The following is a 288358-nucleotide window of genomic DNA, read 5'->3' as shown; positions in this document are numbered from 1 at the left end:
TTCTTGTTATTTGACTTAGAGAAGAAGATACAAATCTCTTTTCTATTGTTAGAAAAGGGTCACATTTAGGCAAGTGCTCAGCTGGTGACAAATTCTCAGCCCCTGAGTTAATCCACAGCCTCATCAGGTGTGGCCATCAAGGCTGATGATCAGATAGTGTGACTAAAAATAGTCACCAAAAATGTCAGCTTTACTGACATGGCACAATGTCACCCCCTGCACAAAATTGCGGGCCTCAGGTAGTTCCTTCAGCAACAGGTTGCTATACCAACCATGCAAGAAAGAATCCAACCATAGGACTTTTTAACATGTTCTTCACAAAACACTGCCACTCAAGTGCAACAACATGATGTAACACTGTTTTTTCCCTCTATAGCTTTTCTAATGCTGTAACATAATGTAGCATTGTTGCTCTATAACTTTTAAGTACAATTAATCACACCATGTCATCGTAGATATGTGATTATACCTTTATTTTTTAATCTTTATTTTACTTTTGCATCATATCTTGTTTCTTACTATGCTTAATTTGTGTCTCTCTCCTGAAAACTTCTCCAGTGAGAGACCATAAAATTTATCATACTTTTTGTTATCTAATGACCACAGAAAAATGATAATAGGGCTGTTGGCATACTGGATGGACGCGTCTGACTTGATTCTGTCTTAAAAAATGTCTGCCAGCGTCACCAAGCTCTTCAGGAAGTACATTCCACAAACCAGCATCAACAACCTGATCAGTGTAATACATCTCACATGTGACTCATTTCTGCTTCTTGATTGCTGGTCTTTATCTAGTCGTTATCATTTCAACATACTTGGTTGTCCCGTGACGTCCATTCAGTCCAGAGATGCTGTGTCATGGAACAACAACCCGTATGTTAAAAAGAATCGACAGACCTTAATAAAATATTGTGTGCCGCATTTATATTTGAGTTTTACAAGCTGAGTTAAAAGTAAATTAAAAAAATAATAAATAAATAAAAACAAAACAACCAAAACAATTCCAACATGAGCCTCTACACATGATCCAATAACAAACAGTAGAGACACTGTTCTCAGCTCTACTCATTTTTCTCTCCATTCATCATGAAACTCTTCCTCATTCTTATGCAATAACCGTCATCACCTGTGGTTTTTAGACATGTCAGGCATGTACCTTGAAAAAGTACAAGACGTGAAGAAAAATATTTTACAACAATTCATTTCCTGAAGTTGACTGCATGTCATGAGACACTACGTAGTTTTATTTCAGCTGCTGTTTCCAGTAACCAGTTTCACATTGCTGTAGAAATGAAGACAACCTCCCAGCCTGCTGGCTCTTCATTGAATGATATAGTTTCTACTGAGAATCTGTTTATACACACTATTATATAATCAAGAACGAAAGTTGACATACACTTGTAAAGACCGTATATATCAGTGCAGTCTTGAGGTTACAATTACTCCTATTACTCTTCAGTATTCGTTGTGGAATTATTGAAACACATGCACCTTCGTCACAAAAACAATCAGGAATTTTGGTTCTTTCATAAATTTATTATAGGTCTTCTGGAAATATGGCCAAATATACCGGGTCAAAAATATACATACAGCATTTCTAATATTTGGTTAAATGTTGTTTGGCCATTTTCACTTTAGTTAAACACTTTTGGTTTCCATCCACAAGTTTCTGGTTGTATCTTTGACCTCCTCTTGACAGAATTAACTCAACTCAAACTTTATTTATATAGCACTTTTCATACAAGAAATTGCAACACAAAGTGCTTTACGGATTAAAAATGATGCCTCACCCATTCCCATTCCACCCTCCCTCCTCCCAATTAGTGCAGTTCAACTAAAATTTGTTGACTTTCTGACTCAGACTTGTATCTTTATCACAGTCTGTGAAGGTTCTCAGTCGTCCAGGTCATCTTAAGGTGACAGAGGGAAAGGAGAAAGAGCACCAACACCAACACATAAGGACCTCCCTAAAAACCTATGGCTATCCTAACTGGGACTTCTTAAAATCCACCATGAGAAGAAAAGACAGGGAGCCATCTACCACCAGGGAAGACCCAGACAACAAAAGAAAGAACATTGTTGTCCCTTATGTTGGAGGCCTTCCCGAAAAACTGAGGAGGATTTTCTCCAAACACGACATCACGGTTCATTTCAGACCTGAAAATACACTCAGACAAAGACTGGTTCACCCAAAGGACAAAACACCAAGACATAAGCTCAACAATGTAGTTTACACAGTCCAGTGCAGTGAGGACTGCCCAGATCTTTACATTGGTGAGACCAAGCAGCCTCTACACAGATGCATGGCCCAACACAGAAGAGCCAGCACCTCAGAACAAGATTCAGCTGTCCATTTACATCTACAGAAGAAAGGTCACTCCTTCCAGGACTCAGATGTACATGTTCTAGACAGAGAGGACAGATGGTTTGAGAGAGGAGTGAAAGAGGCCATTTACGTTCATCTAGAGCAACCCACTCTAAACAGAGGGGGAGGCCTCAGACACCATCTCTCAGCAACATACAAAGCTGCCTTAAGAATTCTCCCCAGAAGATTTAACCACTCTTCACACCTTTCCTCAGGTGAGCCCGACTCACATGATGATGAGTCATAGGTAGGAGGCGACTCAGCGTGCTGTTAATTCAACAACTCTCACCAAGCACCCCTCTATTAGCATATTAATACCTCATTGGGTTTCAACACCTGTTGCTGAAAGATTTATTTAGTCTTTCAGTAGATACCATCAGCCTGAGCCCCACCTTCACCTCTAGTGGTTAAATACCTGGGACTCTCCAAACTAGTTTTTTAAAACCGAAGAAGCCACTCAGATGAGAGGCGAAACATCTTCAAGATCACAAGAATAAATCCAGTTGCCCGAACTAAACCCTTCACCCTTTATCACAGTCCCAGAATCTTGATGGGGATTTTAAATCACAATTTTGGGAAGTCCAGTCTAAAACCTTAATTTTTTGCCAGGTTTAGCTATTTCTTTACCACTTTTTATGTGTGTTTGGGGTCATTGTCTTGTTAGAACACCCAACAGTATCTGAGACTCAACCCTCTGTCTGATGATTTAAGGCTTTCCTGAAGAACATGGAGTTCATCCTCCTTCTTCATTATTCGATTTACTTTGTGTAAAGCACCAGTTCCACTGGCACCAAAACAGCCCCAGAGCATGATACTGCCACCACCATACTTGACAGTAGGTTTGGTGTTCTTGGGGTTAAATGCCTCCCCGTCTCTCAAACATATTTCTGATCACTGTGGACAAATAGCTCAATATTTGTTTATTCTGTCCAAAGAACTTTTCTCCAGAAGGCCTTTTCTTTGTCCATGTGATGAGCAGCAAACTTCAGTTGAGCCTTAAGTTGCTGCTTTTAGAAGGAAGAGCTTCCTTCTTGCACAGCAGCCTTTCAACACATTGACTCCCTCGCCCCAGCAGCTTCTTCTTCATTGCAGAACTGCTTTTTGGGGAATCTTGGATGACTCTTTACCATCCTGACCAATTATCTCCCAGTAGCAGGTCATAGTTTGTGTTTTCATCGTGGTTGTGGCAGAACTGTACCATGAACTTATAACTGTTTGCACAGACAGTTTTGAGATATGTAATCTCAGAATTACTTTCCTGATTTGTTTAAATCAGTGATTTGCTTTTTCAGATCTTTGTTGAGCTACTAGTGTTTGTGGCTGAGCCTGATGACTGTGAATCAAATGGGTATATTTAAATTGCCTCAAAGAAGCCAGCAACTGTAGTCAGTCTTCTCATGAGAAGTTGGTAATGCCAAGAAGAAAATTCGATTAACACAATTTTCTGCATTACCAAAACTGACAATTCCAGTTGCTGTTTGCATATTTTTGACCCAACAGATAGTACAACCTATAGTAAATTTGTGAAAGAACCAAAATGCAGGATTGCTTTTCTGTGACAAAAGACTCTAGAGAATTCTAGGAGTTATTGGAAACTCAAGAGTACCATGTAATCCACAATATTTACAAATGTATGTATACTTTTGTTTAGCAGAATATAAATATCTGTTGTTTCACTGTAAACCAGCTAATTGAATGTTTTATTAAAGTGTTGAAAAAGTAATGACACTGAAAAGCAAGACCCAAAACCTTTTCAACATTAGAAAACAAAAGACTAAGTCAACATTACACTGGCACCACCTTTGGTAAATAGAGCCGCTGGGATTTTCACAAGGTTCTTATTGACAACTGTTCAACTTCAGCAGTTTTAAAGGTGTTTAAAGGTTGTTTTTCTGTTGTTTTTTTACCCAGACAGAAACTCAAATGTGACTCAAATGATGTCACAACATATTTCTGTCACTGCAAAGCTGACACACCCTTTAATAGTGTCACCAGATGAAGTTGTGAAAGAATTACGCCAACAGAGAAGAACTAAAAACGCCTCAGTGGGTATACTTTTACACTTTTTTAAAAGACTTGTGATTTGCAAATTGGACTACAACCTGTAAATTTATTCTTTATACTGTCTGTGAAAGTTAATGCCATTACTTCTAGTCTATTTAGTAAATACATTTAGCATAGGTAAATACAGAATATTAAATTAAAAATATTCTGAATTAAAAGACAGACCATTCATCGGGATTTAAATAACTGATTTGCAGGTTTTATCAGCATATTATTTAAATATATAAAACAAAAGCAATATTTTGTAGACAAAGGCCTCCTGCATTATATTATTTATTATCTTGGATTATTATTATTGATTTATCAATGTGCATTTTGCTGATGTAGTTGGTCGCAATGGAGGCACTTTTGCCTGCTTTGTATGCAGCGTGGTGTAATATTTTAAAGTTGACCTTTGTCAGCAAAATGTAGTGGAAAAAAAAAAGTACAATGTTTTTCTTGTATAAGTAGAAATATAAAGGGGCAAATAATGGGTTACTTCAGCATCTAAGTGAGGGAGTAAATGATCTTATTACACCAAACTTGTGGCATTTATAGAAGATAAATAACAAAAATAAAAGATATACAGCAGTGTGTCAAAGCACAGGGCCTAAAAGATGCCTTATATTATAAATACAAAAAATTCAAGTATAGAAACCAGTGCAAATGCACTTTATAAGATGTGTGATCTGTTTTACACTTCAGCTCTCTGTCTCTCCCCTGTGGTGATCAAATGTTAAAGCTCAGAAAATATTCACTGAAATCACTCAGCTGTGTTTTAAAAGCTAAAAAAGTTTTTTAGTCAGTCGAATGTTTCATTTTGTGTAAAAAAAAAAAAAAAAAAAGCTATTGTGGAGGTGAGACTAGCAAGAGCAGCAAAGACACTAACAGACATTTAAAAAAATCTTAATTTATTTGTTCGATAAGAAACCAACACCGTAGACAAGAGCACTTTCCCATATAAAAACATATAAAATCACATTAGTGGTGAAGACAGATTAAAGTGTACCATTATTAAGCCGTTAAAACAAACAGGGATCAGGTGATTTAATTAGTGAAATCATTATTATTATATATCTTTCTGTATTTCCCGAAATATAACAACTCACACTCATATTCTCTATTTTTCAATGATAGACAAACAATATGCAGCATATCTGTAAGAAAGGCTTCAAAACAAGCCCGATAGTTTTACCCTGAAACACCAATAATATAAAGGAACAGAGACCATGTACAGTAACACATGTTAAAGTTTTAAATATCTTTTCTTTTTTAAACAAAGTTAGGAGACAATAGCAGTAACGTAAGCTGTGTTTTACTGGAAATCTGCGGTTTGTGGCGTAAACAAACTAAAGTCACCAAATCTTCAGCATCCGGCGATTTAAAAAAAGAAGGAAGAAAGATCTGAGAACATCTGTCTGACTTTGGAAACTCCAGATTATTATCACAAACATCTATACTCTTAGTCTCACAAAGAAATTTCCACACAGAATTACTTTAAAGATGATCTAATAACATAAAAATATCTACACATCAAGATTTTAAAGACTCGTTCCCCCCACATTACAGAAGGATCCTGTAGTTTTTTTTTGTCCGTGTAGCAGATTTCTGTTTCCATCATAAAACAGTGGAGGTGAAAGGTATAGCATTTGTGCTGCTCACAACATTGAAAACAGAAACTCTCTTGGATAATTAACCCTTGGGCACCCAAAAACTTGCTGGAGGGTTGGTTCCATAGAGGTGCAAGACTTCATTTTGCAGTGAAAAATGAGCCCAAAGGGAGTAAAAATGTGATAGAAGCATAAGAAAAAAATGGCCAAAAACAGTTTGGGGTTCAGAGGGTTAACAATGAGAATAAACTGCTAACTGCTTTTTGAAACTCCAGGTTACCAAAGCTGTAAACAACAAAAATAAGATCCATTCATCAGCTTTGTGTAAAATCTCATGTTAAACATTTAAAACCTGCAAGTAAAACAATCTAAATGTTTTATTTCCTGTCATTTAGGTGAAAACACCCCTCACTCCTTAAAGGGTTAGGGTTATTTAATTTACTCTCTTGCATTTCAGAGTCAGTATATTTATCAACTGTGCAAAAAACACAGTACAAAATATACAAAAAAACTCACTAGTGTTTATAGCTTCAACACTACTTTCAGTGATTTGGTAGCAACCTGTCCATCACAAGGTTGCCATGGCCTAAAATTTACCTGGTTTCAGCGTCTATTTCATGCTAAATAGGACCGCAATTTAAAAATATAACACCATGATGTACTGAAGGAGATGTTAAAGTAACATTTGAGACCAAAAACTTATGAGGAAAATGTTTACTGAGGAAATAAATCAAGTGAGAAAAGGGTAATTTTCTCTAACAACCTGACTTCTTTTTGCAACCAGAGGAGTCACCCCATACTGGTTATTTGTCAGAATGCAAGTTTAAGGCACTCCTGCATTGACTTTGCTTATTATACCCTGAGGCAGGCCATGAATGTACATTGTAGAATAATTTCAGAGGCAAACTCAAGAGTTTTAAGTAGAACTTTAAGGTTAATGCTAATATTAGCCTGTTAACATGGTCAGGCTAACAGGCTAATATTTAGCAGGTATGTTTATTACATTCACCGTCTTTGTAAGTGCCTTATGTAATGTGTTAGAATGCTAATATTTACCCATTAGCACCAAACACAAAGAGCAGCTAAAAGTTAGGTTGATTGTTGTTGCTGATGACAATGATTCAAAGTATCTGAATATCTGAGTACTTTAATATAGCATCTGATTCAGTTTATTTAGTGTTTTTAGTATTTATCCTCAGTCATTTATTGTGCAGCTACTTCTTAAATCCAGGTGTCTACGAGATGTGTTTAGATTTTTTACTGTACGGCAGCAGCAGAAACATTGTGCATCCAAAGCAAATTTCCCTCTGAGACAGAGTTATCTCAGACCTGATGGCAGCACTAAATGTAAAGTCAGAGGCTCTTTAAAGTCATTCGTAATATCTTCTATGGATCATGAATGTCTGCACAGAAGTCCATCCAGCGGTTGTGGAAATATTTTAGCCTGGAGAAAAAGTTGTGGATCCATGGGATTGTCAGCAGATGACAAAAAAACTAAAAGTTGTCACTCTTGAGTAACACAAATGCCACAAAAACACCAAAATCAACAGTAAACAGATCCTAATAATAGGTATTAGAGATATTGTCCAGTGGATTTTGTTTTCAGGAAGAGTTTGGGTGATTTAATTAAAGCTAGAGTGCATGAGTTTTACATGTAAAATCAGAATATTCGGATCTCACAATAAATATTCGGATACCACTGTCACGACTGAATATTCAGATATTCGGGTCCAGCCATAGCAATTTTAATGATTTTCCATGACTCGTGCCATACAACGTTTAAAGCTGCTATTGGTGCCAGTTATTTAAAATCAGCGCCTTAGGATGAAAATTAAAGGTGGACATGTTTTTGACCAAATTTTCGCCATCATATGAGAAAATTCAAGGTTTTCCAACATATCATACCTCAATCATTTGATAAAGATTGGTCCCATAAGCAATGACATCACATAGTTAATTTTTAATATTTAATACTGGCACCATATTCAACATTTTAAAGTTCCTATTGGTGCTAATCACAGCAAAACAAATCAGCCTTTTAGGGTGAAAAAATAAAGGTTTGGACATGTTTTCAACCAATTTTGCATCATAACTACAAAAATCATGGTTTCCAACTTATTATGCTTCAATCATTTTAGAAAAAAAAAGTGGTCCCAAAGGCAATGATGTCGTATAATTAATTTTAATATTTGATACTGGCACCATATTCTACATTTTAAAGCAAAAAAAGCAGCCTCTTAGGGTGAAAAATAAAGGACTGGACTTGATTTTGACCAAACTAGCTCCATCATATACCTGTCTTGGGTTGAACTATTGAAGACCACATGGACATATCGTTTAACCTGCAAAATTTCCTAACTCTAACTACATTATTTCTCAAGTTATGGCTCTTCAAATATTGATCCACAGAAGCAAACAGCGCAAAAATCGACATGACCATGAGTTCTTCAAGGATTTTAACAAATATTACCTATGAGCCCAGATTTTACACGTTTTACTTAACAACATACACTGTCATTCAAAAGTCCATCGTAGCCCATCCATTAACCATCAATTAGCCTTTCAACATAATTAGCTAACACAATGTACCACTAGAACACAGGAGTGATGGTTGCTGGAAATGGGCCTCGTTGTACATATGTCCAATGACAATAAAGGCATTTGATTTGATGTAGATATTTCATTAAAAATCAGATGTTTACAACTAGAATAGTCATCTACCACATTAGTAATGTCTAGACTGTATTTTTGACCCCAAACTTTTGAACAGTGGCGTAAATATGCATAAGAAAAAAAAAAAAAATCAGACAAAACTGAGATGGTCAAGGGCAAACTGTTCCTAAATTTGGAAGAATGACCCAAAATTTAAAGACGTGATTCACTGACTTTCGTTCTCTGTGGACTGGAATTAACGCATCTGTTGATTGTGGTGTTATCATGGATGGTGCTAAATCTAAATATAGAGTCCGTCCTCCAGCAGAGCGTTGGATCGAGGTCGAGATCCTCTCCGGCTGTGTTCGTGTCCTCGTTCTCTGTCGCTTCCTCTACTCTCCCTCCTCCGACTCCCTCCATCTTCTCTCTTCATCCTCTCCTCCTCCACCTCACCACCTCCCGCCCTCTCAAACTGCCTCCTGGCGTTCTCCACTCGGCTGCCTCCCCTCTCCTCCCCCTTGTGGTGGCTCCTCTTTGGTGCTTCTCTTTCTGGATGCTCCCTGCTTGTCTCAAGACTTTGATGCAACGCCGTTTTTTTGCGGTCTTCTCTCCTTGTCGCTCTATCGGCCACCCTGCTCTCCGGTTTCTCCTCTCTGTTTTTAGTCATCTCTGCTCTCCAGTCAGTCGCTCCTCTCTCCTCCTCTCCTTGCCTCCTCCAGCTCTCCGTCCGGTCGCCCTCTCTGGTTTCGTATCTATCGCTCCTGCTGCTGTGCCTCCTCTCCTCTTTATTCCCCTCGGGCTTCTCCTCCCTGCTGCTTCTTCTCCTTCCACTTTCTCTGTTCTCATGGTGCATTTTTAACCTCCTGTCATCTACTGAGCTGCTCTTAACTTCTTCCTGCTCTTTTTCCATCTTATTTTTCTCTTTTTCCTTCCTGTCTGCTGTTTTATTCACACCTGTTTCTTCTTTCGTCTTGTCTCGCTTGCTCTCGTGTTTCTCTTTTTCGACTGTTAATCTGTTCTCAGCTTCTTTGTCTTTCTTGCTTCCTTTCTGAGGTTGTTCTTTTAAAACTTCTTCTTTGGAGGTTTTGACACTCTTCTCATGTTTCGGCTCCTTTTCCTCTAATTTGCTTTCTTCTTCTTCCTTTTTCTCTTTCTTTGAGTCATCTTCTTCCTCCTTCATCTCCTCTTCCTCCTTCTTCTCCTCCGATTCTACTTTCTCCTCTTTTTTCTCCTTCTTACTTTTCAGATTTTCCTTCTCCACCTCTCTGCTCTTCTTCAGCTCCTCCTCTGCCTTCTTGTCCAGCTTCTCCTCCAGGAGGTCCAGCTCTTGCTCCAGCTCTGCCAGCTTCTTGGGGTCGGACTCCAAGTCATCGTCGATCTCCACCTCCACCTCCTCTATCTCCTCGTACTCCTCCACCTCGATGCCATCCATCGTCTTCTGCAGCTGTGTCTTCACCTTGTTCAGTTCTAGGAGGCCGTCTTGGAGGTCTTTGCAAACCTCCCGGATCTTAGCGGCGAACTTGGTTTTGGCGCCTTTGCGGAGCTTGTGGGAGTCTTTGGCGAGGAAGAAAACGTCGAGAGCCAGGAACAGTGCCGACATGACGCCCGTGGTGACGCTGATGGCCTGGGCAGCTTTGGCGACGCCGCCTGCCGCGCCCAAAACCTGCACGGTGCTGATGAGCTTGTCGGTGTTGATCATTAGGGCTTTTCCAGCTCGGCCGCCCTCCTTCATCACGTGTTTGATGTTGTGGTTCAAAGCCTTTTTGGCCGCACTTTCAGAGTATTTGCTGAAATCCCACTCCTCCAGGGTGTTCATACCTTCCTACAGCAGAGAGACACCAAAGGAGGTTAAATACTCTTTTAGAAAGAAACAGTATTTGTGCAGGAATTCTCACAAAAAAATAAGTTTAATGTCAAAAACAAAGCCGTTGGTGAAATAATAATGAATATTCTGACATTATTTTTTCATTTTTGTTGGAATATGGTGGTATTATTGCAGCAAAACTGTTTATAAATGTGTATGGACAGTTGTGTGTCTGTAGTGAGATTAGGGTTAAGGTAAATGTCTAAAAGAATTTGTAAATGTGTACTGAGATTTGTCAATGCAAACAGAACATGCAAATGTCTTCAAAAGTTGTGTGTCTGTAATTAGGTTTTCAAATGGGTAAAAAAATCTGTTAATCTGTATTAAAAATTGTACGTGTAATAAGATTTGTCCGAGCGTACAATGACATTAATAGATGAAAAGTCTAAATATTTGGCTTTATTACATTAATGAATTTTAATACAGCAGATTTTTACTCTGCCAAGGAACATGGTGGAGTTATGGGATGATTTGCGTACATTTGTCCATCTGTCTGTCTTCTGTCCGTGCACAACATTACTCAAAAACAGACCAATGGATTTGGATGAAATTTTCAAGGAAGATCAGAAATGACACAAGGACCAAGTGATTACATTTTAATGCATTTTAATGCATACAATGCAATATAACACCTATTTCACATCATTCTGACTGATTTAGGAAGAGTATCTGAAAACCAGTCGGAATGTATCAGAGTTTTTTATAAAATGCATGAATTTACAGATGTTTTTATTGACGTTTTGTCATAGTTTACCTGTAGTATTTATGAGAATATTTCTTAATAACATCATCAATATGATTAGCTAAGGAAGTGACCCTCCAGTTTAGTCAGCTGATAAAAAACACAACAAAACACCAGTTAAAATAAATGAGCACTTCTCACGCCACAATTCACAATTCTCAAAGTAAAGATCAACAGTTTAAATTTAAACCAATTTTTCTTTGTGATATTTCTCAGCTGGCACACCGGATCTGGAACTAATAATTAATTAGAGCACTGGCAGAACTTTAACCAAGTAATGAATCTAGCTGTCCAGGTTCTAAAATGTGAACTGAATATCTTTTAGTGTCGGTCTGTTAGCAGAATAAAACAAGAAATTTAAAGTTGTCACATTAATCTGTCTTATTGTGATCATCGTTCGTCTTCAATTGGATGTTTTATGGATTAACTGTGTAACTGTGAAAGCAGCCGACAGATCACCTGACAATCAAAATATCTTATATACAGCACTAACTTTTTACTCTTTTACCATTTTTTGTTATTTTGTGGACCTGCATGATGCTACCAGCTGATAGATTTGTGACAACTGCCAACCTGTGTGATTAAACTTCATTTCTAAATTTAAAAACCAACATTTCCTCACCTGCACAAACTCCATGCACTCTCTGATGTCCTTGATCTCCTCCTCGTAGCCCTGGATCATCTTCTCTACCTTCTTCCGGTCCATGTTGGAGTGAACTGTGTCGGTGATGTTGGCCGTTGCCGACGTGATGCTGCCCGCCGTTGCCACGCTGATGCCCACGGCCGTGACAATGATGGAGGCCCCGAAGGTGAAGGGTGCCAGAATGAGGCCGGTGATCGTGGCCACACTGCCAGCCACGCTGGCAACGCCGCCGCCCACGGCTGCCGAGACTGTCTTCTTGTGGAACTGATCGGCGGCATCAGCCAGAGCCACGAGTTCCAGGATGCGCTGCTGTAAGGATGCCCCCCGCTGGTTGAAGAGACGCACAAAGAGACGGGCGGCCATGTAGACTCGATCGGCCGCCTGCTCCATTGCCCTGACGACACAAACAACCGTTAGCTCTTGTTGCACCATTTACACACGAAGTTCCCAAAATATGTAACTTCACTATAAAACTGAAACTCTAAAGCTGACAGTCAACAAAATCAAGAAATAAGAAAATTTTAAAAAATAAAAATAAAAGAAACAAAAAACTAAATATAAACATAAAATATTTAAATTTAATAAAATATAAGCATAATAAAATGTAAATGTAAAATACAAATTTATAAATTAAAATAAATAATAAATAAATGACAAATAGTCGACAATAAAACAAGATCAAGAAATAACAAAGTACAAAAAGAATAAACATATAAATCTAAACATATTTTTAAAAAATCTAAATAAAATATGAATGCAAAATAAAACTTTTATGAAAATAAAATAAGAAATAAGAAATATGAAAATATATAAAAAGTGTAAATCTAAACATAAAATATTTAAATCTAAATAAAATATATAACATTTGTGAAAGTTTAATAAATAATAAATGAATGACAAATAGTTAACAATAAAACAGAAATAAAATAAAAAAATAAAAAACAACAGAAAAAACTAAATCTAAACATATAAAAAATATAAATTAAAATGAAATTAAAATACAAACAAATAATAAATAAATAAAATATAAAGAATAAAAATATAAATATAAACATGTAAAAAACCTAAATCTAAACAAAAATATAAATGTAAAATGCAAAATTTATGAAAATAAAATAAATAAATAATCTATATAAATATCTAAAATATAAATATAAAAAATATAAAATAATTTTGAATAAAATAACCCCTGAATTTCTTAGGAATCTCTAATAAAATTTATAGTGGAAATTTGAATAAAAAGTCATCAAAATAAGAACTCATAATTACATTTCTTCATCCTCTGCCTGGAAATTTGAACTCTCATTCCACTCGGTCCAACCTGGCAACCAGCAGCACAGAAAAACAATCAGTGTGTGGATGAAACACATCAGTCTGTCTATTTTTTAAAACTCTTTTACATTATGATATAATTATTACTACAAACAAGGTGCAAAATATCTTATTTTCTATATTTGAATGACTTAATACTGACCTTTGACTGTGTTCCACCACTCCATCAGTTCATCGGGTTCCTGAAAAGAAGGATCTTTGTTAACATGAAGATGACTTATACACTTCATCTAAACATATATGCAGTAAAACACACCTGCTCAGTTTCTGCTGGGTTTTCTTCAGTCGGATAAGCTGCCATCTCCACCTGCTGAACCTCCACTGTGCTCTCCTGGAAAACAAACAATAACACAACTTTCAACACACAAAAAGCTCCATCTGTACAGTTCTGTATAGTTGACACGTTTATTTTCCCCGTAGTGTTCACTAAAGCACACAAAACTGTGCCTTTTTATTAATAACATTCAGTGTATGGCACCTTTCATGCACAGCTGCAGCCCAAAGCAGCACTAAACCAATATTAGAATAAGTAAGAAAATAACAACAATAATTCAAATATTTTCAGGAATTTCCTTAAGGATTAATAGATAAGTTGTATCTTCTCCTGGGTTTCATTAAAAGTTGATAAAACAAACAAAAAAAAACCAAAACACAAAAAACATCAAAAACTAAAAATGAAGAGCTTAGAAAGTTGATTGAATTCAAAGGAAGATTACAAAGATGAGTCTTAAATTAAAAATGTAGTTATTCTATTAAAGCATTTCTCCAGATTAAAAAATTACTCAAATCAATTAATCAACTATCAAAACAAACGTATGCATCTTGTGTACATTAAAATGCATTTAAAGTAAAGTAGAAGTAACAAAGAACATCCTGAATATGAGCTAAAAATGCTCAATTAACTAAAAAAACAGGTGTATTCAATTAAAGATTTTAACTTTTGCTTTGATACTTTGATATTTAATGAGAAGTTATGAAGCATCAAATTAGAGATTTTTGAAACTGATGCTCCAGCAAAAGGACTCAGATTGAGAGAAAATCTTCAACTGACTGATGAACTGATGACTGAATACCATCATGCTGACCTGTGCTAAGTTCAGATCCTGCAGCTCAACAGTCTCTTCAACCAAAGGCAGCTTTTCTGAACTCTGCGGAGGGAAAAGGAGATTATTATCGCCATGAACCAAAAACATCCTAGCTTTTATTAATTAGTCCACGTGGATTATAGGTAAATAATGTAAATTATTAAGCCTTTGTTTGGTTTGTTGACAAGAGCAAATACCTGTGAAGGCAAGTTAAGTTTGGGAATCCGGGGAAGAGTTGTCTTGACTCGGAACGACACAACCTGTGGGAAAATAAAAAATAAAGAAGAGTGAAAGGTTTACTCAGCGGGAGAAAGATTTAAGCACCAAACCTGAGAGTTCAAACTGCAAAAACATTTTTTGTTATTTTTGTTATGTTATTTTAAATTATGTTATTAAAAAATCTGTTAAAACTCTACTGGTTCACTCCATCTCAATAATTAAATATTTAGAACAATTTCTGCTCAACCATCTCTGACCTGTCTGTATCTTCTCTGGCATAGAATATGAATATTTACACAACAACAAAAAGCTTCCCTATCCACTTTCAGCACGTTTTTTTCACACATCACCATTTGAACAACAATATCTCAGGAACTGTTAAAGATAAAAGCCTGATACTATTAATGTTATGACTCATCATGTCATTGATTCAGAATCAGCAAAATCGGACAAGTAGATCAAATAGTCTACGATAATGAATGATTTTGAGCAAGTTGTCTTTTGTTGTTTTTGTTTTTTGTTGTTGAAATGTTCAAAATAAACTTAAAAAAATAAAACAAATGGTTGATATATGTACAAAATTTGAAGCCATCATGAGAAGTCCCATTTTGAGCATAAATTTACCAAATAATAAAAAATGCTGAAGTTAACTACTGACATTTTCTGAACCACATGTAGCAACATGTCACAATAAAGCAAAACAAAACTTTTTTATATAAAAAAGTGGTTGAACAGGTGTGACAAGCTGTACAATAAAAACAAACACATTGTTAGCAACTCTAATCCAAGAACAGATTTATGGAGCTTCAAAATTTTATTTTTTTTCAAATATAACTGATAGAAATAATAATAATAACAATAATAATAATCATTTACAGTTCCTGAAATATTGTCATCCAAACATATTCTCAACTTTAAAAGTTTTGAACTTGCTGAAAGTGGGTCAACAGGCGATTAAAAATAAAGAAATCTCAATCTTAAATTTTACAGATGCCAATTTAAATATTATACATTCCCTGACCAAAAAAAAAAAAAGTCACACACTCTAGTATTTTGTTAGACCGCCTTTAGCTTTGAGAAAGGCACTCATTGACTCTGGCATCGTTTTGATAAGCTTCTGCGATGTCACAGCATTTATGTCTGTCCGGAGTTGGATTCATTTTCTACCAAGATCTAATATTGATAAGAGAGTTGAACAAAATCTTCTCCAGAACATCCCAAAGATTCTCAATGGAGCCGAGTTCTGGACTCTGTGGAGGCCAACCCATGTGTGAAAATGACGTCTCATGCTCCCTGAACCACTCATTCACAATGTGAGCCCCATGAATCCTGGAACATGAATCTTGGAACATGCCCATGGCATCATACTCCAAGAGCTGGTCATTCAGTATATTCAGGTAATCAGCTGACCTCATTCTTTGAGAACATAATGTTGCTGAACCTGACCAACCCCAGATCATAACCCTAACCCCCACAGGCTTGTAGGCACTAGACATGATGAGTGCATCACTTCATCTGCCTCTTTTCTTACCCTGATGTGCCCATCACTGGAACAGGGTAAATCTGGACTCATCAGACCACATGACCTTCTTTCATTGCTCCAGAGTCCACATTGCTCCCCAGCAAATTAAAGCTTTTTTTCTGATTAGCCTCACTGATCAGTGGTTTTCTTAGAGGTAAACAACTCTTTAGTCCCAATCCCTAAAGTTTCTTTTGCATTGTACATGTGGAAATGCTCTTACTTTCACTATTAAACATAGCCGTGAGTTCTTCTGTTGGTTTCCTACGATCATCTAAGAGTTTGTTCCGACCACATTCATTCCTCAAAGATGATGGTTCACCACTATCCTTCAGGTTTAATACAAGGGTTGGACGGTTCTTAACCTGATTTCAGTATTTTCAGAAATCTCCTTGTTTTCTTTGCTTGATGCAGGCCAATAATTTGACACTTCTGAAACAGATTAACATGTCTTCCAACATGGTTGTTTAAGAAATGAGAAGCTCCTCACTGCATCAGCTAGGGGTAAATATACTGACAGTCAATAGAAACTTTGAGGTAGAAATGTACGCAGAATTCTACTTGTAGGGGGGTTGTAATTATTCATTGTGGATTTACTGATGATCTAGTGCCCTGGTAGTTGAGATCATGATGAGTTGTCATTTTGTCATGATTCATTGCACATGGGTTGGTCACTTTGCAAAAGTGAACCAAATACACACCAAGCAATACTCAGTGAGTATCTGCACAATTTGAGAATGGGTTTTGAAGGCCTATATAAAGGCCCAAAAAAGGCCACCATTGTTAGTCCAGTGAACAGCATCATGCCGCGTCTATCACATGAACGTCGTCTCCGGGCACTGGGTATGGTGGAGGCCGGTTTGAGCTACAGTGATGTAGCCAGGCGCATGGGCTATTCCCAACCCACAATCAGAAGCCTGGTCCAAAGCATGCGCCGACGGATTGCTGCCTGCATCGAAGCAAATGGAGGCCAGACTCGGTATTGACTGTTGTGACTTTGTGTTTGGCAGGTGCCGTTTTCTTTTGTGAAATTCTTTATTTTGAAATCATTCTTGAAACTTTAGATTTTTGTTTCTGTATGCCAATATGCTAAACAAATGATTCATATGAAGAAAATCCAGTTTGGGGCTTTAAAATAAAAATTATGTTGAAAAATATGGTCTCAAAGTTTTTAATGACTGTCAGTGTAAGTTGTTGTAGCTGAATATATTCATCACTGCAGTAATTATCAAATGGAAGGCTCTTACCTATTTGCTTAGTTAAATCCAGGTGGCGACTTTTTTTTTGGCCAGGCAGTGCAGTTTACAATAAAAGATGATGATTAGACATAGAACAACTCTACTTCTTTCCCTCTCATCTCTGGATGTTTGGATAGTTAACAGCATCTTACTCGTCTTTTCTTCTTGATGGTCCTCCTGCGTCTCAGTCCGCCTCCCTCTGGCGCCTCCAAACCTTCCCCTTCCTGCAGAAAAATCAGAGTTTAACAGATTTTACAGAAAAAAAAAGACGACTCAGAATTTAGCAAACTTGTGCTATACCAATTATTACAATTATAAAGTGATTTATTGAAAAATGTTCCTTCTACACCGACTAAAAATAATTTATGATGAAGAACTAGTATCTTCACTAGTGTTCTCAGACTGTATTAGAGTCGACTTCTGTTACTACTTTAAATTGTTCCAGCTACTACTGACTGTATGAAAGTAGAGATAAATATGTTTTATATTATTCCTACCTGCTGCTCCACAGTTTTGGGAGTCCTCTTGAACATTCCAGCAAATGCACCTTTCCTCTCCTGTTACACAAAACAAAGCATATAACATTTACACACGTGGACAAAATTGTTGGTACCCCTCAGTTAAAGAAGGAAAAACCCACAATTCTCACTGAAATCACTTGAAACTCACAAAAGTAACAATAAATAAAAATTTATTGAAAATTAAATAATCAAAAACAGCCATTACTTTTGAATTGTTGATTAACATAATTATTTAAAAAAACAAACTAATGAAACAGGCCTGGACAAAAATGATGGTACCTCTATAAAAGATTGAAAACTATTTGACCAGAGTGACATGATTAACTCAGGTGTGTCATTTAATTGACACCACAGGTGTTTCCAAACTCATAATCAGTCAGTCTGCCTATTTAAAGGGAGACAAGTAGTCACCCTGCTGTTTGGTGAAAAGGTGTGTACCACACTGAACATGGACAACAGAAAGCGAAGGAGAGAATTGTCCCAGGACATCCGAAAAAAAATGATAGACAAACATCTTAAAGGTAAAGGCTATAAGACCATCTCTAAACAGCTTGAAGTTCCTGTGACAACAGTGGCTCATATTATTCAGAAGTTCAAGACCCACGGGACAGTAGCCAACCTCCCTGGACGTGGCCGCAAGAGGAAAATTGATGACAAATTGAAGAGACGGATCGTTGGAATTGTATCCAAAGAGCCCAGAGCAACCTCCAAAGAAATTAAAGGTGAACTCCAAGGCCAAGGTACATCAGTGTCAGATCGCACCATTCGTCGTTGTTTGAGCCAAAGTGGACTTCATGGGAGACGACCAAGGAGGACACCACTGCTGAAAAAAACTCATAAAAAAGCCAGACTGGAATTTGCAAAAATGCATGTTGACAAGCCACAAAGCTTCTGGGAGAATGTCCTTTGGACAGATGAGACCAAACTGGAGCTTTTTGGTAAGGCACATCAACTCTATGTTCATAGACTCAAAAACCAAGCATACGAAGAAAAGAACACTGTCCCTACGGTGAAACATGGAGGAGGCTCAGTAATGTTTTGGGGCTGCTTTGCTGCATCTGGCACAGGGTGTCTTGAAAGTGTGCAAGGTACGATGAAATCTGAAGACTATCAAGGCATTCTGGAGAGAAATGTGCTGCCTAGTGTCAGAAAGCTTGGTCTCAGTCGCAGGTCATGGGTCTTCCAACAGGACAACCATCCAAAACACACAGCCAAAAACACCCAAGAATGGCTGAGAGAAAAGCGTTGGACTATTCTAAAGTGGCCTTCTATGAGCCCAGATCTGAATCCCATTGAACATATGTGGAAGGAGCTGAAACATGCCATTTGGAGAAGACACCCATCAAACCTGAGACAACTGGAGCTGTTTGCTCATGAGGAGTGGGCCAAAATACCTGTTGAGAGCTGCAGAACGCTCATTGACAAATACAGAAATCGTTTAATTGCAGTGATTGCCTCAAAAGGTTGTGCAACAAAATATTAAGTTATGGGTACCATCATTTTTGTCCAGCCCTATTTCATTAGTTTGTTTTTTTCAATAATTATGTTAATCAACAATTCAAAAGTGATGGCTGATTTTGATTATTTAATTTTCAATAAATTTTTATTTATTGTTACTTTTGTGAGTTTCAAGTGATTTCAGCGAGAATTGTGGGTTTTTCCTTCTTTAACTGAGGGGTACCAACAATTTTGTCCATGTGTGTATCTACTTACTAAGGCACACAAAGGTGACAATCTAATAGAATATCTCACCTTTGTGGCACCTGTAGCTTCAATAAGATTGTCAGTGCTGCCCAACAATTCACCGTGTGCTGAAAGATCCTCCTTTAAAAGTAAATAAATAAATGCAAACACTTAACAATGTTTTGTTCACAGATCGAGAAACCCCTCACAGAGCTGTTCACATCTCTTCAAATTCAAGTACTTTTTAAACAACAACATTTAATTCCAAATTTCTGCTCAGTATAGCTCAAAAGGACAACACTCCATATCATTGGTTTCTGTTTAACATGATCACATATCACTCTCCTGCAGTTCTGTCGATATTAGCACAATGATCTTTGTGTTTATGCTTGAATGACTGAAGTTTTTGCCTAAAAATTTATGCTCATTAAGGTTTAGAACAGTGAAACTTAACCACTTGATAAGTTTAAGTGTGCAGAACATTTTATTTCTCCATTCCAGCTCATCTTATTGACCTTTTTATGCCTCAGTGTTATAATCTAGAAAATCTCAATGAGTCTCCTCCTGCCTCTTCAGACTCTAAATAATCTCTCACCTGTCCAGCTTCTGGGAGGCTGTCGCAGCTGGCAGACAGGAGCTTTGAGTCGCTGAGGGGATCCTGAAAAGGAAAACGAGCTTCACCACCTTAACTCAATCCGACAACAGGCTGTAGATACTGTATTTGTGCTTGTCAATCTGTTTAAATCACAACTGAAACCCCCAAAAGCTTAAAATGTACAACAATTGAAATAAATGTGCTTTGTAAAGCAAGAAAATTATGTTAAGAGATCAGTTTCAGGTTTACTGGGATCAGAAAACAGATCAAAGGTTTCCAAACGCTCATTTGTAATATCAATTAATAAGAACTTAATTGAATTTGATTTACAATTGAGTTTGTGAGTCAGTGTCTGTTGCAGGACAAGAGTTTAAATCTGTGATGTTGATGTGATGTAGGGTCATGTTGGGGGCTTATTTTGTACAATTATAATATTATATGCACATATTCTTTCCACCTACGGTAATTGCAGACAACATCATGTCTCTCTGTGGAAGTGGAATGAACTTATTATTATTATTATTATTGTTATATCTTCTTCTATCATGACCATCTGCTGGCAGATGCAGATAATAAATAAAATGCTTTTGAAATGTGCATGTAAAACACATTATACACGATATATTTATCATTCTGTAACATTTTTATTTTTATTATCTTTAAACTGATCCCAGATAAACAGAAGAAAATTTATGATTTTCCTATTATCTAGCTCTAAATTGTTATTGTGTGCTGATATAAATAATATGTGGGTATCATTGTGTATCTCTAAACACCACTATACACTATGCGATTTTTGGCTGTCCCAGACGTAAGATTACAAGCGTAAAAGAATCATGGCGATATCTTTGGTCTTGGCTCTAAATCGGTTGTTCGACATCGCGCTGTGAAACAGGTTCAAGAATGGCCGTTGTCATGGACTTGTGACAGTCTTCTGACAGTCAGAAATTTGCGTGAATCATCTCACAGTGTGACTGCTGCTGCGAACTACGTCAACTGAATAACCAATATAAATGCAGTATGAAATGGCATACTGATCACTGGTGCTAAACCCAAATAGATGATTTGCAGTGACAATGGCAAAATGCATCAAAACAAGTATATGGGATTTAAGCAAAGAGGAGCCTTGTAGAGTTGACGTGTCCTCCAGCTTGTACCATAACCGGACAAAAAAGGAAAAACCACGGAAGAATATAGCCGTGGAATTGCAGCTCCCAGGTTAGCAATCTAACATTAGCAGCTAGCAAACACACACATACACCGCTGTAGATAGTGGCCATAGCTCTTTAGTTTTTGTTATTAAATAAACTCTGTTTATGCTTCGCTTATTTATTTTTCATAGATGGATGGTGCACGCTTATAACATTTTATTCTTGCGCATTCACAGCGACTCAGGTACATCATAGGTTGCGATTCATTAATGTACACTCAGCACCCCATCTTGACAGAAAAAAACAGAAATGTAGAAATTTTTGCCAATTTATTAAAAAAGTAGGGCTGGCCCGAATAGTGGTTTCTGGCCTCCGAATATTCGGGTCCTATTAAAGACGAATATCCGGATATTCGTTCCGCCCCGTAACGTCCGACCGGGGGGGGCGGCGGCGACGGCCCGAATATTCGGATCCATTCGTGTGGTTTGTGCGGTGGCGCGGCAGCGGCGACGGCCCGAATTCCCAAACACCGGTCTTCAGCATCTTGTCTTGTGTTTATGCAACAAAGTGAAGCGTGACTTCAGAGTCGGCAGCCACCCGGCCATTAGGGTGGTGTTTACAAACACGAATGGAGGAGCCGAAATGAGCCGAAGAACACAGCGGAATGAGCCGAAATGGGCCGAAGGCGCAGGGAAGAGACGAGCTCCGAATATTTTCGTCTGGGGGGAGGAGGGGGTGATCACATCGACATATGTGTATATGTTTATGTGATCACAGGAGGAGATGAGCCGATGTGGGCCGAAGGCGGAGGGAAGACAATAACGCTGCATATTCTTTCCGTCCGGTGACGTCCGACGGGGGTGGGGGGGTGGGGGTGGGGCGAATATTCGGATACCAAATTAATATCTGGATAGTGCCGTAGCGAACAAATATTCAGATATTCGGGATATTCGGGTCCAGCCCTATAAAAAAGAAAAACTGAAATATCACATGGTCATAATTATTCAGACCCTTTGCAGCGACATTCATATTTAACTCACATGCTGTCCATTTCTTCTGATCCTCCTCCAGATGGTTCTGCTTCCTTATTGGAGTCCAGCTGTGTTTAATTAAACTGATTGGACTTGATTAGGAAAGGCACACACCTGTCTACATAAGACCTTACAGCTCACAGTGCATGTCAGAGCAAAAGAGAATCATGAGGTTGAAGGAACTGCCCAAGGAGCTCAGAGACAGAATTGTGGCAAGGCACAGATCTGGCCAAGGTTACAAAAGAATTTCTGCAGCACTCAAGGTTCCTCAGAGCACAGTGGCCTCCATAATCCTCAAATGGAAGAAGTTTGGGACGACCACAACTCTTCCTAGACCTGACCGTCCAGCCAAACTGAGCAATGGTGGCAGAAGAGCCTTTATGGCAGAGTGGCCCGACGGAAGACTCTCCTCAGTGCAAGACACATGAAAGCCCGCGTAGAGTTTGCCAAAAAACACATGAAGGACTCCCAGACAATTAGAAATAAGATTCTCTGGTCTGATGAGACCAAGATTGAACTTTTTGGTGTTAATTCTAAGCGGTATGTGTGGAGAAAACCAGGCACTGCTCATCACCTGCCCAATACAATCCCTACAGTGAAACATGGTGGTGGGAGCATCATGTTGTGGGGGTGCTTTTCAGCTGCAGGGACAGGACGACTGGTTGTAATTGAAGGAAGGATGAATGCGGCCAAGTACAGAGATATCCTGAAGGAAAACCTCTTCCAGAGTGCTCAGGACCTCAGACTGGGCCGAAGGTTCACCTTTCAACAGGACAATGACCCTAAGCACACAGCTAAAATAACAAAGGAGTGGCTTCAGAACAACTCTGTGACCGTTCTTGACTGGCCCAGCCAGAGCCCTGACCTAAACCCAATTGAGCATCTCAGGAGAGACCTCAAACTGGCTGTCCACCAACGTTCACCATCCAACCTGACAGAACTGGAGAGGATCTGCAAGGAAGAATGGCAGAGGATCCCCAAATCCAGGTGTGAAAAACTTGCTGCATCATTCCCAAGAAGACTCATGGCTGTACTAGCTGAAAAGGGTGCTTCTACTCAATACCGAGCACAGGGTCTGAATACTTATGACCATGTGATATTTCAGTTTTTCTTTTTAATAAATTTGCAAAAATTTCTACATTTCTGTTTTTTTCTGTCAAGATGGGGTGCTGAGTGTACATTAATGGGAAATGAAATGAACTTTTTTGATTTTGGTAAATGGCTGCAATGACACAGAGAGTGAAAAATTTCAAGGGGTCTGAATACTTTCCGTACCCACTGTAAGATTGTTAAAATCGCACAGTGTGTAGAGGCCTTAACATTCTTTAGCCAGATATGAAATAATTATTAACAGAGCTTTTGGTATCTGTGTACGGCTAAACAGATAGAATGAGAACATCATAAATTGTTGCCTCTTGGATGAAAACCTTTAAGCATTTTATGTTAGGCGAACAGGTGTGAAATCCCAAAGTAACACTGTAAATTTAGTTAATGTACAGAAACTAATATATATAATGTTAATTATTTTTTTTTGTCTTTATGTTCTCCAGTAAGAACTAAAAGTGACAGAAGATGTCAGAGAAACAGCACATTTAACAGTTTTAAATGAAATATTGACGTAGAATGTTATTTTCTGACAGTTTACTGTCGTTTTTAAGAGTCTGAGAAGCTGAAAGAATGCAGTTGAAAACCATGACCACATAAAAATACACAAAAATATGTTTGTTTACCTGAGTAGCAATGATGCGAGGAGCAGGTTTAGGCGACTTTTTGAAGATTCCTGCAAATCCTCCTGTTTTCTCCTGTAAAATGTTAAAACACATCAATAATCAAAAACAGAATTCTTTTAAAAAAACATGCAGTGATTGTGTCAACATCTGTACCTTAGATCCGGCTGCTTCTAAAAGGTTTTCACAACTAGAGGATAGTTTCTTGTCCTCGCTGGTATTTGATTCCTGAATAAACAAAACACAAGATAAATAAAAAATTAAAACACATACAAATTTGCAGCTAAAATAAAATAGTTTATTATATTGTAATGTCTAAGTAAAGGTCTTTACTGCACCTCATCGGCTGGTTTCTGAGTTTTCTTAAACATCCCACTGAAGATGTTTTTCTCCTGAAATCAGACGTTAAACACATAAATAAGTAAAGTAACAGAAAACAGGACAGCAAAAAGTAAAAAACACAGCCAGAAAAGTTGATAATCCATCTATTTTCTTCCATTTATCCTAATAAAAAATAAATTCATGGGCTTATGTTTGATCAGTTTGAAATTAGACATGTAGAATGAAGTGGTTTTGATAAAATATCACAATTTTAAGCTTAGATTTACTTAATTTTCACGACAAAACAGCAAATTACACAAAATTTGTTCAAGGATCACCTCAAAGTTAAAAATCAAGAGATCTTCCATGTATTTATTTTTATATTTACAGTGATGTCATTTTGGCTTTTTATGTATTTTTTTAAAGATAACATGCCTTTCAATCCCATCATGTGTTTGATAATAAAAAATAAAATTCACCTCATCCTATTGATTTAAATGAATGTCTCTGAGCACGAATAGTGTGAACATGTGTAATTTAAGTAATAAATTCCAAAAAAACTGCTAATGACTTCTAAATTGTGCTGAGAAGCGTATCATTTTATTTTTACAGTATCTGGTTAATGGAAAGTCTTTATCTTTAACACATTTTTTAATGTTGATATTATTGAGAATAATGTTGAAAGACCCGAAACGCCCGATGATCTCAGGAACATCACTGAAGATGTGTCGCGGTGCATCTTAGGATGCATTTATCATTCAGAATTCTTTTAATTATTCAAAAAAAAATCTGTTTATTGTATCTTGTGCCCACAGGTGTTACTATCACTGGTATAAAAAAAAAGGTGACTCCACATACTACAAATATTTTTAATTTGTTTCCATACTTGTCTAATCTTTGCTTTGTGTAAACAACCTGCAGTTCAGCTAAAAAGTTTTGGAATTTTTGTCACGTGACTGTTAGTCACAGCAAAGTGAGTGTTGACTTCGAAGTTGTGCTAAGAAGTGTAGAATATTTTTATTTTTTATTTTGTACAGAATCTGCTCATGGACATGGTTTATCTTTAACACATTTTTAAATAAGACATACAGAATAAAGCCTTTTTCCTAAAATATCATAATTTTGACGGCAGAACAGAACATTTAATTAGTTCAAGAACCTTCTGAACGTTGACAATGTGATGATTCTGTCCGTTTTCACAGTTTCTGGATCTGATAAGTTGTGTGTGTGTTATTTTAGCATTTTTTTTAAAGACAAAATGTCTTTCAAATGTGCTGTGTTCATTTTTATCTAAAATAATAAAATTTAAGGAACTTAAATATTTAAATATCCTCCAGCTCAATACCTTTGTGTTGTCATTTTCAGCCAAACTGTCGTTGCTTGCAGACATTTCCTTGTCCTACAATGGAATAAATAAATAAAACACATAGTTATTATTAAAATGTGTACAACAGATAGTAAAACAAACTCTAATGCACTCACTTCTGCTGCTTCGTCGTCTCCAGATGCTTTGGGAGTTTTCTTGAGAAGTCCACTAAACAGCCCACCCTTCTCCTGATAAACAGACAAGATGTAAAAGGATTATTTATTTAGGATTGTTGTTGCACTGACAGACTGTATCATAGGGCTGGCCTGAATAGCAATTTGTGGGCTCTGGATATTCGCCTCAATTAATGAAAAATATCCGAATATTCGGATCAACCGTTATTGTAGTGACCTGAATGTTATCTGTACTGTCTACTGTACTTTTTACTCTGGTTGTCTTTCAAGTTTCTGTTGGTAAATGAACAATGCAATGTTTTAATGAAGGTATAAACATATTTAATCTCAAGCAAATGTGTTTATTATATGTTTATTTTTTATTTTATCACGATATGTGATGTTTCCTACATGTTTATCTGTCTTGCCGTTATGATAAAACCAAATATGGATGCAAAAACTGAATTTTATTGTTCAAAAATAAAGTTAAAAAACACCACAAACATAAAATATACATTAATTTGCTTGATAACATTCTCTTGATTGATTCAGAAGAAAGCTAAGCTCCCAACACCAAACCAGTAAGTGTTTATGGTTTAGCCAGGCTCCTTAAATTTCACTTAGCATCTGTGTTTCAAAGCATACATTCGATTTATTTTTCCCCGTAGATGGCTCACAGCAGCACAAGATTAAAAAAAATCCAGTTGTAGTGTCTAGAAACATGCTCAGGATTCTTTATTTAGCAGAATTATTTTTATCTGAGTGACTTAAAGCTAACCTTGGGATGAAATTTGACTTTTCTCTTAAGTTGTGCCTTCAGAAACACTCTGTTAGAGGTCAAACAGGCAAATATGGCGATGTAAGAAGGATAATGTAGATTCAATACATTCACAAGAGAAAAGATCAAAACCATGACAAGAAAGAATAATCAAAGCTCTGAAAATGAGATTATGAAGAGGATAAGTGAAGGGAAGATGCTCAAACTGTTATTTTTCTCTATTTTTAAGACCAGGCTTAAAACGTTCCTTTTTGACAAATCTTATAGTTGGGGCTGACTGGGTGACCCACAGGGGTTCGGCTTGTGTCTTCATTTGCACAGCTGACTCCCTCTTGGACGTCCCTTCGTTCTGCCTCTAGTCATGCTGCTATAGGCCTAGGCTGCTGGGGGACTTTTCTTGACGCACTGAGCCCTTCTCTATCTACCTTTACATTTAATATGTATACCGTTATTGCAGTACATTCACTCTGTTTCCCCCTGTGCTATTTCTCCGAGTGTCCCTGGTCCCAGAGCTGGATGCTTCAGATCTGCGGTTGATGTTCCACCAGCTGGTCCAGTCTCCACCATGTCCACTGTGGGATGCTGTTGCTGACCTTCCTCCAGCCCTCTGCTTCCAGCTCCCTTTTTCCACCAGTCAACTCTGCATTGCCCTCATTATACTGTTATGCTAACTTACATACTGTTTGAATTTTACTGCTAGCTATATATGGAGTATGTTTAATGTCAGAGCCGTACATCATAAGAGTAAATTATGAGTCAGTTTTCAATGTTAGCTTATACTTTGTCTGTGCCACATATCCTGTCATGCATGTATCCAAATGTGTGTTGTGTTTTCCTTGCTTTCCCACCCCTCCCTCTTCTCCCATCCCTCCCCCTTGCCCTCTTCTGTCCTTCTCAACCCGCCCGGCCAGCAGGCAGATGGGTCCCCCCTATATAGAGCCGGGTTCTGCTCGAGGTTTCTTCCCTGTTAAAAGGGTGTTTTCCTTGCCACTGTCGCCTTTGGGCTTGCTCTGGGGGTCAGGCATATGGGTTCTGTAAAGCGTCTTGAGACGATTTGACTGTAATTGACGCTATATAAATAAAATTGAATTGAATTGAATTATTGAAGCAGGAGAACAGTTTGTTTAACAGGTTTCTGTGTGCTGCTGCATTCACTGACCTCGTCGAACAGGTTGTCGATGCTGGCCGATCTTTTGAATATTCCAGCCAGGCCTGCTTTTTTCTCCTAAAACACAAACGCACTTCAGTTATTTCTACACAAAGTTTACTGCATCCGACAACACAACAATTTTAAACATCAGATATTGATGCAGTGGCTCAAAATGACCATTTATTTAAGTACTATCTTAATGTCCGGTTACATTACGGTTATTTTACATAATAAAGAGCCCATATTATTCACATTAATTTTATTTTTGGGGTGTACTGGAATATCTTTAGATGCTTTAATGTTAAAATAAACACATCATTGTTCTCATACTGAACACTTTTTTCTCAAGTTCTGCTTGACACGCTTCGTTTTAGTTGATTTTTAGTCACTTCAAGAACTTCAAGGTCTGCTCTGATTGGATAAAAGTGAGGAAACCATAGTTGTGTTTGTCACCCCTGATCTCTGGGTGAAGAGATATAGCTCTCACAGAAGCAGATCTAGTGAGTAAATTATGCTAAACTATGAGGAAAATGTTCATATTTTGTTTGAGGTTTGAAACTGTTTGGCAAGAGATATGCAAATATGTTACACAATAATGTCGATAAGTAATGGATGGAAAGCCTGGACATCAAATGAGGTATTCCAGGCTGGTTTTCTGTTGCAGACCAAAATTAACGTTGACGTGGAATTTGGGCCTTGAAAGCCTGCAGATCTTTACATGCACAAAAAAGATATAAAAACACACCAAAGGGAAGAAAATACTCCTAATACTTGTGCTCTGCAAAACTCACTTTCAATTTGTAAAATCTTCTTCTTTTCCTTTCGACTTTTCCCTTCAGGGGTCGCCACAGCGAATCAATTGCCTCCATCTAACCCTGTCTTCTGCATCCTCTTCTCTCACACCAACTACCTTCATGTCCTCTTTAACCACATCCATAAACCTCCTCTTTGGTCTTCCTCTAGGCCTCCTGCCTGGCAGTGGGAACCTCAGCATCCTTCTACTAATATATTCACTCTCTCCTCTGGACATGTCCGAACCATCTCAGTCTGGCCTCTCTGACTTTATCTCCAAAGCCTCTAACATGTGCCGTCCCTCTGATAATGCAAATGTTTCCACAGTGTGCAGAATATGATTATATAAAATTTGTTTCTCTACAAAAATAATAATCTGTTGGTTCTGTAACATTTTTTAAGCATTTTCTAAAATCAAGTTGCATTTATATATTTGGATGCAGCAATTAGTTTTTTTCTTGTTTCAAGCTACAGACATTCATATTACTTTTTTATTTATTCAGATATTGCGTAAAGGAAAACATGACTCCAGAAGCCATTCTCTTCACTATTAGTATTTTATACTTTAAGTATTTTAAGTACATTTTATGCACTTATTCTCTACTTTTACATAATTAGGATTTTAAATGCAGGACTAAACTTGTAATAGAGTATTTTTATAGTGTATTATTACTACTTTTACATGAGTGTTTGCTTTTAAAAATGTAAATGTGATCATAATTTTCTTTTTAATCTTGCTTTGTTAACACTTAAAAAAAATGGATGTGAGAAAAACCGTTGGAACACGAGAAGTTTCTAAACTGAAACACCTTTGGTACGGTAGTGCCAGTCAGATTCTCACTGCTGCCAGAAAACTGATCCTTAGCATTTCCCTCCAACTCCTGAATTCAAAACAAAAGAATACAAAAAAAAAAACAGTTAAAAAACAACACCTTTCTCTTTACAGGATGTTATATTATCGTTGTATTATACCTTCTCTGCTGCAACGCTCTCTGCCAGTTTCTTCTTAAACATGTTGCTGAAAATGTTTTTCTCCTAACAATAATAAACTGATTTCAGTAAATGTTCCAGCTGCAAACATTTGACCGACAAGTTTTATTACATTACGCTCACCTTGGTGCTGCTATTCTCAGACAGGTCGTCTTTGCTGCCCGACAGCTCTTTCTGAGCTTCTCTGTCCTAAAATCAAAGAAATTTATACAGCATGAAGGGGAAATGTTTAGAAACCTTTTGTACAGAAACATTCACTTACAGAAGACTCTGCCTTTTCTTCTGATGATTTAGGAGTCTTTTTGAGGAGTCCGCCAAACAAACCTCCATTTTTCTCCTGGTGAAACAAAGAAAAAAGCTCATGATGGGAATTTTTTTCTGGACAATTTTTGCATGTTTTCTGATCCATATAATAACTGATCCAGTCCAGTTATACAACTCCCAGTTTAGGGAAACACACAGCAGAAAGAAGAGATGATGTGACACTTTATGTGATAGTTTTATCACTGATTTTTATCGAAAGGCTGATACATTTGAGCTTGAATCTACATTTCTGTGGACAAATCTCACGGTACTTCTAAGTGAATTTGCTGTGCTTGTAATACTCTGCCAAGGAATGTTGTGGAGTTATGTGATGATTGGTGTACGTTTACCCATCTGTTTGTTCTCCTGTCTGTCTGTCTGTTCGCAACATTACTCGACAACGGATGAATGGATTTGGATGAAATTTTCATATACACTGCTCAAAAAAATTAAAGGAACACTTTGAAAATACATCATATTTCAATACGGGGAAAAAACAAAGTGGACATTAGCATTGATATGGGCTGGATAATGTGTTAGGAATGAAAAGTGCCACATTGTTTGATGGAAATGAAAATTATCAACCCCCCAGGAGGGCTAAATTCAAGACACCCCAAAATTAAAGTGAAAAACTGATGTGGCAGACTGGTCCATCTTGCTGAAATTCCTTGGCAGCAATTCAAAATGGTATTCAGTAGTTTGTATGGCCTCCATATGCTTGTATGCATGACTGACGATGCCGGGACAAGCTCTGAATGAGATGATGGATGGTGTCCTGGGGTATCTCCTCCCAGATCTGAACCAGGGAATCACTGAGCTCCTGGACAGTCTGAGGAGCAACCTGATGGTGTCGGATGGAACAAAACATAATGTTCCAAAGGTGTTCTATTGGATTCAGGTCAGGTGAGAGTGGGGGCCAGCTGATAATATCAGTTCCTTCATCCTCCAGGAACTGCATGAGTTCTCTTACCACATAAGACTGGGCATTGTCCTGCACCAGAAGGAATCCAGGACCACTGCACCAATGTAGGGTCTGACAATGGGTCAAAGGATTTCATCCTGATACCTACAGGCAGTCAGAATGCCGTTGTCCAGCCTGTAGAGGTCTGTGCGTCCCTCCATGGATGTGCCTCCCCACACCATCACTGACCCACCACCAAACCGGTCATGCTGAACAATGTTACAGGCAGCAGAACGTTCTCCACAGCTTCTCCAGACCCTTTCATGTCTGTCACATGCGCTCAGGGTGAACCTGCTCTCATCTGTGAAAAGCACAGGGCACCAGTGGTGGACTTGCAAATTCCTGTGTTGCCAGTCGAGCTCCACGGTGCCAGTCAGCAAGCACAGGGGCCACAAGAGGACGCTGGGCCCTCAGACCACTCTCATTAAATCTCTTTCTGATTGTTTGATCAGAGACATTCACACCAGTGGTCTGCTGGAGGTCATTTTGTAGAGCTATTGCAGTGCTCATCCTGTTTGTCCTTGCACAAACGAGCAGATACCTGTCCTGCTGATCGGTTGAGGACATTCGACAGCCCTGTCAAGCTCTCCCAGACTAACTGCCTGTCTCCTGGGACCTCCTCCATGCGCTTGAGAATGTGCTGGGAGACACAGCAAACCTTCTGGCAATGGCACGCATTGATGTGCCATCCTGGAGGAGTTGGACTGTCTGTGGAACCTCTGTAGGGTCCAGGTATCGCCTCATGCTACCAGAAGTGACACTTACCCTAGCCAAATGCAAAACCAGTGAAAAACAGTCAGAAAAAATTAGGAAGGAAAAAATGTCAGTGGCCTTAACCTGTAAACTCATTCCTGTTTTGGGGGTTGTCTCATTGTTACCCCTCTAGTGCATCTGTTGTTAATTTTATGAACACCAAAGCAGCTGAAACTGACTAAAAAGCCCCTCAGTTACTTACTTGACCAGATCAGTATCCCACATGTTTCACTGATTTGATGCAATACTTGGATTAAAAAGTGTTCCTTTAATTTTTTTGAACAGTGTGTGTATTCATATATATATATATATATATATATATATATATATATATATATATACACACACACACACATTTCATTTTGCATACGTAAACAGACTCAAGAAAGATGAGAATATATACGCACATGAGGTGTTTATTAAACACCTTTAAAGGTTCATGCTAGACTCCCAGACTAACACATGAAAAGAAAACTTCTTCTTGCAGAATGTGTATATATATATATATATATATATATATATATATATATATATATATATATATATAAAAATTGGTCTTTGTGTAATTTCGGACCTTCTCTGAAAATTTCATCATATATATGTATACTGACAGTCAATAGAAACTTTGAGGTAGAAATGTACGCAGAATTCTACTTGTAGGGGGGTTGTAATTATTCATTGTGGATTTACTGATGATCTAGTGCCCTGGTAGTTGAGATAATGATGAGTTGTCATTTTGTCATGATTCATTGCACATGGGTTGGTCACTTTGCAAAAGTGAACCAAATACACACCAAGCAATACTCAGTGAGTATCTGCACAATTTGAGAATGGGTTTTGAAGGCCTATATAAAGGCCCAAAAAATGCCACCATTGTTAGTCCAGTGAACAGCATCATGCCGCGTCTATCACATGAACGTCGTCTCCGGGCACTGGGTATGGTGGAGGCCGGTTTGAGCTACAGTGATGTAGCCAGGCGTATGGGCTGTTCCCAACCCACAATCAGAAGCCTGGTCCAAAGCATGCGCCGACGGATTGCTGCCTGCATCGAAGCAAATGGAGGCCATACTCGGTATTGACTGTTGTGACTTTGTGTTTGGCAGGTGCCGTTTTCTTTTGTGAAATTCTTTATTTTGAAATCATTCTTGAAACTTTAGATTTTTGTTTCTGTATGCCAATATGCTAAACAAATGATTCATATGAAGAAAACCCAGTTTGGGGCTTTAAAATAAAAATTATGTTGAAAAATATGGTCTCAAAGTTTTTAATGACTGTCAGTGTATATATATGCATATATAAGCATTGAGGGACCAAAAAAAGAAGCTGATTTATTCATTATATATATTTTAAATGAATCGGTCTATTAATCAGTTATCAGAAATTTTTACTGCCAAATATTGGAATTGACACTGGCTTTTAAAAAATCCCTACCAAAGAACACATTGGTCCTCTTGGTAGGAAATCTGAATACAAAAAAACCCAAGATGGAACAGTCGACCAACATCCAGTAATATGCACATTCTGCAAGAAGAAGTTTTCTTTTGATGTGTTAGTCTGGGAGTCTAGCATGAACCTTTAAAGATGTTTAATAAACACGTTAAGTGCATATATATTCTCATCTTTCTTGAGTCTGTTTGTGTATGCAAAATGAAATGCGATTAATATAGATTAAAAATTATGATATTTAATTGTGATAATTGAAATTAATCCACAGCACCCCTGTGATTAATCTGATAAAAACTTGTAATCGTTTGACAGCACTAATTTTAAGCAATTTATTGTAGTAGTTAAGATATAAGTCAATACACATTATTAAAACTTAGGATATAAGGATTATATTGATGTAAAGCAAATAAAAATACTCCAAAAAATTGCATTACATTATGTAAAAAATGTAAGAACATGTCCTGGTGGACTTGCAAAATGGTAGGTCTTAAGCAGTTGACAAACTTTTAAATAAGATATCAGAATAAAGTGATTTTGATGAAATATAATTTTTACAACAGAACGAAACATTTAATTAGTTCAAGTACCTGACAATGTGATGATTCTGTTTGTTTTTTACAGTTTCTGGCTCTGATGGGTTGTGTTACTTTGGCATTTTTTTAAAGATAAAATGTCTTTCAAATGCATTGTGTGCATGTTATCTTATGGATTTAAATCAATGTTTCTGAGTGCAGAAAATAAAATTTGAGGAACATTTTTCAGCTTGGTACCTTGCCATTTTCAGCCAAACTGTCGTTGCTTATAGACAGCTCCGACTGAGAGTCTTTGTCCTACAAATTAATAAGCAAATAAATACGTAATTAGTATTAAAGTGTGTAAATCAGCAGCCTCCAGTAAAACAGACAGCGTATTTCGCTTACCTCTACAGCTTCATCGTCTCCGAATGCTTTGGGTGTTTTTTTGAGAAGGCCACCGAACAGCCCAACTTTTTCCTGATAAACACAAAAAATGACAAAGAGCAGGAAAAAAAAGGACTTTATTAATTTACCATTGTTGCTAACTAATGTGATAACTAAACTGTTTCAGATTAACCACTGATGAACTTTTTAAACTGACTGACCTGTTTGTTCTCACATAAATTCTCGTTGCTGGCTGAGAGCTCAGAGTCAGGATCCTGCACACAAAAAGGCCATCAAAGTATTGACACCAAAAACAGACACTGATGAGATGAATATGCATTAAAAATTTTCATCTTCTGAGTAGTTTAGACATTAAAGGCTACACATAATTTAAGCAATAGCCTCACAATGAGATAATATTTCACTATTTTTTGTTCACTTTGTCATTTCACAATTCACAGCTTATTAGAAAGTCAAAGGGTCAAAAAAGATTGGCAGATAATTTTAGGGCCTTTAGGGCATACCAGTGGAAGCTTGTCCTTATAATTTGTGCAATTATTCAGAGTTCCTACGAGATCTTGCTACTGAAATTCTGAGAAATGTTTTGAAGTAAAGATGTGAGCAAACACAGTTGAACAATCAATGTCCACATGTGATAGCGTTTCAGTGAAAAAACTGAGAAATGTTTTTTTTTTTTTTAAAAAAGCCTTTAAAACAGATTATATCTGCACCAACAACTAATCATGTGTTTGTTGAGGTTCAAAACTGCACAGAACTAAAACAAGGTTCAGTTCTGCTAAAAAGAAGAACAGAAAACACACTGATGGAAGTCATTCAGAATTATAACTTATAACATTGGGACCATTTTTTTAGCTAATTAATCAAGGTCCCCACAGTTTGTCTTTTTGGTTTTCAGCTCAAAATACTGCAAAGATGTTTCATTCCACCATGACTGTGTAACTCTAGTTTTCAACGGCTGTTTTGCTGAGAAAACCAAAGAGCTGGAGGAAGAAAACACTTCTGCTCAAGTTGAATTTCCTCAATTCCTACACTTGGATTCAATTTTGAGGTACATTCACTTCGGGATTTCGATTTTATACTACTTTATACTTCCGCTCCACTACATTTTTGTAAGAAATATTGAATTTTCTACTCTCCTACATTATCTGTGTGTTTAAAGATGCCAATTTACACAACAGATAATAATAAAAACATTTTGAAACACAACATTTTTAATTATTAAAACAGAAAATAGATTTTCACGATAAGGGACCTTTAACTGTTATTCATCAAAAGGATATATCACTGATTATTTAATATTTGTTCATCTACATTGTTTATTTTCTATTTTATTTGTAAATATGTAAATAACTATGGGAGTGGGGTACTGAGTGACTGATGGTTGAGACGGAGAAGGGGTAGGGGCCCTTTTCAGATATGTTGGGTTATTATTTTTTTCTTTGTTTTGTTTCATTTGTTTTGTTGGTGTTTATGAATATTTTGTGGATTTTTCTTCCCTCACATGTCCAAAATTAAATCATTCATTCATTCATTCATTCATTCCCAAAGACATCTACGTCATTAATTAGATTCATTAAGGAGATATTTTTTAAGAACAATCCATTCGGTTACCTCCTCTGATTGAGCAGTTTCTGCATGTTTTTGTGGCTTCTTGAATATTCCGCTAAATATTCCTCCTTTTTCCTGAAACAGATACATTCAGAGGGTAAAACATCTGTTAAAACGTGCTCCTGGACCACATTAGAAATCATGTGTTTCTACGAGTAGCCATACTGGAAATGGAGAAAAAAAAAAAAACAGCTGTCAGTGCTTTAAAACAATGGTATTAATCACACATTTTCATTCAGTCTTTACAGAGAGACATTAATAGCCGATCACATTAAAAAGTAAGATAAGATACTCCTTATTGTCCTAAACTGAAATTTGTCTTGGTGTCACAGTAAAGCTGCAACTCTACAATAAACAGCAGATCAAACAATGACAACAATAAAACCAATAAAAACAAAAACAAGTGCCAATAATAGTTGAATAACCAGAGAAACAAGTGAGTTAAAAAGAGAAGTTCATCCACACAACAGGGAAGTTAAGACAGTCTGAAAATGTGACGTTTGGTTTTGAAAATTCCAGATAAACGGGTGAAAAAATTCTGCAGAAATTCAGGAAAATGTGTGAATGAAACATAAATCGAGTCACTGACCTTTGTGTTCTCATTTAGAGCTTCAGTGCTGCCAGAGAGATCGTCGTCTTGTGACGTTTTCTCCTAAGAAATGAAAACGTCAGCTGAAACCTCTTCAACACAGCAGGCCTACATTTTACCACCACTGAGGAAGATCCTGGCTCATTTCTAGATTTGTTCGCCTGACAGCCGATTCTGACGACATGCAACTTTAAAAACACGGATTTACTGGTTCAAAATAGTGACAGGATAAAAAAATAAATAAATCACCTCATCTGTTGGAGGACTTTCTGAACGTTTGGACAACTTCTTAAACATTCCACCAAATGCTCCTCCTTTCTCCTGAAATACAAATGATATGCTTATAGATTTATATTTTATTTCATAGTTACATTCATCCACCAAAAGACAATCAGCACCGAACACAGGAAGTGATAGAAAAAGTATCCCAAGCTGCTAAAGGAGCACAAGAATTATTACAAATTTATATTTTAATAGATGATTTCACAGCTTGAGGAGTTTCCTGCAAAGTTTGTTCACTATCACACCTACAATTAAGTTTTTTTCTATTCCTTAAAAGTTAAAAACTCTACAGTAAAGAGGTATAACATGTTTTTCACTCCAATTGTTTGTAGTAAGCAGTTGAGCAAAACAAGAAAGGTTAAATTAGTTTTACATTCAACTGTGAATTACATATGTATATGGATATGGATTTTATGAATTTTAGTAAATTTAAATTAGTTGTTTAATACCTGGACAAAACAAAAATGGAAATCAGTGCATTAGAATGACATTTGAACATCAGAACAGAAAACAATCCGCTAAGTTTAAAAAAATAAATACAATCGAAAAACAAAAGTTCTTTGAAATGCAATTACAGTCAGAAAAAGATCAAGTGAACTTGTGATAAATGTTTCTGCATCCAAATTATTGTTCATTTATTTTATTTTGAGAATTTCAGGACTCAGATTCTGAAACAGATATTATCTTTATTTTTTTAGGGTGTCGAAGCTGTTTTTATTCGGTTAAATTGTTTATATTTACTGCTGCTGCTTTATGGTGGTTTTGTATAAAATGTCACAGATTTAACTTGAAAAATCTACAGCACTGTCTAGGGAAAAAAGGGTGTAGTCAAACTGACCTTTGTGTTGGGAGCCTCAGACAGACTGTCACTGCTGCCTGAAACATCTTTATGTGCCGACAGATTCTCCTAAAACAAAAAGACAGAATTTATTCACTTTATTCATTTTTTTGGACAATTTTCTCTCAACAATTGTGATGATAACATGACAGGTGAGGTTAAAGCATGTTGTTTTTCTTGCAATTTCTTGGTTTAATTAAGGTTCTATATAATATACTGTACTTTTTTGGTTACATATTAAATGCTCCAGACAGTGTATTGTATTAAGGGAACCAGAAAAGTCTAAAATATTCATAGTGTGATGTGTTTTATTTTGAGGCACCACATGGGTCAGATCTAATAAAGTAAAAATCACTAAATAAAGCCTGGAGAAAACATCAGAGAACAAACCGACAAAACAACAAGAGGAAGTAGATTTCCATTTTCTCAAAATAACTTTTTTTATCTACAATCACACAAACACACCACATTCTTCTCTGTTCTTTGTGCTTTGACCTCCTGGTCAGGTTTCAGATTTCAGGTCTGGTATGAAACAGTGACTGCTTTCAACGTGTTTCCTCGGAGTCGCGGAAAATAACTAAGTAAATGTACCCAATTACTACACTTGGGTTCAATTTTGAGGTACTTTTACGGGAGCATTTCGATTTTAGAGAACTATATACTTCCACTCCACTATATTTTTGTAAAAAATATTGACCTTTCTACTCTCTAATGGTTATTTATGCCTTTAAAGAAGAAGATTTACACAAAAGATAATAATAAAAAGATTTCAAAACAAAACATTTTTAAAGATTAAACCAGTGGTTTCCAACGTCTCACAAAATGCAGTTTGTAGTCAGTGTCAGTGATTTTTCTTCTTACATGGTTTAATATCAATAAATGATGAAATGGTCCAGCATCTCAACAAAAATTTACCAAAAAATTTACCAAAAAATTACAAACACATTTCTGTATCAAAACTTATTTTTTTCTTTGTTATTTTCCAATTAATCATCACATGATCCGTCAGATGTGTCTGGTGTCTATGTATAATAAATCAAATGTAAAGTAGGTCAAGCCTGCAGCAGCTGAGACACCAAGCTTCTCTATTAATAATTTAATATTGGCATAAATAAAAATGTATCAGTCACAGAGACTAAACCAACACCAGACCATAAGATAACACTCAGGTTTGCCGTTTTGGTACTTCTACTTATGTAAGGGATCTTAATACTTCCTCCAGCACTGCTTTGAACTCATTAAGAAAAGGAAACTTTTTTCCCTCTGTGTTACCTGAACAGAGATTCATTCGCCTGTGAAACTTTTGGGTGTTTTTAAGGCTTGACTTCAAACTATGGACTGCATTTCCTTGTTCCTGTCACAGGACTGAATTCACGGATTCACCAGCAGGTATTTTTTTGACTTGTTATTGCAGGTGAAAGAAATTACGTTGACCATGACTCAGATCTGTCAAGCAGCATCCTAGATCTACCTCATGCAAATGGAATGTTTTAATATCTATTCTACCAAAAACAAAATGTTGTAATGCTGTAACAAAGCATGCTGGATGTTGGAAGGAGTGATATTGTACCTCAAAGACCACTAATTTAAAGGATAATTGCACCTTTTTCCTGTCTTTACGACATAATTTGCTGGACAAACGGTGCTTATGGTCTGTCCAGAGTTTCTACACTGTATTTTTGATCAGCTGTACCTCCCCGGTTGTTTTCGGAGTCTTTCTGAGGAGTCCACTGAACAAACTGCCTTTCTCCTGCGGAAAGAAGAGAAAAGCAAAATTTATAAATTGTAATTTCAGAGTTACCAGGAAATTATCAGTGGAATATTTGTCTTCCAACAGCAGAGCGACAGGTACTTCAGCTTCGTCACACTGTCACGGTGACTCATGGAGTTTCAGTGGGAGTCGGTTCATTGTGAAAGACTCACCTTGTTCTCCGACAGGCTGTCACTGCTGGCAGAAAGCTCGCCATGCAACAGCTCTGCCCCCTAAACACAACAGAAATGTGACTCAACCTGTGTGAACAACAATACTGAGATGTAGACACGAAAACCGGAACACAGGAAGAGGAAACGGGCATATGTCGAAATAATCTGGTCAGGAAGCAGATTCCTTATCATTCGAGTAAATGTTACATAACAAACCAGCTAAGTGATTAATGATTTTTCCTTTTCAGTAGCAAGAAAAACTAATTTATAAAGAAAAAGATAACATTTTGACTCACAATGCATTAAAAGCTTCAGAAGAGATGATTAAATATGCACACAAATATATATATATATATATAAAAAAACATCATAGTTTCACTGGTGCAATTTGCAACAAAATAAACACGAGTCACTCATCAGAACAGATTTTTACTAAAATTATCAGGTATTTGTACTCTTATTTCTTTACTCAGCTGTTTCTTTCTGTGGTACTTGCAGAGATATGGACACAATTGGGATTCATTAGGATTTTTGTTCGCAAACTCTTAACAGCCAAAGAGCTTAAGTGAATAATGCAAAATGTAATTTTTTTTACATTTTTGCATTGAAGTTCTCAACCCTAAAACTTAGCTGTTTTTCTCTTTTGTTAACCTTTATTCACCAACTGTGTGGTAGCATCAATGTATACCTAAAGATAAACTGAGGAAAATGGAACAAATCAATGAAATCAAAGTCTGATCATGCAGTAAATACATCTCAGAATTCATAGAATTCATACTGTTTTTCATTATTTTTATCTTTTTAAGAAAAACTTTGTGAACAGAAACTTGAAACGGATTCCAAACTTTTGGTTTGTAGCGTAAATATGTAGATACATTACCTCTTCCAGTCGGGAGCCTTGAGATGATTTTGGAGATTTCTTAAACATCGCACTGAAAACATTCCCCTTCTCCTGAAAAGACAAGAAAAAAAACTATTTGTCATGTCTGTATAATCCATTAGATACACACGTGGACAAAATTGTTGGTACCCCTCAGTTAAAGAAGGAAAAACCCACAATTCTCACTGAAATCACTTGAAACTCACAAAAGTAACAATAAATAAAATTTATTGAAAATTAAATAATCAAAAACAGCCATTACTTTTGAATTGTTGATTAACATAATTATTTAAAAAACAAACTAATGAAACGGGCCTGGACAAAAATGATGGTACCTCTATAAAAGATTGAAAACTATTTGACCAGAGTGACATGATTAACTCAGGTGTGTCATTTAATTGACATCACAGGTGTTTCCAAACTCATAATCAGTCAGTCTGCCTATTTAAAGGGAGACAAGTAGTCACCCTGCTGTTTGGTGAAAAGGTGTGTACCACACTGAACATGGACAACAGAAAGCGAAGGAGAGAATTGTCCCAGGACATCCAAAAAAAATTATAGACAAACATCTTAAAGGTAAAGGCTATAAGACCATCTCTAAACAGCTTGAAGTTCCTGTGACAACAGTGGCTCATATTATTCAGAAGTTCAAGACCCACGGGACAGTAGCCAACCTCCCTGGACGTGGCCGCAAGAGGAAAATTGATGACAAATTGAAGAGACGGATCCTTCGAATTGTATCCAAAGAGCCCAGAGCAACCTCCAAAGAAATTAAAGGTGAACTCCAAGGCCAAGGTACATCAGTGTCAGATCGCACCATTCGTCGTCGTTTGAGCCAAAGTGGACTTCATGGGAGACGACCAAGGAGGACACCACTGCTGAAATAAACTCATAAAAAAGCGAGACTGGAATTTGCAAAAATGCATGTTGACAAGCCACAAAGCTTCTGGGAGAATGTCCTTTGGACAGATGAGACCAAACTGGAGCTTTTTGGTAAGGCACATCAACTCTATGTTCATAGACTCAAAAAGCAAGCATACGAAGAAAAGAACACTGTCCCTACGGTGAAACATGGAGGAGGCTCAGTAATGTTTGGGGCTGCTTTGCTGCATCTGGCACAGGGTGTCTTGAAAGTGTGCAAGGTACGATGAAATCTGAAGACTATCAAGGCATTCTGGAGAGAAATGTGCTGCCTAGTGTCAGAAAGCTTGGTCTCAGTCGCAGGTCATGGGTCTTCCAACAGGACAACGATCCAAAACACACAGCCAAAAACACCCAAGAATGGCTGAGAGAAAAGCGTTGGACTATTCTAAAGTGGCCTTCTATGAGCCCAGATCTGAATCCCATTGAACATATGTGGAAGGAGCTGAAACATGCCATTTGGAGAAGACACCCATCAAACCTGAGACAACTGGAGCTGTTTGCTCATGAGGAGTGGGCCAAAATACCTGTTGACAGCTGCAGAACGCTCATTGACAAATACAGAAATGGTTTAATTGCAGTGATTGCCTCGAAAGGTTGTGCAACAAAATATTAAGTTATGGGTACCATCATTTTTGTCCAGCCCTATTTTATTAGTTTGTTTTTTTAAATAATTATGTTAATCAACAATTCAAAAGTGATGGCTGATTTTGATTATTTAATTTTCAATAAATTTTTATTTATTGTTACTTTTGTGAGTTTCAAGTGATTTCAGTGAGAATTGTGGGTTTTTCCTTCTTTAACTGAGGGGTACCAACAATTTTGTCCACGTGTGTATGATTGGGGTAATTTGGCATCAGACACTATAGTTAAATGTTTTGTAGAATTTGTAAACTGTCCTTACTTTGGTGTTCTCTGACAGACTCTCATTGCTGGCTGACAGGTTGGTCTGGTGTGACTCTTTATCCTGAAATGACACAAAAGGTGAAAAAAAAAAACAACTAAGATCTGAAAGTCAACATCTTGTCCCCTGAATAGATTTTTGGACAAATTGCAGCAACTAACTTCTAGAGTCCACTGAAGAAACAATAATCTAAAATGACAGATGTACCAACAGGGAATGCAATGTTAATGTTATTATGCAACACACTCAGTAAAGGGAGACATTTTTTAATTACATAATTATTGCAAATTAGCCAAATGACAACACAGGGCTTATTTACAATTTTTTCTTATGCTATAATAACTCAAAATTGACCTCTAAAATGAGCTTCTGCTGTTTCACATTTCATAAATAACGGACCAAGTAGTGTTAATGTTTATTATGAAAAATGTGTAACAGTACTGAAAATTATTCTTACTACATTATTAGAGTTGTATTAGCATATCTGTTCTAATTAACCATCTCATTAAGTGCCACCCTGCTCCATGTTTCTGTGAACAAAAACGGTTTCAAAAACACACCTGGATGGACAAACTGGACTAAAGTCTGTTGGCATTTAGTTTGAGAATTGTTCATCATTTATCCTCTGTGATTTTGACTTTGTTGCTTTCTTTTATGTATTTATTTATTTAACCTTTATTTAAAAAGGGAAAATGTTTGAAAACCAGTTCTCATTTGCAAACATGACCTGACCAAGAGGCTCCAGTAGGAATAAATACAGGGTGACACAAAAAACGGGAATTTTTTAACAATCCAATAAAACCAAGAGTGATGGAAGAAAAATATTTTATTCATAGTAATTGAAACCTTAAAACATGCCATTTAAGAAACAATGATGGAAACACACTTTGTCTGTCTGTTAGCAACATTACTCAAAAACAGACCAATGGATTTGGATGAAATTTTCAAGGAAGGTCAGAAATGACAAGAACCAAGTGATTAGATTATGGCAGTCATGTGGCTTATAGTCTCTTTGTTAAACATTATTGTACGATTGCCAGATAGCGACACTACATCAGGGGGCTGCTGATGATTATGATCCTACTACAAATCCACCGCTATGGACTAATCCGTCAGAAATGATACAAGGAACAATTGATTAAATTGTGGGGGTGTTTCCAAGTCTCATCTATTCCCGCCGCCCGCTATACATTTAGGTGACGCGATTTGGTATCCATACATAACGTACACATGCATAACAAACACCTGTGCTCAGCGCAAGGTCATTTTGTTTGCGGGTACATCTACAGTGGGTACGGAAAGTATTCAGACCCCTTGAAATTTTTCACTCTCTGTGTCATTGCAGCCATTTGCCAAAATCAAAAAAGTTCATTTTTTTTCTCATTAATGTACACTCAGCACCCCATCTTGACAGAAAAAAAAGAAATGTAGAAATTTTTGCAAATTTATTAAAAAAGAAAAACTGAAATATCACATGGTCATAAGTGTTCAGACCCTTTGCAGCGACATTCATATTTAACTCACATGCTGTCCATTTCTTCTGATCCTCCTCCAGATGGTTCTGCTTCTTTATTGGAGTCCAGCTGTGTTTAATTAAACTGATTGGACTTGATTAGGAAAGGCACACACCTGTCTATATAAGACCTTACAGCTCACAGTGCATGTCAGAGCAAATGAGAATCATGAGGTTGAAGGAACTGCCCAAGGAGCTCAGAGACAGAATTGTGGCAAGGCACAGATCTGGCCAAGGTTACAAAAGAATTTCTGCAGCACTCAAGGTTCCTCAGAGCACAGTGGCCTCCATAATCCTCAAATGGAAGAAGTTTGGGACGAGCACAACTCTTCCTAGACCTGGCCGTCCAGTCAAACTGAGCAATGGTGGGAGAAGAGCCTTGGTGAGAGAGGTAAAGAAGAACCCAAAGATCACTGTGGCTGAGCTCCAGAGATGCAGTCGGGAGATAGGAGAAAGTTCCACAAAGTCAACTATCACTGCAGCCCTCCACCAGTCGGGGCTTTATGTCAGAGTGGCCCGACGGAAGACTCTCCTCAGTGCAAGACACATGAAAGCCTGCATAGAGTTTGCCAGAAAGCACATGAAGGACTCCCAGACTATGAGAAATAAGATTCTCTGGTCTGATGAGACCAAGATTGAACTTTTTGGTGTTAATTCTAAGCGGTATGTGTGGAGAAAACCAGGCACTGCTCATCACCTGCCCAATACAATCCCTACAGTGAAACATGGTGGTGGGAGCATCATGTTGTGGGGGTGTTTTTCAGCTGCAGGGACAGGATGACTGGTTGCAATTGAAGGAAGGACGAATGCGGCCAAGTACAGAGATATCCTGGAGGAAAACCTCTTCCAGAGTGCTCAGGACCTCAGACTGGGCCGAAGGTTCACCTTTCAACAGGACAATGACCCTAAGCACACAGCTAAAATAACAAAGGAGTGGCTTCAGAACAACTCTGTGACCGTTCTTGACTGGCCCAGCCAGAGCCCTGACCTAAACCCAATTGAGCATCTCTGGAGAGACCTCAAACTGGCTGTCCACCAACGTTCACCATCCAACCTGACAGAACTGGAGAGGATCTGCAAGGAAGAATGGCAGAGGATCCCCAAATCCAGGTGTGAAAAAGTTGCTGCATCATTCCCAAGAAGACTCATGGCTGTACTAGCTGAAAAGGGTGCTTCTACTCAATACTGAGCACAGGGTCTGAATACTTATGACCATGTGATATTTCAGTTTTTCTTTTTTTAATAAATTTGCAAAAATTTCTACATTTCTGTTTTTTTGTGTCAAGATGGGGTGTTGAGTGTACATTAATGGGAAATAAAATGATATGATTCAGCTTAGCAGAAACATCATTTACTTACATATTTATCACATTTCAAGTCATTCTGAAGAAAAAATGTGTGTCAATATGAATTTCCCATTACTGTAGCCTACTTGATTTTTATGCGCTTAAAATGCTGTTTCTGAGCTGAAATGTACACTTTGGTCAAATATGTTGTCCCCGTTATTCCTTTAATCTAAAAAGACTTAAACATCATTTGCCTTCATATTTATCACATTTCAAGTCATTCTGAAGACCAAATCTGTGTGTCAGCATGAAGCTCACGTCACTGCAGCCTTCATGACTTTTTGGCACTGAAAATGCTATTTCCGAACTGAAATGCACACTTTGGTCAAATATGTTGTGCCCGCAATTCCTTCAAAACAAATCAACTTAAACATCATTTGCTTTCATATTTCATATTTATCACATTTCAAGTCTAAGAAAAAATTTGTGTCAATATGTATTTCCCATTGCTGTAGCCATCATGATTTTTTTATGCGCTGAAAATGCTGTTTCTGAGCTGAAATGCACACTCTGGTCAAATAGGTTGTCCCTGCAATTTCTTTAATCCAAATAACTTCAACATCATTTTCCTTCATATTTATCACATTTCAAGTCATTCTGAAGACCAAATCTGTTTGAAAACATTAAGTTCACGTGACTGCAGCCTTCATTTCTCGATACTTTTAAAATGCTATTTCCGAACTGAAGAGTACTGCACTCTCTGAATGCTTTTCTTGTTTTAGTTGAATGAAGAGAACTCGCAAAATAGGAATTTCATGGCAACCACTGTGTTTCTGCTGTGTATATGACAAAGTTCTTGAATCTACAAACCATACATAGAACAGAAATACACAAATGACACTGAGTAGAAGAGAAGGGAGGAGCTGTTTCTAATCATTTAATTTACAACTTCAGATGTTGAATAGTGCCTTCCTGTGTTCAAACTCTTCAGGATTCTAATTTAAAGCTGCTGTCCGGAGTTTGAATCGCAGCGTCTCCCAAAACACTGGTGGTCCCACCCTCCGTCCCTCTGATTTCGCCCTTTATTTGTGCACGCGCGGAGTACATGAGAGGAGTGCCCGGAGTGCTGCAGCATCTTGCCTGTTTTGCTGTTTTCCACTCTTCTACATTTAGTACATTTAGTAAATAATAAAGGAATTACGTTAGAATTCTGTATTGAGTCTAACTTGTCCTAATACCAAAATAACATGAATCTGCTAGGACGAACGAGTAAAGTTTCAATATGTGATTACACTCGTGTATCCCTCTCGATGACGTTGTTTATCAAACTGTGCATTTACGCGTGTATATGTGTTACATTGTTTATTTATTTCTATCCAGAGTTCAGAATTGCATGACTCCTCTGACGAAGAGTATGTCCCAGACGCCCCAACATCTTCCTCCAGAGGTCGGGCATCTAAACGAAGCCGTCAGGCGGGCTATGGAGGCCGTGGTCGGGGAGCGAGGCGAGCACCCCGAGCCAAAAAACGTCCTGCAGTCTCTTGGCCTGACAAGCCGTGGGATTGGTAACTTTTCTGGAAGTTGCTGAGGCCTGATGCTCTCTCCTCCACAAGCAAAACAAATGTGCGCGCGGTTGCGTAGTGCGTAGCTCGCCCACCTCTGCATGGGCTTGCTTGCTGTGCGCGTAACCGTTGATTGACAGCATGACAAAGCTGAAGCTCGAACTTGATTGGTCGGCAGCGACCGGCGCTTTTTGGAATAACATGGTGGTCTATGAGAGGAAGGCGGAGCTCAGGAATAAATTTTCATATCGCGTTATACTAACTTTATATTATAGTATCGAACTAGACTAACACATTTAAGCTTTGTTAAAAAATAATACATAAATTGAAAACAAACGGAAACTCCGGACAGCAGCTTTAAATCAAAAAGTGCATAAAAGAGCAGACGACCACAAATTTAGAATTTCATCATTTCCCACATTACCTGTGCAGGTGTCTCCTCTCCAGGAATCTTGGGAGATTTGCGCAGGATGCCGCTGAAAAAACCTTTCTCCTAATGAAAGATAATGCAAATTAATTTGTCAGCGACTCTTACATAATGATAATTATAAAGCTGCGTCACAATCCTCTTCTTGCAGAGATTAACACGTCTCAGCTCACCTTTGATGGAGCTTCATTCAGATTAACAGTGCTGCTGGACAGATCTCCATGCAGTTGGTCCTAAAACACAAAATGAACAGTTTCTATATCTTCTTTAATACAAACATAAAGACGGATGCATTATTAGATTTTTTTTCAATGATTCTACCTCATCGGTTTGAGTGGCTTCTGCTGGTTTCGGTGACTTCTTGAAAATCCCGCTGAAAATGTTTCCTTTTTCCTGAAAGAGCGCACACACCCTCAGTTATGGAAGATTTATTGGGGTCAAGTTCAGGTCAATGAGAGGTCACCTAGCAGGTAAATCTACTGGAGATGTGTGTGTACACTGCAGTTAAAGATAACGTTATCTGTCACAGCAGCTACTGGAACACAAAGCTGCTCACCCTGTTTTCAGACAGACTGTCACTGCTGGCAGATAGATCACTATGGGCACTCAGAGTCTCCTGAAACACCAAAACAATGGATTATAAAGTTCAAAAAATCATATGAAGTGACAATAAAGCAGAATTTTTGATTCTGTCCCATTTCCAGCCTTTATGCTAAGCTAACTGTTGGCTGTAGCTTCAAATTTAGAATACATATATGAGAACAGCACCAGTCATGACAGTGCATTTCCCACAATATCACACAATTATTTTAACATTTCAGATCAGCATTTTAATAAGTGGAAAGTCATTTCTTGGCAGCTCACCTGTGCAGACGTCTCATCTGCTGGTCTGTTGGATTTTTTAAGGATGCCAGAGAAGAACCTTCGATTTTCCTGTAGAGAAATGCAGCAGAAAACATGCCGACTATCACTTTGATAATGTGTTAAAAATTTATTTTTACTTCTGACATAACCACAAAAAATTAAATATGTGAATGTTGCTGTTAGAATGCTGATGGTCACAACTTAGAATGCTGATGGTCACAACTTGGATCGCTGATGGTCACAACTTGGAATGCTGATGGTCACAACTGAGAATGCTGATGGTAGTCCTTATTTCTTCATAGTCACTCAATGATAACCTCATAAGTGTAATTCTTCTAACAGTTACCAAATATTTGCTGCATGTATTTTGAACTAGAGCTAATTCCCCATAAAAATAAGACCATCTCAACACAAAAGGTTCACAGTTTTGGTTGCTTTTACTACACTGAACGCAGCTCGTCGTCTCCAAGCACTGTAAAGTTTCTGTCATTAAAGCCGCTAACGTACGACTTACGATGGACTGTTCTGATGTTTTCTCTTCTTCTGCATGTTCGGTATCACTGTCTGCTTTACTGACCTGGCAATGCACGCAAAAATGAGTAAAAAGGCAGGAAATGATTAAAACTGGAAATTTAATGAAGAAAAACAGCAGAAAAGTTGATGTTACCGTCACTGCCGGAGAAGATGATTTCTCTTTGGGTGTTTTTGGGAACATTCCAACGAGCAGACCTCCTTTGTCCTGACAAAAAGGGTGAAAGATAAAAAGTTTGCCTATCAGACCTGAGAATCTAGAAAGCACTCATGATTTAGCGAGACACTTCATCTTCTCTGAAATTAGGTAGAAAAGGTCTGTGCACAGGTCTGCATCAGCCAAAACAAACAGAAAAATTTCCACATTTCTGATACTAACAAAATTCCAGCATCATTCATCCCTGATAGTAAATTATACCTGTAGTGAAATTAACATTTTATTACACCTAATCTTATCATATAGGCCCAATGTAGATGCAGATGCTTGACAAATGTAAAAAACATGAAAATTATCTAGACTTACCAGCAAAACATCATTTTTTTCTTTTTTGGCAACATTTTCCAACTAAACTGTAAACTTTTAGCCTGACGGGCGTTTTATTCTGGGTCGATGCTAATGTAGATTTTATTGCGCACCACTTGTTACTCTGTGGCTCCCACTGAAAAAAGCGATCATCTTGTGTTGTTTTCAAAGTAAACTCCTTCTTAAAAGAATGATGATGATGCATGATTTAGTTTGTTTGGAAAAGCAGAAGCAGAACTTTATTGTTACCAGGAGCGTATTGTTTTTATTTTGTACCTGTTTGGGTTCCGCATTCTTCTCTGGCTTGTTTTTTTCTGCAGATTGTTCCTTTTCTGAGCCTCCTTCCTCTGCCCTCGGATCTGGACTCGGGTCTCTGCTGGCCTGAAAGAAGAGACAACAATACGATCATTCTGTGGTTTGAACAACGAAACCAGAATAGAAGAGAAATTAACTTTTAAATTCAACTCCTCTCTACAGCGGTCCACTACTGTGTGGACACCGGTGTCTACTGTTTCTTTATATTAAAGACAAGTTTTTACGTCAAAATTACGTTTGCATCAAACAAATTTGCATCTCAGATTCACTGAGCAACTTCTAACAGATATCTAATTTTTTTTCCCAAAGGTTTACAGGTGTTTACAAAATATTTTGTAATTGATAAAAGTATCTTTCAAACTCGTACTTTCATACAGCCTGAAATTTGGTTTCTGACACAAAATTGATGAGCAAAATTTACGGAGTTCTAAAGTTTTGGAGACTTTCTTGATTTTTGAAAGTTTATTTTGAACATTTCAACAACAAAAAAAAAAACAAAAGGCAATGACTAACTTGCTCAATAGGAGTGAGAAGAAGTCAAGAAGAGAAGGTACTTTTTTGCACTAAAACAAAGGGAAAAAATTGGAGTTGTTGCTATGTATAGGTTATTATGCTGTGATTTTACTGGTCACTTGAGATCCAATTGGGCTGTATGTGGCCCCTGAACAATAATGAGTTTGACACCCCTGACACATTCAATCATGAAGCTTTTAGTACACTGGCTCTGAGGTATTTCACCACCGGCTATAAAGGCGTTCATGAGAAAACAACGTACCAAGAACTGTTACTTTTGAGATGCCATAGTGAAAAAGGAAAGAAAAAGCTCCAACAATCTCAGATAAATCCTTCTGGAAATTAAACAATCTTTGTGTAATTACTATGGAGCATCTATGCATGTATCTGGTGTGATAAACAGCGGAGGTAACAAAATTATAAAACAGATAGCCTGGTCAGGGAAACAATAAATCAAATCTCACTCTTTGGTTGAAATCATGTCTTAGTTGAGATCTTGTAGGGATGATGCCTCAGCATTTCCAGGTTTTAGTCTGATCCTCAGAAGTTAAGTATGACTTCTTAACTGCACATATCTGAAATTCTACGTTTTAGGTCTTACAGATTTTTTTGTAAGTGATAAAAAGGTCTTTTAACCTTGTTTTACATGAAGTAAAACAGCAGTGTACTTCAGTTAGTATGATAATCTGTCCTGGTTATAAGTTAGTCAGCTTTATAATGCTGGAAAACCAGATTGAGGCCAAAATAAAGCTGGATAACCCACTAATTATGCTCTAATAAGAATAATGATAAAAAATAATAATAACACATTTTATTTATGGGTGCCTTCCAAAACACCCAAGGACACCGTACAAAGTAAACAAAGTTAAAACACAATAACAATATAAAATTTAAAGATGTAAAAAAATTTTTTTTTTTAAAAAAAGGAAATTTACTTCTTTTTTTTTTAATGGTAAAGATCCAGGATTCCCCAGAAATCATTTCAGAAGTGAGGCATACATGTACATGAGTCACAATTACTGAACTGTAATTTATGCACAAACACAGGCTTTCCTCTGACCACATTTTTTACCAGTACTGACAAACAAAAATGAGCAGCTAAATGTATCGATCATCAGGATGCACCCAAGAAGTCTAAAGCAAGTAAAATGGTCATTTTAACCACAGACAGTGACACATTCAAATAAATTCAACATGAAAGTTCTATCCAAAATCAACCATTTAACCTTTTAGAAAATAAATGTCATCGTTTCGTGTTATCCTTTAAGATATTGTGTAATATTTCATCACAACTGTCATACAAATTGTTTAACAAGAAAAGCACTCAGTACACAGTGCTCCATCAAGGCTGTTCAGTTGTATCACTTCCAGTGGATGAAATCTTTAATAAAAAAATTGCCTTGCGCTGAGCGCAGGTGTGTGTTACGCATGGGTACATTATGTACGGATACCGCATTGCGTGAACTACATATGTAGCGAGCGGAAGGAATTGATGGGAATCAGAAACACCCCCACAACTTAATTAGTTGTTCCTTGTATCATTTCTGATGGAAAAGTCCTGATAAGTCCATAGTGGTCGATTTGTAGTAGGATCGGAACCATGTGATCGTCAGCAAGCAGCTGATGTAGCATTCACTTGTTGTCATAGTTACAGTGATCCCGTGCCGCTATCTTTCAATGATACAGAAATCTTGAACAAATTTGTGGAACCACACTATAAGCTGCATCACTGCCAAAATCTAATCATTTGGTGTTTGTGTCATTTCTGACCTTCCCTGAAAATTTCGTCCAAATCTGTTAGTCTGTTCTTGAGTAATGTTGCGAACAGACAAACAGACGAACAAACATACGCTGATCGTCACATAACTCTCTGGGTTCCTTACATGGATCTTTAACCTTTGGCCACCAAATTCTGACGAGTAAATTGATGAGTCCAAGAGGACGCTTGCACCAAATTTTTAAAAAATCTCAAGACGTTCAAGAAATATCGCAACAATGGGAGGGACGAACGAATGTATGGACAATCTGAAAACATGGTGTAGCATCCACCACCAAGAAAACTGCAGTATTTTTAGTAAATAAAAAAAAAAGTACAAGCAGCCACCACCAGCAGAAAACACCAACCCACGGAGGCGGGGCTTCGTACCTTTGGTGACGACTTGATCTGCAACCCTTTCATTACTCCCTTCAGAACACCCTGCCAACCACAGTCACATGTCACAAACCAGCCACACACACAGGGAAAAACAACACAACACACACACACTAACACACACACAAACACTAATACTAATACTAACACTAACACTAACACTAACACACACACACACACACCGGTTTGCTGCCAGGAGCCTGTTTGACTGGGGCCTCTTCAGTTTTCTCCTCTTCGCCAAAGGTGTTGATCATATAACTCTGACGAAAACAAAGTAAACTAAAGTTAAAAACTAGTCGAAGTGCTAAGCAGACAGGCTCTAAAACATCGTTCATGTTTATTGCATAATCAAGAAATTGTACAAAGGTATTTATTTAATAACTTACACGAACACAAAATCAGTCACAAACAGCAGCTTTTATTATTTTTTATATGCTGGATACTTGTTCACATCTGCACACACCCAGGAACCAGTTCAGCAGGAACACCAACACTGTTATACTGTTTTTTAACTTTTTTTTGCATAAACACGCACTTCTTTTTGTTTTGAATGTTTCTTAGGTTTTGTATTTATTTATATTTTACATTTAAGAGACAGAAACTACACAAACACTGTCAACTTCTTTTTTCTTTTAGCTTCTAGTTGCTCTGACAAACCAATCATTGCTCTTTCACATTAAACACATCAGTATTATAATAACAGTTTGGCCTGACTGTAACGTATGTTTATTTAAATGTGAAGTCAAGGTTTCACTAAGTGCATGTAATTGGGTTAGAGGGTGAGTGTTTCTGTACAGAGATCTCTAATGCAGCTAACAAAATGCCTGTTCCAGGTGGCTAATTGATGTGTTTATTTTCAGTCAGATTTCTTTTAAATATTCATGATTTTTGTAAAATTCCAAAGTGGTTGTGCTTTTTGCTTCAGTGTCATGGTAAAGTTGGTGTAAATTGAAGCATTTGAATTATTCCGAAGCATACATACTAACTACTTATTTTGTTTTTATTGCTAATTTGTGCAGGGATTGTGCACACACCAAAGTGATTTTGCAGCTAATTTGCATCTCTTGTTCCTGGACAGTAATACATAAAAAACAACCAAAGAAAAATCGGTAAAGTAATATAAAATGTAAAAGTCCATCACAGTGAGATAATAAATAGAATCAGTAAATACAATAAATAAAAGGGAATTACTGGTGGTGACAGTTTTGTGCTGACTTCAGCCAAACCTTGGGGCTGATTTTAAACACAAAGAGTCTCTAATGTTTGCAGGGATGGACTTCCATTTTCACACGGCCGAGGAAGCAGACTGACTAAAAGCTGCTGTTCTGAATTGTGCAACCCAAACACCTCTAGTAAATGCTCTGGTCCTACCTGCACTTGTCTCTGATTGGAACAACGTATTGTGCATTTCTACTAATAAAACACCACTTATCAAACAAGAAGGGCACTCAGAGAGCACAGTACTCTGCCAAGACTGTTCATTCCCTGACCTTGCGCATGTGTTACGCATGTGATACGCACAGATACCGAATCGTGTGACCTACATATGTAGCAGCAGCCGTTAACTGGGACTCAGAAACACCCCCACAATCCGCATTCCTTGGCGGAGTAAAAGTAATCACCAGAAACTATATCTATGATGTAGGTGCATCGACTGCTTACAGTGAACGTCGGTGTTTTCTCTTTATGGCTCCGTCGAAATAACCCAGTCAGGACCGACTCATTGCTCTAGGACAATCAAAGCAGGTGTGAATAAAGAGAAGGATGCTGTTTATAAATCAGACGAGTTAACAGCTGCAGCTCTATTACCTGTTTGAAGTCGGCTTCATCTCTGGGAACTTCTGCAGTTTCTGGTTGGGCAGTTTCTCTGGAGCTCTGAGGAGGAAGAGGAAGGTGTTGACTGGACAGTTCACAAAAACAAGCGAGGAGGAGGAAAAGGAGGACGAAGAGGAAGGTGGCATTTTATTGTGTTTACCTCTGTGTCCTCAGCCTGGATCCTCCTGCGCTGACTGTATCTGGTTGCATTATTCAGTTCCTGCACAAAAGCAGACGAAACGCCCAAAAGGGAAACAAAGAACAGCTTTGAACCCCTGAGGAGTTCTGCTCTCAATCTACAAACTCACATAAAACAAACGCTTTAAACCTGAGAACATTTAAAAGGAACATCTGTGTGTAATGTACCTTTTCTGTAGGTCTGGGCGGAACGGCGGGAGTTTCAGGCAGTTTCTCTTTTGTCTCTCGTTGCTTCACGTTTCCATCACAATGAAAAAATAAAATAAAAAATGATAAGAAATTGTTGGACTAAAAAGCGGGCTGCAGCAGGACGGCGGCTCAAATTAATTGTAAAATAACAATAAGATACTTTTTAGTAAAGCAATTCTTTAGTAAAACCATCAGCTGCAAGTAAAAAAAAAAAACAACAACAAACACAGTAATTACCTGTTTGTTTTCCACTGCTGAGCTCTTTAGTCTGTATTGTGTTTGAGTCAGTTCCTGAACAGAAAACACAAAACTGCTGTACAAACCCAAAATCAATCAAACTGAATTTTTCTCCTGATTTTTTAAAGTATTTAAACAACATAAACTAAAAGAAAAAAGGTTGAGAAAAGATGCAAGTAAGACACATTTTCATTCTTAGGAGGTTTTGATGAAAAGAAATCAGAGTACAGGTGTTCTAATCTGAACTGGATCTTCAACAGGTCAACAAATTGAGCACCTTTTTACCAATAACCTTACATGTACATATAAATATGCTCATTCTAACTTGGCTTACATCGAGTGTTGCCAAGTCCGTTTATTATAAGCGACTTTGGGCTTGTTTTTCTGTAAAGTCACTTACAAATCTCATCAGTTGTGGGTTTTTGGGCTTGCCTTCTAAAGGGCAGTCACTTATTTGGGCTTGCTTTGCTGCATGTATGAACCCCTCCTGATTCTCTCCCAGTTCTCCACAATAAAGTGAAACTAGTTTGTCCATTTCCAAGACTCGTCCACTCCCCCCATTTCTTGGTTACTGCCCCCTACCCATATTCAAAGACATGCACAACCATGCCTGAGAGTCTGTCAGAGAGAGACAATGACAATGAACGGGACAAAGTGGGGGCCATACGGCAAAAAATATCATAAAGGGTAGGAGGAAGAGAGTACATTGAAGGACTGGATCTGACCTCAGGTAGGAGATAATTCGAAGGCGTTCTGCTGATTTTGCAAAAGTGAGATACGTGCTAACCATGCAGATTTAACACAGCATGCTCGCACCGAAAATCACAGGAAAGCTCTGCACCCAGAGTAGCTCAACAGGTTGCACGGGCGATAATTCTAGTGAATAGGAACACAAACCACCGCATATTCATCTAAAATATCTTTAAAAAGTGATCATTTTGTGTCCCATCACACCTGCTTAGTTCAAGGTTACCTCAATGAGACATGAAGAACAAAAATCAATAATCATATAAAAAATGACAACGAAAAGCGTCTATAAATCATCAGTTGTGCCTTGGACCCATCATCATGCAGACTGAAGTTCAGTGCACAAAATACAACAAAATATAAAAAGATTATTACATCATTACGTGGTCGAGGAGGAACCACAGGACCTGGTCTCTCTGCTTCATTTCTTTTGACCTGTCAACATAAATTATCCATCATATATTTAACATATTATTAACTTTACCAGAAGCGAATGAAAGGTTTGAGTTTATTACAGTACCTCTGCAGGCTTCGGAGGAGGCTTGGGCTGCAAATAGAAAAGAAAACAAAAGAAACTGTGAATGTGTTTTATACACTACCGTTCAAAAGTTTGGGGTCATCCAGACAGTATCATGTTTCCATGAAAGCCTTTATTCAAGTGCTAACATAATTGCACAGGGGTTTTCTAATCATCAATTAGCCGTTCAACACCATTAGATAACACAGTGTACCATTAGAATGCAGAATGTGATATTTGCTGGAAATGGGCCTCTTTACCCTTATGCAGATATTCCATGATAAATTTCCCGCTAGAATAGTCATTTACCACAATAACAATGTCTAGACCGTATTTCTGATCAATTTAATGTTATCTTCATTGAAAAAAACTGCTTTTCTTTCAAAAATAAGGACATTTCTAAGCGACCCCAAACTTTTGGACAGTAGTGTACACCAGTGGTAGCCAAACCGAGCAACCAAATCTTCCACGTAAGCTAAATAATACTGGTGCATTCACAGTTATGCGGAATGAAAAGCAGATTTTCAGATAAATATTTATTCTAAAATAAATAATGAAGATAATTAAATACACCTAAATGATTTTCTGTCATTTTCTGCAAAAGAAATTCGTTTTCTATATGGAAAAAAATAACCAAAACAAGACGGCTGCTAGTCTTATTTTCATGTTAAATAGAGATTAAAGAGCTTAATACACATACAAAACGTTGGTAATGTACAACAGAGCAGACAAAAACTAGCTTATTTAGCCATTTTAGTTCAGTTTAGTTTCTTCAGATTGTGTTGTTTCACTGTGCTGAATGCTGAACTGCAGCAGAATTTTTAATTTCAATTTCCATCACTGCTCTGAGATGGGAAGTCATGGTTCTTCTTGAATAGAGGAACTTTGGGAGCCCCTTTAAACAAATTGTAACCAGCAACAATGAAATTATCAAGAGCTGAATGTAAATTAAACTATTTTGTTAACTACTGTTATATGTATTCAAGCACGTTAGGCAACAAAGATTAATTATCAATCGTTTTTTTGGTTGTATTTAGCCAGAAAAAAAAACCCTAAAAGTGTGTTCTGTTACCATTATTTGTCATTATTGCACTGTGCAAATGTTTTATGTGTTTTTATACGTTTATGTTCTTTACCATTGGAGAGATTTCTGTCAAAAATTCAACCAAATATAAATATAAAGTCACAAAGAATCGTCTTGCAGTCCTGCGTTCTGGCCCTAGTGCAAGAAGAAAACTATATATAATCATATCATGTAGCCTTGTTTGGATGATGTGTTAGATTTTCTTCATACTTTAAATATTTCAGTGCGTTTTTTTTTTTTTGTGTGTGTTCACTGTAAGGATTCTCACCGGTTTTGGTTTCTTCTTGACTTCTGGCTTCACCATACACGCCTCCATCCTGCCTGCTGGAGGGACACAGGATAAATAAAGATTAAAAAAGAGTTTAAAAAGACCAGAAAGACGCTTATAATGGGAGCATCTCCATTTTAAAAGCATCTCTGAATACAAACTGGAGCATTTAGCAGCAGTATTAAGCAAATTTAAAATGTTTAACACAGCAAATATAGCAGAAAAAACACAAATTGAATTAATAACATAAAAACAAAAAATGGACAATTTTAAGTTATTATTATTATTATAGTGCATGTTTAGGAATGTACTCAGTCGTTTTTGTTGTTTGTTGAATTTGATATTTGTTTTATTGAAAAGCAACTTGCAACTTTGTCAAGGTGTATATACACTACTCACAATAAGTTAGGGATATTGTGAGGTCTTCAGTGGATTTCATACATAAGGTGTTTGTTTCACTTCAGTGACTTTGTGGATAGGGAGGTAATTGTATTAGGGTGCTAGACACACCTCATTTTGTGCTTTCCATGTAATACTCTCACTGTGTATAGTGCGCCTTACATATTGGAGACTATACCAAAAAATACAAAAAGACAATCCTTTTCAATGTGGCATCAATTTCAACATTCTAGTGGTATAAAAAGCTGGTATCGTCAGTAAGTCATTCCCAGTTCATCATTCAAGCAGCCATGAACACACAACGTCACTTAACGGACGAGCAGCACCACCTGGCCATAACGCACCTTCAGGTCGGTAGCAGGCAGTCAGATGTTGCTCGTGAACTTGGTGTGTCTCAAAGTGTCATCAGCAGACTTGCAGCAAGACACAGAACTCCTGGCAGTGTCGGTGACACACCCAGGAGTGGAGCCCCACGAGTGACGGACCGCAATGATGACCAGTACCTAAGGACCTATGCACTCAGACACCGTTATGCAACTGCTACACAGCTGCAGGCCTGTTTACGAGAAGTGAGGGGTACTAGGGTTTTCAGACAAATCATTTGCAACTGACTCCACCGCTTTGGCTTGAATGCCAAAGGACCGTTGCAGGTGACTCCACTGACACAAAGACACCGCCATGACTGTTTGCAGTGGTCACAAGACCATGTGACCTAGTCAATGAAGCAGTGGTCCACTGTCCTGTTCACTGATGAGTGTCGGGTCACCTTGCACAGAAATGATGGCCGTCAGCGTTGCTGGAGAAGGCAAGGTGAGCAATACGCTGAGGTTAACATGGTCCCCAGGATTGGCTTTGGTGGAGAAAGAGCAACAGTCTGGGTAGGCATCACCAGCCAGCGCAAAACAGATTTGGTGATTGTAGATGGCTCAGTCACTGCATGTTCTTACCTCAGAGACATCATAGAACCCACCATCATCCCCCAATTCTGCCAGCATACCCCCAACTTTCTGTTCATGGATGATAATGCTCCACCACATGGTTCCAGAATTGTCAGAGCTCGACTTCAGGAAGTTGGAGTGCCTCATATGATATGGCCAGCAATGTCCCCTGACCCCATAGAGCATGTCTGGGACTAGCTGAAGCAGCGACTGGATGCTCGTACCGCACCCCCACGTGACCTGGCAGAACTGCATGTAGCACTTGTGGAGGAGTGGAACGCATTGCCTCAGAACAACATCATGAGGCTAGTTAGGAGCATTAGACGTCGCTGTCAAGCTGTCACTGCAGCAAATGGTGGAAACACCCCCTACTGACTTTGTCAATTTTGGTTGTTTGGGGCTATCTTTGTTATTGTCTAAATTGTTGGGGAAATAAATATTGCACTAATGAAAATGGTGCTTCTTCTCATTCATTATTAGTACTATCAAAGGAAACTATTACTTATTTCATTCAAATTCAGACCAAATAGGAAAAGCACTCATGTAAATAACAGTATCTCTAACTTATTGTGAGCAGTGTATATAAAATTTGTCGTCGTCGTCTTGATCTTCTTGTTCTTCTTCTTATCATCATCATCATCTAGTAGTAGTAGTAGAAGTAGTTGTACTAGTAGTATAGTTATTATTATTGCTGGCTGCTTTTCAGTTTGATACAAATAGAATAAGTCCTCTTTAGCAGTTTTGGTATATAATAGTAAAAGTAATAATAATGACAACAATTAAAAAAATAACAATACTATTACTGCTACTACTAATAACAATAATATCGTATAGCACCTAAAAACGTTAATGTAGTTCACAAATTCCCGCATGCAGAAAATGATGCACTAGTGCATGACAGTTTTTTCCAAATACAGTTTTAAAAAATGTGTTTCCTGTACAATCTTACCAGTTATGGTTAAACATTAACTTATATTTTTTTCCATATTTAGCCATAAATATTTATTGCTACAGAAAAACATTTTAAACCACATTTTCACACTTAAGTTGCAGCATTTTCCAGGACCATTTCCATCGGCAGTTAGCAGTAATGTTTTGCAGCTGTCAGCGGCTGCAGCATTTCCTTTATAAAATGAAATCTGGAATAGTGAAGTCAGTCAGCGGCTCTTAATCAAGTATTTCGGTAGAAAAAGCTGCCTTTTAACAGCATTTTGTTGGTTTTTGACTGGACTCGGGACACAGTTCTAGTATGATGAACACTGGTTCACTTGCAAATCTTAAAAGAACAGAACCTCTGTTAGTTTATTCGTCACGTGTGTAATTTTCTTACTAAGACACATCAAAAATCTGGCATGTAAAAAGCTCCTCCTGTCACCACAGTTCTCTACCAGTTTAATAAGGAGGAAGCAACAGACACAGCAGGTTTTCAGTGGAGCTGACAGACATTTTGTATGATGGAAATACTGATCTGTAACAGCAGAAAACATACAAGTGATACCATTATTAACATCTGTGTCCCATTATGTGTGCTATAGCGTTCCTAAACTAAACAGAATAGAGCCAGTCATGTCAAATCATCATGCATTTGTGTAAAAATGTTAGGTAAGTTACTGAAAAACTTTTCAAGTCAGACAGTGACTTAGCACTATTCTGATTACTGATTTCATAGCCTATATTTACCCTAGACGGCATTAGATTGGCTTCCAGTACTACTGTGAGGAACCTTGAAGTTATAACCAGTACATGTCTTTTAACTTACACATAAAACAAGTCTGTAGGACTTCCTTTTTTCACCTGAAATATTGTAAAAAATCAGGAACATTCTGTCTCAGAGTGATACAGAAAAACTAGTCCATGCATTTGTTACTTCCAGGCTTGACTATTGTAATTCCTTACTATCAGGATGTCCCAATGGTTCTCTGAAACACCTACAGTTGATCCAAAACGCTGCAGCGAGATTATTCACGGGAGTTAGCAAGAGAGATCGTATTTTTCCTATATTGACTTCTCTTCATTGACTTCCTAAAAATCCAGAATGGAAATTAAAATCCTTCTCGAGACGTATAAAGCCCTTAACAACCGATATCCATTGTATCTTAAAGACCTTATAGTACCATATTATCCTAGCAGAACTCTTCGCTCTCAGACTGCAGGTTTACTTGTTGTTCCATGGGAGGCACAGCCTTCAGTTATCAGGCACCTCTCCTGTGGAACCTGCTCCCACTTAGGATTTGGGATGCGGACCCTCTCTATTTTTAAGACCAGGCTTAAAACCTTCCTATTTGACAAAGCTTATAGTGTGAGCTGACTTGGGTGACCCTGAGATTGTCAGTTGGAGTCTGCATGTACGGTGCACAGCTGACTTCTTCATCGACGTCCCTTAGTTCTGCCCCTACTTATGCTGCTATAGGCCTAGGCTGCTGGGGAACCTCTCTTGATGCACTGAACCCTTCTAATTACCAATGTGCACTCAACAAAAATATAAATGCAACACTTTGTTTTTGCTCCCATTTTTTATGAGATGAACTCAAAGATCTAAAACTTTTTCCACATACACAATATCACCATTTCTCTCAAATATTGTTCACAAATCTGTCTAAATCTGTGATAGTGAGCACTTCTCCTTTGCTGAGATAATCCATCCCACCTCACAGGTGTGCCATATCAAGATGCTGATTAGACACCATGATTAGTGCACAGGTGTGCCTTAGACTGCCCACAATAAAAGGCCACTCTGAAAGGTGCAGTTTTATCACACAGCACAATGCCACAGATGTGGCAAGATTTGGGGGAGCGTGCAATTTGCATGCTGACAGCAGGAATGTCAAAAAAAACTCAAAATGTGACTAAAAAAATATATATTTAATTTAAAGTCACGTACTGACATTCAGATACATAAAATTAAGTAACTTCTGCTCATACATTTAATGGTACAACTGCTGTTGATTATTTAAGTCATTAAATATGCTTTTTAAGTTTAATGAGATGCTTGGTCAACTTTAGTTTCAAATTGATGACAAACCAGCAGTGGGAAAAGCATCGTGCTGCTGCATTCAGAAAGCCTAGCCGCGCTAGACTCAGCTCTTAAGACACAAGGGTCTAGGAACGCTCGACAGGGAGGGAGGCGGGCTAAAAGGTTGTCTTTCAAATCACTCTGCAGCAATTGGGTAGGTATACAACCAATCAGCGCAACGAATAAGCTGACGTAGTTCCGAGAGCACCGATTGTGGCTAAGTCCCATTAGCTTCCCAACCAGCGGAGCCAACTGGTATATTAAGGATTTGCCATATCCCGTCGGCATAAGTCCAAATACGTCTTTCTTCTCAATGAAACACTTCAGTGCCTTCCTTTGTTTAACTTTCAAGTTGAATTTTAGCTTCAAATCTTTAAGGGCTGTGGCCAAAGCTGAGTTGAAAGATAACTGTTTATTGTAAACCGGTTGTTTCTGTCGGAATCGTCGCGCCTCTGTCGTCACTTAGTTACGCCCGCCTTCTGACTCTACACTTCATGGTGATTGGTCCGGCCAGTTTTAGGAGAATCCAGCCTCGAGCCTTATGGAGGGTAACTAGACCCACCCTGGCAGAGAATTAAATTCGTTGTCGTGGGTTGTCTAGTGCGGCTAGGCTAGCATTCAGATGCAACTTGCCATAATCATTACGTGGGAAGAAGGTGGCAGACAACAGATTTATGTCTAGAATAACACCAGAACTTTAATCTCAGCTCCTTCACAAGGTTGTCTAGCTGTTGTTTAAAGACAGGGGTGTCAAACATGTGGCCCACAGACCAAAAGCAGCCCTCCAGAGGGTCCAATCCAGCCCGTCGGACAGCTTTGTAAAGTGTAAAAATTACAGAGAAGACATTAACTGCAAATTGTAAATTTGTAAAACTGTAAATTTAAAAGAATTTCTAGACCTTGACAAATTGTTTTGATCATAAAATAAAACTATATTGCTAATTTTCCTCTTTTTGTCATTTTGTGCCTTGCTTTTGTAATATTTTGTCTTTTTTGTCATGACTTTTGTCTGATCTTTTATTTGTCTCATGTTGTTGTCGTTCTGTGTTTCCTTTTTGTCTCGCTTGTATTCTTTGTTTTATTTCTGTCATTTCGTGTTTTGCTTTATTCGTAGTTTTTTGTTGTTTTGTGTCTTTTTTTATCTTGCATCTGTCCTTTCTCCATTTTTTGTCACTTTGTGTCTCGTTTTTGTAATATTTTGTCTTGTTTTTGTCTGACTTTTGTCACTTTGATCAAAAAGTAAAATAATACATCATTCAGTTCCAGATACACTATATTGCCAAAAGTATTCGCTCACCCATCCAAATAATCAGAATCAGGTTTTTCCAATCACTTCCATGGCCACAGGTGCAGAAAATCAAGCACTTAGGCATACAGACTGCTTTTAGCAACATTTCTGAAAGAATGGGTCGCTCTCAGGAGCTCAGTGAATTCCAGCGTGGAACTGTGATAGGATGCCACCTGTGCAACAAATCCAGTCGTGACATTTCCTCGCTCCTAAATATTCCACAATCAACTGTCAGCTGTTTTATAAGAAAGTGGAAGTGTGTGGGAATGACAGCAAATCAGCCACAAAGTGGCAGGCCACGTAAACTGACAGAGCGGGGTCAGTGGATGCTGAGGCGCATAGTGCCAAGAGGTCGCCAACTTTCTGCAGAGTCACTCGCTACAGACCTTCAAACTTCATGTGGCCTTCAGATTAGCTCAAGAACAGTGTGCAGAGAGCTTCATGGAATGGGTTTCCATGGCCGAGCAGTGGCAGTGTAAAGCACGCCGCCACTGGACTCTAGAGCAGGGGAGACACACATTCTCTGGAGTGATGAATCGCGCTTCTCCATCTGGCAATCTGATGGACGAGTCTGGGTTTGGTGCTTGCCAGGAGAATGATACTTGTCGGACTGCATTGTGCCAAGTGTAAAGTTTGGTGGAGGGGGGATTATGGTGTGGGCTTATTTTTCTGGAGCTGGGCTTGGCCCCTTAGTTCCAGTGAAAGGAACTGTGAATGCTTCAGCATACCAAGATATTTTGGACAATTACATGCTCCCAACTTTGTAGTTTGGAGCTGGCCCCTTCCTCTTCCAACATGACTGCACCAGTGCACAAAGCAAGGTCCATAAAGACATGGATGACAGGGTCTGGTGTGGATGAACTTGACTGGCCTGCACAGAGTCCTGACCTCAACCTGATAGAACACCTTTGGGATGAATTAGAGCGCAGACTTAGAGCCAGGCCTTCTGGTCCAACATCAGTGTGTGACCTCACAAATGCGTTTCTGGAAGAATGGTCAAAGATTCCCATAAACACACTCCTAAACCTTGTGGACAGCTTTCCCAGAAGAGTTGAAGCTGTTAAAGCTGCAAAGGGTGGACGGATGTCATATTGAACCCCATTTATTAGGAATGGGGTGTCACTTACATTCATATGCGAGTCAAGGCAGGTGAGTGAATACTTTTGGCAGTATAGTGTACCTGTGACTAAATGTTTTGTGCCTTTGGAGATACACTCTGATCTGTAAGTTGTAATGTAAGAATGATGAAAAGAGGCATAATGTTTTTGAAATTGATCTTATTTTTGTTAAGAAATTTCAGGTTGTTCATGATGTTTTGTAAAAAGAAAATTCATTAAATGTGAACATTTTCAGAACGTAACTTTTATGCACTAAAACAAAGGAAAAAAATTGAGTTGTCGTTATTTATAGATTATTATGTTATGATTTTACTGGTCACTGGAGATCAAATTGGGATGAACGTGGTCCAAGAACTAAAATAAGTTTGACACTCCTGTTTAAAGAAACCGAGGCATTTATCACAGGTACTATATCCTGAATTCACAATATCAGCTGGAGAGCTGCAACAGTTAATTGAGTGATTAGACTCAAACTATTAAATTCGCTATCAACTAACCCTGCTTTCAGTTTTAAAACTGCATATTTTTTCTAGTTTATTTGCTTTTCTTAGAGGAAGTATTATAAAAAGAACAGAATAGAAATAGAAGTCTTTATTGTCATTGTACATGTACAATGACATTGAAGGTATAATTCTAACATAGGTGTCTTAAAAAAAAGTTAGAAGACTGGGACAAAGAATTTAAAAACTAGAATAAAATATAAAATAAACAGAACTAAAAGAACAAAGTGCCTTAAGTGTCCTGGAGTGCAATGGAGAAATAAAAAATAATTAAAAAAAACATTTCATCCGCACATAAACAATCATAAGTCGTTTCACATAATCGGATTAGATAGAAATATGATGATGTGATATCTACAAGGGAAAAAAAATGCCAATCAGACTTTTTACTTGATTACAAAACAATATAAATATGACAATTAACTAGTAAATTTGATTTGGGAAATACTGATCAACACTTTTAACACCTTTAGTCAAAACAAGTAATGGATTAATGGGAAAAATAATAAGATTAATCAACAATTGAGTTAATTAACAACTGTGTTAATTATGTGTCATTATGTGTTAATATTTATGTGTAGAGAGGGTACAATCAATAATATTAAAATATATGGAAATAAAAGGATATAATGTGGCATAAAACTGGTCATTTTTAAGGTCAGGTACTGTAAACTTGCAGATTAATATTCTAGTGACTAGTGTGTATTATAATTTAAGCTAACACTGGGTTGTGAACATATGGGTTCTGTAAAGCGTCTTGAGACGATTTGACTGTAATTGACGCTATATAAATAAAATTGAATTGAAAATTGAATTGAATTGAATAACATTATCTGTGTTTTCGTGTTTTCGTTTTACCCACTGAAACCACCTGTACGTGTAACTGGTTTTATTTCCAGTATTCACAGTGTTCTGTGTGTACTGGAAATAAAACCAGTTACACTTTCAGACAGATGTTTCCTAAATCCTGAAATCGCTTCTGCTATGATTCACTGCATATTAGCTTTGCTCCTGAAAACTTCTAGCTAGCTCGCTAACAGTCCAAAAAAACACAAAATCCACTCGACATTTAACGCAAACAGACAGTAAAATATAAAATATAAACGTGTGAAAACAACCAAACTAAACTCCACTGATGTCAGACTGAGTTTTTTTTTTCACCTACCGGAGTTTTGGAGACACTTGAGAGACGCTTCGTATCTAATTTACGGAGAATATTGTCCTTCAGTGTCAAACATTCCCAGGCGTTTAAACTCACCACACCCTCTGAACATCTGCACTGTGGCGCATTCAGAGGCCACGCCGAGGCTCGGACATCAGAGATTCAACCTCAACTCGGCGCTTTTTGACTTGTTTTTGAGGCGTAAAGTAAAAATAAACTAAAATAATAACGTTTAATAGCATATAATTCAGATATTTTACTTAATACTTTCATATAAATGTGAGCACTTTTACATTTCTGTCTTTTTTTTTAAACTTTTGGTGATAAATGCTTGTTTTTTCTTTCTTTTTAAATAAATTTTAATTAAATTATTTCCTGACTGGAATATTTGTATTTTTCAGGTTTTCCGTGTACTCTTTCGCTTATAATTTCGTGAATTTGTGTATTAATTTTTAGTCAGTCAGGTAGTTTGGTATTTATATTGTAAATATTAGTCGTAATGGGTCTTAACCTGTTTTTAAAACATTTTTCCTCTTCTATTATTCCATGTATGTCTATTTAGTTTTATTATTTTACTTCTATTCTTATTTGATCAGATATCGATCAATAACAATAATATTATTCAGATAAATAAGTATAATATTGTTGAGTTTTAACTTTCTGTTGGGTAAATATGGAACATCAGTCTTATTTCTGTACTGGAGAGGACTTGACTACCTAAATTTTACATTTTAGACATCTTTCCTCTTTTATTATTTATTTAAAACATTGATCAATACTAATGAACAATGCTTCCATATTTAAACTTAAATATGGAAGCGTTTTGACTCAATGTCTATTGTTTCAAATGGACAACATAAGCGACACTGTCTTTCTTCAGTACCTTAATTCTACATTTTAAATATTTTTCCACTTTTATTCTACCATGTATGTATGTGCATACAGTTTTTATTTTGGATGAATACTATCACAAAGTTTATATTCAATCTTGCATGTATTTCTTGACCAGATATTGACTTTGGATAATGTTTTCATTCTAGTGTATTGTTTAACTTTAAAAAAACATGTTAAACTGTGATATATTTGAGTATTATGGCTTGTTTTATTAAATGAAAGCAGGGGGTATAAAAGATATTCTCAAAAAACATATTCTGTTAAATAATGCAGAAAGACAAAAATGTAATGCTAATTTCTGTACAGTCAGGTATGATAATAATAGTGATAACAATATTTGGCCTAAAGTTAAGATTCTATTTATGAATTTGTCAAATTATTGAAATATTTCCTCATGAAGGAAAAAGTTTTCACTGAGTGTGACAGCAAAGGTAATTTTAATAAAAAGGCAAAAGGTAAATTTAAACACTTGAATATCAACAAACGTAAAATATAAATAATTATACATAAATACCCCGAAATAATATAAATATTAATGCAGCTCCTCCTGCATACGTCAACTGACCATGTGCTCTCAGGTGTGTTTGACTCCACGCTGACTAATCCTTGTTTCCGACACCACCCAAAGGCGACACTGTTTACCTGAACAAAGCGTCGTAAATAAACCCAAACACGCCCTGAGAGCTTCTGCACCACAAAAACCTCGCAGTCAGACTACCTGCAGGCGTCCTGACACACTAAAACATCTCAGTAACCAAGACTTCATCAGATGTTATTTACAAATTCACCTGGGAGAGGGGTGGGGCCAGTGTGTGGGTTACCTGTGTGACTCATCAGTTTCACAACATTATTTTAATTCCTGACAAAGTGATGTTTGCTCCAAAAATAGAAAAAGCAAAATGTGGGAATCACTATGGAGGGAGTCCAGACAATGACACATATCATCAGAAACTAAAATAGATAGATAGACAGATAGATAGACAGACAGACAGACAGACTTAATGTAATGATGAAATTCAAGGTATCCAGTGGCTCATACACGTTACAGTTAAGAAAAAATGTGGAAAACAACATTAGAACATTGTGCTGGTATTATACAATAAAAAAGAGCATTAAAAAGTATAATAATTATTATTAATATTATTATTGTTAGATGCTGCTGCTGATAAGAAGGATGATGTTTATAATAATAGTAACAATATCACAGATAATACATTTGATAACAATAACCGTAATATTATTTATTAGTTTTGTTACGATTCTGACTACTACTAATAATAATTTGTTATTATTATTATTAATATAAGCATTACCATTATTATAATCAGCAGTATCTAAAAGGGATATTTTATTTAAAAAAAAAAAAATATATATATATATATATATATATACATCAAAGAGGTAAAATATGAATTTTACTTTACAAAAGCCACTAAAAAGTTTTCCAAAATGTGATTAATTTTGTCATTTTATGTTTTCTTTATCTTTTTGCTCATTTAACTGTTAAAGTACAAATATATTGAAATCTGTATCTACTGGTGTTCATGCAAATAAAATTGTGTTTCAAAGATTCCTTCATACTGCCAAGAAAATAATTCAAATGGACAGAACGACAGAAAGGTTTTGCTTTACATGCCCCTCCCAGTAATTTATCCGTAAAAGAAAAATCAACCAAAAACACTGTTATTATACAATTAAGGTTATTTTTGTTCTAAAATATTGTCTTGTGTGTACCCACTTTTCAGTATTTAGTTGTGAAAAGATAAATTTTACAGCTAAAAGTCTTGTTTTTTAACACTTCCTCTACTTTTTCTTCTCACGGTGCAGCAGTGATGTCAAAGTTTACTCAAGGTGTGGTGGGTACATGGTGACATCACTGCTGGGCGTCGTCAGGGGCGACCAGGTGTGTGCAAAAACCTGAACCAACATCTTGAGTTTTGTTCATGCCTGTGTGGCTGTTTGTCATGCTGATTTGAACTGACACTAACTTGTACCAAATGATACGGAACAATAAACACGGGTTTCTCTGCATTGTCATGATTAAAGTATAATTTAAAAAAATTAACTCTGTAGTCTTTAGCACAGTAATAGTCGTGGAAATTTTTAAAGCATGTGAGTTTAGTGAAATAAAATGTAATGTTTTGCTTTTAAAAAGATTGGAATTTGCCTTAAAACACCCAGTAATTGTAATTTGGGCTTAACTGTAAAATGTAAACTCCTGCTTAGACCTTTAGAAATATTACTGTACAACTTTATCAATTAAAAACAGCATTCATCGTAAAATATAATACACTACCCTGGTTTAAATGTAAACAATAAACAAAGTGAAACAAAATTGCAATAAAGTCATATTCTGGCTAAAAAAGTTCATTATTACGCTGCTGATGCTGATCTTGGATTATGTCTACCAACAGTGGGTACGGAAAGTATTCAGACCCCTTGAAATTTTTCACTCTGTGTCATTGCAGCTATTTCCCAAAATCAAAAAAAGTTCATTTTATTTCTCATTAATGTACACTCAGCACCCCATCTTCACAGAAAAAAAAAGAAATGTAGAAATTTTTGCAAATTTATTAAACAAGAAAAACTGAAATATCACATGGTCAGAAGTATTCAGACCCTTTGCAGCGACATTCATATTTAACTCACATGCTGTCCATTTCTTCTGATCCTCCTCCAGATGGTTCTGCTTCTTTATTGGAGTCCAGCTGTGTTTAATTAAACTGATTGGACTTGATTAGGAAAGGCACACACCTGTCTATATAAGACCTTACAGCTCACAGTGCATGTCAGAGCAAATGAGAATCATGAGGTTGCAGGAACTGCCCAAGGAGCTCAGAGACAGAATTGTGGCAAGGCACAGATCTGGCCAAGGTTACAAAAGAATTTCTGCAGCACTCAAGGTTCCTCAGAGCACAGTGGCCTCCATAATCCTCAAATGGAAGAAGTTTGGGACGAGCACAACTCTTCCTAGACCTGGCCGTCCAGCCAAACTGAGCAATGGTGGGAGAAGAGCCTTGGTGAGAGAGGTAAAGAAGAACAAAAAGATCACTGTGGCTGAGCTCCAGAGATGCAGTCAGGAGATAGGAGAAAGTTCCACAAAGTCAACTATCACTGCAGCCCTCCACCAGTCGGGGCTTTATGGCAGAGTGACCCGACGGAAGCCTCTCCTCAGTGCAAGACACATGAAAGCCTGCATAGAGTTTGCCAAAAAGCACATGACGGACTCCCAGACTATGAGAAATAAGATTCTCTGGTCTGATGAGACCAAGATTGAACTTTTTGGTGTTAATTCTAAGCGGTATGTGTGGAGAAAACCAGGCACTGCTCATCACCTGCCCAATACAATCCCTACAGTGAAACATGGTGGTGGGAGCATCATGTTGTGGGGGTGTTTTTCAGCTGCAGGGACAGGATGACTGGTTGCAATTGAAGGAAGGATGAATGCGGCCAAGTACAGAGATATCCTGGAGGAAAACCTCTTCCAGAGTGCTCAGGACCTCAGACTGGGCCGAAGGTTCACCTTTCAACAGGACAATGACCCTAAGCACACAGCTAAAATAACAAAGGAGTGGCTTCAGAACAACTCTGTGACCGTTCTTGACTGGCCCAGCCAGAGCCCTGACCTAAACCCAATTGAGCATCTCTGGAGAGACCTCAAACTGGCTGTCCACCAACGTTCACCATCCAACCTGACAGAACTGGAGAGGATCTGCAAGAAAGAATGGCAGAGGATCACAAAATCCAGTGTGAAAAACTTGTTGCATCATTCCCAAGAAGACTCATGGCTGTACTAGCTGAAAAGGGTGCTTCTACTCAATACTGAGCACAGGGTCTGAATACTTATGATCATGTGATATTTCAGTTTTTCTCTTAATAAATTTGCAAAAATTTCTACATTTGTTTTTTTCTGTCAAGATGGGGTGCTGAGTGTACATTAATGGGAAATAAAATGAATTTTTTTGATTTTGGCAAATGGCTGCAATGACACAGAGAGTGAAAAATTTCAAGGGGTCTGAATACTTTCCGTACCCACTGTATATCTACGATGTTTTGCACTTATTTTCAGGACAAGACATGTAAACTAACTGAAAAATGCAAGTTATTGTCCTTTAACAGAAATAAAAAGACAGTTGTAACAAGCATCCATCGTCTACATTCGTCATGGAAAGCTTCTGAAGAAAAGCAAACAGTGCAGAACAACATTTCAAACAATGTTATCTTGAGTATTAACTGAGTAAATACAAACTCAGTAGCTGTAGAGCTGCATGTAGAACAAAATAAAATTTAGTTTGTTCGCATAAAGACTTCACAAAATACCCAGATGAAAACAAAATGATTCTCTCGTCTTTAATTTTACATTTATTACATGTAGATATTGCACATAGAAGATATCACTGATTGATCAACTCCACCCAGAACTAAAATCTAAAATAAATATGAGTTTAAACAGACTGCAGAGGTGACACCATCAGAGCTTACAGAACTTATCAAACCTCGGCACTGAGATAACAGTTTTGACAAAATAAGGGGAAGTGACAAGTTCTTCTCTAGATTGATTTGGCTTTTACCATCCTGGGATTAAAGTCACTGAATGAGGAACCATTTTGCACATGAAAACAATTAAAGCATCTTTCAAGTGGAAACCAGAATAGAAACTAAAGGCTAACTTTGTGGGAGTCTTTAAAGATAAACATGATTGTCAGTTTTCCCCTCATGTCGGTGACCTTTTTATGTTTCCTACAGGACTGCATTGCTGTTCACAAATTCCCATAACGAATTTAAAACCAGTTGCCCTACTAAAGTATTGAGCCCCCAGAAACACTCAAGTTCAACTACAGCCGAGCTAGTGGAACCAAGTGACAAAGCGAATGTTGGTTTAGATTGAACAGTTTTAGAGTTCATTTAAAAATGTGGTTCACAAAATACTGTTTAATAATTTGGTAATCTGGGAAGAAACAAGATACACCAGGAATTCAAAAAACAAAAGCCAAAACATTGGACTAAATAACCAAATAATGCCAGTTAGCTTAATCAGATATTTCCCGCTTGTCCCAAACTGCATGAAAACAACTCTGAAACAAATATTCCTACACGTATACTTTCATAAATGTCTACATTTGCTTAAGACTGGCAGTTAAGTTGATCATATCATTTGTAAAGAACATTTGCACAGATCATCGCTTTTGGCACTGCAGATGTTTCACACATTGTCAACGTCTTCCTGTGTTTTAATTGGCAGCCCGCTTGACTTGAAAGAATCATGATTTTAAAACATGTTACGATTAAAGGAAAGTTTTTAAATCCTAACTTCGATTTACAAACAACTAGTACAGCCCAATTCCTGTTCATTCTCACCATAGTTTGGTCATTCTAAATGCCTGTCTTGTTAAACTAATCAACCCAATACAAAGCGTATTAGTGTCACTCTTCAAACAGAGATCAAAATCTTTAAGCTGTTGCTACTTGAAAACATCTCACGAGCTCCCAAACTTCACAGATGTGTGAAAATGGTTCAGTGCAGCCCAAATAGCCAGAAAAACAACACAAGCATACAGTTATTAGCATCACGCTGGATTTCTCAGGCGTTATAAATAATAAAGGCACTCAACCCTTTCACTATACAACACAACCTCTACACCTGGTCAGAAAAAGTCTCAGTGTTTCAACATGAACTGACACAAAGCAACACGTGAGCCTAGAAAATATTGCACCTATTTCTTTAATCTAATCCAAATACATTATTTAGTTAAATCTCTAAAACTCATCATCTCAGAAGACATGTGCAGTTTCACACAGTGGTACAACTGCCAGAAAAACAGATATGACACATCTACCACAAACGTTAGCTTCCCCCACAGTAGTGTAAATGCTGAGATTTCAAGAAGTCAGTTCCCTGATCGGAATTTTTTGATATTTTACTTTCTGTTTCATCAAGAATGTAGTTTCTTCTTTGGAAATTAAAAATATGAATGACTGTAATTTTACTTTTTAAGAAACTGGCAGCAAACACCTCACAAATAACAACAACACTGCAGTGTTTTGGTGTTTTGGGTCAATGCTTTGAAGAACATTTAGAAACTATTGAACTGGGAATATGACAATGATTTAATCTTCCTTTTAGAACGATAATAGTTACAAAAGCATATTTTTAGAGTGCAGTTTGGTGCCAAGACCAATGTTATATCCCACAGTTATTAAGAAAGTTGATCTCAATCCACACTACAAATTAATGAATATTTCCTTTGGCCTTTTCGACTTCTCCAAAAGGTTTTGTGAACGTTGGTCAGGTAATTTTTGTATCATCTTCTTGACAGACAGACAAATATAAGAACAGACATTAAAACAAACAGCACTAGAAACTTACCTCCGCCTTGGCAGAGGAATTAAACAAGTTTAAGGCATTTCCCAGTAAAGTGTCAAACATATTCTCGGTTCTCGTAGTCCTTTTTGATGGCTTTTTTAATGCGGGCGATTTCATCTTCCTCTTCGTCTGAACCCTCATGTTTTTCTTCTTTCTCCTTCTTTTCACTGTCCAAAGCTTCACCATCACTGCCAGCATTGTTTTCCGGCGTGGTCGCCTGAAGCTCCTCTCGTATCGAGTTGAGCTCCACCAGACCGTCATGCAGCTGCGTGGCAACATCCCTGATTTTGCCAGCAAACTCTGACTTTGCTCCTTTCTTAAGTTCTTTGGAGTCTTTGGCCACAAAGTAGATGTCCATACCTACGAAGAGACCGGTGAGCACGCCAGTGGCCATACTGGCAATCTGAACGGCTCTGGCTGCAGTGCTGCCGGCCACGTTGGCGATCTGCACCACACGCATGATCTCGTTGGCGTTGATGAGGATGGCTTTTCCCGCCATGGCGCCGTCTTCATAGAAGTTGCTATTGAGCACAGGAAAGTCACGATTGTATGCGTGTTTCTTCATCTTGATTAGGTCGAACTTGCGCAGGTTCTCGATCCCCTGCTTGATGAACTTGAGGCACTTGTTGAGGTCGAGCATCTTCTCCTGGTAGTCCTCCACAATCTTCTCCACCTTCTTGCGGTCCATGGAGTTGTTGACTTGGTTGGAGATGCCGGCACCAGCTGACGTCAGACCTCCCGCTGTGGCGACGCCCAGTCCGACCGCAGTCACGATCAAGGAGGTCCCCATGGTGACGGGAGCCAAAGCAAGGCCGGCGATGGTAGCAACGCCTCCGATGGCACTGGTGGAGCCGCCGGTGATTTGAGCGATCTTTGTCTTCTTGTTGAACTTGTCCAGGCCATCGGCGATGCTGTTGAGGTCGATGACGTGCTGCCAGAGGCTCTCGGCTCGCTCAGAGAACAGTTTGTTGAAGACACGGATGCCCTTCTGCACTTTCTCTGCCGTCACAGCAAACGCCCTGAAAAGCAAAAGTTGAGGGGAAACAGGCAGCAGTGAGTCTGAGCAGAGAAGACATTCTTCTCAAGGTAGTTGTGGTTTCTTTTTCCCAGTTTTTGAGATAACCAGCTCAAAATTTCATCAACCCTCTTGGCAGAAACAGATTGGAAGCCAAATTGATAATCTAGATTATTCTGGATAATCCACAGCTTGCTCTCCCAACAAGGTAACAGGATATTATTATTGGCACTGATTTCTGGGAAACTGCTTCTCTAAATGTCATTTTTCTGTGAAATTTTGTTGACTTCCCATGTAGCCCATGAGCGCATTTTGGGTGCAGATATATCAGTCAGTACATAAAACTGACATCTGCATGACAGAATATCAACTAGGAAATATGAAGGAAACCATCTGAAAAGAGACCAAAAACAGGAATTAGTGAAATACTTGTGTGGTTGTTTACTTACTTGGCCTCTTCTTTCTCCGTCATGTCATCATCTTGAGGCATGTCCTCCCATGCTGATAAAATAGAAGAAATAAAGAGTGACTTCTCATCATGTTGTGTGTGTCCAAAAGTATGTGGATATGCATATGTGACTAAATTCAAAACACATTAGCATTAATCTACTGCCAACAGCTTCCAGTCTTTGGGGAAGGTGTTTCAATAGATTTAGGAACTTTGTTGAAGGAATTTGCTCCCATCTAGTCACAAGAAGGTGAGCGATGTTGACCACAGATGCTGGGCTAAAGACCGTCCATACCACACTCATAAAATCATTTATTTATTTAGGTGGATTTATGCACAAAGAAAACTGCACACATACTATCTAAAATTTCAGCATTAGGGTTTCACTTCACTGGAACTAAGGGACCCAATTATAAAAATAGAACAGTGAAGTACTAAAGTACTAAACTTAATTCATCTCTTGACTCTCACAACAAAAAAACTAATAAAGGTAAACAGACTGAGCGGCATGTAACTAGTAACTTACGGTCCACTGTGTTCCACCAGTCCATAAGATCCTCCACATCCTGAAAGGCACCATTAGGTTTGTAAGCCACTTGAATTTTTACAGTTTCCATTCAGATAATGAAGCAGTTGACTGCCTACATGTAAATGTATCAACATATTTTCCTTTAAATACCAACCTGACTGTCTTCGGGGTGTGCTGGGTCAATACGGAAGTCTTCCAGCTGGTCAAACAGGGACCTGTTTGCACCTTCATTCTGAGAAAACAGAAATAATACAGCTTAAAACGCATGTGTCGCTCACAATTTTTCCCTGTGTGAAAGAAAGTGTATATTATTGTGCCACTGAGACAGAGAAACAAAGTGTCTGAATTTAAATGAACTTATGAAGCATTGCTTTTGCAGAGTTTCACTTTTTTAGACAGCTTTTGCTCATTTGTGAAGGAGGAAGTGACTTTAAAAGGTATTCTGATACATTTCTGCTGTATTTGCAGAAGTAGAAGGACCAGAATCTTCCACAGACACACTGAAGAAGGAAACGGAGAAACAGGTCTGGGCACATTGCAGCCTAATCTCTCCTCATCGTCTGTGCTGAGGGCAAGTAGGAACATGGTGCGGTGAGGTGGGGGTAGGTTTCATGTCAGCAGTGGAAAGGGAAAAATACAAAACACATGTTGAGTGCATTACTCTCTGCTGGGAGCTGAGGGGACACCCAGGAGGCAAACACTGCAAATGACTGGAAGATGAAGGTTGTTTAAGGGTGGAGGAGGGGAGAGGCGACTGAAACAGACCTGTTGTAATCCTGAACCACAATGAAACAACAAACACACTGACACAGACTGGCAGAGAAAAGACTGGAAGTTGCTTTTAGCTTTAAAATGTGCGTGAGGCGAAGAAAAGAAGTTTTCCGTCTTTTCAGAGAAGCACAGAAGCATGTGTGTTTTATTTCCTCTACCGTGCTGTCTGCAGTTTCGTCTTGTCCATGCTTCTGTATAACTTTGGTCTGAAACCAAGAACACAGGCAGACACAAACAGAGTTACACCATTCAAAACATTGATATACATTTCTGATATTAGTTCTCATACAGCAGTCTTATTCACTGAAGAAAAACAAAAGGAAAAAAAGTCAAAAAATAAGTTCCACGATTTCTTTTACAGTTTCTCTTAATTTCAGGAGCTACGTAACTAGTGCAGTGACTTGCTCATAAAGGTTGGCTGTGCTTGGAATTTCAGCTGTGTAAACTCATGAATTTGCCAAAACAACAATTGAAGACTGAATAAAGATACCAACAAGCAACTAAAAGCACAACAAATGCTGCAGCTTCAATACAGGTCATACAGATCCTCTGATACATCTGATGATATCATGTAAATCACATTTTAATTTTTACGCTTATTCTCAACTAAACTGAAATATGTCAAACAGTGCTGTCCACCATCATTGATAAAATACTGATGGTGTTTTATCGAAAGTCTCCCCCGACAGCCTCTTCAACAAGGCCAGAGACTCCCAGCGACACCGCCACCTCTCCCCCCACCATAGACGTTACATTAACACCAGCTTAAATAGGATTATTATCCTCTTGTACATTTCAAGTTCCCGTTTACACTCCACACAATGTAACCTTCTTTATTCTCAGGTGACTCATTTGCACATTTCCGTACACTGGAAGTACCTCTTGTACTTTATGTGATTTATAAAACCTTTACACACTTACTGCAACTTAATGACTTAAAACACTGCTTCTTATTGATCATATTACTCTTAATACATACAACTATCAATACATATAAATATTTTACCTTTTAATCTTTATAATAGTGTTTATGGTATCTGCACTAAAACATCAAATCAGATTCCTTGTATGTGAAAAGTTACTTGGCAATAAATCCTTTCTAATTCTGACCACAGTTTGGAGAGTTATGATCAGAAGCACTAAACCTGTTCAGGAATTGTGTTGCTTTTCTTTTTTTTTTATTATAGAGATTTTTTTGTATAAATCCAAAGCTAATCTGTGCAGAATCCAGCTCTAATCTGTGATACAGAGTCTGAGGGTGACTAGAGGTTAGTCTATATTCCACCAGTCGATGCTGCTACATCTGCACTGCATCAGTGGCAGCACAGAGTGTAATTACACACGTGGACAAAATTGTTGGTACCCCTCAGTTAAAGAAGGAAAAACCCACAATTCTCACTGAAATCACTTGAAACTCACAAAAGTAACAATAAATACAAATTTATTGAAAATTAAATAATCAAAAACAGCCATTACTTTTGAATTGTTGATTAACATAATTATTTAAAAAAACAAACTAATGAAACAGGCCTGGACAAAAATGATGGTACCTCTATAAAAGATTGAAAACTATTTGACCAGAGTGACATGATTAACTCAGGTGTGTCATTTAATTGACATCACAGGTGTTTCCAAACTCATAATCAGTCAGTCTGCCTATTTAAAGGGAGACAAGTAGTCACCCTGCTGTTTGGTGAAAAGGTGTGTACCACACTGAACATGGACAACAGAAAGCGAAGGAGAGAATTGTCCCAGGACATCCGAAAAAAAATTATAGACAAACATCTTAAAGGTAAAGGCTATAAGACCATCTCTAAACAGCTTGAAGTTCCTGTGACAACAGTGGCTCATATTATTCAGAAGTTCAAGACCCACGGGACAGTAGCCAACCTCCCTGGACGTGGCCGCAAGAGGAAAATTGATGACAAATTGAAGAGACGGATCGTTGGAATTGTATCCAAAGAGCCCAGAGCAACCTCCAAAGAAATTAAAGGTGAACTCCAAGGCCAAGGTACATCAGTGTCAGATCGCACCATTCGTCGTTGTTTGAGCCAAAGTGGACTTCATGGGAGACGACCAAGGAGGACACCACTGCTGAAAAAAACTCATAAAAAAGCCAGACTGGAATTTGCAAAAATGCATGTTGACAAGCCACAAAGCTTCTGGGAGAATGTCCTTTGGACAGATGAGACCAAACTGGAGCTTTTTGGTAAGGCACATCAACTCTATGTTCATAGACTCAAAAACCAAGCATACGAAGAAAAGAACACTGTCCCTACGGTGAAACATGGAGGAGGCTCAGTAATGTTTTGGGGCTGCTTTGCTGCATCTGGCACAGGGTGTCTTGAAAGTGTGCAAGGTACGATGAAATCTGAAGACTATCAAGGCATTCTGGAGAGAAATGTGCTGCCTAGTGTCAGAAAGCTTGGTCTCAGTCACAGGTCATGTGTCTTCCAACAGGACAACGATCCAAAACACACAGCCAAAAACACCCAAGAATGGCTGAGAGAAAAGCGTTGGACTATTCTAAAGTGGCCTTCTATGAGCCCAGATCTGAATCCCATTGAACATATGTGGAAGGAGCTGAAACATGCCATTTGGAGAAGACACCCATCAAACCTGAGACAACTGGAGCTGTTTGCTCATGAGGAGTGGGCCAAAATGCCTGTTGACAGCTGCAGAACGCTCATTGACAAATACAGAAATCGTTTAATTGCAGTGATTGCCTCAAAAGGTTGTGCAACAAAATATTAAGTTATGGGTACCATCATTTTTGTCCAGCCCTATTTCATTAGTTTGTTTTTTTAAATAATTATGTTAATCAACAATTCAAAAGTGATGGCTGATTTTGATTATTTAATTTTCAATAAATTTTTATTTATTGTTACTTTTGTGAGTTTCAAGTGATTTCAGTGAGAATTGTGGGTTTTTCCTTCTTTAACTGAGGGGTACCAACAATTTTGTCCACGTGTGTAAACTAATCAAACAAATCAAGCTTTATTGTCATGCTAGCAAAAGAGAGTGTTTCTCCAGGATCTAAAAACCACATCAGCAGTTTAGTATACTGAGAGTTTGTGGAACCAAGGTGTTGATCAGTCTGGTGGTTCTGCCTTTGATGCTCCAAAAACATTTGCCTGTTATCAGCAGTTCAAAGAGCTCATGGAGACGGTGTGCGGAATCCCTGATAATGCTCACTGCCCTGCTCCTGCAGCGGCTCTTGAAAAGTTCTTGAACAGAGAAGAGGGAAACTCTGATGACCCTCTCAGCTCCCCTGACTATCCTCTGCAGGGCTTTTCTGCCTGACATACTACAGCTAGAGTACCACATTAAGATGCTACGATACTAAGGGGTATTACTGAGAATATAGCCGTTTTCTAAACTGCAAACTTTGTGCCTTTACTTTCAATATGTCCTGCAGCTGCAGTCACAAAGCAGATATTGCTTCATGCATTATGCAAACAATAGGGATGTACTACTTGCTAAAATATTCATTCAGTCCAGTGTGAAATGAGCGATCATCTGCCTGTGATCTCTCAGTGGCTGAAGCTTGTTTATACTTGCACGAGACTGGACTGTGGGCCGACTTACATGTAGCACGTAGGCACATAGAGCAGTCATATACATATACAACATAATAAGAAATAGGGGATAAATATATGTACAAAAGTAGAGCAAGTAATAATAAACATCGTATGTGTTGTGGCACACTTTACACTATGGTAGTATTGGTTTTAGAACACACTTTATGTGGAAACTTGTACCGTCTTTGAAATTACTTCCTTTTTCACTTATTTGCTAAATAATAAAACATTAAACTTATTTCAAATTGAGTGGTAAAATTTTTGACAGCCATAAATTTTGCAAAACTAAAAGTCGCTTAATTGCTGCACACATTTCAAAGGTAGCGTAGATGTTATAGTCGTACCAACACTGCCAGCCTAAAGCAAGATTGGTGCATTTTTCTCGGTTTGTCGCAGCATTGTGTGAGATACAGTAAAATTTCTGGGTGGTGCTCAGCTTAGACAAAGCTTTTTATTAGTAAATCCACTACAGCACTGAGCCTCGTGATGAAACATTGTCCTGCATTGAGACTGTACTGTCCTGTCTGCACCATCAAGTAGTCTATGCTCTTTATAATATATATATATATATATATATATATATATATATATATATATATAATGTATAATATGCTTTTTCATCACCAGACTATGGAAAACATACTGTACTGACTACTGTATGAAGGCAAAGCAGGGACAGACTTGGAGGCAGTTTACTAGGAAATAAATACCACAAGCCATTAAAATGCTCTGTCTGCAACAAATTTCTGTAAACAGCAAATTTCCAACAACAAATACGGTTTGAATAAAATATCACTATGAGCAGATTTCCTTTTCTTTAAACAGAATGAGGAAATGTTGCCGATTATCTAGCCTACATCTGGCCTGGTACAAATATGCTCATACTAGATCTAGCCGTAATATGTTTATTGACAGTGTGTTTTTGTTTATGTGTTTGTTGAGCTCACTTCTCATAGTGTTTATTAGAAAATGCAAGGACATTTGGCCAGAGTACTTTAAGCAAGGAGAAGAATGTCCAAATGGGAAAAGAGATGAGTTTGTACAAGTCGCATGTCTGAATGTTACCTTGACTCGAGGCATGAAGGGGTTGTGCTTTTTTGGTTTCTTGACTTTGGTCTAAAAAGAAAACAAAACACAGGATGTTGTTATTTTGACGAGCTCAGATGCTGAACAATCCTTTAAATGAACTTTTGTTCTGACACTTATCATTGTCAAAAATCTAAATAAAATCTGTAAATCAACGAGCAACAAAAGAGTAGAAGGAATGTATCTGAAAGACCTCCACTGTTTTTTCTTTGCCCTCCTCTTCTTCTTTCTTCTCCTCTCTGGATGAAGAGTCTTCATCTTCTTTGAGCCCTTCGTCATCAGATGCAGCCTGATTACTGGCCTGAAACAACAAAAGAAACGCCACGCTTAAGTGTCAACATCACAATAAAATATAATATCTTATGCTGTTAACGAATTATGTGGGCTGTTGTGTACCTTTGCTGCAGTGCGCAGCATAAATGGATTATGGCGTTTGTGCTTTACCACCTTGGTCTGTAAAAAAAAATGAACAGTGAAAATGTGTTAGTTGATATGAGAAGCAATAACTGGAAGAACAACAGTTCATTCCAGCAGTTGGTGATTTGTATTGAAATGAAAGCACAGCATCTGGGCTAAATGTGTCATTACAGTAGTCACAGAGCTTCAGCAAAAACCACTGCTCTGAAAATAAGTGCATGTGCACATCTGTATTAGTTGGTTAGTCTGACTTCAAAATCATCAATTCCCATCACTGAAAGTTTTATAAATTCTACTTTAAATCCCTCAAGAAGCAACCTGCCAGTCATGACAAACTCATTCCATGCAGCTAAACATTGTTGATGCTGACAGAAACTCAATTTAAATTCTAGTTTCAAAGTCTTCTAACGTACCCAATCTACAGCAAAGTCCTTAAATGAAGCCATAAAAAAACAGTTTTGAAATAAACATTAAACAGGTTTGATAAAGAGCAAGAACATTATTAAATATAGAAAAGACTGATAAACAGTATGAAATTTTAAAAACCTAAGGATCTACTTCAGGGAAAATCAAAGTGTAATATTACATGTTGACAGGTTAAATTGAGAGGTTACATATGACTAATAATAAACATGATGTCTCTTAAACCTCAGGCCCGATCCACAGGTGCACAGGTGTTATTTAAAACATAGCTTTTTCTTTGCATTTTGGCTTTCTGTCCAGATGTGAATGCTGTTGTAGGTCACTGAAAAGAAAGATATCCACAACCTCAGTTTGCAATGTTGATGTGTAGACAGGAAAAAATGATTTTTTGTCTTATGAGATCAGCGTTTGTCACTGTTATCTGGTTTTATTGTGTTCAATTATGTGACCAAAACAATGCTTGCTAACAGAATTTTTTTTGCTTGTCTAAACATAAATGTACACTCACTCTACACTGAGAAACAGAGGCCTCAATGCACCATTGTTGGTTGGTTATTGCTAACAGTAATGGCTATTTCTCAGGCTTCCAACTGGCTGACGTGGCTTTCAGGTTATATTCCCGTCACTTGTTTTGGCGTTCTGTGCTGAGATTCTTTTTTGAGAACAAAGAGGGGAAAACCCAGTTTTAAAAAACACCTGTCTATGAGTAGACTAGGCTTCCCTGTGAGAATAGCCTGAAGGTGTCACATGTCTTAAAACAAGAAGGAAGCAGGCACTAGAAGAGAAGTTGGAACTTGGCAGAACAGCTGGTACAAATAATCTGATTTCACCTGCATGAAGCAGCAGGTAAGGGTTCATATGACACGATGTTTTAAACACGGACAAAAAATTCTCACTCACACCAACATAAATATATACACATGTAAATCAATCCCTCAAGCTCTGCATAACAATAGTGCTATTCAGTATCACAAATCAATGCAGACAGACAAGAGATACATTTGTTTACATGCAAGAAAACTTTCTAAAGTTAAAACTAAACCTGAGGATTAGTATTGAATCTTGTGTGACCCATAATGACGACACAACAAACTTACTGTTTTACTCTCTGGAGGATTCATCTCATCTCCATCTTTGGTCAGAGCAGATTCATCTTCTTCCTTTGCTTCATCCCCCGTCTGATTTTGCAAGAAATTAAATATATTAGTTAATGAACCACTGAACTACACTGGGTTAGCTCAGATATTATAACAATATCCAGTCTCAAAACTAGATTTTTTTTCTTTGCCCTCCTCTTCTTGTTAAACTGGGATTTAAAGTGATAACAGAAAAACATCAGTGTCTTGGCTGGTGAAAGCAGCCGTTCAGTGTTAAATGCTGCTGCAGGCATCACTCTGCACAATGGAGGTAAAACATCAAGAAAAATAACAATAACTTGACTGGAGGGAAGCTTTTAATTTAAAGTTTTATCTTGTTCCAAAGGTCGAAACCTCCACCACAGCTGATATGCATTCAAAATAGTCTAACCCTGTGACTGTGTGCACACACCTGGTGGTTTTTCTTCTGCTTTTGTCTCGGTGCTCTGTTCATCTCCTGAAATAAAATCACAGTAGTTTCCTAAACCACAAGAGCTATACACATTGAATTAAAATGGCCACAAGTGCCTTAAACACTGACAGCTCACCTCCTCTGATGGTCTGGCAGGTATTACAGGAGCTTCTAAAGGTTTTTCTTTTTTCTCTTTGGTGGTCATGTCTTTGTTATCCTGCAAAGGACAAAATTAGGTCGTGTCTCTCAACTGAAACAGAGCATCTGAAAGCAGATTTTACGGTTCCAATACTTACTAAGACATCATTTGACATACTAATTCTAATGAAAAGTGTAAACATCTATAGACAGCATACACATCATTTTGTAAATTTGACAACCATACCTTATTATCCTCAGCTCTTCTTGATTTGTTGTACGTGACCGTCCCCTTCATCTCCTGCAACACAACACACCAGAGACAGACAGAACAGAAGTCAGAATAGCCTCACTGGAGCCACATTTCCACTGAGTTGTGTCTGACTGCATGCAAACCTCTGCTGTTGGTCTGGGTGGGACCACTGGCGTTTCACTTCCTTCCTTTCTTTCTTGCTGGATCATGTTACTTTTGACCTGAGAAGGACGCACAGAGTCAGTGAGTGCACCAGAGCAGGAGGACGAGGAGGTTTGAGGGCGAGCAGGCAGGAGATGAGGAAGATGTGGTGGAGTTACGGAGGAGGAGGAGCATGAGGAGGCAGGGTATTTTTGACAGAAGTTGATCAGCTGTGTGTGTGGTCAATGATGACTCATGATGTGATGCAATAAATAGACTGACCAGTTTTGGCTTCACTTTCACTTGTTTCTCAGTCTCCTCGAGAGTCTCTGTGTCTTCTGCGTCTTTCTGAATAAAGCACAGAAACAAAAACTTTAAAACTGTATCAGTGTTGAATCATATTGCCACTTTTCAAAAACCTTTTAGGATTTCTAGATGGAGTTCATTTACCCTTCCATGTGGGCAACTTGCATTGCATCTATATGGCTCAAAATCAAGTGACATTCTTTTGAAACTTGCTTTACTCGTGTCATTCAACAAAAACATGTGCATTAAACTTTTGTCAGGGCTTCAGGAGCTCTGATGGTAAATTTTCCATCTAGAATGTTGAGAATCACAGAAAAAAAATACACCATAAACCTTCAAAACACACCAGCACTGTTTGGAAAATGGTTAGTTGAGATATAGAAACTATATGATTTGTAGTTAATAGGTAAAACATGCAAAGCCACTGATATACTCTCCTTTATTAGTATAGCGCCTGTTGCTAAACTGCTAGAAGGTCCTAAATAAACCAAAATCCCCACCATCACCACCATTACAGTCTGACTGCGTCACGACTACTATCACCGTCACCAAACACCTTCAACAGCATAGTTACTTTATGTGCAGATCTGAATGGGTTCAGTTTGGACATGGCTTCAACCATGGCATTCTGAGAGGGAGGACACATCATCGGAAGGTTTGACGAGACAAACATTTAGATTTGTAACCGGTCTGAACAGCACAAACCACATTTGGATAGGAGCAAAACTGCCATTTAACTGCCAACAGCTAAATGAGTGACTTGATTCCAGTCAGTAATGTCTCCTAATGAGAAACTTTAAGGGTTAAAGATTATTCATTTTCTGAGCAGACTAACTGTATAGCAACAATTACTTCTTCTCAGTTTTCTTTATGTTATCTGTTGTCTGAAACCATTTCCATATTAGTTTCCCTACTCATTTAATCCTAGTTTTTCCCAGTCTGCAGCACCCTGTTGGACTCAGGTTTCACCATAAGCTGTAGCATATCCTTGTTTTTAATCCGGTTTTGCCATTTCTCTCTCTCCAGTTACTTTTTTTTTAACTCTTCCTGTATTGACATTGGTAATAAAGGCATAAAACTGCCCCCTCAAGTAAATATAAAAGGGAACTTTGTAGTTTCCTGTGATATTTACTTAGAGACTTAAGATACGACAACGTCAGCAAGACCAGACAAGATAGATTATCAGGTAGAGTCTGTGAAGAATACAGCTTGTCAGAAACTTAAACCAGTGTTTAATTACTTTCCTATTTTGCCATCATTAATGCCTCAATGTCATTTACAGCAACTGTGATGGAGAAAGATTTCTAAATCAAAATATCAAGGCTTCCCCTGAATGTGGGAAATGTTTCTTGAGTAAAAAAATAACCAGTTAAATGTCAAATTATTTATGTCCAAGTGTGAAACCGGAACAAGTAAAAATATCAAAACACCTGTTTGGTGCCCGTTGATTTCTTGCTGCTCACAGTTGGATCCTCGTCGTCTGAGCCGGTCTGCTTCTCATGCTGCACAGAGGAGACATTAACCATTTTTATATCAAGAAAAAACCCAGTAGTCTTAATCACAATCAAAATTAATCTGAACTCCTCTTACTTTGTTTGCAGCTCGAAATGGATTCAGCTTTGTCATAGCTCCAGCCAGTTTACTCTGAAGATGATACACAGAAAACAAAAACAACATAAATAATAAGAACAAATGGATGTTAAAGCACGGAACAAAGCCAAGAAACATACAATTTAAAACTTACAAACCTGTTTGTGACTCGGCTGGTTATCTCCGTTGTCCAGTGTCTCCTCATCATCAGTGCTGAAGCTCTTCTCCTGCAGATGATGTTAATTTTATTTGTAAAATAACAAACACCAGCAGAATAACCCACTGTGCATCACTCCCAAAATTATTCTAACTACATCTGACGTTTTATGGTTCCTTATATTATTACATTTAAGGTGGCATGATAGTGAAGATGACATGACATTAGCCACTTCTCACCTCTTTGTCAGTGTAGAATGTAGTCTTCATCACTGCACTGAAACCGTTCTGAAATCAGGAAAAAACACTGTTACTGTACATAGTAAATAATAAAGCTTCAAATAATCAAAAACTTGTGTCCTCTTTTGGTCAGACTTAAAATATTTCAATACAGACCAAAAGCATTTCTAAAATACAGAGTGGAGATTCAGTTTCTTTGGTGCAACAACCAACCTGTTTGGCTTTAGGCTTGTCTGCAGTAGAGCTATTCTCATTTGAGTGTTCAGTCTTTTCCTTCTCCTGATACAATACAAAGCATGTTAGTAATCAGAAAGCAGAACTGTGTAACATACAGGCTGGTAGAGTATTCAGTATAAGGCATTATTTACTAAGAGAGAAACTGACCTGAGATGAGGAGCTGAAAGGATTCTTTAAGATCTTCGCTGCCACTCCACCCTGACAGAGAATTCAAACTGATATTATCTGCTGTACCGTTAATGCTGTGCAGGTCCAAGTGAAGCCAGAAGACAAGATTAGGGACATGAAACAAAAACTTCATCACTTACCCTTGAAGGCTTCTCTGCGAGGCTGTCATTGCTGGCAGAGAGTTCACCATCCATAGACAAATCATCCTTTACAAAGAGAAACAGCACATATTCAGAATGTATGAAGGATGGAAAAAGACTATCAAGTGTTTTATTTTGTAATGAAACAATCAGGGCCATCACTCAACCAAATTCTCATTGGTTGACAACTGCTTGTGTCACTTTTATAAAAAGAAAAGTGCTACAAATATAGCCTTACTGCAGAAAAACTATATTATATGTGGACACTGCTGCTTTTGGTGACTATGGAGTCTACTGGGTCTAATTAATTTAATGCTGACTAAACAGTTACTTGGCTTCAAACTACCTGACACAAAGTTTAAGAGGTTGTAGGTGTGGCTGCATTATAAAAAAAAAAAACAGCAGTCAAAAAGTTGATTGCAAACACAACAAGCAGTAGTTTGCTGATCACAGCTCAACAAGCATCAACGAGTCAAATATAAAATAATCTATGTTGGTCAACTTCCTCTATATGTGGCAACTGTTCTTGCGCTAATGAGATGATATAGCTCTAATTTTGGAAACCAATAAGGGTAGGTGCCAGCTGATCTGCTCCAAGTTTGTTCATATAGTTTCATTAAAAAAAACTGTTACTTAAATTTAAATTAAAATGAGTTAGCTTTTAATGTTTACATATAATTCACATTAAATTTAGGCTAAGAAGGCTAGCAAGTAGAATGAATTCACTGCTAATCACTGCAGGGTTTGGGGCAACACAGACTGCAGGAAATTATGAGAGAGCGAGCTCAGAAATGAAAGACCTCTGGGTAAAATATGTACCTAAAAGTTACATGAATTTGAAACATGAGCTGGGTGTTGACTGGTTTCCTTTCAGTTTATCCTGAATACAAAAACCGAGCAGTTGCTAACCGTAAAAAAAAACACAGCATTGAGCTTGGACGAGCATGTTGTAACCAAATAGAAAGAAAAAAAACAAGCTGAACTGCAGCATCAACAAGTCAGAACAACGATTTATAAAGGGACCATGAAAGCACATTTTTACAACTGCATTTCTAATTATTCTTCCTTGTGTTGTTTTCAGCTGTGTATTCACACCAAGCTGAAGCTATGTAAAAGATCAAAACTGCCCTGAAAAGGTCCCTTGAAAGTAAAAGAAATAGATGGACGGGGAACTTAACCGTCGTACCTGAGAGTGAAATTTGGCACCTTTTTTTTTGAACACACCGCTGAAAATTCCTCCTTTCTCCTGAGAAAATAATGCGAAGTCAGCATCAAATATGGTACATTTTTTTCAGTGTGTGAAGTTGTTGGTACCTTCAGTTGAGGATGGAGGTACTTAAAAAAAAATATCACCTTTGTGTGGTTCTCGGAAAGATCTTCAGTGCTGCCAGAGAGCTTGTCGGGTGCAGACAAATCCTCCTGAAGACGATAATGAAATGCCAACCAATTAACATTATTCACATGCAAACGCTTCACAGTAACAAGTTGCAACATTTCTTAAAGATCTCCTACCTGAGATTTTGTCCTGGTTCCAAAGGGCTTTGGAGCTTTTTTAAACATCCCACTGAACATCCCACCTGTCTCCTAAAGAAAAAAAAGTCGCATTAAAATGACAACATTTTCACATACTGATTTCACACAGCAGCCTGAACTACCAAACAAATCACTGTTTGATGCAAGTTTACTAGTTGCAGATGCATCATGTAACTTTGCATTTTGTATCTGAGACAGGTATAGTTTGAAAGTTGACTATCAAACCATTTAGTTCTTGCAGATGGAGTTTGAGTGTTGCCAACCTGGTGACTTTCTCATTAAATCTGGTGACTTTCCAAATCCTCCTGGCAACTTCTTTTTGTCAAAAGCAACTAGTTGCAAATCTAGCTACTTTTTCTGGCGTTATGGAGACTGTGACATGAAAGCTCGTATCTTTCTGCAGTTACTGTCCTCAGTGAGCAGCAGGTATTGCTGTGAGCTCCTCCCCGTTGCAGAGCACTCACTAGCTGTCAGTCCCCACAGCAGTCCCAGCTGCAGTCTGATTAGAGGAGACCCACACCACTCCGGGTCCATACGTCAAATGAATCACACATGCGCAAAGCTGCATGCGGATCCCGTCCTGGCTTACAGAGCGGGATGTAAATAACAATGTTTTCTTCACTGTCATACTAAAATAAACCACTGCATTTGACTCGCACAGCCTCCAGTTCAAAAACATATTTTGGGTGTTTTTCCACTCTCTTTTTGTCTCTCCCACAATGCTATTCCTCTCTCCTATTATGTCCACTACAATTACATGCAAATGGTCAGCTATGAAAATTAGGTGAAGACATCATTTCGCAACTTCTAGTGGCTTTTAGGACAGCCAATAGCTACTTTCCTTACTGAGGAGTTGGCAGCTTTTACAAATCTTACCTGAGTGTTACTGTTCACAGAAAGGCTGTCACTGCTGCCTGAAAGCTCATCAGGTGCACACAAATCCTCCTGAGAATGTAAAATGTCTTAGAATTAATACTATTTATATGCTTTAGAGCAACAAGCTGAATCAATGGTTTAAATCTCTCACCTGAGATTTGGTCCTTGCTCCAAAGGACTTTGGAGGTTTTTTAAACATTCCACTGAACACCCCACCTGTCTCCTGAAGAAGAAACAGTCACATTAAAACCGAAAATTGAGAACATTTACCAATTAGTTTAAGAAGCAAAGTATTTCTTCAGGGTGATGATTATAGTCAGACAGTAAAGGATTTCACACACTTCACACACACACAGTATCATCATATAAACAACTGATGTATCAAGGTTTACTCAATGAGGGTTTGGTTACAGAAACATCTCATGACTTTGTGTCTTTGTTTGACGCTTATGCTTTCAAACTTGTCTGTTAAATTATTTGGTTGTTGAAGTAGGCGTTCACAACGTTTCCAAACCTGACCTTAGTGTTATTGTTTGCAGAGAGGTTGTCATTGCTGCCTGAGAGCTCATCAGAAGCAGTTAAATCCTCCTAAAGGAAAGAAACAAGTATTTGATCACACAATATTTACATCAGCACAGGAACAAATGAGACAAAGGAGATCCACAAGAATTACCTGAGATTTTGTCCTCGCTCCAAAAGGCTTCAAGGGTTTCTTAAACATCCCACTGAACATTCCTCCTGACTCCTGAAAGTCACAAAATTACACTAAAATCCACATTGAATGATGATCTTACTGAAGCCATTTGTTTCGGAGCAGTTTTTAAAGGCAAATTAAACTAAACTAACAGTTCCTTTGGATTTTGAACTGATGCAGCTGTCACAACGACAGGCAGGAATTCAGAGCTCCACACAATAGCTTGCACTTCTTCCAAACAGCTGATGCATGTTTTTGTTCTTCCAAACACAAAACAAAAACTGTCCATTCAGTGAGTCAAGCTCCACAGAGTTACTGGGGGTCAAAATCACCAGCATATTCTGGGTAACACTGCAGAGGTATTTACTGTTCTTTTAGTGTTCAATACTGCAACATTTTGATTAATTCATTTTTCAACTGTGTATTGAAAACACATAGTTATAAATAAATATTCAACAGTTTAAACATGTTCCGTTGGACAGGTAGTGATGTGTTTTTCACTTCTAGCATTAGTCAGTTCTGAAAAGATTTAGAAAAATATGCAAGTAATTACAATTATACTGATGTTGAAAGACTGTGTATGCCACCTTAAAAGTGCAACTCCCACCCGACAAACATAAATATATATTAGATATGAAACTATATTTGAATCAGACAGGATTTAACAATAAGTTAAACTATATATGAACACACTGCACGAGTTGCAGTCATCCTGCTTGTGTCAGGATGTCGCCTAGCAAACTTTTCATCTAATTTTACGATTTAAAATGATAAACAGAAGCAACTTGAGGGCTTCTGATAACATCTCAATCATATATGCTGTGTTGACTTCACAAAAACTATTGTCTGAAGGTTTCAAACGCTCATTTTGGAATATTTTGAAAGTGTCTGTGAAATATATAAATATATGTTAGCTTTGTCTTCATTATTAATAAATATCTTTGGTTTATATTGTGGTTTGTGATTCTGCACATTATCGTAACATACCACAATTAAAAAGGCTTAGAAACATGACATAAGTGGTGCACGTTCTTTAAATATCATGAAGGAATGACACCATTATCATTTTGATAATTAATTGTGTTATGGTGAATTCAATATTTTAAGGTTGGACAGAAGAAGCAAGTGGTTTGAATGTTCTAACATTTGACACACCAAATCACTGATCGATCAGTTAGAGAAAAATAACTGTTAGTTGTAACTCTAATATAGTTGATTGACAAAGATGTTTGTCGAAAGATTTACTGGATTGAAATTCAAATAAATATGATAAATGTTGATTTTTTTTGTTAGTGTATGAAAAATAGAACTGATTTTGTCAAATGTCACTCAAAATCTCACTTGTGTTATTTAATGTTATTAGTTTCAGTCATGTGTTCCAGCTTACAGTATGCTTTCACGACTATATGCTTTTTTTAATGATCATTTAAAGAGACTCACCTTAGTGTTGCTGTTCTCTGATGGAATTTCATTACTGTCTGAAACGTCTAGAAGATCCTAAAGCAGAAAAAAACAATATGTGTCGGTCTCTTAGTGATGAAGCACAAAAATGTATTTTACATTTCAGGAAGTTTTCCAGGTCCTGTTTCATTAGGTGGAGGGAACAGAGGATCATGTTTCACCTGTGAAGGCCTGCGGACATGTCCAGGTCTGGGAGAACGTTTCAGGATCCCACCCAGCACACCCGATTTATCCTGAAGAGAAGAGTACAGAAAACGGTTTAGTTCAAAGCCCAACGCTATTGATTCATGCAGGAAAAAAAACCTAAATATCACACGGAGAAGAAGGTGAACTCACCTTTGATGGCTTGTCTGTTAAACTGTCACTGCTGACTGACAGTTCAGGGTTTTGTAATGAGATGGAGTCCTGTCGAAAAAAAAAGAATTGGAAATTTTCTGCAACACTTAGTTTCTTAAAAAGGCAAACGGGTGCAAACATTTATTTTTGTCTGATTTTAAGTAAATCCCAGCTCAGTTAAATATTCATTCAACCAGGAGTCATAGATACTGAATTAACAGTCATGTAAAACTAAAAAAATTAAGAATCCTTTATAAAGAAGAAGCTGATAACTCCAAGCGTACCAGTAATTTGTCGATCAATTAACTTATGAACAAACTGTTTTAGTTCTAGCTAAATATGTGATTTAAAAAAACGAGACGGTAAATTCAATGAGTCACTACAAACCTGCTGCTGACCCTCTTTGGCAGATTTGGTCTTCTTAAATATTCCTTTAAACACTCCTCCTTTGTCCTGAAATAATTGTAAATACATCATTCTAGATGCTAAAAACACGGGTGTACACCCTGAAGATATTTCCCCAACTTCACATTTATCAGAAATGATTAAACATAAACCAGGGAAGTGACACTCCATGCTCACCTTGTTGTTGTCCGTCAGACTGTCATTGCTCTTTGAGAGTTCACTGCTGGCTGTTAAACTGTCCTGTAATGTCAACATAAAGCTTGGGTGAACATACACAAAATTAAATTAATTAATCTTCTGTTGTAATGTTGAGATTTATAAGAAGAAGAAATGAAGAATGAAGTTACTATAATTTTATCACTCGCCATATCATCAACATGATTACATGAAAGTCCTAAAAAGGACAAACAAGAGGACATTAAAGTGTTTTATGACAGATATGATTTCATCAGTGCAGTAAAAGACAATAACATGGATATAAATTCCAAATATGTAACGCTAAGACAGTTAAACAAGGTAATTTGGTATAAAAGTTAAGAAATTTTTTTTTCGCCAATTGAGGAACATTTTCAAATGAGAAAAAATCTGTTATCATAATTATTTAAAAAAAAACATAAATTATTGCAAATCATTTTCTAAATCCAAAATTGCCATTAGGTCCTGCCTATTGATGTACGACATTGACTGTAACGCCCGCACACAAACATAATTTATTAATTTATTTATTATTTAATTTATAAAGGCGTGTCTATGTTGTATGAAATCGCTGATATTTGACAAGTTTCTATTACCTGATTGATTTCTAGCTTTAAAGAATATAAAGTTATCATGTTAAAATAGCATCACCTCTGCTTTGACAGATGATTCTGAGGACTTTGTGGATTTCTTGAACATCCCACCAAATAACGCTGCTTTTTGCTGAATGAGGAGAGACGAAGAGACAAACTTTTAATTACAACCAATATGGATCTCAAACAGACAAACAATACCATGAAAGGAGGTGAATCTGCAGCATAAAACTGTCTCTGTTGTGTGAACTACAGTAGAAAAGATGCTGATGCTTTTTGTTGGCCTGACCTGAGAGCTCTATTCAGGATGTACGGATGAAGGAGATCAGAGATATACAGTGGTGATTGGCCATGCAAGCCTTAAAAGTTAGAACCGGTATTTTAAAATGTATGCGAAAATTGATCGGGAGCCAGTGAAGAGAGGACAGGCCTGGGGTAAAGGGGGATCTCCGGTTAGTGCCTGTTAAAAGATGAGCAGCTGCATTTTGGACTGTTTGAAGATGGTAAAGACAGGATTGATATAAACAGGTAAAAAGTGCATTACAATAATCTAAACAGGATGAAATAAAACCATGTAAAATAATTACCTTTCCACTTTGGATACCATGGATATTAATTTGGGTATGTTGCATAGATGGAAAAAAAACGGAATGTGTTAGCTGGCTGACATGGTTGTCAAGTGACAGAGACTGATCAAAAATCACACCTAAATTTCTAATGCATGGTTTAACACAGTCTCTTAATGGCACAATATGCTGTTTAATGGATGGTATCCATTTGTCTCAGGCAAGTATAAGGACTTTAGTGCTATTTGTATTTAATTGAAGGCAGTTGTCAGACATCCAGATTTGAATAGCCTGCAAACAGTCATTTATGATTAATAATTTGTTGCTCTCTTCGGGCTTGAAATAGTAATATAGTTGAATGTCATCAGCATACAAATGATAAGAGATCCCACTAAATCGACTAATTATCTGACCAAGTGGCTGCAGGTAAAGGGACCCAGAACAAAACCCTGTGGGGCACCACAAGACAGAGGGGCTGTATCAGACATGAATTGGCCCACCGAAACAGACAACCTTCTGTGAAAAAGGTAGGATGAGAACCAGTCCAAGGCAGATCTGGAATTACCTACCAACTGCTTTAGCCTATCTAACAGGATACCATGATCGACAGTGTCAAAAGCTGAGTTGAGGTGAAGAACTACTAATAATAAGCATTTGCCATCATCTGCTGCCATCAGTATATTATTAGTGATTTTAGTAAGGGTTGAGTCTGTTGAATGCAATTTACAAAAGCCAGATTGGAATGGGTTGTACCTGCCCTTTATGTCTTGAGCAGCTGTAAGATGCATGGCAACAACCTTCTCCAGCATTTTAGAGACAAATGACAAATTAGAGATAGGCCTTAACCATAATACGCCTAATATGTTTACGAAAACAGTTTCATAGGAAATTCTGGCAGTGATGCGGTTTATAGTCTGGATCCACAGATTTGTCAAAGATTTCTATATCACTGCGAGATAGCAGCACGGCGTCACTGTAACTATGACCTACGTGAACGCTATGTGAGTTGCCTGCTGACGATCACATGATTGCGATCCTGTAAGAAATCCACCGCTGTGGACTTATCGGGATTTATCCGTCGGAAATCATATGACCGTGCAGCTTTGGTGGAGTACTGCACTCTCTGGAGTGCTTTTCTTGTTTAGTACAGCCAATATTTTCCATTTTTTGACCCAGTTATTTAAAAAAAAATAAAATTTATCTGAGAAAATATTTGATGTACAAAGCTAAAACATTTATTTAAATAGCCATGTTTTGCGCTGTAAAAATGTTATGAAAATCAGGATGGCCAAGCAGAAATTGTTCTACAAATTAGTTCTCTCTTCACAACTCCTGCAGAAAAATCAACAAGATATAGCATTGATTTCTTACAGATCTTCATGTGTCACAACATCATGTAAACCACTGGTCTTTTCCATCAATAATGTTTTTTTTACTGCATTAACAGAATTATGGGATACCCATATATGTGTAAAAAGAAGAACAACAATAATCAGTAAATGAGTTGACAGTACTAAATTAAATTACATGTTTCTCTGGGTTTATGGGAAACAGAGAAACTTAAAGTACACAAGTCAACAAAATAAAACATTAGTTGAGTTTTTTTTAAAATAATCAGTCTAATGCAGAAATGGGAAATATTCCAGCGTACCTTCCTATAATCAGACAGCAAACAACTCAAATGAATTAACAGTTTTGACTCCACCCATATATAAGTAAACTCATCATGTTGTATGTGTACATATCCACATGTAAACTCGCTATATCATAACTGGACTAACTTATATTTAAATTTCACTATGTCATAAAGTACATATCCATATGAAGACTCCTCATGCCTGGTACGCTATCTCTGTGAGACCTTATTTTAATGGTTGTTGCTAGAGGTACGGATACGGCACTTGCCATTTGCCAATCAGATACGCGAGATCTGGTCACGTGACTCCCGGTAGACGCTAGCTGTACGGACCCGTAGCATCGGTACTACAGGTACGGACCCTAAATCTGACCCTAACACTAACCCTAACCTTAACCTCTGCTTACCTTTCAACAGTTTGCAGCGGTTAGCAGCTTCTTGACTCGCGAGACTCGCGTACGGGTCTGTATCTGTAGACACTACCTATTTTAATATTAGATTTTTCTTTTTTAGTCCTTTTGTACTTTTTTTTTTAATGCAATTATTTCTTCTTTCTGTCTTTTCTGTATCCAGCTGCTGTAACATGTGAATTTCTTCAGTGAGGGATTAATAAAGTTTGGCTTTTTTTTGTGCCTTAATAAATTGAATCATCATTTAGGAACTGCATTTTGTATTTCCTTGGGTTGTCTCTGTGCAATATTAAAATTGGTTTGATGATCTGAAACTTTTGCGAGTGATAAATATGCAATAAACACAGAAATGAGGAAAGGGGCAAATACTTTTTCACGGCACTGTTAGTTTAAATTGTGAGTGGAATTTTATGTGGCACATTAAAATAAGAAGTCAAAGCTGCTGCAGCTGTATTCTGGTTTTGTAAGGGGTTAGGGGGGCCCTGGGGCAGATTTCTTTGCCCCCGGATCCACCCAGCAGTTGACACCGGCCATGTTCACCGAAAACAAAGCTTTAAAAATCAAAGACTGTGTATGCACATGCTTCTGAACTGCTCTCTGTGTTTGTATTTTCAGATTTTCGGCCTCACATGTTCAAATTAAGTTGGTTGAAGAGAACAAAAATGGCGACTTAATGGGGAAAAGAACAAACTTTAAATCAGATAGTTACTTACAGCGACGCCTCCTCCTCCTCCTCCTCCTCCATCACACTCCAGGTCCAAATCCAGGTCATCGTATCGATCCTGTCACATAGAAAGACACATTTTTAACGTTATTGACGAATTATTGTTTTAAACGTGAAATCACCGTAAAAATGTTTAATGACTATCGTGGGTCAGCGCGTTGAACGTTAGCCGCTGATTTAAAGTTTACCATTTTAAGCTAGCTGCTGTTTCCTCTTTTAGTGTCGTTATTCCGCCGGTTAAACGATGTTAGCAGGTAAAAATGAACTTAAATAAAAGTATAAATGTCCTCTGTGTAGGTCGTCGTCCTCTCTGTGTTGTTGCCGTCGGTTTGTTTTCACTCGCTCTGGTGTGTAGTTCACGGTCCTCCCTGCTCGGTTAAAAAAATAGATGAGACACTTCCCACAGATCTGTGTTTTCATTAAACTGCTATTATAACACTGAAACTGGAGGAACTAGTTCTCTTTCTTTTACCTGTGTGATGTGGTCCTGCAGAGGGCGTGTCCATGTCACCTGGGAGCTAGTACACCTGGTGATGCATTCAGGAGCGGCTCGGAAACTCCCGTTTCAATAGAAGGTACGACCAAGAACACCAACGTTTGCAAGTGCTGCGTTCAATATTTTTTCCCTATTGGTATAAAAGTACAGAGAATCAAAGTATAGGCCTATTGAAAAACCAAAAGTGGAAGTATTGAGTATTCATAACAATAATATAATAATATCCTCTTATATTAGTTGGAAAGTGTTTGTGTATTTAAATTTAAATGTCAGTTTATACTAAACGTCCACTACATTTCAGAGATGCATATTTTGCTTTTTGTTCAACTAGATTTGTTTGACATTGTAGCTATTAAAGAGTTTAAAACATTTTCAAAGAGAGAGGGAGATAATTATCATTAATTTTAAGTCAGTGTCTGTTGTGGCTTAGGTAACATTATTCAAAATTTTATGACAAAATTAAACAATGGACAAGAATAACAAAAGTAATGTGCATTTGTGTTGTTTATGAAAGTTTGATTATATAATTAGTTTCCATTGATTTTAAGCTCTAGTCCCCTCAGATAGCCGAATTTAAATGATCCGAAGTTTCACGTGAAAATGAAATATTACAAAAAACAAGCAAAAAAACAAACAAACAAAACAATATTAATTTGCGTTACAAAGCTATATTCACCTCAGATTTTTCTTGTGCCACTTTTGAGAGCTTGAAACAAAATTAAACTGGCTTAACATTGTATTTACCGGTAAAACTAGTTCCACCTTAAACACCCACAACAATGAAATGCTGTTTATACTTTATTTAAATATGTCATTTTTTATTTTGACATTTCCAGTGCATTTTGTTGATAGTACTGTGGACTTTACTTTTACACAAGTAGGATTTTCAATCCACAACTCAGACTGTGATAATAGTAGCTATACGAAAAGAAACATTATCAGCAACTATTCTAGTAATTTATTAATTGTATTAACCTATAAACCATTTTCCAAACAAAAAAACAAAAAAACAAAAGTAAAAAGACTAATTGTTCAAATTTTCAGACTTCAGCTTTCCCTGGTTTATTTCACTGTAATTATTAACAAATGATAATACAAGTAAATCAAGCAAATGCTGGATACTTATTCTAAATTAAAAATAAATTATTGTCAATTTGTAACATTTCATGAACATTAACTAACAGAATTTAAGTAGACAAATAGCCTTAAAATCATATCAGTGAAGACTTCTTATTTAACATTAACCTTCTTTAATCACTTCATTTCATAGAAAAAATTGTTCTGTAAGGTGAAAACTAAACACAATTTTACATGTATGGATTTATTTATCAGTCCAGCAGCTACAGAATCAGTGAATGCATTCATAGGTTGACTTGTTTACATCTTATCCATGCAGACATGGGGACAAATATTGTTGGAACGTATAGATTGACATGATGACTGCGTATTGATGGTAAACAGCTGCAAACAACTTTATCCTTTGTAGAAAAATACACTGCCGTTCAGAAGTTTGTGTTCACAATGTCATGTTTTCCATGAAAACTCACATTTTTAGTCATGCACTAACATAACTGCACAAGGGTTTTCTAATCATCAATTAGCTTTTCAACACCATTAGCTAACACAATGTAGCATTAGAACACTAGTGATGGTTGTTGGAAATGTTCCTCTGTACCTCTATGTGGATATTCCATTAAAAATCAGCCATTTCCAGATAGAACAGTCTTTTACCACATTAACAATGTTTAGATTGTATTTCTTATTAATTTAATGTTGTCTTCCTTGAAAAAAAAAAGAGCTTTTCTTTCCAAAATAAGGACATTTCTAAGTGACCCCAAACTTTTGAACAGTGGGGGGTCCTCCACACTGGGGGCTGTGTCTACTCTGCTGCTGGGGCTGTTACCCACGGGTCCCCTCGGCTCGGCTGGTTGGGGGGCTCCCCACCTCGGTGTGCTGTCCCCGTGTCAGTCGGGGTCGGGGGGTCGGGGGGTCTGGGTGTTGGCGCCTCCAGCGGGCATGGCCTGGAGCTCCTCCCAGTGTGGACGGCCCAATGGAGGCGTTTTCCACAATCGTCAGTGCCATGCCATGTCTCCCTACAGCCAGTGGTGAGAGTGAGTGTGAGTGCGTGTGTGTGTGTGTGCTTGTACAGTTGTGTGCCTATATGGAGGGAGGGTGGGATGGGTCTTTTTGTTTTTAATGTTTTTAAATGTTGTACAGCACTTTGCGTTACTTTCTCTGTATGAAAAGTGCTCTATAAATAAAGTTTGATTAATTGATTGGTGTGTATGTAACATGGCAATGAAAGCTTTAATTGATTGCATAATTACACCAGAAATGATACTCTTGCCTTACCTCACAAACTACTTAGTGCTGGAAATCTACCAAAATATTACAAAATACAAATATCTACAGAAAACAACTTCCCAGACTGACTGAAGGAAAAGAGATGCTTTGAAATACACTGCTTGCCCCCCCCCCCCCCCCCCCCGCACAAAAAAAAAAAAAAAAATCACACACTTGGACTGCCTTTAGCTTTGAGTATTGCACACATTCACTGTGGCCTCGTTTCAATAAGCTTTTGCAATGTCACTGCATTTATTTCTGTCCAGAGATGCATTCATTTTCTACCAAGATCTTTTATTGATGATGGGAGAATCAAACCGCTGCACAAAGTCTTCTCCAGAACATCCCAAAGATTCTCAATGGGGCTGAGGTCTGTTCTCTGAATGCCAATCCATGTGTGAAAATGATGTCTCATGCTCCCTGATCCACTCATTCTCAACGTGAACCCTATGAATCCTGGCATTGTCATCTCAGAATATGCCCGTGCTATCAGGGAAGAAAAACTCCATTGATGGAAAGACCTGGTCATTCAGTATATTCAGGTAGTTAGCTGACCTCATTCTTTGAGAACATAATGTTGCTGAACCTGACCAACCCCAGATCATAACCCTAACCCCCACAGACTTGTAGGTACTAGACATGAGTGCATCACTTCATCTGCCTCTCTCCCTACCCCGATGCGCCCATAACTCTGGAACAGGGTAAATCTGGACTCCATAGACCACATGACCAACTGTATTTGTTTCTCGAATATGATGGTTCACCACTATCCTTCCAGGTTTTAATAAAGCATTGGACGGTTCTTAACCTGATTTTATTGGTTTCATAAATCTTCTTAGTTGTTTTCTTTGCTTGATGCAGGCCAATAATTTGACCCTTCTGAGACAGATTACCATCCTTACCATGACTACAAGATATGTCTTCCAACACAGTTGTTTAAGAAATGAGAAGCTCCTCACTGCATCAGCTAGGGTTAAATAAGTTGTTGCCTGTTGAAACGTATTCATCACTGCAGTAATTATTCAATGGAAGGCTCTTACCAATTTGCTTAGTTAAATCAAAGTGGCAGCATTTGTTTGGGACAGGCAGTGTATATTATTACTGTGAATTTTTATGATCAATTAATGGATAAATCATTAAAGACTTGTGTGAAGCTTTGGCTGCTGGTCTATTTACTTTAACATACTTTATTGCACTTCAGTATCAACAGTGAAGTCAATCTGGTGCAGATAAGGGAGATGTAAAAGTATTAGCTGCGTTTACAATCGCAGCTGAACTGCTGCACACATTAACTTCATTAAAACAGATTCTGCTTTAAAATCAACTTAAAAATTTGTTTTAATTTAATAAAACTTTGTATCATGTCTTAATTTTCTAAAATCCTGCAAATATGTGTTAAAAATGCAGGGGAAAAAGATACTACATATAAGAGATGGTTTGGTTAAAATAAACAAGCAACAACAGAGGGCTGACTTGAAGCGTATTTAATGCAAGAAAAAAAAGCAAATATATGGTTTTCCCTCTCCTAGTGTTACATATTCTTATCTTCACTCATTGCAGTTATTAAAGAGCTCACATCAAACTTTAACAGAAAATATATTCAAGTGTTCTTATTTTTCTAGACTTGCTCGTTACAAGTTTCCCCATCATCTAAATCAAAGGCACATGTAAACATACAACAGACTATTTTTCCATTATTGCATTAGTGCTTCTTTTTTCCATACAATTTATTGCACATTGTTAAAGCAAAGAAAAAAAAAAAAACATCCCAACAATCTTTGGTTACTGCAGCGATTAGGTGCGATTCCTAAATCTTGATATTTGGAGTGTGTAATGTCGCGAGGGTTATTCTTTCCAGCAGAGAAAGTACATTTTTCCTTCTCCGTCAGCGCAGATCACCTCGGTGGGGTTTCTTGGATTCACCTCCAAACTCAGAACTGGACCACCACAAACAAACATTCCCACCTGATGGAAGAAAAACAACAAAAGAGTGAAGAAGGGGAAGGAAAAGACTTGCAGTGAAAAAGACTCCCCATACTCAATTATTCCTATCGAAGACAGGAATATTTAACCGGCAAATACATAGCTTCACTTTTAAGAAAGTCTTAGATAAGAGACATCACTTGAAACAAGTGCTAGGGACTATTTCTAGCTGCGGATTAACACGCATTTATTGCTCTGTTGAGTATTTCCGGCAGCAGCAGTCTTTGCACGACACACTCAAAATAATCTGCAGTGTGCATCAGAGGAATAAGATTTATCGGACTTTAAATACAAGTATAATAAAAGTTAGAAAGACCAGATTTATCCTTGAAGACCAGAACGTACCTGTTCCCTAGTGGTTCTGTCCCACAGCTTCACAGTTCGGTCGTAGGAGGCTGAGACGATGGTGGTTTTGGTGAGTCTCAGCTCACTGATCCTGTCGCTGTGAGCCTGAAGATAAAACATCATGATTAAAACCACCGACAGATATTTATGAGCCACATGAGAAATATAGCCACACAGCTGCTTTCTTAAGGGTTACATTTAATAAACAATGATGACAATTAATGTGTTGTTCAAGTCATTTTCAAAGCAAAAATCACAAACATAAGCTGATTTCAGCCTCATAAATAAAATTATTTTAATTTTTTTTGTAAACTGAGTTGAGTATCTTCAGGCAATGGATTGTTTTATTTGAACAAAATACAAAATTCAAAGATGCCTCCATGAACATTTATTGCTATTGTAAAACATCAAGTGAGCTAAATCGCTGCAAAAATAAAAAAAATAAAAAAAATAAAACTGATCTCATCAATTGCATCACTTTGGTCTAGCCTTAACATATGCAAATTGATTTCTATCAAAATAGTTATTTAAATAACACTTTTCATGCATTTTGTATCTTTGAATATTTTTCTGTTATATTTTATTTTATTTTTTTTTATATTTCAACAAAAACTGATTTAAAATGTACTGAAACAATTAAATCATTAAAATGATTTGCCAACAGCCATGAAAAATTGCAGTGACAGAATAAAGCACCTGTGAGATGTGACAAAAGGTCTGTACAATGAGGGCTAAAGTGCACAAACCTGAGAATGTAAACTATAACAACATACAGAAAATATCATGAAGTTTACTTGTTGCAGAAACCTTTTGTGTTTTTTGGCCCTGATCAGTTAAACTACAGAATGCCGTCTTTGGTTTCAGAGTTTAGTCTCTCACCGGTTTTCTGTTGCTCCAGGACGAAAGCTGTGGAGGCCGATTGAACCACATGTTCCCCTTCACGTCTCCACACACCACAAACTCTGAGACACACAACGCATCACACACACTCGGTAAAATAAACAAACACATACAAGCAGATTTGCCTCTCAGTAGCTGTAGTTCTAGTAATTATTGTTGTAGCTGAAATGAGTAACCGTCCATTTGTAGAAAACACATCAGTCAGTAGTTGATTTACAAACTCTGTATAACTGCAAATTACTCTATATTTACATGAATCTGTACAATATTACCATTTTGTGCCTAAAGAAGAACAAGTGCAGTATCTGTATTTTTCAAATCTGTATTTGTACTCAAAAGAATCTGCAATATCATTGTTTTGAATAAACAGATATGTGCAATATTGTTATTTTCTACATCCAGAGGAATCTGCGCAATGTCTGATTTTCTACACGCAGAAGAATTTGTGCAATATCAGAAGCTACTCATGCTCTCTACATGTTCACACTATTTCATTTGCTGGTGTAACACTGGAAATTCCATAAATTTCCTCAGTGAGGGATTGATAAAGTTTATTTTTTCTTATCTCAGCTCAATTAGGGCTTAAAATATCTTAACTTGTCTGTCAGTTTTAAAGCAAACATGCAAAACATTTCTCAGTTTCAAAAATTTCTCAGTTCAATTCTTAAAATGAAATATTTTAAGAATTTGTTCTTATTCCTATGTGACAGTCTCTAGAATATCTTTAGATTTTGGACTGCTGGTAGAACAAAAGAGGCAATTTCATGATACCGACGTTAGCAGACAGTGGTGTACATTTTTTGTTTCTGAGACCAAATTGTTCTTTCACCGTGTAAATAATAATCCACATATCAACTGATACAGAAAATACTCCAGCTATGCTTGTACCATTGTCCACAGCAGCAGCAGTCATCATGCTTTCCGTCTTCTTCTTCTCCTCCTCTTCCTTACGCTCCATGACCAATGAGGAGAAGCATGAATGGTTAAGAGTAGAGGGACCCATGACAAACTAAAAATAAAAAGGACAACATTGTCAGCAGGAACTCATTTTTACTAAAAATAAAGTCTGTGCTAAAGGATAAGAGACTGAATCGGCTGCTCATGAAGATGAAGTACAGGTTTTGATGCAGGAAGCTTATGATGAAAGTGAATGTTTTGACGTCTCTAAAGTTGTCTTCCATTCTTCATCTACAGTGCATCCACAAAGTATTCATACTGCTTCACTTTTTCACATTTTTTTCTCAAAATCCTACACACAATATTTCCTAATGACGAAGTCAAAATGTTTTTTTAGACAATTTTGCAAATTTATTAAAAATAAAACACTCAACTATCGCATGTACATAAATATTGACACCCTTTACTCAGTACTTTGTTGAAACACTGTTGACAGTGAATACAGCCTCCAGTCTTCTTGGATTTGTTGCTTCATTGCATTAAGATACTTGTCCTGAAGCCACTCCTTTGTCATCTTGGCTTTGTGCTTCGGGGTTTTGTTTGAAGGTGAACCTTCACCCCAGGCTGAAGTCCATAACACTCTGGAGTAGGTTTTGTCAAGGATCTCTCTGCACTTTGCCACATTTATTTTTCCCTTGATCCTAACTAGTCTCCCAGTTCCTGTCACTGAAAAACATCCCTACAGCATGATGATGCCACCACCATGCTTCACTGTTGGGATGGTATGGGGCCAGGTGATGAGTGGGGCCTGGTGTCCTCTAGATATGACGCTTGGCATTCAGGCCAAAGAGTTCAATCTTGGTATCATCAGACCAAAGAATTTTGTTCCTTCTGCTCTGAGAGTCCTTTAGGTGCAAACTCCAACTGGGCAGTCATGTGGCTTCCATCTGGCCCCTCTACCATAAAGGCCTGATTGGTGGAGTGCTGCACAGATGGTTTTTCTTCTGGAAAGTTCTCCCCCATCTCCACAGAGGAAAGCTGGAGCTCTATCAGAGTGACCATCAGATTCTCGGTCACCTCCCTTCTACCCCGACTGCTCATTTTGTTTGGGCGGCCAGCTCTAAGAAGAGTCCTGGTGGTTCCAAACTTCTTCCATTTATAAATGAGGGAGACCACTGTGCTCCTTGGGACCCTTCGATGCTACAGAAATGTTTCTGTACCTCAACACAATCCTGTCTTGGAGGTCTACAGACAATTCCTTTTACGCCATGGCTTGGTTTGTGGTCTGACAAACAACTGTGGGACCTAATATAGACAGATGTGTGCCTTTCAAAATCATCAACTGAATCTACCACAGGTGGGCTTCAAACAAGTTGTAGAAATATTTTAAGAATGATCAGTGGAAACAAGATGTACCTGAGCTCAATTTTGAGTTTCATAGCCAAGAGTCTGAATATTTATGTACATGTGATATTGGAGTGTTTTATACTTTCAATCGATTTGCGAAATACTTTTCACTTTGTCAATATGGGGCATTATGTTTAGAATTATGAGGAAAAAAAATGTAACCTATTTTGGAATAAGGCTGTAAAAACAAAATGTGGAAAAAGTGAAGCAGTATGACTATTTCCCAGATGCACTGTAAATTGATGCAGCTCAGAAATGCAAATCCTTTTCAAAATAGCTATAATGATGAATAAAGTTTGCTTAACTTGGAAAAAACTCACCATGAAGCCGATGTTAATTGCACCATTTCCTTCGCCCACCATCCAAATACTTTTATCATCGTTGTGAGAAATTCCCCGGATAATGACTTCATCAGTCCAACTGGAAAAGAGACATAAGATGCTTTGACTGCAGGGTTACCGCAAAAATAAAACCTCAAAGCAGATATGAAACAAAATTCAACATGTGTACAACTAAGCTAAACTATGATATCAATACAACATTTTACATTAAATGCATATATTCACCTGCACACTAGAACCAAAAGTTATCTCAAGTCTGAATACAAAAGACTTCAGAGGCTGCAGGAGAAGAGTTTTGTTCACTTTCACTTTGACCTGCAAAGCCTCAATTAACCCGCTTGTATCTCTAATAATGACAGAAAGTAGGCTTACAGACAAAACTCAACATCTGCAGTGATTAACTTGGACAATAACTGATTAAAACAAGATGAAGAAGAAACGTCCTGTTACTTAGTGCTTTCACATCCCCACTCGTCCTCTTTCTTCAGCCTCAACGGTTCTATTATAGTTCCATTGTGGGTGATACCGAGCAGCGTGGAACAGTAGATGAGCCGAACTACCGGCTGTGATACTTTGTGGGTCGACACCTTCACCAGACTGAGAAAAGCACAAACACACAGTAAATATAAAGATTTTTTTATTGTGCAGAAACAAATTCATAGCACCTTATTTAAAATATGAATAAACTAATTATCATCCTGGTCGATTATTATAGTGGATATTTGTTATTTTTCCGATTATAGATATTGCTTTTATTGACCGATTATCAATAAAGTAAATGTACTACTTCAAATCTAGTGCAGTCTACTCCGTCTGTCCTCACTATATGATCTCAGAAATGTCTCTCAAGCAGTAAAAACTGAACAAGAAACACAAGCCTTCATCATAAACCAGGAAATTAGCTTCTCTCACAGCTGCTAAGGCTATGCTAACAGCTAGCGGCTAAGTTAGAAGGCAGCTACAGATCTGGACCTTAGTGAGCAATAAAAGTGATGGAACAGTGAAAGATTAAGAAAATAGAGAAGAACAGCAGACACAGGTCAGGACAGTAGCTTTTATCACATAGGCTAAGGCTAAGCTAACGGCTAAGTAATAAATCAGATTACCCCGAAACAGAAACAAAAACTAATAATGCTTTAAGAAATGGACCTTAGTGGGCATTAAAAGTGACAAAACAGTGAAATATTAAGAAAATAGTGAAGAACAGAAAAAATTGCAGGAGACAAAGTGATCAAGCTCAATCAATCAACACATGATGCTCTGATTTAAGAACTCTTCTTTCCATTGTACATATTCAGGCATAGTAATCCTTATTAATGAAGAAGCAAAGTTATAAATGATTTTTTCCCTGCTATCACAAGCTGTTAATATATAACATTCAATGTATATCGACTCCAAATGTTGGTTATCGGTTGTTCTTGATTCTGGATAATCAGCATCAGTTTCGGCCCTGAAAATCTGTCTTTAACGCCACTGTTGATACTCTGAAATTCGACTCACAATTAGGTTTAATTTGTATGTTTTAATCTGTGTTTAATTTTAACTTCAGCATTTGAGGCAATGCAGTGAAATTTTGCCACATCAGTTTACCTGTAGTCAGATTCCAGCTGCTGTCACATTTCTAATGTTTTAGGTGTATTAAAAGTACATCCGTATAGAAAATGATGACAAATCTCAAGAGAATAGAAGGCAATAATAAAACTCTTCATGGCCTCGGTCCTTCGTATTTATCAGATTTTATCTTATGAACTGTCTAGAACCCTCAGGTCTTCTGCTAGTGGCTTTTTAATTAAACATAAAGCCAGAATGAAGGCATACATTGAGGCAGTATCTTCTTATATTATACAGATTTTCAGAAGACCTGAGAGCAGCAGAGAGTGTGGATATTTTTAAAAACAAACTCAAGACCTACCTTTTCAATCAGGCTTTTGATTAATTTGATAGCTTTTATTTATTTATCTCTCTTTGTAGAATTTGTTTTATTTACGGATTCCTCTATTCTTCCTTCACAAATATTCAATGTTACAATTCTTTCAATGGTAGAAAATGTTTTGGAATTTAGGCTGCTGCAAATTATTAGTCCAAGTGTCTTCTTCAGTTTAACTCACTAACTTTGGTGCTGTGATGCTTACAACAATTATTAATTATCTAAATTATTAAACATTGAACACAGGTTTGTAGAATGAGTTAGAACTACTGCATAAAAAGGGTGAAGTGAGAATTGTGAGAACAAAGATGGAAGACAGTGTTTACATCCTGTATGTAGCTTAGCAGTGTGCTGTACTTGTTGTGTACCTGGCTGTGCCGCATTGTTTACTCCACACCAGCTTCCACACATCAACAAACAAAGTCTTCAGGTAGCTGACGGCGAACTGGCCGTTGGGCATCCAGCAGACGGCTGTGATGGGGCTGTTTGACGGCTGAAACGCAAACAGAGACACGACAAAGTGAACGTAAACCCAACGACACACAAGTTTAAATCACTGCCGATGTGCGTTTCCTCACCTGCTTGTGACAAATCACTTTGTGGTTCTGCCACATCTCCATCAAACCGGATTCATAACCAGCCAGAACCATGTCGTCGTGCTGATGGAAGCACAAAGCTGTGACAGCGCCTCTCAGACTCGGAGGATTCTCTAATGGGAAAAGATAGTCAGGATTCTAAATGGAATGCCTCCTCCAGAACTCCTTACGTTTTTATCCCCTAGGTAGAGGTCTGAGGTCGACCAGCCCGATGCTGCGAGATGTTTTAAGATCAGAGAGCCGTTGTTGTTCCTCATGTAAGAACTGCTGACATTTTAGAAACTCTAAAGTCACCGTTTTAAGTACAGTTTCACATCTAGATTTTATCTCTTATTGTGCCGTTTCTTTTTTCTTTATTTTACTGCGTTTTTATTCAGATTTGTCTTTTTAGTTTTTGTGTTATTCGTATTTGTCTTTTTAGTCTTTGTGTTTATATCTCAAGAGTTGCTATTTATAATTTTACAGCTGTTTGGCTCAACTCCTGTTTAAAATGTGCTGTTTAAATGAATTTGACTTGACTCGCACAACAGAGCTGAACATTTTTATCACGTTGTAACTGACACTTAGAATCTTAAAAACAACTTCTAAATTACGGTATGACAGTTGCACATGTAGTTGCAAGCACATTTAAAGACATCTAAAACTGTTCATTAATGCTCTGGGAGTGAAAACTAAACACAGATTCTACATTAATTGTGTTTTACTATATCATTGCCCATTATATGTCTGTAAAAAAGCAAATTAGTGCAGACAGTTGAGGTTCTAATCACTTAAATCTACTTATACTCATAGTATAATGTGTTATTAACTATTTGTTAGGTTAATATTAAGTGTATTAAGTTTATTAAGTGTGTTTATTTACTGCAAAATAAACACTGCTGACGCCAAATAAGGAGGTCTAAAGTTTAACTGATGTTTTTAATGAGAAAGGGATTTTGATTAAATAGCACAATTTTAAACTGAGAATTAGTCACATATGCATATTACAGAGTACTAGTTCAGGGAACATCAGAAAACCCAACAACTCGTTCTGTTTTTAAAGTTTCTTGCTCTCTAAATTGTGTAATTTTAGCAGTTTTTAAAAAGAAAACATGTCTTTCAAAACTAGCTAGCAGGTTTTGTGGTTCAGAAGATTAAAGTACACAAAAAGTACAATGTGAATGTCAGCAGTGAGTGTCTGCACTTAAATAAAACAGTAAAAAGAAACTCAGTATGACAAGGAAACGTGCTACCAAAGTCAAAGACAGCAACTTGGTGTTTAAAATTCTCCTTAAGAGTAAACATCACTCCACACTGATCCGACTGAGCTGAGCCATTTCACCTGTAGTCCACGTCCAGCATCGCAGCGAGCGGTCTTCAGAAACTGACAGGAATTCTCCTTCCTCCTTGAGAACGACTCCGTGAACGGCGCCGCTGTGACCCTGGAAGGTGCTGAAGTGTTCGACCTAGACATGAAAATATACCGTGAGTTAAAACAGAGCTGAATAAAGTGTCAGACAATGTCAGATTTTATTCTGCATTAGACAAAAATCTGCTAATAAATGTACCACAAACTCTATTATACATTAATGGGAGCTGTGAGGCTTGAGAAGATAATGTAATAAATTGTGAGGCTTTTATTTTGACAAACCTGAAAGGGTTTCCAGAGCTGCACTGTTCCATCATCAGACGCTGTGAACACAGTCATATCTTCTGCTTTGGCATCTTTCTCCTCATCTTAAAAACAAAGCAAGAACTTTAAAAGAGAAATTACTCATATCATGATTCATTATTTTGCACAAAGTGAAGTGAAATTTATTGATTTAGTTCAATTTAGACTTGCACAAATAATGCGAAAGGCAAACTATAAGATGTTACCTGATTATATATAACAACTGCTCAGAAATAAAATCACAAATTATGAATTAAGAAGTAATTTTCATTTTAAAAAGCCATTTGCTCATAGTACCATGAAGAGTAGGAGTTTATCGGTTTGTGGGATAACTTTACGGGACAGTCTGGATGATGATGTCAAAATGAGTAAAACAATTTTAAAAAGAATACTAGAAAAAGATTACTTGAAAATTGTAATATATGGAGCAGTAAATGTGTTCTGAAGTTTCTTAAGAGGTTTGAAGGCCTTTTAAAAGGTTTGACGCAAACAGGAAACTGTAAGATGTGAGATGAACGGATATGTAGGAGCTAACAAGTTAAACTTTATCCCACTCATTTTCAGACGTTATTTCAGGTTTTGGATTTGGTTTGGTTTGGTTGTTACTGGGTTATTTTGTATTGTGTAAATATTTTCTCCTTTGCCTTTATGATAGTGAGGTAGGTCTAAGATAAATAAAAGAAAAAAGAAAAAGAAAACAATTCGATGGGAAAGTTTTTTTTGCACAAACTTTGTGCAAAAATTTCATCTTAAAAGAGCATTTCTTGTTTCAGCGATCGAAGTATGACAAATATTGACCAAACTGTCAAATATGAATACTGTTGAAGGAGGTTATCCCTCACGTTGTGATTTCATGGCAACCCAGATTCTTCTAACCTTGCCAGCAAATTGATTTCTCGCGATATTTGTGAGTTCACAAATCTCTCAAGAAACCATCTTGCTCCGCTCCCGCCTTCACTTTTCGTACAGCACCAAGTTGGTTCGGGCCAATCACGCAGCAGTATTCGTGTGTGGGGCGGGATATCTGGGTGTGACGACGACACCAAGCGCCAGTAGATCAAAACAAACATGGCAACGGAGGACAACGATCGTGTAGATGCTGCTATTAAGTCAGTTTTAGCTGAATCTCCTATCGCTTCTTTGAAGGAAGAACAACGAGAGACGCTTTGCGCATTTCTGGATGGTAAAGATGTTTGTGCTTTTTTACCAACGGGTTTTGGTAAGAGTTTAATCTACCAATTGGCTCCGCTTGTTGTGAAGATCCCGCGATTGGCTAAAAATAAATCTGTCAGAGGCGGGACATACTGTTGCATTGTCCAATCCGTGCCTCTTTCCTCCGAACGGATTTACATGGAGCGGTCCCAGATTGATATTGTGGAGTACTATCAAGTACTACACAATTATTAATCTGGCTATTGCCAGGTTAAGATTCTTCCTCATCTGTACCACAGAAAACCTACTCAGGAATTAGTCCGATTCTGAAATCTTGTGAGCGTTTACAACCCCACCTTTACACCAGGTCAGGACCATATACAGCTGCTAACCTTTGACCTAAAACTGCACTGATTAAAGCTTGTGGATTAATTTACTTTCCACAGTGCAAGAACACCAAAAAAATACAGAAATTCACATTCAACAACATTCAATTAAAAAAAAAAAAAAACTTGTTTTTTGTTTGAAGCCAAAGGACCTGGTGTGAGGTGCGGTTTCTGAGGCGGTACCTGTGTTTGGGAGGAGGGAGCAGTGGTTAATCTGTTTCCTGTGGGCAGCAATGTGGCAGATTTCCATTTCTGTTTCCCAGTTCCAAACGTGCAGAGCGCCGTCTGAACAGCCGGCCACCACGTACTGCTCCTGCACACAGAAACGCCAAACATCAGTTCAAAAAGACATAACTGACTTGAAAAAAAGGTAACAACATGTCGGTACGACTGTTAAATCTTTGTACTGTACTGACACATCAGCTACCGGCACAAATGTTTAACTCTGACAGATAGAAGTGTAGTTAGCTCACCAGACTGCAGACAGACAAAAGCGGCCTCTTCCAGGAGATTTCTTTGAGACGCTGACCCGCCTCGAGGTCCCATAAACAAAGCTTCCCGTCATTTGAAGAGCTTATCTGCAACACAAAGGGAAGCAGGAGTTATGAAGACAAGTCTGCCAAGACATGGTAGGGAATATAGTTGATATTGTGTCAGAGGTTTACATGATAACAAAAACTCACCACACAGTTTGGAGTCCACACACAGCCGGTGATCCAGTCTCCATGAGCGTGAGGAAGCAATTTGGACAGAGCCGGAGGAGTCGAAGCCACGTCCCAAACAATCAGAGCCTGAAACAAATATATAACAGATGGCGCTAACTTAGAGTAAGCTAGCTTAGAGGATCAGCCCAGCTGTACGACTCGTACAGAAATGGAATGCTACGTTGGACTGTGCAAAGTTTTAAGGGATTTCTTTTTTTACCAATACATTTTCAGGCTGGGTTACACAGTGGATTGGTGGTTAGCACTTTCGCCTTGTAGCTAGAAGATCCCCGGTTCACGTTCTGGTTCTGGGATCTTTCTGCATGGAGTTTGCATGTTCTCCCTGTGCATGTATAGCTTTTCTCTGACTTCCCCTCACAGTCCAAAACATGCTGAGGTTAATTTGCAACTCTAAATTGTATAAATTAGAGTATTGTCTCTACAGTGATAGACTAGCAACCTGTCCAGGTGTTCCTTGCTTTCACCCTAAGTCAGCTGGGATCCAGCCCCCCCGTGACCTTAATGAGGATTAAGTGACGACGTATAGATGATGGATGGATGGATGGATATTTTCAGGCTACGTCATACTTCTACATTTGCACTTTTTCCCCTCCTCTACATTTATCTGACTACTTCTGCAAGTTATTCTGCAAGCTTAAAATAAAATGCCTATTTCAACTTGGCCTATTTTTCCATTATCACGGCTCTGTGGGCCATGCTAACTTTGTACTCTTCACTTCTGTTGTAGAGATTCAGGGGTTTTAAGAGTCCCACAAAAACTTTGTGAAGTTGAAAATTTGTATGAGCTAACTGCAGCTCATACAAAGAGTCAGTTTTTACATCTCTAACCAAGGGTGTCAAACTCATCTTAATTCTGGGGCCGCTCTCAGCCCAGTTTGAGCTTAAATAGGCCGCACCAGAAAAAGTCAGAGCAAAATAACCTATGAATAACCACAACTCCAAAATTTTCCTTTGTTTTAGTGCAAAAAAGGTATATTCTGAAAATGTTCAAATTTTAAGGAATTATCTTTTTACAAAGCAACATGAACAACCTGAAATTTCTGCAGAAAAGTAAGATCAATTTCAACAATATGATACCTCAGTTTATCAATTACACATTACAGAGTTCTACAAAGGCACAAAACATTTAGTCACAGGTATCTGGAACTGAACGATATAGTATTTTACTTTATGATCAAAAGGACAAAAGTCAGACAAAAAAACCCCACAAGAAACAACAAGAACAAGACAAAAATAGTACTAAATGAGACATAAAGAAACACAAAATGACTCAGTTATATTGTCCTATATTTGGAAGGGGAAACGGCCCTGATGAAGTAAAGTCCATCTTCAAAAATCTAAAAATGACGGAGGCATGGCACTGCCTAATTTCCGTTTCTATTACTGGTCGGCAAACATACGCTGTCTCACATTCTGGTACTACTTTCGCAACCAACCTGATTGTCCGAGATGGGTGGCAAAGGAGTTGAACTCCTGTATGAATATTTCGGTCCCCGCTCTACTTGGAAGCTCCCTCCCCCTACCCCCAAACAAACCGGTGGATAACCCAGTGGTCTGGCATGAGTTAAGAGTGTGGGCTCAGTTCAGGAAATTTTTTGATCTCTGTGGTTTCTCTCTCCTGAGTCCTATCTTATCCAATCATCTTTTTCAACCCTCTTTATCCGATTCTAAATTTCAAGATTGGCACAAAAGGGGCATCAAATGTTTTAAAAACCTTTTTATAGACAATAGCCTTGGCTCATTTGAATAGCTCTCTAAAAAGTTAGGCCTGCCAAGCACCCACTTTTTTTTAGATATCTTCAAGTCAGGCACTTTATACAGGCTCAGCTACCAAACTTCCCTAGAGCTCCTGATCTAAATGCTGTGGATGCTCTTCTGAATTTGCACCCTTCGCGAAAAAGTTTAATATCCATCATATATGACAGACTGGTCAATATACGACAGGTCTCACTCATCAAAATTAAGTCCTCCTGGGAGCAGGACTTAAATATGTCAATTCCGAGTTACACATGGCATTCTATCTTCAAGCTGGTTAATTCAACTTCCTTTTGCGCTCGTCATTGCCTGCTACAGTTTAAGGTTGTGCACAGAGCCCATATTTCCAAAGCCAAACTATCCCGCTTCTGTACAGATGGCGATCCCCGATGCGACAGATGTAGGGTGTGTGAGGCTTCTCTTATCCACATGTTCTGGTCATACCCCAGCCTGGAAAAATACTGCAGAGAGGTCTTTCATATTCTTTCCATAATTCTCAACCTCAATTTACAACTGAACCCTCTGGTCGCTCTTTTTGGTACTACTGGAGAAGAGGATACCTGCCTAACTTCAAGTAAGCAGCGTACTCTGTCATTCACCTCTCTCCTTGCTAGGCGGGCTGTCTTACTAAGGTGGAGAGATGCTGCCCCCGCCCACCCATGCTCAGTGGCTCAGAGACATTATGTCTTATCTGAAACTGGAGAAAATTCACTACTCAATCTCTAACTCAAATTTTGAAATTTAAAAAAGTGTGGGGGCCCTTCCTGGAATACTTCAGGAATTATCCTCCCAACTAAGCCTCTCCTATCGTCCCAATCTACTGTAGTGGTGCTCTATGTTTTCCCTTCTTGTCCACTACAAAATACCCTGACTTCCAGCTCTTTTCATTGCTATACTCCAGATTAGGATCTTTTTTTAAATTAATTAATTTAGTTAGTTATTTTTAGCTTAATTTATTTATTAGTATTATTATTTAAATTTTCTTTCTTTATTCACTCCTCCCCCCCCCACTCATTTAAGCATCTGTTAGCACATTCTGGATCTGTGGGGGTTTGGGTTACCGCATGGGATTTATTCTGTTGCCATGTCTGCTGTTACATTAGTTGTTGTTCTATCTCTGTTTGAGCAAATGTGTATTACTGCAGCCTTTTGCATAATGGCCATCCCTGATGTATATATGTGCACAGACTGTACAGAGGGAAAAAAAACAATAAAAATATTTCAGAGAAAAAAAGAAACGCAAAATCGACGAACAATTGACAAAAAAACCCCACAAAGCAATAAAAATGAGACAAAAACACAGAATAAAACGAAACACAAAATGATAAAAAATAAGACAAAAAACACAAGCGAGACAAAAAGGAAACAAAACAACAAAAATGAGAAAAAATGAGAAAAACATGGGAGAAACGACAAAAGTCAGACAAAACACGAGAAAAAACAAAAACAAGACAAAATGACAAAAAGAGGCACAAAACGGCAAAAGAACAATGAGCAATATAATATTTTACTTTATGATTAAAACAACTTGTCAGGGTCTAGAAATTAATTAGTTATTAGTTCATTTATTCATAAGTTAATGTCTTCTCTGTAATTTTTTTTGCACTTTACAAAGTCTTTCCATCGACCGGACTGGACCCTCTGGCAGGTCTATTTTGGCCCGTGGGCCTTATGTTTGACACCTCTGTTTTAATCTATTGTTTTGAGTATGTACTGAAGTTAAATACAAAATCTGTTGCCTCAAACAGACATTTTTCTGGCTGTATCAGGCCTCTCCCTCCTTTTCAAGAAGCAGTTTTCATCTGCACACCCACAGTTTATTACCTAGTGTGAGTTTGTCCCTGTGGAGATGAAAACAGAGTAGGAAAGATGACAGAAAGTCCTAAGAATTGATGTAAATAAAGAAACTGCTGCTGCAAAATAATGGGCCATGCTGATGACAGACTTGGAAAAGAGATGTTGGAACTAAAACCTATGATTTTGCAGATTTGATAAAAATGGCAGACGGTGCTCCACCTCTAAAAAATTGCATCGCAGAAAAGACAGACTGAGCTCTCAGCCGTCCATGCAATAAATAAAAGCTAATACAGCTCGAAAAATGGCCATTCCATTCATCCAATTTCTGCATTCACCTTTGTTCAGACATGAAAACGCGCGTTTAAAATACTACTTGTGCCCAGGTAAATGACATTTCCTTTAATTTTTAAAAGGGAGGTAAAGAGTGTAAAGTAAACATGACATCTAGGAGCACAATAGTAACAACAGTAAACTGCAATTGTCTTTAAAGAAATGGTTAGTTGACGATTCTGATCATTTTGCCATCTAAAAAGCACCCCAGATTTAATGACTCCATCTCCAAATATCAGGATTTGCTGCATTTCCTTCTATTTTAACACCTTTCAATTATCAATAGTGAGATTTGGACATTCTGTTTAAGAAAATAAGCACTGGTATCATTTCTCTGGGCAACTCTAAAGGCACAACAATCAATTGATAATCAGTAAGTATGCGAGTACAGGCACCTGATCTTTTCCACCTGACAGCAGCTTTTCACCATCAGGGCTGAAGGCCAGACAGGTGACTCCTCCAGTGTGGCTCCTCAGTATTGCATGAGGCTCCGATGTGAGGTCTTCAGCCTTATCACTCAGCAGACACAGAGCAATGGTGAACTCATCTACAGGAAAAAGAAGCACCAAAGGGCCAAATCATTTAAAAAAAAAAAAAAAAAACATGAGAAGATACAGTGCAGATATAAAGTTTTCACCTCACTTGGAAGTTTTCTTCCGTTGCTTTTCAACTCTGAATCATTGTCAGTTCAACTTGTCTTTGTTGACAAGAAAATACAAAAATCTACTCTTACAAGTCTCATCTCTGTCTTATCACTCCTTCAGAGGAATCATAGGTGTCTTGGTGGCCTCCCTCACTCATGCCTGTCTTATAACTCCCTTAGAGGAGACACCGGTGATTTGGTGGCCTCCCTCACCTCTCTCTTGGTGACCTCTTTGTCTTATACCTCCTTTAGAGGAGTCATAGGTGTCTTTGTAACCTCCCTCATTCATGCCTGTCTTATAGCACCTTCAGATTAGTCATAGGTGTCTTGGTGGCTTCCCTAACTCATACCTGTCTTGTGGCACCTTCAGGAGAGGCATAACGGTCTAAGTGGCCTCATTTATCTCTGTCTTATACCTCCTTTAGAGGAGTCATAGGGGCCTTGGTCTTCCCCACTCATTTCTTTCTCAAGCACTCAGTTTTTGAGGACGGCCTGCTCTAGACAGATTTATGTCACATTCCTTCCATTTCTTTATGGTGGATTTAACAGAACTCCAAGAGATACCAAGTGATTTGAATGTTTTTTTTACCTTTCCTTGGACTCATGCTTTTCAAAAACATGTTCTCTTTCAGAGTTGCTTGGCGTGTTTTATGTCTTCATTTCATAGTTATATCTAGGAGTACTGATTCACCAGCGATGAACTTTATTTTCCTGTGTAATTGCAGCACTGACTGGCAGCTCCTGCGTTTAGCTGTGTATGCGATCTCTTATTTTACGTTTAATATTTTTAACTATGTGGAATTTTTCGGTAGAAATCTGTATTCACTTTGACATGAAGTCTTGTTGTAAATTGTTTTCCAAGAAAAGGAACATTATTCAATGTTGGGGGAAAAAAAAAAAAAACAAGAAAAGAAGAAACCACCGAAGGGGGCCGATTACTTTTAGTAAATGCTGTAAATGAAGCTGCCTTCAGTAAACATTATCATTTACCACCAGCAGCTCTTACCAGAGGCTGTAGCCAGGTAAGTGGTGTTTTGAGCCATGGCCAGGATGGTGCCTGTTTGTGCAGTGAACATTCCCACACTTTCCAGACCTCCCATCATTCCCTCCTCTCCTTCTTTTTTCTTCCAGGCCCTCAGATTCGAGTCTTCTCCTCCAGCCAGGAGCAGGTCAGGCTCGGTCTTCTCCGGATCCAAAGTAACCCATAGCAGGCACTGTACGGACGTTTCAGTAGTGTTCCAAATCTTCTCACCTACAATTGAAATCAGTGTTTTTATGGTTTGTTTCCCAGATCTGTTTCATAACTTTTCAAAAACATATGGTGCTTAATTCTGCACTTTGAGTAAAGGGATGAGAGAAGGAGAGAAAAGACACAGCAGAGGTGATATGAACCACTTTCTACAATGAGCTTATAAATGCTACTTTTTTTTTTACATAATGAACCAACCTTCCATCTTTTGTTTTTACAACCATTTAAATACTCAACATTTTTTCAAATCACAAATTTTGCTATTATAGAAACAAGAAAAAACTCTTTTCACTCTGCACATGTGCAATAACGTGTTTATTAGATGTTTTTCGCAAAAAAATTGTATTTAACTTTCTATAATTTCATGGTGATCAAAAATGTAAATAATACACCATTAATGATATAGTTATATTTGTCAATTTAAGCTATTACAGAAGATTATGGGATGTTTCGATAAGACGCTGTTAAATAATAAAGAGGGATGTGAAAACAAATGGAAAATAACCAAAGGTTCAGATACATGCTGCTGATTTACTTTTATGTAAACCCAGCTGGTGATGTATTTATTAGGGCCAGGACTATAATGTGTTAAATTCGATTAATTAATTACAGAAAAAATAATGCTTAAAATTTTTTTTAAAAAGCGCAATTAATCACACCTTTCTCATTTCTCTAATTTCTGGCACACTGATGCACACTCCAGCCCACTGCATTCAGTAATGAACCTAAAGTGTGTTTGCTAGCTGTGAAGAAGATGAACAGGATGCACCGAGTGATGTCAGCGAACACGAAAGTTTGGTGAACAGTGACGGAAAATGAGACCACATTGAGCTTGTTGGGCAGAAAGTTTTCTTTTAAAAATCTTCCCATGACAGCTTGGACAAAAGCGTGGTTGTGTGCAAACTGTACAACAAAGAGTTTTCTTGTTACCTCAATGCAAAACATGTTGCCGTTAGCCCCAGAGCTAACATTAGCTAGGACAGTCCTGGTAACGGCTAACAGTGTAACCATCCCATAATCAGAGGAGGGTAGAGTAGCCAAAAATTGTACACTACTTCAAAATAATATCACTCAAGTAGAAGTAAAAAGTAGCCATCCATAAATAACTCAAGTAAAAAAGTACTTGGTGAAAAGACTACTCAAATACTGAGTAACTGTTTATGTCCATTTTTTTTTTTTTTTAGAAATGATGTGATCAGACAGACAAAAATGTAAAATAATGTGCAAATTTTGGTATTTCCAAATAATAAAATTTAATAAAAATAGCAAAAATAAAATCTTTACAAAATGACAGGGTGAGGCACAAGAAACACAAATTTCCAAATCTCCATTTTTCACAACATAAAGCTTTTGAAACAAATGCTTGTAGAAAAGTAAGTTTTTTGTGTTTGAACAGTGCAAACTACTTCTAATGCAAGATATACTGCATGCTCATAGACCAGGGGTCGGCAACCTTTAACACTCAAAGAGCCATTTCGACCCGTTTCCCACAGAAAAGAAAACACCGGGAGCCGCAAAATCCTTTTGGCATTTAAAATGAAGACAACACTGCATATATGGCTTTTTTTTTTTACCTCTATACCTTTGTTAATCAGTCGTGATTAATTAATTACAAAGCCTCTAATTAGATAGATTCATTTTTTAATTGTGTCCTTCCACTAATATTTATCTTACTTGGTTAATGTCATTTTTGCTCCTGGACCTCATGTGTTACGTAATGTTAGCTAGAAATCAATATTTTGTGAATGTCTATTTAACTTGTAAAATCTATTTATCCTAAGCTAATAACTTTTCTCCGGTAAGTCGCTGCCCTATTTTCCAAGACGACACTCTGACTCTGACCTGCTGCCGTGTTCTTGCGAGTAACGTGTATTACCCTATCATGAGTACTTCTGACTCAAAGAAAAGACGTGTCTTTCTTGGAGTGGAGCTTTAATACACAGGCTTGCCATTCTTGAGTACAAAACGATGTGAAACTACAGGTGTTGCTTCTCCAGGAGTAAAATAAAAAAAGGCATGAAACGTCTGGGAATCTGAAGCTCCGTGTTGTTTCTCTGCATCAATTTGCGCTCTCATGTCACAGGGGAAAACCCCAGCAACACATCCGGTGGAGTGACACGGCAAAATAAGAGCGGTAATTTCACAATAAAACTCTACATTAAAATGCATTGAAACGCGCCTGAAAGGCAGAACAATTTATTTTCCAAAGTTACAGGGAGCCACAACAGAGGGCTGAAAGAGCCGCATGCGGCTCCGGAGCCGCGGGTTGCCGACCCCTGTCATAGACTGTATGTGCATGCTGTTTTTCTTCTTCACAAATCTACTTAAGTAAAAAGTATGGCAGAGTAAAAGGTCAGCCAAAATTTTTGATTGAAAAATTTTGCTTATTAGTGTGCGATCAATGAATTGCAAAGCCTCTAATTAATGGATCCTTTTTTTAAAAAAAATCGCATCCCAACACTAGTATTCCTGCGTTCTGGGTCTCTATGCTGTTATTTGATATCCTGGATCTGGTGTTTGTTGCGAAAATTTTATACACTGTATGACTTCTATACTGTTCTATCTTGGGTTAAGGATGTCCGGTTTGTTTGTAAGACAACCTTGTAGAGCCAAAAAAAAAAAAAAAAAAAAAAAATCAAAAAATGCTTCAGGATAAAAGACAAAAAGCAAATTTAAAAAAAAAAAAACAGTAATAAGAGGAAAGCTATTGAATCAAGCCTGAATTTTCAGTATGCATGTAGTTATGTTACTGTACCTGCAAAGATAAAAACTGTAAAATAAAAGTTGCGTGTAGGAATTTCAAGCCAGTCTTTTTTTCTTCCACTTATCTGTACTACTTCTGCTTTTTACCTTCCTAATACACAAACTCACCTGTGATGAGACTGAACAGTTTGACGCCTTCATGTTGATACGCCACAGCAGCGAAGTCTCCGTTCACAGCCACACAGACAGCAGCAGACTCAGACCTTGTAGATTTCAGCTTCTTCTGAGGAGGCTCCTGTTCACACTAAAAAACACAAAAAACAAATTACCGGAGCAGCTTGGAGGCGAAGAGTTTCAAACACTGAATGAATTTTCAGAGAAAGTTCATGTATCAATATGCAAAAAAAATCCTAAGTTGCTAGTCTCATCAGTTAATCACGTATTATCCTTTAAAATGTTTTTGTTTGAATTAGAGTTAATTAGATTGATTAGACATTAATTGTCCACCAAACGGCTTCCATCTTCCGTTCAGTCACACCTCATATCTCTTTTAGAGGAGTCATAGGTGGCCTCCCTCACTCATCTCTGTCTTATATCCTTTTTTGATGAGTAATAGGTATCTTGGTGGCCTCCTTTACTATGTATCTCTGTCTTAAAACTCCTTTTTGTCAAATGATTAGATAAAACTTTAATGATCACAAAGGAAATTCTTGTGCCAGATATTGCTCAGAGAAAAATTTAAATGACATTCGATAAGAATAACTGCAGTTAAAAAAAAAGCAGTAAGATATAAATGTGCTACATCACTGAAAAAAATAAGCAAGCTTAAACAAGGCTAGAATAGAAAAGTGAAAAGTAATGCTGGCAGTATTACACATAAAATTGAAATACTGCACCTTAATAAATGAAATATTGCACATTACATGAACAATGGTGTACACTAAATTGAAATATTGCAAATGTAATCAAAATACTGCACGTGAAAATGAAATGTTACACGATACTGAAACCGATATCATACATACTAATGAAAAGACTAATACTGCGAATGGTATTGATATTATTCTAGATGTTTTATCTGTCATTCCTGCAGAAGTGAGTCTGCGATTATGCACACAAAGACTTCAACTTTAAAGATAGTTCAACAGGAATGTGTACAAATACAAGACTTCTACATGGGGTGAATAGGAGCTTACTTACTTCATCATCTTTTAAAGCGGTGACTGAACATCCGAGTCCGCCTGACCAGAGCTGGAGCTGTTGTACAAGAAAACCAAAAAGCCCATTAACATCAAAACCAGTGAGAATTTGCCTATAAAATGAAATTCATGAAATGTGTGTATTTTCCCAACAGTAAGGTCAGAAAAAAAGGCAACAGCGCTCAGAAGACAGAGAAAAATTAACAGGTACGTAGGCAGAATGGTGTAATAGTCCTTGTGTTACAGCAGTAAGTTCATCGACATGACAAAAATGATTAAAGGCTATACGTATCCTGCACAATAAAATAAAGAGAATACTACACTGCCTACATGGATTTAACTAAGCAAATCGGTAAGAGTCTACCATTGGATAATCACTGCAATGATGAACATGTTTCAGCTGCAACAACTTATTTAACCCTAACTGACGCAGTGAGGAGCTTCACATTTCTTAAACAACCATGTCCAAAGACATATCCTGTGGTCATGGAAAGAATGCTAATCTGTCTCAGAAGGGTCAAATTATTGGCCTGCATCAAGCAAAGAAAACAATTAAGGAGATTTCTGAAACAAATAAAGTCAGGTCAAGAACTGTCTAATGCATTATTAAAACCTGGAAGGATAGTGGTGAACCATCATCTTTGAGGAAGATGTGATTGGTCATGTGGTCTGAGTCCAGATTTACCCTGTTCCAGTGATGGGGGCATCAGGGTAAGAAGAGAGGTGGATGAAGTGATGCACTCATCATGTCTAGGGCCTACAAGTCTGTGGGGGTTAGGGTTATGATGTGGGGTTGGTCAGATTCAGCAACGTTATGTTCTCAAAAAATGAGGTCAGCTAACTACCTGAATATACTGAATGACCAGGTCTTTACATCAATAGAGCTTTTCTTCCCTGATGGCATGAGCATGTTCTGAGATGACAATGCCAGGATTCATAGGGTTCACAATGAGAATCAGTGGTTCAGGGAGCATGAGATGTATTTTTCACACATGGATTGGTCTCCACAGTCTAGACCTCAGCCCCATTGAGAATCTTTGGGATGTGCTGGAGAAGACTTTGTCCAACTGTCCCATCATCAATATAAGATCTTGGTGAAAAATGAATGCATCTTTGGAAAGCAAGAAATGTTGTGACATTGCAGAAGCTTATCGAAATGATGCCACAGTGAATGTGTGAAGGCGTTCTAAGACATTAGAGTATTCAACGTTTTTTTGACCAGGCAGTGTTTAAGTTGCAGTGTTACAGCTGTAATTTCACTTAAATGACAAGAACGATTAAAGGCTAAATCCTACACAATGAAATGCAGTATAAAACGAAGACAATAATAGAAGGATTACAGGTAGAAACACTAAATCTGCCATTCTGAGTGACGCCTCACCGTGTGATCAGAGCCGGCGCTCAGCAGCATGGATCCCTCGTTCAGGAAGGTGAGGGCCTCGGTGGCTCCCAGGTGAGCCTGAAAACATCCCACACAGGTGGAGGTGGGCAGCGACCAGACCCTGACCTCTCCACACACGGAGCCCGAACACAGCATGGAGGAGGAGGACGGGGAGAAGGAGACGCTGCGAACTGATCGCTTGTGACCACACAGAGACTGAAACAGACAGGAGACGAATACAAATAATCTCTAGTGTTTCTCCTGGAAGAACCATATTTATTGATTCTTTTGTTAGGCAGAAAATCACAAGTGGCTGCTGGAGAGACTTTGTTCATCTGTTCAGTGATTTCAAAGATCAAACTCTGTTTTTTCTTTCAGATCTCAGTAATAGTGATATATTTTAATCTTTTTTTATTCATAAGAGAAGAAACTATGACAAAATGATTGGTTCCAGAGGAAAAAAATATAATCAATTCTATTTGAGGAAGAGATGCAAATACTATTTTAAAAAATTACATATGGTAGCTTAAATTATGCATGAACAGCTGTGCTGATCAGATTTTCTTAGATATTCTTAATGTCTCATGAATAATTATGATTGACTACAGCTGGTGACTCCTCAGAGGCAATTTAAATAGGGCCCATTTGATCCACCCATTCCAAGTTTGCCAGAAGCTTGTGGACGGCTACCAAAAGTTAAGGTGAAAATAGCCAAAGGACGTTAACCAAATTTTAGAAAAGCTGAATGTGTATTTTTGACCCAGTATTTTTTGTCACATTACAAGAGGATCTGCAATAAATCTATGACAGTGTCGGGGAGTGTCAGGAGTCAGTGGAAACTCAAGACTGTTGTAAAAGACATGATCTTTACACGTGTTTTTAAACATCTGTTTACTACTGTACATTTATGAGGCTGTTTATGAAACCTGTTTTATGTACAAGGAGTTTGAGGACTAGAGGAACACATTTTTATTTTTCTCACCTACATTACTTGTGAAGACAGATCATGTAAACATCCAACCACATTTTTTTTTAAGTTGATGCAGAACCAGAGATGTCATCTTCGTCATTGTCAAAACTGGCAGCCTCCATTACCCACAACGCAACTCCACTTACAGCACTAAGTATGGCATATTTTTGAGTACATTTTCTTTACTGGGGAAGTTTCCAAACTGAGTGAAATAATCTGAAAGCATGAAAGTGGCAGCCACTTAGATACTCCTTTAGCAGAGGACACACTGGAGCATCTTTACAAAAGGAAAGCAGACAAGGAGAAAGGACATTTGTAGTCTTCAAATCGAACAAGTCAAGCAGCATCAGTGGAACCAGTTAATCCGATTTTCTGCCCCACTCTGTGAAGCTGAAGAAATGCTTCCGACATCTTTTTTTCTAATTTTAAAGTGAGACCATGAAGCGCACAAGCTCTTTCTTCCACCCTTAGTAATGATAACTCACTGTTGCGGATTCATCCTTCAGCCATTTCCAGATGATCACGTCTCCGTTCCAGCAGCCAGCAGCCAGCAGATGACCGTCAGGGTCAAAGGTCACACAGTTCAGAGGGCTGGTGCTGGGCAGAGAGGCCACTTCATTAACTTTAGCAGACCAAACCTGAGGAGCAGAAACACATTTGATTACTTTAATTCAGGAATGGGAACATTAGAGTCCTGGTCACAGAATCAGGCTGTAAAATCCTCAAGCTGTATTGCAACTGCCTGAATAATGGACGAAGAAACATCCAGCAAACTACTAAATCATCACATTCAGCTTCAGTGCAGCAGGGAGTAAAATATCTACAAATTATCCTTCTTTCCTACATCATTAGTAGACATTATGACACTACTGAATCCCTTGTGTTTGGCATTTCACTTCCTAAAAGAGATTTGTCTTTTATTTTCCTTATTTTTACTCCGCCAAGCAAAGTGGCGGAGTAACGTGATGATCGGCATACGTTCGTCCGTCTGTTAGTCTGTCTGACTGTTTGCAACATTACTCAAAAACGGAGTAATTGATTTGGATGAAATTTTCAGCGAAGGTCAGAAATAAGAAAAAAAAGAAGAAATAACAAGCACCAACTGATTTTATATATATATATATATATATATATATATATATATATATATATAAATAAATCAGTCACACACACACACCTATCTATTTATTAAAGTTATTTTTCAGAATCATTGGCTTTATTTGATAGGCACAGTCGAGAGCCATCTGGGAGAAAAATGGGGGAGAAGACATGCAGTAAAGGGCCATGGGCTGGAATTGAACCTAAGCTGCTGAGTTCAGGGGGGAGCTAACTGGGCGTCCAGTTGATTTTTTTTTGGCAGTGATGCAGCTTATAGTTTGGATCCATGGATTTGTTAAAGATTTCTGTATCACTGCCAGATAGCAGCACGGTGTCACTGTAACTATTACAACAAGTGAACATTACATCAGCTATCTGCTGATGGTCACATGATTGCAATCCTACTAAAAATCCACTGCTGCAGACTTATCCATTGGAAATCACACAAGGAACAGTTGTTTAAATTGTAGGGATATTTCCCAATAATTCTCGCTGCCCGCTACACATTTAGGTCACACAATTCAGTGTCCAAACACAAAGTACACAAGCATAACACAAAAATGTGCTTAGCGCAAGGTCATTTTGTTTTTGGGTACATCTACATTAAATGGGCACATTCTATGCTGCCGTGATTTCTGATCATCAATAACAAACAAACGCTGCATTTCTAACAAAAAAATGCTGCATTTCTGACAATTCCATATGGGGGAATGAACAGTCTTGGCGGAGTACTTTGTGGTTATTTATTTATTCTTGACTTCCAGCCGGGACCTGAATACTAATTTCAGGCCACCCCATGTGAATACACGTGCTTGCATGACAATAAAGAAACTTGAATCTTCAAATTCTTATGCAATTGTATTTAATATAGTGTTTTTTCGTGTCATTTTTGTGATGTCTTATATGATAACTGATGTGGATTGTCTGGCAAGCTGAAGACAATTTGTACTTTTGCACTTTACAGGTGGGCATTAATATTTTGACAGCTTCAAAGAACAATTTAATAGTATTTGATATTGATCATCTACAGTTAAAATGACCAAGAAAAGGGCACAAAAATCTGAAATTTAGTAAGATTAGTTTCTGACTAACTTTCAGCGTGAAGTCGAGGGACACTGTTGCGAGGTACTTCTTGTTCGTGGTGATATCGATCGCCGTTATCGTGTTAGAGTGGCCTTCGATGAGTGCAGTCCTGCAGGGACAAGAAACACAAGTCAAACCTTATTCATCTGTGCTGCATGTGAAGACTCATGCAGGATTAGAGGAAAAAATAAGATCAAATGTACTGATCCCTCACCGACTAGATACAGGAGAGGCATGGAAGAAGCAAGACAAGAAATACCAAAGTACAATAAGGATTTAAATAGATATAATGAATGTATGTGTACCTGTCACATATATAGATATAACTTGAACTTACATATGGACATGTACAAGTATGACTGTTGCAGTGCGGCAAATCTAAGACATTTTGCAAGTTTTCTCACCTGCATCCATTTTTAATGTCCCAGACCTCGATACGTCCGTCAAAGGAGGTGGTGGCCAGACCTTTGTCCTTCAGAAAGACGCAGCTCGAGATGCCATCGCAGCTGCTCACCAGAGATTTCACCTCCTGCTCAAAGCCAGCAAAAAGTAAGTGCACATTAGATATCTATGAAGATCCTGGTTTCTGTAAAAGAAGGGTTAGGGATACGATAAGATGCGATATGATAGCATAAGATAAGCGACAACAAGATATAAGTTACGATAACTTACAATAGGTTACGATACGATAAGATACAACACAATAAGATATGATAAGATACAATAAGTTATAAGATACAATAAAACACAAGTTACCATAACTTACAGTAAGTTGCTATACAACATTTGACACAATACGATAATGTACAATAGATTGATACGATACAATAAGATATAATACGATACAATAAGTTATAACACACAATAAGATACAATAACTTACGATAACTTACAATAAGTTACGATTCAAGAAGATACAATAACATATGATCTGATACGATGTTATACGATATGATCCAGCTTCAGTAATCCCACAAATTTGCATTGTTACAGCAGCAAAGGAAACAGTGCAAGCATTTAAGAAATGTCAGTATATAAAAAATAAAAATCAACTAAACAATCTACATAAGTACTAGTTCAGATTGTCCAAATTCTTCTGGATGTTGAAAAATATCAAACAATAGAGTTGCACAGATTCTTTCATGAGTACAAATACTGATAGAGAAGCAATAATACTGCACAGATTTTATTTATATTGCACAAATTGTGTCTATATTCCACTGATTTCTCTGTAAGTAGAATGTGCAGGTTTGAATGTGTTGATAGAAAAATTTTTGCAATTTTCTTAGCTACATTACGAGTGAGGATAGATCATTTCACGTTTTTTCTCTTGATTGTGTGCATAAAACAGATTGCAGAGGAGAAGAGATATGCAAGGACGGGGTAGGGGAGAAATGTGACTACAGAACTGCTGAATTTACACAAACATTTTATAGTAACCAGACTATCAGTGTGTGTGTGTGTGTGTGTGTGTGTGTAGTTTACCTCTTTATAAAGAGATAAACAACAAAATTCAACTTTTGTGTTTAGATTTCACTTCATAATAAAGAACAGACAGTCAAGACGCAAAAAATAACACCCTGCTGTACAATATGTTCATACCTGTCCAGTCTCTGTGTGGATGAAATGCAGGGTTCCCTGTCCGGTACCAACCACCATCAGCTGTTCATCCAAGTTCACAACCAAACAGGTTGGTTCAGAGGAGAAAGTCGACACCAGCTCACTGAGGAGATTCACACAAGATTATCAACACAATTGTCAAAATTCAATTTACTAAAAGATCTACAAATTCATTTTGTATGGCACAGCTAATGAATGTAGGGAAAACTACAACCAGAACATAGCTTTCAGAACTTTAATTTTCTGATGCTTCATTCTTCCACTCCTTTACACTGCAGAGGAAATATTGAACTTATTCAATTATGTTCAACTTTCATTTCATCTTCTTATGATATACAGCATTATTACTCTGAACAATGAATGAACAAAAGACATATGTGAGATCTCTCTACTTCTAGTCATGGTTTTGCTCCACAAGTACCAGCTCATTCACACAGAAAGACATCTTGCTGCGTTTGTCTGAGAGACTCGCCTTAAGTGTTCTTTGGCGCTGATAGACATGCAGAAATTCTTTTTGTTTATTTACTCTCTGAATGCCAAAACCTGATGGCATGTTTGAAAGGTGTTTTCTTTGTAAAATCATACCATTTATTAGAGGCAGAAAACAGAAAGAACTGTCAGATTGTCAACTTTTCTACTGTCCTTGGTTGGGAAAAATGACCAAAATCTGAGCTTAACATCCTGATATTTAATCAGTTACTTTATTCTGCGTGTCTCATTTAAAAATTTACCAAAAATAAAGCGCTTAGATGAAACAAATAAATAAAAAAATCTGCACTCTTCAACACAACTACAAAGTCATCAATGACTCAGCTATAAATAACAGTCACTAGACAAAAATCCAAAGTGTTTTCTGCTGAACTGCCACCAGTGTTTTATTACCAGTGAGGAGACAAGTGTGGAAACACATTAAAAACTGTAAATATATGTAACATATGTAAAGTCACCATTTTGTGCAGTGTTGGTAAAACCTGTGGCATATTATAAGACGAGTGAACTTGTTGACTCAATTTTTAAAAAGAAAATAATCAAAGAAATTCTTTTTTTTCTGATTTCTGTCATAACTTCATTTTACTACACAAAAGACATTTCTGAGTTCTCTCTCCTTCTAGTCATCATTTTGCTGTTTCCATAGAGATGGAAGACTTTATATTGCAATGAAAAATTAACCCACAGTGAGCCTGAATTTCCCTACAGGAATAATGTATCCAAGTACCTACCCACCTAAGCACCTACCTACCAAAATACTTACCTACCTCCCTTTCATAATACTTAACCACTAAAGTATCTACCTATGTACCTACCTACCTACCAAAGTACCTACATACGCATCTACCAACCTGAGTACCTACCTGCCAGAGTAAGTACTTACCTACCTACCAACCAAAAAACGTACCTACTGAAAGTAGGGCTTCAGAGGGTTTAGTTAAAAATCTCAGGAATTCAATAACTGTATAACCACCTTGAAGAAAGCTTCTTTACCTGTGCTCTTTATCAGGCCTGCTGTTGTTCAGACATTTGACCACCCGGACTCCTCCTCGCCCCACCAGGCCTTGAGCCCAGCTGTGGGCAGATGTGTCCGGAGGGTCATTGAAGGCCTGCTGAATGAAGAGAGCTGGCCAGGAAGACAATATGGAGGCATGACGTCGCAGGAAACCTCGGCAGTCCTCCATGTGACTCTGGAAACCAGCTGAAAGGACAGATAGAATGTAGAATAAGGAATGAAACACATCTGGAAAGTATTTGTGGGTAAAGTATTTATTTCAGCTCTTACATGAGGATGCGGTTGTGTTCTTCTTATCTACAGGAAAAGCAAAATGGCACAGGATAAAAACACCAGCATTTTGTTGTAAATAAGACAGTTTCTAATGCAGTTACAGATAAGTGTCGTTCATACTCACCAAACAAGCTGTACGTCTCCAGAAGGTGGTGCAGGAGGCCATGACTCACATTGGCATAAAGGAAATAGTAGCTGGAGAGCAGGGAATGAAGAACCTCCAGTTGTCCACTTTGAATCTAAATAAAGGCAGTCACTAGTGAAAATCTTCAATAAATATAATCTGTAACCAGGATTTGTCTGAGAAACATGTACGAAACTATTCTATACGAGTGTAATTTCCTGAATATTTGAATTAACGATCTTAAAAATAACAACAAGCATGATAAATGCTTATGTGCTGGATAAATAAAAAAAATACTAGGAAAACAAACCCACTTTGATTTAAGGGGAAAAAATAAGATGATTTCTTATTTAAACCAAATTTTACTAATAATCAGAATTAGAAATAATTAATCTGAGGGGAAATTAATCATGTTACAGCTGCTCTTGTTCAAGTCATAAACTTAAGCAGAAGAAAAAAATATAAGAAACACAAGCAGAAAAATATGTCCTAAAATTATAAATATAAATAGAAAAATACGTCCTAAAAATATACGCACATGGAAAAAAATATGTCCTAAAAACAGAAATATAAGTAGAAAAATGTGACCTAAAAATACGAACAAGTAGAAAAACGTGTCCTAAAAAATTTAATTCAGGAAGAATAAAGGTCCTGAAAATATTAATAGAACATATGTCCTAAATATTTTAATAAAAAGAAATATATATTCTAAAAATATAAACATAAGGAGAAAAATATGTCATAATATAAATAGAAAAGTACAAGCAAAAAATGTAAAAATGTGCGTTCTACTTAAAAAAACAAATATAACTATAGAGTGTAATAAATGGTAACAAATGTATAATTGTGTTGTTGCTCTGTACTGTGACATAATTATAGAGAAGTGACTGACGTGCAGAATATGAGTTTTTCTCAGCTTTTTATCGATTTAACAGTTCAAGAAGTAATTATATATGTGGTATATGTCTGCTGCTTTGTCAAAAACGTGTAATTTAGTTTATTTATTGGAGCAGAAACACTGTTTTGATTTATATGTAGTGTTTCTGTAGATTCCTAACCAGGCTAGCAGGCAGGTTCATGACAGAGTCGGTCTCACAGTGGAAGAAAGTATCTGAGTCCTGAGGGTCGGCCAGCGTCCACAGAAGAGCTGAGGAGATAAAAATCGCTTTAAATATACAGAAGCTTAAATGTAGGGTGTGAACAACAAACTGTGTGTGGTTTACCTGCCAGTACGAGATGAGCTCTGGTTCTGTCACCTTCTGTTGGGAGCAGAAGCTCCTCAAAGCCTCGTTTCACCTCCGGATTGGTGAGAACCAGGAAGTCATCGGTGTCGTGGCAACAAGACGAACCAATCAGACTGCAGGAAAAGAAACAGACATGTTTAATTTCATAAAACATAACTGGTTTTGTAAACTTGACTGTCGACCCACTTTCAGATTTTTTTTAACTTTGTTTGAACAGCACTATCTCAGGAAACATCGATTCTACAATTTCATTTAGCAGATGGCAAAAAGCCTGAAATTTTCACCGTTATTTCTCATCGTAACATTGGACAAGTACATCAAAGGATCACTGATTATGATCAAGTTGAAATGTGAAAAAGTGAAGCTGTCATAAAAAGTCCCATCTTTGAGCACAAATTAAAGATAATGCTGAAGTCAACTAGTGATATTTTCTCAACCATTTACTACCTTTCAAAACTTTGGGGTCACTTCATATTTTTGAAAGAAAATATTTTCAATGAAGATAACACTAAATTTAAAAAAAAAAAACAAAAAAAACAGTCCAGACATTGTCAATATAAATATGTAAATGATCACTTTAGCTGGAAACGGCAGATTTTTAATGGAATATCTACATGGGGTACAGAGGAACATTTCCAGTAACTATGACTCCTGTGTTCTAATGCTACACTGTGTTAGCTAATGGTGTTGAAAGGCTAACTGATGATTAGAAAACCGTTAGCACATGAATAAAAGTGTGAGTTTTCATGGGAAACAAATTGTCTGGGTGACCCCAAACTTTTCAACATTAGCGTATGTATTTACACTTAACACAAAACAAAGAAAATTTGATCACAAGTTATTTTTTAGTGAACTCTCATAACTGATTGAGAAGACATGACCACAATCCAAATATAGCCCCAAACATAACCAAAATCTATATATATTTTTTGTAATAGGTGTTCTTTGCCGTTAATTGTTCTGGAGATATTGTTGCAGAGGCATAGCTTTAATTTTCAACGTGTGAAATAAGTATACTGAAAGTGAGTTGAAGGGCAAGTTTTAAAAGAAAGTATTTAATATGTCAAGCTAATATGTAACATATCTATATAAATGTCCATATTTTATACTACAAAGATTTTAGAAAAATCTGAGATTGTTGAGAGATTAATGTGAGATTGAATGACCCAGAGATTAAGTTTAATATGGAATAAGACTCATCTGTCTGATTGAAATTCCCACCATCATCTTAACATTCTTGGATTTCTAACACTTCAAACTCAGGTGGGATTCATACCTTTGTAAAGTCTGCACAATACGAGTGAAAGTCGCCATGGGGATGCGTCCGTTGGGCTTCCTGGACAGGTTCAGAACTTCCTCCCAGGTGTTCTGTCCATCCAATGAGGACAGATCGTTGCAGGTGTTCAGCAAAGAGTAGAAATCTTTCTCCTTCAGGCCTGTGGAGGACAAAATGTTGAGGTGAACAGAGTTGGTTCAGTTTAAGCAAACTTCTGATTAATTCATAGTGAATCCAAATGGACCTCAACGTGCAAGGTACCATCTTCTTTCTGCTATAGCAGCTTTCATTGCGAGTGTACAAGGTGCAAATAGGACATTAAGTTTTTTATATACAGCATACAATATTAATTAACTATGTTAATTTTTATTTGTGCAAGCTTTATGTGAGTTGTTTATGCTTCGATCACAACATTTGAAGGGTTTGGATCAGAGTGGTCCAAAACCTCCAACCTTCTCAAGAGAAAAACGGGTTCAAAGTTTTGTGTTTTCAAGAATGGTCTAACATTAGAAGCGCCACTGTAATGCTGTGATTGGGTTGTGGGTTAGTCTACTTTGCCACGAAAATCTACACCACAAAATATTACAGAAATTATATAAAACTCTGCTTCTAACCACCTCATATATTCTTAGAGCATTAGTTTGTTTGTAATCTGATCTAATACTCGATAGCACTGATGTTGTGTGCATTCTCTCTCCGTTAACACATTATGGATTGGGCCAAATTATCTTAAGGTCGTCATGGGTCAGGTTTGGATGTGCTATTTGGATTGGATCTGTTTTATCATATATTAAAAAAAAGGGGTCAGGTTGCTTTTCCACTGCTCTGTTTAAATCTGTACATAAAACTAATTTTAATATACATCCTCCAGGATGCCTGCTTTTTTGGGAATGTAGAAAAATAAATGTCAGCGTACTAAAGTGCTCACATCACATCCATGAGCCATCTAGCACCTCCTAGTCCAAAGGAGGGGTCAGCATCCTTTTTTGTAACCATGTACAACTATTGATAAATAAAAAATAGGCCACTCTGGCCCCTGGAATTTCTACTGTATGATTAGTTTAATATTTGTGCTCCTGCTCCACACCCTGGTAGATGTACACAGAACTATCATCATAAATTAACCCTCTGAATCCCAAAAAGAACCAGGTTGAAAGGTATGTTATCTTGCCAAAAATGGACAAGATATCAGATTTAGAAACTGCAAAAACAGAAAGATTGTTGAATTTTTAACTGAATGAGAGTCTTTCAACTATTCATATGTGATGTGCAGTTCTGCTGACCAAATCTAAGCTTTTAATTCGGTGATAATTCATCAAAATTCCTGTATTTCACTTCGGGTTGAATGAGAAAAAGAAAAAAACTTACCCTTTGTTCTAATTTGATTCTGTAAAAAATATGTTCATTCCTAGGTACAACCGAGTAGCTATTAGTGACTCAACAGCAGTTAGCTAAACTGGGTTGTCCTGCAGGTTGTGTTTCCAAAGAACAGATAGGAGACAACTATGGAAAAAAAACAAAAAACGCTCGATTTCAACGGTCGCCATTTGTGACTAAAAACGTCGCAAATGGCGACCTGGCGACCGTCTAAATCGAGCGCTGAAAAAAATGAAAAATGTAAGAAGAAAAATATCTACAGTTCATTGAGTTATCTTCTTTAATTTTTCAGTATTGGCAACACTCAAGTTCCCTTAGGACAAAGCTGCATGTGTCAATTCCAGGAATTTTCAGTTTTTGGAAAACAAATAAATTCAAATATTTGCTTTTTTAAAATGATTTAAGGCATTAATGTGTCGTACTGCAGAGAGGACATATCTGAATTCTCTCCATTTTCATCCATGGTTGTGTTGTTTCCACAGAAGTGTAGGACTTTATAGTGCAGTGAAAAATGAGCCTACAATGAAGAAACAGGATCAAGAAAACACCAGAAACTCCTTGAGGTTCAGACGTTTAAGTGTCAATATCCCTTTAATATTTTGCCATTTAGTATATTCTTCTAGCACAACATAAGTACAGCAAATCTCGAGCCCCAAAAGGCTTATAAATAGTGAAACATGACTAATCTTACCAGTGGTGCTGACAGCGAGCGCTGAAAGAGCCCAGCGGAGTCCTAGCATGCCTCTGTACTGCGAGCAGAGTCTCTTCAGGCTGTACTGAACCAACTGGCTGAGAGACTGAGGCAAGTCCTGCAGGTTCTCCTTCAACTGAGACACAAAGACACAGCGTCAGAATGAGCCTTAATTACAAACACCCATTTTCTCCCGTCTGGACTATTCTAACTCTTTATTCACGTGCCTCAAAGCCTCAACAATCACCCAGCTAAAGTTGGTTCAAAACTCACACCAAGATTACTCACATAATTTTGGTCCTGCAACAATTACTCTGGCTCCCCATACAAAACCAAACGTATTAGATCTCTACTTGATCTAGCCCTGCTCTGAACTTTTATCACCATATTCTACACCTCGACTCCTGAAATGTGAAACCCAGCTCCTGTTAAGCATCCCTCAATCCAGGCGCAAAACTAAGGGGGATCATGCTTTTGCAGTTTTAGCCACAACACTGTGGAACACACTGTCAGAACAGCTCAGTCAGTGGCTCAATTTAAACGGTTTCAAAATTGATACTGGTTGATATATTTTATTTTTGTATCTAATATTTTGTGTATTTTTATGCTTTGTGAAGTACTTTGTAACCCCAGTTTTGAAAAGTGCTACAGAAATAAAGTTATTTTATTAATATAATTATTTTTATTGGCCAATTTTGTGAACACATACAAGGAATTTGGTGTTTTGTTTGCTTTATAAAGTACATACACAAAATAAAACAAGTGTTTTAAACAAAGGCAACAGATTACAGGAGTAAAATGAGCTTTTACCTGCTATGTACAACTATAGATACGTGTATAAGAGCATGTGAGTTTTGATGCAAAATTTAAATGACCCAGCGTTTAGTACAAAATACAGTTATTACAAATAAATACACAGTGTTATTTTATATACCACAGGCAGGTGGAGGACAGTGCAACAGTACAGTGTACAGCACTGTTGGGATGAAACGAACAGGTATGGGCAATCACTTCTTTTATTGCAGTGATTGTAGGATGATTGCAGGATGCTGCAATCACTGATCCCAAAAGTATAAGCTAATCAAACCTCAATCAGTTGCACGAAAATCTAATGTCTTAAGAAATAGCTTTGTCATTTCGAAAAAATGGTCTCGCAATTAATTGAAATTAACATAAATATTTATTGTACACTACACAGACATACATAATAAATATCATTCTTTAATAAATCATTATATTGATATTGATTTACTACTCTACTTTCCATTTCTAGATTGCCACCATTTCTATGTTATCAGCTTCTTTCGTAGAGTTAAATGTTATATGAAGTTTTCGTCGAAGTATCACACTGCCAACACTAGAATATAACCAGTAAATCTCATGTGGATGTGGCTAAAAAGTGAGCTCAGACCTTATCAAAGGAGGCAAAGTTCTTCAGGTCATCACAGGCAAGATGCAGGTAGAGAGGACTCACTGCTCCTTTCTTCATTGTTAGCATCTGAAGCTGAACAAGCACAGACGGCACAGTTTTAGCATAAATGCAGAAAAACGAAAACACCAAATGAAGAAAGTGTTGAGAAGAACCTGGTTGTTGAATGCAGAATCACTGAGTCTCTTCCCAGAGGTGTCCAGCTTCTTCTGAACCACCTCCCTTCGGTCCAGCATGGTGAGCTGTGTCAGTGTAAACAGGAACGTACCTGCTTTCTTGGCCAGTGTTTGTAACAGAGCTGCTTTGGATGTGACGCTCATCACCAAACACACTCCCTGACAAGGAAAAGACGATCTGAGCTTCACTGTGGCTCAAAATTAAACAGAGTAACGCATTTTTTTTGCATCTAAACCAGATTTAGTTTTCATAGCTCAATCAAAAAAAGTATTGTTTTGGTGCAAGAAATGTGTAAAGTTATAACTGACTATTCAGCTGCTTGAAGCTTTTCCATTTTCGTTTTTTGTCATCTATAATACAACGCCTCCTCAGTTTTCTGCTCATGTGACTTACTTGTGGAAGCTGCTGAGGGATCCAGTCGGAGTTCAGCCGACCTCTGCCATCTCGGACAAGATCGACTCCATCAACAAGTAGTGCCAGAGGTTTGTCCTTCTTCACATCACTCAGCATGGAGTGAAATTCTGACAGCAAATCCCTGAGAAAAGAGAGAATACATGATCAAACAATCAGCTAGAAACCATTAGTCATGCGCAGATGAAATTAAGGAAAGTTACGTACTTGTACGAGTGGGGAAGAGGTGATGATCCCATCTCTGAGTCTTTCAGCTTCCTCAGCCACTGAATGAGGCATTGGAGAAGATTTTCCACAGAGCGTGCCGATTGGCTGGAAGCCGTGGAGTAGGAAATTACATCGTACACAATGTTTCTTTTAGACTTAACTTCAGTCCTGAGGCCATCTGCCAGAGCAGCCTGTGTGGTAAAAATTAAATATGTGAACTCCCGTCTTGGCAATAAAGTCTTGCATCTCTCTGGAAACAGCTCAACTATTAAGGAGTGCAGAAAATGCATTAAGATGAAAAAGCATGAGTAGGATTTCTCTGATTACTAATTTCACAAAAATATCGAAACAACGCGTACAAAATCTTTCCAAGTTGTGCTGAAAAACTGCCAAAGATGCGGAGCCTCAGTGGAGTTATGTGATGATCGGCGTTGGTTTGTCCATTTGTCCATTAGCAACACTACTCAAAAACTAATACTAATGGATTTGAAATTTCAGGTAAGGTCAGAAATGACACAAAGACCAAGTGATTAGATTTTGGCAGTGATGCGGGTAATAGTCTGGATCCACGCATTTGTTCAAGGTTTCTGTATCATAGCGAGATAGCAGCTATGTAACTATGACAACAAATAAATGCAATGTCAGCTGCCTGCTGACGATCACATGATTGCGATCCTATTACAAATCCACCGTTGCGGTAGCCTAGCCGCGCTAGACAACCCACGGCAACGAATTTAATTCTCTGCCAGGGTGGGTCTAGTTACCCTCCATAAGGCTCGAGGTTGAATTCTCCTAAAACTGGCCAGACCAATCACCATGAAGTGTAGAGTCAGAAGGCGGGCGTAACGAAGTGACGACAGAGGCGTGACGATTCTGACAGAAACAACAAGCGCACAATAAGCAGTTATCTTTCGACTCGGCTTTGGCCACAGCCCTTAAAGATTTGAAGCTAAAATTCAACTTGAAAGATAAACAAGGACGGCACTGAAGTGTTTCATTGAGAAGAAAGACGTATTTGGACTTATGCCGACGGGATATGGCAAATCTTTAATATACCAGTTGGCTCCGCTGGTTGGGAAGCTAATGGGACTTAGCCACACAATCCGCCGGTGCTCTCGGAACCACGTCAGCCTATTTGTTGCCTTGATTGGTTGTATACCTACCCAATTGCTGCAGAGGGATTTGATAGACAACCTTTTAGCCCGCCTCCCTCCCTGTCGAGCTTCCCTCGACCCTTGTGCCGTCAGAAACATGGGATCTAGCATGGCTAGGCTACCGTTGCGGACTAATCCATCAGAAATTATATAAGGAACAACTGATTAAATTGTGGGGGTGTTTCCAAGTCCCATCAATTCCCGCCGCCCGCTACATATTTAGGTCATGCAATTCGGTATCCATACATAAACACATGCAAAACACAAACACCTGTGTTCAGCACAAGGTCATCTTGTTTGTGGGTACATCTATATTAAATGACCACATTCTATGTTGTCGTGATTTCTGACATGATTTTTTCAAGATTTCAGCCATCAGAAATAATACAACCGAGCAACATTGGTGGAGTACTGCACTCGGAGTGCTTTTTCGTTTTATAAATATGACCGTTTTAATTTGTTTCCATGCTTGTCTGCTTCAGTTGATTTAAACCAAAATCCAGAATTTATGTCACGTGACGGTTGTCGCAGCTGAATCTCTAATGGCTTCATTGTGGTGTCAACAAGTGCAGGAATTTTTTTTCGTTGTTTACGTAATCCGTTTCACTGAAATGGTTCATTTTTGGTGGATTTTTAAATGATTTTGATGAAACATCATGATTGAGAGTAAATAGTGGTTGATGTTTCCAATATCCTTTCAAACCCACTGCCGGGTTTTGGGGAAGAGTTGGGGAAACTTTAAGTAACTTGACAAATCAAACACTTTTCATTCCATTTCTATTTCTCTGGAAACCCATCTCAGTCCAAAAATGAGTAGAAATAGAACGATTATTGGCCTGGCCCATTATTGTGGTCAGTATTTGCCAATTCCGATTACTAGAAAATGATTGATAAATGCGCTACTTCAGGTCTGATTCAGCCTCCTCTCTTGTCTGCCCACTCTGTGGAATCAGAAATATGTCTCTCAAGCAGAAACTGAAAAAATTGAAAAGAAACAAGCCCGTTGTCAAAATCAGGAACTTAGCTTGTCTCACAATGGCCAATGCTATGCTAACAGCTAGCGACTCATTAGAAGGCCACAGATTAACCTAGAGTCTGGAAGATAATAGTGAATACTCTTAAGATCTGGACCTTAGTGGGCAATGAATTTGATAGAACAGTGAAAGATTAAGAAAATAGAGAAGAACAGCAGACGGGGAACTGCAGTCAACAAACTGATCAATCTCATTTGAAAACGTCCTAATTTACTCCACTCCTATTTCTATTTTACACAGTCAGGTATACGTCACCCTTATTATCTCGTTATGAATGACAGGTCTCTGTAGCGTGGGATGCGAAAAAAAATCTAATTAATTACATGACTTTGTAATTAATCGCATTCCGCATTTTTGTCAAACAGCATATTTGACACAATAAGTAATTATTTTCAGTTCAAATAACTTTGGTTGACAGTTGAATCATTAAACAGACATACGTGTATATATTTTGAAATTTGTAAAATTACACAATTTTAAGCCTGGATTTAGTTTGTTTTTTTCACCACTGTATGGCACATACCAAAGCATCAGTAGTTGAAGGATTTTCAAAAAGTAGAAATCACAGATTCATTCTGTTTTCTTAGTTCTGGTCACAAATGGTGTCATATTTACGGTTCTTTTTATTTCAAACAATATTTTTTTCATAAACTGAATAGTTATATTAAGTTATTAAAAGAGAATTTTGGTTTAATTTATTACTCTGTCGAGGCGCCGCCTCTTTGGCAGTGTATAACTTAAACCACAAAAGTGTTTCCTTCTATTTATCCGCTTTTTTCATCTGTCTGCTAATTCACAGATTACTGCAAACTCAAAGAAATCTAGCAATTATATTCAACATTTTACAACTTTTTGTAAACTAAAGCACTTGCATGGTCTTCTAAAGTGGTCTATTATGGGACTGGCTACACCGTTAGCCATTAGTAGGACTGTCATAAGCCAACGTTAGCTCATGGTGTTAACAGCCAACACGTTCATCGCACTGAAGTGATGCAGACCAGACCTATGCTGCAGACCGACTTTAGGTTCCTTACTTTCACCTACTGGGCTGGAGTGTTCCAGTGTTACCGGTGTGCCAACTTAGGGAACTGATGAAGGTGGCGTTAAAAGCATTAATTTATTTACGCGCCATTTCTTCTGTAATTAAATCGAAATTGAAAGCGTTAAAGTCCAGCTAGTTCTCTATCACATGCTGTTCAATACATTACATTTAATGTGTCATCGGTTCCGAAAACACTGGTCATACTACTTTTATTAGCATAAATTGGCCTTCGGAAACCAATATCCGTCGATCCATAAAAATTAGTTAATAATCAAATAGCTGTTAGTTAGAAATCAAATTGAGGTCCTCCATGATCAAAAGAAATAATCACTTTTGATGTTCTGACAAATCTTCATTAGGCGTTCTTTCATGTTTTATTCACCTTTCTATACATTTAAGCAGCATGTTAGACAGACTCTAAGTCTTAATTTACCATGAAGACCGTTTTGCCATCTCCAGGTCCTCCCTCGACCACCATCATCCCTCCCTTCTTCTGCACTCGGTCACAATTGTCACGGCACCAGACAGCAGCTGTGACCGGCCAAAGACTGCCTCTGCAGCGCCCTCCTGGTGAATCTCCTGTTCAGACACCTCTGATGCAACCTTGGCCTCGTCGTCCTCCTGCCAGATGGAGGATAAAAAAATGTTGGCTTGTATCTGATAGGATATATGTCACTCAGGATTGTAAAAGAGCTATGAGTGCTACGAATGAAGATTGCAAGGTGGGATTTCTGTCATTTAGATAAATTGATTGAGTGACTCACCTCCACAAACAGCTTGACAACAGCCATCCAAAGGTCCTCCAGCACAGATTTGCCAAAGTCCTCCAGATTTTTCAGATGTGGCTTCCTTCCACAACGCCTCCCCACTCACATGAGTAACTAAGACAAAAACATCACCGATCAGGACTGAAAATCACACATTGGCTCGATCTAAAATGTATTAAAATAACCTTAAAATGATTAGTTTCAAAAAGAACAATGAACTATTTTAACCCTTTGAACCCAAAACAGCTTCTGAGTGTTTTCTGTCATGTTTTTCCTCACTTTAAGTCCTGCACCGCAAAGCAACAGCATAAAGGAGGAGAGAGAACAGAAGATATCTGCTGTGGAGTATAGCAAAGGCACAACACCACAAAACATAAAGAAGAACAAGAAAAACTGAATATCTATGCTTGATTTTAACAAAAAATTTTAAAACAACTAATACTTTATTACCTACATTCTTACTTTGTTTCCACACGTGTCTCCTATCTGCTTTGGTACTGAAGAGACAGATTTTTTGTTTTTCACAGAAACCTGCACAAACATTTAGGCTTTAGCATATTTTTTAAAATGAAAAATGGAGAATACTATTTAATAAAATATCACAATTTCAAGCCTAAATTGTGTATGTAACATCAAATTACAAACGAGGAGTTCAAGGACTGTTAGAAAGTTGAAAGGAGACAGTTCTGTTTTTACAATTTCTACGCTGATAATGGTGTAATTTTGGTGATTTTTTTTTTTTTTTTTTTTTAACAGATAACATGCTTTTAAAACTCACTAGTGTGTTCTGGGGTTCAGAGGGTTAAATTCATGGCTTCACTGCCAGACAGGTGACTGGGATGGCTTACTTTTCAGTCACCTTCACATCACTTTCCAAGAGTCTTTTCTTCAGAGAGGCCATTTAGACTCTGCGTTCTTTGATTCAGCAGCAAATACGATCTCCAAGCCACAGGAACTGATCTGGAACAGCAGAAGCCAGGGTCAACAACACCTTCACCGTATCCTACGAGCCCCATTATTGACATCAATTTTACGAACAAATTTAAAACGCATACTTGACGACGTTTGATCTCTGAAGTAGCAGAACATTCGCTGGTTTGCTACTTCGGGGTAAAGAGCCTCAAATTGACGGATCTCCATCTCTGTGATGGACAGACCTTCTGGAGCCGAAGCCAGCTGCAAACAGAGAATGAAATCTGTCTCATTTCACTGTTTTAGGAGAACAATTTCAGTAAACTCAGCATCTTACAGTTTTTCCTCAATTGATAAGACACTAAATTCCACTCAACACAGCCACCAACTGACTGCACACATTCCTCAAAAACAGGTCTCTCTTGTCAAAACCTTGAACACTATTCATGGTTTGCACAGAGTTTTGAAAACTCTTTCACTCTTTTTGAAAAACACATTCTTCACTCGTAGCACACATTTTTCGAAAAGTGAACATGAAGCAGAATTGGGGCACTGTTCCAACACTGCTGTCACAATTAAGACAACAGGTCAAAACTGAAAACACTTTTGCCAGTGAAGTGCACACTATAAAACCTGCTGGGAAACAGAATTAGCTGTTCAGAATGCAATCTGTTGTTGAGGTCAGCAGATGATTAAGATGTTGCATGAAGTAAATGGTTTCAGGTTTATTGTGGTTTACTTTACATGGGATGTAAATGTCGTTTGTCATTTCAGTGACATGTCTATACTGGAACAATACAAGCAGTCAGAAATGTTTTGAGATACTATAAAAAAAATGCAATGCATTATTCTGGTTCACAAGTGCTGGTAAATTACAGAAAGTGTACATGACTGACATTTTCTGTGTTTTGTGTGCGTTTGTTCCAGAGAGTTTTTCAGTTCGATTCTAATGATAGGCCACATGAATACATGTGGGACAACGTTAGCTTTCACAGAGGACTATTAATTCGGGAATGGTTCAGTATGAACCCTCAAGTTATTGTGGTTTTTCTGCTGCCATATTCTCCCTTTCTGAATCCTATAGAAGAATTCTTCTCTACATGGAGGTGGAAGGTATGTGAGCGGCAGCCATACTTTGGGAAAATCTCTTGCAATCAATGGTCTTGGCATGTGGTGATGTTTCTGCTGATGCAAGTCAGGGCTGGATCAGACACACAAGGTCTTTCTTTCCATGTTGCCTGGCCAGAGAAAACATAGCTTGTGATGTTGATGAGGTCCTGTGGGCTGACCAGGCTGAAAGAATTGATGCAGACGTGGTGTAAATATCTGCATACTGTACTGTGTACAGTACTGTGCTGTAATTTTTTTTGTCTACATTGTTTTATTTTGTAATCTACAGTCTGGCACTGCAATGGCCTCGCTCAGATTCATTTATAGGATGCATTTGTGTTTAAGTTGTCACTTTGAGGACTGTCATTTATTTACACTTCATGTGAAAATACAATGAGAGGAATGTTTGTACTCAGCAGTACAGTGTCCTAGTTTTGCTTTGTGTGTCTAATTTTGACAACAAAGTTCAAAGTTTGACAATGAAGTGCACATTTGACACAAGTGTGCAGTCCTTTGCGAACTGTGTCCTAATAAAGAAATAGTGAGCAATGTTTGCTGTGTGTGCTATTTTTCAGGAACAGTGTCTTATCAATAGAGAAAAACTGTAAAAAGCAGTCTGGATGTTATCTGTTGCCCAAAATATATGATAGAATACTAGCTGCACTTGTTGCTGACATTTCTACCTTTAAATAATGATCTTGTGGCAGGTTCTCTTTAAGGATCGCTAAACTTTGATGATGTAATATCTGACTGGTTTCACAATAGTACATTACAGAAACTTACATATGAAGCTGTAACTATCAGTATTTGCTGATTATTTTGTTGATTGATAACTTTGTTTGATACACAAAATGTCAGGAAACAGTACTAAAACCTAAGGTAATGTCTCCAGATATCTTCTTTCATCAAACCAACAATATAAAACCAAACGATCAGCTATTTTAAATTATGTCAAATGGAGGACAGTAGCACATCCTCATAACTAATATGATGACACTAAGGTGATGACATTTTGACTAAAAAAATGATTAAAAATGATGTATCAAAAACGTTAAAAATTAACTGTCGCTCCATTTAGGAGCGACAGTTAAATTAGATTCTAAAAATGTTATACTGTTGTTATTGTGGGTTGCAGGTAGAAGTTAAATGATTTATTGGTCCTTCAACACTTTAATTTGCTCTTCTTCTGTAATCTTTAATTCTATTAACATATTATTCTATTGTGTTGAGACAATACATTTAATCTTGAATTCATTTCATCCTGATATTAACATTTTTACACTGGACTTAGATTATTTATACTTTAATATTGTTAATACCAGCAATTTTGCACCTCTATTGTAAATATCAGCCAAATAGTAGACATGACACAAGACATCTTGAAAGGAAATAATTAACCCGCATTCAATCAACAAAGCTTAATGGAAAAGAAGAGAATAAGCTCTGCAGAGGTCTAAAACTTCAGCTTATATCTTTTATTTAAAATATTTATTATGTATAATGAATTCAATAACGATTTTTATTCCTTGTGTCAATCTTTTCATTTCATGCTCAACTAATGTACTTTGTAAAGGCTGCTTAGACAAAAGTGCTGTGAATTTACCAAAAATTATCCTTGTGATGTTAATAATTTTGACAGATAATGATTGTTTTTAGGTATTTTATCTATCTTATTCCATTTCATTGTAGGAAATGAAGAATGTAATTATAATTTCAATGTAAGAAGTTTTCTTTGAATAATCTTCCGTTTGTTCTGAACTTTTTTTTTTTTTAGAGAGATTTCAATCCCAACTTCAATAAAAACAGTTTTCTGGATGTAAGCATTGGGTGCTTTTACACAGCTTTACCAATATATGCTCTGATTCTGTCTTACCCAGCTGTACTGCGGCAGGTCAGGGAGGTCGGGTTTGGGGGGCGCCATGCCGTACCGCTCCCCCAGGATCCCCACCAGCATCTGGCAGCGGACAAACCTCCGACAGGCCACAGCTGGGCAGCTCGCTCCGACTCCTCCTCCGTCACGCCCCAGCGCAGCTCCACCTCCTGTAGGTGGAGGCGGTGTTGAGCAGCCCGCCGTCGGAGCTCCGGGAAGACGCTCTGCACCAGGACATCACGCTCAGAGTGCATGTCCCTGAAGGTGGAGGAGATGAAGACTCGGACACCTCGCCACCTGAGGACGGAGCAATTAACTAATAAGGAAATAAAACATTCTGGACAGTAGGTCATTAGCTGCAAACATCCTAAACCGAGGGGTCAAGTTAGAAAATTGCTCAGAACTTTACCTCAGTTTTGGACTTGCTGGTATTGAGACAATATTGTTTGTGGTCTCAGGTTCTTTTGCTCCCGGTAGTGGCGGGATGCTGTACATTTTGTCCAAATGCTCCACATGATCCAGCAGCCTGGAAGACCCTCGTTCTACCACAAACCTATGAGATGAGACAAGACATAAGACAAGAGAGAAGACATAAGGCAAGGCACAGGACATGAGACAAGACCAGACATAAGACAAGACAAGACATAAGTCAAGACATGACACAAGACAAGAGACAAGACATTATACAAGGCATAAGACGAGACAAGACATACGACAGGATATGACATAAGACAAGACAAGACATAACAAGAGACAAGACAAAAAAAGACATAGGCAAGACACAAGATAAGACAAGACAAAACATGAGATGAGACAAGACAAAAGACCATACACAAGACAAGGCATGAGATACAATAAGGTAAGACTTTATTAATACCTGGTCATATAGTTAAAAGAAACAGTTTCACATATTGATAAAATGGTATTTGCTTTGTTCTCCTGCAGGTACTCTCACACCTGCAGGAGAACATGCACATATGACCAGCTAGCTTAGCTTAGTATTAATGCAGGCATGCCCATTCTCTTCAAGAAGGTCATTTTCTGAAGGTCATAATTTTACAGTTGGTACAGAAAGTTTTCAGACTGCTTTAATTTTCACTCAGTTCGGTGTGTCAAATATAACTTTACATCACTTTAACTAACACATTTTTTCACACTGATCAACTCTCAAAACTGATAATCACAAGGAAATGTTCACTGAAATCTTTCGGGCTTATATTAAAGATTTTTAATAGCTTGAAACAAATTGCATTGCTGATAGAAATGACACTGTGATTGCTGCCACTTTTTGTTTCATTTGTACAATTAAAGCTACAGCAATATAAAGTCTGCAAAAAGTCAAGTGTTGCCTGTCCTTCTAAACAATTTCAAAAATATTGTTGGTTATGTGTTATTCTGTGCTGAGCGCTGTAACGGTCTGTTTCTACAGTTAGTCAAACAAATTATGGAGATGTGGATGGATTTTCTCATGTTCAAAGTGTGCCATACTGGCCATCAAGCTAAGTGAAACTTTAGACTCCTGCTTCTTATTTATAAGAGCAGATATGAAAATAGCATTGGTGCTCTCCTCTCACGACAAGGAAGAAGATAATCCTACAGCCTAAAATTATGAATTAACAAAAGTAAAATACAATCCTACCATTGCCAGTTTACCATAAGGCTTTAGGTTGCAGCATTTTTCACATTTGTATAAATAAGCTCCATTATCTTTGTAATGAAAATCAACAATCATGCATTTTACCTCAGCATTTGGTCACTGAAGCCTGCCAGCGTCACCCAGTTCCTGTCAGAGCCGTTTTTGGAGTCTCTGTGTCCACTTAACACAACAGCAAATACATTCAGGATGAGAGAAACAGAAACAAGACTGACAAATACATCCATTCACCAGCACATTTCTAAAAATTACCCCCCACCCCCATTAGTGATCTGGACAGAACAGCACACATGTTGGATAAAATGACAAATTACCTATCTGCCAAGCCGATGTTCACGACCAACGCTTTGTTGTTTATTTCATTCTTGTACAGCTTGATATTCGACACCAGGCTCTGATTAATCCAGTAGTCAGTCAGTATGATGAAGTTGTCCACCTGAGACACAAAAATATTTTGGGAAAGAAGCCTGTACTTTCATCTGCAGCAGTGACTCCCCAACCAGAGATACTTGTACCCTGCAAGCAAGTATTTCTGCAGTTTTTCACAGGGGTAAAAGATGATCTTAACTCATCTTAAACAACGTGAACTTAAAATTTAAATTTAAAACCAAAACTGCACTGAAACATAAAAACCAGAAACGAGTTAGAAAAGCAAAGAATAAACCGAAATTAGAAATCAAGTGAAAACTAGGATTATTTTACATTAGTCTTAGCTACTTACAGCCCATTCTGTAGAGCATAATAGTCCCACTAATCATTATCTGTGATGGTTGTAAGATCTGCACTTACAGACTCCTCAACTGATTTTTAACCTCTTCTAACTCTTGTGACATAAAACTCTTGGTAGATATTGTGTTAAAAAAAAAAAAAAAAAAAATCACAGCTATACGTGCAATAATAATATCCTGCTGGAACATCTGTTTATTCATTCTATATGCGAGTTGTTGGGTATTAATGCTTTTATCGCTGTATCTTGTATTCTTTTTGTACCACCCAGAGGAATTGCTTAAAAAAAAAAAAATCATTATACACCGCCTTTTTGTTGAGTAGATCTAGTAGACAAGGTTGTCCCCCATCTACTGCGCTCTTTGTTCTTGTCATGAAGCCTTTAGCAGAGCCAATCAGAGAAGATGCAGACATAAAAGGCTTTAAAGTGGGACCCACAACCCACAAAATTAACCTTCTGGTGGATTATATAATTCTTTTATTTGACAAACCCATTTGATTCCCTTGCTAAATTAAAGACACTCCTGGATATTTTTGGGATGGTTTCAAGGTATATAGTCAATTGTAAAAAAAAAAAAAAGTGAAATTATCCCACTGACAAAATTTGATTATAGTGAATACCAGCACAGAAATACATTCAAATGGGCCCCAAATGTGGTGAGATACCTTGGAATCATGGTTGATAATAATCTTAAAAACTTGTATAAATTTAATTTACCTGCATTGAGCAATGAAATAATAATGGAATTGCAGAAATGGACAAATTTGCCTATCACCCTGCTTGGCCAAATAAATAGTGCAAAAATGAATATATTACCACTATTACAATACTTTTTCCAGTCCTTACCTATTCCAGTACCAGAAAGTTTCTTTAAAACACTTTAACATATTCAAAAGTTCATATGATATGGTAAGACTCCCAGGGTTTCTGTGGAGAAACTTACATGCGATTATAAACTGGGCGGTCTTCAAGTGCCTAGTTTTAAAAAGTGTTGTTTTGGGTGCTCAAATTCAACTTTTATCTTTTCTTTTTGAAAAGCAAAGTGTTCCCCTCCTGGACCTGTATTGCAATGTACGCTTTTAAAGAGACTGTGCTTTTATAAATGGACCCCAAGGACTATAACCACTAGAATGTTTTGACACATTTTATTAAAATACGGCATGAGGTCCATAAATGTCTTGGACTAGAAACTAGACTCTCACCTAAAACACCTCTGAGACAGAACGACTCATACCCATGACTCTGGATATCAGGATTCTGGAAGTGTGGCACCAGAAAGGAATTCACTATTTGGAGGACTTTTATGATAACCGATCTGGAGAGAGATGGGAGTCAAGAGTTGAATATAATGATTGATGCAGTCTTTTGGTTGTGCCAAGAAGTTTGTCGGCCACTACTAATGCAAGATACTGATCGATCCATTATAACTTCTTTCACCAACTCTATATTACGCCACAGAGATTGCATAGACATAAACCTGAGCTATCAGACATGTTTCAGATGTGGTTCAGAGTGGGGCTTGTTTTTGCATTGCACGTGGTCATGTATAAAACTTAGTATTTTTTGGCGCAAATTTAGCGACAGTATGACAAAATTTGCAGGATTTGCCTTCTCATTGCACCCACAAATTTGCCTACTGGGGAGCCTTATAACCATTAAAACACATTTTAAGAACTGTCAAAACAGATTTTTTGAGATGGCTTTATGCACTGCCAGGAAGTGTCTAGCGGTGACATGGAAGTCTAGCTCCCATCTCCCCATAGCTAAGCGAGATGGCCAATGGGAATGAAAAGCTGTATTCCACTCCAAAAGATTACGTACACTCTAACAAACGAATACACCACTTTTCTGAAGATTTGACACTCTGCCAGCACCTTTATCAGACTTCTTACAAAAACAATACTAAATTGATACACCACAAGTCAACTGCATAAGCCAGGATTACTTGCACCACCTCTTACTTTCTATTCTATTTTTTTCCCATTACTTTGATTATCACCTACAAGTTTTGTCTTAGGTACTCTTTTAGTTTGTATGTGTAAGGGGTGTGGGGTGGTCTTTTGTATTCTCTATTTTGTTAATTTGAAAATTTAAAAATAAAATATTTTTAAAAAAAATCATTATACAGCTTTGCAATTACAATAAAGACATTCAATTCTATGCAGATGACTGATTATTGTACACTAAGTTTGAGGAGCCTTAACCTGATATAATAGAAGGCACCAATTATCCACATAGTGCATGAAAGGGCATTGGGGTACATCCTCGAATTAAAAAGATTTGAAATGCTGCCTATCATTCTGCTATAGGAGAAAAAAAAAATTAAAAGATGATGGAAGGAAAGTAGCAATTTGCCTGCAAGGAGTGGCCAAAGCCAGGCTTAGACCTCCAGTCTACATCTAGCAAGTCAGACTATTTTCTCATAGACTTCCATACAATGTAAGCTTCTTTTGAAACCATCTTTCATCCCATGTTGACTGTTTGAAAGACTGCAGAGCCATAGGCTATGTCCTCCATCTGTATTTACAGATGGAAATTAGCTTGAAGCTAAATCTGGTGCAACCATCTTTTTAATGTAACTGCACACTGTCCTTTTACAAATAAACTTGAAACTAACTAACTGTGTTTTATATACACAATATACGTGATTATGGTTGCAGAACTGTAAGAAAACACAGTTCAGACAGACTTGAATGGTAATTAAGTGATAGCAAACGACACATGCAAATGAACCAACCTTGTTTTTCTTGGTGAATGTTCTGTAATAGTAGCTGGTGTCTTCGGCATCATCATTTTCCTCTAGTGACTGTGAAAGAATTACTAATGAATGACTTCACTTCTATCAAATCGCAAAGCTTGAGCTGTGTGAGAAGTTAAAAACACAATTTAAATCACTTCTTATTACACAAAACACAACAAGATGACTGTACAGAAAAATCCTGACCTGCATTTGCTTGACCACAGTTCTGACGTTCTCCAAAAGGCTGTCAGACTTTAGTACGGACTCCTCATAGTAATTATATTTGGTTAAGCAGAGCAGACAATCCTCTGCACTGCTCCTGATCATCAGAGCAAGCAAAGCTCCCACTTCCTTAAACTGTGAGGAATTAGAAAGGATAGCTGATTCAGATATGTGTCACACACCAGTCTTCTTCTGTGTTATCAGAGAAAAGGCACTTACAGAAGGAGTCAGTTTGTCAAGTTTTTCCTCATAATTCCTCCTGCGTCCCCTGGTCTTGTCTTCTTCCTCCTCGATGGGTTTTTCCTCCGGCTCTGGAGGGAGGCAGAAGTCCTGTTTCCGACTCCAGGACGCATCATTACCCATAGTGGCGTTGAGCAGGATGACGGTTCGTCCAGGCAGCGGCGGTACGTTGTAGCGACAGGAGATCTGAACCGCCGTCTCCAGGGCTTTGCAGTAGCGATCCAGCAGGTCGACAGAGTAGAGTCTCTGACTGAAAGCACAGATGAAGAGAGTTCAATTGTTCCAGTCCATGCAGGTGTGAATCTTAAACTTAACTGACCACATACATGCTCCATCGGAGCTACAAGCCGTTTATTGTGATGATTTTCCACTTCCTTGAGCTTACATAACAGGCTTATCAGTAGTTGAGCTACATCTTTTATATTCTGCATTTGTATTTTGTCTACATTGCTCAAGCATATTCACCAGAGAGTTGTACTACAAAGCACGACCAGTGGGAAGATTGAACCTAAAGCTTAAATTTTAAGTGCCACAAAAGGTGATAATGGTTTCTTATGCTTCATAGCTAACTTGGTCTGGAGGAGATTCTGTTCAGAGTTGAGGATTTAAATCGGCTGTAACCAACTCTTTTCCTGCCCGTTCTCACCTAAGAAAATATGCTGTATCTGCAAAACCTGTTGAGCTGTATGTTAGTAATTCTATTGAATAAAGTTGAGCAGTTCCAGTGCTACACATGTTTTCATTGTGTGGCCACAGAACCCCACAAGCAGAAAAGGGTTTTTAAACTCTGTCCACTCAAACAAACTTGTTCTGCAAGACTGAACAACATGCCACACAATTGGTCCATTTTATGCAGAAGAAGAGTCACATGATGCGTTAAACATACTCCCTTTTAAGTGAACGTGCATAGAATCTGAAGAAGAAAATCTGGTTAATAAAGAAAGCTAATAATTACTGTCTAATCCCCGTCATCTCTGTTTTAGGTTTTAAGCCGACTTACACAAAGAAAGCCAGACTACGTCACACTTGCTTCACCACACATCTCTCATTTTAAACAGCTGTTGTAGAGTTTTGTGTCCTGTACTACCCCCGACTGGTTAGTGGAGATTTCCGTAGAGTTAATTAGTCCTCGTGAAGAGCTGAGTACTACTGCTTCTCCTGCTGCAGTTTATCTATTTAAAAAAAAAAAAAATCAATTGGGTGATAAAAAAAAAAAAAATAGATGACAAAAAATAATAATAGAAAAAGAAATAAAAATATCGCTACCGTTTCTCCCCCTGCAGTTTAGCTCGCCACGTTGCCTGTCTGTAAGCATTTTGTTTTTTTGGCATTTTTCAGTCACAGAAACTAAATATAGCTGCTGCGCTTTTGTTATGACAAAAAAAAAAAAAAACAGATAACACGTGAAGCCCTAGAATTTAGTTAATTGGTAGCTAGAATAGTTATGATTTAATATTTTCTGTTTAGTGTGTTCTTTTGGTTATTTTCTGATTTCTGTTCTGCAATTTGTGCTTTTGTTGCAGTTTTACAAATAAATTCAGATTTTTCATTGAACCTTGAGTTTTTGCAGACAGTATACGGTTAACGGCCTGTCTACCTGTGGAATACATTCAACTCATAGGGAGGACAGTACAACCATTATTGCTGCTCCTTAAGATAGAACATAAATGCATGAACTCAAAGCTCTACAAAGAGACACCGTTTGATAAACCAAGCCAAAACTGCAAAAAAAGTGAAAATTCAGAAAATATGCAAGGAAAACAAACATCAGCAACTCAGAAATCCCCTACTTGGCCTTTAAGAGCTGGTTCTTCTTCATTCGGTACAATCGGTAGATTGAGGGAACGCCGAGCGTCACCCTCATCCTGCTCCTGGTCGTCGTTTCCCAGTCCTGACGCTTGAACCGTCTGCTCTTAGGCATCCTCTTCAGGATTCCCTGCAGGATCTCTTTGACAGACGGCATCTTCTGCTGCGACTCCGAGGCTGGAGGACAAAGAGGTAAACAAGAGGTGGCCTTTGTGTCAATGTTCAATCTATGCAGGGTCAGGTTTTGTTATAATAATAACATTAATAACCTTATTTATGGAGTACCTTTTTAGAATAGAGTTTACAAAGTGCTTTACAGATAGGACAAAAAAGAAAGTAAGGATAATCAGGCAAACCATTAAGCAACAGAAGGTTGGTCAGTTCAAACATGGTAAAAGATTCTTAAAATAAATAATACAAGGCCACATCCAAGTAAAGGAAAGAACAAGCAGAATAAAAGAATAATAGATAATAGAGGACAAAACCATAAACACAAGGCTAAAGTAATAGTACATAGGTAAAATAAATACATAAGCACATAAATAAATGGTAAAAGAGATTAAAATGAACAACAAAATAAGTAAATAATATCTTTTGGCATGTACTAGAATATATTTATATGATTTAATGTTTTAAAAAAACACTATTGTACACCGTACATTCCATCCCTTTAAAGTTTTTTATATGTGGGACCACGGATAGAAATTAGCCTCGTGCTAAATCTGGCATATTTACTGCAACCTTGTGGAAACTATGATGAGATTGTTCATTAACATGCAGTGTCCCATCTAAATAAACAAATAAAATAAATAAAGTCCAGTCTGCGCCGATTGATCAGCTGGCCCAATAAGAGCAAGGTAACATTGGTAATATGCTGTAATCTTAGATACACATCTAAGGTTACAGTGAGTATAGAGATGTAGCCCTAGCAGAAGTGGCTCTAGTGAGAAAACAATGGCGAGGAAGCTGCTCATTCTTTGTTTGACCTTGTTCCAACCTAGTTGCCTGGCAGCCGTTATGCAAACGTGTTACACTGATGTAAATAAGCAACGGAATAAATGCCTGGACTTCAAACAAGTCATTTGTGGCAGTTAAGGGACAGAGTTTTCTGTGTAATGCCTCCTTTCAGTTTGTAGGTTTGCAGGCATGTACAAAAAAAAAAAAAAGCTGCAACACTGAAAAATAAGTTTAAAAAAAAAAAACCCTGGCACAGGAGCTGAATTCATCCCTACTTGAAAATTAGCGTTAACCAAAGCTACTCGATGCATCTCACCGAGGCTGTGGAGCTCCATGATGACTTTGTAGGCAGCGAGGAATCTGAAGGGAAACTGCCGGCTCTGAATAACTGCTTTCTGCAAATACAGCAAAAAGCATAAGGTTATACAGAAAACTGTACGTTGAGGGTGAAATCACAAAAGGAACGAAGTAGGAAGCAAGTTTACTGACCTTATCGGTGAGTCTGCCGAGGATCTTTTTGTGATGAGCCTCGCTGATGCCCATGACGATCATGTTCCTCAGGTTCCTCAGCATTGCCATGAAGGGAAGAGACTTATTGTCTGCACAGTGGAGACAATATCAGTCAGTGTGTGATCTTGGACATGTTGGTGTTGGAGTATCTGAAACTTCGTGTTTTTCTTATGTCTCATTTAAAGTGCTGGATTTGAATTACATTTTAATATTTAACTACGAGGTGGAAAATGTGATGGACTGAATCTCTGAACCAGATGGGAAATTGCATTGCAGTAAAGAAACAATATTTAAATAAAAGATGACATGTCCTTTTGTGATCGCTGTCTCATCTTTTCCTCACTCAGCAGTGATTAAAGGGGCCTAGCAAGCCTGTGCATGTTTGATGACAAGCTGATGCTTCCGTGTTGTGTTTTTCTGCAGACCTATGAGCTTTTCCCAGGTTGCAGCCTTGTTGCCCTCCAGACTGAGCAGACGTTCCCACGTTTCCGGCTCTTTGAGCTTCATTCGTTGTCCAGCTCTCTCCCTGTCCCAGTCGCCCTTTATCCCACTTTTAGTGAACGCTGTCTGGTCAGCAGGATACCTGGGAAAAAACAAAACCAAAGCATTTTTTCCAAATGTGAACACTTTGTCTTTTCCATTTCCATTACTCCCTCTGTTTCTCCATGTTTTTATCGTAATAACAATAGATTTTGTTGAATAGTGCTATTCTGGGCACTCAAAGACATTTTACAGGCAGAAAATAAAAGCAAAAACAGTCAAAAGAGAACAGGTATGAAAGCATAGAACACAAACATTAAAAACAATTTTAAAAAGGTGTATTTTTATGCGAGATTTAAATGTGTGGAGGTCTGAGCAATCTCGCATGTGTAGTCAACTGTTACGAGAATGAATGAATGATTTCTGCCTGAAGGACAGTAAATGAACAGTTTTTTTTCTTAATGAGAGTCTTTGATTTGGTTCAAAAAAGGCTCCGTGACAAAGAAATCATAGTTCTTAGCTGCATATTTTTATTTTCCTAAAAATTTTGAGCTATTTTTTGCTTTATATGCACAAGATATATAAGGGTTTCTACTGCAAAAACTTCAGGAACACTTCATGAGCAGCATACTAGAATTTAATACCTGGTTTATGACACAATGGAATACTGTGCTAACAACGTTTAAGTATTTATTGACATTTCTGAGGAAACATTCATTAGTAAATGTTAATATATAACAGATAATGAGTGGGATGGTGACACTATGATATGACTAAAAACAAACTTATCTTCATAGAAATTATTTTTAGACATATTATACATGTGTACACTGTTGCACATTAATGAGCACTTAAATTGTTCTACCTGCTCAGGACAACATAATTAAACTTAATTATATAAGATTAACTAGAGCACAAGATATGGATAAAGTGCCGCCGAGTTTCCACCATCACAGAAAAATTAGGAGTTCTGGAGTAAACATAACGAGACTACAAATCAATATTATTTGTGCTCTTGCTGTGTGTGACATCAACTCGATCAGACCTACTATAAATGTAAACATTATGTAGACGTTATCATTTTATAGTATTTATAGATTGGTTTGAGAATAAAACGGAAAGCATACATTATGAGTCAAAAGTTTGGACACACCTTCTCATTCAATCTTTCTTTATTTTTACTACTTTCTACATTGTAGATACTGAAGATATCAAAACTATGAATCAAGATATATGGAATTATGCAGCAAACAATTGTGAAATAACTAAATATGCTTTATATGTTAGATTATTCAAAATAGCTACCCTTTGTTTTGATTACTGCTTTGCAAACCCTTGGCTTTCTCTTGATGAGCTTCATGAGGTAGTCACCTAAAATGGGTTTCACTTTACAGGTGTGCTTTGTCAAGGCTAATCTGTGGAATTTCTTGCCTTCTTAATGGGGTTGGGACCATCAGTTGTGTCGTGTAGAAGTCATGTTGGTACACGGTTGACAACCCTATTTGACAACCGTTAGAATTCATATTATAGCAAGAACCAATCTAAATCTAAACCAAGCTAAGAGAAACAACAGTCCATCATTACTTTAAGAACTGAAGGTCAGTTAGTCTGGAAAGTTGCAAAAATTTTGAATGCATCACTAAGTGCAGTCGTAAAAACCATCAAGCGCTACAACGAAACTGGCTAACATGAGGACTGCCACAAGAAAGGAAGACCAAGACTCACCACTGCTGCTGAGGATAAGTTCAACCGAGTCACCAGCCTCAGAAGTCGCAAGTTAACAGCCCCTCAGATTAGAGCCCAGATAAATGCCACACAGAGTTCCAGTAGCAGACACATCTCTACATCAACTCTTCAGCGGAGACCGTGCCCATCAGGCCTTTATGGTGAAATAGCTGCTAAGAAACCACTACTAAGGAAAAGCAACAAGCAGAAGAGATTCGTTTGGGCCAAGAAAAACAAGGAATAGATATTAGAACAGTGGAAATCTGTGCTTTGGTCCGATGAGTCCAAATTTGAGATCTTTGGTTCCACCCACCATCTTTGTGCAACGCAGAAAAGGTGAACAGATGGTTTCTACATGCTCACTGTGAAGCATGGAGGAGGGGATGTGATGGTGTGGGGGTGCTCTGCTGATGACAATGTTGGGGATTTATTCAAAATTGAAGGCAAACTGAACCAGCATGGCTACCACAGCATTCTGCAGGAACATGCCATGAAATCCATTTAGTTGGACCATCATTTAGTTTTCAACAGGACAATGACCCCAAACACACCTCCAGGCTGTGTAAGGAGAATATGACCAAGAAGGAGAGTGATGAGTGCTGCGTCAGATGACCTGGCCTCCACAGTCACCTGACCTAAACCCAATCCAGTTGGTTTGGGATGAGATGGACCGTAGACTGAAGGCAAAAGGGCCACCAAGTGCTCAGCATCTCTGGGAACTCTTTAAAGACTTTTGGAAAACCATTTCAGGTGACGACCTCATGAAGCTCATGGAGAGACTGCCAAGAGCGTGCAAAGCAGTGATCAAAATAAATTTTGGCTATTTTGAGGAATCTAAAATATAAAAAAGTTTGGACTTATTTCACACTTTTTGTTTACTACATAATTCCATATGTTTTCATTCATAGTTTTGATGTCTTCAGTGAGAATCTACAGCGTAAATAGTCATGAAAATAAAGAAAAAACATTAAATGAGAAGGTGTGTCCAAACTTTTGACTGGTAGTGTAGATGGATTAAGCTATCATTGTTTGGTCCATGGTCACAAGCCTGCTGCTCCTAACATTAGCTAGAATTCATTTTTCATAAATAATTCCTGATTTCTAAAGTTACTGTCACTGATTTCATTCAGCTTGTTCAGTTCTGAGTTTGTTTGAGTCCATCTGCAGTTAAACTTTGAGTGTATCTGACAGAAATTGCTGCTACAAACAACAACAACTCTGTTTCTTACTTTTCCCCAGAATGGCCATCACGTGTTCAGCCGGTTCTTTAATGTGAAGCCTCTTGATCATCTTCTTTATACTGAACTCGCTCTGCTTCTTGTCCACCCTCACTTTGCTTTCCTCAATCTGCAGCTGCACACAGACACATAAACCAGCGTTAGTCAGTGTTTGCACAAAGTAAACTGCTCTCCAACAAATACATGATGTAAAAGTAGAATTTCGGTGAGTCAGCCTAAGTATTTTTAGCTTCTAAGTTTCCAACTAGGCCCATATCTGCACACATGCAGACCACCGATGAATGTAAACCATAATGTCTGATAATAACTAAATCCCCCCGATATTATTTTAGAATCCCTTCAGAAATTAAACAGTAACTCTGAATTTTAAACACATCCGGAAACTTTAGTGACAATAGTAAAGTTTACATTAACTTACAAATTTCTTCAGAATAGTTTCGTCTGATCGGAGCATGTTTGCCCACTTTTTCAGTTGATCGTCAGTCGGTTTCTGGAAATCACAGATGATGTGTTTAGAACAAACCATAGAGGAAACAAGACCACACACATTCACTGAGCTGTAAGACAGTAGAAACCACATAAAGTTTTAAATAACTTTTTAGCTTATACCATTAATAATTTGTAGTCTTCAACGTTCTTCAGCTTTCACCAATTCTAACAAACTTTTTTCTCCAATAACATGGTGGTAATATGAGTGGCTAAACCTTAGTTTTGGGACTGAAACAAAAGTTAAAGCAGAGAACGACACCTTTCCTTTGCTCTTCTTGCAGGCGTGTTTGCAGCGGTGTTTGCGTGTGTTGTATTTAGCCAGCTGATACTCGCTGAACTCCTTGAACTTGTCAGTCATTGCCTTCTTCAGACACATCGGCAGCGAGTGGCTGAAGCACTGGAAACAGAAGATCACAGTGTTTAGACAGAAGTGAAACTTGGAGATCCCACGGTACAGAGGAAACTCACTGAGACTCACCGTACTGTAGATCCTGACTACTTCCAGCCAGTCAGAGGGCAGCTGCACAGCAGCACAAAAGTATCTGCGGACGTGAGACTTGGTGAAGGGCAGGTTGGCAGCCAGAGCCAGTAAGAAGTTGGCTGTGATGCGGATGTTTAACTCCTGCCGAGTGTAAACTGCCACCTGGATGGGAAACAAGGAGAAAACACTGAATGTGACTGAAGAAAATAATTATAACCTCACACTTCCTTGCTTCTACACTGTGTGGTGCTTGTTTGCCTTTCCCCCCCTCACTGAATTCCCACCTTAACCCCTTGACAGCTGAATTTATTTACAATTAAATAAACTTTTGAGTGTTTTTGCTTTCCAGCTGATGCTAAAATAAGTGGAGATTATTAATTTGTCCATTACAAATAGAACAGATATTCAATAATAATAACAGATATATAATAATTAGGTCCCACTCTGACCGATCCTATGCAAAACCAGTGCTTGCAAAAGGTTCTGAGGTACGTATTGAATATGCACAAACAGGCATTGGAGGAATGGATACGATATCTTGGCTGCAGTCTGAATGAAAGTGGCATGTTGTGAATTCGAGACAAAAGGCATCAAGGGGTAAAATTGACTACTTCAACTTAAAAATGAAATCCAGCTCAAAAGATGCTGACGCAACAATCAGGAGAAAATTAATATGCAAGAAAAAAAATGCAAGTTGAATTTGTTTTATTCATCCAACTAAGTTCTGTCTTCATAAAACTCCACATGGAAATCAGTCAATAACCATCTAGCAATTCGATTAGAAGCTCTGTGAGGACGTAGAATGGAAACATGCTGACATTTTTTGCAGTTGCACAAAACGAAAACCTTCCTGGGACTTCCTAAATTTAGCCATAAAGGGTCTTTACAGGATATGGGCATAAATAACTGTTCTGCAATGTTTAGGGGAAGCATCTAGGAGAACATACACTACCGTTCAAAAGTTTGGGGCCACTTAGAAATGTCCTTACTTTTGAAAGAAAGGCATTTTTTTTTCAATGAAATAACATTAAATTCAACACAAATAGTCCGGACATTGTTAATATGGTAAATGACTATTCTAACTGGAAATGGCTGATTTTAAATGGAATATCTACATAGGTGTACAGAGGCCCATTTTCAGCAACCATCACTCCTGTGTTCTAATGGTACATTGTGTTAGCTAATGGTGTTGAAAGGCTAATTAATGATCAGAAAATTCTTATGCAATTATATTAGCATATAAATCAAAGTGTGATTTTTCAAGGAAAACATGAAACGAAACTGTCTGGGTGACCCCAAATATTTGAATGGTAGTGTATCAATAAAATACCCCACAAAGACTTTGCTTCCATCCAGCAAAGACACATCATACAGTAACAAACATGTGAAAAGATGATTTCCTGGGAAAAGAATCATGACTCAGTTTCATCCATGTAAATATTCAATGGAAAGGTTTACTTGTTTTTTAAGAGCTAAAGGAAATATTTTAAAAGGGATCTGGTATGTTATGCTGGATTTGTCCTGTTGTGATCCACCTTTGAAACACTCATTTTTTAAAGTATGAAAAAATATGCTTTATCCCATACACAAAGTTCACTAGTTTGACAAAATGCCCTCACATATTTCTGTTTTTCACTAGTTCTTGTGATTTCTTTGGTAATTGGGGTTGCTACAGTGCAATTTTCAAATTACCTGTATCTTTGTGTCATTTTGCTGGATGATAAAACCCCACAGGAGTTAAATTCTTTAAATTCTACAATTTAATTTAGCAGACATTTATATCCAAAGTGTCGTACATCTGAGAGTAATTATTATTCATTTAGTTTAAATTGAAGTTGAGAAGCTGCAATCCAGTTTAAATACAAACACCCACACAGACATGCACACACACCTTCAGAAGAAACTGTGGGTCTGAGGGAGAAATTTCCTTTGCCAGGTTTATTATGGTGGTCCAAACGCTGTCCTCTTTGTCCCACCCCTCCTGGCCTGGAGCTGTGCTCTTATTAACCAGGGAGCAGCAAACAGCGTTCAGCAGCAGATACTAAAGGATAGACAGGAATACACTGAGTTGCAGCTTTGAAGCTCTGAAATGCAGAAATGCTAAACTAAACAGTATTCCAGTAACATCCATCCATCCATTATCTTTTCACCGCTTAATCCTCATTAGGGTGGAGGCTGGAGTCTACCCCAGCTGACTCAGGGGGAAGGCAGGGGACACTCTAGACAGGTCACTAGTCTATCACAGGGCTGCATATAGAGACAAACAACCACATTCACACCTATGGACAATTTAGAATCACCAATTAACCTCAGCATGCACAGTGAGGACATGCAAAATCCATGCAGAAAGATCCCGGGAAGGGCGGGACACGAACCAGGAATCTTCCAGCTGCAAGGTACAAGTGCTAACCACCATGCTAACGTGCAGCCCAAGTGACACACATATGCAGTGTAAAATATTTTCTCTTACTTTTATATCTTTAAGGTCCTCTTCAATATGTTCAATTCCTCTTTCAACCTCTGCAAATTCCTCCTGTAGGATGGCCACAGCTTGGTCCTCATTTCCCAATTCTGTTTCCATGACAGGTAATTGCACAGCTGTCCCAGCATCGGCCTCCACTTCTTCCTCTTCAGACCAAACCTCATCATCCTCTGAACACTGCTTATGCACAATAAGTTACAGTAAAAACCAGATGCAGTAAACATAGAGCTGGTCAAATAGTTTAAATGATAACAGATTAGCAGCCCACTTAATATCAGGTTGAGTTTAGATCAAAAGACAAAGAATGATTCTTGTACCACACTTGTTTCTTCAAAACAGGACGGCATCACTTCAGATATTTCCTCTCTGTCTTCATCTCCTCCATTAACATTTTTCTGTTCTCCATCCAGACCATGAGGAAGGAAGGAGGGAGGCTGAGCGAAGCGATTGAGCAGAGTGCCGCTAGGGAGCGACATGGAAAGCAAAGAGGCATTCGGGACAGAGGAGGTCAAGGAAGAGGAGAAGTGAGATGATTCACTAGTCAGGAGCTTGTTCTGGGTGCTGAGGAGGGGGGAGGTGAGCGAGGCAGTGAGGGAAGAGGTGGAGAGAAGGGAGGACGAGGTGGAGGACAGACTAGTAGGCTGGAGCAAAGGGCAGGAGGAAGACTGTGCAGCAAAGTTAATGAGCGAAGAGCCAGGCTGGGGCATCATCAGCGAGGTCTGAGTTAGGAACTTATTCTCCAGATTCAGTGGAGCATAGTTGGAGGACAAGCTTCTCCCACATGTGGCCGACTGCTGCTGATCACCTGGAGCCATGTTGACCTGCTGTAAAGTCAGCGCCCTCATCGCTGTGGAAAAACACATCAATCAGAGGGTAAAAAACATCACAAATGAAGCCTCTCCTCTCATTCACAAACATTTATAATCCTACACATCATCAAGTATTGAAAACAGCCGTTCGGCAGCATTCTTTCTGCTGTTTGCCCGAGCATTGTACTACTGCACTTTAGGGTGTGGTGTTCAATAAAACCAGCCATTACGAGGGAACAAAGTCTGAAAACAGTGAGAACAGTGCCCAACATATGACGAAATGGTGGATGGAGTTAGATCAGGAAACATTACTGCAATTAATTCCACTGTCAAAACAGCATTTTCTCATCGATTGATCAGTCATTTGAGCTATAAAATGTCAGGAAATGGTGAAAATATCAACAAGTGTTTCTTTTAGGCCAAAAATGATGCCCTCACATGTCAAAAGCCAAATATATTCAGTTTCCTGTCAGAGAAAAGTAAAGAAACCAGCTTACAGTCTGCAATTTGACAATCGGATTTTCTGTTTTACCTTCTTCAAAAATATACTCAAAGCAGTTTATCAATTATTAAATAAGCCGAGTTTGGATTTACTAATCAGTTAATCAAAGCAGTTTCATAGATATAATAAAAAGGAATGAATGATGGGATAAAGCTAATGCAGAAGAATAAAGAAGCATGAAGAAATGGACTTTTCTGCACACCAAAAACTCAGTTCGAGCTCAAACAAAACTATTTATATTCACAGACAAGGTTTAAATAAAGATTAAAAAGGTTTACGTAACTCCAGAGCTGTTTTTAGTGCTAGTAAATGACTTGATAGCCTTTATTGACATGGATATAAACTACTACAGTGTGTGACGTAAAATCAGACTTAAAAAACACACATCAACTAATGAATGTCACCGTCATAAACGAACTGAGCTTTGATATTAGTCAGCATCCAACGCTGGTGAAGCTGCTTCCTTGTAGCTCCCTACTTGTTTGCAATGACTCGAGACTTTTCATAGGCGTGGTGGTTTATCTACTGGCACCTACGCAAAAACCCTGAAAACTCACCGCAAAACCCACAGTTTCAGCTCTACAGGTAAGGAGCTGGTTCTGGACAAACGTGTCTTCTTGTCTTGTGATGCTAGTTCAATGCACCGCAGAGTTATTCAATGTTTGGGAAGCTAAGTGCAGCTGCTGGTTTCCAGTAAATGCCCTCATAAGAGCAGCTGCGTCTTTACTCAGAGAGCAGGACGGCACTGATTGGTCAATTAATTGTGTACTTTTTACCGTAATGACCCACATATTGGCGCCTACTCGGAAATTATTCAATATAAAGTCAAATAGTAGCTTTATTTAAAAGTGGAAGTTAATTAAAAGTGTTTAAAAACTAAAAAATAAATGTGTGCAAGTTGTTTAATATTTAAATTATTAGTCTTCCGGTGACACGGTGGCGTTACCGTAACTGTCCGTGCGCGGCTCAAAGAGGAAGCGAAAATGCTGTATTTCCGCTGCAGCAGCGAGAACGGGCACGTCCAAAAAGAAAGGAAAATGTGGACAGAAAGGGCAAACTGAGGCCGGAGAAACAGCGTCGAACCACCGCTGTTCTCTTCGCGGACGCTCGGTAACCAGTCAGCGCTTGGTATTTAAAACTCAGAGCCGAGTGTTTGACTGTTTAAGGGTCGTTTCGAGGTTAACCCTGTCCCCTTGTTCCGTTGTTCGCCTTGAGGAAGCAGCTCGGCGCTTAGCTAGCCTGCTACAGAGATGGGGACCAGAGCCAGCCGCCTACAGGAGGACCCGGTTCCCTCGGCTTTCGGGAAAGACGGCACAAAGCGGGATTCCTACCGGCGACCCCGCTGCGCCAGGCCCACCAGCCTCGTTGTCGACGTCTCCGTGAGCTTCGAATACGCGGAGGCCAACCGGAGCCGCTCGGAGGAAGGCAGCGACTCGGACCTGGGGCAGCATGGGGCAAGCGCAGACGGCAGCCCCGCCGACCACCACAGCATCCCCTCCAACATCAGCCAGACGTCCCCCGCGGACGACAACAATAGCGAGGGTAAGCCCGAGGAGGACGGCAGCGTGAGCCCGGAGGCTGCCGTCGACGCAGAGCACCAACCTGCAGAGGAGACAGGCCGCACACCCCACCGCACCTTTTCCGAGCGGCTGCCCGGGAATCGCCACTCTTCCGCCCGCAGCGTTGGCGCAAGATCCGCCCGGGTCCGAGGCACCCACCAGCGGCCGGTGTCCGAGGCTTGGATTGGCCTGTACCGTGTTAACAACCGCCATGGCAGTAAGCTAACACATTTACACAGTGCATCAGTATTATCCGTGCACATAATTTTCGATATTTGTACAGCATAAGTAGCAGTTGGCTGGTAATTGCCTGGTAGTGGTGGTTTGTCTTGTTTTTAGATGCCAGGACATCACACATGTAGTAAATATGGATGTGTTACAACTTGACAATAGCAGTACAATTAGGTTACTCAATACAAGAGTAAAAAAGCAGAAATTTGCGTTATGACTGTTGATGCTTTTATTACACAGCTGATATTTAACTGTAGACGAGTGGGTGACTTGTTCTGAGAAATTGGTAGCAATATAGAAAGGAAAGTCATGTAGTAGTTATGGGGATTCATTGATAACTTCACTCAGTCTTCATGAATGGATAACTTTAACTTCAAAGCAGCCTATTAAAGCAAGGAGTAATAGCCTCGCTGTTTTATGATGTAACTGTATCCAAATATATTCCAGTTCAACCCTCAATCTTCCTAGTCTGAAATATAAATGGATTATTAGAGGAATTTACATTCCTGAACAGATAATCTTTTTCCGTGCTCATAGGCTGACTAAAGTCATCAGAGACTCTATTGTACGAGGCAGAATTGTGGCGTAAAACTGGAAGTGGTGACATACAAGCTTTTACATGTCACAAGGCCTGTTGACAGTGGTCGTCAGTGGTGCGTTTCGTTAGCTTGCAAGTTGAAAACATTAAGCAACCAACTGTCTTCTTTTATTGAAATGCATTAAAATGAGACTGTGAGTTTGCAGGGGAAGTGAAAATGCACCGTCTGTTTGGGTTAGATAATCAGATTCACAGGGAAGATGGCAATGTGACAGCAAGCGTGGCATTTTGAGCCAAAACACAGCAGTGTGGTGGGTTTCCCAGCCCAGGCCAGCCCTCTAGCAAGTATAGGGAAATGGGTCACAACTTCCCATGCCTGCTCGCTGCTGGCAGCCACTCATAGATGGAGGAGGGGGAATGTAGGGCAGCAAGGCAACGTTTCTGCCCGTCTGTCCGTCCACGCATGGCTTTCCCTCGGGCCTGAGTCACTGTTTTGAGCAGTGCATGCAGTCAAATGAAGCTATTTCAGGTCAGTTACACTGCAGTAACATCACTCGGTCTGTCTCTGGAATGAGAACACAGCATTTCCACTGGCTGACTGTGTTTCCGTCTGCTCATCGGCTTTGCCGTGTCGGCCTGTGGAATCTAGACGTCCAAACGCGGCACGTGTGCATGATCCATCATTTATATCTGGCTGTGACACAGTGTGTTAATATCACCCCCCTGTTGTGTCTCTTCCCCCTTCAGATATCCGCTGTCCATTCTGCTCAAAGCCTTTCCCCGGGGGTCGGATTGAGGATCACCTGTTGAGCTGCCTCACTTCTCCTCCTCTACCTTACAATAGTGAGTATCATAGCACAGACATGCTCCCGACAGCTCTGTGTGTGTGTGTGTTTTTAAAGCCTGGAGATGCTTATTGTTGCTTTGTGTCTGTGTATTTACAGCGGATGTGCTCAGTAAAGACAGCGGAGAGTGCTCCATCTGTTTGGAGGATCTGGTACAGGGAGAGACCATCGCCAGGCTGGCTTGCCTCTGTGTCTACCATAAGAGGTAAAGTTGATATTTGGCATTTCAGTAAAATACACGGCTGATAGAACCAAACAGTAGAGGACAAAAAACAGAACCTGACTGATACTGGTGTTTTGAGGAAGCTAATTTTGCCTAATAAATGTGAAAAAAGGGTTAACTTACAACTTTTTCGGAATTTGCCGAGTGATAATCAAAGAAAATAACAAACCGCGTCTCCTTTACTGAAGAGCGCTACCGAGTATAACCGGAACGACCCGAATGCTTCTGATCATTAATAGATGCACACTGTCACGTGTCTCGTCTCAGCCAATCAGAAAAAAGGATTCGGACTACAGCTTTCGCTCTCTGCACCTGGCTTACTCCATTTCCACCAACACCCCTCCTCCTTTGCTACACACTCACACACACGCACACATGTTTGTACTTCTATCTTAGTGAGGACATCCATAGGTATAATGCATTTCCTAGAGCCTTACCCTAACCTTAACCATCACAACTGATTGCCTAAACTTAATCCTTACCCTAACCCTAACCAAACCTCTATTCATACCTGTTCTCTAAAAACAAGTCTTCACCCTCAAACATGGCTGTTTCAAAGTGAGGACCGGCCAAAATGTCCTCACTTTGTAAAAATGTCCTCACATTGATAGTTAAATGCAGAAAATGGTCCTCACAATGTAGCAAGTACAAGTACACACACGCGCACACACGCGCACACACGCGCACACACGCGCACACACGCGCACACACGCGCACACACGCGCACACACGTGCACATACACTTCCCTCATCCCCAATCCCCTGGTCCTTGTGCATCCCAACTTGTTAACACATGCGTTTTTTTCTTCCTGTATTATTGCTATTCAGTAGCCTAGCCGCGCTAGACAACCCACAGCAACAAATTTAATTCTCTGCCCGGGTGGGTCTAGTTACCCTCCATAAGGCTCGAGGCTGGATTCTCCTAAAACTGGCCGGACCAATCACCATGAAGTGTAGAGTCAGAAGGCGGGCGTAACGAAGTGACGACAGAGGCGTGACGATTCTGACAGAAACAACCGGCGCACAATAAACAGTTATCTTTCGACTCGGCTTTGGCCGCAGCCCTTAAAGATTTGAAGCTAAAATTCAACCTGAAAGATAAACAAAGGACGGCACTGAAGTGTTTCATTGAGAACAAAGACGTATTTGGACTTATGCCGATGGGGGCAAATCCTTAATATACCAGTTGGCTCCGCTGGTTGGGAAGCTAATGGGACTTAGCCACAATCCGCCGGTGCTCTCTGAACTACGTCAGCCTATTCGTTGCGTTGATTGGTTGTATACCTACCCAATTGCTGCAAAGGGATTTGATAGACAACCTTTTAGCCCGCCTCCCTCCCTGTCGAGCGTGTCTAGACCCTTGTGCCATCAGAAACATGGGTGTAGCATGGCTAGGCTAGCTATTCAGGCCTTCAGCTGCTATTTGGCTGGCAATTAATTGGTCATTTCATTGTTTTTGAATCTGTCCATTACTTTCTCAATTGAGTGAATAATTATTTGTTCTATAAACTGTCAAAAAAAGGTGAAAAATATATTGTATCAGTATTTCCCAAAGCCCAAGATGATGTCCTCAACTGTCTTGTCTTTTGTCCACAACTTCGCACGCCTCAGTACAGCTACTGAAAAAGTGTGGCTAAACAAAATTCTAGCACTTTAGCCACAGTGGCTAGAGACAAATTTTCCCAAGTGCAAGCACAGACCAGTCAATATCAGCCCTGACAAACCCATATCGATTGATCCCTAGAAACTGACGTATTATGTCAGCCTAAATATATATTTTTCAGAGTTATATTGAAAAGGGTAAATACGGGGTCATTACATCTTTATTTTCCAGCAACATATTTCTCAAACTGGTCGGTACCTTAATATAAAGACACCGCTTGACTCTGCACCACTGTCTGCTCAGCTGTGTACTCTGCTACATGTGCTGCAGACAGTGCTAAGAGTATAAACATTAGTTGGAGCTGCTCTGCTGAATAAACGGTGACAACATCACTTCTAAATTATCCCAAGAATCTTTTTCTGCACTATGCTCCGTAAAAGACAGTTTTAATATTGGGCAGCATACATTCAGATAAAGATATCTTTGTGATAGCAGTGAGATACAAAATCACAAGGCTGAGAAACGTGTTACCAGTTCTGAAAACAGTGTGGTCGCCGGTCTATGGTTTAACAAAACAAGGAAGCAAAAGTTATTTTGTGCTAAGTCACATACAAACATCACAGTCCTGATAAATACAGACCGTTCGTCCTCTTCCATGATATCGTGTTCTGAAGTTATCTCAGCAACCACTGCAGAGTCAGCACCATAAAGAATAATTATTTTGAAAATAAGTGTGATGAAGGACAGGTGGAAAGGGACTGCAAAAGGCAATTGAGACATTGGCCAATCAGAGGCCACGACACTCTGCTGCTCTGCAGAGGAGAACCCCTTTTCGTGTTCGTGGAGGGACCAGAGGAGAGTGTTTGCTGCGACTGCACAGAGGTATTTGGTGTTGCTTGCCATTTAAACAATAAGAACAGATGGATAAGGACTTGTTTCTGTGGTGTAGCAATTTTTTTTTTTTTAAAAAGGCCTCAAGTATTTGCAGATGAAAGCTTTTACAACTGTGAAAGCAACTGTGCAGTCACTGCATTTTGATGAGACATGTTCACAGATCTACCAGAGTTTTGTCTCGGAAAAATAAATTACTATGAAGGTGTAAAAGTACCACCGGTGTTTTTGCATGTTTCAGCCCGTTTGCTGCAGAACAACATTTTCACACACTCAGTTTTTCCAAACTTCCTAAGAGCTGCAGATTTCCTATCACAGTAGAGGATTTACCAAGATTCGGTAATACATCACGGTGGAGATCCTGCCTGCTGTTTTTTGTTTTGTTTTGGTCAAAATTTTTCCAAGTTATGTCATTATTGTGTTTTTAAGCAGATGTCAGTGCAGTCTTATTTTGAAATCCACACGTGATGTTTAACTGTGATAGATAACTAGCAGAGAACGATAAAATTTAGCCTCAAGCTGCAGCATAAGTACGTTTCACATTAAGCAGTTTTTCTTTAGTTTTTCAAGCCTTAAGTGTTTTTGCCCCACAGTGTGTAGGTGCAGCTGTTTGTCTGCGAAATTGTGATTTTATTCAACAGAACTCCAGACTAACTTCTTCTCACATATCACTTCCTGATTATTTTCTCATCAATAGATGCTACAATTTACCAATGTTCCCTAAACACCCCACATTGTAGGCTGCTGTAGCTGCGGTGTCAGACATGTTACTAAAAATGATTTTAAAAAGGGTTAAACTAGCAATGTAATGCCAGATTAGTCCCAGATGAAACTGAATGATTTTTTCTTTTGTCTACATGTGCTCTCTTCTATGAGCAGTGCTTGTAGCTGCCGGTGATCTCATTTTAAGATATAAATACACTAAAGTTATAAAAGTACTTCTTTCCACCGCTGTAGTTAACACAGTAGCTGCCGGTTTGAGCAACACAAACACAGCTTTAATGATCATCATGCACTAGCACAGTGCAACCACTTGAAATTTTAACTGGCACACACTCAAACAGAAGGTAGCATATGCAGTCTGGAGTCCTGTTCAAGCCCAGTAGACCAGGGGTGTCAAACACGTGGTCCGTGGGCCAAAAGCGGCCCGCCAGAGGGTCCAAATCTGGCCCGTGAGACGACTTTGTAAAGTGTAAAACTTATGGAGACGACATTAAATTAAAAATAATTTCCTGAGCATGACAAGTTGTTTTGATCATAAAGTCAAATATGATATTGTTCTTCTGTCATTTTGTGTCTCTCATTTTTGTTTTTTGTCTTTTTTTTGTATGACTTTTGTTGTTTGTCTCACATTTTTGTCATTTTGTGTTTGCTTTTTGTCTCACTTTTGTAGTTAGACAATATTTTTGTTGTTTTGTTTCTTGCTTTTCCACTTTTTGTGTAATTTTTTCTGTTGCTTTCTAACTTTTTTGTGTAATTTTGTCTCTTGTTTTGTTGCATGTCATTTGTCTCATTTTATTTCTCATTTTTGTTTTTTGTCTCGTTTTTGTTGTTTTGTCTGATTTTTGTAATATTTTATCTTGTTTTTGTTGTTTTGTATCTTTTTTTAGACTTGTCATTTTTACCATTTTCTGTCATTTAATTTGTTGTTTTTGTCATTTTGTTTCCTTTTTGTCTCATGTTTTAGTCTCATTTTTGTCACTGTGTTTTGCTTTATTCGTTGTTTTGTGTATCGTTTTTGTTGGTTTGTATTTTTTCACTTCTGTTGCCAGTCTATTTTCTTTACGTTTTGTTTCTTGCTTTTGTCATTTTGTCTAATTTTTGTCACATGTCCACTTTTTGTCACTTTATAATTTTTTTTGTCTCTTTTTTTGTTTTGTGTCGTTTGTCTAATTTTTTTGTCATTTGGTTTCTCACTTTTGTGGTTTCATGTCTCGTTTTTGTCATTTTGTGTCTCATTTGTGATATTTTGTCTTGTTTTTGTTCTAGTTTTGGCTGACATTTGTTATTTGTTGATCATAAAGTATAATACTATATCTTTCAATTCCACATACCTGTGACTAAATGTTTTGTGCCTTTGTCGATCCACTGTGATCTGTAAATGATAAACTGAGACATAACATTGCTGAAATTGAATTATCATTTTATTTTAAAAAAAATGTCAGGATGTTCACAATGTTTTGTAAAAAATAATTCCTTAACATTTTCAGACCTTACTTTTTTGCACTAAAACAAAGGAAAATTTTGGAGTTGTGGTTATTTATTTCTTTGAATTTTAGAAGCAAACGACATAATTTTTAAGTGATAAAACCCACCTATTAGTGCAGGGCTGCAATTGAGTAATGTTTTCATTACTGATCAGCATGCTAATTATGTTCTTTATTCAGTCAATTATTCATTTGGCCCATGAATGAAGTAGTAATCTAGATCACTGCATGATGTCTTTTTAATTGTGTTCAATCAATAACCAAAAAGTCAAAAATGACCACTTAACTCTCTAATAAAGGAGTGAAAAAGCTGCAACCAGTAAATGTTTTTTGTCTGTCTCCTAATCAAGTGCAGACTAATACTGTCGGTGATTAAATCAAATGAAAATGAGCACCATCCCATCTCATGTCTCTGATCCTTTTGCGTTTAATAAACCAGCGAGCCCTTAACTTCATTGACAGCCTCCTGCGGTGATTACACTTAATCTGGTACCCCACTTTCAGTAAGTGGATTCAGCCACAATCAGAAACAAACCTCAGAGCTTCTGCCACATTAGCATGAGTTAATCAGAGTGTATTGTTTCAATAAATCTAAACCTAATTGTGTCTCCCCCTGCAGCTGCATTGACTCCTGGTCCAAGGTGAAGCCCTGCTGCCCCGAACATCCCTTCGATTGACTCACAGGTCACATGAACTCTGCACAGTGACCAACCCGACTCAGGTACGTGCGCACCAAATTCACCAGGAGATGCAGTTACGTCATAATAAGCACAATAAAAAGTGTGGCCAGCAGTGTCCCCGTGAAAATGTAATTGCGATGCATTCCATAAATATTTAAAATTTAAGTGATAAGCTGTAGCACTTACTGGGGTTGATTTCTTTGTTTCAGGGTTGATACGGATTATTTTTATGCAAGCGAAACAGTTAATATTTAGAACTGATGTATATTTACCAGGACTCCAGACTTTTTTTTTTAAGAGTTGAAATTTCAACTGGTCACATTCTTGGCAGTGAATGATGATCATGAAGCTATTTTGGTGTCGCTGTATTCCTTTATTTTTTATCTTCGGTGGCTCTGTCAGTCTGTCCCTGCCGGGTGTGTAAAACAAGCTGTATGTGTTAAAAGATAAAATGATCTGTAGCTCGTTATTTACAAAGAAAATGAGGGAAGAGGAGGTGGACAAAGACAGGTCTGACTCGGCCACACTTGATAATCAGAGGGCAGATGGAGTCAGGAAGATACTGACAATAAAGATTTTAGCCTTATACCATTACAGGAACACGATCTACTGCAGTATTTACACTTAAAAATCTGGTCTTCTCATGAAATACTCCTACACTACTGGTCAAAGGTTTGGGGTCATCCAGACAATTTCATGTTTTCAATGAAAACTCACACTTTTATTCATGTGCTAATATAATTACACAAGAATTTTCTGATCATTAATTAGCCTTTCAACACCATTAGCTAACACAATGTAGCATTAGAACACAGGAGTGATGGTTGCTGAAAGTGGGCCTCTGTACGCCTGTGTAAATATTCCATTAAAAATCAGCCGTTTCCAGATGGAATAGTCATTTATCACATTAACAATGTCTAGACTCCAAACTTTTGAACTGTGGTGTACATGCACCGTTTTTTCCCCTCATAGAAGAGGGCGCATGTAGAGAAAAAGCATTCGGTTCCACCTGGGACAAATCTGACATTATCTGACAAATAAAACCAACTCCAGAACACTGTATTACCGCATGTTTTCCATGTGTTTAATTAAGGGACATGTTCACTATTTGTCCTTGGATAAATGTTGATATTCGGTATGAAATCATGTACTGCTGTGGGCTGGAGTTTGCTGAGTGACTACAGATGGGAAAGTAGCTGCATCAGAGCCCAACTAGCACTTTTTAAAGTTAATTTCTTTTATTCGGGGTTGTTAAAACAAACAAACAATAGCGATAATGTGAAAAATGACAAATATTGGATCTGATAATCCGTCAGGTCATTATTTTTATTGTCAGGCCACATAATCATCTGAAATGATGCCCTTCTAGTGCAGATACAGTAGCTGCATTTTTTGTACCATTACTAAATACTTTCATTTAACAAAGTCCTTGAATGTAAAATGTTCAAACACAACAACCCATATAAGAACTTTGCTGGTCAAAAAATGAATAGAAGTACAGATCTGACTTTACAGTTTTTGTTTTTTCATAAATATATTTCAGTCGACAGTTTAAAAAAAACATGCAGTTTATTGTGCGTCAAGTTAAGTAAGTTTCGAGGTTGTTTTTTTAAAAGTCGTGTTTGATAAAGAGAAGATGACATTTTTAAAGTTATTACTGTATCCATAGCAACGGTCATTACAGATTCCTTCTGGAAAGTAAACAGTAAAGTTGTGTGTATATTTGTACTGTTTCATCTAATTAACACACTAAAGCTTTAACCAACAATTAGTTCAATTACTAATCAATCTGCTTATTGCTGTCTCATTTAATTAATTTAATCATATTTTCAGAAAACAGTGAAAAATGTCACAAAATGTCTTTAAATGTCTTTTTTCGTTTAACTAAAACACAAAAATAAGCTCACTGCACATAACATTTTTAAAAATCATCTTTAATAATCTTTAAATTCTCCAACTTTTCGGATGATGAACTAATTGATTCATTCTTGCAGCTGTAAAAGACATACTGACTCAGTTTTCGGCACATGGCGATTAAGAAACAGGAATATTGCATCTTCAAGCCATGAATATTGTTATGAATATTCCAACTCACAATAGACTTCAATAGCACCATTTATTAGATTTCAGTGGCTGTTTCTTGGTGTTATCATTTTTTTGTCCTTAAAACAGAATTTTACATGATTTTTAATGCATTTTCCATGAAATGGTGTATGTATGTGACATTAATTACAACTGTTTGTCTGTTCTTGTTGTAAACTGCATTTAACTGCGTTTGTCTAATGTCCACTCTATTCTTTTCTTCCCCTTACAGGAGACTACACTGAACCCCAATTCAAAAAGTCCAAATAAAAACATGTAATTGAACAAACAAAAGCCCGCTGTCCCTTCTCAGACACAAACCACAAATATTTGAGTGGAGAACAGACGATCCTGAGAGGAAGCAGTGACGCCCGACACTCTCCACTCGGATCGATTGATTTGATCGTTTTAGCGCCAAACTCCTGAAACGGCAACAAACAGCTGCTCCATCTCTAATCTGCAGTGGAGATTCTAGTCGGAACAGGAACAACGTGTCTATTCTGTGGACTTGAACGTAAAAATAAATCAAATATTATCATCCCAGAACAATCTTGAAGCTGGGGAGGAACACAAAAACAAAAAAAAAAGAAGTTGTCTTAACTGTGACTCTGGATCCTCTCCTGTGTATTTTTTCCTTCTTAACCAAACGGGATCGGTCATTTTATCAAGTAATTTGCAAAAAGAGTATTGTTCCATGTCATACATTGGACGAATGTTTTTTTTTTTTTTTCCTCAGCTCGCCCCAAATGAACCAACCTCACACCGAAAGCCGGAACTGTCGCCGCAGAAACATCGCTTTATTATTTTTTTCGATCGAGCTGGAAGTTGAGGGCTTGTCTTTGGTGAATGGGGGCTGCTGTTATTAAGTGTTCTCTGTTTTCTTTTAACTGTAAAACATTTCAGGGAAGGTCTGGGGGCTAATTTCTTTTTAAAATTATTTCCCTTTTTTTTCTTGGTCAGTCAGTTTCTCGTAGGTGGTGAGTTAGCGCTGACTTTAATGTGCTGCTACTTGCTTTGTGTTTTTTAGGTATTTCAAAGGGCAATAGTAGCGCCGGTGTTGGCACCAATTTGAGCACTTTTGTCCCTTAAGGCTGATTTTTTTGTTTTGTTTTGTTTTCTTTCCTTTCTTTTTTTGGACATAAGGTCTGGGATAAGATTGTATGAGTGTATTCAGGGCCTGTAAATGTCCTGAGCATGGCTGTATATTCAAGAAAGTGTGTGTGTTTACTGTAAATTGCCCAGAAGTCTGCTTGGTCAAGCGGGTTACAACATCCTGTTACACGTCTTTTTTTTTTTTGGTACGCGACATGGCGGCACACATGGTCCAGTTTTGTCCCCCTTTCCTCTCTCCTCTCTAGGGTTTAATCTGGATTTCTTTCTTTTCCTTTTTGAACCAGGCCCCTCAAGCGACAGTTTTGCCATCTGGTTAAATGGACGCCAGATCTGGGGAGGTTGCAAAGGGACGGATAGATCGAGGGATGTATTTTTGGGGGCATGTTTACACCATGTGGTATCTCCCTCCCTCCACAGCACTGGAGGCTATGAACAGCTGATGGTTAATGATTACATAAGCAGCCCCCCTCCCCCTCTTTCCCCTTGTTTTTTTTTTAAGCTATTATAATATCACATGATAATTGCTGTGTGTGTGTGTGTGTGTGTGTGTGTGTGTGTGTGTGTGTGTGTGTGTGTGTGTGTGTGTGTGTGTGTGTGTGTGTGTGTGTGTGTGTGTGTGTGTGTGTGTGTGTGTGTGTGTGTGTGTGTGTGTGTGTGTGTGTGTGTGTGTGTGTGTGTGTGTGTGTGTGTGTGTGTGTGTGTGTGTGTGTGTGTGTGTGTGTGTGTGTGTGTGTGTGTGTGTGTGTGTGTGTGGCCTTTGACTGGTGAAGGGGTTCTTGTGCAAGCAGGCGTTTGTAGTGTTTATTCTTGGGCTTTTAAATCGGGGCAGAGGCTGCTCGGCACACGCCGTCTGATTATTGTTGCACAGGCCAGTGGAATGATTTTTTTTTAAAAAACAACATGCTTTTACAGTCAGCTGAGGAGACAAATCTGTGTTTAACTCGAGTTTGTTCAACCCCCAGCCTTTTTTTGTGTTCTGCTGTCTGAGGTGCTACGACTTGTCCCGCCACTAGAGGGCAGCCCTGTGCATGTTTCTCATATTTTGTATTGGAGAATAGAAAAATAATGCCAAAAGTCTGTCTGTTCATCGTGTGGGGGGGGGGGGGGGGGGGGTGTTAATTGAGTGAGAGAGTGCAGAAGACAGAGGTGCACTGAATCATTAGATGTTACATTTGTTGTGGTGATAACTTATGATGTGTTCTTTGGCTAGGAGGGGTTGGGGGGGCAGGGTGTTTGTTGGTGGAGGTCGGGTTGTCGATAAAGATAAAAACAGACAATCTGAATCCCCCACGTGACTCATTTACTTTCTTACCCTTCTAAGGTGTGTGGTGCAATACCTCAATTTTTACCAGTGCTAGCTAAACGCTCTGTGTGGAAACTAGCTCCTCTCCAACCAAGGACGGTGTTTTTTTGTATAAATGTCCCTAAGTCCTTGGCCTTCAAATTACAGGGTGTCGAGTCCACCCCGCAGTTTGAGACCAACGTATTAGACGAGAATGTTTTTGTTTTTTTTCAAAGAGTCACCACAGAGGTATCTGCATCCCCAAGATATGGACAATCTGCCTTTACTCTGGTATAAAAACAATTGAATTTTATTTATTAAATTGTAAATATGTAATGCAATTCAAGAAAATGGCTTGGTCCTTGTCTGTTCAATATACTGTTTCTAAGCTCCGATCTTTTGTATGTCTCAGAAATTGTTTTTATATGTATTTTTTACAAATAAATATGTGTGAGAGATGTTTTGTCAATGTCTGTTTTGTGCGTTTTATAAATGTCAAGGCGTTTCTGCTTGCTGAATGAAACTGAGATGGGTTACATGTATCAATTAGATTTAAAAATGTATTTGGAGTTACAAAACAGCATTAAAATTGCAGAAATATTATAATGTTATACATTTTCAAAACATTTTGATGCCATAACAGTAATCACCATTTACTATTTTAATAATCTGTTATATGTTGTCAATTTTAACTTGTTAATTTGTCTCAGAAGGGTCAAATTATTGGCCTGCATCAAGCAAAGAAAACAACTTAGGAGATTTCTGAAACTACTAAAATCAGGTTAAGAACCGTACAACGCTTTATTAAAAAGCTGAAGGATAGTGGTGAACCATCATTTTCGAGGAACAAATGTGGTCGGTACAAACTCTTTAGATGATCGTGATCAGAGATCACTTAAACGTTTGGTAAAATCATATAAGAAATCAACAGGTGAATTCACAGCTACATTCACTAGTGAATGTGAGAGCATTTCCACACACACAAGGGAACGCAAGGGATTAAACAACTGTGTAGCCCTAAGAAAACCACTGATCAATGAGGCTAATCAGGAAAAAAAAAAAGCTTCAGTCTGCTAGTAGCAAACTGAAGCTTAACGAACTAAACTGAAGTTCAGTCTTCATGCTACTATAGGTAGCATGAAGATCGAACTCTGGAGCAATGAAAAAAGGTCATGAGGTTTGAAGAGTCCAGATTTACCCTGTTTCCAAAGTGATGGGCGCATCAGGGTAAGAGGAGAGGCGGATGAAGTGATGCACTCGTTATGGCTAGTGCCTTCAAGGCTGTGGGGGTTAGGGTTATGATCTGGGGTTGGTCAGGTTCAGCAATGTTACGTTCCCACAGAATGAGGTCAGCTGAATATACTGAATGACCAGGTCTTTCCATCAATGGAGTTTTTCTTACCTGCTGGGACAGGCGTGTTCCAAGATGATGATGCCGGGCTCCATGGGGGTCACATTGTGAACTAGAAAAGCATTCGGAGAGCGCAGACCTCCGCCAAGCCATCTGTCTGTCTGTTTGTCTGTTACCAGCATAACTCAAAAAGTCATGGACAGATTTTCACCAAATTTTTACAGAATGTCCGGAAGACCAAAAGTAACAATCGATTAGATTTTGGAGGTGATCCGGATCACCTCCAAAATCAAATCTGTTTTATCACTTTGAACTTCTAGGAAGTGAAAGTGATCCATCGACACTGCACTACAGGTTGATGGAGATAAGTCTGTTCAGCAGCCTCCTTCTCCTCACACAGCACTGAGTGATTGTTCACTGAATATAATCCAGCAGAAAAGGTAGGAAGATCATTTACTTTATTCTCAATTACAGAACTAAAGGAAATATACTGTTTGGGCCTATTCACTCAACTCACAGCAAATATTTTTACCATTTTGCTCTACAAACCTCTAAACTGCTTGATAATATTAATTTATCCATATTGGAATGAAAAAAGAAGCGGGAACCTTTATTCTCTAAACAGAATAAAGGTTCTGCCTAAAAAACATCTCTCAGCTGGTTGCATAACAAGTATTTCAATGTTAATTGGTCAGAAAGTTTTTCAAAGTATGTTCAGGTAAAGTTAAGTTAGTATAACTAAAATCACAGACATGTCTGGAATATATTATTAAAAAGGGGTTGTCGTGTAGATCAAAGTAGATTTGTTTCTCTTTTTACACATTTGTATAAACTGGTGGTTATTTCTGCAGAGACCTGTTTGGTTTCACGTGTGCTTTAATGTATATTCTTGGGTTTTATGTTGTTTTTATTCATCTTTTGCAAAACATTAACCTCTTTATATGGTTCATTTTTGGTTCTCAGTTTCATCCAGGATGTCAGACACAGCAGACCTCTTCACATCCGAACAGACCTATTCTGGTTGTGATGTCCCCTCGCCACTTCCACCAGATGCCAGATGTCTCTTCACTACCTCCACCATGTATCTACCAAGAACAGGAGCCTCTGCTTATTCTGCAGCCCCAGACACCTACAATCAACCCTGCAGCTATCAGCCCTCAGCTGGATACAAGTCTTTCCACGACATAAATTCAGAAGCTGCATCCGACATGACTCCACCTATATCCTCATCTTCTTTCGGTCACAAGACAATAAGGAGAGGGTTCATAAGGAAGGTGCGTAGTCTCAGTCTTCCCACTTTTGGCCTGAGTGATGGCGATCTTTGTGAGATAAGTTTGAATTTAGTTGTGTACAGTACTTGGTACAGGTAAACTTTAAAATTTCAGTTTTAAATTGGGAACACTAAATGTCAGAGATTTTTGATGTAATCTTTGCTATTTGCTTTTACTGATTTAGTCTGGTGTTATTTTAGCCAACTTATTTTATTATTGTGTGTTGTACTTTTATCCTGTTGTTTCACTGTTTTTTAGGCACTGCATTTCAAAATGTTTTGTCTTATCATAAAATAAATCAAAAATTTACTTGTATGTGCAGTCTGTTATAAATGTATATTACACCAATTCCCAAAAAATGTGGAGAAAAACTGATAATTAATAGAAGATTAACAGATGACTGACAAATAAAAAAAATGATGAATTCAAGTACATAAAACGGATTTTACTTTAAGTAACCAGAAATATGCATCAATGTAACAGGCAGATACACACGTGGACAAAATTGTTGGTACCCCTCAGTTAAAGAAGGAAAAACCCACAATTCTCACTGAAATCACTTGAAACTCACAAAAGTAACAATAAATAAAAATTTATTGAAAATTAAATAATCAAAAACAGCCATTACTTTTGAATTGTTGATTAACATAATTATTTAAAAAAACAAACTAATGAAACAGGCCTGGACAAAAATGATGGTACCTCTATAAAAGATTGAAAACTATTTGACCAGAGTGACATGATTAACTCAGGTGTGTCATTTAATTGACATCACAGGTGTTTCCAAACTCATAATCAGTCAGTCTGCCTATTTAAAGGGAGACAAGTAGTCACCCTGCTGTTTGGTGAAAAGGTGTGTACCACACTGAACATGGACAACAGAAAGCGAAGGAGAGAATTGTCCCAGGACATCCGAAAAAAAATTATAGACAAACATCTTAAAGGTAAAGGCTATAAGACCATCTCTAAACAGCTTGAAGTTCCTGTGACAACAGTGGCTCATATTATTCAGAAGTTCAAGACCCACGGGACAGTAGCTAACCTCCCTGGACGTGGCCGCAAGAGGAAAATTGATGACAAATTGAAGAGACGGATCGTTGGAATTGTATCCAAAGAGCCCAGAGCAACCTCCAAAGAAATTAAAGGTGAACTCCAAGGCCAAGGTACATCAGTGTCAGATCGCACCATTCGTCGTTGTTTGAGCCAAAGTGGACTTCATGGGAGACGACCAAGGAGGACACCACTGCTGAAAAAAACTCATCAAAAAGCCAGACTGGAATTTGCAAAAATGCATGTTGACAAGCCACAAAGCTTCTGGGAGAATGTCCTTTGGACAGATGAGACCAAACTGGAGCTTTTTGGTAAGGCACATCAACTCTATGTTCATAGACTCAAAAACCAAGCATACGAAGAAAAGAACACTGTCCCTACGGTGAAACATGGAGGAGGCTCAGTAATGTTTTGGGGCTGCTTTGCTGCATCTGGCACAGGGTGTCTTGAAAGTGTGCAAGGTACGATGAAATCTGAAGACTATCAAGGCATTCTGGAGAGAAATGTGCTGCCTAGTGTCAGAAAGCTTGGTCTCAGTCGCAGGTCATGGGTCTTCCAACAGGACAACCATCCAAAACACACAGCCAAAAACACCCAAGAATGGCTGAGAGAAAAGCGTTGGACTATTCTAAAGTGGCCTTCTATGAGCCCAGATCTGAATCCCATTGAACATATGTGGAAGGAGCTGAAACATGCCATTTGGAGAAGACACCCATTAAACCTGAGACAACTGGAGCTGTTTGCTCATGAGGAGTGGGCCAAAATACCTGTTGACAGCTGCAGAACGCTCATTGACAAATACAGAAATCGTTTAATTGCAGTGATTGCCTCAAAAGGTTGTGCAACAAAATATTAAGTTATGGGTACCATCATTTTTGTCCAGCCCTATTTCATTAGTTTGTTTTTTTAAATAATTATGTTAATCAACAATTCAAAAGTGATGGCTGATTTTGATTATTTAATTTTCAATAAATTTTTATTTATTGTTACTTTTGTGAGTTTCAAGTGATTTCAGTGAGAATTGTGGGTTTTTCCTTCTTTAACTGAGGGGTACCAACAATTTTGTCCACGTGTGTATTAACCACCATTTAGAGTAGCAGAAGCTGGATGTTTTTATAACTTTTTACTTTTAAAGAGCATGGGGGGGTGAGTGACTGGGAGAAAGAGACAGGAGGGAGAGATGACAGACAGAGGGAGCCAAAGAAAAACAAGTCAAAACACACAGATGAGCAATAAGGGGAAGGGAAGGAAAAAGGAGGAAGAATGGCAGAAGCTGGAGCAGGATCATAACAGTACACCCCCCCAATGTGTGCCTCCTGGTGCACGAAAAAATTTAACAGAGTTCGGGTGGGCGGAGGGGGCCTGGATGGAGGAACAGAAACAGGGGTGGCTGTGGCTCAGGTGGTAGAGCGGGTTGTCCAATGATTGAAGGGTTGGCGGTTCAATTCCCACTCTCGCCTAGTCATGTGCTGTTGTACAACAGTGTCCTTGGGCAAGTGGTCGGAGGGGCCAAAGGCGTGGGTTGGCAGCCACGCTTCCGTCAGTCTGCCCCAGGGCAGCTGTGGCTACAAATGTAGCTTACCACCACCAGAGTGAGAATGTGTGAGTGAATGAATAATGGATCCATTGTGAAGCGCTTTGGGTGTCTTGAAAAGCGCTCTATAAATGTAACCCATTATTATTATAAACAAAAATACCAGAGTCAGGCGGGTGGAGGGGGTTAGGACAGAGGGACAAAAACAAGGTGTCCAAATCAGTCCGGGGCGGCTCCAAGGCACGCCAAAACGAACAAGTCCAAAATTAACTAGACAAAAACACAGTGTCAATGGCTGGTCAAAAACAAAACAAAGTATTCTCAAAGAGGCAGAACTCTGGGGGCCGGCGGCGGTGGTGAGGACCCTCAGGTGGCCAGCGGCAGCAAGGAGAGGACCCTCGGGAGGGCACCGGCAGCGAACGAGGTGAGGACCCTCGGGCAGCCGGGCTGGAGGCCGGCTGCGACAGAGCCCCTCTGTAGGCTCAGGAACAGAGGAAGCCACTGCAGACAGGGACTCAAGAGCCGAGTCAGGCAGGAAAATGTTTTTGCCCTCAGACTCCAGCTGAACAGTCTCTTGTCCGGGGAATTTGTCAGCTGTTACTGGCTCTACAGTTTCTCGGCCAGGGAATGGGCCTGCTGACTCCAGCTTAATTGCTCCATTTGGAGGAGCGTCAGCAGGACCTGGCTGGTTGCGGGCGGAGGCGGTATCGACCCACTTGGGAACTGAGGCGGCGGTGTCGACCCGCTTGGGAACTGCGTCTGAGGCGGTGGGACCTCCGCGGCGCTGGGGAGAGCCGGGACCTGGGGTTTCCTCGAACCTCGCTTCATTCTAGATGACTTTCGGGAAGGTGGCTTGTCGGAGTACTGGGGTTCAGGTTCAGACGGTGAACTGTCCTGGCTGGGGTGAAAATTGTCAAGTCCTAAGGCTCTATCCAATAAAAAAAGAGCACAGATCGCTGGAGGAAATAGTGATTGGAGGGGACTGGGAGTTCCTGGAAGCTCGCGTTACAGAGCTGGGCTTATACGCAAGTCGAGTTCTCCAGTAAGGAGACTTGCCAGCATCATTAGCATGGGGTCAGGGGAGACAGAAAATGAGAGATTATTTGGTGGTGGTGGCTTAGATGGAGTAGTGGCAGATTGGAGAGTTGCGGGAATTGGGGATGAAAGTCCATGATTACTGACCCACTGAAAGCTCATAACTCCTGCCCTAACAATACTCGGAGGGGTAGTTGAATTAGCAGATGCACTAGCGGATGGGTGACAAGAAGGATAAGTGACTGAGATAGGCAGGGTCACATATCGCAACGGAGTGTTCAGGAATTCTAAAATATGGTCTGGCAGGTGGCCCATTAACCAGGGCATCTGGGAGGCCGCCCTGCAACCCCAAGAAACAATTTTGTCTGTACTCCAGACCCTGAGCCTTCGTCCACTCGCACCATAACTCGAACAGGGTGTGATAATATTCCAAGTTTTCCTCTGAGGAGAAAAAAACGGCTAGAGAGTCTGGAGAAGGAATAGTGACAGTCTGTTGGTCTGCTAAGTTCAGGTCTGGCCGGATCATACTGTTACAGTGGGGGTTGCAGAACCCAAGCGCAGACTAACATAAACTGGCAAACACGAGGGTAATTGAAAGGGATTTATTAACCCAAAACTAATACATCACTGAAAACAGAACTAGTGGTAAAGAACCAAACCAAAACTATGAAAATCCTACAAGCAGGAATCGCCAACAATAGAACCAACACCAGGAACAGATCTATAAACCAAACAGCGCTGACTAAACAGATCTAAGGAGAGGTACTCACACAAAGGGAAACTGTAAACCACGGGGGCTAGACGGGCTGGGGAAAGTCCAAAAACTGACAGGAGCACAACTGAGTCCAAGAGGGGGGAATCCACAACAGGGGGGAAGCAGAAGAGTCCATCAACAGAAGCAGTCCAGATGTGGTAGGTTTTGTGGGGGACAGAGTCTGTGGCAACATGTGAGTCAATGATCCAGCGGAGACTGAGAGAAGGCACAGAGCTTATATAGCTGAGGTGGGGGACAGTTGAGTAGTGTTTTAGCTGATTATTGCAGCTGACACTCATAGCAGCAATCAGCAGGTAGAGGGGTGAGTGACTGGGAGAAAGAGACAGGAGGGAGAAATGACAGACAGAGGGAACCAAAGAAAAACAAGTCAAAACACACACAGATGAGCAATAAGGGGAAGGAAAGGAAAAAGGAGGAAAAAGGGCAGAAGCTGGAGCAGGATCATAACAGTAAGGTAAGATAAAATTAGATGAGATGAGACAAGGTGGCACAAGATGGGATAAGTTAAGCTGAGAGAAGATTTAGACAAGATGAGTTAAGACGAGATGAGATAAAATAAGATGAGTTAAGAAGAGAAAAGATAAGTTAAGACAAGAGAAGATGAGATAAGATTTATATAAGATAAGTTAACATCAGATGAGATTGAGCTGTGATTAAATAAAATCAGTTAAGATGAGATAAGTTAAGACAAGATGAGATCTAACTTAACATAAGTTACGATAGATGAAATGAGGTTAGTAATTAAGTTCTTTGTTTTCTATCCTTTTTTCCACATTTTCCATTTCCACAAAGGCGGTTCAGACCAACCAGTGGGCTTATCTCAGCTCCTTCATTGTCTTCGCCATGGTTGCCATCGCCCTGTTCTTCTGCAAGTCACCCAGCACCCCTGGAACATCATGGGCCTGGTGGATTTCAAATACAACAGCATAAAAAAATATCTAACAAAGATCCATCCATTCTCTATACACCGCTTTATCCTCACTAGGGTCGCGGGGGGTGCTGGAGCCTATCCCAGCTGACTCGGGCGAAGGCAGGGGACACCCTGGACAGGTCGCCAGTCTGTGGCAGGGCTACATATACAGACAAGCAATCACACTCACATTCACACTTATGGACAATTTAGAATAACCAATTAACCTCAGCGTATTTTTGGACTGTGGGAGGAAGCCGGAGTACTCGGAGAAAACCCACGCATGCACAGGGAGAAGATGCAAACTCCATGCAGAAAGATCCCAGGCCCACCCTGGGATTTGAACCGGGGATGTTCTTGCTGCAAGGCAAAAGTGCTAACCACTACGTCCATTGTGCAGCCCTCTGACAAAGATCCTAAATATATAATATGTTACTTAAAAACATAAATGATAAAGGAACGGTGTCTTTAAAAGAACATAAATGCTGGAAATGAAACCACACAGTCACATTCTGGACAGAGAAGTGAAACATTTTGGTCAAACAGGCTCAACTGAAAGCATTCAGATCAGTTCTCAGAATTCTGTCTCCTGAAGAAAACCTCAGGTTCCTTCTCACAGATTCACTGTGAGCAGTTGTGGTTTTGTTGACATCTTAATTAGTTTGTTCAATTCTGCAAAATTAAAAGGAAACTTTGCACCTTAATGAGAAAGAAAACACAAAGGAGCTAAATCCTAACACATCAGTGAGGGAATAAATGGATTTTTATGTGATATCGTTTTATTTAATGCAGTGAATTTTGTGTCTCCAGGTTGTCACCACCTTGAGTTTCTCGTACATATTGGAAGCCTTCACCTCCTTTTTCGACACCACCGCTGTGGTCTTCGCTATGAGAGTGACGCTGGTCATTTCTGTTACAATCATCGCCTTCTCAGCACAAGTTAGACAAACAAAATGAATTAACAAAAGCTGCATTTTAGAATGTTTAATCCACACATTAATCATATATGTCTATGTTAAAGTCATGTGCAGATGTTTTAGGACCTTCACGTTCGAATTTACGGCTCTAAACTGTTTCTGTACAGTGGTGGAAAAAAGTTTTCGGATCCCCCATGCATTTGTGAAATATTGCATTAGGAATCACTCTTAGGTCTTCAAGTGCAATTTCTTTTAGGACAGTCAAAACCATAGCACTAAACTAATCCTTAAAAAAAGCCGTTAAAAACTTAAAATTGATTGGTTCCATTAAAATACATAAGAAATTTTGAGTAGTGACTGATTTTGGTACCAGTGACCCACTAATGAAGGTTGTGCTTTTTATTAAAAGACACAATTTTTGAAAGCTCTTCGGAGACCAAAGGCATGATGCACACCAGGAAGTACAGACGTAGTCTTTCAGCAGCTGGATACACATTGCAGAAATACAGACAAACCAACAGCTTGGAAGACAGACCAAGATCTGGGCATCCAAGGGTTTTTCAGCAAGAAATGACTGCATCCTGATCCGCATCTGCAGGAATCGCTGAATGACATCACAGGAGCTTCAGCAGCAGTGGTCAAACCAGGGGCGCTGCCAGGAATTTTGGGCCCCATGAAAAAAAATTAAATTGGGCCCCCTCTGTGCTGCTGCGCTACCGTTGTTACCACATCTCTAGGACCTAACTGTCCCATCAAAGCTTTACATGACTCTAATTAAAGGCTTGCAACTGTCTTTCTTCTTGTAGTTCTATACTAGTACTAGCAAGATTTACTACTGGTGATTTGTATCATCCAGTACAGACAGAAGGTTATTTGTTTATTCAGAAATCATTTCATAATGCTTATGATGTGATACAAAATAATTTGTTGGAATTTATGTCATTAATGAATATTTCATTTTCTTTTTTGTAATGGTGAAAAGAGCAAGATTGACAGAAATCCTCACAGACTCCCTGCAATGATACTAACTGACATGCCAATGTCATTGGCACAGTGTTGCTCACCTTCTTCACTGGGGCAGGGGGGTGATGGTATGGGGAGACTGGGGTGCTGCTGACTCATCATCATCTGCTGCTAAAAGGGGCAGGGGCCGTGATTTAATATAAATACCTTCCTAAACGTTTCCCTGCACTGACTAAATGTTGATAAAATGTAAGCTAACACTAATCTATAGCTAGATGGTTTATTTCACCATGGACATTAGCCTAAACCAACAGGCTAAATTCACAGACTACAGGCTACTCACCTTTCTTATTGAAAAACTGGCTCAGAGATCGTACGCCTTTCTTTTCTCGCTCCTCTCTCTCTTTCCTTTCCTTCCTCTTCTGGTAACCAGATTTTTGTTTTTTTGACAACATTGTGGCCACACAGCAGCAACGTCTGTTTGGCGCATCTCCTGTCTGATTGCAATTAAGCACCGTTAGTGGGTGACGCTAAAGCGGACCAAACCATTTCATGCAGATACAGGGGGGTGGTCAGTCAATATAGATGTTTACTTTTTGTCAATGGATATTCAACTTTTAGTGCAATAAAAACATAGCGAATATGAACTGTATTATATTTGAAACACACAATAGTAAAATACTGCGCTTAATATTAAGTTTAATAATTAAATTTTTTTTCTACATATTTTTTGGGGGCCCTGTCATCCATGGACCCTTGGAATTGTCCTAACCTTTCACCCCTATACGGCGCCCCTGGGTCAAACCAAAGCCGGGGTGCGTTCTGGAGTGGAAGTGGGGTGGGTCCGGGTGGAACATTTAAGCCGGGGATCGGCGGCTGTCGTAGGTTCCGGGATGAGGAACAGTGTGCAGCGGCGGATGGTAGGGGGATCCCTGGCGGCTGATGCAGACGGAGGACGAGGAACCAGGAAGGAGGGGGACGTCGGAGCGCTGGAGAACCGGGGCGATATGGACCACAAGCCGTGCTGGGCAGCAGGAGACGAATCCGGGGGACACCAGGAGAGGGAAGGGGCCAGGAGGGGTTCCAGGGGGGACATGATCCGAGGAGGGATTCCAGAGGGGCACAGCAGACGGAGGTCCGGACAGCGGATTCTTGAGGGTGGTGAGTTTAACAATCTGGTGGAGAGTGGAGGAATGAACCGGTCTTCTTATTGCAGTGGGTGTGATTGGTGATGAGCTCCAGCTGTCCGGACTCCAGGGTGCTGGCTGATTGCCTGAGTGAAGGCAGTCGTGTGGCCGCACTCCACTCAGTGCATCGCTGGGGAGATGAGGGAGAGAGAGAGGAAGAAGGAGAAAGGAACATGAGAGAAAGAGAAACAGAGGGAAAAACAGATGGGTGAGGGTTCTTGGATGTCAGGAGGGGAGGAAGAGGGTGAGGAGAGAATCCTGACAGCACGTGCACTGTTCCGTCAAGGTCGATCCTGGATGTTTCAACAAGATAATGCACCTTGCCACACATCCAGGGCCAGTAGAACTTGGCTGCAGGTGAACAGTATCCAGGTATTAGAATGGCCAGCTCAATTAACTTGACCCATATCCCAGCCATATTTGCAGTCAGGATTCAGACCTGGCCATGCCTGCATCACTGCTATCCTGAAGGTCTTCGGTGACATCTTCACCACGATGGACAATAAGCAGGTCTGCATAGCCACCTTCATAGAACTGGCCAAGGCCTTCGAGTCAATAGACCCCACAATCCATCTGCAAAGGCTCTCTAACATTGGCCTGTCCTCAAGCTGTATTAACTGGTTTGCCAGCTACCTTAATAATTGTATACAGCGAGTAAAGTCAGAGAACTTTATGTCAGAACCCCTGATCATCGGGTGTACCTCAAGGGCCATCTTGGGCCCAACTTTGTTTTCCATTTACATAAATGATGTAGCCAAAGCTATTGGTGCCTCTCAGATTCACCTCTATGCTGATGACACCATTGTATACCCCACTGTTCGAACCCTTCACTCTGCTGCATCTACCCTTTAAATCAGCCTTATTTTAATTGATGAGTCTTTTCATGACCTTTGCTTGTGTCTAAATTTAAAGTGAACAAAATGTATTCTATTCAACCGCACAAGCACTGTCTCCAGCCTCCCAAAAATCACCTGTGCAGCTGGTTCAGATCTGAAGTTCGTCAATTCCTACAAGTACTTTGGTCTCTGGCTGGACTCCTCACTTTCTTTCACTCCTCACATCAATATTCTACAGGCTAAAATCAAATCTAGACTGGGGTTCCTTTACCGTAATAAGGCCTGCTTTACATACTCTGCAAAAAACAACAGTCATCTAGTGTAGCTGAACAGTAATGTGCATGACGAATCAAATCCAAAAAGATCAATGAGCCGATTAACATGTCTCAATTGCAGTTCATTTTATTGACCACTAGATGTCCTACTCGAGCACTGTCTGTTATTGAAGCCTTGAGTTATGAACTATGTTTTGAACGAAGTGTCGAAGCTTCAACAAAGCCTTGATCGGCCACTGTAAAACTGTATTTTTTCTTTCACCGCAAATACAAATTTTTTGTGAAGAAAAAAGGCCACTTGCACGACATTTATTGTGTATTTTGAACAAGAGCAGCATAAAACACACACCTAAAAGTTGCAAAGATTGTTACAAGTTGGGTTTTAGAGCATTTCAAATGGTGAAAGTTACTGGATTACAGATGGTACACAAATTATTTACAATGACATGAATGTGATGAACAATATTCAAAGGCATTTAAAGGCCTCCTGCCACGGGAAGCAGCCATGGCATTCCTTGAGGGGCTCGAGGCCGCCTCTTTGGCTGTAGAAAGGCTCGCCACTCCCTTCCCCGGTGGCTCCCCTGGCAGCCAACCGGGCCCTGTTCCCCCGCAAACCATGGAGCCTCCAGTGAAACAACCTGGTCGCCGAAGACGCGGCTGCAGAAGACGCCGTAGCTTCCCTACTCCTGCCTTGGAGGAGCCTTGTGTCACCTCACCTGCAGTGCTGGAGGGGCCCCGTGCTACCTCGCCTGCAGTGTTGTACCTCAAGTTCCGAGCGGGTTGACGCCGCCTCAGTTTCGGAGCGGGTCGACGCCGTCTCGCTCCCTGCTGAGGAGAGGCCCCGTGCCGCCTCCCTCCCTGCCGAGGAGAGGCCCCATGCCGCCTCATTCCCAGCTGAGAAGAGACGCCATGCTGCCTCACTCTGGCTGAGGAGTGGCCCCATGCCGCCTCCCTCTCTCCTGTCCCTGTGGGCGCCATCGCCCCGTATCCTGTCTGTATGGGGGCCATCGCTCTGTCTTCTGTCCGTATGGGGGCCATCGCCCTGACCTCGGTTCGTACGGGGGCTATCGCCCCGTCTCCAGTCCTTGCGGGGGCCATCGCCCCGTCTTCTGTCCGCATGGGGGCCATTGCCCCGTGTTCTGTTCCTGTGGGGCCCATTGCCCTGTCTTCAGTTCCTGTGGGGCCCATCGCCCCGTCTTCAGTTCCTGTGGGGCCCGTCGCCCCGTCTCCTGTCTTTGTGGGGGCCGTCGCCCCATCTCCTGTCCTTGTGGGCCCTGCAGCTTTGAAGAGGCATCCAGCCTCCCCTGCAGCTTTGAAGGAGCTAAAGGCTCCCCCTGCAGCTTTGAAGGAGCTAAAGTCTTCCCCTGCAGCTTTGAGGAAGCTAAAGGCTTCTCCTGCAGCCTTGAGGAAGCTAAAGGCTTCTCCTGCAGCTTTAAAGAGACGTCCCACCTCTCCTGCAGCTTTAAAGAGGCGTCCTGCCTCTCCTGCAGCTTTAAAGAGGTTTCCCACCTCTCGTACAGCTTTGAAGAGGCATAAAGCCTTCTCGGCAGCCTTGAAGGGGCGTAACACCTCCTCGGCAGCCTTGAGGAGGCTTAAGGTCTCCCCTGAGTCCTTGACGAGGCTAAGCTCCTCCCCTGAGTCCTTGATGAGGCAAAGCGCCTCCCCCCAGTCCTTGATGAGGCATAACGCCTCAAACCGAGTTGTTGATGAGGCGTAGAACCTCCTCGGCAGCCTTGAAGGGGCATATTGCCCCCTCGGCAGCCTTGAGGAGGCAGAATGCCTCCCCTGAGTCCTTGATGAGGCAAAACACCTCCCCCGAGTCCTTGATGAGGGAAAACACTTCCCCTCAGTCCTTGATGAGGCATAATACCTCCCCCGAGTCCTTGATGAGGCTATGGCCTCCTCGGCAGCCTTGAGGGGGCGTAACGCTTCCTCGGCAGCCTTGAAGAGGCTCGAGGCCTCCCCTGAGCCCTTGAAGAGGTGTGGCTTCTTCTCGGCAGCCTTGAGAAGGCGTAGAGCCTCCTCGGCAGCCTTGAGGCAGTGTCACACCCCCCCTGAACCCTTGAAGAGGCATACCGCCTCCCCCCGAGCCCTGAAGAGGCATAACGCCTCCCCTAAACCCTTGAAGAGGCATAGCGCCTCCTTGGCAGCCTTGAGGAGGCTACACACCTCCCCTGAGTCCTTGATGAGGCGCAATGCCTCCCCGGAATCCTTGAGGGGGCTTAGCGCCTGCCCCCAGAGGGATGCCCAGTCCTGGGTCCAGTTTCACCCCCGAAGGGGTCCCCAATCCTGGCTCCAGTTCGGCCCCCTAAGGGGTCCCCGGCTCCAGCTTTGCCCCTGGAGGGGCCCCCGGCCCCGGCTCCAGCTCTGCCCCCGGAGGGATCCCTGGCTCCAGTTCTGCCCCCTGAGGGGTCCCTGGATCCACTTCTGCCCCCGGAGGGGTCCCTGGATCCACTTCTGCCCCCGGAGGGGTCCCGCCACCGCCGGTTCCCAGCCCGGCCTCCTGAGGATCCCCGTCGGGCCAGCTGCCGGTTCCCAGTCCGGCCTCCAGAGGGTCCCCGTCGAGCCAGCTGCCGGTTCCCAGTCCGCCCTCCAGAGGGTCCCCGTCGGGCCAGCTGCCAGTTCCCAGTCCGCCCTCCAAGGGGCCCCCGTCGTGTCTGCCACTGGTTCCCAGTCCAGCCCCTGGGTCATCCTCCGGAGCGGTCCCTCCAGCCTGTCCGGCCCCAGCCTGTCCAGCCCCCAGGCCGCCCTCCGGAGCGGTCCCCCAGCTAATTAAGAGCAGCTGTGCGGGAGCGCAGCTGGCGCAGATCTGCAATCAGCAGCAGTACAAAGCCAGACTCTCCCCATTGCTCCGACGCTGGGTCATTGTCTGCGGTTCCCCGTCATGCACACACCCCCGTTGGACTCTGTCTTTCTCCTCTGGCCCTTGGACTCTCTCGCCAGCTCCGTCTGCCTTCACTCACCCTGGAACCCTCGTCTGCTCGTCTTCCCTCCTCCGTTCTGCAATCCCCTTCGTCTGCTCCACTGTCCCCGTTACGTCCCCGCCACCGGCTCCTCAGCTCTGCCCTGCCTCATCTCCCAATTCCCCCGGACAGCCGTGAGTCACCTCTCCCCGTTTTTAGTTGAGTTTAGCCCCCACCACGACCCCGCGCCGTCGCCCTTAGTTTCTGTTTAGTTCCCTGTTCTGTTTATTCCCCGTGCCTCCCATATGGAGAGCTTTTGTGTTTGTTTAATAAATTAAACCCTTTTGTTCGTACCTGCCTGTCTGTTTTCGCCTGCTTTTTGGGTTCACGCTCCACTTGGCCCTGACACAAACAGGTTAGGTAATGTATACAAACTGAGGATGGTAAATGTTTGACTTCAAATGATGCACAGATGATGACAAAAATAACAGAAGTTAATAAGAAAACTGCTAAATCTTCTGAATAGGAGATATCACATGGCACCAGTGATGATTTGTTGATACATAAATGTCTATTGTGATTCACTACAGTCACGTCTGGCTGGAAGGATCTTGCTGTGGGTTCCTGGAAGTCACCTGACACTTTATATGACTGCTAATCTAATGTGACACTACAGTGGAGTTTTTAACAGTGCCAAACCTCAGGCACTTTAAAGTTCCAGGAAGTGAAACACTGCACCACAGGTTGACAATATATACATCTGTTGAGCAGGACCCTTCTTCTCACACAGCACTGGGTGGTTGTTCGTTGAATACAATCCAGCAGAAAAGGTAGGAAGATCATTTTCAATTACAGACTTACTAAAGGAAATATACTGTTTATCAGCTTGTAACAAAACTCACAGCAGATATTTTACTATTTTCTTCTACAAATTTAATATTGCTTGATAATATTAATTTATTCATACCTGAATTAAAAGAAAGCAGGTGTACAGTAATCAGTCGCTACAGAAACTGGAGCATTTGGTCTTCTCAGACAAATCTCTAAATGGAATAAAGCTTGTACCTAAAAACATCTCTCAGCTGGTTGTATTTTAAGTAAATATTTTAATGTTAATTGGTCAGAAATTCCCAGTTTTTCGAAGTATGTTCAGGTAAAGTTCAGTTAATATTTGTAAAATCATAGATATGTCTGGAATGTATTGTTCAAAAGGAGTTGTCATGTAGATCAAAGTAGTTTTGTTTCTCTTTTCATGCATTTGCATAAACAGGTGGTTCGTTTTGCAGAGACCCGTATGGTTTCACGTGTGCTTTACTGTATATTTATGGGCTCATTTTCACAGAAGAAGTACAGATTTATTTTTTTTTTAAAAAGAAAAAATTAAAAACGGCTGAACTCCAGTTGAACACATGATAGAACAGAGTCATATTCAATCTAATGCTTTAACTGAAAGTGTTGCTACACTTTGCTGCAGTACCAGTAAAAATTTAATTTAAAGTAAATGGATTTAGTTTGAATTTTTTGAACAAACTGAAATTCCTCAACATTGGTTTTCCCAGAATTGTTACTAAATGCACATGAAGGGCCCCACAGCTCAAGTTTTACTTCCTAAAGTCGACTCCGTTCTTAAGCAACAAGTCACTACCAAGTCTGACGTAAGCTTCACTGGCAGACTGGTGTGAAAAAACAATTAAAAAACTGAAACGACAGGGCAGTGAGAGAAACTGCTGTTTTGTTTTCTCTCCACATTCTTTTCTCATCAATGATTTGGAATCGATGACTGAATAATTTAAGACTTGTTCTCAGACTTAAAAACAAACAACATTTTTTCAGTAGTTCAGATACCAAATTCATACAGTATGTCTTATTTTTATGGTATGATCTGTGTTTTTTTTTCTTTTGCAAATGTTAACCTCTTAATATGGCTCATTTTTGTCTCAGACGGGACACTGAGAGAAACTGCTGTTTGGTTCTCTCTCTACATTCTTTTGTCATCAAAGATTTAGCTCCAGTGACTGACTGAATATGAAACTTTAAAACAACAATTTTTCAGTAGTTGAGATGCCAAGTTTATACTGTATGTCGTATTTTTATAGTAATTCTTTAAACTCAGAACTACCTTCTTCTGCTGCATCTTTGCGCCACCTGATTGTGATGTGTGTGATCAGTCTCAATTATTTACCCATGAATTTTGTCACAAATTTGTCCAGTTATTGAGAGAAACTGCAATTTCGTTTTCTCTCCACATTCTTTTCTCATCAAAGATTTCGTTTCAGTGACTGACTGACTGTAAAACTTGTCTTCAGCCTTAAGAACAACCGTTTTCAAACATAGTGCATTTTATATTTAGGCTGTCATCTGCTGTTTTTTTTTTTTCATCTTTTGCAAATTTTAACCTCTTTATATATTTAATTTTTGTCCCCCAGTTTCATACAGGATGTCGGACACAGCAGACGCCTTCACATCCAAACAGACACCTCCTGGTTGTGATGTCTCCTCACCACCTCCACCATATACCTACCAAGAACAGCAGCCTCCAGCTTATTCTGCAGCCTCGGCCACCTACAGTCAACCCAAAATTGACACCCCCTGCAGCTATCAGCCCTCAGCTGGATACGAGTCTTTCCGCGACATAAACCCTGAAGCTGCATCCGACACGACTCCACTTATATCCTCATCTTCTTTCGATGACAAGACAGTGAGGAGAGGGTTCATAAGGAAGGTTTGTAGTCTCGGTTATCCCACTTTTGGCTAATGAGAGATGACGATCAGCTTTATTATTACATGAGACAAGATTGACAGGTTACATTTGTCACATGCTCATGCTTGTTACAGGATCATTACGAGGTTGTGCTAAAAGCTGAGTTGACAGCACTGATTTAGACTATAGACTTTCTAAACACTATTAAGACCAGTTTTTTAACTTTTCACCAGAGTTCTCCTACGTTTGTAATAAAGTCCTTTCTTCCACATGTGCAGGTGTTCAGCATCCTGATTCTGCAGCTGCTCTTCACCTTCAGTGTGGTTTGTGTGTTCACCTTCTCCAGCGTGGTCAAAAAGGCAGTTCAGGAAAACCTGTGGGCTTATCTCAGCTCCTTCATCGTCTTCATCGTGGTCACCATCATCCTCAGCTTCTGCAAGTCCTTCAGCCGCCGTCACCCCTGGAACATCATGGCCCTGGTGGGTTACAAATACAGCAGCATAAAATATCTAACAGGGATCCTACATATATAATATGTTACTTGAAAGCATAAATAATAAAAGAACCATGTCTTTAAAAGGACATAAATGCTGGATATGAAACAACACAGTCACATCCTGGACAGAGAAGTGAAACATTTTGGTCAAACAGGCTCAACTGAAAGCATTTTGTGGAGGAACTCCCTGACTAAAAACTACTGAAGTGGAATTTAAAGTGTGAAATCAAATCCCCAGCTCAGTTTTGTTCAGCGGTTAAATGTTCCTTAAACATTCAGTTCAGTTCTCAGAATTCTGTCTCCTGAAGAAAACCAGGACTGCTCATAGATTCACTGTGAGCAGTTGTGGTTTTGTTGACATCTTAATTTGTTTGTTCAGCATTGCAAAACTGAAAGGACACTTTGCACCTGAAAGAGAAAGAAAACACAAACACAAGCTAAATCCTAACACATCAGTGAGGGAAAAAAAGTATTTTTACGTGATATTGTTTTGTTTAATGCAGTGACTTTTGTGTTTCCAGGTTGTCGTCACCCTGAGCTTGTCGTACATGGTGGGAACCGTCGCCTCATTTCACAACACCACCGCTGTGGTCATCACTATGGGAGTGACGCTGGCCATTTCTTTTGCAATCATCGCCTTCTCTGCACAGGTTAGACAAACAAAATGAACTAAAAAAGCTGCATATTAAAATGTTTTATCCACATACCAATCATATATGTTTATTTTAAAGCAGTGCGCAGATGTTTCAGTAGACCTTCATTTTAGAATTTAAGGCTCTAAACTATATATTTAGTTTAAGGATGGTTGATGTTATTTTGGTGATCAATTTTTTTTGTATATTTTCTTTATATCATGTAGATCGATCTAGTATAGTAAATCTGCTCCATAAACCACAAAATATACAGAAATTATTTGACAGGGTCCAACATTATGTTCTCACAAAGGATACTGGGAAACAATAAAAAAAAATGCAAGAAAAATCAGTTTTGTTGATATTCTACTCACTTTATTTACTTTTGTAAGCAGCACGACAGCAGCGAATCTGGTTGTATTTAAAATAAAAATTGTTGATTTTTTTTTTACTTAAAATGATGAAAAGGCCTGGTTTCATCTCTTGCAATGCAAAGATTTGCTACTTTTCTGTTTTTGCACACGTCTGAGGGTTTTCAACTTCCACCGCCAGAAGAGTTTCTCCTGCATCCTGGGGGAGGTTAGGGACATGGAATCTGAGTGGGCCATGTTCAAAGCGTCCATTGCAGAGGTGGTTGTGAGGAGCTGTGGCCTTAAGGCCACTGGTGCCTGTTGTGCCGGCAACCCAAAAACCCGCTGGTGGACACCACCGGTGAGGGAAGCCGTCAGGCTGAAGAAGGAGGCCTTTCAGGCTTGGCTTGCTCGGGGGTTTCCTGAAGCAGCTGACAGGTACCGAACGGCCAAAAATGCGGCAGCTGCGACAGTCATGGAAGCAAAAACTCGGGTGTGGGAGGAGTTTGGAGAGGCTATGCAGAAGGACTTTTGGCTGGTCTCAAGGAAGTCCTGGCAACTATTAGATGCTTCTGGAAGGGGAGGCAGGGCTTTGACCGGGCTGTGTACTGGGGACACTGTCCGGTGGTGGAAAGAGCACTTTGAGGAACTCCTGAACCCGGTGGACATGTTCTATGCAGAGGAGGCTGAGCCAAAAGACTCTGGGAAATCTTCGTCCGTATCTGCGGCAGAGGTTGCTGAGGTAGTTAAAAAGCTCCTTGGTGGTAAGGCGTCAGGTGTGGATGAGATCCGCCCTGAGATGTTGAAGGCTCTGGACATTGTTGGACTGTCTTAGCTGACATGTCTCTATAATGTTGCATGGGCATCGGGTACGGTACCTGTGGAGTGGCAGACCGGGTTGGTCGTCCCCATTTTCAAAAAGGGGGACCGGAGTGTGTTCCAACTACTGGGGTATCACACTTTCAGCTTCCCCAGGAAAGTTTACTCTTGGGTGCTGGAAGGGAAGCTCCGACTGATTGTCGAACTTCGGATTCAGGAGGAGCAATGCAGATTCTGTCCTTGTCATGGAACAATGGATCAGCGCTTCACTCCTGCAGAGCTGCTGAGGGGGTCATGGGAGTTTGACCAGCCACTCTACATGTGTTTTGTAGATCTAGAGAAAATCTACAACCGTGTCCCTCTAGAGGCTCTGTGGGGGGTACTGCAGGAGCATGGAGTACCAGGCTCGTTGATACAAGCCATTCAGTCTTTGTACAACCAAAGTGAGAACTGTATCCGCATACTCGGCAAAAAGTCAGACTCGTTTCCTGTGGGTGTTGGGCTCTGCCAGGGCTGAACCTTTTCTCGAGTCCTGTTTGTGGTCTTCATGGACAGGATCTCAAGGCGCAGTCATGGTGAGGAGGGTATCTGGTTTGGGGACCTCAGCATTACATCTTTGCTTTTTGCGGATGATGTGTTTTTTTTTTTTTTGGCTTCCTCAGACCGTGACCTTCAACTTGCACTGGAGCGGTCTGCAGACGAGTGTGAAGTGGCGGGGATGTGGATCAGCACCTCCGAGGCCATGGCTCCTTGATGGAAACTGGTGGATTGCTCCCTCTGGGTTGAGGGAGAGTTGCTTCCTCAAGCGAAGGAGTTTAAGTATCTCAGGATCTTGTTCAAGAGAGATGGGAAAATGGAGCGTGAGATGGACAGGCAGATTGGTGCAGCGTCAGCAGTAACACAGGCATTGTACCAAACCGTCATGGTAATAAAAAGGGAGCTAAGCCGCAAGGTGAAGCTCTCAATTTACCAGTCCGTCTACGTTCCAACCCTCACCTATGGTCATGAGCTTTGGTAGTGACCGAAAGAATAAGATCGGAGATACAAGCAGCTGAAATGAGCTTCCTCTGCACGGTGGCTCGGCTCAGCCTTAGAGATAGGGTGAGAAGCTCTGACATCCGGAGGGAGCTTGGAGTAGATCCGCTTCATGTCAAAAGGAGCCAGTTGAGGTGGTTTGGACATCTGATTTGGATGTCTCCAGAAAAGCTTCCTTTGGAGGTTTTCTGAACACCTCTGCCTGGGAGGAGAGACCCCGGGGCAGACCCAGAACTCGCTGGAGGGATTGTGTATCTGGTCTAGCCTGAGAGCGCCTCGGGATCCCCCAGGAAAAGCTGGAAAGCCTTGCTGAGGGGAGGGACGTCTGGAATGACCTGCTTTGTCTGCTGCCTCCGTGACCCAGCCCCGGAAAAAAATTAATACATTTCTTTTTAACCCCAGGCCTCATTAAAAATGTGCGGAATTTCAGAAATTGAGTGGAAATCTGGTCTCAAAAACTAAGGCTGGAATAAATTGTGTAACACTATGATTCAAAACCAACTTTACTATTATATGACGGAAGACTGAGAGGCTTTACTGGTCATGTGCTCATTTAATATATGCGGTAAAATGCAGGATCATAAGGTGGTTGTGCTAAAAGGCTGGTGTGCAATGAAGAGAAACTAGAATAAATGTTGGAACTAGAAAAGGAAATTAAATTGTTTTAATGTTAGAAATGCATGTAATAGAAGCATTCAAATGGTTAAGTGTATATTTGCTAGGTGTATATGAGGCCTGTGCAACTGCTCTGGGTCCAAATAAAAGGTCTAAGAAATTGTTTATTCATCTCTATGGCAAAGACAAGCTCTATATGGACAACAGCTAATTCATGTGTTAATGTTTTTCTGTTTTATTCACAGACTCGTTATGATTTCACTATTTGTTACGGTGTTCTGTTGATTATGGTCGTGGATGTCATCATGTTTGGTGTTTTCTGCACCTTCTATTACTCGTACATCGCCGAAGTTGCCTATGGATGTCTGGGAGCTCTGCTCTATTCACTGGTAAGAGAAATACTTTAACATGACGATAACATCGCTTATAAAGTCAAGTGCAGATTCAGACAGTATTCACTTTTATCTGTGAATTTTACCCAAGATTAGAAATAGAATATTTATACTTAAGATCTTCCAACAAATTTATGGTAAAATCACAAACAAAAATCTGTTTTAAGTACTTGTACTCAAAGGAAAGTTATACCTCACAACAGCCTTGAATTTTTATTTAATACAAAATTAATTTTTAATTTCAAGATGTTTTAATATCTTTAAAGGCCATTTTCAAGAAAGCAGGAGTCAACGTTTTTTTTTTAATAAACCTTGATAAACCAAGCATCGGTGGAACTAATACATTCTAAAATGGTTTCACTGAAGTTGTTTTAGTGTGAAAGTGATTCAGCATGCACCAATACCAGGACCTTGAACCTGCAGCAGCTAACTGAACATTTTCAACTTGTATTTCCTGTTGTGACTGTGCAAGAAAAAGGCCTCTTCTTAAAATATGTCATGATTTAATAACAGCTAACTGATTAAATCCTCACCCTGATATAAATCTTCATCTCTGCATCAGTTCCTGATGATCGACTGTCAGCTAATGATGGGGATGATGAGTTACCGTCTGAATCCAGAAGAATACATCAATGCCGCTCTCACAATCTACCTCGACATCATGCTCATCTTCCTTTACCTCCTGGGAAGGAGGTGAAATTGTACAAACAACACATGTAAACACAAACAAACACTCCGAACAGTGAATGAAAATGTCCTTTATTATCATTATGTATATATTTGAACTGCATCAGGCTTTAAGTGACTAAAACAGACAGAATTTTGTCTTTCTTTCAGTTTTACACAAATAAAAAAAAGTATAAAACATGCTTTCAGTGAAGTTATTGTGTATTTTGGGCAATATAACCCCAAATATTTTACAGAACAATTATTCCAACAAACAAAACATCAGATTCCTACTATTTAACATTAATAAGTCACATTTCATCCCATCAAACTTTAGTTCCATCACTGTGTTTTGTCCTTATTAAATCCAGAAGGCAGTTTATGTTACAAAGAGCTAAAACCAAAATGCAGTGAATGCTTTTACATAAAGTTTTTACTGATATGAAGACACACAGGCAAAAAAATAGTGCAAAATATTCCAAATAATTAGGGTTATTTTATCTAATATAGTAAACCTGCTTGAAAAACCACAAAATATGTAGAAATTATTCGAGTCCAACATCGTGTTGCTGGTTGCATCACTGTAGGTCTGCCATAACTGTTTATTTTTCATTAATCAATTCATATGTCAGGTATTTTCTCAATCAATTCATTTGAATATAAAATGTCAAAGAAGTGAAAAATGCTCAAATGCATTAAAACTGCTTGTTTATGTCGACTAACAGTCCAAAGAGATTCAATTTTGAAATATTTATTTTTAAGAAAAGCAGATGTTTGAAAGATGCAAGCAGATATTTTCTGATTTGATGATCAGAATATCTTATGTTACTGTCAGTTATCAAATCAATGAACTGCTGCAGAAATAAACTGTTCAATTTTCCACCCAATGCTGAGTGTTTACATTGAATCCCCAAAACCGAGAGCTACCGTACACAGGAGCAAAGTGCACACGGTGAATGACTAAACAACGTATGACCTCTGCTGGATGGAGATTCCCAGATTCCACACCGCCACACTGCCTCTAAAGTCTCACCACAGTGAAGAGTAGTTGAACTGGATCCGCAGCAGGTACCTCATGCGAGTCTGGGCGGGGTTGTAAACGATGAACTCGTTGTAGAGCAGCGAGTAACTGTTGGTTTTACCCACCCCGGTTTTCTTCCCAGGGCCCATCGGCACCGTCATACCGTCCCTGAAGAAGAAGAAGACACGAGGAAAAGTTGCATTTTAGTGGTTTCCACACATTAAGTACAATGTGCACTCCCTCTAAAATACTCCTGACAGAATTGGTGGGTTTAGTTTGTGCCGGAAGAAAATGAACTTGCAGAAACTGAAGTTTTGCTTGACATGAACTGAAACCAACTGCTGCTTTGAAGATATGGGAGTCTTTGCTTTGGAAACTGGTCAACAGTAGTTAAAAATACAGCGGTCCCTCGTCTATAGAGGGGGTTACATTCCAGACCCCACGCTAGACGAAAATCCACGAAGTAGCGACCATAATTACTTTATTACTTATATAGATTTGAGGCTTCATAAACCCACCACAGACACCGCAGAACAACACTATGCACAGTGATCAGATGTCTATGTGAAATGGACAAGGCGAGATCATGAGTGCTACAGACAGGAGACAGGGGAGACAGGAGAGAGAGGACACTGATGCTGTTGCTGAGCCAATCAGAGGCCAGCGCTGTACGCTGTGCATTTTATTTTGATTAAATATTCTTTTAATATGTTGGATTACTTTTGAGATGTTTTTATATTGTTTTAAATTTTTTAGGCTAGAAAATGTTTATTTTACCGCAAAAATAATTAAAATAAGGTAGCAATCACAGAGCCGGTCGATGACTGAACTGTTGTGCTGCAATGCACCATGGGAGTTCAGGGTGTTGGGGGTTTAAATGTCATTATTTTGGTTTATGTTAGTGTTACAGTGTTACTAGTGTTTTACTGTGTTTTTGTGTTTCAGTCAGCCTAGTTAGTTCGGTTAAGTGCTCTGTTGTCAGGACCAAGAGTGGGAAGTGTCATGTGCTTGATGACTTCCTGCCACATTTTCTATAAAATAAAAGACATATAAGATATATATAAAAGATATATAAAATAAAAGCATCTGCCAGTTGCAGAGTGCATAAAAGGCAGATATCATTCTTCTGACGTCGTTCGTCAACGCAGCTTGCCACAAGAGGGGGGGGGGGGGTCAAAATATAAATTCGGGTACCACCGTAATGACCGAATATTTGGGTATCTGGTTATTTGGGTCCAGCCCTACTTGTTTTAGAAGCAAATGTACAATAAAGGGAATTTAAAGGCTTTTAAAAACTCTGTGTACATTTCCTTTACCACAAAAAAAATTTAGTAAAGAAATAAGGTCAGTTAAATACTTTTGCAAAGACCAGAAGTCTTTGCAAAAGTAACATCAATTTTCTTACATTTATTGTGTATTTTGAACAAGAACAGCATAAAACTCACTCCTTAAAGTTGCAAAGACAGTTACAAGCTGGGTTTTTGAGCCTTCAACGGCGAAAGTACAGGATTACAGATATTACATGAATTATTTATGATGATATGAATGTCGTGAATATTATACTTTAGGTGGACAAAAATGGACCTCAAAGGCCTCCTGCTGTGTTTCTGTGTCACCTCCAGGTTTTCTGACACTTTAATAAGAAACTTTAAAGTCTAAAGAGGTTTAGAAGAAACAGATATTAGAATTTAAGCCAGTATAAAGAATTAAATGGAAATTTGCAAACTGAGGTGTAAGCAGCTACTGCAGAGAGGAGATTAATCGAGAAGCCTTCCATTCTTTATTTGGACTGACTGTTTTGTCTAAAAAATAAAACATCAGAAAACTCTGCAAATTAGGCACAAGACAGTATCATGAAATGTCTTTTCTTTGCACTACAATCATCTTTAGTTCACTATCATTTGAAGCCCATTAAGACAGGAAATTCTCACATTTGAGAACACAGAACTAGTTTGCCATTTTTGCTCAAAAGGACTTCATCGTTTATAAAAAATAGCTATTGTTTAAAATTGAATTTCAATCAGCTACTCAGCTAATTGTGGTGGGTCTTGCTTGCATAAACAACCATAATTTTCTCCTATAGCAGCTCAGACTTTCATTTCAAGGAAGGTTGCACAAAATTAAACGACTGCTTTGTTTCACGCTCGGCTGACTGCTCTGCCATGAAAAGCCGAATTTCGTGGAATCTACAGAGAAGCAGCTGAACAAATGACGGGAAGACAAGTTCAGTCCATTAGTGGATGAGTCACCACACAGCAGACGGAGTTCAGCATCTAGCATTTTGGCTTTCATTTAAGTGGTTTACCACCAAATTGCCTCCTGCAGACAAAACACATTTCTATGAAGTGCTTCATCATAACCCTTAGTAAATAGGCCAATGTAAACAGGTTAGGTAATGTATACAAGCTCTGTGGATAGTAAATGTTTGACTCTAAATGATGCACAGATGATGCCAACAATACAATACCTGACAAAAGTCTTGTCGCAAAAGGATATAGTAACTTTAAATGACATAAATTTATTTCTAATCAATCAGTTGTCACAAAAAATGGTTCATTTTAATGTCAAGGGCTTTCACATGAATAACTGGGTGCAAAATGAAACCATGAAGAAGTGTCCTGATGTTCACAGCTTGGTAAAGCCCATAACATCTGTTTTTGCAAGGACAAAAGTCTTGTCATGTCTTTAAATGAAATATTGAGTCATTGGTGAGACGTATGGATGCAGTCCTCCAAGATCACGGGAGTCATACACAATATTACTTCTTTTTTGCAAGGCACCATGACTTTATGTTCTGATGTTTTTATAGCATATTTGTGTATTCAGAATGAAGTATATGTATAATTTCTACATTATTTTTGTATGTGACAAGACTTTTGTCCAAGCAAAATGTGACTTTTCTGTCCTACTTAAATGATAAAACTCAATGAATGATACGAAGCTTTATTTTAGTATAAGAAATATAATCTAGAGGGCCTAGCCATTACTGATTCCATTTGATCAACTAGAAGTCAAGTTGTTATTTGTTGTTCCTACAACTTGGATAGGTGACAAGGCTTTTGCCAGGGACTGTAACAGAAGTTAATAAGAAAACTGCTAAACCGTATAGGATCTTTCACATGACACCAGTGATGATTTGTTGCTGGCGTCATGCTAAGGGGCTATTTCCTGTAACATTTACAACGATATTGTCATTTTTCTTTTTCCTTCTCACTCAGATATTGCAGTGGTTTTTGTTGGGAAACAGGTACGCACAACTAAATCGATATTTGGCTGTATGAAGTGTATCAGTGCAATGAGAAGGACTTACAGTGTAACAGAGTTTTTGGGGTCAGGTCCAGTCTGTCCCAGGCCCTTGGTGCTGTGTTTTCCAGCAGGCAGATTGTTGGCTTCGTAGTCGGCGTCCAGCAGCTCGTTGGAGTCTCCTAGAGCAACCTGTAGCCACAAACACAAACAGCATCCAACCATGCTGTATCATATCTGGGCCAAACATGGAACATTAGGTTCAAATCATGTTGGATTCACTCTTCAATGGGCCCCTCTAGGCAGCATCTATAGCATCTACAATTAATACAGAGAGCCAAAAACATGGTCTGTCTTTAAACAAAAAGAAAACAGAAGTAATGGTAATTTCAAAGAAAAATATCATCCCAACCTGTAACACAGAATTAGACAAAAAAATACTGAAGCAAGTTAATCATTTCAAATATCTCGGTTCATGCATGACAACAGATGGGAGGTGTGAAACAGACATCAGATGTAGAGGAGAAATGGCAAGAACAGCATTTGCGAAAATGAAAAATATACTGACAAAAAAAAAACAAAAAACAATTAGCATCCGTATGAGGACTCTCAGTTGTTACATTCTACCAGCTGTGATGTGAATCTTGGAACATAAATAATAAAATGTCAAACAAAATCACGGCAGCAGAGATGTGGTTTTACCGACGCATGCCATGTATATCTTATAAGGCCAGACTAACCACTGAAGAGGTTTTAAAATTACTAAACACAAATTATACGCTGTTGAACAACTTTAGGAAACGGCAAGACACAATTTTTGGACACACCATAAGGAAAGAGACTCTGGAATATATCGTCACAACTGGAAAAATTAATGGAAAGAGAGGACAAGGCAGACAGAGAATGAAAATGACAGACTGACATCATGGCTACACATCGAACAGCCAACAGACACAATTCAGAAAGCAAAAGATTAGATGGATAGAAATGATCGCATATGCTGAATGGCATGGCACTTCATTGACTGATGGAGGCAGCATCTGTTGCTGTATATGTTACAATATTTCCCATTAATCTCAACAGACTATAACATTAAACATATAGAATACACATATAGTTTATAGTTTCACTGCTTTCCCATTGTCAGGTTTAAAAAACAGCTTGTTAGGAGTAGATTTAAGAGTAAAAATAGCAGATGTGACACCTGCAACAACCTGCAGATTATTGGCAAGATATTTCATTAAACATCAGCAGCTGAAGTAAAGCATTAATTGTGGATCTAGCAAGCATCAAATGAACTGACCTCACACAGTAGCAGCAACCCAACCTTGTTGTTCTGGTTGGCGAAGCAGTAGTTGGCGCTTTTTGATGACATGTCAGCAAAGTAGATACCTTTACCAAACTGGATGAAAGAGAAATGGGGGAATTACAATTCATTGTCACTCTAAATGTAGTAAATGTATAAAAGTTATTGAATCTTTATTAAATGGTCAAAATGTAAAAAAATAAATAAAAAATGGAGAAATCTGGTCTGTCAAGAATGCATCTGGAAAATTCCATCTCAAATCAACGCGAATTTCTGCTCGACCACCTCACATTCGTTGGAAACTTTATTTATCAAATACTTGGAAAGATAAGTTCCAAAATATGTTTTTTAATATTTGTGACCAAGTATTTTAAAGTATAAAGTAATTTATGTGCTTGATTTAGTATTTGTATGACACACAGCTATATTTGATTCAGAAAATATCCCTAGTTGACTTCTGCATTATCAATTTTTTTTTTTACTAATGTCAGCTAAAAGATGGGATTTTTTTTGTAACTCAACTCACCAATAAGTAGAAAATATTTGGGTCCAATTTTACAGATTCAAAATTAATGACACAAAATAACAATGAAAATTTTGCTTTTTATCTCGTAGTTCCTGAGATATTGCTGTTCACACAGCCTGAAATATCAAATAATATACTGAAAGTAGGTGGATGGGCAGTATTTTTAAGTATCTCAAAAGGTATTTAACATATTAGGCTTAAATTTCACAAATATCTTAATGTCTAGATTTTATGCTCTAAAAATTTCAGGTAAATCAGAAACGGTCGAGTGGAAACTGATGTAAAAATTGGATTCTATGCTTAGTTAGGTTGTTTTATTTTTCCTACCATGTAACCAGTGACAGGAGCTTCAGGTGGGGCTATTCGAAGGCCTTTACTGAGGATGCCGACCCAGTTAGAGAGACGGGAGCCGTGCCACAGCAGAGTCCTAGTAGACACAAAAACAAGCAGAGTTCAGTGTAAAGAAAACCATCGTTTTCATTTAACGTCATTATCAGATTTTATACGGGCAAACAAGGAACATGACAAGTAGATCCTGAAGTCAGCATAAAGCAGTTATGTTGTTCCTGCTAACCTGTTGTGCAAGTTCGAGAGGAAGTTGCTGCTCTCCCCGTCTCTGTCCACCGAGAAGATGTCGAGGACAGTCATGCTGTAGTCACAGTGGGTGGGAGCGTGAGTGGACTGCAGATACTTTTCTATCACCTTCAAACACATAAAAAAAGCAAGAGTGAATTTGTTTCAAAATGAGGTGCGATTTCCCAACAGCTTCTGAAAAATTATGACCACAGTGGATGTCCCAGTCCCAGGTGAAGATCTGATTTGAGAAGCCAATGAAGCAAAATTTCAACTGACTAATGCCTCATCTTTAGTTTACGGCAAGTGTTGTAAATTTCCATAACTTGATGAATGCATGCAGCATTACCATTCAATAACTGATTAATTGAACACACAAGACATTTAGACACAGGTGATGAGTGGAGACATGCCTGCCATCTCCTGGATTACCTGACAGACAACGTCTGGACAGCGTTCTGTCTGATGTGGTGGTTAGTGGTACAGGCACTCCACAGGGAACTGGACTGTTTCCTCCTCTCTTCACCTTATATACCTCTGACTTTCAGTACAATTCCAGGTAATGCCAATTGCAAAAGTTCTCTGATGACTCGGTGGTTGTGGGGCGTATAAGAGATGGACATGAGGAGGAGTACAGGGCTCTGATGGGTGATTTTGTAGAGTGGTCCGGGAGGAATCATCTGCATCTCAGTGTGGCCAAGACTAGGGAGATGGTAGTCGACTTCCGGAAGAAGAGGACATCTGCACATTGCTCCACATCCTGGGTGAGGACATCGCCATGGTGGAAGAGCATAAGTGCCTAAGAGTCTACCTCGAAAGTGGACTGAATGGGAGGACCAATGCTGACGCTGTGTAAAAGAAGGGGATGAGACACCTCTGTTTTCTGAGGAAACTAAAAACCTTTAACGTGTGCAGCAGAATGTTCGAGGTCTTTTATCAGTCGGCTGTCGCCAGCACCCTGTACTTTGCAGTGGTCTGTTGGGGGAGCAGAATCACAACCGGCGATGAGAACAGAATAAAGATACTGATACGGAAAGCCAGCTCTGTGGTTGGCTGCAAACTGGACTGTTTTGAAACTGTGGTGGAAAGGAGGACTTTGAATAAACTGCTGTCCATCCTGGAAAACCCTGACCACCCGCTCCCCAACCTGCTGGACGGGCAGCGCAGCAGCTTTTCCAACAGGATGCTCCAGCTCCACTGCCACAAGGACAGATTCAGGTAATCTTTCCTGCCACAAGCAGTAACTCTATCAAATGCATCACCCCTGGCTGGCAGAGAGCTCTCAGTCCTCTCTGTCTTGTAGCATCTTTTTCCAGCTTTGTAATTTGAAATTGCACATTTTTTAATACTCTCTCACTCTTGGACAGTATTTGTGCTATAAAACACTTTCATATTTATACATCCTTTACATATAACATTTTGCTTTTTATTGTTTATTTTTTATTTACTGCACATTTTTACTTATTTATTGGTATTTCTGGTGGTGGAAATTATACTCTAATGTAGCAAACAAATTTCCCCTCTGGGATTAATAAAGTATTTCTATTCTACATATTCAATTCACACTCCTCTGACACTGTTGTTTTAAGCCACAATTTTGCAAGTTAAATTTGCACGTACTACAAAGCTGTCCCACTAGATCCCAGCTAGAGATAAAACATGTGCATGCCGGAGGTCATTAAGCATCACAGAAGACTTCATCTTAGTGCCCCTTTGCATGCAAAACCCCCACAATGCTCTCTGTTTTCGACCATGGAACTGCCCGTCTCCTCAGGTTCCAACAGTATTAAACAGTAAGATAGTAGTAAAACAGGTATTACAGTTTATCTGCAATACTGGAAATGTTACTGGGTTTTGGCTATATTATACTAAATGATAAGGATCGGGTTGGGAGCTCCACCCGTCGTGACCACACAAGTTACGACAGGTAATCTAGTCTATTAAACCGGTGGTCTTTTTGACTCAACCACAATGTATTCAGTAGCAGAAAGATGTCTACAAACACTTTAATTGATGTAATTTTATGCCATCAGTATCCATGAGCCACTAAATTGGTCTATTTATTTGCTCAAGCTCAAGTTTCAAGTATCTTAATTGTCATCTTAGACAGAATTAAGTACATAGTAGGATGAAGTCATGCACGTAAATATACAATATGTACTGCAAGAAAAAATGCAAACGTACAGTTTGACAAGACAAGACTGTATAACTGGACATCATAGCACATCTGATTGACTTAACATTTTTTATTGCATTTGATTCAAGGCTAATTTGTGGCCAGTTTTTGCTTTTCAACTTCTAATTTGATAACTACGATACAATTCTAGCAAACTGGTAAGTTGTTTATCTAAAGTGTACACTGACCTGATACTCATTGCTGTTCGAGTCGACCGGCTGCAGTTTGCACTGGAGGGAGTGGTACTGTCTGTCCAGAGGATGTTCATCACTGTCCTCACTGGACTTGACCATTTTAACTGCTATCTGGATGTCACTCAGGGCCTTAAAAAAGACAGCAGATAGACCTTAAATATGTACATTGTTCAGTATGTAGCAGATTAAGAACAAAACATAACCAAACTGAAACAATTCTGAATTCATTTGAAAAATCTCACCTCCAGCAGGGCGATTTTTTCCTTTAGTTCATCTTCTGAGCGAATGATTGGGGGAGTTTTCAACCTGTAGAATAACACCTTGTGGTTACAGCAACACAGAAATCAATGTAAACGATTCAGAAAATAGTTTAGCCACTCAGTACCCAAAGTCATGCGGGATGCGGGTGTAAAACTGGTTGCATGCTTCCAGCAGCTCTTTGTTGCTGCCCTTCTTCTTCAAACAATCCTCGATTCTCTTCAGTGCCGTGTAACCTGCACGGATCTGCTCTGAGGTCAGCTTCCCTACAGGTAGCAAGAAAAACACAAACAGCATGAAGCATAACAATGAAAGATTTAGAAATACTGGTCACTTTTTCCTAGGGCTGGGCGATATGGCCAAACAATAAAATCTCGATTCTTTTAGTCATCTTGGACAATTACGATTTTAATCGATTTTTGTTGTTTCTTTGCGGTCTGTTTGATATGACTAGTGCTAGCCATGCCATACTCCTGTAGCTGCGAGCACTCTTCCCATTCTTTAGGATGCCTCTGCTGGAGGTGCTGAAAGAGGTTAGTTGTGCTGCTACTCTTCGTTTTCACAGTACTTTTGCAAACCTTGCACATAACTGTAGTTTTCTCTGTGTCAGTCTTGTCAAAGCCGAACCACTTTCATATAATCGATGTAACATGAGGTCCTTTTCTCGCGACCAACTCTTTGTCTGCTGTTGTGTCCGCCATGACGGCAGTGTGAGTGTTTTGGCAGAAGGAGATGAGAGGCGGAAGCAAACGCCAGTGCACAAGTCGTAAAAGGCAGAAGAAGAATCTGTATTGTTATATATTTAAGCTCGCCTTGATTTTACGATTTGGCAAATTTTCAAACCGTCAGGTTTTAAAAAGGCAAATTAATTGAATTAATTCGATTTATCACCTAGCCCTAGTTCAATCTATGAGGATACAGACAGTCGGAAACATTTACCACCAGGTAAAGTCTAAATATCCAGAACTTGAAGTTTATTCAGTCAAAGACAGCTGGATGGATCCTCAGATAAGAGACTTTAGTGGGACTATTTCACCATTAACTTCATTAGCACCACGCTCTGACCAGCTGAGCTAACCGGCCTGGTTCCTAAGAGCTATTTTGTCCAAACTTATTTGAAAATTCTTCAAAATCTTATGCAAAATGATGGTTTGATGGTAAGGCATTGAACAGAAATGACTGCTTCGTTTGCCCGACGCGCTAATATTTAGATTTTTAAGGGTGATAAATGTTGCTTTGTGGACTTTTTGGCCAGTATGGGGTTTGAACCCATGACCTTGGCATTATTAGCACCATGCTCTGACCAGCTGAGCTAACCGGCCTGACTTCTAAGGGTTTTTTGGCCAAATTTGTTCGAAAATTCCACAAAATCTGGTGCAAAATGTTGGTTTGATGGTAAGGAATTCAACAGAAATTACTGTTTCGTTTGCCCGACGCGCTAATATTTAGATTTTTAAGGGTGCTAAATGTTGCTTTGTGGACTTCTTGGCCAGTATGGGGGTTGAACCCATGACCTTAGCGTTATTAGCACCATGCTCTAACCAGCTGAGCAAACCGGCCTGACTGTGCAGAAATCTTTTTGTCCAAATTTGCTCAAAATCAACATGAATCTGCTGCAATAAATAGACTCATTGGTGACAAACAGAAATCATTGATCAACACTCTAAATTTAAATCTGGTGCAAGATGTTGGTTCAGTAGTAGGGATATGAACAGAAACTTCTGCTTAATCAGCCAATGATTTCATGGTTAGGTTATTTTTACAGTCATTGGAGAATATTTTTGTGGCTATTTGGCCAGTATGGGGATTGAACCCATGACCTTGGTGTTATTAGCACCATGCTCTGACCAGCTGAGCTAATCGGCCTGACTTCTGAGAGTTTTTTGGCCAAATTTGTTCAAAAATTCCACAAAATCTGGTGCAAAATGTTGGTTTGATGTAGGGCTGGGCGATATGGCCAAACAATAAAATCTCGATTGTTTTAGTCATCTTGGACAATTACGATTTTAATCGATTTTTGTTGTTTCTTTGCGGTCTGTTTGCTATGGCTAGTGCTAGCCATGCCATACTCCCGTACCTGCGAGCACTCTTCCCATTCTTTAGGATGCCTCTGCTGGAGGTGCTGAAAGAGGTTAGTTGTGCTGCTACTCTTCGTTTTCACAGTACTTTTGCAAACCTTGCACATGACTGTAGTTTGCTCTGTGTCAGTCTTGTTAAAGCCGAACCACTTCCATATAATCGATGTAACATGAGGCCCTTTTCTCATGACCAACTCTTCGTCTGCTGTTGTGTCCGCCATCATGGCGGTGTGAGTGTTTTGGCGGAAGGAGATGAGAGGCGGAAGCAAACGCCAGTGCACAAGTCGTGAAAGACAGAAGAAGAATCTGTATTGTTATATATTTAAGCTCGCCTCAATTTTATGATTTGGCAAATTTTCTAATCGTCAGGTTTTAAAAAGGTGAATTAATCGAATTAATTCAATTTATCGCACAGCTCTACTTTTTCCACCAGCAGAATACATTCAAACAGTCGGGAGGCAGAACTAAGAGTTTGTTTTATGGTATCTTTTGACAATATTGTTGCATGATTGATTGATATGTAAAAGTAAATTCTAGGAAGGTATAAAACAATGGCTCAGAGCCATTGTTTTATATGATGTGAACTCGGCCCGTCGAGCTCACGTCAAGGTGTCCCTGAGCAAGACACCTAACCCCTAATTGCTCCTGATGGGTCGTGGTTAGCGCCTTGCATGGCAGCTTCCGCCATCACTGTGTGAATGTGTGTGTGAGAATGGGTGAATGTGACGTATAATGTAAAGCGCTTTGGGTACCTTGCAGGTATAGTAAAGCGCTACATAAATATAGACCACTTACCATTTACCATGTAAAAAATTAACAGACTATATCATGTCACACTCCAGTAAATTTGTGCAGTGACTGTAGAAATTGGGACTGACCAAGTGGAGCTTTTCGGGTGTCAAACTTCATCTCCAGCACACACTCCTCCATCGCTTTAAGGTCACAGATGAGCTCCAGGAGAGACTGAACCTTCACATCCAGCTTGCAGGTTTTCTTTTTGGGTGCAGCATCCACCACTGTCTGGTTTTCCTCCTGAAACAGTTAAATATATTCACAAACATAATGAAAGCTCCCTTTGCAAAGATGTCATGTCCTCAACACAAATATTTTGTGGAGTTTTTGGTAAATTTATATGGACCTTTTCGTTTGTGCTGTAATCCATGAAGACCAGGTCGTATTTTCCAGCTACTTTCTCAAAACTGTCCCGTTGCTCCCACTCGTTCTTTGTCTTGTCAAGGAACCTGTGGAAAAGCAATTTCAGAATTTTATTGAGCACACTTCCACGCAAGACCCCTGAAACATTTCTTAATCGCTTACATAGTCTTACTTTTTCTTGAAGATATCTTTGGCCTTAAGCAGGTCTCCACCACAAGCTGTGAGGCTGTTTTGACCCACTTTACCCACTGCAAGAACCATATAAAAACAAAATTAAGTCAGTCACCACAATGAGTAGTTGTAGCTTTGTATATATTTTCTGCATAATGACAAACATTTACATGCATCACATACGTAAAAATCAGAGATCAATATACTCACCTCTGCCCCATCTCATCCACACACTGTAAGCCTTGGAGCTGTCATCCTCCAGTAGCTGGATCAGGTAGTATTTATTGTTGTTAAACTGAAGATTAGTCTGCAAAATGAGAGAAAACCTAAAAATTATGGCACATTTCCTCAGACCAAAATCTACAATGAAAATGTATTTATTTTAAAGCCTTAGTTCAATTAAATTTTTTCAGATATAATTTAACAAACAGCCTAGGAGTTGCATTATTAGCTATGAAGCACAGTCAAAATTATTTGGTGTAAAATCATCCATCCATTCTCTATACACCGCTTTATCTTCACTCGGGTCATGGGGATATGCTGGAGCCTATCCCAGCTGACTCAGGCGAAGGCAGGGGACACCCTGGACAGGTCGCCAGTCTGTCGTAGGGCTACATATACAGACGAACAATCACACTCACATTCACACCTACGGGCAATTTAGAGTAACCAACTAACCTCAGCATATTTTTGGACTGTGGGAGGAAGCCGGAGTGCCCGGAGAAAACCCACGCATGCACAGGGAGAACATGCAAACTCCATGCAGAAAGATCCCAGGCCCAGGCCAGGACTCGAACCAGGGATCTTCTTGCTGCAAGGCGAAAGTGCTAACCACTACGCCCACTGTGCAGCCCGGTGTAAAATCAAACATTGGAAATTATGAACAACCGTGATTAAAGTATCTGTTAAAAGATCTCAGATTACTGCTTTAGTCAGTCAGCACTACTTTATATTGAAAAAAAATATTTATTTGATGAAGATGAGCTTGATATGAGCATGATAAATATTGCTCCTAATACATTTGGCAGTATCCCTTTGAATCAACTTGTGATCAAATGTTATTCAAATTTTTACCTGGTTCAGCATCGCATCATAAACATCTTTTCCTTCACTGTAGACATGAGCCTGAAAGAAAAAAGGACAAAGGTGTTTCATAAATGAGGGTAATTACACCTGATCTGCATCCTGTAGAAACTTTTATAAGGTTTAAGACACACAAGTTTTAGGAAAAATTCTCCATAACTTTATAAGTAAACAAGCAACCGAAACACATTTTTAGTACAAGTAGAGCTGCAATAAACCATTATAATCATTACTGATTAGCTTTCCAGTGTCTAAAGTAGCATTCTAAGACAGCCCCAGACCAAAACATATGTATTAATTTACTGTCATTAATAGAAAAATTACAGATTAAAGTCTATCAGATATAAAGTCTACCAAATAAATTAAGTTGCCAATGGGTGAAAAAATATGTAAGAATGATAAATTAAAAAGCAAAAAAAGCTGAAGTGCGAAATGATTAGCATACTAGACATTATTCTCATGTGACACCAGATAGACAAACAACACAGATGTTGGAGTGGCATGCCCACATAAGGAACTGTAACTGGAGCAGTGCTTGGCCATAACCCCTCTAACAAGCAGGTGTCAAACTGTGATTGTGACTGATGTGAGTTATGAGTTTCGTATCTTGTGTGGTCACAGAAAACTTTACCTTTCCAAGTTTGGCTTTACATTCAGTGTCCACTGGAGCTTTGCCTTTCATGACCACCGTCTTCACAATTTCTGCTCAACATGCGGAGATCAAGACATTAATGAGGTGAGCTGGCATTTTTTTATTTAGCACAGATAATAATATCACATCCTGTACATCTGCAGAAACTCATGAGCGTAAAAACAGCAACAAATAAAGTTATAGAGTTTTAAGCATCACTAATACATCCAGAGTTTTAAATAATATAAACAGCATGTATAACATATTAAATCCGTAGTACCTTCGCTTTTTATTTCTTCTTTGGGCATTTCTTCCTTTTTTGTTTGGGTCTTGCTTTGTCCTCTCCTCCTCTTAGCAGCAGGTTGCTCTTCCATCTCCTCCACTTCCTCTTTGACTTCAATTGGCTTTTCATTCTGAGCATTCACGTCATCAGCGCCACTGGAACATTCTTAACAAAAGAACAGAACAGAGGAAACATTTTAAATACATTGAGCGACTTACCTTTTGTAATAACACAAATTTGATGAAAGAAACTGAACAAACAGTATAAATTTGATAATTCTGCTCCTGTGATTGACCTGACCATGATTATTTAGAATAATCATGACAATCGTTTCCTTTCGGCTGTATAAAAACAGCAGAATCAATCCAACAGAAATGTCATAGTTTAATCACTACTTCCATGTTGTTTTCCATCATGGCCATCATGTGTGCTCCCTTCTGCTTTGGTTTAATGTCACAAACTGTTTATCTCAAGGCAGTTAACTTGTAATATTTCACCAACTGCATTTTGATGTGTATCTACTGACATCAATTTCGTGGATTTAGTTGCAAAGTCAGACACCACAGAATCTGTGAAGTCACCAGTTGGTATTAAGCCAAATGAAAAAGGAGAGCCCAATAACTGGAAGTTAAAGCACTCTGTCTGGGTGCTAACATAAAACTAACAGAGACATAAGATGAAGAGAAAATGACAAAAAACCACAAAGTTCAGAAAATGTGACACATTTTTAGATGTGTTGACTATAAGACACCCCCAGAAAAAAAGATGCTCTGGGAGACAAAGGCAGACGTATATGGTGTAAAATATAATACACACACCTGGTTCTACAGTCTGAGTGCGAATTTTCCTCTTGTACTTTGTAACAGGATTTATCTGGAACATCTTCTTCAGATCAATTTCGTAGGCTGTTCCAGAAGCCAGATTCAGAGTGACAGATGTTTTCCCCGAAGAAACAGCTGAGTCCAACAAGGCACAAGCGGAAGGCGAATATGTTTTCCACTGTCCTTCATCTCCCTTCCACTGCCACACTGATCACACGGAGACAGAGAAGCCAGTTAGAATTTATTACTGCTAAAACAGGATAAATATTTGAATTTAAAAACTCTTTGGGTCCTGGTAACTTCTCATGGTTTTATGTTTTTGTGTTCTACAAAGCAAATGATGAATGCATAAAGCAAAAACAAATTTAACATTTATCAAAATTGAAAATAATCTTTCACGGCAACCCTGGTATGCAAGATAATTAAGATTTCTAAGTCAACGTCATTAATTCTGTAAAGAATTCATTTTCATTTCAGTGAAATACTGGTAGTGACAGCAGCGTGCTCCCTTCCATTGATGTTTCTGTTCATATTCTAACTGTCTGGTACCAATAACAGTTAAAAGGGGGAAATTAAATACAGAGTTTATTAGTTTTTTTGTTGCTGTGGATCAAGTTAATATAGTTCTTTTTCACTGCTAAAAGTAAAACTCTTTGAAAAGTCTGGAAAACCTTGTCAATCCCAAGCTAAACATGCAAAGAGAAAATGAATCCAACACATTCATCTTTGCAACTCTGCTTGAAGCATCACACACTGAAAATCAAATATAATGTTTGAGACTTCCTGTAACAGTCAAAAAAAATCCTTCTAATATTGATATTTGGCTAGGTGACCAATTTTTACCCCAACAGTACGCTCCATTGTTGAAATAATGTATGAAATATATTGCTCTTATTTCAAATTAACATCTAACTATTTGATTAAACAGCACCCCTTACTGCAAAAACAAACCAAAAAATAATCTTAATAAAAGCAGTATTTGATGCAGGGTTCGTGTATTTTTGCTTGGTGAACCGTATAAAGCTGTAATACAAACAAAATCCGCCACATACATCCCAACTCAAGACTCCTGTGTTACTGGTCATACTGGATTGACAGATTCAGATTGTCGCAGTATAATTAACATGTAGTAGCAGGTTGAGACACCACCTTGAGAATAAACCAGGTTAACTTTGTTCAATTGTACATACACATTGAGTTAGTTTGGATTATTAATAAGGTGTGATAACATTGATTTCCTGCTGGTCTCTGCCCTGGCATGTCCTCAGTCCGAGTGGTGTCACCCACTTTCAGCAGCTAACAGAAGCTAGAGCTAAAAACAAGCACCAACCTGTTTTCGACTGGACTTCTGCGGTTTCTGGTGCACTCAAACTTTTATTTGTCGAACCTCTAGTTCGCCTCATGGTGGTTTGTGGAACTAGTTAGCTCGCTGCAGTGGTAGATAGGACACAATGACAATACAACACGGCGCGAAACTTTTCCCCACTGACTTCCTGGTTACAGAGTGTCTAGGTCCAGTCCAGTGGGCTGCTAAACAGCGTTATCTTAGCGCATGCGTAGTGGGAGTTACCATGACAACTGGTTTAACCGACGTTTATTACACAATTGCATTTACTTATATAAATATTTTATGCTTATGTGTAATTTTATCCTCATTATATGATCAAATTTTCGCAAACAGGGGCGGAGTGAGCACCCTCGTCTTCATAGGGGACAAAGTTTTGAGGCTAAAAGGTTCCGCCTTGGCGAGTAGTCGGAAGTGTTTTCACGATGGACCGGTAAGCTCTAAACGTGCTTAACGTGTCTGAAATTCTGGAGTTTCATTTAAAACATTTAAGCACTATTTAGACGTCCAAGACATGGCGTCACGGAGTTACGCCGCCTGTGTTCTCTGTCAGTGGGCGGCTGTGGTGAAGACGATAAACAGGGTGAGTGTTGTTGATGGATGTCATTGAACGCACCGTCCGTGATCATGGAGGTCAGGTAAACTGTTAACACACAGCTGACAGTAAAAGCTCCATGCACAGCTCAGATATACAGGGTTGAAGTGTTATATTATTTGCAGGGAAGAGGAAGGTAAAGGTTTATGCTGCAGGAACAGTGGACGAAAAAGGAATTAAAAATGTTCCTTACTCTTGTTTGGGTGATGAGAACAAACATTAGATATACCTACATGATTTTAATTGCAACAAAACTATAAGTTCATTCCTCCTCCAATCTCTATGTGTTTCGGGAAAGATTCATATGCAGAGAACTAGGCATTTTTTTTTTAAAAAAATCTTCATTCACAGATTTCTAGTAGTGACCCTTCCTCTATGATAATTTTTAGAAATTTCCTTCATTTTAATTCATTTTAATTCAACAATTCATTTTCATAATGGGTTGTCAGTCAGTATTACTAAGACATGTTTAATTAATATTCTGATAATAGTTGTTGGACTGGCTAACAAATGACTTTATGTACTACTGATGCAGTCCTGATCTTTGTTGTCAAAATTCCTGAAACACACACTTAAGTTTTTATGTTTTCACCTGATTTTTAATTGTTATTTTTGTATTTAATTTAAAAAAAACTATTTTGACCCCTGTGTTTAGAAAAAGACACACACAAAAATTCAAAGCATTATTGAAAATATAAGAATAAACGCACTGCAAGTGGTTGAAAATAGCACAGGGGAGAAATTTGACAATTTGGCTATTTAGGCACATTGTCATTATTTTTTATCCAAAAACAATATGAGACGCAAGTTTGTGAAGTAGTTATTTGAGAAATAAGATTTCATTGGTCTGTCTTCTATTGCAGAATGCAGTTCTTCTGTTTTTCAGTTATTAGTTTGTTTATTATGTTCTTCATATGTGGTTGATGGGGTGGATAATAAAATAATTGAATATAGTAAATTTCTGTGATGACATATACATCACTCGACAATGTATTTTCTTGTAAATTTATTTGAGGAAATGTGGGTCAGATATCCATCCATCCATTCTCTATACACCACTTTATCCTCATTAGGGTCATAGGGGGTGCTGGAGCCTATCCCAGCTGACTCGGGCGAAGGCAGGGGACACCCTGGACAGGTCGCCAGTCTGTCGCAGGGCTACATATACAGACAGACAATCACACTCACATTCACACCTACGGGCAATTTAGAGTATTCAGTTAACCTCAGCATATTTTTGGACTGTGGGAGGAAGCTGGAGTGCCCGGAGAAAACCCACGCATGCACAGGGAGAACATGCAAACTCCATGCAGAAAGATCCCAGGCCCAGGTTGGGATTTGAACCAGGGATCTTCTTGCTGCAAGGCGAAAGTGCTAACCACTACGCCCATTGTGCAGCCCTGTGTCAGATATATAAATACAAAATGCAAATTGAAATTGAAGAAATCAAAAATACAATTATACTTCAACTAGATTACAGATTTTGGAAAATCAGGCTTGAGTAGTATTTCTAGGCTGTTTATTACCCTGCTTCTGTTAACTTTAATGGTGGATACAATCACATTAATTTGAATGTTTCCCTCTCAGGGAATGAGTGCAGCTGCCCACCTACAGTCCCAGGCAGATTTCCTGAAAGGAGAACCACACAAGAAGCACCCAGGTGTGACCAACCTGAAAACTCTGCGACTCCCTGAGGAGCTCCAGGTGGCAGCACAGTCGATCATTCACAGTAAGCTCGATTGTCATGTGGCATGTGTCAGCTAAAATACCAAATGTTTCTGCAGTTTCCCTGTTTTCAAAATTAGTCTATACACTTTCTCCTTCCTCGATCTCTCCCCTGCAGGAGCTCAGGTGACTCGTCTCCCCGAACGCACTCAGAAACTCACAAACTTCCTGTGGAGCCGGAAACGAGCTGTCGAGGATTTGTCTCTGAGGCAGAAAGCTGTGGGTCTGGAGAAAAAGCTCTGGGAGAAAGCAATGCAGAAGGGTGGAGGTGGGTGACGCATGAAGCAGACAGTGATTACAGATGCGTTACAACTGTGGAGGGATTTTCTAAAGATGATAAAACACATGTGCTTTATATTGCAGATATTGATGAGGAGGCGCTGGACGATCGCATCAGGAAGAAGGTTTTCTCAGAGCTCAGAAGAACGACGTATCACTGGACTCCACTAAAGTAAATCATGATTTATATACTTGTTTTTATATGTATGAATGTTAGCTATGAATCTGTTGAATTTAGAAAATTACATGTGTGTTCTGACATTCTTTCTGTTAGCTTCACTCATTTCTAATAGAGAAACAGCGGTCTTTACCAACATTGGAACTTTAATTTATAGAGTTAAGATGCTTTTAAAAGTATTTGATGGTTACTTTTAGTGTATGAAAATGTAACATTGACGGATTAACCTATAAATTAAGGCAGCAAATAGTGAACTCAGGTCAATTTTGGAGCTTGAGTTAAAGGTGTAGACTCTCTGTGTTTTAGGTTTGATGAAGAGCTGGGTGTGGTGTACATGGCGGCTCGGCTGGCTGGAGGCTACGCAGCAGTGAGGAGAGCTTTGAATGAGGTAATGAAGAGTTTTCAGAGGGGATTACAGGTCCAGGAGAGGCGTAGAGTTTCTCTTAAAGACTTGGCTCAGCCAGATCACATGGAATAGTCTGGAAAAGTTATGGTGTAAAGTGTAAGAGAGTGAGACTGCGACCTTTATCTCTCCTAAATGAGTGTTTTTGTGTTTCAGATAAAGAAGCGAGATCCTTCATTTGCTCCTCAGTCTCTTCTGGATTTTGGTTCAGGCCTGGGAACCGTTGTCTGGTTAGTTTGCAACACTGGTGCAATATTTAGACAGTTTTGCGTAAATTAAATTAAAAGAGTAATTTAAGTGTCCTTTTGTTTTGTTTTTTTACCTCCAACAGGGCGTGCCACTCATTCTGGGACGACTCTTTGAAGGAGATGGTGTGTGTGGACAGCTCTGGGCCGATGAACATTTTGGCTGAGCGACTTCTCAAAGGTACATAAAGACTATTTCATTAGTTTACTTTCATTTTAAATACAGCGTTTGAAGAAAAAATAAGTATTAATGTGTTTTTTCTTGTGCAGGTGATGATGAAAGAGCTGAGCCTCACATCAAACAAGTCTATTTCCGACAGTTTCTCCCCGTCTCTCCTAAGGTAAGACGCCACATTTTTGAATTTCAGAGATTCGTCAAACCATACACAATGTTCTAAACTTCAATTCTGAGTTTTAATGAGACAAAAACAGAGAAGTTTATATGACAAGATGGTTCAAGTGGTATTATCTAGATGCTTTTCAGTAAGATGCAAGAGAGTCTCAAACTCTTTATAGGTTTTTATACCTCCAATAGATTTTTTTTTGAACATTTTTTAAAATAAAAGTGTGTGGCACTGAGACTACAAAGACAAACAGAACAAAACAAAGTCAAATCATTTTGGAGAATCTAAGAGTGTACGTATTATGTAGCACCAAATAGTAGGACAAAGTTACAGAAATGTAGTGAGTTTAAAGGATTGTCTCATCAAAGTTTTGTTTTGATGTTGCAAATTTTGCAGATACTCCTAATGATTAGAAAGCCTGACCTTCCTATTTCTTCTTACAGGTGCAGTTTGACTTGGTAGTCGCAGCTTTTACCCTATCAGAGCTTCCCAGTGTGAAAGATCGAGAAGAGGCGGCATTCACTCTGTGGAGAAAGACCAGCTCGTATCTGGTTGGTTAAAATAATGATAAAATGTGCAGATTATTCCCACTTTCCTCTCTTCTATGGTTCACTAACTACTGGAAAACTGTAATTTATGGTAAAATATATATAATTAATGGTCCTAATAATATTTTGCCCATTTTATATTTCAGGTGCTGGTGGAGAACGGGACCAAAGAGGGCCACCAGATGCTTATGGAGGCCAGAGACACTTTAATAAATGTACTCGGATACAGTAGATAAGATTGAACATGAGCTGTTGTGTAAATAATTTGACACGGATAATCAAACTAAACTGAAATTTCTTTAACTCCAGAAACAAGAGAAGACTGTCTATGACTTCAGACCTGCGTCAGTTTTTGCTCCGGTACGTTTTACTCGCAGCTGGTTTACATTCTGTTGTACAGTCAGCCAACTGTGTCACGGTCTTATTGCATTTCCTCCCTGTTGTTGTGTTTTTTCAGTGCTCTCATAAACTCATGTGTCCTAAACTGACCCGAGAACCCATCACACCCTGCAACTTCCAGCAGATGTACCACGCTCTGCCTCTGCCCGGGGTAACATTCAGCTACTTTTACATCCATCTACTAAGTTTTTATTTAAACTTAAACAGTAGGGTGACCATATTCTGTTTCTCTGAAAAGAGGACACACTTCCAGCTCGTGCGCGAAAAATTTTCAGTCCCCCCCCCCCCCCCCCCCCCCACCACCACCACCACCACCACCACCACCACCACCACCACCAATTTTTAGGGGTTTTCCGTGGGTCAGGGGGCTTTCTGTGCTTCAAACTCAGTTAAACAGATATTCTGAATTCCCCAGAAAAGAACACTTTACCTGGATATACAGAAAAATAGCCCAAACACTCACAAATAGTTGCTTTATAAATAATATATTTATTAATTTAAAGCAATTCTCCTTAACAATATAATCAGTCACATACAAACATGGCATGCTCTAGTCTTTAATAGTTATTGACTCAAGTTGTGTAGGAACACATGTATTCAGATGTTTAACAAAATAAGAAATAATCATCTCTCTTAAGTCTGACACTCACACCTTAGGAAAAGTGAGGTAGAGTACCATTCTTCAAAATAACCTCCCAATTATCAATTATGTAAAAATAGAAATAATGCCTCAAAATATTAAACAAAATGGAAAAAGAGAGGTAGCCTATTCTTCAATGTTCAGTTAGCCCATTCTTCAAAATAATGTGTCTAATGGCAAATGAAAAAAATATAGAAATAATGCCTCAAGTCAACAGTCCTTTTTTCCTTCTTTTTCCTTTTCTTATCAGCTACAGAGACATAAGTCCCAGCTTTGCAGACTGTACATTCTGCCTCCCATTTGACACGACCCGGACGAAAACAGGGGTACTTTTTTCGCATTTCATCAGTGAAATGACATTTGCGTTTCGGTATTTTCTTTCGGTTCGAGTGTTCTCTCGCAGTGTGCCTACCTGCCTGTCAGCCTGCGAGGAGTGACTGAGTGTGGAGCGCCTCGGCTCAAACGCCGCCTCTCAGAGCGCGTTTCCAAAGGAACCATTCAACGTGAATGATAAATACACTGGTCTGTGACGCGCTCAAGCTAGGCAAGATCACAAACCCGGACATTTGAAGGACTTCATAAATGCCGGCCAGACAGGCCGGACAGCCTCTCAAAAGAGGACATGTCCGGGCAAAAGAGGACGTATGGTCACCCTATTAAACAGTAAATTAAAGTTTAAGGTTCATTCTAAAGCTTGGAAGTAGCAGTTTACCAGAATAAATCCTGTTATCTCAAAGTAGTTGAGTATAGTAACAGTGAAACATTTATCAAGTCATACTGTCTATAAAACACTCCTTACCTACTTACCTCTTGCCTAAATCATCCACATAGAGAGTTTCCTTCCTGAAACAGAGCTCAAGTTTTGTATAATCATTCATCCACAAAAACTCATTGGAAATTTAGTAAAATATAAACAGCACTTTAGTGTCACCTAAATCACTTAAATGATGTTGATGATGTGAACAAATTAGTGTGAAGCAGCTTACAACACATTGCAAACAAAGTCTTAAATCAGCCACAGAGACAGTTTACTTCCTGAAACAGAGCTGAAGTTTCCTAAAATCTGTCATCCAGAAAAACTCTTTGTAAATTCAGTCAAATATAAACGGCACTTCAGTTTCACCTAAGTCACCTAAATGACACAATTATCTTGTTGTAGTTTTACTTTCTGCTCCTCTTTGTGTTTTTGTTACTGAATTAACTTTAAGTGAAGCAGGTTAAAAAAGAAAACCAAAACTTTTACATCACGTTGCAAACAAAGTCCAAAATGAGCCACATAGAAAGTTTTCTTCCTGAAGTACAGCTCAGGTTTCTTACAATCATTCATCCAGAGAAAGGCATTTTAAATTTAGTAAAATGACACTTCAGTTTCACCTACATCACCCAAAAGACATGTTTAACTTGTTGTAGTTTTATATTCTGTCTTTCTTTGTGTTTTTGTTACTGAGTTAGTATAAAGCAGTTCAAAAAACAAAAAAGTTCTTATGTTACATTGCAAAGTCCAAAAATCAGTGCCATAGAGTTCCTTCTTGAAATCAAGATTGTCTTTCTTTTAATCATTCACCCAGAAAAACTCATTGGAAATCACTAAATTACAAAAAGCACTTCAGTTTCACTTAGATCACTTAAACATATTCGAGTTGTTGTAGCTTTGTTTTCTGCTCTTCTTTGTGTTTTTTTTTCTGTATTAGTGTGAAGCAGCTTCTGTAGGTGGTGCTGTTTTCTTTATTTTCCCAGCTACAGTGTCATCACAGCTCAAGCTGACTTTCCTCTGTTAAAACTCACATTATTTAGCACATGAGCATTTTTAACTCTTTACAGTTTAAATCACCAGAGTTACAAGGCAGCAAACTGTAAGAAGTGTCAGCTCCAAAACAGACAAAATGTGAATAAATTCCTTTTTTTCCCCAGCACAATCACCGTCAGACGGAGAAGTTCAGCTACCTGATTCTGAGTCGGACAGAACCATCGCAGATAGAACCAGAAGGTGTGAGCTGGGCGAGGCTGATCTCTCCGGTGCTGCGTAGAAACAGACACGTCCACTGTCACATGTGCTGCCCTGATGGACAACTGCAACACAAAGTGGTGACGGCAAGAAAACACAGCAGGTAAACATCCTGCAGCACACGCACCCAGCAGCAGGTTTACTGGATTTATTCAGAGAGTTCGTTTGACTATTTGACAAAAATAGTCATTAAGGGGGACTGCAGTCTTGTCTTATTCAGACTTTGACTGTCTTTTAAAGTTTTTTCTAAATAGTAAATCACTTAATTTTTCTATTACAGTTTTGTTTGCCGAAAACACAGTCTTTGTTGTTTTAAGATATTTTGAAAATTATTATAATAGCAGATGCAATTTTTTTTAGGTCAAAGCGAGAGTCGAAAGTAATATTAATATTTACCTCAGACTTCATGTCAAATACCCACATAATAATGGTTTTAAAATCTTTTTCCTTGCTTTTCTGATATTGTACAAAAACTAAATCAAAACTAGAACTGAATCAGTATGTAATATTATCAAAATGAAAGATCTGCCCGACGCTATTTATTTTTCATATTTTCATTTCTTGAATGAAGGTAAAGATAAATAGCGCTGGGGAGTTCTTGCATTTTAATAATATTAAATATTGATTCAGGCTCTTCCAAGCTCCAATAGTCTTTGTACAGAATCAAAAATGCAAGGAAAAAGCTTTTAAAACCATTTAAAAAATAGACATTTGTCATGACATTTGAGGCAAATATGAATTTGATTTTGTTTTGTGGCCTATTAATAACCAGATATAATATGAATTATCAAAATACAAAAATAAATGTTCTTATTCTGGTGGTAATTCAGGCTGTACTGATTGAATTTCATTACTATTGCATTATTGAATTTTGAATTTAACAAAATAAAATGAAGTAGCCTTGCAAGAAGTCCTGAAATTGTTGATTGAAATCAGGAACAATCAGATCACAAAATACAAAACTAAAAATAGACCTGACATTCAAATCCAACTTTTGCTTTTTCTCTGCACTGCAGACAGGTTAGGACACCTCCTACTGCTGTTATTTGTTTCATAGCTTTTGTGTTCTGTGATTTTCTGAATCTTCCTGTTGATTTTGTTTTATTTTCCTGAATCAGAGATGTGTACCGCTGTGCTCGGAGCAGCGACTGGGGAGATCAAATGCCGATCGTTCAGAATGTCGAGGAAGACGTCCACAGTGACTCAGAGGGATGATTTAACCTTGAAGATAAAATATTTGGAATTTAGAAACAAGGAAATCACCCTGAAGCTGCTGGTTACACAGAACATCCACATTTCCTCGCTGAAGTTTTTTAAATACTGACTCATATATATAGCTGGTCTCATAACGCTACTTTGTGCAACTTAACTGTGTTCCACCTTCAATAAACCAGTTTGTTTTACAAGCACGGCACACTGAATTGTGCTCTTTTAAAACCTTCAAACTAGACAGTGAAATTTCCTTCTGCACATGTATCAGACTGTGTGGATGAACATAATCTTTTTACTGAGAGAATATAGTTAGTGCATATGTTCTCGTTTTCCTTATTGTTCAAAATAAATGCAAGACAAGATTCATGTTAAAAGTGAGTTTCAGAGGTAGAGTCTATAAATAATTGAGAACTAATACTTAAAGGTGTTGTAGCTACTGTGGAAATAAGGAATTATGGAGTCTATAACGTCCTCAACAGGTCAAGTAATCACGAGGAAAGGACTTCACAATTAATAGCAGTTTGTCGATTTAGTGGGAGGTTTGTCATTTATGTAAGACTTAAAATATTCTTTCTGTAGCACAAGCCGATGTATAATGGTCTGACAGAACCAGAAATATCAAATACAGCTTGAATTATATGAAAAAACAAGTTCATTTTTCACATATCTAACAAAATATTGACCCAGTTTGGTTGTACTCTAGGGTTATAGCAGACAAAATGAGTGTTGAATGACTGAGATTTCCCAATTCAGGCACAGAGGAAGCTGCTGCAGGTTCATTTTAGGTTTTCTTTTACAGATTTGCAGGATTTTGGTTGCATCTCGTGTCCCATTTATCCTCATCTGTGTTTATCCAGTTTATTATTCTCTTTCTGTGCTACATCCTGCACATTTAACACATCAGTTTGGCTTAAGATATTATATAGAACTTATTGTTTCGAGCTATTTTAATGTAAAATGCTTACATGCCCTCTGAAAATTCATTTCATTTTTGAAATCCTGATTCAGAAACTGGTTTTATGTGACATGAGAAAAAAACTGCAGGCCTAAAATCTGAAGAATATGGGATTCATATTATGTAAGTTTAGCCCCTTGTGATCCTGTTGTTGTTACTTTATTTATTTAATTTCTTATAACACAGTAAATATGACACACATTCCTTTAACATCTGTTAACTCCCAACAATCTGTTTCAGCGCTGAGGTCAGGTCTGGGTACGTGTACTGATACCCAGACTCTAAAGTCCTCTTGGGGATGACTTTCTGACCCTGAGTGAGGACTACGGCCCTCTCAGAGCCCATCAGGGTGTTCATCACGAAGCCGGGCACGGGTAAGATGGTGGGCCGCCTCAGGACCCGGCCCAGCTCTTTAGTGAACTCGTAGTTGGTGTTGAGAGCCGGTGCGACTCCGTTGAAGACTTGTGGTAAAGCTGGGGGAGCGTCGGCAGCCGGCTCCAGCGCCTGGGCGATGATTCCTGCCAGATCCGAGACGTGGATCCAGGGGAACGGTTGCCTTCCAGACCCCAGGGTGCCACCGAGGCCAAGCCAGAAGGGCAGCAGCATCTGCTTCATGGCGCCACCGTCACGACCCAACACCGCTCCTGTTGGACAGAGGAAGAAATAAGATGTATGAGGAGTGATTATCAAGGCTCAGTGGGCATTAATGGAACCGAGGCATCATTAAGTCCACTTTGTGCCACTCCTGCTGTGACAAGTCCAGATATTTGCTTTAAAGAACATCTAATAAGGGAAGATTTAAGTTCAAATTAATAAAGTAAAACTGAAACTAAAAAAAGACACGCTCTTGCTAAGTTGCCACAGATACATGCATGCCAAAATAAGTTCCTGATACTGAAACAGAAAAGCAGTTGGAGTTGACTTTTTATTGTCAAAACTACTGTTAAGATTCATTTTTCTTACTGTTAAACGAGACCTGGCTTGGGTGCTTTGTTTAGTTTTTTTGAGGAAGCCTTAAAAGTCTATCAAAAAACTATGCTAAATGCTATTATATTGCACATATTTTTTCAAAAATCTATTTTCCTGCACATTAAGTTATAGTTTTTCAGCATTACACCAATCTGCCGTATTTCTGCCACCTTTCCTGACAGATTTTGGACAAGTTTTCAGTCACTTTAAACAGATTCAAGTCATTTTGGACATGCTTGAGCAATTTTAGACAAATCTTGAGGCATTCTGGACAAGTTTCAAGTCATTATTGATTAATATTATCAGTAGTTTGTTAAAAGATGATATCTAGTAAAAGATATCTGTAAGTCGCCGTGCAACATTTGCAAACAGCGCATCAACTGAATTAAAATATGCGTAGAGGCATGTGTAAGTGAATATGTAGTGTGTTTAAAATTTTCTTTTGATTTTTTGTGTTCATAACTTAATCAGTTAACCTGTTCTCCAACTTGCCAAACACACTTTTTCTTTCAATATTTTTTGCCTCATTTCACATAAAAAGTCAAAAACCAGATTTGTCTGTGTTTCCAATAAACAAATTCAGGACAAAAGACCTCAGTCACTTCATGTTGATCTACTGGGCAAATTTATGTATCTGCAATCAGTAGGCTGACAGAAGAGATTCTCTTTTAGGCTTCTTCATGCTGTAAATTTGAATATTTCCTCCTCAGATCCAAGGCAATAGACTGAAATGTATTTGACTTCAGAAAGAATGTTTTAGTGTGGTGGTTACAGATGAAATTAGCTTCCTGGTTGCCAACAATGAAGTTAGCTTTATTGGGGGACGACTGCTGTTCCCATGGAAGTTACAGTAATCTATAAATAGCAACAGTTTAGATATTTATTGTGATTATTTCTGAGTCAAACTGAGAAGTTTTAGCAAAGAATTTTTTAGGAGAATTCAGACTGCAGCTACAATTTTGCATTTCTGTTATTTCCAGTTCAATATTTCCTGCTGCCACCCTGAAATATGCAGTTTGCACCCACCGGGCCGGATGACGACTTGTTTGGTGGTTTTTGCCACATTCTCAGGGAGAAGCGCCGAGGCCTCCCACTCTTTGACAAGCTTCGAGAGGAGGTCAAACGGCGTCCACTCACTGTCTTCTGTGTACTCAGCTGTCTGACTGGGTTTGTAGCAAGCTGCGGGTCAAAAAGCAAAGCAAAGAAACGCGCACCAATAAATGTCACAGTCCATTTTATCTGTGAGTCCATCTGGTCTGTCTCCCGCAGGGTAATAAATCAGACAGTTACACGGCTCACCTACACCTGACACCAGCACCCAGGAGTGAGGCGGACTGGAGGAGGCAGCAATGGCTTGAGACAGAGTCTTTGTGGTGTCAATGCGACTGGAGAACAAATCCTTTTTGTAGCCTTCATTCCACCTTAAAAAAATAAGAAAAGCAGGTAAAGATCCAGCACCTGTAAGTTAAAACAGGTTTCACTGTTGATTGTATAGTCATTCACGTCAAATATGTCAATAAGTCAAAATCATACCTGAGCAGGGCATATATGCGAGATAAATTTATTTATTTTTCTGGTTGTCTTAATGTTTATTTTCATTACTCCGCCAAGGAACGCGGCAGAGTTATGTGACAATTGGCACTGGTTTGTCTGTCTGTTTATCTGTGCACAACATTACTCAAAAACAGAAAAACAGGTTTTGGATGAAATTTTCAGGGAAGGTCAGAAATGACACAAAGATCAAGTGGTTGGATTTTGGAAATAATGCAGGTTATAGTCTGGATCCACACATTTGTTAAGGATTTCTGTATCATTGCAAGATAGCACTACAGCATCACTGTAACTATGACAAAAAGTGAACATTAGCAAGCAATCAAAGTTTATTTATATAGCACTTTTCACAGAAATGAATTCACAAAGTGCTTTACAATAAAATTTAATAGGGAAAAATTAAAATCAGCAGTGAACAGGGAGTGACACAACCATGTGCACAAACACAATAACATGCAAACAAGTAGTCAAAACAACACCATCTAAATAAAAGCCTGACTGAAAAGTCACGTCGTCAGCTGCCTTTTAAAGGACTCAACAGAAACTGAAGTGCGCAGAGACAGTGGCAAAGCATTCCATAGCCTAGGAGCCACTACTTGAAAGGCTCGATCCCCTCTGCTTTTAAGATGAGTATAAGGAGTGACCAGCAAACCTAGGCCTGAGGATCTCAGAGAGCGTTTAGGATAGTAGCGTTTTAAAATATCGGAAATATAAGCTGGAGCTTGACCATTTAGAGCTCTAAAAGTGATAACTAAAATTTTAAAATGAATCCTAAAATAAACTGGGAGTCAATGCAGTTCTTTTAAATGTCATCTGCCTGCTGACAATCACATAATTGCGATCCTACTACAAAGCGACCACTGCAGACTTATCAGGACTGATGCGTCAGAAATGATATAAGGAACAACTGATTAAAGTGTGGGGGTGTTGTAAAGTCCCATCAATTCCCACTGGCCGCTATATATTTAGGTCAGGTGATTTGGTATCTGTACATAACATACACATGCATAAGACACGCCTGTGCTCAGTGCAAAGCCTTTTATTTTTTATGATTTTATCCGTCGGAAATCCCACAAAGACTGAGCGGCCGTGGCAGAGTACTGTACTCTCTGAGGGCTTTTCTTGTTTTGAGTCTGTTTTCATGTACATCATGTACACTTGACATCATGTCAAGTGTACATGATGTGGGTCAATAAATATTCTGAAAATTAGGTTAAGTCTTACATAAGCCACACAAAATCCCAGTATTGCAACCATATGTCTCAGTTCTTCATCTCATTCCAAACACATGGTAGTAAAGGACGGGTGACAGGGAGATTTTGGAGAGTCTATTTTTCAGTTTTGACTTCTATGGATTTTTGTTGCATTGTGAAGCACTGTGAAACTTAAATAATTATCCCTTCATGAAAATGTTGATAATAGTACATTTATTCACTGTAGACCTGTACATTTCTAGGTAACTTGTTAAATCTTAATCGTCCTCTTAGCTCCTGAACTTGTGGTTGGTCGTCTCGTGTTTGAATGTCCAAGTTCAATCGTTTATTTATCTGCCTGACTGACTGGATGTTACTGTGACCCAACAGTGATGTCTCACTGGAAACATTGATAGCTTTAGAGCATCTGAAAATACTGCAGGTGCACATATTGAGAATGACTCCATGTTTATTTGTTACTCACCATCGAAGTGGGTTCATGAGATTCTCTCCAGCCAAGTTGACGGCACCTTCACAGGGTGGGAGACCACGAGACTCTAACTCCCCCTACAAGAGCATAAAAGAAGAAAAACAGGAGTTTAAAAGAACCACTCCATTTGGTGACAATATGACCAAAGGGACTTTTTCCACATTTATTTCATGAGGTGGGTGTGTAGGACAGAGATAAACATATTCAAAAACCGCAAGCAGACTCCCGCTCACTGTTTAACTTGCAAAGATACATTTATCAGCGTTATGTGTAGCTTTGAAATTGACCTTGATGTATCCAAGTTGAGCTCTTTTCTTTTTATTCAGTATTTATTTGTTATCATACCCATGTAATCTTCCCCGGACCAGGCTGGCGAGAAATCACTGTGACCTCGTGGCCTTTATCTCTGAGCAGACGAGTCAGCTCACGGCCCACGAAGCCAGATCCCCCTCCTACCAGGAAGATAATATGTAGAGAAGTTTACTTAGAGAACAAACAGAAGGACCAAATATGGTACCTACATGCATCAGAGAGCAGTCAGAATAAATCTGAATGAAAAGGGATGCTTGTTTTTGCTCTAATTATACATATATTTATGTGCGTACAAGCTGTATGCACATAAATATTACATATATTATACAAGTAATACATGCAGCAGTCTACTTCAGCAGCCATGCAATAAATCCTCCTTTCATTTAATCCGTCCATCCTCTATACACCTAACCTTGCCAGCAAGTTGATTTCTCGCGATATTTGTGAGTTCACAAATCTCTCAAGAAACTATTGAAAAGATGATATTGTGGAGTACTATCAAGTACTACACAATTATTAATCTGGCTATTGCCAGGTTACTATACACCGCTTTATCCTCACTAGGGTCGCAGGGGGGTGCTGGAGTCAATCTCAGGCAGGGGACACCCTGGCAGGGGTACATATACAGACAAACAATCAAATTCACACCTACTGGCAATTTAGAGTAATCAATTAACCTCAGCATTTTTTGGACTGTGGGAGGAAGCCGGAGTACCCGGAGAAAACCCACGCATGCACAGGGAAAACATGCAAACTCCATGCAGTGTCAGGTCATCTTGTTATATGTAAAGGAAGTAGGAGTCAGACCACAGCGCATGCGTACTATACATGCTTACAAAACAGGACTATGTACAAAACTTAGCTTGAATAATAATAAAAACACAGTGACAATTTTCGAGCTTAAACCACACAGCGGACACTCTGTTTTACTGCAATGTTATGGTCGTATTAAATAACTGGTACATGCACTTAACTTATAGCTGCACTGTTAGCTCACAGCTAGCCGGTGGCGTTATGTCACATTGACCTTTCGGAACGACGGATGTAAAAGTTCATAAACCGTACATACCTATCAAGACTCTCATGGCCGGAAGATGAGCCTTCAAAGTTGGATGAAAAGTCTGAACGTCGCTGCTACATAAACCTTATACGTGCAACAGAAACGCTCTGAGCGTCAGTGAAATATTTTAGCGCTTTTGGACCAACAGGCGTTCCGTATTCCAGCCAGGAAGTTACGTCATTTTGTAGTTTAACAGCAGATTGGCTGTTCACAGATGGTTTGATGCAGGTAAGTTCAGACTTACGAGTAATTCTGAAAAATTCTACTTATCTTTAACAAGTTTAGTATTTAATATTATAGTTATTAGTTTTTGCATATAAAATCCAGTTAAAACAACTCAAAAAGTTCGAAGGCCCAAACTGTAAATTGGCCACATCAAAAATCACAAATTATTATCACAAATACCAATTCGTTCGTTCACCATGTGCGACCATAAAGTTACACTGTTTCACTGTGTTTATATCAGCAAAAATATCGTTAGTTCACTGGTGTGTGATATAATTTAAATTATTTATTTATTTATTACCGCTTTCAGAGCTTTTCAACATTACACTATTCTGCCGTTTTTCAGCATTTTTTTCCTGCCATCTTTCCTGACAGATTTAGGACAAATCTTCTGTCATTTTGGACCAGTTTTAGTCATTTTGCAGAAATCCTGAGGCCCTTTAGACAAATTTCAACTCATTATTTGTATTATTGTTATTATCATAAGGAGTGATAATATTAAAATGTTCTTATTTATGTTTTATTACAGATGAGTCTGTAATAATGTCTTGTGAAATCTTAGAAGAAAGTCTTAAGTTACATGGCAAAACTGTACATAATATCCACAGCAAACATTTACATATCGTAATTAGTTCTTTTACAATGTGTGATCATAATATTTCACTGTTCTGCTGTGTTTACATTAACTAAAATACTATTATTCTACAGATTTTAATGTTATTTTCACTGTTTTTAAAATGTGAGTACTGTTTTTTATCTGCATATATCTGTAGTTTGACTAAAACTCTTGACTGAGTGGGTTGTTTTTAACCAGAAATATATTTATATTCTTTAGTTGTTCTGATCCCTAATAAAGCACATTTATGTGTTCATGCATCACTGGCACATTGTGTAGCTGACATCCTTCACCAGATCTTGAAGAACCATGTAGAAAATCTTCTTTTAAAACTGATTTTGTGTTTACATAGTGTATATTATTTACTTTTATTTCATTTGTTGTGTTCAGTTCAATTTTCAAAGAGTAAACCTGTTACCAGCAGAGGAATACTGTAAATACTGTACTTGTATTTATAAAGTTCATACTGGGAATAGAGGATAGAGGGTGGAGAAAAGACTTGGGGGGATCGAAGGAGGATGGATAGGTGAAGATCCTGTTTCTCAAGATAAGATAAGATAAGATAATCCTTTGTTGAGCTGCAGATGGTTTAGCTCACACCAGTCAACAAAGTCAGAAAGTTAGAGATGACCGTCCTGTACTCCCGCTCCCTCAGATACACACCCAGCAATGGCTGTATCATTGGAGAATTTCTGGAGGTGATAGTTCTCAAAGTTGTAGTGGAAGTCCAACCTGTACAGAGTGAAGAGAAAGGGGGAGAGCACTGTCCCCTATGGGGCCCCCATGCTGATGACTACTACATCAGAAACACAGTCCCGAAGTCTCACGTACTGTGGTCTGTTGGTGAGCTAGTTGATGGTCCATGCAGCCAGGTGACAGTCTACTACCGCTCCTTCAAGCTTCACCTTGAGCAGAGAAGACTGGATTGTGTTGAAAGCACTGGAGAAGTCAAAGAACATGACCCTCACAGTGCTGCCGGTGTTCTCCAGGTGAGCCAGCGATCTGTGCAGAAGGTAGACAACTGCATCATCCACTCCAATGTTCGGTTGGTAAGCGAACTGCAGAGGATCCAGACGTGGGTTCACCTGGGGACAGAGGCTCCTGAGGATGATCCTCTCCATGGTTTTCATCAGGTGAGAAGTGAGGGCCACAGGTCTAAAAGGGTTGGGCTCCCTAGGGTTCCTTGTCTTCAACACAGGAAGTCTTCCATAACACAGGGACCCTCTCCAGACTCCGATTCAATTTTTGAGTCATTTAGGACAAGTTTTGATGTATTTTGGACAAACTTTGGTAATTTTGGTAAGGTTTTAAATAATTTTTGGACATATCTTGAGTAATTTTGGACACATTTTGAGTAATTTGGACACATTTTATGCCATTTTGGACAATCCTAATTCCTTTTGGAATTTTTTGTATTCATTTAGGACAAGTTTGGAGATATGTTGGACACTCTTTAGTTATACTTTTGGACAACTTTCCATATAATTATAGTTTTTGTTTTTCTTATTAACGCTATAATTAATTTCTACTTATTTTTCCACCAGTTTAAGCACTGAATTACGGTATATTTTTGTTCATATTTCATATTGCAGCTGAATTATGAATTATTCTTCGAACATTTCAGACAAAAACATTTTTATTTTGCTAGTATTATGCACTACACATACATTTAAAACAACATAGCGTGTAAAATGCATTTATTTATTTATTTTAAAATAATTTGTTTTGAAATGTTTCCTCACCGAACGCGGAAGCAGGCGGCGGGCAAAGTCACGTGGTTCGTGATGAGGCGATAAATTGCGACTCAGTCTCGTTAACTGTCTCTTCCTTGTTGCGGTGATGGAGGATGATGAAGCTGCGGCCCGGGGACCGAAACCAACCCGCTGAAGGCCTCGACTCACGGTACATATCCACGTTTAGGGACAGATCTAGATCTCATCATTTACCTCCGCAGCTGGTGTGTTTGTGTTTTGCGGTTATTTTGTTGCGGTTATGTCCTGTTTGTTAGCTCGATGCTTCAGTAGCGCCAAACTGACCTCATGGTGTCTGCTGACGAAAGGCTGCAGGTCTTTATTAACATTCTGTGGTCAGAGTCAATCACGTTAATTGCTATTTTATTGTCTATTTTTTTAATTAGTCGATCTTACGTTGTATTCAGGGGCACACTGGGCTGCAGAAATGGTTTAATATGAGTTTAAATGTGGACCTGGAAAGTGCTCAGACTGCAGGAAATGGCAGGTTGATCCACATGTATTGAAATGCAGCTGAATTGGTCTTTTTATACAATTTTCGTGTCTTTATTTAACAATTTGAGTCATTTTGCGTCATTATCCAGTGTTTTTGGCATATTTCTTGTAGTTTACTAGCGATTAAAAGCTGAGAATGAAAGGTTGCATTGAATTAAAAATGGGGATTTATTCTCTTTATGTAAGATAACCTGACCTGTTTTTAATCCGACAGCGAGGAAATGTGCAGCATTACGGCAGCAGCAGAGGGGATAAAATGCAAAAATGTAGGGACACAAGTTGTAAAAATATACATTAAATACACATTAGTGCTGTTAATATAGTACAGATTCCTAAATATGTGTAAATTCAGATATTGCACATGTTCCACTGAATGTGGCAAGTGGTGGTATTGCAGAGAATTATTCTATATGTAGGAAAATATTGGACACATTCTAGTAATACTCCACATATTCTTGTACATGCAGAAAAAGCTGATGATGTGCACCGATTCTTCTGTTAGTAGTAAAAGTTTATATTTTACAGAGACTTAAAATGTTCATCACACACAGGCTTAATTGCTTTGATGTCGCTCCAGAGTAAAAAAAAAAAATATATTTACGGTCCAAAATGTATTATTCATTTTATTTAATAAAACCACCTGTCATATTAATACAACACATCCTGTATTAGGTTTAAATACTTTTTTCAGTAATTCATTCTTATGCTACATTTATGCAGAAATAAAGTATAAAGTAAGTGGTACAAAGTCTTCAGTCCCATTTTTAAAGTTGTAGTTTAGTTAGCATGCATTAAATTGATTAAACACCGGATTTAACCTAATGTAGCATCAAAAAAATTCTTGTAATGTAGGTTTATGACTTGTTTTGAATTATTTTTTTGCTTTTATGTCCTGACTTTTTCGGTTTTTGTCTGCTTTAAATGCAAAATGAAAGAGAAATAATGCTATAAAATTACAAACAAGCAGCACACAGTTGTATCAGCAAGCCACAGATGGTTTAAACTAAAACCGGGCCTTACAACCTACATTAGGGTAAAATGTCAGGACTTTTTCAGCTCTTTGCACCTAATAAAAAAAATGTCAGCTGAATGAGTGGCCTTTTAAGACAGTCAAACCTTGATGATGAGTTGCATGTGAGTCCGTGTTTCACCTGAACCTCGTGATTATTCTTTCACTGCACTGATGGTTTGACTTCACAGATGGGCATCAGGAGATTTAGTGAATTCAGAGCAGAATCTAATCTGTCACTTCCTTTTTTTTTTTTGTTCTGGTGTTTTTTAGGACTGAAGAATCCAGCATGGATGGATGTTTATAAGGTAAAGCTTGTTTCAATCTTTGTGTTTGACTCACTGAGGCATGAAGCTGAAAATGAATATTCAGGATAGCTGTAGGTTACTGGCCTGCTCAAAAAAGGGCTCAATAAAGTCTTGGTGTGTTTACTTTACAAAGATCTGAACTGTGTTTTCCTTTATGTCCTGTAAGTGGTAAGATCAAGTTATAACAATACTGTAAAGTGCATTTTTTTTGTACCTTACATGTCTTTTATTTAAGATGGGCCTTAAATTGAGTTATTTCAGGCATCTATTCTGCTGTTTATCCACTTTCAGGTTGTGTAAATAAATGATGGTAGGCAATATCTGTTATTAGGGTGGCCATTAATGACAAATGTAAACAGTATAAATTATTGTCTAATAGTTAACAAATACCAAAATATTCAAAGTTTACTATGATTTGACATGTTAAAAAAGCTCATTTTGACATTTGAGACCACAGAACTACTAAATACTTGTATCCTCAACTTAAATAGATGAACTGGCTAATAATTATTTCAGCTGTAATTGTTGAATATCACTGGAAAGCACTAGCACATGAAATATAAAGTTGTGTACTTAGTAAATCTACCTTAAAATGAACCTTGGGTTTTCATTTAAAGTTCTCATCCATTATGTCTTGAAACAGACATTCATTAGGTGCAGGTATGATAAATGCATTTCTACAGCCGTGCGTTAACTCCTCTTTTTTTTTTTTTTTTGTAACATTTTGGTTGTCTGGTGTGAATGCAGCAAGTATCACACGTTTCAACATCATCTTTACCGTGCAAACTGACCATAAACTTGAGTAAATCCATCAGTTTGTTCAAATAATTAACCTTGTTGTTGTTTCCATCTTTTCCAGGTGGTGAGAATCCTACAGGAGCTTTGCTTTGTCTTCTCAGTTTAAGATTTTACAGTTTAAAAGTACAACATTCAACATGAAAGCTTTGTTATAGTGTTCACTGTTATTATCTATGCATAGGCCATCTGTAATGAATTTCTATTTGAGCTATTTAGTGGATGCTTTATTAGTTACATCTGTACAGTTGATTTCATTTCAATAAAGCCACTTTGCTATATTCTGGGATTTGTCAGTTTTTATTATTGAGAATGTGTGAGTTGAATTATTTTTAATTGATCGAGGTTTAAGAAGCAAAGTTCGTTCAGGTGGAGAAAGATTAAAATGGCGAGCAAGTATCAGATTAACTTCTCACAGAAACTGCATTAGTGTGCACAGGATCTGCTGGAATGTTATTGCTCTGATCAGTCAGAGCCTCGTTATGTAAGAAATAGATGAAGCCAATGAAAGTTTATACCTCAAGTTCCATGTAGGTTCACAACCAACAGTGTTTAATATAAAAACTTTACACACCATATTTAGAGTCCAGCTCCAAACAATTCAAAGAGGAATAAAGTGATTTTCAAGAGTGGATTTCAGTAATGTATTTGTAAAAAGATATATCATTGTTTACATATTTCCCATCAATTACTTTCCAAATAAGTAAAGAAAATTGACAACCAGAGCAGTTGTAATACAGTAGATCTTCATAGGACAAATTATAGTTGCTTATCAACACTGCATGTTCATAAACCTTCAGAAATATCAGATCTGCTGAGAACATACATCTACTGTATTAAAAACAATTTATTATATGTATTATTTACAAAGAATGTTTTTCCCACAGTGCAGTTGCTCCCCAAGTAGATGGAGCGCTGTATGCAGTAGTAAGTGAATACAGTATTACTGATTTTGCTGTTTTCTGTAACTATAGCAATGAAAAAAGACTATTTACAGTTTTGGTGTATTGGTGCAGGTATCACTATCCAATAAAACTCATAATCCACCAATTTGGTTCATCTGCAGCCTCACAACGATATCTACACAGTCCACATGTAGCTCTACAAATGTTCGGTTTCTTTTGAGCTCAAGGTTAACTGTTTCCGTTTAGTGCAGTAGTAGCCATCGTGCTGCTCGGAGAGTCAGTGTTACTGTGACCCACGGTGTCTTTACCCAACACTCGGCTCTTCTTGTTGCCCATCCCCTCGGACGCTGTCCCCTCGAACAGCTTCGCCATGAAAGCGAAGCCGTTCTGCTTGATGTACGACTTCCCAGCAAAGGTGTAGAGGACGGGGTTGGCGCAGCTACTGATGAAGGCCAGAGCTGAGGTGACGGCACGGCTGGACTTAGAGATGTGGTCCAATCTGCATGGAAACACAACTTTTAGAAGAAGCATGTTGAAGTCTACTGGCTTCCTCCCACAGTCCAAAAACATCCATCCATCCATCATCCGTTTAATCCTTGTTATGGTTAGGGTTAGCCACAATCTGCAGTCAGGCTCCAAAATTTTCCTGTCACCCATCCTTTACCACCATATGTTTGGAATGAGATGAAGAACAGAGACATATGGTTGCAAGACAGGGGACACCCTGCACAGGTCACCAGTCTATCACAGGGCTACATATAGAGACAAAACAATTATACTCGAATTCACACCTACAATCAATTTAAAATCACCAATTAACCTCAGCATGTTTTTGGAATGTGGGAGGCTGCCAAAGTAACCGGAGAAAACCCATGAATGCACAGGGAAAACATGCAAACTCCATGCAGAAAGATCCAAGGCCGGGAATCTTCTAGCTGTGAGGCCGCAGCACTAACCACCGAGTCACTGTGCAGCCCAGTCCAATAACATGCTTAGGTTCATTGGTAACTCGAAATTGTTCATAGGTGTGAATGTGAGTGTGATTGTTTGCCTCTCTATGTAACCCTGTGATACACTGGTGACCTGTCCAGGTGAACTCTGCCTTCACCCTGAGTCAGCTGGGATAGGCATGTACTTCATTGACCCAAGGGAAATTCAAGAAACCAGCAGCATATTGAACATACAGAATATACAGAAATAAGAGATAAGAGCAGAGCACACAGGGGATATAGAGATATAAAGAATATGAAGGCATAATTAGTCTGTACAGAATATCTATATTAAAACTTAAAACTATGTAGACAGTGTGCAAATAGGCAGAAAAACATAAATCAAACAAGAACTGTGCAATTAGAGGACACTACAGAGGATTAAGCGGTGTATAGAAAGATATTGGATGGATGTTGAAGTTTGGTGACAAATGAATGTGTCATGATGTTCAGCTGGATTCTTCTTAAATATCTGACTCTTAGACCGACAGATTTAACAAACTAAATCCGTTGATGAAAACTGAACAGGTCCTGAAAGAGACGGCACTGGGGACCTAAAAGGTCAGAGGTCAAGCTTTACCTGCAAAATATCAATAACAACCAAAAAAAGACACAGCCAGATGGGGAAGGCACACTAAGAGGCAACAAACACCTACAAAAACAACGCAAAATGACTGAATCCACATAGCCACGGAGACACAAAAGGACACAATGATACACAACAACTAGAAAAAGACTCATTACAGGCAGACTCAAAACAAACACAAAGAAGTACAAAATGGTGATAAAGAAAATTGATACGAATGATGTTTCTTTTGCCACGTTTCCCCTTAAATCATTATGTTTTTACAACAGTTTCTGCTCTGACATCTCTGATTTGCTTGAAAATGAGATAAATTATAAATATTTAAAAATATGCTGGCTTTTTTTTTTCAGAAAATTGACTTTCAACCCACCAATATTGCACAAGTAGACCAAATAATCTGTAATTATAGGTGATTAAAATTATGAAAACCAATGCAGCTGTTACTGAAAGTCCCATATTTTAAAAAAAATTAACAATTAAAAAATTAACAAAAAAAAATTCAAACTAATGATACAGTATCTCCTGAAACACATGTAGTTGCACGTCATTAATACAACACCAAACATATAGAATAGCTTTTAATATGAAGTACCTGGTCACAGAAACTAAAAAATGATTTTTTTAAATTGAACTGTCAGAATTGATTGAGTAGGTGTGACAACTTTTAACATTTTAAAATCTCCAGAGTTTATAGTAAAAATCAGAGCTGGTCGAGCAGCATTTGTACCAGTTTGAGAAGATGCATGAAAACAACCACATTCTACAGCAGTAATAAATAATACACTGCCTGTCCAAAAAAAAAAAGTCGTACACTCTAATATTTTATTGGAATGCCTTTAGCTCTGAGAACAACACATGTCTGCTGTTTTGATAAGGTTCTGCAATGTCACAGCATTTATTTCTGTCCAGAGTTACATTAACTTTCTACCAAGATTTCATATTGAGGATGGGGGAGTTGGACAAAGTCTTCTCCAGAACATCCCATTCTTAATGGGGCTGAGCTCTGGACTCTGTGGAGGCCAATCCCTGTGTGAAAATGACGTCTCATGCGCCCTGAACCATTCTTTCACAATGTGAGCCCCATGAATCCTGGCATTGTCATCTTGGAACATGTAAATGCCATCAGGGAAGAAAAATTTCAGGTAATCAGCTGACCTCATTCTTTAGGAACATAACGTTGCTGAATCTGACCAACCCCAGATCATAACCCTAACCCCCACAGACTTGTAGGTACTAGTCATGATGAGTGCATCACTTCATCCACCTCTCTTCTTACCCTGATGTGCCCATCACTTTGGAACAGGGTAAATCATGGACTCATCAGACCACATGACTTTCTTTCATTGCTTCAGAGTCCGATCTTTATGCTACCTACAAACTGAAGCCTTTTTTTCTGATTAGCCTCATTGATCAGTGGTTTTCTTCGAGCTACACAGACCTTTAGTCCCAATCCCCTGAGTTCCCTTTGTGTTGTGCATGTGGAAATGCTCCTGCTTTTACTACTAAACACAGCTGTAAGTTCTACTGTTGATTTCCTACAATCATCTAAGGGTTTGTTCCGACCTTATTTGTTCCTCGAAGATGATGGTTCACCCCTAGCCTTCAGTTTTTAATAATGCGTTGGATGGTTCTTAACCTGATTTTAGTAATTTCACTAATCTCCTTAGTTGTTTTCTTTGCTAGATGCAGTGCAATAATTTGACCCTTCTGAGACAGATTAGCATCCTTTCCATGACCGGGATATGTCTTCTAGCGAGAAGCTCCTCGCTGCGTCAGCTAGGGTTAAAGAAGTTGTTGCAGCTGAAACATATTCATCACTGTAGTAATTATCCAATGGAAAGCTCTTACCTATTTGCTTAGTTAAATCCCAGTGGCGACTTTTTTTTTTGGACAGGTGATGTAAAAATCAACAGTATGTGTTAAGTTAAATTGTGTTTGATTGTGTTGATGAATTCTTTTGCTACTCACATCTCTCTTGTTGGTGACTCCTCTTTGTACCACATAGCTGCCACCTGATAAATCAGACCCACCAAAACACATTCAGTAATCAGATAGATAATCGATTCACAGCCAGAAACATGATCAGACGTCACGCAATCAATCGTCGCCACGCACCTGAATCATGTTGATGACGTGATAGGGCAGCCAGAACAGTCCAAACATCACCACGATGGCCAGGATGAGCTTCTCGCTGCGGATCTTTCGCCGGAACTTAGTCTCTCTGAGGCGTCTCAGGATGAGGATGTAGCTGGTTATGATGATGGCGTAGGGAAGGATGAATCCTGCTACTGTCTCAAAGGCGTACTGGAACCTCACCTGCACAGGAGGATAAAAATAACAGATCTGTTGCCTCTGTGAACATAAACTGATGTGTCGAAACAAGGCAGAGTTGGTCTGAAATGATTAGCTCAGTATAAATGGTTGAAAAATCTACAATTTCTCCTAAAGTAAAGGGATTTGCGTTTCTTCTTCATCATGCATCATGTAAAACAGCAATTTTGGGGGACTTACAGGCAAAACAGGACTTCACAAAACATGTCTGTAATTCAAAAATACAAGTGCTAATTCCTACAAAATTTCACACAAATGTAGTATAATAAAATAATGACAACTTATACCCAAAGGTCACCCTAACTGTGACATCATAACATTCTGCAAATATACTTTTCTTACTGTTATTCAGCGATACAACTCAGGAACAGAAGAAAAGATTTTGAAAAACAGTGGAATTCCGCAATGTTCAAAAGCTGTAAAAACCGTGAAAATAACAGAAAATATATTTTTAATTACTTTTTAGTACATTTGTACACATTATATAAAGTTGTGTAAGGTCACAAAGGTTAAAAAATATTCCATTCAAAAAATTATCGACTATTTTTTAATTATTTATTATGGATAGATTTTCTATAAATAATGGCAAATATCTGTAAAATAACCTGTATTTTTGACATATTTAAATACTGCCAAAAATTTGTGCAATTTTATGGACAAATGAAAAAAGAATTGACATTTGTAATAAAAAAACTAAAAAAAATCAAAAATACAATGGCTGGAGACTGAGACAGTTAAATAATTTATTTATCATTTTTTAGTCCTGAATATTTATAATTTTTTGTCAAATAATGGTAATTATGTGTAAAATATTAACATTTTTAACTGATTTCAAGACTGTAAGCTGTTAATGCTATTTATATAAATACACAAGCTGGAGACACTTTTGAATTTTTTTTTTTTTTTGCATTTTTTAATCCCTAATAACCACATTCTTCCCTTCAAATAAAGGTGAATATATATACACCCCCTGTCAAAAGTTTTAGGACACTTTCTCATTTAAATAAAGTAGAACCTGTCCTACAACTTTTGACAGGGGGTGTATTTCATCATATGGATGTGATCAGGGCAGGACTCTGGTCATACATATAAAGTTTCAGGCAGATTGGAGCATGTTCAGTGCATTTACACAGCATTTGAAATTTCATGGCGAAGGATCAAAATTCCAGAGGCCGCCACAGACACGCCCTTTGACTTTGGAAAAAGATTTTAATAACTTTGGATCATTAAGGCCTCCTGTATGTACTGGCCGAATTTGAGGTGAATTGGAGTTTCCCCCTAGGAGGAGTTCACTCTAGAAAATAAATGAAAAATGGGTAAAATCTGACATTCAACGCAAAATAGCTCACTTCCTGTTGGGTTTGGAATGTGGCTGTCACTGACTTTTTTGTTAAGTCTGATGTGCTGCATATGTGTACCAAATTTGGTAGATACACCCCCTGTCAAAAGTTGTAGGACAGGTTCTACTTTATTTGAATGAGAAAGTGTCCTAAAACTTTTGACAGAGGGTGTATATAAATACACATACATATATACTTGATGTTATATATATATATATATATATATATATATATATATATGAATTACACATTTTTTCCATACAGTGGATAAAATGTGTAATTTTACAAAGACTGTTTACCCTTTTGAAATTCTTAACATGCAATAATTTTTCCTTGAAATAACTATAACAACATTGTAAACTGATTTGAATGCAGCAGCAAAACTGTAATTTTATGGACAAATGAGAAAAAAAATCCATTTTAAAAAAAAGAAAAGGAAACAGCAGCTGGAGATGGAGATGTTTATTCATGCATCTACTTATTTCGATTTTTCAGTCCTTATTATACTTTTTTCTTCAAATACTAGCAAACATATGTAAGATATATTTTAGTGTATTTAAAAACGGTCCAGAAATAGTGTAATTTACAGTGAAATATTGTAAAAGAATGAATTATAGCTTTATACATTTGTACAGATTAGTTTTTTTGTCTAACAGTCAACGTGTAAAGGAATGATTTTATTATATGATTTTACTAGTTATTATTGTTTATACTTTAACAAGAGCGACAATCTGTAAAATGACAGTAAATAGTTGCTGTTCAAACACAAGAAACTTACTTTTTTTTTACACTTCATCTTGGACAGACGTGGATGGGAACTGTAGCTTAACAGGTTGGCAGGAGCATACAACCAGGTTCCGACATATTTTACAGGAACCAAGTAATCTTTTTTAAAAAAAAATCACACTAGCAGATAATAAAGACAGTCAGCTCTGATCTACTTACATGTCGAGGCAGGGTGTGGTTGGGAGCACACACGAGTCTGGTTCTGTTCCTCTCGTCGCTGTCTTCTCTCACATCTCGAAACACCAGGGAAGGGACAGCAATGACCATCACCAGTACCCACATGCCCACGATGACCCTCCTCACCACCTTTCTCTTGATCAGGTAGCTCAGTCTCCGCGGAAACACCACGGACACCAGCCGGTGCACACTCATCAGGGTTATCAGGAAAATGGAGGCGTACATGTTGGCATTGCACAGGTAGAACAGGGTCTTGCACATGGGGTTTCCGAAGATCCACGTCTGCTTGGCCAGGTAGATGACGAAGAAGATGGTGAGGGCCATGAGGAAGCCGTCGGCGCACGCCAGGTTGAGGATGAGGAGGGTGGTGACCGAGCGTCGCCGGATGCGCGCCAGGATGCTCCAGACGATGAAGAGGTTGCCAGGGACGCCCAAAAGGAAGACCAGGCCGAGGATGAGGGCGCCCAGCGTGGTGGAGAAGTCGTTGCTGACAACGCTGTCGTCCTCGGGGTTGGGGTCCTCGGTGGGAGTCGTCAGGAGGGAAGGAGTGAAGTTCTTCATCCTGAAAGAAGGTTTAGATCCTGTAGACAAGAGAGCAAGTTAGAAGCTGAAACACAAACTTAACCTGATCACTCACCAGTTTGTTTTTATGGCCAAAACCTGAAATGTGCAGCATCAGATGTCTTTTATGCCTAGTTTGTTGCACCTGTCCAACAAGAGATGCAATTTTTTTACCCATTCTAGCATAAATTTGTAACTCTTTTTAACAGAATAATTTATATATATATTTTACTGATAACTGCTAATTTTAGAGTATTTTAAAGTATTGATTTACAGGTTTCATAAGTAAAGCAGTCTAGCTGGGATATTGATTTAACTCTGATCTTTCTGCAAAATGCAGTTTGTGGTGCTGTTCAACTACATTCTCGTTCTGAGACCTAGTCCATTCACTTATGTCTTCTGTACTAGACATTTGTTTTTGCGGAGACAAAATGGAGAAAGCAGCAAAATGCGCCTGCCATGAAAAGAGAAAAGTTAAGTAAAAAATTCTTAAGATATCATTGTTCTACCGATGGTAATCATGTGTTTTCTTTCTTAAGAATATTTCAGGAATTATAAATTGGGGTTAGATTTCAGTTAAACTTTTTATCAGGAAAAATGATAGCACCTTTATGAATGCCAGCTGTTATGGACATGAGAACGATCTGATGGGGTTAGCTAATAGCCAGCTAGCTGGCTAGTTCTTTGTTTCCTTTCAAATTTCTGCCCCAAAACACATTTTTTGTGGCATAATAAAAACACTGAATGTAAAGTAATTATTTCAATAAATAAATAGTTGTTTATTACTATGTTTCATTCAGCCTCTTAATTTTCTACACTATTGTTGTTTAATTTAGTTTCTTAAAGTTTCATTAGAAAATGGATTGACATTCTTGCTTTCTTGTTGCCCTATTTTGATTTTGAAATGTTGCTCTTTTGTTTTTTTATGGTAAAATTGGTCTGTTACTTGTAAAATAGAAATATTTTTATAACATTCTAAATTGTGAGTTGTTGTTTTAGCTCCAAAAAGGCAGGAAATCACAAAAAAAGTTACATTGAAAGAAAGTGTTTTCCCTCGGTTCTTGGGATGTTATAAAAAGAAGAGTTCTTGCTGTTTAGCTTTTATTCTCCGATAACTGGGAACGATGAAGTGAGTGTAATATTTGTCAGCAAAATGCCTCCAAAATGAAGGAATAAGAGGATGTCTGGCACGAATGTTCTGCTTTTTGTCCAAAATTTCCTGATTCCAATAAACCTGACGGCTTGATGTGCAAGTTTTAACAACCCACTTTAACCCATTCATGTCCATTGTAGTAGTAAACGCTTGAAAGCTTGGAGGCATTTTCTTCATTGGATGTAAAGTGAAAATATTGTGCAACACCTTCATCAGGAGATAAGAAACTGCTGTTCATCTGCGTACACACTGCTATTATGAAGTAGGAGATGACTGGTTTCCAATTAAATGTTTGAATCACAAGACTGTGCTTCCAAATTATTTCAAATTGGCTTCAGAATGGGCCCGTTCCATTGAAACTACAGTGGTAGAAAGTACAGACTGACGAGTGTCAAGCAGTCATGGAGCCAGAACATTTTTAAAAGTGTGACCACACTTAGACCAGTGTGTCCACTTAGGTGGCACAGAAACTAATCTTATTAATTTTTTAGCCTTCATAGCAAATCAGTAGAATAGCGAATCTAGCAGGTATGTTGTGACTCACCGGATGTAGATTACATGCATAAACTTGCCATTCGCTGCACGCTTCATGCACTTTTTTCCTCCCCTTCCAAATTTTGCAGAGGATTTGTACTGAGCAATAAGGCACCTTTGATGAAGTAACCATTTTAATGACAGTTTTCGACTCCCTGCATGCAAATTTTCCACCATAACAACTGAGGGGACACAACTGCTGCATCCTGGGCTTAGCTCCATCTAAGATAACTCTGATTTGTTAAAAAGAATGCAAACAAGTGGGAGCAGTTTTCCTCCCTGATGAGGTGCAGTCAGATCATTCTGTGCTGCTGACTAGCCATGACTATGTTGTTCCAAGTTATTATTTATAACTGTTAGCTGTATGACATTTTAAAAAGCATTAGGGATAGGATATAACTTCAGCTCTTTGAGTACCTGTATAGCCCTTTAATGTGCTTTACTCTTCATTGGGTGGGGTAGCTAGACTTTAGTCTGAGGCGCCCACCTCTTGGCTCCACACCTGGTTTAAAGGGGTTAGTGCTATTAAATCTCGGCTTTGTTTAACTGACAAGCTCCTAAGCTTTTTTTAAGTATTAAAAGACTTGATCATCATTATGGAAAGTCCACATATTTTCCTTTTTCTTTACAAGGATGAGCTTTATCACTTCAAGGTGTCCAAAGTGGAAGAAATACACAAAGAACACATTCGAAGTTCATTATTTAACACAGTATATTAAGTTTGTTTAATGAGTATGTAGATAAAAGCAGAAAAATAACAATTTGTGACTTTAGCAGATATGTGGGGAAGCACTTTGTTAGCAAACTAGATGTAGCTATGCACAGTAGCCTGAAATTATGTTGTCACATCAAAGCTTTTTCATTTTTCATGTGTACTCCATCATGAAATATGCGCAGAACTTTACTTGAAAACCCGTTCTGTGGATAGAAACACAAAAGTGCCTAAAGCTTGGATAAACTGTTATTTGTCAAGATACAGCTTCAATATAGATGTTCCTTCCTGCACCTCTAAAGCTCAGCAAATCATATTTCACATGATTAATCTGTACACAAACCACTATAAAATGGCAATTTTTTAAAATACTTCTTTACGGATAAACATCTGTGTCAATTGCCTCACTCTTCTTTGGTGAAGAAAAAAAAACGATTTCCTCTTCAAGGAAATGGTTTCTAACTGTGAGTGATGAAAATATCTGGCGAAAGAGGAAAAAATGATAAAAAAAAAATACAGGAACAAGGCGCGTTGTGATGATTTCGCCTAATGACCTGTTGAATTTAACGACAGTTTGTGGGCTTGATTGTCGAAGGTGGTGATGTTCTGGGAGAGAAACGTGCACAAACAAGTGAAGACATAATAATTGTTCTCTTATAGTGGTTTTTCAGAACTGGAGGATGCCTGCCATCCTGACGCAGCCACGAAAGTATTTACATCAGACCCCGTAGCCAACAGTGCAGCTCAGAAGCAGCAAGCTAAAACACGCCAACCGATAGCAGCTCTGCATTAAAGAAGTCCAGTATTGCGACACAGTCTTTGTTTCAGTCTTATTTGTTGAATCTGCCCGTGGAGTTTTTCCATCCACATGGAAAATGGTGGTGCACGAGGTCGACCTTTTAAGTTGCATCCATGTTGACCACGACAGTAAAATTCAATATGAGTGATGGATTCAGAAGGCAACTGGTTCAGAAAGTGGCCATTACATGGCATTATGATGAGAACGGGACTTCAAGTAGTTATTTCCTAATTAAGTACTAATTTTCCTGTTCTGGTCCCACTAAAACCCAACTGTTTGTTTTCCCTTGATGGCTTTAAACCAGAGCAAGCTGGTAAACAAAATGAATCAGAGCCAGACTTACATCACGAGTAAGAAATGCAGCTGAAAGCTCAGTCTGAGCAAAACAATGAAGCTGTCAGGTGAAAGATGCATTTTTAACAAACTGATGATGATAAACCTCTACATATGTTCTTGCAAAATCACTACATTTGCTAATAATGCCTTTCTTTTACAAATAATAAATGGTATAGAATGGAGTAAAGTGCAGGAAAGAGGAAAATATAACGCAATTTATGTTTAAATGACTAATTCAGGAAAATAGTGCAAACATAGAAGTAAGAGAAATTGAAAAATTACAAAAAGTAATGCTTAAAAGGCTAATTCAAGCATTTATTTGGGTACAAATTCAACAAAGCAAAGCTTGAGACATTATTATAACATTGCAAGTTCCTTGTTTCTGCCAGAAACTCTGTTTTCCAGCAAACATAATTTAAGTCAAGAACTTATAAAGTAGTGAGTCATGGGTTTGTAATAAATCAGTTCTGTGTAAATAATAAAGTCATGAAAAGTAAATTATTGTTGTAAGATGGAATGTCAGTGATATAACAGACAGATTGATGCATAAATGTTAATACGAAGTTTAAAATCGAGGCGCAGTGAATGAGCGACTGACCTTTCTGGGATGTGATGTCTCTCTAGATGAAGTGTTGGATTCAAATCTCCTACTGCTGTCCAGCTCTGACAGAGTCTCCGTCAGCTCTGACCATAATAAACTGAATCACGTCTTGCCTCACAGGCTGCAACATGCTGCTGTTGGAGGGAGACAGGCTGAGAGGTGTGTCCTCCTGTAAAACTTTCTCTCTCTCTCTCTCTCTCTGTGTCTCTTGTCTCTGTCATAAATAGTGTATTCTGATCTCCATATAAGATCCTTTTGTGTACTTTTCTCACGTATCTGCATTATAACTCTGTATACACTATGTCCTTCTCATAAACAAACATGCATTCCTCACAAAAACATGTTCCAGTGTCACAGTCCAAAACGCAGATTTGCGTGTCCTCGGGCATTTTTCAGTCTGAGTCAAGTGTTGTGTAATAAAAAAGGAACTGACGAGTTATAGGTGATTCAAATTCTTGCACAAGCTGCCTGTGTCATACATGCTGATCACACAAGCGCAAACATGCATATAGAGAGTGTACGCACGTGTGTAAAAGTCACTAGTTTGTACAAGTCTCATTCGCCGACAGGAATGTTGGTTTCCGAGAAGAACGTGAGAGAATGTGAATATGTAGGATTCTTTCATCCTTATCTGCTCAGGTGTTCTTTGGTGCTTTTCTTAAATGACGTCATTCCTTGTGCAGTTTCACTTCTACATTCTAGGTGAGTAAACAAGATTATCGGAGAGTTGTCTATAAACCACTGAGCAGCTGGAATGGGGAAGATGAAGACAACAGAGCTCTCTTAGCTTTTTGTAATGTTCTGAATAAACACTCACACAAGTCCCTCTTTGATTGTTGATTAAACCCTAAAAACTCATCTCTGTGTAACAAAATCACGTGTTTAGTTTTTTTTTTCTGACTTAGATGCACATCTATGAAGTCTTTCACTCTTAGTCTGCCTAAAATATTCCCTTTTGCTGCATCTCAAGCACACCAGCTCACCTACAAATCTGCTAAAACTACTTGACACCATGGCAGCTTGTAATATTAGAGTGACTCAGCTATACAGGTTCAAACTATAAACCAATTCTAAAGAAGAATGATACAGAAAATCTCATTCTGCTAGTTTACAGGATTGATTCCTTCGATGTCTTATGTATGAAACCATGAAAATGAATCATCAGAACACTGCAGTTTCAAGATGGAAAAGTACAGCCACGGTGTTATTTCATTCCTAATGTGTCTTCCAACATATAAAAACACCATATGGATGTGCTAACACAGTAAAAAACTTGATTTCCCCCAGATGAGGTCTTCAAATTGATAAAACTGTTGGTGGTCATGTCACATTGTGGGTATTGTAGGCATTATGTTAGAGTAATAAGTTGTTACCCAAGTTCTTCATTACAGAAGCCCAGTTTAGGTCTCATATTAAAGTGGAATTGCCTAAACTTATAACCATCACAAGATGCTTATCATAAAATAAAGGCTAACTAACTCTAACACAAAAGGTTTGGAACTAAACTGTAATTTCCTGGGTGAATCTTTTTAAACTAAAGTTCCAAGGTTAGATAGAAACATGCTATTTCACTACCACCTTTACTGGATCACTCCAAGGATCCTCCATGTAGACACTTTGGATGACAGTTTCCTTATATTCTGTAAGAGTAGTTCTAAGTTTTGAATGTTGTTTAGGCTACCAATATGCTGTACTTTTTCTGCTGGGGAAATGTTATTTAATTTATGACAAAGTAACCTTTTGTCAAATTTTCTATGGTATTTTTTAAAGGAACTGTCATTTTTATAATGTCTTCTTATTAGTGCAAAGCCTTGAGAACAGTCACTTTCCCTGCACAGCCTGTATGAGGATGTGATAAATAAAGACTCTTGAAGCTTGAATGTGCCTCTCAGCTGGTATCGATGAAAATCTATGCTGTGAAAGAAACACACATATGTAGGCAGTTTTAGTTATGCCAAAGGAAATCAACATTTTTAGTGTGCAATCTCTGCTTAACTGAAAGATGAATTTTTAAATACAGACCTGTGCAATGTTGATTTAAGTGCTGTATGTTAATAAGTTGCCTGACTGTGCTGCTGTTTTTCCATTTCAATGTCCCAGAAGGCCTCAACAACACTTAAAGCCACTAAGTGTTCAAGTATAGTGGGCTAAAGCATGTATTCACGATTAATTTTGAGATTAAAAAAAAAAACAACAGATGAATGTGTAATTTTAATTTCGATTGAAATGTGTGAGTGTAAATAACTGAACATATGCAATCTGTGTGAGTATCTGTCCTCCAAAAGCAGAGCTGACTTTTTAGAGGAGTAAAACTGTTCTGTCTTTGACCACACGAGGGCATCACATCCACAACAATCATTTATTCAGTTTCTCCTCTTCCTATTAATTTGGCACTCAGTACTTCTTCATCATACACTTATTCATCATACTGCAGCTGCCCATTATTATTTCTCAGTCATTCAACTGTACAGTTTCGTAAACTAAAACATTTCCAATTTGCATGCAGCCAGCACCTAAATGTACAAAAAAGTTTTATACATCAGGAGGATCGTTGGACTTTAAACAGGCCATTCTGTCACTTTGGAAAACCAATTTACTATAATTTCGACCATGTAACGATGGAAACTTGGCTCACTTGATCACAGATGAAGCTGAATGTGAAGCTGTATCTTTTTCTCTCCATTTCTGCCCACAACTGCTGTTTTTTACACTCAAAAACTCAAAATGCTGTTCACAGTGGATAAATAAACCCCTCACAGCCTTTAATTTTAGCCAAGGAGACATCAGCATCTCCAAAACAATGTTGCCTCAAACTGTGAGTATAAACTATCCCATAATACAGATGCTGTCTTCACATATGTCGGTTTTTTCAGACTGAGATTAGCTACAAATTGCTGCATGTCTGGTTAACAGGCAGCATTTTTGGGCTGCAGTCACATCATTAATTTTTGTAGTAGACTGACAACAGACACAGGAAATTATGTCAGTAAGAAATTATATATTCACTGAACGTACTGCACAATAAAAGTCAGCCTCGAGTGATAGCCAATGGGTTAAACTGCAATCAAGTCCCATGGGTTTAGGACTAATGCCCAACTGTAGGTCAGATAAAAAGACTTAGAAGTCATTAGAAAACAGATTTTATCTTCCATATTTAGCAAGGAAACTGTTAAAACATTCAGAATTATAAAGACTAAACATTTACAAAGAAGTTTGATTGTCAAAGTGGCACCATTTATAGTTCAGAAAGCCAGAGATAATGAGGAAAATACGCTGTTCAGACATGTTTAATTTCAATGAGCTCGACCGCATAAGATCCAATGAACAAATCTTTTCAATGAACCGACTGGAGTACATTGGAACACTGACAAGAACTGCTTGTGCTTCCGCACATCACTGCGGAAATGTCTCAGGTAAAGACTTTAGTACTGAGTAAATTGAAGCCTGAAGTCCCATATTCAACAGTGGTCAAAGTAACCAGGGAAGAGGTCGGAGTGGTTGGATGGGTGAATTTGACTAACGTGTGAAAGGGTGCTGTTAACGTCTCATTTAAAATTGAAAATCAGCATTTCTATGAATCAAGGCTGTTTCATAACCTTTAACAATGTGTTTCGATTGATGACTTTAATGCAATGTCTGTTTCTTCCGACTAAATCTAGTCTGACTCATCAGATGCAGACTTCATGTATAAGCTTGTCATTTCTGCCTCACCTCACTTCCCCTTTTACGATTTGTGTGTGATCGTTATCAAGATTCCATACAGATCATAATGAAAATGCAACACCTGGCCTGTTTTAGAACATCACTAAGTAATATTTAACAGGCTACATCACTTTTTGACCTGTCAATTCATGCATGAGGAGGATTACAGGTGATTTCCTAGTTTGTTTGCTATAGGGATGGACCTGAATATAATAATAATAATAATAATGGATTAGATTTATATAGCGCTTTTTTGGCCACTCAAAGCGCTTCACAATGGACCCATTATTCATTCACTCACACATTCTCACTCTGGTGGTGGTAAGCTACATTTGTACCCACAGCTGCCCTGGGGAAGACTGACGGAAGCGTGGCTGCCAATCCGTGCCTACGGCCCCTCCGACCACCACCAACATTCACACGCATCCATACACCAATGTGGTTGTATTTCCTTTAACCAACCAGTTGTCTTCAGCGGGGAGCTATTAAGCTAGTTTTTTTTCTTCTGTAAACGTTTGAAGAAAGTTCTGCAAAGTTCTTATAATGTTTTCAGCAGGAAGTTTTCTTTTTGTACACAGAATCTTTTTCTTAAAGGCAGACTAAAGTTCTTTAAAGTGTTCGCAAAACATTTGCAATAGTGGCATTGAAAATATCCTTCTATTATTATCATGTTATGACGTTATGAACACCATCTTAGAATGTGTTATCTTAACATCCCCAAAACATTCTCAGAATATTGCAAGCAAAATGTTTGACCTTTGTTAATATCCCACATTACAGGAATATTTTACACTCAAAAATGGGAGTCACGTCCCTTTTTTTAAAAAAGTACTTAAGACGTTCAGACGTACTCTTGAATGGCTGAATCAGTTATCACAAGGCAACCAAGCAAACCTCTCTTTGGATTCTGTTATCACTGCCATGGGACAATTTCCCAAATGATATTGAAGTGTCGCTTTGGGATGTTGTGAAGGCAGTGAAGCAGGCATTTATCAACTCCTATTAAGGGCCTTTAGGAATTCTTGTGTTTGTTGGAATATTTTTTGTAGATGACAGACTTTAAAAATCACAGCTCGACCATCCATAGTCACTGATTTTGGCCATCTTCGGTGCTCTTCCAACCCTGCTTGAAATCAGCAACAAACTTCTTTATAGTTTGATAGTAAGGAGAGTGTGTTGACTATGTCTGTAGATTTTCTTGGGCGTCATTCCAGACACTTGATCACAGCTCTGGCTTCTTTCTTTTCCATTTTTTGGTTTCCCTCTGGCCTACAGATTTTTAAATGGTGCCACTTCCAGAGAAATAATGACATTTCTTGGACATGATGCCAGAATTTCTAAAAGTCTTTCGTAAGACCCAAAATGGCAGACTTTCAAAACTTCTCAATCCTCACCCACAAACTGGGGTATAACTCCCATTTGGGGCCATAACTATATACTATAAGGCTGTCCACAAAAACTATGTCGTCATTTCTCTGCATGTGACGCCTGCTGGAAATCAGTAGGTGAGAGTGAAACCAAAGAATGGATCATGGACAACTCTGCCATCTTTCTTGTTCATGTTTGGGTTTCCCTCTCATCTACTGATTTAAATAAGGCATCATCTGCAAAGAAATGATGCCAAACATTTGAGTTTTTGTCGACAGTGATGTAAGCCTTTATTGTATACAGTTACACCCCAAAATGGGAGCTCTGGGTCTTGGTTTTGGGTGACACTGAGAACTTCTTGAGGTACCTTCATAGTCTTGACACACTCTTAAGAATCTGAATCTGAAGAAGAAATACTGTATTGAATGGTTTTGGACTTTTTATTGCCATGATATAACGATTGCCCCGTTTGTGCTCAAGTGCCATTTTGGGATTTGGTGATGGTGGTGGAGCAGAAGTTTAACAAGTCTGACTACACATCTTTAGAAATCTTGTGGTTGTCATTTCTTTGCAAATGATGCCCTCTGAAAGCCAATCAGTAAGAGGGAAACCCAAAAATGGAGAAAGAAGATGGCAGAGTTGGACACTGATGTCTGTTGATGATTTTTTGGTTTCCCTCTGACCTACTGACTTTGAAAGGGTGTCATCTGCAAACAAATGGCACCAGACTTTTGAGTTTTTGTGGACAGTGATATAAGTCTTTATAGTATCCAGTTACACCCCAAAATGGGAGGTATGGCTCTTGCTTCTGAATGATAGTAGTAACTTTTTGAAGTACCTTCATAGTCTTGACAGACTCTTCAGAATCAGAATAAGAAATACTATATTGAATGGCTTTGGACTTTTCATTGTCAAGACATAACAATTTCCCTGTTTATGTTCGAGAGTTTATTAAGTCTTACAAAATATATTTATAAATCTTGTAATTTCTTTGCAAACGATGCCCTCTGAAAGCCAATAGGTGAGAGGGAAACCCTAAAATGGACAAAAAAGATGGCAGACTGATGTCTGCTGAGGATTTTTTGGTTTCCGTCTGACCTACTGAATTTCAACAGTCGTCATCAGTAAAGAAATGACAACGAACAGCCTTCATGGTATACAGCTAAGCCCCAAAATGGGAGTTGAACCACTTGTTTCTAGGGGAAGCCTCGACCTTTCTGAAGTACCCTTGTAGTCTGTACATACTCTTGAATGACTTTGGATTTTTTATTGCCATAATATAACAATTTCCCTGATTATATTTGAGTGCCGTTTTGGGACTCAGTGACGATGGTAGAGCGAGAGTTTATCATGTCTTACTGAGGGCCTTTAGAAATTCTTGCCTCGCTGGTAGCACTTTTTTCTCTCCTCGACCACACTGCAACATCTTGAGATCAGTCCAGGATCCAAGGCCTGCCCACACAACCCCAAGAGGATGACAGGGAGAGTGAAACAAATCCCCAGTTCCACGCCAGTACAACATACGCCTAATGATTGTGAGAACTGGAGGAGGGCAAAGAAGGAGGACAGAGAAGAGAGACAGATTGGAGGAGGGGGGGAAAGAGGAGGAATAAGGAGCTGGACCGAGCCAGAGAGTGTGTTTATTTAAGTTTTTCGTCTCCTGACTCAGACAGAGAGCAGACTACAGAGGATAATGAGAAACAGATCTTTGGTGGAGAGGAAGAGGAGGGAGGGGAGGCTTGGCCAGAAGGAGGGACGATTTGTTGAGGGTTGGGGGGGATAAAACTGAACAAGAAGAAGAAAGGGGGAGGAAAGGGAAGAGCCAAAAAAGGGGGGGAAGCTGTCGTGTTCATCGCCACAGGAAATAGGCCCTCTTATGTTCACTAACTGACAGTTAACATCACAGCACTGGTGGCCGAACAGCCGGCCCACAATGGCAGGTTTTGGAGACAGTGAGCTGCTTGCCATGTGTCCTGCTCATGAGTGGAATAATAATCACATTATTTAGCTTTAACTGTGTGGAAAGTTACTGATGCAGGGCTCACTTTTTTAGACTGATTTCAGTGGCATAACGGCAGGAAAATATTGTCCTAATGGTGCAAACTGAGATGAGAAAAGCCACACTGGCAGGGTTTTGAAGTAAAAAAAAAGAAGACAGAAAAAGTCTCCAGAGTGAGTGAGGAAAGGGGGAAGGAGAGGAGGGAGGATGGAGGTTGGGGCAGGGGGGATTCATGACTGACACCCAGGAGGCCCTATGGGGAAGGAGGAACGGACCAACTGGAGCTGGGAAACCCACCCAAAGGCAATTAAGGGTAAAGGACGACAAAAATATTTGATAAACTTTTTTTCTCCCCCCCTTCTCTCTCCCTTGCTCTCTGTGCGTCCTAAACGGGAAAGAAGAAGAAGAAGAAGAAGAAGAAGAAGAAGTAGAAGAAGAAGAAGAAGAAGAAAACTGCAAGGATGGCGATGGAGCGAGAATGAAAGAATGTGAATTCGCATCAAGTCTTGAGAAACTTGCAAAAACCTCGAGTAAGAAGCTGTGGAAAAGTTGCCGGACCAGAGCCTTCCCAAGATGTGGAATATTTGCGCAATGACACGCACGCATAGTAGGAAGTTTTGGGGAATATCCTCGTGAAAGTTTCTCTTTTTATACGCACCAGTACGCAAAAGTCGCCGTGTCTGACGCAGGGGCGATAAGATTGTATCAGCGTCCCTGTATCCTGCTGGAGGGCGATGGGGGCCGCGCCGGGCTCGGGCTGGGAGGAGGGCGAGTTCGAGTTCAAGCTGGTGTTTGAGGAGGATCCGCCGCCGCGCCAGAGCCAGGGACCGTCCCCGGTGCGCACAGTCGAGCCGGAGAGCTCCGTGGCCGGAGAGGAGAGCGAGGTCGCCTTGCTGCACCTGGACTCCTCTGGCAGCACCAGCCTGGGTTAGACTCCTTATTTGAGTGGATGAATGTGTTAAAGATGCATGATGACAATATAGGTTCATAATGTGTGGTAATGTGTGCGTCTGGTGATGGATTCCTTCATGTTAAGTGTGCGTGCCTGTTTCTGCACATTTTTCAGTTGTGTTTGTTTTGCGTTTGCGTGCATATCTCACTGTATCCCGAGTGCATTTGTGTGTTTGTGCATGTGTGCGTGCAGCCCCAGACTCAATGTGTTTCCAATCAGCTGTGCGTGTGAGTGAAGTTAACAGCTGCCATCTGGGGAGGAACCTCAACCTCTGTGTACTGAACACATACACACCTCCCTCCCTCACTGCCTCCCTCTTTCACTCACCCCTTCATCTCCCTCATTTTTAACCTCCACTCTCTCTCACACACATGCACACCTCACATCCTCACATGCACTTATTTGTTTCCCGCCCACACTGGCATACAGTTGTATCACCACACCCAAGGCCTGAACGTGAACTGCAGGAGGAAAAAGAGAGCGTTTCTTCAATTTGCTTGAGATGATAAGTTTTATTTTTTATATTTCGGCACACAAACTCCCACAAAGGCTGACCCTTGGCGTCAGTCTTATATTTCCATACATCTATTCATGCAACATGCCAGTGTAACCCAACTTCTTTGGCTCCTGAATACAAGAAAAAGCTTCAACTTGCTACCTCTGATTCCAAATTAAACTAAAATGTGAAGGCGAATTAGGGGATTTATCAAACTCAGGGTACCTGCTGAAAAAGATCCACCAGCAAAGATCCATCTTTCCCCAAATGTAAAATCTGTAGACCAATCATTTGACAAGAACCCAGAGTTCAGTTTATAGTTCTGTTTTTACACAAAAACCAGGAATTTTACTTTGAGATTGATTTTAAACTTCTATTTACTGCAGTGTCATGGCTTCCACTAATTTTATGACTTCAGTCTTGATGTGAAACACTGATAAAAGAGAATTGTAGGATCAACTTAAACAAATTGAATTGGTAATTGAGTTAAGTTTATAAAGTAGAACTGAATAGAATTCCTTTGTTGTCATTTAACAATGTACAATAGAATTAATCAGCAATCATTTCAGTGCATTCACATAATCAGTCATTTTTAAAAGTACAGTAAAAATGTGCAAATATTCACTATAAACATCTAGTAGGAAAAATAGGATTTTTGAGTGTATGTATGAAAACAGTGGTGGTTTATTCTTTATTAGTTATTCTTTTAAAGATAGTTTTTACTAATTGCATTGAAAAATAAATTAACACAGCTATTTTGAGCTACGTGTTTATTGTTTAATTGTTTGATTCCTCTTGAATAAGCACTGCAGCAACTTAATTTTAAAGAAAGTCAACTTGAAGTTTTTTTTTTAATTTTTCCAACTTAATTATTTGCCTCAACAAAATGTAAAACATGATTTTGCCATTAGACTAATCTAATTAGACTTATTTCTTGACTGTAATCTTGAGTTGAAGCAAACAGTGGTTGAGTTGCAGCAGAAAGAGTTGAAGAAACTTGGATGTTGTGACATCAGATGCACTATTCTGAAGGTAAACCTAATTTTGACACTCTTGAAATGAGGAACTAAAGTGACATTAGAATGCCAGATTAAAGGGACAAAATGTATTTTCAAGTTAATCGAATCCACCAACTGTCTTCACCACAGTAGAGAGATGAGTTAGATTTAGTTTAGTTTTACAATAAAATAAATATTAGTAGAATAGTCTGATAAAAGAAACAATTCTGTGTGGCATAAATGCTTTAATCCTCATGTAATGACCACTTGGATCCATTTTGTGACCCCTTGTGTATTCTCTGACCACAGCTTGGGAACCACTGACCTAAAAATCACATTTTGTTCGTCATTAAACTCCCAGAATCAGAAGTATTTTTGGTCTGTTAGACTTTATATGAAACTTCCCATAAATCTGACTCATCCGTCTAAGTGATTTGTATCATAAACAGTTTTAGGAGAAGAACTTGATGTGCTAACTTCCTTATTAATTTCAAGGAACAAAGGAAAGTGAGAAAAGGCTTTACTTTCTTTACCATAATTTTTCATTTAGTGATTTTTTTTCTTACAGATTTCTAAAGAGGTGCAGAGAGGGAAAAATCTCTAATAATCTGATTATTTAGAGAAAAAAGGAACAATTTGAGCAGCATCTGAAGAGTAAGCAGTGCTTGGTGCTGCAGAAATACTACATATTTATGATTTTAATAATATTCTTATGAGGACACTCTTTCAAGTCCCAAATCTTGGTTGGGAAGATCTAATCATCACTTCTTGTGTGAGGTTCACCTCAGGACAAAGGATTAACTAATAGAGTAGATTTTAAGTGCATATGATGCTGTAAAAAGGAAAACAGCAACTGATTATGTTCAATAAGTGTTTTGGTGCTTTTTATAGTAATAAACTCCTCCTTTCTGTGCACAAGCAGCTTTAAAATGCAAAAAGTGGTGAAACTCTACGTTAATTATGAGAAAATAAGCAAAACATAGAGGAAAATTTAGGTAAGTCAGTAAATTAAACATGTTAAGACTTCCAGAAGAATGCGAATATCTTGTAAAATTTGTTGAATGTAAAATTATCCATAAATTTTCAAGGGAAAAAAGGAACAAAGAGTGGAAAAAATGTAAGAAGCTAACACAATTTTGTGGGCTGATTGTGTTTATTCTGGTTTCTAATTGCATTAAACATCTCTGGATGATGATGACTCCTTATGAAAGCTTCATTTCAGGACAGGATGAAATATTTTAGGATGCCAGATTTCCGTATTAGGCTCCGGAAAACAACTGATTGCATTCGATAACTCTAGGCAATAATATAGTTTCTTGCTCATCTGTATGCAATAGACAGTTTGATATGTAGCCATAAGGGCCATATGATGTCATTAAGAGGAAAAAACAAGAATTGAATGAATTAAAAAAGTCAAATTTCAGCTTGTTTTGTAGCCCTTTATGCTTCCCTTTCTCACTCGTAGGGGCTCTGACCCACAGTTTAGGGAAAAACGTCACATTTTTTGGGGTTCAGTTTAGGACGCAGGTTTACACATGAAAGTATATTAAATCTTTTAGACATAAAATCAGCTTTTTTGTGGTCATTAAGTGTTAGGTAAGTTTTCGTGGCTCATAAACCTCTCTGCTGGTCTGCGCACAAACATCTAAATGTGAAAAAAAAAAAACATCCACCAACAGAAGAGTTGCCTCAGCACTGCAGCTTTAATCACTTGGAAATATTTTTTGTTGCCAGGAAACATTTGAAGAGATTTTTTTTCTTTCACCCTGAGTCTTAATTTGTTGGCAGTTGCTGTTGTGTGTTGCCCAAAAAATTGCCTGCATGGCGCACCGCCACTGCAGAGCAACGGCTGGAGCCTCATTCATTACAGAGTAACTACCGTTTGGCTCCAAGGCGAGGCCCGAATGAACCATGCTGGGAAATGTTGTGATGACTGCTGTGGCCTTGAGGAGTTGTGTCCTCGTTTGTTTGACGAAATCTGAAGACGTTTTGTAGAGATTGTGAAAAAAAAAAAAACGAGCTGAGTTGGGTGTGTGAGTCTTGGTAGTGTGAAATTTGGATAAATGGGCCAAAAGTAAATGCCATGATTTGGTTAGAATTTCCATTTCACCACATATTGCACAATTTATGACTGTAAAACATGGAAAAATGTGGTGAAATAGTTCAAAAGAGGAGTTAAAAGTGTAAGAGCGTATTTAATAAATAGTTGCCAGGACTGATTACTGAATATAAAACCAATTCCTACTTTAACCATCTGAGCCCCAAGCAGTTTATAGGTGTTTTTTGCTCCTGCTGTCAAGTTTTTCTTCGCTGTGGGCTCATTTTTTACTGCAGTATAAAGTCCTGCACCTCTATGGAAACAGCTCAACCACACCTAGAAGTAGCGAGAACTCAAAAAAGATGTTTTGTTGCAGTATGTCACCGTTAAAATGCTATAAATGATAAAAAGGAAAAAACTAAAGCAGAATTTCTTTGCTTATTCATTTTACACAAATACAAAAACCTGGAATTCGCATGTACAACATTTTTCCAAATACCCACAAGGGTAACGACTATTAGGAGGAAAATTGGGGGCTGCACGTGATATTTTACTTTCTAATTTGTTTCCATGCTTCTCTCCTATCTGCAGTTCAGCCCAGTTCACCTGAAAAGTCACTGAATTTTGGTCATGTGACTGCTGGTCACAGCTGAGTCAGTCAATGCTTTATGGGTGCACAGGGGAGAACAGATTTTTCTGTATTTTACAAAAACTGGTTGCTGCAAATGGTTAACTTTGGCATTTTTTAATGAGTCATGTAGAATTTAATTATTTTTAATGTAATAATCATGATTTTAAGCTTAGATTTGATTAATTATTCTGATGGAACTCGCATCACAGATTTGTAATCCAAGAAAAGTCCAGTGATTTATCATCTTTTTATCGTTTCTAGCAATGACAAATGTTTTTTAAAGCTAACGTACCTTTTAAACTTTTGGGAGGGTTTTCGTGTTCTTGTGTTGTCCTAGTTTTCACTGCTCGTATTTTTACTCCACCAAGGAATGTGGCGAAGTTATGTGACGATCGATGTTGAATTGTCCGTACTACGGACGGACTAATCGATTTAGATGAAATTTTCAGGGAAGACTGGAAATGACACAAGGACCAAGTGATTAGATTTTGGCAGTGATGCAGCTTATAGTCTGGATCCACGGATTTGTTAAAGATTTCTGTATCATTGTGAGATAGCGGTACAGCGTTTCTGTAACTATGACAACAAGTGAACACTACGTCAGCTGCCTGCTGAAGATCACATGATTGCGATTCTACTACAAATCCACTTATTGGGAATTATCCATCAGAAATCATACGACTGAGCAGCCTTGGCGGAGTACTACACTGTCTGAGTGCTGCTCTTGTTATTCATGTGGTCATCTGTCAAATAGCAATATAAGGAGCAAGACAAAAAAAACCTCAACACTCAACAAATTTAAAATTACAAAAAGCTGCACTGACTTCAAAGAATTCAGTGGAGAAAAAAAAACTCAACTGTGTGCATTTTCCACATGGCAGCAATTACAGTAAATCAAGGAAAACTGATGTGCAACAAATGATAGCGGCACGCTGATGATGAAAAATGAATCTTTATAGGCCACAAATTGTGTTTACAATATTTTGATGGCCATCTAATAAGTCTTTCTTGTGCCAGATGTGAAAGCACTGTCAATGTGAGGTGAAGAGAAAAGATTAATGGGAGGTCACATGACCCCTGAAAGCCCACAACATGTGATATAAAAAGAAATCATGTTTGTACAAAGTGGAAGCAGCCAAAGGAGAAATTTTTGCCATGTGGAAGTAAAGGTGTGGATTAGGAAAATTAACCGCGTATAAACTCTTCATTAGCAGCAATTGATTATGAACAGTTTTTTTGTTTTGTTTTTTTGCTGCGAAGTCCGCCTTTTACCAACAGGACAGCTTTAAAGCATTTGCCAATTCATTTTCTCAATCAGATCCTCACTGACAGTTATTTACTTATTTTCAGTTGCGGACACCCACCTGGCTGCCACTCATGCAGGACACTCCTTCAGCATCCCCAGCCCGCCTCCGTCATCCAATCAAAGGGCAGGGATGCATTCCCCGCCTCCTCGAAGGGCTCCAATCAGAGAGTTCAGCGGCACCTACGAGAGCCTGCCTGCTCGATCTGTACAGGTAAGATGGCCTGTTTACAATAACCTGAAGTTTGAGCTATAACATCAAATTTCTGTTAAAAAACAGCTACAATTGATATTTGTACATCACATGGCAAAGTGAAAACAGTGCGTTACTCATAATGACCTATAAAGACGTTTCACCTCAGTGTATAGCTGCTCTGTTTAGCTTTTCAGGCTGCAGTTAAGTAGGTCACATTAACATTTTTGTCAAATTGATTGTCTATGTTGCATTTCTGTATACACATCTATTGCATGACTATCCGTTTTGAAGCAGGTATTCAATTCAATTCAATTCAGTTTTATTTATATAGTTCCAATTACAGGTGAAATTGTCTCAAGACGCTTTACAGAACCCATATGCTTGAACCCCCAGAGCAAGCCCTAAGGCGACAGTATCAGTGGAGATATCCCTCCTCTGCAGCATTTACTGAGGTTTCTTCATTCTTTTCTCTTGGAGAGCTTTTTCCTTATCCAAAGAGAAGTTGCCATATGTTGGACGGATCGGAAAACCCCTTGAGGCAAATTTATTTTGGTCTATTTAAATAAAACCATACACTGTATATAAAGATGGGCGTAGCATCTGGCTCCAAAAATGAAGCCCACCCGGAAGTGTCAAAAACTTGCAATATCACGCCGTCCGCTAGGGTTGGCTCCAAAAAGCTTTTGCTCCATCGACCCCAATTCATGACCGGAAAAAATAAAATTTGATAGACTGATTTTCTACAGCTCAGGATTTTTTTCCCGTTAGTTTTCATGGTCAAAATGAGAGATCAGGTGGCCGATCTTAAAATAAATCAATACTGAATTTTAAATAAATCGTTAAGGTTGGCGAAGCCAGGGGGCGTGGCTATACTTGATAAACAGTCTTGTCTGGAATGATTGACAGCAACAGAAGCCTCTGCGGTAAAATGTGGGTGGGATAAGAGAGTCTTCAGCTCTCAGTCTGGCCCGCCCATAGACTGGTCCTGCCCCTAGTTGCTCTCCGGTCCAGCCTGTTTGATGACGCTTTTTATGTCACTGGCTCCAAAAAATCCGAAATGGCGACCAGGAAGTAGCAAAATCCGGGCTTCATTTTCTCGGCATTGAAACCAATGGGTGACGTCACGGTTAGTTCCCGCCTGAATAAAACCAACTTTTTGGTGAAGAGGCACTAAAATCCAACTGTAACACGAACTACTCTGCGCCACACAGCAGGCAGATATAGTTAGAAACTAGCCAGTGAGTGTAGTGAAGCATTTACGAGCTAAAGAGGCAGACATTTCCCTTATGAGGTGGTGGAGACCAAAAACAGAGATACAAGAGAGTGAATCATGGCCTTCAGTTCACCTGGTGGCCAGTACATGACTTCAGATGATGGATCATGCTGCTCTGTAACTGCTGGACATGTAAAGAAGTAAATGTTTGCTAAATTTAAAGTTCCATAAATCATATTGACTTGTTTCTGCTGCCACCAAGTGGATGAAACATAACTTACCGCTGCTTATAGCACCATTTTGCATGTTTTAGCCAACTAACTTCGGCTTGTATTATTACAAACAGTATTATGACAGTTACTCCTGTACAAACTCAGCTAATAAACTTACAGTGTACATATATTTAAAGGTAAAGTAGGCTTTAAACATTTCATTTTGAGAACACAGACCTGTTCCAATGCAATGTCACATGGTCGCTACCTCCACTCATGAAGTATCGGACTACCAGGTGGATTGTTTTTAGTTTTCGAGCAGCCAGTGGTTTCAGTCAATAGAAACATATCTTGTATTGTGTAACAACCATACTGTGAACATTTACTTGCTCTAATTTGTTCTGTTATGCAGTTAGGCAGCTTATGTTTTTGCTTTTTTGTGCATTCAGATGCTTGTTTACTAGGTTTGTAATGTTTGTAAGACAGTTGCAGAAACGTGTAATAGTAGTTTTATTAATTAAAATTTAAAAAATTACTCTGGAAGATCTAAATTAGGCATTCTTTTTGGATGTTTGAAAAAATGGATTTTGTGGGATTTTTTTGCATTAAAAGCACTGCTGTAGAGTAACTAACTAACTCCCTAACGGTCTGTTTGGGGCTTCTCCATATCTTATTAACCCTTAAACTTCAGTGTACCGCCGGCGGTACACCTACTAATTTGCATAGGAATTTCAAGAATGTCCGACAGCTGCAAACGTGATTATACAAACACTATACGCCGATGGAAAGCTTAGATTCTCATGAATCCGCCGGTATAAACCACTTTCAGATGCGTTTACCACAGCGGGTAATATAAACACATTTGTCCAACAAAACGAATATTCATCCATCCGTTCTCTATACACGGCTTCAACGTACACAGCGCAACTCACATTTCCGGGTTCATTATTACACACAGATGAAAATATTCCACAAAAAACGGCCATAATCCAACCTTTTACATCCAGACGACACAAGCCAGTAAACTATTTTGTCCAAAACATGTCCTGAAGTCGGTATAAAATCCACGAATCGGTCGTTTTCAAGGAAATGCACCTCGGGATGCGCGTACAATATTCCCTGTATTTTTCGTAATTTTTTTTATTTAAAAATAGAATATTAGCGATTTTTTTGTACTGAAAATGGCTGGAATTGACTGAAGCTTAAAGGGTTAAAACATCAAGTTTCATGCATTTTCCACATAACAGCAATTCCACTGATGTGGAACGTGTTAGAGTGCTTTAATAAGTTAAATTTTTTTTAAAAAAACCTAGAAGACCTAAATGCAGCAAGCTTTTTGGATGTTGTTAAAGTTGTCTGCTGAAATTTGTGGTTTCTTCCATTAAGAACTGAAAGTCAATGTCATACATGCACAAAGAGTTCTTAAAACAGTTACTTTTCGCAGTTACATTGCCATACAAATGTCACGTTTTGTTGACAAAATATAAAGGGAGCTAAATGTTCACTGTGGTAGATGAGCAATAATAAAATAATAAAAATAATAAAATAAAATAAAATAAGCAATAATAGGTCTATAAGTTGTGATACGTTTCGTTTGTAGGCCTTAACTTTCTTTTTTGGGCTCAACAGCTGCTGTTTTCAGTGTGTGACATACATACTGGTGAAATTCTAAAAGATTCTAGTGAAATGCAACAAATATATACATTTGGGAATATTTGACATTCTTTCTTGATAAATTTCTTGAATTATTTGTTGGATGTTTGTCATTTTCTGTGACTAATCTATGCAACTGAAGGGTCCCTTGCTTTCTTTCATCTTCAGGTTTCAGAGTCTCGTGTGGTCGAGTGTCCCAGCATCCAGATCACAACAATCTCTCCTGAGGACGACTCCGCTCCGACCATTTCCAGCTACTGGGACATGAGCAGCAGTGGCGGGTGGGACCGGGAGCGCCTCTACCTCCCCCTACTGGACCCCTTCTCCTACCGCGACAGATGCCCCGGCTCCCTTAGCCCCAGCCCTGCCTCCAGCCCTTCCTCCCGGGGCTGGCTAAGCCCCGCCTCCAGCTGCGACTCCCTGCTGGTTGAGGAGGAGGAGCTAAACGAGGCCGCCATTAATTTCGGGCTCTCGCCATCCTCCAGGCCGACTTCCCCTGGAGGTAAGAAGCGTAGAAACTCCCCACTGGCATCTCCTTGTACTTCACGGAGGGGCAGCTACTCAGAGGAGCTTCAGGGCTGCAACCTGGAGGGAGGAGAGTCCAATCCTCAGTCACAAGCTCCGCCCAGCAGCTGTGAGCTCAGCATCCCACAGAAAACCAGGAAGACGTCACTGGAACAGGTAAACATTGTGGTGTTTTTATGAGACGATTAAAATATCTACATCGTGCTGAGGTGGTCAAATTTTGTGCCCCAGTTGTCTCCCAGGGAAGTGGATCAGGAGCAGGCTCCAGGCCAGCTGCCAGAGACCCAGCAGCCCAGGAGGGAGCCCCCCTCGCTGGGCATGGACTACCTCTCTGTGCCCCCAGCTCTGGCCTGGGGCAGAACCAGAGCCAGCGCCCACAGCCCTCTGTTCAGGCAAGGACACCACAAACACGTATAGATAATGTTAAAGCAAGGAAAAATCACAAGTTAAAAGTTTTACTCAAACTACAAAATAACAGAAAAGCACACATTACATTACAGTGTCTCCACGACTCTTCTAAAAATGAATGTTTACGCTGTTTTTTAAATTTAATTTTTTTAGAAAACTAAACATGAAAGTGATGAAAGTTTTTTCAAAGTGCAAATATGGACGTGAAATCAAGAGGTGGATCATATCAGCATTTAAAACACAGAAATTTCCAACTCAAATACATTTAATTCTCAGAGTTTTCGCTTTCTGTGTTTGTGGATAAAGTTCAACTTTGGTGAACTTTGATGTGAAAATCTGCTCTGCTGACCATTTGCAAACCATCCTGATAGAACTGACCTACTGACCTACAGGTCCTTCTCAAAAAATTAGCATATTGTGATAAAGTTCAGTATTTTCTGTAATGTACTGATAAACATTAGACTTTCATATATGTTAGATTCATTACACACAACTGAAGTAGTTCAAGCCTTTTATTGTTTTAATATTGATGATATTGGCCAAAAAGTAAAGAAAAGCCAAAAATCCCTATCTCAAAAAAATTAGCATATTCCATCCGACCAATAAAAGAAAAGTGTTTTTAATACAAAAAACGTCAACCTTCAAATAATGATGTTCACTTATGCACTCAATACTTGGTCGGGAATCCTTTTGCAGAAATGACTGCTTCAATGCGGCGTGGCATGGAGGCAATCAGCCTGTGGCACTGCTGAGGTGTTATGGAGGCCCAGGATGCTTCGATAGCTGCCTTAAGCTCATCCACAGTGGTGGGTCTGGTGACTCTCAACTTCCTCTTCACAATATCCCACAGATTCTCTATGGGGTTCAGGTCAGGAGAGTTGGCAGGCCAATTGAGCACAGCAATACCATGGTCAGTAAACCATTTACCAGTGGTTTTGGCACTGTGAGCAGGTGCCAGGTCGTGCTGAAAAATGAAATCTTCATCTCCATAAAGCTTTTCAGCAGATGCAAGCATGAAGTGCTCCAAAATCTCCTGATAGCCAGCTGCATTGACCCTGCCCTTGATAAAACACAGTGGACCACCACCAGCAGCTGACATGGCACCCCAGACCATCACTGATTGTGGGTACTTGACACTGGACTTCAGGAATTTTGGCATTTCCTTCTCCCCAGTCTTCCTCCAGACTCTGCCACCTTGATTTCCGAATGACATGCAAAATTTGCTTTCATCCGAAAAAAGTACTTTGGACCACTGAGCAACAGTCCAGTGCTGCTTCTCTGTAGCCCAGGTCAGGCGCTTCTGCTGCTGTTTCTGGTTCAAAAGTGGCTTGACCTGGGGAATGCGGTACCTGTAGCCCATTTCCTGCACACGCCTGTGCACGGTGGCTCTGGATGTTTCTACTCCAGACTCAGTCCACTGCTTCCGCAGGTCCCCCAAGGTCTGGAATCGGCCCTTCTCCACAATCTTCCTCAGGGTCCGGTCACCTCTTAGTTGTGCAGCGTTTTCTGCCACACTTTTTCCTTCCCACAGACTTCCCACTGAGGTGCCTTGATACAGCACTCTGGGAACAGCCTATTCGCTCAGAAATTTCTTTCTGTGTCTTACCCTCTTGCTTGAGGGTGTCAATGATGGCCTTCTGGACAGCAGTCAGGTCGGCAGTCTTACCCATGATTGCGGTTTTGAGTAATGAACCAGGCTGGGAGTTTTTAAAGGCCTCAGGAATCTTTTGCAGGTGTTTAAAGTTAACTCGTTGATTCAGATGATTAGGTTGATAGCTCGTTTAGAGTACCTTTTCATAATATGCTAATTTTTTGAGATAGGGATTTTTGGTTTTTCTTTACTTTTTGGCCAATATCATCAATATTAAAACAACAAAAGGCTTGAACTACTTCAGTTGTGTGTAATGAATCTAACATATATGAAAGTCTAATGTTTATCAGTACATTACAGAAAATACTGAACTTTATCACAATGTGCTAATTTTTTGAGAAGGACCTATATAAGGGAACAGAGTAAGTTAAGATGCTGGCAATAAAAATAAGATTTAACAAAAAAAAAAAAAAAAAACAAGGCCAGAAGTGGAAAAGGAAACACTGGTGCAAAACACTTGCAACTATCAAAGTTGTATTGACATTGAAACCTGTCAGTAACGAGTACATGTGACAGATATTTTTCTATGATTTAGTCATGATGTTTTTTACATTTTTTCTTCATGCCACTCATTTGTTGGTGACAGTTGCTCTCCAGTAGTTGTGGTTCTCTGCTGAAGTTGAGCGGTTTCAGGAAATTGGGGTAAAATCTAAAATTTTGAAATCGAACGTTTCTGTGCCAAATTTTAGCCTCAATGTCAAAATCTAGCCTTCGCATAACTTAAGATTCCGAGTAGTTTCATGGATATCATATCAGCTGCAACATCTAAATTTGTACAAACCTGCTCTGCAACAGAAAAGCAATTCTTCCTTCGTTAAAATTCAAGTACATCAAGCTTCTGTCATCATCTACCATGCAAACATGCAAATTTCTTCTGCTGTCACATGTAGGTCACTATTTCAACCAATCTGGCTTCAAAGTCACTCTCTGGTCACTGATTCAACTCCTAAAAACTCATGTTTGTGCATCAAATTGACCCATTTAGTTTTTGGGGGTTTTTTTTCGTAAAAAATAATGCATACCTGCCTTAAAATGGCTTAGATCTGAGTCTACATGCTGATTTTCGGGAATGTGCAGATCTATGAAGTAACCGCCTCTTTCTCCAACCACCGCTCCCCACTAGCTGCAGCTCGAGCACACCAGCTCATCTACAACTCTACTCAAACACTGTAAAACTACTCTGAACAGTGGCAGGTTGTAATATTGGAGTAACTGGACGAAACTAACTCATCCGAAAGACTAAATCCTTAAAGGTCTGCTCTCAACATCATGTGTAAATTATATATTATGTACTTATTTGGACTCACATATTGTTGTCAGAGATCAACTGATTATCCGCTTGGCTGATTCTCAACTTTTCAATTGTTGGTATTGTTTTCTTTTACCAATTGCTGATAAAAATACATTAATTCTAATATATGCCACTGATGCAACTGTCTCTCTCCATTCTGTTGCGTGTCCACAGCACGATCTGATTGGTTGTAGGTTTCAAATAACAGTCAATCATTTACTGAAGGATAAATGTGGAAAAGCTCTCTTTTAATTAAACATATGTAAAACACAAGGAAATAAAGGCAATATAACAAAGTTTCATGTAAGAGTTTGTGCTACTCAAAAATGTGACAGTATTGTTACAAAATATAAACCCTACAATCCAAAAACAAACAGCATTTTTTTTTTGCATTTCAGAGGCAGTGATTAGCATCCTTTTTCAGATTAGTGCTTCATACATGACTTCATTTCTGTGTGGTCTTTGTTAAAGGAGGCAGCGTTCGTCTTTACAGAGCGGGAATTTAGCATAAAAACCTGGAATTCTGCAAAGATGACAATGCAAATTGGCAAACAGAGAAAATACTTTCTTGAATATATGGAATAACTTCTTAGATAAATGGCTGATCCTCCTCTTAACCCACCTTGCATTGTGCTTGTACGTTAAATGACATCTATGTTTATAAAGCTGTCACCAGCACATTTTGTAACTCGCTGATGCATCTGTGTTTTTTGTTTTCTTTCATTTGTTTGTTTATATGTTTTAACTCTCCTATCAGTGCTGTACTTTTCATCTCTGTCAGTGTTATAGCAGCTTTTAACTGTCCGGATTTTTTACTTTCTATTTTTGTGCACACTACGATTCAAAAGTTTGGGGTTTCTTAGAAATGTCCTTATTTTTGAAGGAAAAGCATTTTTTTCACTGAAGATAACCTTAAATTAATCAGAAATACAGTCTAGACATTGTCAATGTGGTAAATGACTATTCTAGCTGGATTTTTAATGGAATATCTACATAGGGATACAGAGGCCCATGTCCAGCAACCATCACTCCTGTGTTCTAATGCTACATTGTTTTAGCTAATCGTATTGAAAAGCTAATTGATGATTGGAAAACGCTTGTGCAGTTATGTTAGCACATGAATAAAAGTGTGACTTTTCATGGAAAACATGAAATTCCCTGGGTGACCCCAAACTTTTGAACGGTAGTGTACATCATGCATTTTGTGTTTTGTACTGCCTAAAAGCCAAAAAGAAAACGTCCATCAATCCATCATCTATACACCTCTTAATCCTCATTAGGGTCGCCAGGGGCTGGAGCCTATCCCAGCTGACTTCGGGCAAAGGCAGGATACACCCTGGACAGGTCACCAGTCTATCACAGGGCTGCACATAGAGACAAACAATCACACTCACATTCACAACTACAGACAATTTAGAGTTATCAATTAACCTCAGCATGTTTTTGGACTGTGGGAGGAAGCGAAGTACCTGGAGAAAACCCACACATGCACAGAGAGAACATGCAAACTCAATGCCGAAAGATCCTGGCCTTACCGGGATCTCTTTGTGACACGAACCGGGGATCTTCTAGCTGCAGGTCAGCAGTGCTATCCACCAATCCACTATGCAGCCCCTGCTTGAGTTCAGAGGGTTACAAGAAAAAAGTGAATAACAAAAATTTGGTCGTGGAACAGTTCTCTTTTAATTAAACGTGTGTGAAACATAAGGAAACAATTTGTTCCACTAAGTTTCATGTTGGAATTTCTGCTCTGTAAAATTTTGACACTTAGATTGTCATTTTACCTGCATCTGTGTGTCAGTTCCACATATCAGTTTTTGATCTTGATTACTAAATAAAACCCAACATGATCCCCATTTGGGCTCCCAGCTTGTCCACCTTCACTACAGCTAAAACTGTGATTTCACACTCTTCAGGTCCAACGCGCTGCCACCTCTAGACTGGCCGTTGCCGTCCCAGTTTGACCAGTACGAGCTGCGCATTGAGGTGCAGCCCCGTCCTCACCACAGAGCCCACTACGAGACGGAGGGCAGCCGAGGGGCCGTGAAAGCTGCTCCAACCGGACATCCTGTTGTCAAGGTGAAGCACAAACCTGCAGATGCTGAAACAAGTTGTTTGCATTATTAGAGGTGTTGCACGTATCGATGCTACTTTAACACCTCTGAAGGTGTTTTACATTGAATGTAGTCTCAGTTTAAGCAGCAGTTTTGTTGAGACTGAGTTCACCTGATCGTGAGGATGCATGGGTCTCGTCACAGTTTGGTTTCACCACTCATACTGTGTCTCCCTGCAGCTGTGTGGATACACCGAGAGAAAGCCGCTGTCGCTTCAGGTTTTCGTCGGAACAGCTGACGACCGATCGATCAGACCTCATCCCTTCTATCAGATTCACAGGTACTGAGCCGCAGCGTGTTTCTGTTTAGGGGCAAACTAACCATGCATCTTTTATCACACAAATGTTCAGGGGACTCATGGGACACATCATCTGACCGCTGTGGTTTAACCGTTGCGTAACGTAACCACCAGCTGCTTCTGCTGTTGGTCCAGGAAATTTCTTGCCCCAGTTATTGTCAGTGTAGCTTTTCTCTGAATGGGAGCAGAAAATATGGAATCATTCAGTGTGAAGCGGTACATTCATTCTGAAATGAACAGCTGACATCTGCTTTAATATGTGGTGAGATGCTACTCAAAGACTTGCTTTTTAGGGCATCTTTATGATATTTGGGAACATCAGCAGCGGCATTTTCTTTGCATGTGTTGCATGTGATTTTAATAAGATAAGATAAAATAACTTTATTGATCCTCAGAAAGTCCAACTTTGGTCACCATTCACATCATAATAAGAGACATAGGTCACAGCAAAAGGGGAAAGGCGTTATGCAGCAATAAAAACACGATAGAACAGATTTAGAGCCCCTTCTCCACAAAATGTAGAAACACAATCAAGAAATGATAAGCCAAAAATACATGATGACACCAATACAGGCTCAAGAATACTGGCAATGAACATGATAGACATTTAAAAACCATTCAAATATTATTCAAAGATAAATTACATGAAAGTCTTAAAAGAGAATACAGTTTCATAGCTGTAGACACAGAATCCTCAAACATTCAGTGAATCTTCTAAACTGTTCATGCAACGCATTTTTTTATTACTAAAAACACTTTCAAATTGACATCTCGCAGATTCAGAACAGAAGAACACGCTGTGACAGTGGTAATCAATAAGCCACGGAGATACTGACGCACAATGAAATATGAAGTAATATGAAAAAGCACATTTGTTTAAATATATGTATGGAAATGCAGGGTTATGATTGCTGCCTTTCCGTTTCTCCATCAGACGATGACAGAAACACAGACGAGTCAACAAGATGACATCATGTCCATAAAGTCAAAAATATATAAACCATGCAAACCAGCAAATCTTTGCATTTTAGAAGCTGTAGTCATTAAGCTGTGTCAAATGAGTGCTTCATACGCTACTTAGTTAATTTGGTCTTTAAGAAATCTTTGACAGATTCATTGTTACAGGGCTGGAATTGAGCATAAATGCTGAAATTTGCTTATTTCTGGTCTTTCAGGGTGACGGGGAAGATGGTCGGCACGGCCAGTCATGAGAGCGTTCAGGCTGGAACCAAAATACTCGACATCCCTCTGAACCCTGAGAACAACATGACGGCCCTGTGAGTAAGAAAGAGGAAACATTTCCTCTGCATGTCTGTTTTTCTCTGTGCAGAAAATAGTGATATTACACAGATTCTTGTATATTTAGAGAAAATAGAGTCTTTTAAACGTACAAATGCTACGGTTCCTGTGAGGCTCAGGAAAGACACCAGACGAGCAGATACAGAACCAGCAGTTTATTTACAAGGTAAATAGTTACAAGAACTACAAGACTGAACCAGAAGAAGAATCAGATTACTGATGTAAACAAGTTCGGAATGCTCAGTAGTGCCTCTAGAGGCTGGCGGACTATACAAGAGAAATTAACTGAGCAAGTTAACTAACCCACAGCAGGTATAACCTTGGCAGGAAAGTGAACTATACAATCTAAGAAATACGGAGCACAAATACAGGTAGCAGTAACAGGAACGCCTAGACCAAAGTGTTACGCAAAAATGAAAGAGTGACTGCACACACACAGAGAAGCTCAGATAACCTGTGGAATAAGAATACTAATCTGTGAAATACAAAGGCAAAAATTCTAACCTGAACTAGAATACAAGCAATGAGCGAAGCTGGCGTGCTGGGCAAAACCAAATGAGTGAAAACACTCACGGTCCAGCATAGAGTGATAAGTGGCATCTGGTTATATTATAGTAGAGTAGAATCCTGATTGGTTCCGATCCACCTGCTCGCGCTTCTGCTGATTTCTGATTGCTGATAGTAATCACCTGCTGCCGCAGCCTCTGTGCCAAGCACACCTAAAAAGGTGGGGGGAAGGAGGGGCCCTATCCAGAGCCTGCAGTAGCAGGCCTGACAAAATAGCTGTATTCCACATGTTTAAATGCACTGATGTTACACCAGCGTGAAGAAATGGCTACTAAAGTGCCAGTGAGCACGTTATTGAACAGCATTACTAAAATATGAAGCAGTTTGCTGCAGAAATCTGTTGAGCAAAAACCAATCTGCTGCTCTAATTTATGAAACAAGGAATATTTTGTGTTTTCCAGCATCGACTGCGCTGGGATTCTGAAACTGAGGAACTCGGACATCGAGCTGAGGAAGGGAGAAACGGACGTCGGGAGGAAAAACACTCGAGTCCGTTTGGTGTTTCGGACTCACCTCCCTCTGACGCCCCCTATAGGCCCACCTGGACGGGTCCTGGCGCTGCAGGTCGCCTCTCTGCCCATCGAATGCTGTGAGTGGCTGTTTTATCTACTTTTTCCAATTCAGCACATACTGGCTCTGAATTAGCTTTATTCTGATAGCACTGGAGGTTATTTTATATTTGCCTTTCTGCCCTGCTGCAGCTCAGCGATCGGCTCAGGAGCTTCCTGTCATTGAGTCCGTCAGCCTTACGTCCTGCTCTGTGGAAGGAGGAGAGGAGCTTCTGCTGAGTGGCACCAACTTCCTGCCAATATCCAGAGTTCTTTTCATGGAGAGAGGAACAGGTAAATGTCCAGAGAAGAAACAGCCAATAAGACTGTGTCTGAAATCATCCACCTATACCCTATAGAGAGGATGCTGTATAGTAGACACTTCTCAACACTGCTTTATTCTTGGCACTGTTAATTGCATCACAGTTGTCGCTCAGTTAAAATGTATTAGATCAATGCTGGCTATAGTAGTGAACTGACTGGTATTTTGGGGATAAATTCATATTATACTAAGTGTATTTTTCAAAAGTAATACGTAAAAATATGTTTTTTTTCTGTTTTTGTGATACATCGTTCTGCTTCCATTAAACATATTAATGCAAATTATCTATTTAATATGAATTATTATTACCTCCGCCAGGAGGTTATGTAATCATCGGAGTTTGTTTGTCTGTCTGTTTGTCTGTTAACAGCATAACTCAAAAAGTCATGGACAGATTTTCACCAAATTTTTACAGAATGCCCAGAAGACCAAAAGTAACAATCGATTAGATTTTGGAGGTGATGGCCGCCAGGCCATCTCTCAATTGTACAATTAGTACTTTTGCTCTTCCGGGCATTCTGTAAAAATTTGGTGAAAATCCGTCCATAACTTTTTGAGTTATGCTGTTAACAGACAAACAGACAGACAGACAGATGGCCTGGCGGACGTCTGCGCTCTCCGAGTGCTTTTCTAGTTTTTAATTCTAACATTCACTGGATTTGTCTTGTGCCTGTTGTCATTTCGACAAGCTACACATGTAGAAGAGATATATAGAAAATACAAATTAATACTATAAAAACATTCGTGAGAAATCTGTGGAAATGCCACAAATCCTCAGTATGCTCTCCTGTTTGTCTGACATTCTCCTTTGATGCAATGCATGATGGTACATATTGTTGTGACTATCAGCTGTTCACTACTTTTCACAGTGCACTGTGTCATTGTGATTCGTGCTATGTAATGAGAAAGTACAGAAACGAAATTAAGTTAAAACTTTGACCAGAAAACAGTAGAAATAGTGGCAGTAAAATCAAGTCTTTTTGCAAGTAATTTAATTAATTAACAGAACTGAAATTTTCAACCATTTGTAGCTCATAAATAATGATTATGAGATAGAGATCCATATGATACAGGCATTCGTTTATGGTAATCAGCGACTTGCTTCACATCTGAACAAACCGTAGAAGCCAGTGGTCACCTACCAGGAGAACTGAAGAGGTAAGCAGTCATACAGATATTTAGTACAGTTTTGTCTGACATGCAGTGTTTCAGCCAAAAACAAAACATCAAAGAAAAAAGTCGATCTGTCTATTTGTAACATTCACATGACTGAGTTTACGTAAAAAAGCAAGAAATGTAATGTCAGTGGCAGATTATGGAAGGAGCAGCAGTGCATAATGAAGTGGGATAGACGATCTCTTTTTTTGGAAGTGCAGGATCGACAGAATAACTGGCTTATTCTGGTTAATTTAGACAAAATAAACAGATTTCATAGCCTTGTTTTTGTGGTTAAAAGTCTGGTGCTTCTTAAGAATCACATGCCAGCATCCATTTCATAAATTGTTGCTTATATTTTGTCAGTATTAAACCTCTCTAAGATAACCCTGTTAAACCCTAAAACCCATAGGCTCAAAAGGCATATTATCTTTGTAAACTTACAGAAATTACACCATTTGTAGTAGAGGGAAACCTTTAAAACTGGAAGAGTAATTAGATTTTCAATACCTATAAACATCATGTGTGGCAATATAGTTTTGTCAGAAAAACTCACTGATTATAGGTCACTTAAAAGTCACTTTATTCTACTATTCTACTCTCAACACAAGGATTTGTCAAGGATAAACCGTTTGCATGAGATCCTGTTAAGAAAACTGCTCTTTTTGACACAGTTTGAAATTAATACATGACTCATTCAGCTGTGATCAAAAGTCAAACATTCTGTGAGCAATCGGGTGAACTACAGGCGGTATTTTCACAGAGCAATAAATCAATACAATAATAGCAGCATGGTTAAAAACTGAACACAGAGGAACAAGCTGTTGTGAGATATATTCAACATGGGGAAATTTCTTTCTAAAAAGCACAATGGTCCTATTATCACACTTGCTTCATGGATCTTATCCAAGTTGTTTTCTCCAGACTAGATCTTTGCTTGTGCTGGATCTACTCTCAGATATACGTCGCTTTGGATAAAAGCGTCTGCTAAAGGAAACTGTAGAATTGTGGAATTGAAATGCATTCCTAGAGTTGACGTGCAGAATAGTGTGAAAATATAGAAATGTTTACTATGTAAAACCTCCCCCTCCTTTTTTACAATATTGACAACACCTGAAGGCACATCTTGATGAAATAATTGAACTTTCTTGTTTTATGATTTATGGTATTATAACTTTACTATACAGCATAAAAGACATTTTTCAGTTCTCTCTACCGCCAGTCATGGTTGTGCTGTTTCCATAGAGGTGCAGGACTCAAACAGTGAGTAAAAATGTGAAAAGGGACAAAAAATAATCTGAAACTGCTTGCGGTTCGTCCATCCATCCATTATTTAAACATCATTTAATCCTCATTGGGGTCGTGGGGGTGCTGGAGTCTATCCCAGCTGACTTAGGGTGAAGACAGGGGACACCCTGGACCGGTCACCAGTCAATCACGGAGCTACACAGAGACAAACAGTCACACTCATATTCACACTTACGGACAATTTAGAATCATCAATTAACCTCAGCATGTTTTTGGACTGTGGGAGGAAGCCAGAGAACCCAGAGAAAACCCCGTGAACCAGGGATCTTCTAGCTGCAAGGCGACAGTGCTATCCACCAAGCTACTCTGCAGCTCCTGCTTGAGGTTCAGAGGGTTAAATCTGGTGAATAATAGTGTCAATGTTATGAATGAACACAACCAAAGTATACTGTTGTTGACCTTATTCATACGTTGTGGTCTTTCCGATCAGATGGTAAACTGCAGTGGGAGGAGGAGGCTCACGTCGACCGCGATAACAGCAACGAGGTAATGTTCCGACTCTTGTGTTCAGCAGATAAACTGAAGCGTTTGTTGATGTTCGACTCTGTAATTCCCTGTGTGACGGTCCATTTCAGTGTCTGCTATGTGTGAGGGTTCCAGCATACAGCGATCTGTCCGTCAGTCGGCCTGTGTCCGTCAGTCTTTATGTCTCTAACGGGAAGAGGAAACGCAGCAGCACTCACTGCTTCAAGTATCTACCTGGTGAGTGCCCACCTTCACCTCTGACTGCTGGGGTTACTTCAGTTTGTGTTTTTAAGATGAAGATTACAATCATCCCTGATATTAACATTTTGGTGCAGAACATGCAAACTCCATGCAGAAAGATCCCAGGCTGGGATTTGAACCAGGAATTTTCTTGCTGCAAGGCAAAAGTGCTAACCACTACTCCACTGTTGCTGAAATGCATTTGTTAATTTATGTTTTACTTGTTTAACTTTCAACATTTATCCTTTTCTTTGTATTGATTAACTGTTACTCCTGTGGGTAACCAATCAGATGGAGCTATGGACGGGACATTGCTGAAGACCACAAAATATTAGGTATCGAGAGTCAAATTAGAGCCAAACTGATGCATTTTAAAGTTAATTCAGGTTTACCAGGAGTCAGTTCAAAAAGATAATGACACTAGAATATCATATGTATCATTATATATAAGGTTTATAAACTCAAAGGAGTATCCCCCTTAGGATACTTTTGGACAATTTTTTTGTGTGTAAGTGTGTGTACATGTGGACTGTTCTTGTTCTCTATATTTATTATTTTTATCAGTTAATGCTTGTTGCATATTTGTTTTTTGCGCACTGTGTGAAGATGCTCCCACCAATTTCATTTATATTTTATTTTCTGTACAATGATAATAAAGGCTATTCTATTCTAAATAAAAATATGCTAAATATTCAATTCGAGATTTAGGCTGACCCATAAAACACACTCAGTTTGATATAAACATAACTTACTTACTGTATATACATCTTTATCTCTATTTCTTCTCTTCCAAAAAACACATTGCCACTCAAAAAAATCACAAATACATTAAGCTTTACACAGTAAATATTTCAAAAAAAGCTAAAAAAAAAAAAAAAAAAACAAACAAACCTGCAACTGCCAAGACGAACAAATAAAATATCGCAAATTATGTCTATCAAGATATAAATACATGTATTTTTAGATAACTGCTGTATGAGTTCATTTCTGATCATTGTAGTTTCTGAGTTGTTTTCAGTCCAGCACAGAGCACTAAAAATCAACCTTTCATAATATAATATATCCATTTTTAAACTGATAACTGAGCAAATGCAGTTTTATTTTACCCAAACTAACATATTGCTGAAATTAGGTTTGATTGTGCGGACGTATTCCAGTTTCTTGTGATTTTTATTTACAATGTGATTATTAAGATTCTGAAATATTTCAAAACCACATTGATCTCTGGCTATTTTTTTTAAAATTTCCACATGAAAAGACATCAACAAATTCAGTTTGCAACAGCTCCACAATGTTGAGGCCAAACTGAACTGTGAAAGTTTTGAACCACAATACGTCTCTTTCTCATCAACATCAACAGGTCATCCGAATACGGAGATCAAATAAAGTTACATTTGCAAATTACACAGTAAATAACAGCTCTGAAAAATGATGCTGTTCACTGAATATGTTCTAAAAATTCTCCACTATATTTGATGCAGCAGAAATTAATCTCTCCATTGAACTGAATAATGACGAGCTGCTCCATAATAACAAATCTGGTCAACTTTACACTCCTGGGGGGAAAAAACATATAGATATTATAATATCATAATATAATATATTTAGCAACATTACGGTTCTTGATTAATTCCAAGATGTGATTTCTGTTTGTGCTCCCAGTGATGTTCAAAGAGGAGGACCCGCTGCTGTCCAGACCCTCCGTGCTTCCTGTGGACGGGGGGACGGCTTGTCGGCCGGGGGGTGCACCCAGGATGGACCGGGGTTACCATGAAGACCGAAGTCTGGGCTTCCACCTGCCCCCCTACCCCTCCACCTACTCGCCCCCCTGCCCCTCCATGAGCTACCACGAGGAGTTCTGCTCCAAACCCGACGCCGCCGTGGAGGAGCCCGGTGGGTCCAGGGCCGCCCTGTCTGAGCGTCACCCCAGCTTCGAGAACCTGGAGCTGGGCTTCACCGAGCTCCTTCCGCCCTTGTACCCCCGCGGCCCTCAGCCTCCATCTCCCTCCCCATCCCCCTGGCTAGACTCACCCTACCTCTCCTCTTCACCCTCGCCCTCCCACTCCTCCTCTCTCAGCCCCTTCCCTGCTGGGAGTCCCATCTCCACCTCCCCCCTGCCTCCCATCCCCACCTCCCCCTACCCGCAGTACTCTACCTACCCTCCGGAGATGTGTCCCTCCCCTCCGTCCAACCCCAGCTCCTATCAGGACGTCTGCCCTGCAGCCTACTCCCACTACGAGGGCTGGGAACCCCAAGGGAGGGTGCTGGGGACGGGACATGGGGGAGAGAGGGAGGCCAAGATCCAGGAGTGTCCTCTGGAGTTTAGCACCTCTGCTTCTATTCACCACATTACCTTTGAAGAAGGTGAGATATGTCTCCTAATATTAATTTATGCATTGATTTGCACTGCAACATGTAAAGGAGATTTTAAAAGACAGCAAATTAAAATGGGTAATTTTTACAGTGTTCAATTTTTGTGTGTGAATGGAAGATTAAATGTATAGAAAGATGTTACAGATTTATAAAGGGGCTTTTTAAAACTACAGCTTTGCTTTTTGTGTTGCTATCTATAGTTTACTGTTGCCTCAGGTTGCAGCTTTCCTTGTGATTAATGCCAGTGCAACTGATCTTCATCACTTAAGAAATTACATTTTTGCATTCTTATTACCTGCTCAGTTGATCACAGTTCAGCAGTTTAACCCTTTCAAATTACAAGACGCTCTGTCACTGGTTTAGTCTTTGAACGTCCAGAGAATCAACAGGTTTAATCCTGTAATTTGGATATATCTTTTTCACTGACTTTGCCACTTAATAGAGCAAGAAAATCCAGATTTCAATGAGTGTTGGGTGAGAGAGAAGTCTGAGTGACCAAGTGATTAAAAAAGTCCTGATCTTCATGTGTGTAATATTTTTGATGTGTTATTTGATTTTAGTTTTTTTGCTTAAAGTGATGATAACTATAATCTGTGCTTGCCTGTAGCATAAAAGCATAATAGTAGATTCTTCAAGCCAACACATATATAGAATCTAAAATATCTACTGGCCTATATTCTACTTTTTTCATTAACGTATTACATTAAGGCATGTTTTTGATAGATATGTCTTAAATTTGTTTCTGGAAAACTGGAAGATATAGTTAATAAAACAATTATCAGTTTGAAAACAGAGATATTGCTTTTAAGATGTCTTGCTATTTCATGTTTCTTATCAGATGACATGTATACTGACAGAAATTTGGCGACAAACTAATATCAGCAACAATATGAGATGACCTTGTAGTTGTTGCAACACCTGCTGCAGCTTTTGAATGTTCCCAGTCTTCACTGATTAATTTGCATTTTTCAGACAAGTATTTTTAAAGCAGTGCATGCAAGCATAAGACATCTTACAGAGTTATTTCCTAACATCTATCCCTACCTTTAAGTCAGAATCACAGAAGAAGACCACACAAAAATATATGTTTTAAGGACAATGTAGTATTACTACCCATTTTCCTTGTGATTTATTGTCTTTCCTACAAATTTTATTAAGATTTCTACTTATTTACTGCAAAAGTGTTACTTTATTATCAACATCAGGTCATCATAGCAAGATTTGCATAAATGGAGGCTTTCCAAATAAACAAGTGCAACTTTATCTTTAGGTTTTACATACAGGTTGATTTTCTTTAATTATAGCAATGCATAACCTGTGTCTATGATGTGTATAAACAGACTGAAGTAGCTTGATTGTGAATCTCTCCTCTTCTTCCTTCCAAAGTGTCGGAGTTCATCGGAGAGGACATCCAGTCGTACCAGTCAGGCTCACAGATGGACAACCAGCCCAACTGAGCAGCTGGAGGTCCCCCGTTTGATCTCCAGCAGAATTTTAATTTCCTTATGTACTTGGTATTAAGATGTGCCGCTGCAGCAGTTACATGTAATATTGACAGAGGGATGGGAGGGGACTCTGGTTACAAGGACACTGTTTTAATTATGACCACAGGTAACTGTTTTATAAAGGGAAACTAATGTTTTTAACATGTTTTCAATATAAATTATACAAGAAACTGCTTGGGTTTGGTGTGTGTTGTGTTTATTTACCTTCAAGAAGTCTAAATTAACATTGAGTTCAGAAGAGAGGGGTGAAAATCAAGTTATCTCTATGTCCATATGGTGTGTGTGTGTATATATATATATATATATATATATATATATATATATATACATATATATCCATCCATTCACTATACACCACTTTATCCTCACTAGGGTCGCGGGGGGTGCTGGAGCCTATCCCAGCTGACTCGGGCGAAGGCAGGGGACACCCTGGACAGGTCGCCAGTCTGTCACAGGGCTACATATGCAGACAAACAATCACACTCACATTCACACCTACGGGCAATTTAGAATAATCAATTAACCTCAGCATATTTTTGGACTGTGGGAGGAAGCCGGAGTACCCGGAGAAAACCCACACATGCACAGGGAGAACATGCAAACTCCATGCAGAAAGATCCCAGGCCCACCCCGGGATTTGAACCGGGGATCTTCTTGCTACAAGGCGAAAGTGCTAACCATATATATATATATATATATATATATATATATATATATCAATATCATGAGCAAAACAGCATGGCAGCGTAGTGAAGAAAGTCGCAGAAACACAGGTTCAGACTTTCATGATTTCATACATCACAAAGAACCAATCCTTGCAGGGTTGGACTTTCTGTATCATTGTTATTCTTCAGAGTTGGTTTACAGCTTGAATATGTGTCCCTGAATTACTTGCTATTACAACTTGACATCATGTAGTCGTTTTACAATGTTTGAGTTGTAGGTGAGCTGGTGTGCCCGAGCTGCAGCGAAAAGGAAAGTGATGTGTGGATAGAAAGATGAAACTTCATAGATCTGCACTTTCTGTGGGAAGCAACAGCGCAGAACTACATCTAAGCATTTCAGGGTATGAAAACATTATTTTCATGAAAAAAAATCCTTCTAAATGTGTAACTTTGAAGCACAGAATTGAGATTTCAAAGGTGTTATCAATGACCATGAAGTGACTTTAAAACCTAACATTTCACAAATTTTGTGCAATGCTCCATATCTTTAAAATATATGACCATTGTTTAAAGAAAGTGCCATTTAATTTTCCTGAAAAGTAAGTTTTTTGAAAATCTGCTCAGTTATTAAAACTTTCTGTATAATGGGATTTAGAATTTTTCTTTACCAAATAACAATTACTTCAGATTTCTTTTATATGTAGTCTTGATTGGTAAGTTTGTAAATCAACTTCAGATGGCATTTCTCTGTTTATGTTGGCTGGTGTGAAGGTAAAGAATGTTGAGAGCTACAGTAACTGTGTGAATGTGGCCTCCTGGTGTGAACAAGCTGCAACTGTTGAAGCTGTTTGAAAGCTTTTGTAAGAGGAACATTTTTGTCAGATTGTCAGCGTTGCCTTGAACAGTGACATTGGGAGGGAGGAGGGAATGTTCCTAAATCAGCAGCTGTTTGAGATGTTACTCGTTCTGCTGTAAAACCTCATGGGTCATATGTTCAGCTGTTTGTACTTTAAATAACTGAGGCTGCGAGAGAGACAGACAAAAATCTCTAGTTCCTGCTAAAGCAATAAAATCTCAACAAACCTAACAAAAAGGCGCTGAAATAGCATTATATTGTTTCTTGACAGTTTTATGGGTCTATATGGTTCAGTGGGACCATATATGGACACACTGGGAGATCAAAAAGCCTAATGTTTTAAAGGGTCGATGTAGCTTTCTGACGGTAAGCTTACTGTTAGATTCAGGAGCTGTAACTCCTTCAAGACTTTTCCATCTTCTACTTTTCTCTCTGGCCACAGCTCAGGAAAGGTGGTTACACATGAGAAAGTTCATGAGAGTTGAAGGCGATCCGAAAATAACTATAAAGGAAAACTGCCGGTGTTTAAAGCGTCCCATCCCCTTTGGTTGCAAATAACATTTTACCTTGTAGTTTATATTCACTGGACATAGTGTTCAATTGAAAGCCATGATTTCAAGAAACAAATGTTGGTCTTAAATTTTTTTTTTTTGGTGCATTGTGACAAAACAAAACGTCACATAATGAGAATATATCCACACAAAATGTACAGAAAACAAAGAAATATTCGCAGTTGCTGATTAGTGTAGGTGTGCATCTAAAGATTTGCATGTTGGGTTAACTAGTGACTCTAAATCGGTCAGATTAATTAATCTGCAATGAGTCGTTGACTAGGAATCAACCTGTCATCAGATCTGAAATCCTGCATTTTTTAGATATCGTTATTATTTTTATATGTTCCTGATTTAATAAATTAATCTAAAAATGAATTAATTTGGCTGTGATAAAGCCTCTTTCTGTATCTTTAGACACTTTGTGGTTTTTTGAGCAATGTCCTGCCCCCAGCAATGTCTGATTGGTTAGTGGTTAGGAGTGACAGCCAATAAAAACTGAAGGAAAAATGCTGAAAAGTTTTTGTTTTATTAAACATGAGAAGCATAAATCTATTAGTGATAATCAGTATCAGTATGCTCCCTAAAAAGCGTATAAGATGAAAGACACGAGAGGTGTAAATATAGCATTTTTAAAAAGCATTTTTAAAAATAGAAATGGCTAAAAGAAAACAAGAAAGTTTCAAGACAATAGAAAGTTAGAATTACCACCTCACAATATGACTCTGCTAACAAACACTTTGTTTCTAAGTTATGGTGTTGAGTAATGACCTGAAAATCGTTTTTGCAAAACATTATGACGTAGATGTCACAGTGAAGCTGATGTTTGACATTTTGGATCTAAAATTCATTTTTACCTGTTTAATACATGTCTGAAATAATTGAAGTAATGGCCAGAAATGTGTTTTGTGAGGTCATGGTGACCTTAGTGGATGTTTCAAGAGAAATGGTATTTACAAGGATGGGATGGATGTCCTTTGTATGGAGGAATAAAATTTTCCAAGAGTCAGGTGTGAAAAACATGAAAGGTAATCAGTCATTAGAACAGCAGCATCCTCATGTTCTGTTTATTAGCAATCACACATTTTTTTATCTGGAAAAGCTAAGAACTTATTTCATAAATCCTATAAGTATGGACACAAATATGTAATCGTCCTATTTTTGAAGTTTTAGCACAAGTATGTTCATAATACTAAAACAGAGAGATCCAAACTTGTCACCTAAATAAATAAATACTATTAAAAACAAGGTGAAAATGTACAAGATGAGAAGAAAACATTCTCATTGTTGCAGTTTAAGCAAGGAGATCTCATTATATTCGACCCAAATAATGATTAAACAAAAAGTGCCTCACACACAAATTCCCATTAAATCAACAGAAATCAAATCCAGAGTCCAAAAAAAGCAATATAAAATGGATCTTAATAACTGAAAAGGCTGGACATTTTAATAGTCATCAATCGTTTCCAAGTAAGAAAGGAATACTCTGTGCATTTTTTTTCCTCTTTCAGTCACAATCTGCAACCACATTGCAGAGTTTGTCTTCTGCCATTTCTTGATGTAAATTTGGACTTCATCTGTCATTATTTTTATTTGTAGAACATATTTTCCAAGCCTGTGAACAGACAAATAAGGTCAGCCTGACTTCAGTCTGATAAATGACTTGTTAACATACAAATACAAATGCTTAAAAAGCTGTTTTTATACCCAGATTTGTGTCTCATCAAAGCTGAAGCACAAAAAATCCCTCAACTCATTAAATTTTAGTGTTTTCTCAGCTCATGTTGTCATGTGACCACCAGGGAGCGCTACAATCTAAAACATCAGCGGTCTGTGCCCGTCCATCTGACTGACACAAACAGATTCTAACAACAGTTAATGGAAATGTTTGATCAGGAGGCGACGTGACGATAGAATGATCATTAAGTCTAAACCCAGACTGTAAAAGTCCCCAAAGACAAACTAATTATAGGATCCTGAGGAGTAAAATACGGTAGTCTGGATGCTGTTAACATTCCTAACATTCTAAAAATAATGTTTGGGCCAACAGTTTGCATCAGTGTTTTTTGAGTTTTGACAACTTATAATAAAATCATGTTCAACTAACAAACTGCATTGAGTTAAGGGAATTATCTTTTAGCTGTTAGCATGACTTAAACTCTGAAAATAATATTAATATTGGGATCAATCATTGAAAAATTCAACACAACAGTTTGTTTCAATTATGTTTTTTGAGCTGTGACAACTTCTAATGAAAGTATATTCAACTAACAAACTGCACTTATTTAAGGGAGTTAGCTTTTAGCTGTTAGCATGTCTTACATTCTAAAAATATGTTAATATTGGGATCAATCAAAGAAAAGCTCAACACAACAGTTTTTGACAATTGTATGTTTTGAGTTATGACAATTTCTAATGAAAATATGTTCAACTAACAAGCTGCATTGAGTTAAGAGAACTAGCTTTAAGCTGTTAGCATGTCTCTAAAAATAACATTAATGTTGTAATACACACGTGGACAAAATTGTTGGTACCCCTCAGTTAAAGAAGGAAAAACCCACAATTCTCACTGAAATCACTTGAAACTCACAAAAGTAACAATAAATAAAAATTTATTGAAAATTAAATAATCAAAATCAGCCATTACTTTTGAATTGTTGATTAACATAATTATTTAAAAAAACAAACTAATGAAATAGGGCTGGACAAAAATGATGGTACCCATAACTTAATATTTTGTTGCACAACCTTTTGAGGCAATCACTGCAATTAAACGATTTCTGTATTTGTCAATGAGCGTTCTGCAGCTGTCAACAGGTATTTTGGCCCACTCCTCATGAGCAAACAGCTCCAGTTGTCTCAGGTTTGATGGGTGTCTTCTCCAAATGGCATGTTTCAGCTCCTTCCACATATGTTCAATGGGATTCAGATCTGGGCTCATAGAAGGCCACTTTAGAATAGTCCAACGCTTTTCTCTCAGCCATTCTTGGGTGTTTTTGGCTGTGTGTTTTGGATTGTTGTCCTGTTGGAAGACCCATGACCTGCGACTGAGACCAAGCTTTCTGACACTAGGCAGCACATTTCTCTCCAGAATGCCTTGATAGTCTTCAGATTTCATCGTACCTTGCACACTTTCAAGACACCCTGTGCCAGATGCAGCAAAGCAGCCCCAAAACATTACTGAGCCTCCTCCATGTTTCACCGTAGGGACAGTGTTCTTTTCTTCGTATGCTTGGTTTATGAGTCTATGAACATAGAGTTGATGTGCCTTACCAAAAAGCTCCAGTTTGGTCTCATCTGTCCAAAGGACATTCTCCCAGAAGCTTTGTGGCTTGTCAACATGCATTTTTGCAAATTCCAGTCTCGCTTTTTTATGAGTTTTTTTCAGCAGTGGTGTCCTCCTTGGTCGTCTCCCATGAAGTCCACTTTGGTTCAAACAACGACGAATGGTGCGATCTGACACCGATGTACCTTGGCCTTGGAGTTCACCTTTAATTTCTTTGGAGGTTGCTCTGGGCTCTTTGGATACAATTCCAACGATCCGTCTCTTCAATTTGTCATCAATTTTCCTCTTGCAGCCACGTCCAGGGAGGTTGGCTACTGTCCCGTGGGTCTTGAACTTCTGAATAATATGAGCCACTGTTGTCACAGGAACTTCAAGCTGTTTAGAGATGGTCTTATAGCCTTTACCTTTAAGATGTTTGTCTATAATTTTTTTTCGGATGTCCTGGGACAATTCTCTCCTTCGCTTTCTGTTGTCCATGTTCAGTGTGGTACACACCTTTTCACCAAACAGCAGGGTGACTACTTGTCTCCCTTTAAATAGGCAGACTGACTGATTATGAGTTTGGAAACACCTGTGATGTCAATTAAATGACACACCTGAGTTAATCATGTCACTCTGGTCAAATAGTTTTCAATCTTTTATAGAGGTACCATCATTTTTGTCCAGGCCTGTTTCATTAGTTTGTTTTTTTAAATAATTATGTTAATCAACAATTCAAAAGTAATGGCTGTTTTTGATTATTTAATTTTCAATAAATTTTTATTTATTGTTACTTTTGTGAGTTTCAAGTGATTTCAGTGAGAATTGTGGGTTTTTCCTTCTTTAACTGAGGGGTACCAACAATTTTGTCCACGTGTGTATAATCAAATCAATCCATCTTTTATGAGCTATGGCAAGTTCTAATAAAATTAAATTGATCCAACAAAGTAAATTGCATCAGATATCAACTTTTCCTCTACATTTATAGGTATTTTTAATTGTCAGTCTTAACTGTCTGAAATTATCCATTCATCCATCCATCCATGCATGCATTTTTTTACACTTATCTGGGGCCAGGTTGCAGAAATTATCCAGGTATGTTAAAATATAGAGGAGGGGACTTGAAATCATGAACTCAAAATAAAGAAAAATTAAGCCAGTTTTATTAGGTTAGCTTAACTCAAATTTAGTTTTAATTGAACTAATGCAAAAATTTCAGTTCGGTTTATGTACAATATTAAGTTAATGCAACATTATTATGTCAACACAACCTATCAAATAATATTTTTAACTAAAAAATAGTTTAAGTTGATAAATTAGATTTTTATAAAAGTTGCAGCCATGTAGGTCCCTTAAATGACTTTTTAGAGTGGAATACACACTGTGTTTTTTTCAGTGCAAATACCAAAACTAATCCTGCTCGAACACTGGAACTGACACCAACAATAATCATGTTAACACTAGTGATTATACAACGAGCACTAATATAAGCTGTACTAACACAGATTATAGCAATAGAAATATCACGTTAGTGACTTTATCCGTGTGCTCAAACATTTGAATGTTGAAACGCTAAAGTAGTAATGTGCTGGCAGGGAAAATGCTGATGCTCAGCAGGTATAATCTCCATGTTCACCAGCTCTGTTTCTGTATGTCATATTCATCCACTGGGACACATTAATGTCTGCAAAAGCTTTTACGATCCTCCTTGATGTTGTACAGATATTTTCAGTCTGAACCAAATTTGGACTGACCAGCAGAATGACCTGCACTGCAGCTTGGAAAATTCTGGAGCATCTGTTTCCAGAATCATTACACGTCACTTTTACCACTTTTCCTACATGCTATTCTTCTTCTGCAGAATATATTTTTTACTGTTAATGCCAGTTTCATTATTTCCAAAGAACCAACCAGGGCTCGAGTAATCAACTGAATAAAACAAAGAAAGAAAGAACATTAATGTGGAGCAATTTTAAGCTTCTCAAAAGTGAATATTTGCTTGTTTCTTGTTGAAAAAGCCCATCAGTGTCTTCAGAATAAAACAAAACATGGGAATATGTTAAGGAGAAACCATACAGTTGTCACTATAATAGACACTGAACAATCAATAATTAATAAAAACAACTTTATTGCAAATGAAAATCACCATAATCTAAAACAACAAAGGGTTTAAAAAATGTTTTGATGCAGAGTCACTTGACAAGTTTATTTACAAAGACAGAAATGATCCAAATTGAACTTAGGCCTTTAGGGAATTTTTCCTGGATGGTAATTCAGCCCTAATGAAATTTATGAACTGTGAACATCATTAACATCTCGTTCGCCGCCAGTGTTTTGGGATTTTGGATGGAAATTTTGGAAACAAATCCTTCCAAATCTGAGTAATTACACCAAAACTAGAGCATCTGAATGGCTGGACACCACTATAAGTAAAAGAGAATCATAGTTTCAACACAGTAATTGCCTCCTAATGCTAATTTACTGATGATGGGGCCTCTGGACTGGCGACTGCACTGCTCTGTAATGGACAGTACAGACAGATCACATTAGAACTTCCACAGAACTAACGGTTTATAGACCGAGATGACCATCTTTATTCCTAGCAATGTTATGTTATGTGGGAAATCTACCTGAGCAGAAGTTGTTGTTGCAACTGCAGAGAGGATTTAGAGGAAAGTGTCTGTTTTTGGTATTCACTAATGTAACAACAACAAAGTTCAACAAGTTTTCAGGCAATCTGAGGGTATCAAAAGTCGGATTTAAAGGAAGAATTTGGCATCGATTTGCTTTTTTGCTAGGGGTTTGATGTCGTCCTGTAATATGAGACTACAGTCAGCAGCTAGTTAGCTTAGTTTGGGATAAAGATAAGAAAGTGCGCACAAACAGCATCTCCAAAGCTCACTAATCACAAAGTGATTTCTTGATTGTTTTATCTCCATGAAATCAGAAATGTACAGAGAACAAATTATGGTTTTAGGAACAATTGTGGGTTTCTTGACCAACATCCAAGACAACATTCGACACATAACCCTTAAAAATCCACATTTTGTTGCCTCACATGATGATAAACTGATCCTTATGGTTAGAGTTGATGAAGTTGCCCTTTCAAACACATGCAACAAGTAAATAATAAACTGTACAGGAAGAATGTAGGATTTGAGACATAAACATGCATTCTGTCCAACAGCCAGGAGGGGGCGACTCTCATGGCTGCAAAAGAAGTCAGATTGTAAAGAAGTCAATAAGAAAATGGTTCAGCTTCTCATTGATTTGTAGTCTTAGTAAACATTTTCCAAATGCATGTATGATCTTAATTGCTAGATTTAGGTCTGCTTTAATACAGAATGATGTTGATTTTATAAATTCTGCTTTCATTTAGAGTAAAATAAACAATTAAGTTGGGAATATTTCAGGGCGGGGCTACTATGTGATTGACAAATGATGTCCTCATGGCTACATTTATATATATATATATATATATATATATGTATGTATATGTATGTCTGTATATATATATTCTCCATCTCAGTTTTGGCTAACATTTGCTGAAGCACTAAGAAAGAAACCCCCCCCCCCAAAAAAAAACAAAAAAAACCTGCAGCTCATGGGAATGTCATCATTTTACAGCGTGACAATGTGTCCTGGAAGCAACAAATTACGACACAGCTACGGGTCAATTTAAGTTCAAAGGACACAAATGTGTCAAAATAAAATGAAAATATTAAGGAACGAGCTCACAAAACTGCTTCATTCATTACTCACACACAGTTTGCACAGCTGTTTGGTATTGAAGTTCTCGGAAGGAGATGAGGTTACAAATCAGGCCACTGGAGGATCGGTGCTCAGCAACATCTGTGGTTCTATTTTAATTAGTCGTATGTTCTGAGTTAAGTATTATGTTGTCAATCAAGAGCTTGTTGCTCCACACTTGACTCTTGGTTACAAACAACACATCCGCTCTGAGAGTGGAAACCCGCTGCTGTGTCCGAGGCAGATTTCTCTTCTGTGGCCTGGCTTTTGAGATTGTATCAGGCTATTATGGTGCTGATGACTCGGTCTTTGTTCTTCCTGTGGGTCAGAGTGGGAGGGCCAAGAATTCATTTAGTTACTCAGGGAGAGTAGAAAGGTCGCCCCTCACAAGATTTTACACTGTAACCAACAGCAGCAGAGCTTAGTGGGGTAAAAGAAACAAAAGCAGACAGACTAACCTCATGTCAACAGAGGCTGAATCCTGCCAGAATTAACTCTGATGAAGTCAAGAAGATAGAAATAGAAAGACAGCAGACATGTTTCACTATGTAGGAAGAGAGAAAAACAAAACACGTAATCTGAGCAGCGAATGTATGATATTTAGAGGTAAATGGATTTATATTTCATATGTTTTATAATACAGAACCCTAAAATGCACACAGATGACATTTAAATCACAGTTTTTCATATGTACACTACTAGTCAAAAGTTTGAGGTCACAGAGACAATTCCATGTTTTCCATCAAAACTCCCTTTTATTCATGTGCTAACATAATTGCACAAGGGTTTTCAAATCATCAGCTAACTTTTTAACACCGTTAGCTAACACAATGCAGCATTAGAACACAGGAGTGATGGTTGCTTGAAATGGGCCTCTGTATCCCTATGTAAGTGCAAATGACAAAGAATCTAAATATAACCATATATGTGTTTGCGTCTGTTCCAAAATGTTTGTACACATGCTGCCACGAAAACAACCATATTTATATAATCTATTCTTGCACCTTGAGATTTGTAGTGTCTTGTGATCATGGATAAATATAAAACTAGTTGTTTTCAGGGGCTTCTCACAGCTGAGTGCTTTAAATTTGACCTTTTTAAAGTCAGAAACGCTCTTCTTTTTACAACAGAGATGTAAAATGAGGACGAGTCACAGTTTCTTGGCTTTTCATTTAGAATCAGCTGTTTCCAGCTAGAATAGACATTTGCCACATTAACACTGTCTAGACTGTATTTCTGATTGATTTAATGTTATCTTCACTGAAAAAACTGCTTTTCTTTTTTTCTAAGTGATCTCAAAGTTTTGAATGGTAGTGTAAATAAAGAAAATGAAGCTGGAAAACAGAATTATACTAGACACAAATTCTGCTATATCTGATTACTACTATTTTGACACCTATTCTTCCTTCCACCCTGAAATTCAACAAATGTAGCTTTGTGAATGAATTAATATGCTTTTGTTCTAAACCCCAAAAGACTTGCAATACACAACTTAGAGAAAGAAAGAAAAACAAGTGCCAAACAAAAATTTTAGTCATGTATTTGCCTAATAAACACTCTCACATGTTTATAATAAGTCTTTAATAAAACCTGAACCATTTCAAACTCCATATATAAACATGCACTACAATCTAAATTCATCTGTTGTATCAAAACAATAGACTTTGCAGCCAGCATGTGACGAATAAAAAGACTTAAGGCTCTTCTTCAGATATGTAGCATTAAAGTAATACTTATGTGTCTTTTTTGTTTGTTTTGTGTGCCTTTGTTAAAAAATCTGCTGGACTGTTCTCATTGTTACTTCTTTGCCTCCTTGCTCATTTAGAAATCCAGAAAATAAAAGTCTGTCCTCTGTGTTTGTACCATGCAGACTTAAAGTTTCCATGTCATATACTGGACCAGGCCTGGCCTTCTGCCTGGTTGCGATTGGTCAGAAATTCTCCTTGTAGGTACACGCCTTAAATTT

General features: G+C 38.7%; 10 protein-coding genes, 2 long non-coding RNA genes and 2 other non-coding genes across 15 annotated transcripts; 5 read left to right on the top strand and 9 right to left on the bottom strand.

Moving 5' to 3' along the window:
- Positions 1-5298: 5298 nt before the first annotated feature.
- Positions 5299-65116, bottom strand: LOC110970973 (uncharacterized). The gene is made up of 51 exons (XM_051953315.1): positions 65021-65116; positions 56600-56655; positions 55251-55277; positions 55106-55165; positions 53984-54037; positions 53726-53788; positions 53520-53579; positions 53354-53419; positions 53207-53272; positions 51727-51804; positions 51539-51589; positions 48841-48945; positions 48178-48249; positions 48025-48087; positions 47511-47579; positions 47203-47262; positions 46968-47039; positions 46820-46879; positions 46644-46712; positions 41859-41921; positions 40034-40105; positions 39154-39213; positions 38924-38980; positions 37231-37299; positions 36360-36431; positions 36111-36173; positions 35525-35596; positions 34114-34167; positions 33914-33985; positions 33764-33823; positions 29793-29867; positions 29654-29719; positions 29513-29575; positions 29350-29421; positions 27758-27823; positions 25824-25895; positions 25687-25740; positions 24359-24412; positions 24177-24248; positions 24024-24095; positions 20112-20174; positions 19586-19657; positions 17810-17869; positions 17465-17536; positions 14534-14596; positions 14337-14399; positions 13508-13582; positions 13394-13433; positions 13189-13240; positions 11899-12313; positions 5299-10492 (listed from the first exon to the last, which is right to left on the bottom strand). Exons 2-51 carry the CDS (start codon positions 56645-56647, stop codon positions 8972-8974), a joined length of 5019 nt encoding a protein of 1672 aa, XP_051809275.1. The 5' UTR covers positions 56648-56655; positions 65021-65116; the 3' UTR covers positions 5299-8971.
- A 5131-nt stretch (positions 65117-70247) lies between these two features.
- On the bottom strand, positions 70248-95313 carry apol1 (apolipoprotein L, 1). 2 transcript variants are annotated; one of them, XM_051953325.1, is made up of 37 exons: positions 95080-95313; positions 94881-94949; positions 91614-91685; positions 90945-91007; positions 90750-90815; positions 90363-90431; positions 90188-90259; positions 90006-90062; positions 88545-88616; positions 88391-88459; positions 88023-88094; positions 87872-87940; positions 86975-87046; positions 86816-86881; positions 86649-86708; positions 85463-85528; positions 85302-85352; positions 85131-85196; positions 84918-84965; positions 84680-84748; positions 84522-84575; positions 84362-84433; positions 83506-83559; positions 82908-82973; positions 82628-82705; positions 82479-82532; positions 82230-82310; positions 82094-82138; positions 81643-81723; positions 80102-80158; positions 79899-80006; positions 79685-79735; positions 75197-75244; positions 74422-74499; positions 74265-74304; positions 73740-73791; positions 70248-73294 (listed from the first exon to the last, which is right to left on the bottom strand). In XM_051953325.1, exons 1-37 carry the CDS (start codon positions 95080-95082, stop codon positions 72331-72333), a joined length of 3234 nt encoding a protein of 1077 aa, XP_051809285.1. In that variant the 5' UTR covers positions 95083-95313; the 3' UTR covers positions 70248-72330. The 2 variants fall into 2 exon arrangements, with proteins under 2 accessions (XP_051809285.1, XP_022059190.2); XM_022203498.2 differs by lacking the exon at positions 83506-83559 and having other exon boundaries at positions 95080-95312.
- A 3886-nt stretch (positions 95314-99199) lies between these two features.
- tep1 (telomerase-associated protein 1) lies at positions 99200-160275 on the bottom strand. The gene is given in 61 exon segments (XM_051953431.1): positions 99200-99695; positions 100059-100163; positions 100938-101020; positions 101847-101967; positions 103583-103682; positions 104054-104200; positions 105899-106023; positions 106109-106239; positions 107448-107571; positions 107757-107842; positions 109499-109628; positions 109789-109893; positions 109999-110106; positions 114318-114469; positions 115572-115817; positions 118686-118821; positions 119718-119774; positions 121098-121313; positions 122553-122705; positions 124258-124357; positions 124653-124777; positions 125851-125971; positions 127351-127558; positions 127643-127669; positions 127770-127884; positions 128828-128916; positions 128993-129126; positions 130290-130449; positions 132358-132493; positions 133769-133861; positions 133942-134121; positions 134357-134498; positions 134582-134772; positions 138245-138315; positions 138318-138432; positions 138576-138661; positions 138664-138692; positions 139427-139481; positions 139484-139513; positions 139516-139538; positions 139639-139754; positions 142474-142581; positions 142584-142767; positions 142880-143023; positions 144212-144286; positions 144439-144560; positions 147589-147657; positions 147796-147948; positions 148033-148303; positions 149844-150036; positions 151133-151211; positions 151306-151415; positions 151752-151911; positions 154762-154884; positions 155188-155259; positions 155518-155655; positions 155737-155901; positions 157631-157780; positions 158210-158398; positions 158539-159068; positions 160090-160275. Coding segments are annotated over 60 exon segments (7824 nt in total). The 5' UTR covers positions 159067-159068; positions 160090-160275; the 3' UTR covers positions 99200-99575.
- LOC127535439 (uncharacterized) lies at positions 144988-147584 on the bottom strand. Its single transcript, XR_007944293.1, has 2 exons — positions 147473-147584; positions 144988-147362 (listed from the first exon to the last, which is right to left on the bottom strand). It is a non-coding gene; the product is annotated as an uncharacterized LOC127535439 (long non-coding RNA).
- Positions 160276-160497: 222 nt separating the features above from the next.
- zgc:66427 (uncharacterized protein LOC406256 homolog) lies at positions 160498-173244 on the top strand. The gene is made up of 5 exons (XM_022203503.2): positions 160498-161308; positions 162608-162703; positions 162805-162910; positions 168249-168350; positions 170624-173244. Exons 1-4 carry the CDS (start codon positions 160783-160785, stop codon positions 168304-168306), a joined length of 786 nt encoding a protein of 261 aa, XP_022059195.1. The 5' UTR covers positions 160498-160782; the 3' UTR covers positions 168307-168350; positions 170624-173244.
- A 15256-nt stretch (positions 173245-188500) lies between these two features.
- si:ch211-284o19.8 (protein lifeguard 1) lies at positions 188501-195573 on the top strand. Its single transcript, XM_022203506.2, has 6 exons — positions 188501-188623; positions 190220-190515; positions 190773-190973; positions 191512-191640; positions 194687-194830; positions 195396-195573. The coding sequence occupies exons 2-6, from the start codon at positions 190231-190233 to the stop codon at positions 195528-195530; spliced, it is 894 nt and encodes a 297-aa protein (XP_022059198.1). The 5' UTR covers positions 188501-188623; positions 190220-190230; the 3' UTR covers positions 195531-195573.
- Positions 195574-195575: 2 nt separating this feature from the next.
- parp2 (poly (ADP-ribose) polymerase 2) lies at positions 195576-212553 on the bottom strand. The gene is made up of 17 exons (XM_022203504.2): positions 212349-212553; positions 211016-211225; positions 210195-210362; positions 209915-209985; positions 209275-209325; positions 208411-208507; positions 208202-208277; positions 208013-208115; positions 207753-207906; positions 204924-205062; positions 204781-204844; positions 204533-204667; positions 202170-202297; positions 201923-202022; positions 201067-201165; positions 199831-199955; positions 195576-196688 (listed from the first exon to the last, which is right to left on the bottom strand). The coding sequence occupies exons 1-17, from the start codon at positions 212419-212421 to the stop codon at positions 196529-196531; spliced, it is 1953 nt and encodes a 650-aa protein (XP_022059196.2). The 5' UTR covers positions 212422-212553; the 3' UTR covers positions 195576-196528.
- trnai-aau (transfer RNA isoleucine (anticodon AAU)) lies at positions 206045-206118 on the bottom strand. The gene has a single exon. It is a non-coding gene; the product is annotated as a tRNA-Ile (tRNA).
- On the bottom strand, positions 206589-206662 carry trnai-aau (transfer RNA isoleucine (anticodon AAU)). Its single transcript has one exon. It is a non-coding gene; the product is annotated as a tRNA-Ile (tRNA).
- Positions 212554-212754: 201 nt separating the features above from the next.
- On the top strand, positions 212755-221133 carry mettl17 (methyltransferase like 17). The gene is made up of 14 exons (XM_022203507.2): positions 212755-212946; positions 214546-214687; positions 214802-214951; positions 215047-215134; positions 215447-215528; positions 215700-215773; positions 215875-215969; positions 216059-216129; positions 216576-216683; positions 216827-216895; positions 216990-217040; positions 217138-217230; positions 219631-219827; positions 220843-221133. The coding sequence occupies exons 1-14, from the start codon at positions 212878-212880 to the stop codon at positions 220937-220939; spliced, it is 1386 nt and encodes a 461-aa protein (XP_022059199.1). The 5' UTR covers positions 212755-212877; the 3' UTR covers positions 220940-221133.
- Positions 221134-222034: 901 nt separating this feature from the next.
- On the bottom strand, positions 222035-227640 carry sdr39u1 (short chain dehydrogenase/reductase family 39U, member 1). The gene is made up of 6 exons (XM_022203508.2): positions 227476-227640; positions 226440-226546; positions 226089-226171; positions 224160-224281; positions 223887-224039; positions 222035-222535 (listed from the first exon to the last, which is right to left on the bottom strand). The coding sequence occupies exons 1-6, from the start codon at positions 227489-227491 to the stop codon at positions 222108-222110; spliced, it is 909 nt and encodes a 302-aa protein (XP_022059200.1). The 5' UTR covers positions 227492-227640; the 3' UTR covers positions 222035-222107.
- Positions 227641-230078: 2438 nt separating this feature from the next.
- Positions 230079-232946, top strand: LOC110957463 (uncharacterized). Its single transcript, XR_002596117.2, has 3 exons — positions 230079-230209; positions 231836-231870; positions 232730-232946. It is a non-coding gene; the product is annotated as an uncharacterized LOC110957463 (long non-coding RNA).
- A 339-nt stretch (positions 232947-233285) lies between these two features.
- Positions 233286-241030, bottom strand: ltb4r2b (leukotriene B4 receptor 2b). The gene is made up of 4 exons (XM_051953405.1): positions 239762-241030; positions 237261-237461; positions 237114-237157; positions 233286-234069 (listed from the first exon to the last, which is right to left on the bottom strand). The coding sequence occupies exons 1-4, from the start codon at positions 240338-240340 to the stop codon at positions 233799-233801; spliced, it is 1095 nt and encodes a 364-aa protein (XP_051809365.1). The 5' UTR covers positions 240341-241030; the 3' UTR covers positions 233286-233798.
- A 10781-nt stretch (positions 241031-251811) lies between these two features.
- Positions 251812-277478, top strand: nfatc4 (nuclear factor of activated T cells 4). Its single transcript, XM_022203510.2, has 13 exons — positions 251812-252471; positions 258010-258176; positions 261405-261917; positions 261993-262153; positions 267028-267190; positions 267405-267505; positions 268699-268800; positions 269791-269978; positions 270091-270231; positions 273153-273208; positions 273298-273424; positions 275090-275791; positions 277187-277478. The coding sequence occupies exons 1-13, from the start codon at positions 252279-252281 to the stop codon at positions 277255-277257; spliced, it is 2685 nt and encodes an 894-aa protein (XP_022059202.1). The 5' UTR covers positions 251812-252278; the 3' UTR covers positions 277258-277478.
- Positions 277479-288358: the final 10880 nt, after the last annotated feature.

Source organism: Acanthochromis polyacanthus, chromosome 9, assembly GCF_021347895.1.
Source record: "Acanthochromis polyacanthus isolate Apoly-LR-REF ecotype Palm Island chromosome 9, KAUST_Apoly_ChrSc, whole genome shotgun sequence".
In the NCBI taxonomy this organism is placed as follows: domain Eukaryota; kingdom Metazoa; phylum Chordata; class Actinopteri; family Pomacentridae; genus Acanthochromis; species Acanthochromis polyacanthus.
The sequence above is the reverse complement of the archived record's forward strand: the minus strand, read 5'-3'. Positions and strand labels throughout refer to the sequence as shown.

Bases quoted from the DNA above. Each gene is read 5' to 3' on its own strand.
- zgc:66427 (XM_022203503.2), top strand. From the start codon at position 160,783: ATGGGGACCAGAGCCAGCCGCCTACAGGAGGACCCGGTTCCCTCGGCT. The intron at 161,309-162,607 runs GTAAGCTAACAC...TTCCCCCTTCAG, and splicing joins TGTTAACAACCGCCATGGCA to ATATCCGCTGTCCATTCTGC. The intron at 162,911-168,248 runs GTAAAGTTGATA...CTCCCCCTGCAG, and splicing joins CTCTGTGTCTACCATAAGAG to CTGCATTGACTCCTGGTCCA.
- parp2 (XM_022203504.2), bottom strand. From the start codon at position 212,421: ATGAGGCGAACTAGAGGTTCGACAAATAAAAGTTTGAGTGCACCAGAA. The intron at 204,668-204,780 runs GTGAGATTTTTC...GTCTTTTTTAAG, and splicing joins AAAAAATCGCCCTGCTGGAG to GCCCTGAGTGACATCCAGAT. The intron at 201,166-201,922 runs GTAGGAAAAATA...TCTTTCATCCAG, and splicing joins CTCCTGTCACTGGTTACATG to TTTGGTAAAGGTATCTACTT.
- si:ch211-284o19.8 (XM_022203506.2), top strand. From the start codon at position 190,231: ATGTCGGACACAGCAGACGCCTTCACATCCAAACAGACACCTCCTGGT. The intron at 190,974-191,511 runs GTGGGTTACAAA...TTGTGTTTCCAG, and splicing joins CCTGGAACATCATGGCCCTG to GTTGTCGTCACCCTGAGCTT. The intron at 194,831-195,395 runs GTAAGAGAAATA...TCTCTGCATCAG, and splicing joins GAGCTCTGCTCTATTCACTG to TTCCTGATGATCGACTGTCA.
- LOC110970973 (XM_051953315.1), bottom strand. From the start codon at position 56,647: ATGGAGGCGTGTATGGTGAAGCCAGAAGTCAAGAAGAAACCAAAACCG. The intron at 36,174-36,359 runs GTGATTTATTTA...TTCATTTCTTAG, and splicing joins AAAGTCCTCCAACAGATGAG to GAGAAAACGTCACAAGACGA. The intron at 29,576-29,653 runs GTGAGCGTAATG...TATTATTGTTAG, and splicing joins CTGAGAATAGCAGCACCAAG to GAGAAAAACATTTTCAGCAA.
- sdr39u1 (XM_022203508.2), bottom strand. The intron at 226,172-226,439 runs GTATGATAACAA...ATGCTCTTGTAG, and splicing joins GTCCGGGGAAGATTACATGG to GGGGAGTTAGAGTCTCGTGG. The intron at 224,040-224,159 runs GTGAGCCGTGTA...TTTGACCCGCAG, and splicing joins GGTGCTGGTGTCAGGTGTAG to CTTGCTACAAACCCAGTCAG.
- nfatc4 (XM_022203510.2), top strand. From the start codon at position 252,279: ATGGGGGCCGCGCCGGGCTCGGGCTGGGAGGAGGGCGAGTTCGAGTTC. The intron at 270,232-273,152 runs GTAAATGTCCAG...CTTTCCGATCAG, and splicing joins TTTCATGGAGAGAGGAACAG to ATGGTAAACTGCAGTGGGAG. The intron at 275,792-277,186 runs GTGAGATATGTC...TTCCTTCCAAAG, and splicing joins CCACATTACCTTTGAAGAAG to TGTCGGAGTTCATCGGAGAG.
- apol1 (XM_051953325.1), bottom strand. The intron at 91,686-94,880 runs GTAAGTAACTAT...CTCCTCATTCAG, and splicing joins GAGGAGGAGGAGGCGTCGCT to CAAAAAGCAGCGTTATTTGG. The intron at 88,617-90,005 runs GTGAGTCTCTTT...TGTGACTTTCAG, and splicing joins CAGAGAACAGCAACACTAAG to GAGTCAGGAGGAATGTTCAG.
- ltb4r2b (XM_051953405.1), bottom strand. From the start codon at position 240,340: ATGAAGAACTTCACTCCTTCCCTCCTGACGACTCCCACCGAGGACCCC. The intron at 237,462-239,761 runs GTAAGTAGATCA...CCTCCTGTGCAG, and splicing joins ACCACACCCTGCCTCGACAT to GTGAGGTTCCAGTACGCCTT. The intron at 237,158-237,260 runs GTGCGTGGCGAC...CTGATTTATCAG, and splicing joins ACGTCATCAACATGATTCAG to GTGGCAGCTATGTGGTACAA.
- mettl17 (XM_022203507.2), top strand. From the start codon at position 212,878: ATGGCGTCACGGAGTTACGCCGCCTGTGTTCTCTGTCAGTGGGCGGCT. The intron at 212,947-214,545 runs GTGAGTGTTGTT...TTTCCCTCTCAG, and splicing joins TGGTGAAGACGATAAACAGG to GGAATGAGTGCAGCTGCCCA. The intron at 219,828-220,842 runs GTAAACATCCTG...TTCCTGAATCAG, and splicing joins ACGGCAAGAAAACACAGCAG to AGATGTGTACCGCTGTGCTC.